The 288358-nt window shown below is 42.1% G+C and overlaps 10 protein-coding genes and 1 long non-coding RNA gene across 58 annotated transcripts in view; 7 read left to right on the top strand and 4 right to left on the bottom strand.

Moving 5' to 3' along the window:
• Window positions 1–5210, bottom strand: part of LOC115567647 (neuroendocrine convertase 2-like) — a 194477-nt gene extending 189267 nt beyond the window's left edge. The window contains exons 1-2 of one of the 7 annotated variants that reach the window (XM_030394421.1): window positions 5137–5210; window positions 4298–4425 (exon numbers count right to left, since the gene is read on the bottom strand). The gene's annotated coding sequence lies outside the window, so the exon portion shown is untranslated. Of the gene's footprint in view, window positions 1–4297 lie in introns of all 7 variants that reach the window. The other 6 variants (XM_030394425.1, XM_030394430.1, XM_030394422.1 and 3 more) reach the window with 6 other exon arrangements.
• Window positions 4998–25304, top strand: mms22l (MMS22-like, DNA repair protein). Of its 3 annotated transcripts, XM_030394419.1 has the most exons (27): window positions 4998–5257; window positions 5347–5385; window positions 6093–6284; window positions 6581–6706; window positions 6837–6889; window positions 7626–7713; window positions 7951–8140; window positions 8404–8497; window positions 8873–9003; window positions 9799–9912; window positions 10304–10480; window positions 11173–11235; window positions 11334–11453; window positions 11858–12093; window positions 14210–14426; window positions 14978–15267; window positions 19282–19463; window positions 19820–19970; window positions 21028–21167; window positions 21679–21821; window positions 22220–22376; window positions 22532–22677; window positions 22769–22980; window positions 23238–23404; window positions 23931–24027; window positions 24205–24372; window positions 24524–25304. In XM_030394419.1, the coding sequence occupies exons 3-27, from the start codon at window positions 6112–6114 to the stop codon at window positions 24597–24599; spliced, it is 3711 nt and encodes a 1236-aa protein (XP_030250279.1). In that variant the 5' UTR covers window positions 4998–5257; window positions 5347–5385; window positions 6093–6111; the 3' UTR covers window positions 24600–25304. The 3 variants fall into 3 exon arrangements, with proteins under 3 accessions (XP_030250279.1, XP_030250278.1, XP_030250280.1); XM_030394418.1 differs by having other exon boundaries at window positions 5250–5385; XM_030394420.1 differs by lacking the exon at window positions 4998–5257 and having other exon boundaries at window positions 5267–5385; window positions 6111–6284.
• Window positions 25305–25855: 551 nt separating this feature from the next.
• Window positions 25856–57395, bottom strand: klhl32 (kelch-like family member 32). Of its 4 annotated transcripts, none has more exons than XM_030394432.1 (11): window positions 57190–57395; window positions 55586–55707; window positions 51413–51593; window positions 45978–46085; window positions 39911–40009; window positions 36429–36644; window positions 32861–33587; window positions 32618–32676; window positions 29886–30078; window positions 28308–28402; window positions 25856–27198 (listed from the first exon to the last, which is right to left on the bottom strand). In XM_030394432.1, exons 2-11 carry the CDS (start codon window positions 55606–55608, stop codon window positions 27037–27039), a joined length of 1863 nt encoding a protein of 620 aa, XP_030250292.1. In that variant the 5' UTR covers window positions 55609–55707; window positions 57190–57395; the 3' UTR covers window positions 25856–27036. The 4 variants fall into 4 exon arrangements, with proteins under 4 accessions (XP_030250292.1, XP_030250293.1, XP_030250295.1 ...); XM_030394433.1 differs by having other exon boundaries at window positions 51413–51590; XM_030394435.1 differs by lacking the exon at window positions 55586–55707.
• A 950-nt stretch (window positions 57396–58345) lies between these two features.
• Window positions 58346–71204, top strand: fzd6 (frizzled class receptor 6). Its single transcript, XM_030394431.1, has 8 exons — window positions 58346–58493; window positions 59700–60130; window positions 65442–65638; window positions 65734–66310; window positions 66419–66838; window positions 68230–68378; window positions 68477–68884; window positions 69130–71204. The coding sequence occupies exons 2-8, from the start codon at window positions 59945–59947 to the stop codon at window positions 69290–69292; spliced, it is 2100 nt and encodes a 699-aa protein (XP_030250291.1). The 5' UTR covers window positions 58346–58493; window positions 59700–59944; the 3' UTR covers window positions 69293–71204.
• Window positions 71205–71451: 247 nt separating this feature from the next.
• On the top strand, window positions 71452–76438 carry cthrc1b (collagen triple helix repeat containing 1b). 4 transcript variants are annotated; one of them, XM_030394439.1, is made up of 5 exons: window positions 71452–71643; window positions 72720–72797; window positions 74477–74695; window positions 74825–75041; window positions 75951–76438. In XM_030394439.1, exons 1-5 carry the CDS (start codon window positions 71473–71475, stop codon window positions 76091–76093), a joined length of 828 nt encoding a protein of 275 aa, XP_030250299.1. In that variant the 5' UTR covers window positions 71452–71472; the 3' UTR covers window positions 76094–76438. The 4 variants fall into 4 exon arrangements, with proteins under 4 accessions (XP_030250299.1, XP_030250300.1, XP_030250302.1 ...); XM_030394440.1 differs by having other exon boundaries at window positions 71453–71601; XM_030394442.1 differs by lacking the exon at window positions 72720–72797 and having other exon boundaries at window positions 71454–71601.
• Window positions 76439–76490: 52 nt separating this feature from the next.
• LOC115567652 (mitochondrial folate transporter/carrier) lies at window positions 76491–80700 on the bottom strand. Its single transcript, XM_030394438.1, has 7 exons — window positions 80201–80700; window positions 79747–79897; window positions 79555–79640; window positions 78375–78529; window positions 77795–77908; window positions 77452–77597; window positions 76491–77343 (listed from the first exon to the last, which is right to left on the bottom strand). The coding sequence occupies exons 1-7, from the start codon at window positions 80403–80405 to the stop codon at window positions 77217–77219; spliced, it is 984 nt and encodes a 327-aa protein (XP_030250298.1). The 5' UTR covers window positions 80406–80700; the 3' UTR covers window positions 76491–77216.
• Window positions 80701–81296: 596 nt separating this feature from the next.
• dcaf13 (ddb1 and cul4 associated factor 13) lies at window positions 81297–92004 on the top strand. Its single transcript, XM_030395108.1, has 11 exons — window positions 81297–81514; window positions 81984–82183; window positions 82305–82412; window positions 82518–82607; window positions 82757–82912; window positions 83087–83164; window positions 83271–83353; window positions 83571–83735; window positions 85772–85907; window positions 90815–90978; window positions 91503–92004. The coding sequence occupies exons 1-11, from the start codon at window positions 81445–81447 to the stop codon at window positions 91588–91590; spliced, it is 1338 nt and encodes a 445-aa protein (XP_030250968.1). The 5' UTR covers window positions 81297–81444; the 3' UTR covers window positions 91591–92004.
• Window positions 92005–94836: 2832 nt separating this feature from the next.
• On the top strand, window positions 94837–243499 carry rims2a (regulating synaptic membrane exocytosis 2a). 34 transcript variants are annotated; one of them, XM_030394739.1, is made up of 35 exons: window positions 94839–95221; window positions 95833–96054; window positions 119089–119121; window positions 120011–120097; window positions 124780–124990; window positions 125686–125697; window positions 139925–140217; window positions 171007–171953; window positions 179573–179784; window positions 181008–181127; window positions 182900–182999; window positions 183166–183289; window positions 184093–184139; window positions 184398–184510; window positions 185700–185747; window positions 188012–188142; window positions 188590–188761; window positions 189091–189244; window positions 191331–191399; window positions 193819–193957; window positions 194335–194436; window positions 196982–197098; window positions 200272–200457; window positions 202173–202279; window positions 202629–202661; window positions 210027–210059; window positions 212301–212401; window positions 215445–215611; window positions 216178–216417; window positions 224274–224491; window positions 239766–239907; window positions 240100–240212; window positions 240393–240494; window positions 240629–240768; window positions 240880–243499. In XM_030394739.1, the coding sequence occupies exons 2-35, from the start codon at window positions 95849–95851 to the stop codon at window positions 241081–241083; spliced, it is 5223 nt and encodes a 1740-aa protein (XP_030250599.1). In that variant the 5' UTR covers window positions 94839–95221; window positions 95833–95848; the 3' UTR covers window positions 241084–243499. The 34 variants fall into 34 exon arrangements, with proteins under 34 accessions (XP_030250600.1, XP_030250599.1, XP_030250602.1 ...); XM_030394740.1 differs by lacking the exon at window positions 210027–210059 and having other exon boundaries at window positions 94837–95221; window positions 188569–188761; XM_030394744.1 differs by lacking the exon at window positions 216178–216417 and having other exon boundaries at window positions 94842–95221; window positions 188569–188761.
• Window positions 243500–244977: 1478 nt separating this feature from the next.
• Window positions 244978–246863, top strand: dcstamp (dendrocyte expressed seven transmembrane protein). Its single transcript, XM_030394859.1, has 3 exons — window positions 244978–246015; window positions 246111–246431; window positions 246517–246863. Exons 1-3 carry the CDS (start codon window positions 244978–244980, stop codon window positions 246574–246576), a joined length of 1419 nt encoding a protein of 472 aa, XP_030250719.1. The 3' UTR covers window positions 246577–246863.
• Window positions 246864–250489: 3626 nt separating this feature from the next.
• On the bottom strand, window positions 250490–264470 carry dpys (dihydropyrimidinase). The gene is made up of 9 exons (XM_030395253.1): window positions 264087–264470; window positions 261252–261410; window positions 260893–261072; window positions 258380–258569; window positions 257622–257778; window positions 257316–257457; window positions 256210–256352; window positions 252086–252293; window positions 250490–251186 (listed from the first exon to the last, which is right to left on the bottom strand). The coding sequence occupies exons 1-9, from the start codon at window positions 264336–264338 to the stop codon at window positions 251127–251129; spliced, it is 1491 nt and encodes a 496-aa protein (XP_030251113.1). The 5' UTR covers window positions 264339–264470; the 3' UTR covers window positions 250490–251126.
• On the top strand, window positions 264328–286328 carry LOC115568146 (uncharacterized). Its single transcript, XR_003981336.1, has 4 exons — window positions 264328–264432; window positions 265089–265164; window positions 268354–268516; window positions 285483–286328. It is a non-coding gene; the product is annotated as an uncharacterized LOC115568146 (long non-coding RNA).
• The last annotated feature ends 2030 nt before the right edge of the window (window positions 286329–288358 follow it).

Here is a 288358-nt window from a genome sequence, read left to right as displayed (position 1 = left end):
ATACTTTCACCCTGATTACATAAGTAGCTGTTGATCCATGAAGTTGGAATCAACTTGTTTTATGAACATATATATATATATATATATATATATATATATATATATAGCAATTATGTAAATTGTTGTATTTGATCAGTTGTTTCCCACATGTTGTCTATTGCCCATATACACAGATCCTCAAAACAAACAACAAAGCTGCATCTTATTAGAGCTGCAACTGTGAGTCTATTCGATTGTAGTTCAAGTCACCTTTTAATTGTGAAAAATAGAGGAGTAAAGAACCAGAACATATTCACATTGAAGAAGCTGGTGAGTCTGGCCTTTTTTTTCTTTAAAAATAACTTACATTGACTTATCAATGTACAATGTGTGGACAATTAATTTATTGATTAATTAAGCATTGCATTTTAAGAACCTAGGGAAGCACAATATATCATTTTAGCAAAGAAAACACAATGTGCAAATGCTTAATAGTCACATCGCAGGATGTGCAATGTCAAATACAGCAAATTAACACGAACAACAACTTATTTGCTGCTTGATACAAAAGCAAAACTCGCAAAGCTCTCATTTCCCTTGACTAACTTACAAGAGATGTCTGTCTGCTATTACATAATTGAGTCCGTGTTTAAGGGTTTGTGGATACATGGGAGTTTGTTGCTTTTGAGTGACATGCAGACTCTGTGTGCACAGCGAACCACAGTCAGTCTTGATCAACATATCAAACAAAGCAAGGCCTGCTGTGGTGTTTTCATGAAACCACCCCAATCGACTTCGATATATTTGCTCTTTCCAAATTGAGCTGTTCAAACTATCTGGAGGACCTTCCTGTATGTTACAATAAATATACAATACTGTGCTATTCTTTTACAAACCAAACAAATAATTAATTGATTGTGTAATCGATAAAATAATAGAATACATTATTATAAAATTAATCGTTCGAACTATATCTAATCCTTGTGAATATGGAACATGTTGTCTGCAATCTTTGTACTTTTTGCATCTATTTGGGCCATTTCACTCCCGTAATATACCCAGCAACATTCAGTAAAACTCCAAACCAGAAGATTGAGATCTCTCACTCTCTATATAATTCTGTTTGTATGTTTATCTGACTTCCCTTCAAAAGCAAAATGCCTCCTCCTGCAGCATTTTCGCCCCAAACAACAAACAGTGCAGCTGACCACCGTTTAAAGTCTACAGCACCATTCAGCTCCAATCTCTCAAGCCACTGATTGAAATCGATAACCTCACTTGGGGCTCGGGCCCCAGTCAATCCCACTGAGGTGCAGGGCCGGCAGCATACACCCCACCCAGTGAGGAGCGGGCCTCGGGCAGAGATGAAGTAGACAGGGAGCGAGGGAGGGAGAGAGGGAGCGCACATGAGACTGGAGTACAGGAGAGCCACATTGAACAGTGTCAGGGCCTCTGGGCCTACTGGGACGCTGATAAAGTACCTGGACATTTTTATAGACAAACTACTTATTTCCGTCCTCATATCGCTTGGGAAGACTGATAACTTTATATTCCTCTCAGGCAGTGGAATGAAAGGAGGAGGGGGGCCTTTCAGGAGTTTAATTGATCAAACTGTAGCCACAAGGGTTTTTTTCTGGAGATAAAAGGGACTAGCACTCTCCCCTGTACAATACAGAGATCTTTTAGAAAGCAGACCCAATGAAAAAAGAGAATGTAACTCATTATGCAAAGTCATTACAGGCCTCTGACTACACTCCTTAAAGAGGAGGGCGTTAATGGTGGAATTGTATCGTACAGGATTTCCAGAGGTCAAACTACCGGTCAAAGGATAACACTATTTTACAATGTCCAGATTATTACTCCAACCAAACTTAAAGATGGCTGTTTTGAAGCCAAACTTAAATACCGTGGCTATTTTCAGTGTCTGACAATCGTAAAATATCATTTTAGCAGTGTTAACATAACATGGGGGCCCACTGGAGTCCACATCTCCTTGTTAGCAAGCAGTCCAAAGCAGAATATAACTTTACTTTCCTACCGGAGCAGAACATGTCTTTGTTTCAGTCAAGACAACAAACACAGTAAAAACAACACAGCTTTACGGTTTGACTGTATTAAATATTAGTGTTTCTTATACAGCCATCATCAATCATTAGCAACATATGTGTAAAAGTTGTTACAAGTAATTGAAATATCCTGACACAGGGATATTTTTGTTTGTTTATTATATTGTTTTTTGTCATTCTTATATATCTTCTTTTTTTTTTTTTTTTCCAAAGGTGTTCTGTAGGTTTGTCAAGGAGGTATTATCTCATACTCAGAGTGGAAGGGATGTTCAATGTGATATCATGTATTAACGTTTCCTCTACAGTAACATTTAACATGGCCTGTGATGATTTTGGTCATTTATATAATTTGTTAATAACTGCTGTTCTAACATCTCTGGCCAAATTGTTTTTTGTTTGAAACAGTCAGGTACCAGAACAAGTTACACTGCAGTGTTGAAGTGTCCTTGAACAAGGCACTAATGCAGCATCGATGCCATATTGCTCAGATAAGTACAAACAGCCAGGTCAGAATAACAGTTCAGGACAGCAAACAATAAACAATGTTTCCCAATTGGTGAAAAGAACTACAGAAGAGTCAACAGACCATTTGCAAAATGGCTGCAAGACCACCACTGTTGGCAGTTACATCTAAATCAAATCAAATATTAACATTGATAGCATTGATTAATCTGTGTCAAAAGGATGTATTCATTGTTAGCTTTGTATGTGGTTTCACTTACACATTTGTTAAAGCAAAATTATCTTTGTGACTGCACAGTGAGCAGGAGAGGAAACCATTTTGGAAATAGTGCTGCAGCAATGAATTAATGAATTAGCAATTCATTGGTAAAAAGAAAATGAATTCCCAATTATTTTCATCATTGAAGAATGGTTTCAGTAATACAACACTGGCTGGTTGCAGTCTCTTAAATGTACATATTTGCTGCTCTTCTTTGTTATTTATGATAGTAAATGGACGGTTGGTTTTGACAGAAGGAGCTGTGTGAAGATGTCAGTTTGGGCTCTGGGAAATTGTGATGAGCATTTTTGACTTTTTTTTTTTACATTTTAAGATTGATCCATTAATCAAGAATAATTGTTAGTGACAGCTCGACTTGGAATAATGCATGGACTCTCCCAGGTTGGAATGAAGGGAGGTTTTTCCAATTTTCAATGTCTGTGAATACTACAGAAATGCATCATAAACCCCCACCAGCAGCTGTTCTGCAGGTGACCATAACATACAGTATGACCCTCTTGTAGGTCAGGGATAAGGGGCCAAAGATCGCTGATACACCTGCATGGGTGTTATCACTTGTTTGCGGAGAAGGAACCCAATTTGTGGCGTGGTGGGGGCGAGTATAGACTGTGAGGGTTAGCTTTGTTTCACCTTTTAGGGCTAGAAAATCAACAGCATTTTAGGATTTAACCTCTGCAAATGTATCTTTTTCTCAGTCATCCAATCAGAAGATAAAGGAAACAAGACTTTTACTGGCTGGCGTATTTCTACAAAGAAGGTTAGTTGCAGCTTGGCAGCGAGCTGAAAGGGCTGTGTTTAGCTTCCCAGTGTTGTCAGGTAAGCTAACTGACCACAAAGGGGTTCTTGTTGCGAACTTTTTAAAGTCTTTTACTCCATTTTTGACAGTTCCATTGGTCCACAGAGAGCTACTATCATAGTAAAACAAATTCATGTGTGCGTACGTAGCAGGCCCTGTTTTTTTCCGCATGCACCTGTGTGACTGTATGAGTTTGACTATCACTTAATTTCCAAGGGGCGTACGTTTCAACAGATGTTGCTGATGCAGTAGTCTGTAGGTAGTCACCTATATGTTGGCTACTGTATGCCTGTATGCCTGTATACACACATTAAGTTCACCAGCAAGTCTCAAAGGGCTGCAAGTAATCACAACACCATGTTACCTTAAAGCCTCACTGCACCCATTATAGGCATCAAATCCATTCATATTTTGGTGATATTAAGAATGGGGAGGTGGATTACTACTGGGTGCATCCATCCAGAGAATGGTCTGAATGAAGTTTCCAGGTATCAATTGTCAGTCCAAATCTTCAAACCAGTCCAGTCCAGTGCATCAAAAAGCTGGGAACGAGTCTACCTCTGATGGAGAGGAGGGGAGAGGGGCGTGAAACAGGTTCAAATCTCACTCTCTTCCCCCCCCCCCCCCCCCCCCCCCCCCCGTACTACACTGCCTTGAAAGGATTGAGTTTATAGCCCAGGAACACAGAGAGAGAGAGAATAAAAAAGCATTTACCTTTCCCATCCAGCGACAGAGCCTTCACACAGACGGACTGCCTCCTGTTGAAAGCAGAGCGGGAGGTCGATGCATCCTACAGAAAAAGAATCTCCCGACGCGTCCATTTTTATTGTCTCCACTGACTCCTGGTAATAAAACGTGCAAAGTAGAGCATGCAAAACACCGCATCTATCGTGCATCCCCTCACTTGACACGCCAAATGTGCGGGAATAACGAAGTCGACAAAACGAGCACATCCACGGCGTGTGGCGGAAGGGGGGATTTTGAAAAAGATGTGAGAATGCATTAGAATGCAAGAAATGGTGTGATGGCGAGAGGGACTGTTGGGAGAGACCGATCTGCATATGGAAATTAGGGTTAGCGTGGATAACATACTGCTTAAACGGCTGCATTACTTTGTATTAATTTGGGCGGGACCCCTGCAGTGAGACTGAGGGGGACAAGAAGTCACTTTGACATAGCCTGTTAGAAAAGTCATGGCGTGTAGCAGGTGCTCTGGTTCGGTGCATGAAAGTCCCTTCATTAGCAACTACACTGAATGCTAAAGGATGTTTAAATGAAAATAATTTAAACATTCGGGGCGGTCTTCGTCGCGTGTGTTTCTTCTAAGGTCTATATCTGGCATCTTTAATGTAAATATAACCACGAATGGAACGTCACATTAGAGTTAATACACATTTTTAACTAATTAAATTAATTGAAGTCACGTGAGGTTCAAAAAGCAGCTCAGGGCGGTAACAAGTATGAAGTTACAGAGGACGTTTAATGTGCAAACCTCTCGAGGTAACGAGCTCGAACCTGCTGGAAACAAGTAGCAGGGCAGCAACATACTTCACCTGCAGACACAACACGACGAAGGAAACAAGTTGCAGTGAAACCTCTTGCTCCCTGTCAAGCGATACGACAAGACCACGCCCACTGTGAAACTTCGAACCAATCGGCGGGCGCGGGGCGATGGTACGCATGCGCGCTTTGGACGCGCGGGACGGACTGAAAACCCAAACAAAGTGGTGACACAACAGTAATCTTCATGCTTTCCTTTGCAGTTAAGGAAAATTACACCACATTAGGAGGCGAAATACAAGGTTTGTCATCTTTCAATGTCATCTGTCTTTCTAGAGGCGCTGCTGTGGTTAGTTTCCCTTTTAGAAATCCTGCTGTTTCTGTTTACTACGTTAATGCTAACTGCACTCAATGCAGAGCAGCTAGCATACTACTAAGTTAACGCTAACTAATTTAGCTAGTTTATCCCAAGGACGTTACATTAAAAGGTCTATTCCAACTAAATGACGATGTCGCTTCATGTATTGTAGAGGAATTACACCTTTTTTAACTGCTGCAAATAATTTTACACACTCGTGTCTTGTGAGCTGTATTGCGAGGTAGCTTGTTAACATTAATGTTAACATTACTGAGTGGTTTTAAAGCTAGCATCGATTGTAATGCATATCAGCAGACAGCTGTCTATCTGTCACGTATGTCAGATAGACAGCTGTCTGCTGAAAAATGGCAGCTTCTGTTAAAAATATCATGATACTTACATAATAACTTAAAGTTATGACGTGTGACGTAATTTTCTGTCTTATATTGTAATGTTAAAAAAGTTATATTTACTACAAAACCTACAGTATAGTCTAAAATATGGTATGCTTATATTTATTCTACTTTTGTACGGTATCTTTTCCATACAGTATGTGAATGCCTGCCACTTTTTTCTGTACTGTTACCAAAATGCTGATCATGTTTTGTGTAACAATCTTGTGATGTCTCCCCTATGTTTTTGTCATTAAAGGGAATACTGATTGTGCAGCATGGCAGATGACTTCAGCGAGTCCCTTACACCACCAGTTTCCCCCTTCACAGCGGACAGCCTGTGTGAGTTGATGGCAGCCCGACCGCCTTGCTTCTGCTGTTCTGAAACAAAGGAGGATCCCGCTGGAGCACTCCCCACAGAGGGATACACTGCTAGAGGCTCCCTCAAAAGGTACAGTCACTGTCTGTTCACCATTAATACAAAGAAATTGCAACCTCGAGGTCAACAGTTTCCACCCTGCGTATTCTGTGTCAGAGAAATGGCGCCAATGAAGACTGTAACATCAGTGATGTATCCAGAGTAACTGGGTCATTTTTTATGAAAACACACATTGCTGTAGATTTTTTTCAAAGGTCAGTTATTGATGCTTTGAGCATAACAACTGAAATCACAGTCTCCACCATTGTGATGGATCAGTGGTAGAGGTGTTTGTGGCCTCACTGAATGTACCTACATCCACTACATAGGCTGCTGTTGCGTCTTGACCCGGCCCCTGCAGAGTATGAGACAGACACTGTTGAGATATTTGGCTTCCCCTGGGTTACAGAGACAGCACTTGTGGAATCTACAAAGCTACTCTTTGGTCTTTGCAGGTAAGCCAGTATGTAAAACAGATCTCATCTAAGTTCGCTTTTAGATAAATACAAGACTTGTTGTACAATGTCTAGCGCGTCTCATTTGCATGCACATCACTGGTCTTAATTGGACTTTGATATATTTCAGACAAAAAGTTTACAGGCTGGAGACCTTGGTGCAGTCAAGCTCACATGACTTTGGTAAGATTTTTGCACAATGTTATCTATAATCCATGTAATAATCTGTTTTATAAACTTTTGTGTCAGTATTTTATCCATACTGTAAGCCATTATTGGATTTCATAAACAGACATGTCTTAGCAAGGTACGTTCATGTACATTGGCAAACCATCAGAAAATGTCAGTAGTGTAAACAGGACATTTTAAAATGCTAAATGCAGAGAGTGGATTCCAGTTTTCCATTAGTTAGCACACAGCTACCGAGGTATGTCATGTCATGTAATAACACTCCCAGCCTGCACCGCTAGCTAACTGAGCTAAGGAGGCCAACTAGCTAATGGCAGTGGTTACTCTGGTGAGATGGTGCCCTTATTTGTTTTGAGTGGCCTTGGAAAGATGGCCAATTCTTACATATTGCACCTTGAAACTATAGAATATTTGAAAATGTTGACCCTAAGTAGCAATTCTAATCATTTTAATGTTTGAATTCTGTTTCAGTATTGTAAGTGTTTGTATCTGGTGGACCAAGAAAGTGTCAAGAAGAACAGAGGCAATTGTCAAAGATATAAACATGGGTGTAATAGTGCAATTTGTTGTAGTGAGCACACTTATAATCAGCTGTTCGAACAGAGTAGTTAAACATAAAGACTTTGTTGAGCTCAGTTCAACTGCCTGAGTCATGACTGATATCTGATGAAGTGGGCATGTTTTACATAATATTAACAATGCAGCCCACATCATCCGTCATGTGTTGCAGGTCAAGCAGGCAACCTCCACTATGAAGCAGAGGAACTCAGACAGCAGTGTGTGTCATTTCTTCAGTATGTCAAAGTCTTCTTGCACAGGTAATTTTTAGGCATTTAATGTAAGCTACACTAATACTACTTATTAAAATGTTATTTTGGGCTCTCTGTTGACCTGTGTAGATTGGTAGTGATGTTCTGGGCAGTTTTAATCACCAGCTGTCGAGCCTTCCTGTCCTGGGCTGTGCAAAAACCATGCCATCACAACATTTTTTTATAAACACTTCATATGCTGGATTTGTCTGTTCATTTGGAAATGCATGCCCTTTATCTGTTCAGGTACCTAGAACCGTCCAGCTCCCTAGATGCAAGTCACCTTCACCCCTATGAGGTGCTGGAGGCTCAGCTCCCCTCTGCTCTTCTGGAGGAGTTATTCGGCATCACCCTCCTGATAGGACGACTCAAAGACCTGCCTTCCAATGTTCAGAGTGCCACTACGTCACTATTCACTATGTCTAACCAGGGAAAGGTGTGTGTGTGTTGTGTGTGTGTGTGTGTGTGTAATAAGCATCAAGTGCTGTTGTAAAGGCCTTTGAAACAGTGTGACTAAATTGTGGAAGGTGTAAATGTAGTAAGCTTTACAAAGAAAAGGAAATAATTTAAACTGCCGTGAGGGATGAATCATATGATCTGTTCTGAAGAGTTCACCCAGAACATCTTGCTTTAACCTGAGAATACATTGTCAGTGGAAGGTTTTCTACTATTGACATTGAACTTGGTGCTCTCCTACAGATTTTTCCTCCCTCTTGGCATTTGCTACACCTTCATCTTGACATCCACTGGTCAGTCTTGGAGATCCTTCACCTACTTGGCCACAAGATGCAAGGTACGTGTCCGCTTCTTGCAATAGAATGCTAAGACAGGAAATTGAAAGTGAGGATACTGAAATGTGAGCTGCAATTTGTTTCATGTGGCAGTTTAGAGATACACTGATTGCACTTGTAGTATTGGAATTCAATTCATTTGAAACAGTGTTAAACCTATTGTGGGAGGAAAACTATATAACAAGTGTCGACTTGTTGCATGGTTATAGCTACAGAGACCACCTATTCTCTCTTCATACAAGACAGTTTAAAGGTTCGTTCACTGGCTGCTGTGTGACACAACAGCACAGTGGACAATAATCCTCTGACTTACAGCTCATACTGAGTCATTATCATAGAAACAGGCTTTTTGTAATTGTACCTGTTCTCCTCTCCAGGCCAGGTGGTGTACGCCCACCAGTTTGTGAACCTGACGGGAGAAAACCTGACTGATACAAGCCTGTTTGAAGAGCACCTGTGCAGTCTGCTGTGTGACCTCACTGGTCTGGCTATAGGCAAATACAGCAAGGTGGGCGGCTGGCCACAACTTATTACATCTTACTGCTGAGATGTACCAGTGGTATTTCTATGTTGTTGGGGTTTTTTTTATTAGAAAAAACTGCTATCCTCGAATTGAATATGTTTATTACCACATTTAGTACTTAGTTGAAACCAGGGATGGCAAATACGGAAAATGAATTTGGCTTTTGACATGCCCAGAAAAATGTTTTCACCAGAATATAATCCCTTTTAGAGTGGAAAAGCCTCACAAACAGCATCAGTACTGGACATTAGGGCTCCACAAAATGGATATAAAAATCATGCGATCATTGCAATTTATTTTGAAAGATATTTCAGAGGCAATTTGATTTGTGTTTGGTGGGAATGGTAATTTTATACACCAATTTTCATTTCCACTGAATAACATATTGAAATCATGATGACGGACATTTGTTTTGGGTCTCTTCCAAGCAAACATGTTTTCTTACATTTAAAGAACAAGATGTGTAGGCCAGGGCATTGCTGCAGCACTGCAGTACTTCAGTATAATGCTATTTTGTCAAACATTTTACCTTGCAGCTTTTTGCCATTTTGATATTGCACTTTGCCATATTGAGATTTCAGTAATATTTTGATTAATTGGGCAGCCCTCTTGGATATGAATGATAATAAACCGTATTTCTACATGCAGAGTAATTATAGTATGACAAAATTTAGTCAATTCATTCTTTAAACTTTATGTCAGTGACAGACCTCATGCATTAATGTAGAATAGAGCTGCAGTTGGCGCTCATTATGTTAAATGGATCCTGTTCATTTACAGGTCAGGCCTACAGAGGCACTGAGCAGCCATCACTATCTCTGCTGCTGCACCAAGGAGCTGTGGGTCCTGCTCATGCACCTTCTGGAGCACAGGAATAAAGTGTTGCACACGCAGGTAACACATATACACACATGTTCACTAGAGCTTCAACGATTAGTCCAAATTCTTTTAATGCTGGATGTCTTGCTAATCAATTCTTTTTTCTTTATTTTGTATTGCTTTTCAAGCAAAAATGACAAACATTTTCTGGTACCAGCTTCTTCAATGCAAGGATTTGCTGCTTTTCTTTGCCATTTATGATAGTAAATAGATATTCTTTGGATTACGGATTTTTTTCAAAATTCTTTGACATTTTATAGACGAAGCAATTAATCACTTGATTGTGAAAATATGCCACAGATTAATCGACAATGAAAACTTGTTAGCTGCAGCCCTAGTGTTCACAGTCATACAATATAATATGACTCTGTCCATGCTAATTTAAACAACGTGTGTTTCCCTCTAGTCTTTCTGGAGCTACATGAACTCGTTGTTGAGGCCTTTGGTTACTGGGAAGCCAGCAGGAGAGCAATTCAGTGGCCTCCCCACACACTGTAAGGACCCTCTGGGATTCACATGGTGGCTGGTCACTCATTTAGCGATGTTAGGCCAGTACAATCGTAATGGCACACTCCAGAATGAGGTAAGAGCCCCAGACTCACATGATTGTCATGTTAAGAGGTTGCACTGCAATATAACCTGGGTAGGAATATAAAAGTGTATATATCTGTATGAAATACTGAGACATGACTGGGAAATCTGGGAATTTTTGTAAATTAACTTTTTTTGTAAATTGAAGTTGTTACCTGAGATCTCTGATTTAACCAGATGTGTTTGTCTCACCCTCAGTATCTGAAAAGCTCAGTTCTTATTTTAATGTTCTTGTGGTTTTTTTTGTTGTTTTTTTTACAAGAAATGAACAAAGGTGAATCATTTCTTCCAGGTAGTGCAATGTAAAAACAAAAATTCTCTACAGAAGTCACAGATTTGAAGACATTTCTCCTTTCATCCAAAATGCTTCTGCAGTTCTCAAATAAGTCAGAAATATTTTTTTCTGAGTACTTTATTAATAATGAGATGGTGCAATAAGTAGACATGTAGATAAAAAGACAAAAATTGCACTCTTAATTAAAAAATGTCTGAGACTGATGGTGACAGATTCTCTGCCTTAACATGCCCAGATGCTTATTGCAAGCCTTGTCTGCGTTAGTCTTAAATACAAATGCAATGACACAATGACTTTTCACCAATTATTCCCATATTAAGGGGAATGATTCAAATAGGTGTCATTTCATACTGTTTGTATGTATCATTTTATTGTATCTGCACTCGCAGAAACATCTGGGGGATAACTGGACTTTTGTGGAGGAGCTGCTGAAGTTAACCTGCAACCCCAAGGTCAGCAGTGCTTCTAGTTTCAAGTTACATAATCATACCATAGTTTTCATATTTGTCATTGTAAATCATGTCATTCGTTTATGTGTATTTAATAACAGGGAAGTCTTGCCGAGGAGCAGGTCAGGATGCATGCCCACTGCTGTCTCAGTCTCTGTCTGCTGTGGGAGCCGAGCACCAGTGCCGTCTCCACCCTCTGGGAGTACTACAGCAGGAATCTGGTGAGTACAAACCTTCAGAGGAAACAAAGAAATTAAATTCTGCATTGACTGAAGGTGTAACGACGAACGTTGCTCAAACATGATACACTACCACATTCTATGCATCTATACTACAATCAGACCACCTTTAGCTCACATTACCTTATATAAATTATCCTTACCACCACTTTTTGAGAAGTGTCCTGTTATTGCTTAGCTATTGTATGTTTCATTTCTGTTTTTTTCCTGAGATTCTCTAAGAGAGTAATGAGTTATAACATATCTCTGATCTTTTAGATGTGTGTTGTTTTTTTATTTACAGCATACTCATGTTATTTAAAATGTTGTCCATCAATAGAGACAAATCATGCAATCATTTAGCCGTGACCTGTATAGTTACATTATCATATTTCCCTTCGCCCCAGAGTGCTTCATTCACCGTGCCCTGGCTTGGGATGTCTGGCGTGGGCAGTCTGTATAAGACGCCTCAGGCTCTGCTGGAGCAGGCCCGAAACTGCTGCTCCCCCTTTCACCTCCACTCTCCAGGACACACCCAGCTCTACCGTTCAGCCAACTCCTTCCACATCTTCCTCCGAGTGCTGGCCCTGTGCCTTGCCCAGGACAGGGCTGGTGGAGTCCCACAGAGACAGATCAAAGGAAGGTACGGATGGAGAGAAGGCTGGGAGGCTTTCCAGTTCTTGCTCCTTCACATCCACTTCCACCGTGAAAACTAGGTCTCACGGCCAGGCCGTGGACTCAACACCGTATAGCATGTAGTTTTTTCAGAGGAAGAGAAGATAAAAGGGAAGACATGGAGTAGAAGCTGTGAGAAATGGTTACTAATCAGGACTAGGCTTTGTAGGATTGCCTTTTCCCCTTGATCTTCTAATGTGTGTTGTGTTTAGTGTGCTGTTTGGATTTATGTGTGTGTAGGTGCATACTTGCATGAATACATAAACAACATGTGTGTTTGCACACTGGCATGCATTTCAGTCTTGTTTGTGTGCGTGCCAGGTGCACCGCAGTCTCCCAGTGCGTCTTTGATATTTACTCAGGCCCCCCAGTGGAGCAGGTGTCTCAAGAGTCAACCACCTGCTCTTCAGCACAGACCAGAGCCAAGGAGCCTCCTACTTATACACACAAACACACACACTGCACCTGCTCCCTAGGGCTGTGACATGGTTTTAGAGTGTGTGACAGGCCATTGGATGGAGGGAGAGTGTGTCTTTTTTGGAGGAAAGTAAGTAAGAAGAGTGGTATGATGAGAAGCTAATGTGCACATCAGATCCGAGCGCTGGACCATCCTATATCCCTGGCCGGCTGGGCGCCAGAGAGAGGCAGCCGCAGATAAATCCGCCTAATGACTTCCCTCTGTCTGGAATGTGCTCAGTAGCACTGCAGACATGGGGGCTAATTAGCTAACGAGCGTGGCGGTTAATTCGCCTTAACGAAGCTGTGTTGGTTTCCAACACGGATAGAGAGGGGAGCTTGGGTGGTGGGGAGTGGGGAGATGTGGGTGGCAGGCAGTCTGGCAACAGCCACACTGGGCTGGGACAGGTCCAGATTCCCCCCCTCCCCCCACCAATACCTCCTCCCCCTCAGGAGGCATGAGGCGTGCCGACTGTATCGCTGCAACGTTTCGGCAGCGTTCCTACTCCTGGCCGGGCTCTGCGGGACACCCGCGACGAGCATGTTGATCTCCAACGCCGGGAGTTAGAAGCATCTGCTCGCCTCCGGAAAAAAAAGCTGTCCGGAATAAACAAACAGACAGACAGGTTTGGAGAACACAGAAAATCCCCACTGCTGCTTCCCAGCGCGCTGCTTATATCCCTGTTACATATTACCCATTCATCTATTTAAATCTCCCTCCCCTCACACTCTGACTGCATGCTTGGCCACCTTCTCCTTTTTATAGTCCTCTGTGGGTGTAACTAAGCTGATTTCGGTGTTAACCTGGTCTTTCTCACTTCCCCTCCACTCCTTTATCAGTCATACTTCTTACACCGAGTTTGTCTCGGGATGCTTGCTGTTTGTGTTTTGACCCAAACAGCAGCTCCTCTCACCTGTGTGGGCTGCATCTGTGTTTGGGAGGTGGGGTGTAAAAAAGGAGGGGGGGCTCCAGCTTTCTGTGTTTTCCTGCCAGGCGGGCAGACAGAGCTGGATGTGTGGCAATGCATGTGTGTGTGTGGTTTTATTGATCTCTCTCTGGTGTTGCAGTAAATTGGTTTGGCTGTAGAGAGAGGGACCAAGCGCCTACTGCTGTGTGTCTGAGTGTCTCTGACATTTAACATGATCTTTAAAGGCATTTCTCCACAGTGCCCGCAGGATCTAACAGCGTGCTGGGTGAGAGAACCACCCAGCACGCTGTTAGATCCTGCTTACTCCCTCTCTCGATTTCTCTTTCTCTCTCTCTCAAACACACACATGCACACACACATGCACACACGCACAGACTGGGCAGCTAGGCCCTCTCCCCTGGAGCTGAGAGGGTGATGGAGGCAGGTGGCGTGGTGCTCGGTGGGGGTGGAAAGTTCAGTTAGTCAGCATTTAATGTCAGGGGTTTAAGAAGAACAAATCACCTCTGAAGACTTTGTCAGTGGAAGTGAAGAAGAATTTGAATTAATTTTTTTTTTTTTTAAGAAATTGTAAAGAGCAGACACTGATCGTGATCACATCCCTGTCTCTGACTCATTTTCCCCTCTAGCTGACCGTCCCTTGTGCCACATTTTAACAAACTTCATCTCTTCCCTGCCTCTATTGTTCTCTTGTGTTTCCAGGATTTATTCCAAATTCTCCTCAAAGAAGATGCAGGAGCTGTCAGAGGCGGGCCTCATGAACTTCTTGTTGCTGTTTCTGGTGGTGGCCAGGCAGGTGGAGCTGGAGGATGTGGCGAGCAGGGCCTGTGAGCTGCTGGGCTTCCTGCCTACTAACTGCCCCCCTGGGCACCGCACCCTGATCTGGAGGGGACAGTTATCACTGCTGTTATTGTTCCAGGTATGTTTGTTAATGAGAAATGCAATCTGGAATTGAGCTCCAGATTGCATTGATTAATTATGGATAATTGGATTTTTCAAGAAAAAAAATAATAAAATAAAATAATTATATATACGTATATATCTCGACCTAGCAACTAAGTGATTAATCGAGAAGACAGTTAACAAAAAAATAAGTGTTAATTGCGGCCCTAATCTGGAAATGTATTGTTTAAAAAAAAGACTTCAAATCCAAGATTTTGTTTTGCCTCATCTTTTTTTTTTTTTTTTTTTTATTTATTTATTTTTAGCACAAAATAAACAATACAACCACAAACAACCACAATAAAATAAATCAAACAAAAAGATATGACAAAGACATGCTACATATACAAGCACATACATATACACAAAGTCAAATTAAAAACACAGATGGGGGGGGGCAGTACTGTACCATTGCAATTCGATTGTTCATTTCATAATCATGTTCATTTCTTAATCATTTTCAAGTTAATTTACATGGAAACAGGGTAACAATGTGGCTGTTTTGCCTCATCTGATTTTTTTTCCCAGGAGAGGGGTCTGGATGTTGGTGCACAGGCCAGCTGGCTGGCCTCCTCCTTCAATGAGACGGCAAAAGAGTTCTACAACAAGACCACAGAGGTCTCTCGCAAACTTGCCCTCTGGGGGCCCCTCGGCTCATACCTGGAGGGTGTAGCTGAGGTGTTCGAGACAAGCCCCACTCTCAGCCTATCGGAGGAAAAGCTGCTCAACGAAGGGTTTGATTGGTTGTTGCCTGCTTGCCGCCTATCAGAGCTCAATTCTGCCCTGGGCGTCCTGCAGACTGTCCTCACCCAGCTCAGGTGAGATGGCTGGTGTAAATACTTACAGGCTGTCAGGTATCTCTTAGTCTCTCAGTTTTTCTCATTCTTTTATTTCACTGATAGCTGCTCCCTCACAGATAGTGGACACATTCAGACAAATGTTTTCTGGCCGAGGCCAAGCTAAGCTTTTATTAAAATCTGATAAGTGGATACAGCAGAGGAGAGTGATCTCTTCTGCTCTTCCCTACCCATCCCAGAGTCCGCTAACTTCTCATACTGACAATAGGTGAATTGTGCTGTCAGCAGGAATGAGCGTCTGTAAAGACCCTGTGTTGCGTTGAGGCCCCTGTTAGTCTCAGTAGACCTAGTGGCCCCCAGGTCACCCTCACCAGGTGCTGGTGGAGCTCTGAGTAGAGTTACAGGCCCAAGGGATCCTCCATGGACCCTCCTGCCGTCATGGGGACGGCAGCAGTGCTGTTGGCGCGCTGAGAGACTGTGGTCAGTAGGGCGTCAGGACGAGTTCAGCTGTAGGACACGGGTGTTGGTTACACCATCGACCCCAGCTGAAGGTCAGAGAGCCACAGCTGAAACAGTGTCTGTTTATGTGAGGAGGTAGAGGCGGGAACAGAAGCCACAATAGATACAAATCAGGTGAGACTGGAAGGTCTGTGAGGAAGGATGTGTGATCCTTTACTGTAGATTCTCAGTGAAATTCTTTGTTTAAAGAGCTGAGTTTCACTTTGGTTGCAAGTCTTTAAGTTTGCAATAATCAATTACTTTTCAAACTAACCATTATTATAGCAAGTAGAACTTAATATGCTTAAAATTACCTAGTAAGTACTTTTAAGCTTGTTGAATCCTTATTTAGACCGATATTTTCAAAATGTAATTGAAGTCTTGTCCAATCGTAGTTATGTTTGCAATGTTAACACAATAGTGCAATAGATATCAAATGAAATGACTGCCTTCGTGGAAATATGTAAATCGAAGCGAGTACTAGGGCTGGGTATCATTCAGAAGTGTCTTGGTGTAGATGTAGTCTGCAGCTGCAACATGGATCAATTAATTGATTAATTAACAACTATCTAAATAATCGCCAACTATTCTGATAGTCGACTAAGCTTTTTGTGTCATTTTTAAGATAAACAAACCCAGATTCTCTGATTCCAGCTTTTAAAATTGTGAATATTTGTGGGTTCCTTTACTCGTCTATGACAGTAAGCAGAATATCTTTTGGTTTGAGAAAAAAAAAAACAAGACATTTTACATCATCTTGAACTTCGAAAAACACTGATCGACATTTTTGCCATTTTCTGCCATTTTTAGACGACATTAATTTGCAAAGTAATTGACAGATCAATTGACAGTGAAAATAATAGTTACTACAATAGTGTTGCAACTAACTGAGTTTCTGTACCAATTCAAGTTTTTTGACATAACCCTTCTGTTCATTTTACAAAAGAGGCCAAAACTGACCATAAGTAGCCGTACAAGAACACTGCTTAAAATGCATTTTCAAATGGGCAAAATTATTATAAAGCTGCATTTTTGTTTAATTCTATAGCCTCTTGGGGACAATGTAATAAGCTGTAAACACGATGTCAGCATATTTGGAGTTACGGGTCTTTCTGCCTTGCCAATCTAAACTGAAAATTCACCGACCTTTAGGCTCTGTTTTACCAGCCAGATGTTATTTGGTCTTTACTCGTCTATGACAGAATACTGAATATCTTTGGGTTGTTACAAAATTAGACAATTTTAGGTTGTCATTTTGGGCTTCTTCTTTGTTTTTCACCATTTTATGGACCAAACAAAGAATGAATTAATCGAGAGTGAAAATAATCGTTAATTACAGCCGCAGTTTCTTAAATAGTTTTTGCACCCCGAGACTATACCGTGTTCTTCTGGGATTTTACTAAGCACTAAGTATTACTGCCACTTTATACTTAAATTGCTTACAAAAGGTTAATAATTGAGCTGCAGCACTCAAATAAGAACATTGTAAAGTTAAGTATTGCAGAGCCCTCCACACTGATTCATGGAGGTGTATGATTGCTTAAATTGCCCAGTTTCTACGTACCACCCTCTCCACCCTACACACGCACACACACACACACACTAACCTACACACCTGCCCACACACCAAAAAGTGAAACGCTAACCTACGTGTGCTCCTCTCCTATTTCAGTGCCGAGCTCCCATAACATGATATCTCGTTAGCTTTGCTAATTCCCAAACTTCCCATCTCAGAAGTCGGGGGTTGGAGGGCACACATTTGCACATTAATGGCCAAGGAGAGCGAGAAGAAGAGAACTCCCAGAGGCCCTGTGTGTTATGGCCCGGACCACGCTGACCCATTTAACCAAATAAAAAAGTACCATGCTCTCTCTTTCAAATCCGTCCCGCCAAATTAAACATAATTCTTCGGCCTGGCAATTCTCGGTATCTCTTTGTGATTAATGCCTTTTCTGTGACACAATTAATGGGCAATTATGTAGCCTGGCAAATTTAGCCTGTGCATCATTATGTCTACTGAGAGCCGTGTGGAATCTGCACACATTAAGAGAATTATTCTGCCAATGGCTGAGGCAGCGGAGGGTCCGAACATTCACTCTTGATAGCCATCGCCATGGCGCTGAGGCAAGAAGCCAGTCCCAGGCATAATTCCTCAGTTTTATTCCTTCCCATGACCCTCTGCTGTGGGAGGGGTAGGGGGTGTTGCTGGTTGATGAGGTGAGCTGGCATTGGCACACCGTGTTGGATCTGTTTTCGGTACAAACAATTAATCCCCATCTCCTTGGCTTGGCAAAAAAAAAAAGCCTCCCTGAGAAGCGTTTCCCTTTGTGAGCATTAAGACCTTTTACCGGATATGGAGCCTTTGTTTTTCAATTTCAAGGACAACTACTGTTAGGTTACTTCCGAGAGATTTAGATATGGTAACACCTGTGTATATGTTTTGGTAGAGGTGCATGGACAATACCAAAGTTCACCTTGTGCCTTGGTCTGCGCTTGTGTCTCTGTCATTATTAGGATGCTATATTTGATTATTCTGTGTCTGTATGTTGGATGCAGCTGGGGGAAAGGTTAAATGGGGTCTCTAATGGTGTGTTGGCATTGTGTGTGTGTGTTTGTGTGTACACAATGTAAGAAGCCGCAGTGAGGAGGATTAAGTGGGGTCTCTGACGATGTCTTGTACAATGAGGGTTGATGGGTGTGAAAGGCCCATTCCGCAGTAGTAACGAGGCTAATGAATTCAGACTCTAATCGATTGTCTCAGCTCTCTCTGGATTAGATGCAACCTTGCTGGAAGGGAAGGCATTGCTGAGGTGTGTGTGTGTGTGTGTGTGTGTGTGTGTGTGTGTGTGTGTGTGTGTGTGTGTGTGTGTGTGTGTGTGTGTGTGTTTGTGTGTGTGTGTGCGTGTGTGTACGTGTGCGTGTGTGTGCGCGCACCAGCCATGGTAGCAGACTAGAGTGTGCGGTTGAGGATGGGATAGAAGGCGGAGGGGGGGAGTTACTAGTTCCTCTATCCTTTCCTCCTTCCCCAGCACACCTCAACCCCGCTTTCCCCACACCCCCGTCCGGGCGAATGAGGGGGACAGGAGGATCATCTCCAGTCTAAATGAGATTACAGCTCCTTCAGCTGCTTATCTGGGCTAATGCCAGCCACTGTGGGGCTGCTATAGCGGCTGGGGCCAGGGCCAGGGATGAGCCAGGAGAGCCAAAGTATAGTCTGTGTACAGGGGATCAGCATTAGGCTCCACTCTATGCCTATAATATCCTCCTCTCCTTCCCCACCTCTGCCTCCACCCTGCTCTGCTCCACACTGCAGCGCACCGCCGCACCCAGTAATCCCCCAGGAGAGAAGAGAGGAAAAACACATGAAGAAGGAGTGAAAGAGAGAAACGGGGGAGCAAAAGGATTTGAGAAAGTCGAGGGCGGAGTTGGAGGGTGTGGGTGTTGTACACAAGAGGGAACCAGTGTTTGCTTTTTTGCATCGGATAGATTTGTTTATCTGCTTTATTTGTGTGTGTATGTCTGTCTGTGTCCTTTCAGACGGGTCCACCAGCGCAGTGTCCAGTCAGCACCCACCTCAGTTTGGGCTCCTGCTACCACCAGTGTGGTGAAAGAGCGCCACCTAGCGGTAGCAGCAGCACTCTGGGCGCACTTCTTCCCCTTCCTGCGCAGCCTACGCCTCTCTCAGACCCCTCCAGCACAGCTGGCAGATGCTGCTGCAGGTCAGTTACGCCCACAGGGATGAACAAGACACTGAATGGAGGGAAGAAAGGGCTGGAGGAGGACAGGGCGGGGGAGTGCAGTACAGAGTTTTGGACAAGAGTTCAACCAAAATGGATTTGAGATGGCCGATGATTATTTTGAGTTAATGCCATCATTTTACATGAAGGCAGAGGATTTGAATGGCAGTTTGGCAGAGAGAAGAACATTAGAGTGGAGGATATGATGCTTTAAAGAATCCTAGAGAATGTTAGATAAAGAGCATCTTGAAAAATAATCTTGTTTATGCTTACGCGTATTAAACTATATTTGCATGTACAAACGACAAACTAATCTGAAATAATTTTGTCTTCCTCAGGCTTCACCCTGTTGGCCTTTGATCTGCCCAGCTCTGCCCCACAGGACCTTCAGCCAAGTCCAGTCCAGTCCATCATGCAAAGCTTCGGCTGGGACGACATGGTTCACCCACTCCTAGTGACTCGCTACCTTCCCCATCTGCTCCAAAACAGGTATACTTAGCCTTAAAGTTCTACCCCTCATGTCTATAGGGGTGTGAGATCAGAGGGTATCATACACTGTACAGATTGTAAAGCCCACTGAGACAATCTGATGTTATTTTGGGCTATATAAATAAAACTGACTTGGCTTGACTTGACTGTAACTCAATCTCAAAGCATTTTTATCACACCGTTACTGATGGGTAAAACATCAGGTCAGTCAGAGAGAGATGATATACACTTCTGTACATGTCAGCCATCAAGCTTCATCATGGTAGTCGCCACTTGACAAAATGTTTTTTCAACAAGTCCTGTTGGTATATTTTGTGCTATGTAATTAATGAATTAGACGGCGAGTGTCCTTGGTGTTATCAGAATATGTTTTAATGGAGAAATTGCACCCATGCCTCTAAACTGAATACAAAATGTAGTTCATCTTCAAAATAACACTCAAGGGTACAAAACAACGTGACTACTTCACCCTCAAAGGTCCTCTTCAGACAGTGCCAAGTGATGTTAAGAGGCTACACCTGAATATAAAGCCAAGAACAAGGACACTCCTCATATTTATTGTTTATGAGTACCAGCCTGCCAAGCCTCCACTTGCTACTGTTTGAGCTTTTAGCAGTATGTGATTTATAAAATGAAGCAATGGTTTCAATCATGCAGGAATTTTATTAAATGATCACACCATAGACAGAAATATTCACCTCCCTCTGTCCTTCTAAACTCTTCATTATGAAGTGTATGTAAAGTTATGGAAATCTGATGTGAAGAGACATTTATGTGTTTTGAGACAAGTGGATTTTATTGTTTATACATTTTTTAGATCAAGATTTGTGACTGGGTATAAACTTTCTCCTGCCAGAAGACAAAAAATAACAACTTCAGGCAGCAATTGTAGGCCTAAAATGTGAATTTTAACACTGACATAGAAGTTGATTTATGAAATAATTTGGCACTCACATATTGAATGCTTGATATTTCTTCATGTCTTCAACAACAGTTCACAAGAGCAGTGCATCCAGCAGTTGTCTATAACTACACACTATACATTTTTCTTTTCCAGTGAGCTAGTGTCCTCACTCAGCAGTGATTCTGCTGTCGTCGTGGCCGGTTCAGCACAAAGTCTGTCAGTGAGGGCCTGGATCCGCTGCATTCTGCAGCAGCACCTTCATAAGACCCCAGATGGATCCGACAGCAAAACAGGTAACACCACTGAGTCTACAATGTGATTTAAAAAACAGAAAAAATAAGATAACTATAGGTTATACACCAGGCAAGATTAATTTAGCTGTAGGTATATATGGATTGTGAGATAGGAGGTTTCAGAAAAATGTATACATTTCATATAATCACTTCTAAGGTATACCCAAAAATATTTTACAGCTAGTAACACACATTAAATGGGGTTTTATCATTCTAGGTGACATAAACTCATAAATGCCATTTATAATTTGAACCAGGTTTTCTTCAACTCCTTAACATCTGAACCCAAATTAGGTAAAGACGCAACAAATATCCTGACAACAGATTTTAGAAATGTTGCTATACTCGGGTTAGTTCAGTTCCTGAAGCTTAAGGAGCTAACTCTCGCTTTAAATACAGAAAACAGATTTTGTTTAGAGAAATGTTAGGCTTGTTTTACCTATTGCTTTTACCTTTTAGTTTAGTATAAGAGGTAAGTGATAGGTATGTAATTGCATTGCACTGCTTTCAGGCCGGGCTGTGGAGGAGCAGTTGTGTGAGCTGACCCGGCTTGTGCTGAGGCTTCCTGAGGTGGACAGTTTGCTGCAGAGAGCAGGCCTCCAGCCCACAAGCACCAGGCTAGAGCCCACTTCAGTCCTGGAGATGTTTGTGAAGGTACGCTGTTGTCTGTTCAAGGTGTCAACAAAGGTACACCCAGTAGCGTTGTATATCTGCAGTGAGTTACTCTAGGATTTAGTGTTAAAAGAAGCACTTAGTGAGACATTCCTGCTGTCAGCTGCATGAAGAAAAGTTTCTGTAGAATGTCTGTGATTTACAATTTAATGTCCTCTAATGCTTGAGTTTGTACCATTCTCCTTAATTTACATGTATAAGACCTACAGTACTCTGCATATCTCAGTAAAATTCATCTCTACACCTTTACTCAAGTCTGCAATATCTGTGATGTATGGTCAGCACATCACTGTCATTTCTGGTCCCTACTACTGCAGCCAGTATTTACATGCAAGGATTTCCATAAATGTATTTTCTTATCTGCTTTGTCGTGGTTTCAGGCTCTAGGCTGCGTGTACAGTGGGCTGCAGCTTTTGTCCGAGCGTTCAGCCATGGTGACCAGAGCCCTGGACTACATTGGTGACATCCTGAAACATATTAAACCTTCTCTGGTCAACAAGAACCAAGAGGGAATGCAGCTGGCCTACTGGGCTGTGGGTAAGTGCAGAGCCTCTATACTTCAGACACATTATACAAAAGACAAAGCTTCAGGAGTACTTTGTCTCTTTATTTTTACAGTATGCTGCAAGTCACAGTAGTAAGAATCATTACCGTTGTGTATCTGAATTTATGAGCTTCTCTGTTTCATTCAGGTTGTATAGTGAAGCACTGGAGCCCCCTGCTGGCTACGTCTAAAGCCCAGCAGCTGCTGTTTCGCATTGTGGACGTGCTGCTGCTTCCCCACCACCTCACACAGCAGGACAAAGCTATCAGGAACAGCCTGCCTCTGTATCTACAGGTTAGAAGAAACATATATTGTACACTCTCGGGAAAATTAGGACACACAGAAGTCGTTTCCATTCTGACACTTTGAATGTATTCTCCTGCAGGGTCTGTCGGTGGCCTCCAGCGTGTCTCAGTCTCAGGGTGTCTACCTGAGGCAGCAGCTCCGCTCTGTCACTCGCAGATATCTGGACCATTTCCTTCCCGCGTCACCTTCCATGGGCATCATCACCAACCACCCAGTGCTTCTGAGTGCCTGCGAGGCCATCCTAACGAGCCGGGGAGCAGCACTGAGGAAGACCATCCTAGAGGTGCTCTGGTAGGTAGAAACTGGGATGTTGCTTGCCGATCATGGCCCACTAACCACCTGGCCTTTTTTTGTTGGGACCAAATTCAAGCAGGACTGAAACAAATTAAGCTTGAATTTCATTTTTGTTTTCTTTACTCAATTTTAGTCTTGTGAATCACAATTCTTATGTGACTATACATGACATCTTGACTTGCATTTTGTTTTTCCAAAAATACATTTCTTAAAACTGTGCATGTTTTTAGAAATGCCTCTTTCCTATTCGACAGTGAGAGCTTCCTGCAGTTTAAAGGTCATGCCCCTCCACCTCGGCTAGCGTCAGTCCTCATGTTCCTCTCTGAGCTTCTGAGACGAAATGTTGACTCAGACCCCGCCCTCCTCACTCTGCCCCTCCCCTCTCTGCTGCGCTGCGTCATGCTGGTCAACGAACTGCAGGGTAAGAGTAGTTTTTCTACATAGTGTTTGACTGCTTTCCAAATTGTGTGTGTTCTTTGGCCAACGTTGCCTTACGTGGCCCAAACTGGTCTACAGAATATCCTTATCTTGCAATCTAGGAGTCGAGCAACCAAATTGAATGCTAAGAAGAAGATCTTTCAATTATTTACATAACAACAAAGTAATACCAGACCGTCCTCCTTGCTCACGTGGTGTCACCCCAGTTTTTAAAGGGAGGGTCTCTACAGTCCCTGATACTCAGTCCCGACTAACATAATGTTTTCTCCGAGTTTTTCAAAATAAATCTGAGCAGGCCTGCATTTGTTGTGACTTCATTCAGCATCAGCTCAATAAATGCTATAATCATAGTACTTACTATCAGCAAGATGGTTGCAAACACATCTTTAACGCTTACAATTTTCATCAATCCTCACTTTGGGGTAAATTATAGTGAAAGGAACACATTTTGACAATCAAGTTTGCGTTTATAGTAATCACTGATGCTCCGTTTTGTTTTTTCTGTGCAGTGAGGAAGATGAGCACAGATGCCTTGCAGCTTGTGGTGGAGCGATGTGCTGCTGCGTCTACAGAGGGACCGTGTGAGCAGATGATCACTGTCTTACGGTAATTGACAATAATGTCTAGCAATAAATATCTGCACCTGCATCAGAGCTGCGTTGCGTTGCTCACAGGGAGCACAAAGCTTGATATTGGCTCTGTAGTAAAACTATGTGTGTAACATTAAAGGCCTTTTTTAGTCCTTCATGCTTTTTAATGTTTGTGTAATCCAAACGCTCCTAGGTCGTTTGCGGAGGAGAATGAGGGAGTGTACGACAGGCAGGTGTACAGTGTCCTGGAGACGGTGGCTGTTTTAGATCCCTCCGTGGTTCAAGCTCTCATTCCAGACATGTCTGTCAGCCTGAGAAACACTGAACACAAGAGAGGACTGGGCAAGAACATCGCCTTGAGGTGAGCAATCCCATGAATCACATCCTGGAAGCCTTCAACTATTTTTATGTCGTCTAGACAATGAACAGGTGTCACCTACTGGCTTTTTTTTTTTCTTTTTTTTTCTTCAATTCGTCCACTAATGTTACTTCTCCATCTCTCTGTGCAACAGGAGTGCATATAGGAAGTTGCTGTGCCTCCTCGGGGAGAGTGGGCAGGCAGAAATAACCAGTCTGGAAGCGGACTGAAGTTTAAAAAAAAAAGAAAAACAAGGACCAGCTCCAGAACATGTCGCCAGCTCCAAGAATCACTTGTTAGTCATTCCAGCCTTCTTTTTTTGGTGCCAAATCACCAGAAAAGGGCATTACAGTGCTGCCTTACAGGAGTATCGTGCATAATCTGTAGGTTTAGTGTCAATTAGCTACAATTAGTCAATTCAGGGATAAGGGGAATCGAAAGAAATTGATTAATTGTTTGAGTCATTTTTCAGGCAGAAATGTCAAATATTTGCTGGGTGCAGCTTCTTAAATGTAAGAATGTTCTACATTTCTTGTCATTCATGACATTAAATGAAGTATTTGGGTTTTGGACTGATTTGAAGACATCACATTATGCTCCTGGAAATTGTGATGACCATTTTTCACACAGACTAAACAATTAATAGATGATGAAAAGAATTGTTAGTTGCAGCCCTAATGTTATTATCTGTGGTCGTTATCTGCTGCTGTGGAATGCTACAAAGACACAGCATGGATACATGCAACTGTGAATGTTTCAAAACACCTCATCAGCTCTACTTGAAGAACTTAAAAAGTTCGATATGCATGAGTCTTGACATGATCCAATTATCAGGTTGTATATAATGTACATATTGTAAAGAAAGTGCAGCCTTGCGTTTTTGGCAGACACTCTTTATGAAATAAAATGTGACAATAAATATGAATATGCTCATATACCCGTCTCTTCACCTTTTCATTTCAGCTCTATAGTGAGAAAAGTGAGGAATGCGAGCACTGAAGTGAGCACAGACTATTTGTGCTTATACCATCAGGTGCTGGATCCATCTCTACTCAGTTGGCACTCTCAATTACAGATTTGATGACAGTCGTGGGCGAGCCCAAAGAGTTCAGTGGTGAAAAAAAAAGGGAGAGTAAAGGAGAGAAGTACTGTTTGTTCCAATTCTCTCTCTCGCCTTTCCAAGTCGCAGCAATCTCTTGCAATCCGGCTTTAGTTTGCACCTAATCACATGAAGTCTCACTCCTGTCTCCCACAATCACCAAGTCCCATTTTCTGTCATTGCTAGTCATTTTCCAGCCTCATCAAACTGCATTGCATCGCTTCATGTTAGCAGCGTTCGGCTGTACCGCATTCCTTTTCAGTATCAGAGGTGGTCAGAGACGCAAAAGGAAAGCAGGAGAGGAGAGGCTTTAAACTAGTTATCTATTGCTGTGAAATAATTCACTCTCTAGCATAGCTATTAACAGTCCAATGCACACCACTGCAATTTATTTATGTAGCTCCTTTTATTCTGAAAATGTTCCATGTACTCTTTCAGACACGTGTTGATTTGGACAGACGGGGGAAGTGCAGGGATCAAATTTTTCTCTCGATCTCATTAGAAGTGTTATTATACAACCCAGATTGCAAAAAGGTTGGGATGCTGTCTAAAACATAAAACATGTGCCTATTCTGAAGCAGTTTGCGTGCGGTTGATCGCATCGGTTTTTATTTATGTTTCACACAGGGTCCCAACTTATTTGCTTTAAGGGTCGTTTCGGAGATTATTCAACAGATACTCTCTGAACGACGACAATATCCAGACATTCATTTAAACATAAACAGTCTTAGGTCCTGAGCATAATAAAAATCTCACGGGTTGATAACATACACACATACAGTACTGTGTCACTGCTGTGGCAGAAAATCGAGTTTTTTTTTTTTTTCTTTCTTTTTTTTTTTACCGTATTTGACTAAAAATAACACGGTGCTTTATGCACTGATGAGTTTCGGCCTTCATGCTCTTGACACCTGCTGAACCAATCTGTAATTTCAAAGTACATGCGAGTCGATGAGAAAACAGGCTTTGTGATGTATATCTTGGAAAAACATCCCGCACGCGTTTTTCAGGCCACCAAAGTGATTATAGAGGTTCGATGGAAATGGTACACAGAGAAAAGCTCCTACAGCCCTATAATGGGTTACAAAAAAACAACATTTGAGCAATTCAGTAACGTCTGCTTACCACAAGTCACTTAATTGGTAATAGGATTGGCATTTTGTTCCTGTCTTCTTAGGGAATTCAAATCCCCCCCGGAGTTACTCTTTTTTTAACTTGCTTGTAGCATCTTCACTGGACATCATGAGTAGAGTCCCAGTCTTTGGGGAAATACAACAGATATGCTGTATTACTGAGACAGCTGCTTTTTTTTTTTTTTTTCAGTTTCCTAGAAGCTTGCAGAATAACATGGCTCTCGTAGTTCAGGATAGTATTGTTATTACATTTGGGTCTCAGGGAAATCCCTGTACACTCGTGTGACGGAGATGGCAGGTTCCAGTGTGATTGCAATGATCAGGTGCAGTTGTGTCAGTCACGTTTGCGAATGCTGACTTGCCCAGAGCCGAGTTAAAATCCTCCATTCTCCGGTTACATGTTCGTGTTTCCTGACGTTTTGTACATCAGCGGTTTTAAACGGCACCTATCCTGTGATGGGGTACTTGTAGAGTCTGTAGGTTTGGGCAGGTGAAGTAAGGAGCCGGGAGGAAACACGTCGCTATCCCATTGGAGGCGAATGGCAGCGTTGGCCCGTAGAAAACCTCCTCCTTCCCTTCCGCGCTCAGATCCAGCACCTGGAAACAGAACATTTAAATCGTAATATGTGACTTTCCTTGTAAAATACCTTCAGGGACACTGGTTTGGATGTATCTGACTTAGTCGGCTGTGTCATAGTAGTAGTACATAGCCATGTTGCGAGGATGGCTATGTGAGTTTCTAAGTTGGGCGGTTTGTTCGACACTTTGGTCCAAACAACTTCCCACGGAAAGACGGACTGTAAGATAATCCAGCTAAGGACGGGATTTCTAAAACCAATGTCCAAGTGTCCTGTGAACAGTATATTATCATCGCATCAGAAACAACACAACGCAGACATATATCGTATTCGATTTTGAGGAAGCATGGAAAAATTCAGTTCTTCATTAAGGCTCCGCTGTGTTAACGGTGTGAATGTAATATACCTCTCTGTAGAAAAGCGAGTTAATAATGTCTCCACCTCCATCCGCACGCACACACCCACGCAAGGTGCAAGGAGCAAGTTGGGCTTCGTGCTCGAGGTCACCTGAGCACACAGCTACAGTTTTTACATACGAAGAGCTTGCAATAACAGAGAGAGATTGGGGGCAGGGTAAAGCGAAAACATAAGGGCAGAGTGGACTAAGTCTTATTATTCTGCCTCGGCCTTTTTCTCTCCAGCATATGCCTTTTTTTTTTTTACATTCGGTGTTCCGATCCAATTTCTAGCCCTTTTACTTGCTAAGTGTAATATCTGTAGACAATGTTTGCCACGAGCTTTAATCTTGGTTTGTATATAAAGTACGATTGAAAGAATCCTCACAAATTATTTACAGAAATCCTTCCAATAACCAGAACCCTAGGGTAGCGAATTGAATTTTATGTACGTTTCAGCCGTTATTCCCTTTCTGCTTCCTTCTGCCACTTCACTTTCCCACAAAGTTCAGATATCCACGGGGGACTGTACACATGGCCCCTTGTTTAACTATACACAATGTATCGTTTCATTAATTCCAATAGTTGTTTCATAATTCATGTGCTGCTGTTTCACTTCACTGAATGTGCAGGATATTATCGGTAGAAAAGCTGAATTCCTATCACTTCATCTGATCGTATTCTGACGCGTCACGACTGTTATGAGGCCAAATGTAAAAGCCGCATCTCTCACCTGAATGCACGCCAGAGGCTCGTTGGTCCAAATGGAATATCCTCCAACCACATAGATCCTGTCATCGTGGACCGCAACTCCGGACTCGTTTTGACCTGGGGAGGACAGAGCCGGCAGGTTGTTTCACTGTGCCAAGCAGAGGGCATTCAGACAATATGACTTCCATGTCCCCCGAGAGGCAGAGAGGGAGATAAATGGAGAAAGATGGGGCAAGGGCGGGTGTGTACGGAGAGCCAAGATTGAGCTGCCGCTCTCTTTGCTGTGACTTTGTCTTCAACTTTTACAGATATAATTGGAGGAGACGGTCCCGGAACAAAAGAGGAAAGTCACACAGGAGTAGAGAAGGAGGGAGGAGTAGTAAAGTCACCTGAACCTTAAACCTCGTAAGCCTCTGCCGAACACGGTGACATGGAACGAGAGAATGAATGACCACGTCCTATAGCACAGTGTGTGCATGATAAACTGGGCATCTACAGGCTGGCGGAGGTGGGATGGAGTGCCACCTCCACCAGCATGGAGGCTATAGTGGATGCATGCCCATCGGTCCAAAGTAGAGATATATGTGTTTTCATGGTATATCATCCTGCCACCTACTCACAACCAGCAGGGAGCCATTATGTGTTATGTTTCTAACTAATGAGAACGCAGAGAGCTTTACTTATCCTATGTTTCCATCCATACAGTACATTCAGAGTTAAAAGCATACTGTGGCCTCAGTAAAATAGATTAATTCCCCTGAAGTATTTCTCTGTAACACAAAAGGTCCAGTGTGTGGGATTCATGGGGGTCTACTGGCAGAAACTGAATATAGATTTCATGATCATGTTTTCATTAGTGTATAATAAAATTATATATAGGCAGCCTGTACAGAAAATAGGCTAGAGTCCACTGTGTTTTCACAGTAGCCAGGAACTAAAGCAAACACTGGCACTAGAGATTCCCTTTTGCATTTTTAACGGCCACCATAGCCAGCATAGGGGAGTGTAAAAGCAAGTGAGGGGTGTTCAGTTGGTCGCAATCTGTAACTTCACCACTAAGTGCCATTGAATCCCACACACTGGATCTTGAAAAACTCACTCCTACATAAGCTACTATCAAACAGACAAAAACTTAGCTCTGCTCCATTTGGTTGTGTAGTGGCCGTATAACATAGGCAGCGGCCCCACAGGTGTTCTCACAAACGTTGCTAAATCCTGGTTGGTGCGCAGGGGGATGTTATTTTTCTTTATGTATATAGCTTCATATTTACTGTACAGCTGTGAGAGTGGTGTGGACCTTTTCATACACCTCTTGGTAAGAAAGTGAATGGGCGTTTGTCAAACTATTCCTTCAAATCAGTCGGCCTTTATGTTATGTAGAGGTTTTGGCTTGCCCGCTGTTTTTGCAGCAGTTTTAGTGTAGAGTCCACTTATGTTTCTGTCCATAGCGCAGACCAGAGAGTCGACCAGTTGGTGACTATCACCTCATTAGTCATCTAGAGTATAAGTGTGAAGGTCTGTGCATGTTCACACGTGTGGTTAGAGAATACATTTGGAACTGTATGCACTGTCACGTGTGCCGTTTCTCCACTCTGCCCACCCGTGAGGAGGCTGAAGGAGCAGCGCGTCCACTGGTCCAGGTCCATGTTGTAGGAGTCGATGTGGCGGACCAGGATGCGGTCGTTGTTGTAGTCCAGGTCGTTCCCACCCAGCACGTAGAGCTGCCTCCTCACCGCCGCCATGACGTGGTAAACTCGCCTCTGCAGCATGGGACCGCGGGCCAACCACTGGTCCTGAAAACGGAGGTGACGGGCGGTGGAGAACGGATTAGGGTGAAGTGATGGATGGAGGGGACGAAAGAAGGAAGAAAATGATAGGATGCAGATGAGAGGGAGGTGAGATGTAGTACGAAGAGGGAGGGAGGGAGAAACAGAGAGGGTGGGAAAGGAAGGAGGATGAATAAGAAGATTAATATTTAAGCATATCCATGCATGGGTAATTGATGTATGCTCAGTGCTAGATAAATAACGTGACACTGGAGCTCTGGTTTGTACTAATGACTTCCCTCCCTATTTCTAATCATATGTTTCAGCCACTCCATTTTACACAGAGGATCCCTGCTCATTTCACTAAGTGTGTCGAAGCTTATTTTGTGTCTGTGTGTGTCTGTGTGTGTGTGTGTGCGTGTGCGTGCAAGTGTTTGATTGAGGCAGAGAATGAGAGTGTGTGTGTGTGTCTGCTGGGAGCTGACGGGTGGCCATCTGTTGAGGGTAGAGTGGGTGGGGGGTTGCTGTTGCTCTGGCAGGTGAATGTAGATTCATGGTGAATACAAATGAGACTCTCTCCCTCTCTCTTTCGCTCGCTCCTGCGTTCCCTCGCTTCCACGCCGAACACAGGCCCATATGGATGTGCGCCTTACGCACATACACGCCGCATACCTCCATACCTTTTTTCGTATACAGCCTCGCCGAGATACAGCCCTCTCTCCAACAGCTGGCTCATATACATACACAAACAGAAGGTGAAGCTCACTACATTCCACTACAGCTAGGTGCGCGTGAGTGATTCAGATGGAGAAAATAATTAAATCGATTCGATGCACCGGAGACTGCAACACAATTGATGTTTGTTTATATACGATCGTTGACTTTTTACTTAAGGTAAAAGGATGTAACCTTATAGAAACAACATTAGGGGGATTTACATTAAAGGAGCAGTGTTTTCAGAGCTACAAATATTAATAGGAAAAAAGCAAATTAATCATACTGATTAGATTCTAAAGAAAGCTGTAGATTTATTTTTATTTTTTTCTATTTTCCATTGCCATCGTTGCCATCATTAATTTCCATATGGTGTGAGAATCAATTAGCAGACTCTTGACACCTGCCTGTTGTGTAATTCATCACAGGGAGCGCGATGTCTGCATTAACGCTCGAAAAAGCCATAAACGTTACATTGATGCCGTCTAAGAGTAGTTTTTTTTTTTTTTTTTTTCAGAGGTAAACACAGCATCAATTTGCAATAATAATATCACTCTGGCGACATTAACTGTCAAGTGAAGCCAGATTTGTTTTTGAAGGTTTTAGAATCGGGAACAATAGGATTCTTTCTACCCTTATTCAGAGAAGAGACGACTTTTCCTAAAAAATCCCTGAAAGGATAGAGAAACGGTAATTGTGTGCACAGTAGACAAAAAGAATTACAAAGTGGAGAAACAACGCCGGTCAAAAAGAGTACGTTTTGAGTCTGACATCTGAATTAGCGTGGGAGTTTCTGGCACAAATTCACCTACTTACAAGGTGCACGGAGAAGGGAAAAGCAGCCTTGAAGGTCCGACACTACAGCAACACTTCCAGTGCCGAGAACATCAGACAAACATGTCTGTAGTAGAGCGTGACGACTCATAACACTGTTGCCAGTTTTCCTGAAACAATTTAAGTACAGTGATGTCCAACTTCTGACTTTAGACCCTGATGGCGATGTCCGCTGGCTGGAACACGTTGGTCTAACCATACAGTTTTTCTTAGGACTACAAGTGTGGATGGAGTTTTTAATCTTTATGTATGGAACTATAAGAAGTCCAATGGCTACGTGGAAGAAAATTCAATTTAAATGTGTATTGTTTGATTTGTGTAATATGTTATTTGTTATGTGTGTTTCCTCAGACGCTTTTCCACAGATCGAGTTTGATTGTTTAGTTTTTTTTTCTCATTTCAACTGATCAATTAGCAATTTGGTGGCGGTGCAACAAGCTGTAAATGCAGCACGAACGTATTAGTACAGTACTTTATAAAGCTCACATGGCAAACGTTTTACAGAACCAGCCTTCTATACACATCCACTTAGAGCATCCGTATTCACGCTTCTGGCCACTGTCTTTTAACTTTGTGACAAAACCTGACGGACATCTAGCTCTCATGCACTATCGAGTAACTAACTTTGTCTGGCTGTCTTTTAATGCTGAGCAGGTAGATTCCACTGCAGTGGGTTAATCAGATCGGTTTTGCTGGAAACATCTGCCCGCCAACCGCTGGAAACAGCACTGACGACAGTGACAGATAGACAGTGAGAGGGATCCGAAACGGTAAGGAACTGTAAGATGCTATGAAGCTCCACGAAACAGAGGTAGACTGTTGAGACTGAAACTGTGATTCTAACTTCCTGCAGGTGCGACCGACACCTTTCACGACACGCGCAGTCGTTTCATCCATCGTTAATATGAAAATATTGATTCTAGCAGCTTTAAAGATGTGAAACTCTACGGCATGCTTCGGAATAAGAAGTCTAAGGAGTACAGTATAGCATAAGTGGAGCTCATCGCTTCACTGTTACCTGATCTGGGTCGTACACCATCAGTCGATTCTGGTACTGAGCTGTGTTCGTCACCCCACCTGCAATACAAAAGGAACAACACTCTGATGGCTTTTATCTGAGAGCGAATGATTTTGGTACAAATGTGCATGAAACCTCTGAACTACTTGTGTGTGTCTGTGTGTGCATGGATATCAATGTACAGAATCCAGAAAAATTTAATGCCTATGTGAGTATCTTGAGTCCTTCCTTATCTCTGTGTACCTGAGACCCAGAGTAGGTTGTCAGCCACACAGCCGGCGTGGCAGGACAGTGAGCGGTCGAAGGGTTGGACAAACATCCACTTGTTCCTTTTGGGACAGTAGCGCTCCACAGAGGGCAGCACCTGCCTCAGCTCATTCCTGCCCCCCACCGCGTACAGGTACTGACCCAGAGCACCCAGGACAAAGTGTTCCCTGCAGGCCTTCATTGAGGCAATCTCAGTCCAACAGTTGCCCCGGGGGTCGTAGCGACAAGCAGTCCTCACCGCACATGTCCTCCCCGTGGCATGCTCCACCTCCCCACCCACAACAAACAGGAAGTTCCCCATAACAGCCACGCAATGGTGGCTGCGCCCGGTGGGCATGGGCGCCAGCTCGCTCCAGTTCGACCCGCCTGCGACGCGTACATGCTCCTGTGCAGCCGGGTTGAAATACCGCAGCTCCCTGACTCTGCTCACCTCCCGCTTACGTCCACCGGCTATGTAGAGGGTGAGAGACTGGAAACGAGGCCGCGTACGGGCCGACTGGCAGAGGGGCTGGGCGAAGGTGGCGTGGTGGTAGTCCAGGGCCTCCTCCACGAGGGCGGCTGCAGTAGGGCTGGACTGGACCAAAGGGTGGCTACGGGCAAGGTGGTGCAGTGTGGGGACGTCCATCAGGCTATAGCGAACATGTTGGAGTAGATCCTCAGTGTACTGGTAGCGACAGTCATGTTCCAGCCACAGAACGACCAACTAGAGGCAGATGGAGCAGAGAAGAAGTTATTTACTTTAGGCCTAGTGCACTCATTAAGTGGTTTCTTAATTCAAATTAGCTTTTTGGGGGGCTTTTATTTTGAAAGGACAAGAATGGGTGAAGAGGGAGGGGAGGACATGCAGCACAGGACCACAGGCTGCAATTAAACCCAGGAATCAGCATCATACATGTACACTCTACCAAGAGGGCCACCACATATTTTTTAAACTAGTGACAAGAGCATTCACCATTTTCTTATGTTTTCCATAAATTTTGCAACTGCCAACAATTTTACTTGATGTTTTCATGACTGTGTCAAAATGATTTTTTCACCCATGGCCGTTCGTTTGTTGGTTGACTGGTTGGTTGGTTGGTTTGTCAGCAGGATTACACAAAACAACTGAATGCATTAACACTAAATTCAGGAAGAGGGTTCTCATTCTAGAATAGAGCCAAACAACTTTCAGTACGGATCCACATAAAGGGATGGATCTAGGATCTTTTTTTTTTTTTTTACGATTGTGAGACAGGGCGAATATTTCTCAGGGAATAATGCATGGATCTTGATGGGGAAAAAAAATCAACTGCAAACTACCTCTGCAGATATTTTGGTCTGACATGCTGTTGCGCTAGTATGATAACTCGTGTCATTGAATATGTCACCTTCAAATTCTCTGTTCCCCTTTTGGTTAAATGTGAAACATAAGGGTCAGCCAAAACATTTTCAAACGGTCCCTTAAAAGTGGGGTGGGAGGAAGGCGTTACGAGCGGAGAGAAGGGGGAAGGAATAAAGGGTGCAAAGAGGAGAGTAAATGGAAGGAAGAAACAGCAGTCAGTATGAAAATAAGTAAAGATTAGAAGAATAGGTGGGGGGGGAAAAAAAGAAGAAAGCAAGAGGAGAGCACCTCAGAAAACAAATGAGCGTAGGACTGCTAATCATAATTATTTTTCTAGACACCTAAAGGCTATTAGGGCAAGACTGAGGCAAGCCGACACCGCATCCATACTTGCCAACACACACAAGTACTTATTAATCAGCAGCATTCAATATACAGACTGTAAATATCCACAGGCACCCTCCTTTGTTTAATGCAGGCCGACTGGGTTGCAGAGAAGGGATTTAATTGAACTTGAGAGCGGTGGAAGGTTATTTAGCTGCGACGAGGTGTGAATGTGGGCGAGATGACTGGAGATCACTGATACCATCATCAGGAAAACAAAGTGGTTTTAATCTGCGCGCGCACACACACAGAACTGAATACAGGATAAAGGCAAGTTTTGGGGGCAATGGGAATTGAGAACATGCTGTTTTCTAACAAGGGTGACCCCGGATGAAAATTGGCAGTATCACGCCGGAAATCAAAACACAGCATTTAGTGTTTGGTGGCGAGTGAACAGCTCCTCTTTCATGTCCCGTCTTCAGTCCTCTGAAGGAGGGAATATGCAACAAACATGCAAGTCAGGACTGTGTTTTTGTGATATCTGTGCCACTCTTCTCCTGTCTCTGCCTCCTTCTCTCTATCGCTCACCCCGCCTCTCTCCTCCTCATTGCTCTGAAGTGACAGTATATGTGTCTGTATGTGTGTGTGTGTGTGTGTGTGTCTGTGTGTGCGCGCGTGTGCACTACGGCAGCTGACTGTGAAGGTCACGCTGCATCACACAACTTCCTCAGGGCACAGAATAAATCAACTCCTTCTCCCTCCTTCCCCTCCGTGCTGAAAGAGAAAGTGTGAGAGGGTGTGTGTCTGTGTGTGTGTGTGTGTGTGTATGTGTGTGAAAGAGAGGGAGTAAGACTACAAAAGAGAGAGAGAGGGAAAGAGATAGTGAGGGAGTGAGGTACGGGGAGGGGGTAGCAGAAGAAAGGCAGAGCAAAGGATGGCAAGAAAGAAGAGAGAGGGGGGGAAAAAACAAAGCCAGAGAAAATGTGATTTCCAGAGCGTGAGAGACTCGAAGAAAACTCTGAGTGACAATGATTGACGGCCAAGCTATATCAGTCCGGTATTGGCGCGCACACCCCCCCTTCACCCTTTCGGACGACGGCCCCCGCTTGCCGTTCGCTTCCGTCTGATGCCCAAATTAACCTTCTGGGCGAAGTGAAGGAGGCCCAAAGCAGCCTAATCAGAGGCTGATTATGGCGGCGGCGGCTGGCTAAAGGGTCAGGGTAATTGTGCCATCAGAGGCCTGATTGTTTTCAATCAGACGGGCGGCCGAGTGACAGCTGGGGGATTGGGGCCCTGATGGAGCCGCGGTGGGCCTAATCAGAGAAGGGGAGAAAGGCAGAGAGGGAGAGAGATCGGAGGGGGAGGGCGGGAGGGGGGGAGGCTGATTGGTGCAAATGAACAGTCAAAACAGTGAGTCCCCACCCCGCACTGCCGCCTCACTCCGCAATCCCAGCAGTTCATGACACATGCATGCACACACACACACACACACACACACACACTCACATACACCCAGTCACACAGACTGACACACGACACGTGTCCGTAACCACAACATCAGAAACAGTCCTTCCTTTTGCATATCTGCATTAATATAAACAAACAGTACATGGAGATGCAGCTGGCAGTGTTTCATTTGTTGTTTCATGTACTGTGTGTGTGTGTGTGTGTGTGTGTGTGTGTGTGTGTGTGTGTGTGTGTGTTATATGTAAAGATTAATTTAGTTCCAAGATGCAATGTGATCATTTTGTGCGTTACTAGCTGAGATGATTGTTTCTCACTTTAAATTTTTTTTTTTTTTTATCACAACGCTACCATAAAGCCTTACCTGCCTACCTTATCTGCATGGCACACCTGTGACGACAAACACACATGCAAACACAGACACACGTCTGGTACCTTCCATATCTCCTCCTCGCTCAGAGAGGTGAGGCGGTCGCTCTTCAGCACCTCCCTGAGGAGGCGGTAGGGCAGCTGCAGGGCCTCGTCCTGCCTGCTCTGGCTCAGCTCAGACAGGTGCTCCACCAGGAAGCCCACCACGGCCTCCTCTAAGGCGGGGAGGTGGAACAGGTCGGCCACGCGGTACAGCTCCAGGTAGTTCACGCTGCTTAGTTCCTGCAGGGTCAACACATAAACATACCAATGTATGTGCTCATCATCAATATTTCCTCAGTACTGAGAAACAGCAAAATAAATGAACTGCTAAACACTGTGATTTCTCGGGAGCTATATTTTCATGTATGTGAACTCCTGAATATTTTTGTTCTATGTACGCCATCAGTTTAAGCAAATGTCCCATTTACCAATTATAGATGTCCTGTTTGGGTTTTTTTTCAACCCATCTAGAAAGGTTAGACACACACACTCCTCCCAACACATCCCGCATATAAGCCAAAAATACAATACAACATGTATGCATGAGCTGTGGGATGATTCCAGTTTCCTAGTTAAATGACAACATTACAGATGCCAAATGCGGAGAAAGACTACACGGGGAAAGAGGGGGAAATAAAAGATAATGATGCTCGACTAGTGGAATAAGACTGCCATCTTCTGGCTGTCTTTCAGAACATACAGTCTGAACATGCATCAGCTACATCCCCTCCTCCCTCAAGATTTAAAACAAATTAGATTAAAGGTCCTTATTAAAGGTGCACTATGCAACATTTTTATGGGCTTATAAACAGACGTAGACAGTGCTCCTGATACATTCATATTCAGACTACAGGTGTTTAGGACTGACTGAATCCAAATGATCTCCGACTGGAAGAGGTATCTGGTCTGGGACCTCGGTTGGTATCATTGCTCAGCCCAGATGATCTGGTGATGTGAGGGGTCTGATCAAGTCTTGAGTTTTCTACATGTACCTTGTAAATTGTGTGTTCTCACAATTTTTTTATGAAAGACAGGCAGGGTGAAATCCAAGCCTAGGGGTCCTACAGCTTAAGAATATAGATCGTAAAAAGTTACATAGTGCCCCTCTCAGTATTGGAATTATGATTATACAAATACAGCAGTAACTATCAGACGTCTATACCAGTCATGATATGTCATCACTATCATTTCAGACAAAGGCCTAATAGTGCTATACACAACAAGTGTAGAATTGATCAGTTATTCAATATTCAATTAGCTGAGTTCGGCACATCAGTATCCATCATATCCATCCGAGGTGGACGATCCTGACCGGCTGATATATCTGATTTTCAATCTATCGGTGCAGTGTGTTCTGTTATTGGCAAAGCCTTACTGTCCATTATGCACTCCAACCACATACCAAATAAAACATGCGTCTGCAAACAAGGGATGTTAGCAGGTAAAGAGATGACCAAACAGAAAAATCAATGACTTATTCCGGAGTTTGTCGTTGTGTCTATAGTGAGGTATCGGCTGGTCACTGCAAATCAATAAAGATGAGGCTTCTGCAACCACCAGATGGCAGATTTGAGCTAGGTTTACTATAGTAAAGCGACAGTAAAGACTGATGTTAAAATACAGTGTAACAAGATGACATTATGGTGGCAGAGATTTGACACGCACATGCTGAATTGGCACTGCAGATTATGTATTATGTATGCAATTAAGCAATTCTAAAACCACTGCAAAATGCATGGATTCCAGGGAACCGTCAGACACTGTGCATCAAATACCTCCCAGTGATCCTGCTTTGCAACGGCTTCCACCTGATTTGTTTTTATCTACTTTTGGCAGCGTACCCAGAGGACAGTAGGCCGACTTTGCCTCTGTTCCAGCACATTCATCTTGGTCCCGGTGATAAAATACATGAAACAAGCAGCAGAGTGGCCTAGTTATTGAAGAGACCTGAATCAGGCACCTTAGCTGACAAGCATCCACCCCACAGGGGTGTCCTTGATCAACACACTGAACCTGTACTGGCTTTGAGCTCCCTGTGAAGGGGGCACACACCAGACCATTAAATATAGATTACAGTAGATTGGAAGTTGTTACATTTTGATATGACAGCAGTGTTTGGGTTTGATTATGCAGCAAACTGTGCAGTGTTAGTTTGAACGAACAGTCTGACATTGTGGATATACACACTGAACATTAAGCAAGGGCCAGATGACACCTAGCTTAGTTTAACATAAAGAACGGAAGCAGGTACAACTCACTCTCTCTAAGGGTTTAAAATCCACCTACCAGCACCTCTAGAGCTCCACAAGTCTGAATATTGTCTAGCCTACTCAAGACTCCTAGAGCATCCTTAAAACCAACAGTTTTTGTAGGCTACAGATTCAATAGCCGAGTACTGACATATTAAAGGCTCAGTATGGCCAGAATTTCAGTTGAAAACATTCAACATTTAACCTTAATTATCAACAGAGTGTGAAGTAATAACTGCTGCATCGCAGATGTCTTCTGAAGTTAGCATGCTAACTGGCTAACCCCATCCCTTCCCAGTCCAAAGCCCCTGTGCTAGAAATGTAAACAGCACCCCAGACAGATCGCCAACTGCACAACAAACTGAGCTAACTAGCTAATAGCAGCTACAGTAAGCAGCAGTTAGTGGTCATTCTCGTGATATGCTGCCCCTTATTTGTTCTGAGTATGAATTCAGCAGGTGGCCAGTTCTTCGTTACTGCATACACAATGTAGCAAATGTATTTCCCAATGTATTTATTTATCTATTGAGCACGAGAGTCATTTATTTTTTCCCCCCCATTTTGGATACATAAATTAGTTTTACATGGCTTCTGTTGTGACATGTGTGTGACGAGGACAGGTTAAGTGGATCTTTGTCAGCATATTGCAAAACACACTGCATAAGGCTGAATAATTTAATGTTGTTGACAGTGTGACTGTGGTTGCTTTTGTCTGTTACGGTGAAAGGATGATGAGGCCATGTCAGTATTTTTGTCATTACAATTACGCAGCCAGAATCAATATGTTCTCCATTATCTTCATGTAACGTTACAGTGCGTAAGGTCCCATAAGGGGCATCATCATAAACCTCAGATCCTGGTCCACGCTGCTCTGTTGTTTGTCTAAAGTGGAATAGGCTACTTATTGGTTTCCAGTGCAACTGAGAATTGGATTCTCATACTAATACAATAAACATGTGAAATGAATCCTAGCATAAAACCTATTAGCCCCACTCAAGTTAAGTGGTTCATTTGTACAGCAAATTTCCTCGCTGCTCCCCGCAGACAGGATTAAATCAGCTGACTGTTCTTGAGAGCAACGCAACTCTCAAAACTCCACGATATTACAGGATTTCCATTAACCCCGTGGGACCTCTAGTGCCAAGCGGTTATTCCTGATTCCTCTTATTACTGTACGTCTCCAGCTCGGCAGGACAAGGGGGTGTGTGTTTGTGTTTGTGTGTGTGTGTGTGTGTGTGTGTGTGTGTGTGTGTGTACCTGGATGAGGTAGTGGGAGCAGAGGCTGAGGAGCTCCAGCAGCTGAAGGTGGCTGCCGGCAGACAGGACGTCCTGGATCACCGCCGGCTCCAGCAGGATCTGCCCAGAGGAGACAACAAAGGTCTTTGGATTTTTTCTTTAGTTTTAATTTCACTGCAGTTGGATTGCGGTTAGTTATTACACAGAGTTAGTGTCATTAGGTATTTGTTATATCCCTTCATTCGGAGGAAATTAAATTATACGTAAATGTTACATTATCAAGCATGTTTTCTTCCTGTTTATACCGTGGGTAATGCCTATCAGTCTTATTAACCCTTAAATGCATTACATCTGGATGCATTAGAACCATGTTGCACTCTGTCTAGTTCATTTATTGGCTGGACAGCATCAAAGCGGGATCAGCCCCTTTAAAAGGCTCACCCCGGTCTGTCGAGCATCTTCACTCTGGCGGCTGCTCTTTCAAAATGAACAATTAACGATTTCTGTCAGCCTTTTTTTGTTTCTCAGACATGAGAATTAGTGGCGTTTTTTGGAAAAATAAAATAAAGTAAAAAAGGATTAACTGAAGCCCTATTTGGTAAGGACAATGAAGCACAGCCCACTATGTATAAACCTGAAGTATATTGGGATATGACTAAAGATATGCGTTTTGGCATGATTAATAAACAGACTTGATATATGTGTTTTTTTGGTTAATTATTATATTAAAGATGGTATTTTCTGAAAAAACAAACAAACAAACAAAACAAACAGCCCACTCTTATAGCTATTATCATATTCTCAACTGCATTTACAATGCATTTAAAGGTCAGCTCTGAAGCATACAGTAGGCCAATCTGACCTAAACTCAATTAAATTTTAAAACCAGGCAGTGTACTTTATATCTAATTTCAATATTTATCTTTCTGCTGTCCCTTTTTGTGGATTTTGCTTCAGAATCACTGAGAATCCTGTCTGTATTCCAGGTTATTTAAAAATGTTTGAGATGGTGTAGCAGGGACAGGGAAAAGCGAGTGTGACAGATTGCTCAGCATCACAAGAAGTGCTCTACCCATGTGTTTGATTCATCATTATCATCGTCCCGGCAAAGCAACATATTCAGGCAATTATTACAGCACGGATTCTGCCAAAGTGCTTCCTGTTGAGCTGAATGAACAGCAGCTGAAAGCATCCTTCTCTTTCCTCCATAATACCCACCCGTACGCATTCAACGTAAATGCAGCCGATTCATATCACTAGCAGGAGCAAAGTCAGGTATTATGTACTTGATGGGGGGTAAACTGCCCTTTTTGTGCCTATTCTCAGCACACGAACAGGACCACATGGAGTTAAATGTTCTCTAAATCATTGCAGTAATAGCCCAATCAGACTGAACAGGGCCCATGTTACCTTTCACCCAGCGGACTCACCTACTCCAGATGAAATTTGGCATTGTTTTGAAGAGCAGGAACAAACCTTTGATAATCCATTCAGCAGCACTGGCCTACATAGCCACAGAGGCGTGACAGCATCAGTAGTGAAAGTGAGAAAAAAATATGACTTCATCGCTCGTCTCCCTCGCCTCTCACTTCTGTTGATACACCAGTGGGCTGAATATTGTCGAGCAGCACTCATGGCTATCATTTGTGCTATAGCCTACTCGTTATTTCAGATTTTTGAAATCAGAAAATGCATTTTATTTTCATTTTGACAGAACAAATTCCCTTTCCTCTAATGCCTGCTTGTCCACTTTCTATGAATGATGTCAAAAACATCTTAGTCACCAGTTGCGCTTAATCACATGCTATGCTTATTTGAGGAGGTTCATGCTGTGAGGTTTACTGGAAAGAACTGCGTAATTGGTTTATGATAAAATATTTCCCCTGTAACTAAAGCCACTTCCAACAAACCTCAGCAAGCTTTGCTAGTAGATTTTTATTTTTTTTCCCATGCAATTAGGCTACATCTGCACATTTATCACAGTATGGGTTCCTGCCAGGCATGGGCAGTGGTCCAATTAACCACCAGCACAATCTATGGGTTTTATATAAGCTTAGTATATTAAGATAAAAAGCAATAATACAGTGAGTGGTTCTTTGCTTCTATTATTAGAATCTGTATGCGCCGCGCCCCAGTGGGAATAGAACAACGCCATTCTTTGATCGCCAATCAGATAGAAATTCCCTTAATTAAGAGGAGAACCGAACTCAGAGAAGCACACCTATTTTAGACACCACCACTACTTTTATCAGATGAATATAAGCTGAGGCAAACAGCACACACTCCATTTTCTCCCCCCTTCTTTGGCTCAATCAGCAGCATCCTGGCAGACAGCAGCAGCAGCAGCAACAAACCCCAAATAATCACTGTAATAGCTGTAAGTAAACGCTCTTCATATCCTGCTCTGCTCTCCCGAGGCCCACTACAGTTAGCGCACTCCAACCTGACACAGCAGAAGTTTTATAACACCGTGGCAGGTTCAGTGTGGGAGTTTGGCGTGCTCTTGTGTAAACCGGCATTTATTGCACTTGTTACTTGCGAGCCTTCACCTGGAGGAGCTGACAAAATGAAAGCAGCCGCGTGTATGGCAGAATGCAGAAGACTTCTACCCACGAGGGCTCAGTTCATTCTTTCGGCTCGGGAAAATTAATTTCAAATCAGAAAAATGACCCGACTGTGGCTAATAAAGCACTGCAGGATGTTCCAGCTGTTTAATTGATTGAGTTATCCACAGTGGTCCTGGCGCGCAATAAAAATCTCATTGAAGTTACTTGACCAATTTCCAGTCTGGGAGCGTCCCATAGCAGCATGTCTCCTGTCTCCGCGCTGCTGGCCTATGACATGTGGCTGAAGGATTTTTTAGTAGGTCATTATTTACGGTGTGGGGATAAGCATATTGCCCTCATCTCATCTGCTATCATCTCCTCTGGGCGGACAGGAGCTGAGCCAACCAAAGCAGGGCGGCTTGCAAGCCTGCTGTTGACCTACTTACGCTGCCCAACCACTCACTCTTTGCTCATTTCCACTGTGGAAATAAAATTAGGAGTAATTACAAAGTTCCTGGCCTCTCAGTGTACTGCATAAGCCGCTGGGCTGCTTATTGGAGCGAGGATCGCTGGCACTAACAAGGTCAAGGAGCGTTATTAGAGATGATCGCACACTTATTCACGGGATGGCAACAGTGGCCTCGCGCGCATGACCGTTTCGCTGCTTTAGTATGGAAATGTAATACTGTGCTCTTTAACTTCCGCTTTCTTGAATTTCATGCTGTTTTCTTTTTTAGAATCCCAGAACAATGTTCATCAGCGTGACCACAGAGAGCAGAGGAGTGACAGGGAGCGCAGTGGATCTGATACAGCACCTGCACCCTCCTGGATGACACTGTATCCGAAGGCACGCTGCAGTAGAAGCTTTTGGTGCTCAGATTAAAGTGGTAATCTGCAAATCCGCTGTTTTGATTTACTTTGGCGACATATTTGGGAATGGTGAAAAGTAACTACTGTACACAAGTACCATTCTAAGTACTCACACTTTACTTGAGTATCCCCGCCTATTGCTACTTTAAACTTATATTTAACTGTATTTTGGAGGGAAATGCTGCTCTTTCTATTCTTCTAGTAAAGCTTGTTGTTACTAGTTGCTTAAAGATAGAGTTTTTAGCCTTAAAACCTTTTATTTGTTCATGAAATGTGCTTAACTGGAGTGCATTAAAGAACCAGTGCAAAGGATTTAGTGGCACCTCGCTGTGAGGTTGCACAAAGCTGAAAGGCCCTCTCCAGAGCCAGCGTTGGGTTTGTCTGTTCAGGGCTACTATAAAAACATGGCAGTGCAACATGGTGACTACTGTAGCAGAGGACCCTGTAGACCTGTAGATATGAAGCCTTGTTCTAAGCCGACAGAACACGACAATTCTTAGTTTCAGCTGATAACTAATTAAAACATAATAATGATTATTCCATTCCTTTTTTCCCCATTAATCCTCAACACTAGACCTCTCAATTCCCCAACAGCATATAAAGTTGTTCAAGTTAGCTCTCCTTGAAACAGCATCAACATTAAAATTCTACTTTCACACCGATGCATCCGTAATAATTCAACAAATTAACATACACCATCATACAACACAGTGAAAGGGGCTGTTCTGCATAATGTGCAGTGTTAGTGTGTACATCTAAAATTAGTATCACTGTCAGTGCTGGCAACATGCTAGTTAGCTTAGCATGTTATTAGCTGGTTGCTGTTAGTTAGCATGTTGTTCACTGGTGGTGTTAGCTCGCGATGCTGCAGACAAGACTGTGAACCTTGAGGTAGGAGGCTTGTTTGGCCAAATTCTGGTAGTGCAGGCAAAATGCTAGTTAGCTTAGCCATGCCTAAGTTAATGTCTAAGTAAAGCCATTTAAATGTGCTAAGTGAGGTTGACTCTGTCTCCATTATTTGATGATGAGGCTGCCTTGGTGATTGGCATGAAACAAATTGAGAAGAACTGTCATGGAGACCAACATTAGCTAAACAGTGTTAGCTTGATTTGGAGGGCTGTGTTGAGTGTGTGGGTGCGTCTGGGAGGCTGGAACACATCGTTGAAGCTTACTGTGTCGTGGGCCCAATTCAACCAAGCACCAGTTACACCTGAGGAATTTACACACTTGCCTGCACCCTTATTACACTTACACTCTGCATCATATTGTCACCATTTTCATTTTATCGTTAGTAAGCCAGGTCAAAGATGCATGCTTGGTAATGTTCAGGAGGTGCCAATCAGTCCCCGTTTATAAGACTAGGGGAACTAGATCTGAGCGATTCATAGCATTCGGAGGAAAACTGCCAGTTGCTGTTAGCCGGTGCAATATAGACTTAAAGGGATATTTTGGTGTAACTTTAATCCACCGTGAAACTGTGTTAGACTCCCTCTCGCGAGATCAAGTTAGCAGACCGCTAATTTACAGAGTTTTATCAACCTCAGAAACGACCGCATGACAACAATACACTGCAGTAGATGGATATAAATGTAAACCGCCACCAAAAAGCCACAAATAATGCTCAGAACAGCACCAAACTTCAGCAACAGTACAAATAAGGTCTCAGCACATAGTCTGGGGCATCTAACCTCCACTAGCTTAGCTGGATTTCTATTGGGAAGCTAAAAACAGATTTCAACTCTCAGCTTCCGGGTCGGGGAAGTCCCGACCCGGAATAAACTGGCAGGTAAGACACATATGAACTTTGATTGCTTTTCCATGGAGTCATAATCATACATTTTCATCCATGAGCCGCGGAACTCTACTGCACTCGGTAATCGTCGGGACTTCCCGTCAACAGGAAGCTGCTGCAGAAGAGTGGTAAATTTAGTCAGCTTTTCAGTAGAAATCCAGCTAAGCTAGTGGAGTTTTAATGCCCTGGACTATGTGCTGAGACCCTTTTTGTACTGTTGCTGAAGTTTGGTGCTGTTCTGAGCATTATTTGTGGCTTTTTGGTGGCGGTTTATATTTGGATCCATTTACTGCAGTGTATTGTTGTCGTGCGGTCGTTGATAGGAGGTTGATAAAACTCCGTAAATTAGCGGTCTGCTAACTTGATCCCTCGAGAGGGAGTCTAACACAGTTTCACGGTGTGTTAGACCAGGGATTAAATTTACACCGGAATATCCCTTTAAAACAAGTTTAAGGCCCCAAGTAGGGGAGCTACCAGCTATTTGCTTGGGAAAGGGCAAGGTTTAAAGAGAACAGTAATATCTTTCAGAGGGGTCACCTGATGTTACAGTAGGTCAAAACATAACTTAACATAAATACTGGGCCTCCAAATAATTTTAGCCCTAACAAATACATTAGCTAATAATATAATGGTACTCTCAATTACCAGATATTCTGAAATCATGAATTGTATTTACTTTATGCTAATTGTTGCTAATTTAAGTTCTTCCACCACCTCTTGTGCCTGTGGTTTTTGCTCCAGTGTTTTTAAACAGCACTTCCCAGCTATGACCTCCCGATGAAACACTGTGGAAGGCACAAGCGGATGGCGAATTTAAGTATCCGTAGGCAATGCCCTTTGCTGTTTCTTTCCAACTGTGGTAGACGTTGCTCAGACTCACCTGTCCTGTGTAGGCAAAGTCCAAAGCGTGCTTCAGTCCAACGCTGGTCACTCCTTGCAAAGTCACTTCATCTGCCTCGCTCTCCACCATGCACAAGCTGAACATAGCCTGATGACACATACAGTAGCCAAAACATGGAGGTTAGCTGAGGGAGTACCACATCACAGATATTTCATCTGGGATAATCTTTGGTTAAACAGAGAAAAAACAAAAACAAACTGCGCCATGGGTCATTAGAAAAAAGATCAATAATCACAGACACTGATGCTGAAATCAATCCAGCTTTGGTCTTCCACTCCATCAATGTTGATCATATCGGTCGTTCAAGTATACACGGACTGAGACGTCGGTTTTATATGCCCATGTCCTGAAAAGGCAGCATCATGGTTAATCAAAACCTGCCAGACACAACATCCTGGAGCCCTCCTGTATTGATTTACCTGCCTCGGGCCCGGAGGTCAGCAGCGATAAATAGCACAATCAGTACTTTCTGTGCTACAGCCTCTCTGTCTTTCTCTCCCTCTGTCACGCACACATATGCACGCCACTCTGCGTGTGAAATCAAAGCAGTGGACGCAGCGTCTGCGGTCCGACCCCGTTGTGCGTGAGTCCAGCTTGCTGCTCGCTAATCAAAGCTATTGGCTGGTGTCACACCATGAGGGGATGACAGAGCCATTGATCAGGGCAACCAGCAGAGCGCAGCAGCGCGGAGGGGGAAAGACTGAGAGGCAGATGATGGGTCAGATGTGGCCAGATGTGATGGAGATCAGTCTTGTCATCAATGCAGCACAGCAATTATATGAAGCTTTTAAGGTTATAGTTAATATTCCTTTTCTGTATTGCAAACAGACAACATAAATTGCTCTTGAAAAAGTAATTCCAGCTGCTGTCTGTTCCCCACAGTTTTCCTCGCCTCAGGATAGTGATCCAGTTAACTTGCAATTTCACTTACTGTATCTTTTAATCACAGTAGCAACTTGTAGCACAGTCACCCCGCACTATCTACAGACTGGTATATAACAGAATTATAAGCTTTGAAAACCCTCGGGCTCGTCAGATAGCATCTCTTTCTGTCACAGAAAACGACATTCATCCCTCCCATATCTCGTCTGATTCTCCCTTAGTCAGAGCAGCCATGAACTTAAACCTGGCCCCAACCCCCCTCTCCTCTAGCGAATGGCCCCTCTTTATTGTGAGGAGGATGGGTGGGACAGGGCTGGCTTGAGGCCATGTTGTGTTTTAACCAAGGCCTGCACATCTCTCCTCAGAGCTCAGCCTTGTTGATTCACCACTGCGCTAATTAAAAATCCACTGGTCCACTGAGCACAGGAAGGCCTGTGGCTAAACCTGGGGTATGAGGGGATGGCTAGGCTGTGGTCAGTGTGTGCGCAAATGTAAAACACAAAGTTGAACGGGGACAAAGGCCGGACATAGGAAAGTAAGAGTGCGTGCAACAGAGGAACTGCCCGCGCTTTGCACGTTCGAGTCTGTGACGCTGTGTGTTTGCATGTGAGCGGAGGGGTTGAGGGCAGGCACTCCGAGAGTGTTCGCAGAGCTGTTTGCCTCCAGCAGTAATGCTCCTGACCTTGGTGGAGGAGCCGAGGGAGAGCTGGTGGTGACGGATGGCTCCTCCGACTTGGGATATAGATCCAGGACAGAGACACATTGAGCCACAGAGCTGCGCTCACTCACTGCAGTCCTTTCACATGATGCTGCAGTGGGGGCGCAGCGCTGCAGTGAGCCTGACCTGCCAGCACAATTTATGTGTGTGTGCTTCTTGTGATCATAGCAGAGAGGACTCATGACTCCCTCACGCTATCAGGGAAATATTACCACATTCAGTGAGATTTTTTTTCCATGTCTGAGTTAATTATTAGTGTCTCTCCGGGGGCCTGTGGCCACACGTCACAGAAATCGTAAGTGATTATTGCAGAAAAGTGCTATTTCTGAAGACCAGTGAAACTAGAAAAAACTTGTTAAACCACATCCGGACGATGAGACACGAAACCTTTCAAAGACACTACTAGATGTACTGATAATATTCTGTTATGTTAGGGTGTGGTCTGACTAGAATGTTGCATTCATTAGTTCCCTGGGCCTCAAACAAAAATAGCTAATCCAGGCTAAAATGTTGTTATCAGGCTGAAATGATGACCTTGTCTTGAATAACAATCCTCTCTTCTTTAGATTACAGGCACATGAGTCGAAAAACCAAATCGCCGTCATGTGATTGGCTGAGTGCTGATCGTGTGATGTCACACGTCATCCTCCTCAAGACCTGATGAGCTTGTTGTGACATATTAAAGGTCCAATATGTAAGAATCTGTCACCTTTTAAATCAAACTCCCAGCTATAAAGGCAACCTATCACAGTGACTGCTCACTGCTACTTACTGTATCCTTCCTCTGTATATCTTGGACTGAAGACTGCTTGCTACTATTAGCCTGTTAGCTCAGGGGAGTGTTGCCGTTTACAACACTAGCACAGGAGCCTTGGATCATTGGAATAAAAGGGTTTTCAGGCCTGGGGCTAGCTTGTTAACACGCTAACTCCAGTAGATATCTCTGAAACAAAGAAGCATTTGACAGAACATCAAAACTGCGACTTCTTCAAATTCAGCTGATAATTCTAGTTCATTTTTGAATGCACCTTTAAGGCAGTCTAGATAATATAGCACAGTATACTTACAGGATCCATTTTATTTATCAATTGTATTTGTAAGGTCTAGTATTTCATGTATTTTTGTGGTCACATGACCTGTCAATTGACCCCCTGCTCAGGCACTTGCATGGTGTGTCCCTGTTTCATGTCTGAAGAAGAGTTTGCTCCTGAAATGCCACACGTGGAGATAATAAATGTTCATGGGAACATTATCTGTTGTGCAAATTCAATTTTTGTATTTTCATCCGTTGGTGTTATCGTTGTGTTTTATACTGTGCTACACAATATTTCCGTTTCCACACATTTACGGTTGTTATTCAATTATTAAGATTGAATTAAGTGAGAGTGTAAGTGATGTGTGTGCACAATTACGCACATTAATTTGATTAGAAGCCTGCTGGCAGTGAACTCCATGTGTTTTTCTCTGTACCCTGAGATCTTTGAACTATAAAATTCTTAATATATTTAACATATATACATTATATATCATATAATACATATAATATCTTTCGTCAATATCCTACCTTACAATATCATATTTCAAAATGGAATTCTCTTATAAAGTACTAATTTATGGGTATATGTCACAAAAGGGTTTGAATACAGACAAACATAGGAACATACAAACACCCAGCATATCACAGTTTTTTGCTGTGTTTTTTTGGTTCAATTTGTCTGATAAATCATAATAAAACAGTCAGTTCCCATCACAAAAGGCAATATTCGGGAACGACCTGTGGGGTTCACCCCAAAATGTCTGATCAGGATCAAAGCTAACTGTTAAAAAGCTTTCACTATTTGTAAAAAATATTTGTTGCTATGACAACAGGAGCTCCAGATCAAACAGCGACTCGAGAGAGAGGACCTTTCACACACAGCAGCATCCTTAGCGGAGGACGCCACAGAGTCCTACACACTGGACCGTTAAATATTGTGAAGTAAACCTGAGCTGGCGTGAAAACTTTTTTATGCCGGTAAATACTTTCAAGCAAAACCCTCAAACTTTAAATTCGGGGTGTTGCCCTGGACGTAGTGCTGAATGAACTTTGATTGACCTGAAGATTACTTTGAGTTGAGAGCTGTACACTAAATGGCCCCTCATGGGTAGATTTACTGTAAATCACATTATCAAATCGAGATATATTGGAAGGCACAGAGGAGTGATCAGCCACAAGTCATGTGGTTAAAAATAACGCATAGTCCATCATAAAGTAGCACTTTCTTCATAAACAGATTGAAGCAGCAGGACAGGTTGTACGTACAGCGTGAGGCATTTGGGTATTTGAGACAGTAATAGCTCCTGATATGAGCTCTGTGCTGTCTGCAGGGCTCATAGGCGATATTTGTCTGTCTGACAAAGGAGGCAAGGAGATTCAGTCTGTTCGGTGTGTGTGTTTGTGTGTGTGTGTGTGTGCGTGTGGGCGCTCTCGCTCTGGGGAGGGGCGCGATGCCGGTGTGACTGATTTTCAGACATCTTACTAATGTGACGGCATCGGAGGAGGCGGGTGACACATTCAGGACAAGTCCCGGGTAAACAACTCGCACCCGGTCAGGTATTTCATTACACCTCTCTCACATCCGCCGGGGCAAGATAATGTGTAATAATCACTGCTACATGTGTGTCTGAGTGTGAGAAAAAGAGGCAGGAAGAGGGAGAGAACACAGCCGCTATTCATGACACAAGTCACCTTCATGTCCTCAGTAAATGAACTCAATGAAAGCCAGCAGTGGAGTCAGATGACAAACTGAAGATAATGTGGTTAAGCCGCTACAGGAGAACAGGGGAGCGGGGTGAGTTTTCTTGCTTACTGTAACAGGCTGATCTAATAATCCGAGCGCTGGAACAACAGTGCTGCTTGGCTCAGCTGGGACTTGAAAGAGCGGCATATAAAAAAAGAAAAAAAAAAACAGAAAGGAGAACAAAAGTGAAGAGGACGAACAAAAGGAGGAGAGGAGTGTGACTCGCCCACCCTCAACTCTCGGCACTGAGAAGCAAAAATAACCTACACACACACACACGCTCACACACACTCACACACAGGAGGAATAATCCCTGGGCAACTTGGACATATTTAATCTGCCTCTCATTTTCAAGAGGGATTAATTTCTATTTCCTAATCTGCTCGATGTCCCTAAATCAAATCTCATCGGTGCATTTCCCCCCCGTGCGGCCTGTCTCCTGTCTGGTTGTCTGACAGCCCGAGTTTACCTACAGCTACCACTGTGGCTTAACTAGGATCAGACTGAAGCTGCCAAGAGACCACGTGAAAGTAAACACCAGGCTGGGAGGGAAAAGGATGATCTGCTGCAAGCACTATTTACATTGGTACCATCTGTACATACGAACCCGCTTACATTCACAACAGAAAACCCTCAAATTTAGTCTGTAAAACGTACATTTTTTTTTCTTAGCAACATTGTAGAGCCCCGTAAGCCCCACATAAACCATTAGTGGTCAGTGCAGATGGGTTTTTTTCGGCCGTTTTGAACAATCTGCCAGCCCTGAAGATGGTTACGTAACACGCTATTGTCACCTCAATCACATCAGTAGCGGACTACGCTGCCTGACTGATACCTGCTTTTTATAGAAACATCAGCCTGTGCAAATCCTTTCTAGCAGTCTAACCGCTGTACATGCAAAACAGACAAGATGTGTGTTTAATAAAAAAAAAAAAAAACACACACATAATCTTCCTGTTCAGTTAAAAATGCTAATTTGTAAGATTGATACGTTTTCATGCACTATAATATATATACTAGGGTACAGTACTCACCCTGAAGTAATCGCTGCATGCTGCCAGGACGGCTTTGTGGGCATGGAACTTCTGCTCGCCGGCGACCAGGGTGACGTCACACAGCAAGCCATCCTTCCTCTGCTGGTTGAGGGCAGCGAGGACCGAGTCCTGGTGTGACTTTGACTGACAGAGCCTCTGTCCTGTCAGCATCTCCCTACTGCTACACACACACACACACACACACACCCACACATACACACAAGATATGTTGTTTAAGTGCAGTTAGATGAAACAAAGTGTTATACAGTATTAATGACACTGACAATAATACTACAACTAGCTATCTAACTGTGGCTACTACAATTACTACCGCACATATTCCTATTGGGGAGAGGCTGCCTAAGTGAAAAAAGAGATTATTTTGCTTACTACACCCTTACATTGAATTTGAACATAGTGTTCTTGTGTAATTTTTTTAATATTTAGATTTTCTTTCACACTACAGCAGAAAGATAGTTGCTAGCAGCATGGCTCTAGAGATAGCAGTTAGCTTTCTTTGCCCACAATTTTGGTCCAGACAGACTGAAACATTACGATGAACTGTCATTAAATTTCATACAGATAGCATGACAAGAGGAGGAACATTATAATAAATAGCCTGTTACTTAGGATGTGGTGACCTTTAACTTATGTTTAGTGCGGATTAGCAAATGTTAGCCGGCTTAAACAACAATCTTAAAAAACATCAAATAAAACATGGTAAAATGTCAGCTCAGCATTAAGATTGTCATTGTGTTACTGTGTTAGCATTTACCTCAAAGCTCTACTGGCCTTAATGCTGCTGAATGCATTGTCATCGTTTTTGCTAACTTCTTTACCTTTTTGCATTTAGCAATTCCCGCCCTCGTCCCTACGTCACAGCACTTACACAACTCCTTTCTTTTTTTCGATATGGCTCTCTTTTCCTCTTTCTTTTGTTCAAGCGTTTTTCATCACTTAGCGTATTTGGTTATTTAAGCCGCAAATGTTTGCAAGACATTGCAATAATCTCAAATTACATAACATGAAACACGATAATATCTGCCTAAGATCAGAGTTAGCATTGTCATTGTGAGCATGTTGCCATGCTAGTTTTAGCATGTAGGTCGAAGCTCCAGCTCGCCTGAGGTTCTGCCTAACAGACTGGCTAGCTGTGGATGTTCGTGTCTTAAGATTTCGGTCTCAGTCCTCAATTCGTTCATTGACTTTCTAATATTTTCATGACGGAGCAGATCCTCTAGAAAAATGTTTACAAAATATTTTTGTTGTTTATGTACATGTTTTGATAGCATTAGCAGTCCGTGAAATGTGTACGCCACATAGTATTAGCATCTTGTGGAGAGAGCAGTAGGTCCTATAAGATGTATAACTAAAATGTAAATTAAAAAAAATCACATTAAAAATGAATAAGAGTAAGTAAGTTGAATTAAATCAAATGTAATGTTGACAAAGTGACACTCTCCTAATCACACAAAATCCTTTGCCACAAATGACACTTTCATGATGCCCCCACAATAACAAAGAACACTTTGTGCCCATCAGTATGTGTCTTACAGTTCTCAATACAATACTCCACTTTTTTACAGTGGATGTTATGTGACAAATACACAGACTACATAACACGTCTGAAAGATCGTGGCTGACTGGCTGACTGATGGACTGCTGTGGAGCCATGTAGAGCCAAATATACCCTGTTTTTCCAAGCCATCCTCAGTCCCTCTCCACTTGTACCCATCCATCAGCAGTATGCCACCCTGTCCATCCAAATCCATCTCTGTCCACTTACAGTTGCAGCAGTCACTCTAAATGCTGCTGTCTGCCAGGAGGCTTGCTCTGTCACCTTCATGGTGATGGGGTGTAAGACAGAGGAAATAATGGGTGTGTGGGTGGGTGCGTGTGCGCGCCGTGGGCCAGAGGTAGGATGAATGATGAGTCAGGCTGTTTGTTTGGTGGTTGGACTCTGCCGGAGGGAGGAACCGGGGAGAAAAGGACAAAATTGCCGTGCTGGATGATGGGGAAGGGAAATTACACGATTTTACAACTCAGAGAGGGAAAGGCTGTACGGGGGGATTTGAGGAAGGATGGAAGCCCTCGGTGCCCTTGATGATAATAAATATCTGAAAACATCTAGATGAAAATATTATCATGTAACTTCCATCAGTTTCAATGTATGGACTTGCTCAGTTATGCTGTAGTATATTAGTATTGCACTACGATAAAATTTAGAGGCATGGTTTGTTCAGAGAATGGTCAAAATTTAAGTAGCAGAGGTTGTGATGGTTTTCCCACAATGCAGCCAATCATCACTCTAGAACCTCATGCCCCCAGGCTTGCAATAAAAAGAATATGGTCTCCAAGGTAAAACCAAGATGACACAGCCACAGAGGACATAACAACTTGCAACTTTGTTCAGGTGTTGAATATGACCTCCTATGACTACAAAACTGAGCTTGTTTTATACAATCGGTAGAGTTTCACTTTATAGGCACAGCGTGAACTACGTCTTTAAGAAGCGGGGATTGCTGTCTGCCGGTGTATTTTTGATACTGCCACTTGAGGACACAGAGGTCTGAAATCCTGCAGATGGTTTAACTTGCCAGGAAGCAGGATTTGCAAGATGATCATTTGATCTAAAAAAAAAAAAAACAATCAGGCCAGGCTTCAAGCTATGTGCTTACGGCCGAACTACCGTGGTACAGACCAATCAGCGTGCTATGAGGGCCTGCTGGCAGCCACACGCAGGGTTTAGATGTGACGACAGTGAGAGAAGCGACTGTTTGTTTGAAAAAAAACAAAACAATGGTGGCTCCATGGGAGGTTAGCATAGATGTTGCTAGCATCAGTTATATCAGAACTGGAGAGAAGTATTCATTAAAGGAAGCGCAAAGAATGGCAATGAATTTGTTTCCTAATTATTTTTTGAAAGTGCCTGCCTATTTCCAAACTGTTTGTGAGGGCGGCTTTTCATATTGTTCTGTATAAGAAAACAGTGTGTCAGGTTCACACATGGTGCCTTTAAAAAAAAATGCTTCATTCTGAAGGAAAAGGTAGGCAGATTGTTTAAATAAGTCTGGCAATATTCTTTATTGTTATCACCAAATCCCATAAATAAAGACAAACACAGGAGTTGACCCTGCTGAAAAGTGTTGCCTGTGTAGCCACAGCCTGATATATGGTATTCCTCTATGCCACAGAGCTCCATTGTTATCCAAAGTCAACGGAAAACACAAAAGTAAGCCACCAGGATGAGCTGCTGTAAATACTCACCGGCGCCGCATCTCCACAGCCGAAAATAGTCCCCAACAGATACACAATATGCCTCTGTTTGATTAAAGTTTGTTGAGACCTGCAGTGCCGAGCTGCATTAACAGGAGCTTTATTTTTTTTTTAAATAAAATGTATATCTATGACCCATTCCTATAAAATTCTGTCATTAGAACAAATGTTCTCATGAAATGAATGGGAGTGAGCCTGCGAGCTACAGACAGGCTGTACTGACAATATTAAGAAAAAGGACTACCATGTTGTCGGTTTTGATCTGTTCATGGGATTTGCTGACCGTGATGAAAATATAGAATATGGCACTTCTCTAAGTAGGATTACCCTTGTCTAACCGCCGCTGCACAATAAGCTGGATAAGAACAGAAAGCCAGTGCGGAATGCACACTGCCAACCAGTGCTGCAAGTAAAGATTATTTCCATTACCATTATTACATAATCTGCTAAATATTTTAATGATTAACTGCTTAATCGTTTAGTGTAAAAAAAAAAATGAAAAATGCTCATCACAGTTTCCCAAAGTAATATCTTTAAATGACTTCTTTTGACCATCCAACAGTCCCAAACCCACAGACTCTTCGCTTACTATCATAACTGACGAAGAGAAGCAGTAAATCTTTACATTCAAGCAAACGTTCGATCTTTTTTGATTATGACAAAATCGTTGGCAATTCATTTTCTTTCCATCGACTAAATCGATTATTCCATTCATCAACTGGTTGCTGCAGCTGTGCTGGCAACCCCTTTATTGATGAACATATTGATCTAACATATAGCACGTTACTCAGTTCATATAATACAGTAAAGTGCAACTGACTTTTTCTTTATTTATTGTTTTTAGCCTTGAGCATGCCTGTCTGTGTACAGTATGTCTAGACGGATAAGGCCACTTACCTGAGGCTGGGTTCAGAAGGCATGCCCCTAGACAATGGAAGAGGAGATGGTGGTGGAGGTGGGGTGACGGTGCTATGTGGCTCCTGAGGACTGTAGTCTCCTCACTGGGAACATACATCAGCCTGATAGGACAGAGCAGCACGTCAGCTTTACTCAGTCCATCCACTCGACCCAGCCGCACTGTGACAGCCTCCGGTGCGACGCGTGAAGGGATGCAACCGCCCGTCAAGCCTAATGCTGACTTCTCCCTTCCCGCAGACACACTGCTCTTGACTTTGACGATTCCTATGGCTGCTCTTACAAGGCCCTTTTTCACCTACAGCACAGTGGCTTGCGACAGCCACAGGCACCTCGGAGTAGGGACTAAACAAGCTCAGCACTTCTACAAAACAAGCTGGGAGTCCAAATTACACCAGGTCCCTGTGGTGTAGCTACAACCTTGACATAATGTGCTACACACCTGAATCTGATATCCCTCCCTTTCTCTTGCAAGATAATAGCCGGCAGCTCGAGAGGGAAACAGAGGTCAGCGCAGATGCACTCAGAAAGCCAAGCTACTCTGGATACTCTGATTGAAATACTACTTACTTACTGTACACTATAGTCGCCCCAGGTCCTCTCAAATGGCCACTGTGTGGAAGGAAGCCTGTGCACGTACGTGGTTCACCTTAAGTGGAGACAGGAGGGCACTACTGGCTGCTCTTGAGCGTGGTCCCCAGACAGATCTGGTTATTGATCTGTGTATGAATGACCTTCAGACGCATGGCCACAGGCGACTGCTCACGACTGATGAGGGAGAGAAGGAGCTTATCCTGTGGTCCACCGCCAAAACAGGCCAACACATGCGCATGTTTCACAGCTTTCCCTACATAAGCTTATAATAGTGTGTTGTTGTTTTTTTCTTTTTTTTGTATGGAGAATGAAAATCAAGCAAATGTTCATGGAAACCTGGTCTGTAAATCAAGTCAGGAGTGTAACTAGGGCTAATATTCCATCCTGCATTGGTCACTGCTTCATCACACATCCTCAATTTGGGTAGCTCATGAAGTTCTGATGGCAAATGACGTTCAATTCAGCAACATTTCTCACACCTTCTAGTTGGGACACGTAAAGCCTCAGAACTGATTAAACATATCCGGAAGGTGGATATATTTAGGATCTGATAATCACAACAAGTAGGCCATTGTTCCCCGCTAAACACTGTAATCTCCTGACTGAAAACAACCACATTGGTAGATGTTGTCTTTTTACGCACAACAGGCAATTAGGAGCCGGGCATGAAAAGCGCGCAACTGATATGTGGGGGAGAAGGAGGAAGGTTTGGGTTGCCAGATAGGCAGGCACCATTAGTGCATTAACTGTCACTTTTCCAAAAGCTCTCAGCTGTCAAAGGGTCTCCTAGCAACAGGCCAGCGCCTCGGTCCACAAAACTATGAGCACGGTGAGCAGCCTCCTCCGCACGAGCACAGCGATCCTGTTGCATCCATCACGGGGCGCACTCAGGCGAGCCACACCGCAATCTGCTTTTTAGGGCACCGTGCGGCTTTGCGGGAATGTACTGTATTCGGCTGCCTCTTGTTTTAATATACCACAAGCTTACGCACCTCATATGAATGTGTTCCGATTCGGTCCCGTCCCCTCTGGCGGCGCCTCAGTTTTTAAATGTCATTTGATGTCCGAGGCTGGTCTCTTCCTGCATCCGCGGCGGGAGGAACGAGGAGCGCTGCGGCGAGCAGATGCGCTCAGTTCTCACGGACACTTTGTTGGTTTCCACTGTAGCACCTAAATTGTTACATTATAACCCCGCCTTCTCCACGGCGGTCACATGAATGTGGACAGAGAGGGGATACAGCGCCCCCCGGTGGATAATTGGGGCGCGGCACTTTGTGCGAATGCCTCCATGTCCAGTGAGATTCGGGCCTGCAGGGAACACCAGGGGTCCTCAGAGGGTTTTTGAGGGCTGTACAGAAACATTGGGTATCGTTTGATTATTTGTTACTGTCATTTAGCACCACACTACTCCAACAAGGACTGACTCGTAGACTAGTAGACTGACTCCTGTCATGACTTACAGCGGCACTGTTATATTCACTTGTGATGTAAATATTGTCTGTTTGGGTTCAATAAAGACACTTAACCAGTGAGTAGTATGCATTTTCATATAGACTATTTTATGGCTGTATTTCATTAGCTGTATACCACTTTTTGAAATATCTGTTGATTATCCCCTGGAGGCTGGGTTTTAGTACTTTACTGGCTAAATTGATAAATATGTGACTTTCATCAAGCGTTATGAAGTAAAACTACTCTACACCAGCATCGTCACCCACTTTTTCTTCATCTTTTCATAAATAAGCGACAGCACCTCCTGTTGATGTGGCTGCGGGGGAAAGCAGATATTGTCTGGATTAATAGACAAGGTGACTTTCGTCCACAAATCCCTGCAGTCTCTTGACACTTCTGGTCTGGGACTGTCCCATTATTCATCTGCCGGGATGCTGCGTTCAAGTGCTCCCCGTCAATCTCAATTTTCTGCCGCTGTTGACGCATTCGAGTGCACCCTTGCATTGAGATATACTTGTGTTTCTAGCACACTACTGAGAATTTAGCACGAGTTCAACCTTCAAAACTACAAGTGGCACGCATCGTTTACTGCAATAAATCGGTTTTACAAATGTGATTTTACATATAAGTAACGTATCTACTAAATGTTCATATCGGTGAATAAGAAAATCTTGACCTCTCCAACTGCACGTGAAGGCAGCCTCCCTCCACAGCAGCCAGACAGGAGAAGACGGAGAGCTGTGCTGCGGCTTGTCGCAGGAAACACGCTACCAAATTCCCCACAGGATTGCTCCAACGAGTATCCATGTAGACAGCTGTTACATGGAATCCGGGGTAGTTGGTGGTAAGTGTTTGTGTTTCGTTTTTATACCCTCTTAGTAAACTTTCTTGTAACTTACCGAAGTTGTTTCGGGCCCCGTCCCTTGGCAGCGACCGAGGCAGGGATGTTTACTGTCCTCTCTCCCCCCAATTGGCGTCCAATTTACGGGAAAACGTCTTTCCTGTCGACAGACTGAAATACCCTTTCAAGTACTTAGCTTCGGGTGTAAGCTAAAGGAACGTAATAGTGAGTTTTTTGGCTAACTTGTACACGCTTTTTACACCGGCGTGGTGTTGTTAGTGGTAACAATATTTACTTTGCTAACTTTCATCGTTCAATCATTGCTAATATGCTAACTCAAAAGTGTATGCTAATATCAAATCAAATTGCTCCACTCTCTCTTAGCAATTAGCAGCTAACAATGTTCACTGTGAAGTTTACTGGAAGTACTGACTTTACAAATGAACTGTGCTGCGGTAATATTAAGTAAACTCTCACCACGAGTGATAGTACCAGCACATGATAATCATCAGGAAATTAAGCACCCATATAAACAACCCATCTCTTTATTCTTTAAAGAGAATACACTTTAAAAAAAAAAAAAAAAAAAACTGAAATATTACTTGTAATAAGACACACGTGCATGTGTTAATACACCTAATATATATGTATATCAAAAGAGTCCTTTGTGATCCCCTGTGAAAACCTAAACTGATACTTTGCTTTTGTGTTCACGGGGAAACTATAACATTCTCTTAGGCATTCAAGATTCTTGTGAAGCTCTGACAATTAAATGTGAAGTTTTATGTGCATGGACAAGCTCAGACTCATTCTCCTGAATGAGCCTGGATCTTTGACATCCCCCACTCTGTGTAAATGCATGCTCCTCAAGTCTGCACGGGAATGGACTAGATGTTTCGGTCCCTTAATTCCATTGTGCTGATGTGTCTCTAAAAAGTGTTTCTCAAACTGGATGGACCGAAATACTTAATTAGTTTTAATTTGATTCATTTAATTTGATTCTAGGTGATAGCATGAGAGGTTGTATGATAGACTGCCTTGATGTTAGGGCTTCAGTCTGTTCCTGTTCTAGAGGATCTGTAGTAAATTCGATAATAACCACCTGCTAAAATCTAATCAGCTGGGTGTCATGAAGACAGATCGTCATGAAATGTTTAGTCGCGAAGCTGAACACAGAAACCCATTTCCGCATAAATGCTTCCTTTCCAGGGATGTTGGATTCCTATCTGTGACACCGAGGCACATGCTGACCAATGATGGAAAAGTCTGACTTGCTGCAATGCCCATCGGCTCCACTGAGATGACCCCAGGAGAAGTGAAATGTGGATAAGGGTGTGAGCCGGGAGAATTCAAAGTCTGGGCCGAGATATCCCCACACTGAGCCAAAAAGAAACCTGTTCTAGTTGAGACAAAAAAAAAAAAAGCACACGCGAACCTCCCAATCAGCTGCCACAATGCTGCTGCCAGGACCACTGTGGGTGTGCCTGGCTCTGGCATGGATGGGAGGCTGCAGTGCCCACAGTCTATTTACTTGCGAGCCCATCAAAGTCCATCGGTGCTTGGGGATGCCCTACAACATGACCTTCTTTCCCAATATGATGGAGCACTACGACCAGGATATTGCAGCTAGTAATATGGAGGTGAGTCCTCATAACATGATATATAACACTACATTGAAACACTGATTTGTACCCACATTGGTCTTGTTGGGCAGTAGCTAATAAGTCTTTTGGATTGCCAATGTAATGTTTTCATTTTTCCAAAAAAGACAAAGTTATCAAACTATAAGTTGCATTTTAAAATTTACACTTATTTCATTTTCCTATGTTTCAGTTTTTTAATCAGTTCCCTATTCAAAGGCCCCTTTTGTAACACACATTTCTTCATTTCTTGTGGTATTGATGTTTATTGTGGTATTGGGTGGGTCGCTGCAAACCCATGTTGTGGATGTGAACGGTATTTAGCTAAACATAAAACGAGGTTAAAACCCACATAACTCTATTTTAAATTCTAGTGGAGCTGCTCGAGGTTCCAAAGGAGTGGATTTTGAGCTACAGTGATGAACTAGAACACGCTAATACAGGGTATATGCACAGGATGGGGAAACTTTATATTAAGGGCACCCCAGTTTTTAAAATAAAATTATGGCATTTTGCGTTTCTGCAAACTTAAAGTATGTTCATAGTTGCAGGTGTTACATGTATCAGAGTGACATTTCTACAATGTATACCATGTTCACTACATGTTTATGAAAGTCAGCTTTCATGTCATGAGGTGGAGGGGGTGATGTTACAGAGATGGCTGCCAAGCTAGAGACAACTGATATTTCAAATGAGATGTAATTTCCGAACAATTTCCAGACATGTTTGTGGTGACAAAACCAGGTGTTTTAAGCCAAAACATGATGATGAATATCTTTTCTTCACCCTCACCGAGTGTTTTTCTGTGCCTAGACCAGAGCTTTGTCACAAGATGAAATTGAATTTGAACAGAAAGAAACATAAAGTTGCAGCCTAAAGAAATGTTAAGTTTTAACATATCAGTGGTTGGCAGAGACATTGGCAGCATTTATTCTGGCGTCTGAGTTGGTTAATGAGGTTCACAGCTGCTGACCCACCTTAAAGAATCCCATTAGTCTTGGTTTCCATAGAGAGATGTAATTATATTGGCCTGTGATAGAAAAGCTTCCTCTGCTTGTAAATACAAATTACAATTCAAGTCACATTTAAAGATAATGAATATCATCTCAAAATAATTGCTAGGATTAGTTCCATTATTAGTGCTGTTTGTGGCTTCAGTCTATAAATGTCAGTGCCTGTCAGCCTTCCGAGGCGCATATTGAGTGAACCATAATTACCGTTTTGTAATGGTCATCAACAGGCAAACACAATTTGCCAGCCCGAGTTCATCCACAGATCATGCCTGATTGTTATAGAACATTATTTAGTGAATAAAGTGTTGAATTGTATTAGTGTGCATGTGATAACTCTGGATCTGTCACTTACTTTGAATGATCAAAACCCCATTTTAAAACATTAGAGAACATATTGCCACATTGTCAAATAATGGGGAATTAGTGTAGAGGGGGAATATCTCCCTAATGAAACTGCACATCAAGGTTCTTTTAAAAAAAAAAGAAGATTAAGAAAAAACATTTTTCTTGGTACAAGGGAGTGGAGTGTATGCAACACACACTGAGGTCTGAGAGTTGTTTAGCACACTCTGTACATTTTATTTCTCTGCAGTTGTCTCACAGTAGAATCACTTTTTTAGTGAATAGCGATAATTTGTATTCATGTGAGGCAGTTTTGCACATCAGCAGGGAGAACTTATTGAAAAATACGTTTAATAACTAAGAACCATGTGAGGTCCAGCCACTGAAGCTTTGTATCAAAGTGAGGTGAAGAGATGCAAATATATAAATGTGGTTCCTTAGTCTGTTTTTGAGCAGATGCTTTTCATTTTGGTCTGAAAGTGAAAGTGGGATTAAAATCCATTTTTGCTAAGAGAGAGTATATGCTAAATCTCCTTTGTGATTCTTTTGTTTGTAATCACAATTGCTAAGTTTAATTTCCCTTCTCTGTTGTGATAGCGCCCCTACATTAGTGTTTTCGATTCACAAACACTAATGTGTTAGCAAACAGCAGCTAAACAACTTCCATTGTATGATTCATGACAAAGAGCAGATGTTGAAATGACATGAACCGAAATGAATGCTAGTTAACTTAGCCTGCTAGCCAGTAAGTTGGTTAGCCTCGCTTGCTAGCTTTCTAAGCAGACTGCAAACAGGAACGTCCTCCTAAATGGTAAATGCTATAATGGGACAGATGCCTTGAAGTTTTTCTTTTTTTTTGTGGCATAGACACCTTTATTAGCAGTAGACAGAGAGGAAACATGGGGAGGGGACATGCAGCAAAGGACCTCCGGCCAGAATCGAACCGGGGTCGGCTGCGTTTTATGGCATGCGCTCTAACCACTCGACCACCTGCGCGCCAAAGATGCCTTGAATTTTTAATGTTACACAACCAATGCTATCCGCTCCAGTGTGCACCATGAAAGTCACTAACATGTCTTCTACCAATGCCAGCACTGGGGTGTCAGCAGCTGCTGTGGAAAGTTAAGATGCTGTTTCCACAAATATGGCAAAAACGTTTTTTTTAAGCTCTTCCAAAAAGTGGAAAATGATGTCCAGTAGCTGCAGTGACATTATTCTAATTTATATTTCCTCACACAACCCCCCCCCCTGGCCTTCCCTACCATGCAGACCAACAGACCAACTGTTGTCTTGTGTCCCTCCATAGCACTAAACTCAGTTTGTGTAGTTGTTGCATCCTGTGTCCTGGCATTCCTGAAGGCCAGGGTTTGGGTTACACACATTTGGAGTCAGAGTGTTGAGCATGAACAGTGATCTGTTGAAGGAGTCTTTTGTGTATCATCTTGCAAAGGTAGCAGGTACAGGCTTTTTATTTCACAGTGAATCTGGCCACGGGCAACTTCATCGACTTTGTTGTGGGGGGCCTTTGATTTCTGGAGGAAGGGGAGGGACACACCCAGCCTCACACAAAGCCCAGCCTGCATACCACAATGACTATTCTCTCTCTGTTAATCACTCACTCATTTTCCCCCTGTACACAGTCTTACCTCTAAGGTCCTGTCTCCCAGGTGACAGACTTAAACTCTCTGGCCTACATTCAACATTACATACTATACATGGCTCTATTTGAAAGTGTGCAGTGATTTATGACAAAGCCCTGACGCTGTAATCAGGAAGTGTTCTGTATGGGCTCAGTCCAGCCTATCAGTAGGATTTTCTGGAGGAGGGATAACCTTTTTCTGCCCTTGGTCCCAGATTCCGCCCATGTTTGGCAGCTTTTGAAATAGAAAAGTTTGAAGCGTTAGAATACAAAGAGAATGGAAAGACTAACTGACGTACTGAAACAGACAGAGAACACTCGATGGTCTTAAAAAGTTCAAGCGAAAGTTTGAAAAGTGATTTTCTAGCCATTTTTCGACTCATTTAATCCTCAAAGTACTTTGCTCTGAAATTCTCTGCAGAGGATTTTGCCTTTAAGACCAAGTCAGCCCGACTTGTACCACTGATCCTGGCTAAAGGTTTCAGAAATGAGGGCAGTTTTTACAGTAACTCTGTTATAAAGCAAATAGAGGTCAGATTGTTGAGCAATGGGCAGCTCATTGAGACGGAGTCCAGGACCTCCACATTAGAGAAAGAAACAAGGACGCTTACTGTCAGAGGAGGGAAGCCGCGGCCCCACAGACGTGGGCCTGCTGCCAGACTGGATTTCAGAAAAAAAAGAGCAGAGGAAACATTGAATAGTAGACTGTGTTGAAGTGTATGTGTGTGTTTTGTGTACAAATATTAGCATTATAGACTGAAGTCTGTCCGTGCATGTTGATCTGATAATGGTAGATGAGGTTCAAACACAAAACTCTAAATGTCCACATGGTTTAGTGCAGTTGTAAGTGAGCAATTTATTTTGGAAGATGGAAGTGGCTTAGAGGCAATAATGAAGGAACCTCTGCTAATCTGAAAAGTATACACTAACTTAAAATCCAAGGATTAAGAAACATCAGCATAGACAGGATCTAGACCTGTGTAACTGGCATGAGGTTGTCTCCAGCGTAAACTGTGTATGCCACTGATAAATCCACACAGATTGTGCTGTAGACACACTAATACCGTAGCTCATCAGCAGTCTAACCTATCAACAGCTCCGTGCATTCCAGCCTTCCTGGCCTGTCGTTGTGTGTTTCCAAACGTCCGTTCACTCATTTCCTGCCACCTATACCACACCCCCCACATCTCACTTCTCGAGCTCTTGACCAGTGTGTTGAAATGGAAGGATATGGTTCCCAGCCACTGAATGGGCCCCTTTGTGTGGCGCTATAGATCACTGCAGATCAACAAAATACAGTAAATACTTAATGTAGAGCAGTGGTTCCTGACTTTTTTCATTTGTGACCCCTTAAAATGAACTCAAGTCAACTTGATACTGATCATCATCACTTCTATATGTTTGTGGTTTATCACAACCGTTTTCCTCTTGTTTTATACTGTAGGGCCTTATATGATAATTCAGTATTTTTCAACATCAACCCTGTTTTCCCATGTTTTTGTGTCTAAGTGACTAATGTGGAGTACATTTTCTGAAATTGTTCCAGTATTTAGCGAGGCCATCTGCAGAAACTAATTAGCCAAAACGATCTTGGTTCGTCTTTCCGCTGTTAAAACAATCACCAACTCTTTTTTTTCTGATGACCACCCACTTTCTCACTCCACTCCCGAAATTACCATGCTGAGCTTCTGTTTATATTTTTTTTAAAAAAGGAGGATCTACAAAAAGGATTGTGTCAGTAGGGATCCTTTACATAATGTTGTCAAACACCTAGAATAACAATCAGTGCCTGTCAGTGGAAAAAACAAGCACTTTTGTGAGCAATTAAAATGCAAGGGAATTGCCCATTGCTGCCTGTTTCATATTTGTCTCTTTTAATACTGGACCAATTTTCAGAAGAAAAAAACACGGGAGAATAATTTCCAGGTAGAAAAACACTAAAGTTGCCGTTCAAGAGACAGAATGGTCCAGTTTTTACCCAAGAAAAATCAAAGATTTGGTAATGTCTGAAACTATCAATCTTATTTTACGTAGTATAAACATTTTTTACCAACTCCATTCCTGTGTTGATCATATTGCAACTCCTCATTCTCATTTATTACCTCAGCACTTTGGTCTGTTTGCCCGCAGTAGGTTGCATCTTCAAAGGTCTTCTCATGATCTTACCACTACTACTACTACTCTCCGCCTGATATGATCAAATGTTTTCAGGGGTGAATCTTATAATAAATGTTTTGCACAGACTCCCTCAGACCACAGTGAGCAAGGTCGCATTTTTTCGGATAAAAGTGAATATAACTTTTCTCTTCATCTCCAGCCATTCATGCCCCTGGCAAACCTGCGCTGTTCTCCAGATGTCCACCACTTCCTATGTCAAGCCTTCATCCCAGCATGCACCGAGGAGGACAAGGTGATCCGTCCATGCAGAGAGGAGTGCGAGACCGTTATGTCCGACTGCGAGGAGAATATCCGAATCTTTGGGATCATCTGGCCTCCTGAGCTACAGTGTGATAAGTAAGAACAACAACATTTCAGAGAATCTTTAGTTAGCAACACCATTGGTTCTTGAGCAATCCAATCAAGGATGTATTGTTTTTTTCCCCCACCAGATTGGAGTCATGTAGCTTGGTTGATGTGTCAGCACCAGCAACCACCCCAATGAGTGCATCATCGGCTAAGAGGGACCTTGGCTTCTGGTGCCCTCTGCAGCTTAAGACCAAGCCGGGTCATGGATCATCCTTCCTGGGCGCCCAGGACTGCGCTCCACCTTGCTCCAACATGTACTTCAAACCCCATGACATTGAATTTGCAAAGAGCTTTGTCGGCGTGTGCTCCATCATCTGTTTGGGTGCCACGCTCTTCACCTTCCTCACTTTCCTCATTGATGTCAAGCGCTTCCGTTACCCCGAGCGTCCCATAATCTTCTACGCCGTGTGCTACAGCTTCGTCTCGCTCATATACTTTATTGGCTTCCTGCTGGGGAACAATGCGGCCTGTACCAAAGCGGCTCATCCTGCAGGTGTGGACACAGTGGTGCTGGGCTCTCAGAGCAAAGGCTGCACTCTGCTTTTCATGCTGCTCTACTTCTTCTCCATTGCTGGTATTGTCTGGTGGGTCATACTCACCATCACCTGGTTCCTGGCAGCTGGACCCAAGTGGAGCTGTGAGGCCATAGAGAAAAAAGCGGTAAGTTTTAAAGAATGTGTGGACTTTGTTAGTATCAAATGGCAGGAGAATACAGCAAAGAAATATTAACATCAAATGAACAAATGAGGAATTGATCACTGTTTTTAGGTGTGGTTCCACTCTGCGGCCTGGGGGATCCCCGGGGCATTAACTGTCATGCTGCTGGCTCTGAACAAGGTTGAAGGAGACAACATCAGCGGCGTTTGCTTCGTGGGGCTCTACGACCTGGACGCCCTGCGCTACTTTGTTTTGGCCCCTTTGTGTGTGGGTGTAATAGTCGGCCTCTTCCTCATCCTGGCGGGCATTGTTTCTCTCAACAACGTCCGCCAGGTCATTCAACACGATGAGCGCAACCAGGAGAAGCTGAAGAAGTTCATGATCCGCATCGGCGTGTTCAGCTGCCTCTACTTGGTGCCACTGGTTACCCTGTTAGCCTGCTACACCTACGAACAGAGTCACCGCAGCACCTGGGAGAACACCTGGATCAACGACCGCTGTCAGGAGTACAGCATCCCCTGCTCCTACAAGGTAGCTGTCGATTATTCACTCGCTGGAGGTGTAATGGCTCCAGATTTATAAAGGGAGAAGAACACAATAGAAACTGCTTTCTATAGTGTTGTGTTGTTCACTTACTTGGTTGATGCTGTTCAGAAATTCCTTTATTAGTCCTGCAAACAGGGACATTTTGTTGAGTGAAGATCTAGCACAAGGCTACTATTAGTGTGTGTTTGCATGTGAAAAAGGGCAAAGTCAATGCACTATCTAATCTCAGAAATTGCTAATAAAGGCTCAGAAAGGCTTAACATTGTTTACAAGTTGTAAAAATGTTTTAGCTCAGCCAGCAAAAGTCAAACAATTAAACTCTAGGTGCAGTGCCATGACGAATTGAACAATTGTAATAATAATCAACGTGATAATTTGTCTTTAAGCAAAACCAAAAATGTCTCTTGAAAATGTATTATGATATTTACAGTATTAGGTTGACTAAATATGGAAACACCACATTAAAACAGTCTTTGTAAACACCATTTGAGCTTTTACCATAAATATCCATTACAAAAAATGTCTCTGAATCAAAGGGCACAATTCCCTGAGCAAAGCACACCTGATTGTTTTTAGAATTATATAATAGTCCAGACTCCTGTTCCTAAATGGTCCGCTTCATGTGTGTAAAAGAGAAGTGCCATGTCCAGGGTGAAATTTAGTGCAACTAAATATAGATATTTAAGCAGATGTTTTAAAAGAGGCCTGGTGGTCTGTGTTAGTTTCTATTTGTTTTGTTAGTTTTCGAAGGCAGCTTACAGAGCAAGAACCGAGCAAGAACAGGTCAAATACAGGCTAACCAGTATAAAGGGACAACTGTCTACAACAACAGTGTATTCTACCCAGCCACAACATCTTCAGCAGTGAGTCTCTCTATGTCATCATAGCAAAATGTGGTCCCGAAGACACAGAAGCGATTCAGATACATTTGTCAGATGTTTATATGTCTGTCTGTCTGTCTGGAGGTACTGAGTACTCATGTTATAATGTAGTCACTGGGTTGTTATGGATTAGAACGGGTGTCGCAACTGGTGTGATCCCATTGGTCTCCAGTTGTATTATATAATATATCTATGTATATCATTGTAGTGCATTATTATATACTTCAGTTTTAAAATGGTTGTCCATTTATAATATATAATATAATCTGTAGTGCTGTACATAAACCATGTTATGCTGTCGTACAGTGTGAAAATGATGATGAAAATTCAAAGCTAAAAGGACAATGTAAAAGAAAATGACACTACCTTAGTCATTTGTTAAATGTCTGTATCTGAAGCAAAAAGTTAAAAAGCTTGATTTTGTCTTAGGTCAGAAATTTGCACACAAAATCACAAGGATTCTTTAATGGTTGTTGTTTTGTCTGCTTGTTTCAGATGACAGAGCTCGACCGGCCGGATCTCTCCCTGTTTCTGGTGAAATACTTAATGACGTTAGTGGTGGGAATATCTGCAGTGTTCTGGGTCAGCAGCAAAAAGACGTGCTCTGAGTGGGCCTACTTCTTCAACAGGACCCGCAAGAGAGAGTGAGACCTTACCTCCAGTCCTGTCACATTTTCACATTCAGTTTCCGTGAGAAGTCAATATGTAGTGTCACTGTACTCTCCTGTTCTCTGACCAACAGTCCCATCAGTGAGAGTCGCCGGGTGCTGCAGGAGTCCTGTGAGTTCTTCCTCAAGCACAACAGCCGCGTGCAGCACAAGAAGAAGCACTACAAACCGAGCTCCCACAAGCTCAAGGTCATCTCCAAGTCCATGGGCACGAGCACAGGCGCTGCACCATCCAACGCCTCCACTTCCGCAACCATAACCAATCAAGGAACCTCTGCGCTGGGCAATCATGAGCCCCATTTGCATGGATCTATGTCTGAGGCCTCAGTCAGGGAGCACCTGGATAGGGGCACCTCCAGCCGAAGCTCCAGGAGAGGGGAGAGGGAGAGGGAGAGGGAGGGAGGAGAGAGACGGAGCAAAGGTGGGAGCTCCAGTAAGGTCAGCAGCCGCTCAGGGAGCATGCACAGAGTCCCAGATGGCAGGTAAGTGAGAACGAGGTGAAATACCTCAGCTAGAATTGTGAAACGTTTCATCTTTTTTGATTTTGAAAGGCAAATGTCAGTGTAACACTTTGTCTACAAGCAGTTTTATTCTTGTTGATATGATAGACACTTCTGTTGTATTTCAGCTCTGTTTAGGAAGCTTTGTACTTGTGTTTTATGTTAGCAGCAGTTAGCCTTCTTTGTCAGGTAATAATCAACAATAATCTGCGTCCTGGTTGGTTTAGGATGACTCCAAGGAGCGAGCTGTCAGATGCCAGGCAGCTCCCCAGTGGACAGCAGCATCCAGCTTTAAACCTATCACACAGCAGCAGCATCCAGGGCTCCGCCCACCAGCTGGTGCCACGGGTGCCTGAGGAGAGCAAGGACACAAAGGACAGCACCTGCTGAGACATCTGACCAACCAATTTATCTGTGCATTCATCCATCCATCCATCCATCCATCCACCCACCCATCCATCCTTCCATCCATCCATCCATCCACCCACCCATCCATCCATCCATCCCTCCATCCATCCTTGAAACCACTTTTTCATTTATCAGTTTTAAACCATAGAACCATTTGTATTATACTTCATATAAGCTTCATCATCACATTATGATTGTATTGGTTACATTATAGTCAATGAATGTTTCAAACGCAGTATGTTCAGAATCCGTTGGTTTCAGCGGAGAACCTGAGGGTGCTGGATTGTTCCGTTAAGTGACGGCTGTGTCTTTGAGCTTTACTTGGCTTCTGTCCATTTAGTGTATATCTGAGTGTTCTGCTGCTGAATCAGCTGCTGTTTTCCACCTATACATCTACCAATGGTCATTTAATATTTGTAGCATGCATTTAAAAGTGTAGGTCTATGGTTGTGTAGCTTGTTAGCTCCATGGCATGAAATGCATACTAGTAAACAAATTCAATATTTATGTAAACATTCTATTTTTTAGAAATGAAGTCTTTCACTGGACTAGTCGCTACACTGAGTGTTATGTTAAGAAAGGTCATGATGTCGCCAAACATTCAAAGTAAGGAGAGTCTTACTGTGGTTGGTTGTTTTTTGAATGTCTTATTGTTTTTCCTGGAATGATGGTTTGTCTTTAAACCTCATCTTGTAACACACACAGTGTGCTACTTTACTGCTCCTTTGAAATTAAGGGCCAACTTAAACTTGATGTAGTTGATTTTTAGACAGTATTGTAATTGTGATTTTTATTTGACAAAGTTTTACTTTGTCTTGTTTCTGTTGTCCAAACACTTAATGTGTGCAGAGATGTCTTCAAAGAAGTGTTCTGCGTATCTGATAAAGTATAGCTTTATAGTCCTCTACAAGAATGTACCTTCCTTTGAGTAGTTCCAGATCTTAAAAGAAGTTCAAAGAACCTACAGATGTTTAGCATATGTGACGTTGACCTGTGATCCTGCTGTAGGTATAAATTCATGTGATTTTGAATGAATTGAGGAAAACAAATCGAACCAGCTTTGCACTATGTGTCATTAGAAGCACAAACAACACATTATTAAGTATGAATAATCATACACAAACACAAAAAGACAATTTGGGGCTTTGTTCAGGGCTTATTTATAACATATGGCTAATGGCCTGGACCATACATCTTTTAAGTACTTCCAGACGCCTGTGATGTATTGGTGAATCTGTCATGCTGGACTGTCTTATTTGCTGTTTAAGGGATTTATTCTTCCCTCAAAGGTGCAATATGTAAGAATTTGTTCACGAACAGGATATAAAGACATAACAGTGTGGGCATCATGTCAAAGACATCTATGTATTTGGTTACAGAGATGTAGGTTGAGGTTAGCATGCTAACCTTAGCACATTGTGGCTCAAGAGGTGGAAGTCAACACACATCCGAGCTCCCAGTCCAGGCAGAGTCAGCCAATAGAGCTGTACGGTTAGCTACAGTTAGCCGCTACAGTTAGCAGCTGTTAGCATTAACGCTGCCCCCTATTTGTTTGGAGCTTGAATTTGACCGGTGGCCGATTCTTACATACTGCACCTTTACATGTCTTTACCTTTTATATTTGGGAGTCACAGAACAATTCCAATAACACTAATTAAAAGGGAAATCTTTGTTGGTCTGTTTCTGTTGTGTACATACATGTATGCTCTTACTCTGGCATGTGGACGGGGGTCTTTCCTATAATGTATCTAGACTGGGTTTAGTCTATGAAATGCTCTATATGACTTTTGTAAACTTTTTTTTTTGTACGTTTTTTTTTTTATGTAGCCTATCTTGTCAGTTGAATTTTTGTATCAATCCAATTTGATTTTAATAAAATACAATGAAATGACTTTTGATGAGTCGGTTATGTGCCCATCTGTAGTATAGGCCTTAACACCACAACAGAAGAAGAAACTGTCATAGGACCTTTGGATTTTTTACACAGTCTGCTTGGATCACAGCTGCACACATGAACACCACAGGGATGCTCTGACGCTTTTTTTTCTGTTTTTTTTTCTTTCTTTTTTTTTTCTTCTTGGAGTTCGTTTCCTGCACGTTGACTGGCTCCTTCCCTCTCGTCCTGCCCTCCTCGGGACTAAAAAGGACCCGGCTGGAGTTGGATGGAGTCAAACTGTCGCCTCAGACTCTCAGAGGGAAGCACGCCGCTGTCTCTGTGCGTGATGTCTCCTCTCGTTGGCCGCCTGCTGCTTCTTGTCTGCTTGGCTTTGCCTCTCTATGGCGTGGAAAAGGTGAGAAATAGAGGATACCGAAAGGATCCTGACGCCGAGAAGGTAAGAGAGAGTCGCAGCGAAGATGACTTTGTGGCCGATATGATCTTTTACCAGAAGTAGCTTATGTGGCATCACAGGGCAGATGTTGTCGCTTAGAACAGATGTTGATGGTTCTTACAATGTAAATGCACTTAAATGACTGTATAGCCACTTGAAGCGCTTTGTTGTATTTTTAACGCGTCTCTATTAACATGTGCATGTACTCTGCGTAAAGCTCATCTTGGGATTACTTTTTCTGGCGGAATGCATTGCCGTTTGTCAGAATTTTTATTTTTTTATTTTTATTTTTTTTAAATATATATATAAATGTCAGACATCCCAACAAGTAATTATGCTGATTCATCCATGGTCCATACGTAGGCTTACAGCGCAGGGGGAGTGTGGTCACCACTTTTGGCAAAACGGGCTCCAAAATGAGCTGGTTCTCAGCTGGCAGCAGATGAGAAAGTGCAGTTTTAGAGCTTTTGTATGGTCAGCTGGTTCTCTGTTATTCCAGGTTGTGGCTGCTCTCCAGCACACTGAGTGGACACACAGTAAACTCCCCTAACAGGAAGTTGGGGTCTGGCTCATACTGTCTGTGTCTCTCTTTGTTATCTATTTAGTCTGTTTGACAAGTTAAAAAAAACAACAACCCAACAACGACTGATTATCCGATTTTGGTTTGGGAAAGAATCTGTGATTGATATTTTTGGATTTGTCACAACTAAAAATACTCTCAAAACTTCCTGAAGTTACTAATCCCTGAATCCACAGAGCGTCCACGCCAACCCCACTCTTAGACTCTTTGTATTTAATTACACAACTCCTCCACGCTGTAGGTGGGGAGTGGAGGAACAGAGTGGACACACATTTCTCTCTTTAATCTCCTGGGAGTCAAATGAAAGTGAAACTGGTGTTTATTTTGCTGGCACTCTGTGGACCTCCCTCGGGGACTCCTACCAGTCTGTACCCTACTTTGAGAACCACATGGCTCAAGCAGCCTCTCTCCATTATCCCCCCAAAGTCATGTTTCCACAATTGAGAACCACAGCAGAAGGGTATAATGAATAGCGTTTTATGTTACCATCTGTGTCTAGTGCACTGGAAATGATGCAGAAAAGCCCAACTGCACTAGAAGCTCTGAAGAAGGAAGATCTACTTATTTGAACAGCATGGTAATCATAAAAATCTCATTCTGCATCCCTGTCACGATGCTCTGCGCCGCCTCGAAGCCGAGCCCTGCATGCTCCTGGCTGGTAGAGCTTCAGTCCTTCAGCTTCAGCGTCGACTAATGCATGAACTATTACTGATTCCTTAGCAGCTTTGCGGCAAATGCAGCCTTCACGCTTCAGTTATACAGTGACGGACTGTGTGCTACTAATATTCTGTGCGGCACTGCTATAGAACTGGCAGACGGTGGACAGAGGTTCCATTCATTAGTCTGCTTTGAAATGTCTCCAAAAGTCCAGCCCTTAATAAAAAACGCCCAGATATTTCCTCGCTGACTATCAACCAAGCTCGGACTCGTACTGTATTTGCGTCATCTCCACACTTTGCCACCTATTAGTGTCCCGTCTCCCTTTTTCCTCCAGGACTTCATTCCAGGTCTTATTACAGCGCATGCATACCAGCCCACAATCTACTGGTTTCATCCCAGTTTTCCTATAGAGATGATGTCAGACCTCTACATCTCCAGGTTGCTCGTCGCCCCTTGATGGCAAAAGCAGACCCTCAAACATCTGCTTCGCAGCAGCTGGCATCATCAGAGTGTTGTAATTCTCCCTGCATATACGCATTTTCCAGATTCACATCGTCTGAAATTGATTTTTTCGAACTTTACCTCAGGGACTCGAGTCGAGACAAGATGTGAAAGCCGGAGTAAAAGCTCTTTGTTCTCCTCTCTTGCCTTGGACTAATGCCTCTTGGCCATGGCGCCCCTATAACTGTTCCACAGCTGCATGCGGAGCAAAAGGGCAGCAGTGACCCGACAGCGGCCCAGACCGTAATCCTTCGGGGATCAGTGTTTGCTTGAGGGCGAGGACTCTCTTTCTTACGTGTCAGTTTATGTCTGTCCCGACTGAAGGGAAAGAGTGTGTGACACTTTCGCATCACGTAACCAAAATTAAATCCCAACGGCAGCTATAAAAAGCTTCGACAGCTAACCTACACACTGTAATCTGCTGGTCAAAGAGTCTCTTCGAAGAACATATTACGCAAAACTATCTTGGTTCTTAATTGTGTCTATCTCTGTATGTGGTGGGACAGTTTTGGCAAGCTCCCCCTGTTCCTGTGCGTCTGTGTGTCCGTCTGTGTGTGTGTGTGTGTGTGTGTGTGTGTGTGCTTGAGTCAGCTTGAGTAAGATGCAGCATCTGTTTAAACATAGCAGGAGATTCAGCCGGACAGTGAATCACACGGAGAGAAGTATGGCGAGACACCTACTAATTTAGGCTGTCAGCAGGCCTTCAGTTCCCCCATTAACCTACGATCTGTCACTCGCTTGCTTTCATGGCTTCACGGTGCGCTGCCTCCATTGCTTTGCCTTGGTTTGGATCACATCTGTCTTTGCGCTCATTTCAGCCCGGCCGGCGGCACTGTGGGGTTTGTTTATGGGACTGGTAAATGAGGTTTAATCTGGCTCCTCTGTGTGTGATGGTTGGATGAATGGCAGCTTTTCAGGTGTTTGTGTTGCATGCGGCCAAAACAAGGACTTATCCCCCCCCCAGGGAGGATAGAGAAAATGTGAAACAGGAAGTTGGATAACAATAGAGTCAGCAGATGTGTTTTTGGTTTTTTTTTGCCTTCTTTTTATTGTCAACTCCCACTCTTAATTCCTCCCTTTTCTGCTTTTTTACAGTATGGCACTTGCTTGCAGGGCCCGGCAGGCACCCCTGGCAGGGAGGGTAACCCTGGAACCAATGGCATCCCGGGGACGCCAGGCATCCCCGGCCGTGACGGGCTCAAAGGTGAGAAAGGCGAGTGCATCAATGAGATCTTCGAGGAGCCCTGGAGGCCCAACTACAAGCAGTGTGCCTGGAACTCTCTGAATTACGGGATTGACCTGGGGAAAGTGGCTGTAAGTATCCCGACTGACGTGTTTCTGAGGAACATATGTGTCAGTTCCAGTCATTTTCACAAACTCAGAAATAATATACAACCACCAGAATGCAGAGAAGTGGCACAACATCTCTGTGCTGTGTTGCAGGACTGCACGTTCACCAAGCTGCGCTCAGACAGCGCCCTCAGGGTCCTCTTCAGCGGCTCCCTGAGACTCAAGTGTAAGAACGCATGCTGTCAGAGGTGGTACTTCACCTTCAATGGAGCGGAGTGCACAGGACCCCTGCCCATAGAGTCCATCATCTACTTAGACCAAGGAAGTCCCGAGCTCAACTCAACCATCAACATCCACAGAACGTCCGCAGGTACGACTCGCGTCATCATTTTTTTCCCTGTGACTCACGAAGCTACAGTTTAAAGGAAAACTTCACCCCAAAAAAACCGAGAACACGGTCATCTACTCGTCCTCGTGCAGATGGGAGGTCTGCTTCACAGTAAAACAGAACAACTGAAGTAGATGGAGACTTGTTTTAAAACCTAAAAAACAGAAAGAATAACCAGAAAAGGGCTCCATACAGCTTGTTCAGTGTTATCCAAGTTTTGAAAGGACAATTTTTATGCTCTTCACGCTGAGTTCAGCAGTCAATGACCGATTTATTTATTTATTTAATTTTTGGCCTAACTTTTCCTTTAAAGCAACAGTTGCACATAAAATACGCTTGTTCACTTTCTTGCCAAGAATAAGTGAGATGAACTGCGGCCAGAGCCAGCCGCCGTTCAGCGTGGCCTAGCATATAGACAGGAAATGGGGAAAAGTTACCAAAATCTAAATCACACTAATTATCCTGTTATATCTTCTTTGGTGCATTCAACAAAAGTCTGGAGTGTTAGCCTATGTGCTCCACGATTTCCGAACCAGAAGCCGTAACCTCCTTTTTTCACTGGTTGTCCCATTTTTTTTTCTTACTTTGTGTTACCTTCAAATAGAGCCAAGCTTGCAGTTCCTCTCTCTCTGTCTCTCTCTCTGTGCTGGCTGTGGCTGGATAGTTATAGTTACTGGACATATATGAGAGTTGGAAGCGTCGGTCTCCTTCCCTCTCCTCTGAAGTGGTTATTTAACTGCTGTGGGAAACTAGCACTCCTCCAATTAGCGTTTGAGAAGTTCATTTCAGAGTCAGAAAACAAAACCATTAACAATTTCCATCCCTGGAGACAGTTTGGGTGTTCCCTGAGATTCAATTGCACTGTCTTCCTCTTTTTTTTCCCCCCTCCAGTTGAAGGCCTGTGCGAGGGTGTGAAAGCAGGGCTGGTAGATGTGGCCGTGTGGGTGGGGACCTGTGCCGACTATCCCAGAGGAGACGCGTCTACAGGGTGGAATTCAGTATCCAGAATTATCATCGAGGAACTGCCCAAATAAAAAAGGAACCAGTCCCAGTAGTGTAACAGTATGTTATCTGGCTCTCTCAAATGATCAGGTATGGTTTGCTGAGGGTTCACAGCATCACTGATGGTAACTTGAATGTTTGTATGTTTTGTTTTAATACTATACTAGTTGACAGGCCTGTAAACAAGAATACTGTGTCATTCTGTCTGCCAAAAATAAACTTTGTACTGTAGCTTTTCTGCCTTTGGCTGCTGTTGGTACACAGCAACCATTAAACAGACATCGTGACAAGACACTGACCATATTTAAACTATGTAATCATGTGACCTGTTTATATTCATTATTACTGTTAATAAAGTCATCCTTTTTTTTAAAGTACTGAACTCTGTATGACTGCTTGTTTCGCTGATTTCAAATACCATTCAATGTAGCCACAAAAGATATATATTTTATATAACAAACACGGACAATGCAAGTTACAGTCTGTTGTCAGGGCACAGAGATCTGAACAATAATGATTTGTTGTAAATGTATTAGGTGTTTTGGGAAAAAACTAAAAACCATCTCCATTGCTGCTGTCAGGTCACATAAAGAAATAATTTAAAAGAGTCAAACTAATATTACACATACATGCAACTGGAAACCTGAGTAGATCTGCTGTTGATAATTACCTTTTCGTATTTCAGCCTTTATCCCTTTGAGTCACCAGAAATCAAATGTAAAGAGAACTATGATGAAATATTTATCAGCCTCTGATACGAGCATGAAATGGTGACTTACACATTGTTTCTTTTTTAGAAATAAAACATCCCAGCAGCATGTCATTTGGCGTGTGCAGCAGCATACTTTCTCACAGAAGTCAAACTGTTTGTCAGTGACAGATGCCATCCTCAACACCATCACATTTCACTTAAACATAAAAATATGTATAAAACGAAAAGAGGTCCATTGCTCAGTTTGGCAACTTTTTCATTACTTCTCAGTGCACATCAATGCTCCTCAGACCAGCTCACACACACACACACACACAGCGTGCTGAGAGTTCAGTTTCAGTCTGATGCTTTTCGCACTGAATCTCTGACCAAACCAAAGTGTCAGTTTGAGCTCACACTGTCTCTGCAGGCTTCGCAGCTGTCCATGCCATGCTTTTTAAGACTCATTCATTTTGTCTCAGAAGGAAGCGAGACACATTCTCATAAACTACAAAGGTGATGCAGCAGGCGGGAGTGACACGAATCAAGTTGGGGATGATGCCTTTGTAGAAACCAACGGGGCCTTCGTTCCTGCAGAGAAAGGGGAAAAAATGACCATGACTCAAGATGGAGCCGAATTTAGAAACTGAGACTAGAGAGGCCCGTTGGGCTCATTTTGTGACTGGATCAGTATCATACCTCCACGTCCGACTGATGACGTCAATAACTCCATTGTATCTGTTGTGCTGGTCTTGCAGACGAGCTCGCACCACCTGATATGGGTATGTTGTAGCCACAGCAAATATTTTGGATAATGCCGCCATTGTGATATATTCCAATGGATTCTGATTGCACAGAGAAACAGATGGAGGGAGAAAGAGAGAGAAGTGAGCGAAGCAGAGCAGGGAAAAATGATGAGTCACATCTTCAAGTGCTTGTTAGTTATCAACTGTGGGCTCAGTCTTATTACAATGAAAAGTCACAAGCTTTATGTCCGAGCATGTTTCCAGACTGCTTGTGGCTCATGGGGTTCATGACTCACCAGCTTCGCATCTGACGCCACTTTCTTGTATTTGTTGTAGTCTCTCTTCAGTTCTTCATAAGCCATGAACTGCAGGGCCCCGTGAGATGTGCCAAACAAACCAGGAACATAACCCTTTTGACAAATATATCACTCATAAGTCAAACTTTCATGACACACCAATAATTCCATAACGTACATTATTAAACATATAGCAAAGTCTAGTGTACTGTACTGTACTACTCCCCTGTATCTGAAGCTTAGTGCCTATTTGAAATACTTTTTTTAAAATCAGATGTAGTTACTTGTTAGCCATTATTTGGTCAGGATGATAGAATTCACATAAGAAGCTAAAATGGAGTTTACAAATTGTTTGACTTAATTACCATTAATCAGGGATTCTAAGTACTCTACTACAGCTTATAAGGGCTGGTGACGCCCTCTAGTGGTGATTCATGAACCAATGCAGAACTAAATTTCAGCCTACTACAATAAAGGCCGACTTCTGTTGTAATAATTCCTCTAAAAATCAACTTGCCTGTCGTTGGGCACAACACATATCCCATGTAGTGCTATATTACATGACACACTGATGACTTACCCTGTACAGTCCTGCCACTCCCTCATGGCGGTAGATCTTGACCAGAGCATCTATCATCCCCTTGTACTGCTTACCAGTGGGGTCAGCATTGTACTGCAGCACCAGCCGGGTCTTGGTGACCCAGATTGGGTTGGTTATGGTGAGTGTTAAGATGCCTGTATGGGGACAAAATGCCGTGAGAATCAGGCTGAAAACATTTGCCAACTCCATGAAGTACATTCAGTGGCTACTGTTGGATACACATGATTTTCAAGACATCAGCTCCTTCAAACAGTGTATTATTAATGGTTTTACCATTATTCACAGAGTATTATAATATCTGTTGTAAAATGGTGAGAGTAAAGTCACATCTTCACATTAACGTCAGGAGTAGGGCTGCAACTCACACATGTTTTCACTTATGATTTATGCGTTGATTATTTTCTTGTTTAATTGATTAGTTGTTTGGTAAACAAAGTACCAGAAAATGGTGAAAAATGTCAATCAAGCCCCAAGATGGCGTCCTCAAATGTCTTGTTTTGTCCACATCCCAAAGATCAGTTTAATGTCATAGAGGAGGCAAGAAACCAGAAAAAACTCAGAACAAGTTGGAATCAGAATTTTTCTCCTCCTTTTTTCACCCCTTAAACCGATGAAACGATTATCAAAGTTGTTGGTCATTTATTTAATACTGGCCAGTTAGTTGATAAAACCAAATTGACTCATTTAAAAAAAAAAAAAAAATGCATTTTGGTCTAAAGCCACTTCCTGACTCGCGTCAGATCTCTAAATACCATCTGAGCACAATCCAAATCTCTTACTGAAACAAACATTATTGTTGACTTAGTAAGATCTCAACCCAGTACAACACTTTATAGAACATTTCCAGCTTATTGCTAAATGATGCATGAAATAGTTTAGGTGGTTTCAACGACAAAGGCTCTCCCCACCCTGTACTAGTCAGGCGTCCCCAATAAAAAACAAACCAAAGCTTGATTTTTAGCCCCTAACTTAATTTGGTCAGCAGGAAACAGATCCATGTGACCCCATGAGAGAAAAATGAACAGGAGCCATGTGGTCATTAGTATCTGCCTCCTATCTGCTAAGGCCAGCTCAGGGCAGTGCTGTCTGGCTGGTGTTGTTGACCATGCGCTGATTGTGGGAGTGTGTCAGCAGAGCAGTAGTGTTCAAAGGAACTAACCTGCTTGGGCTGCAGACACCAGGTGCTCTGTGGCGCTCAGTTCAGTTTGACGACCCTCCTTTGTGTACCCTTTGATTGCATTGTAACTGAAAGGGAAGAATGCATGGCAAATATGACACATTATAGCTAAGTTTGAAGGGCCAAATTTTGGAGAAATATTATGATAATGCAACAGGTTTATAGCTTACGTACAACAAGAAGTAGAGACCCCAGGATGATCCAGCACCCCAAACATTGGGTGTCACTCCTTGGTAGAGTCCTTTCAGGCCCTCCTGCAGCCAAACACTCTTCATACAGTGTAATATGCCATTGTACTTGGGTCTGAAGTCCAATCCATCACTGACTACATTGAAATTACATGAGAGAGCTTTGTTAAGTCGTGACAGCCGAATGTAACATGACATACCATTGATTCCTAAAATGAATTAAATTAAGTCATAGCGGCACAGTGCTATTGCAGTTAAGTCAATCAATTCTAATGTAGCAGATTTTTAAGTGGGGTTCTGAACACATGTTTCCACTCAATGAAACAGCAAGTACTGTATAGAGCTCCTAACTGGTAAGAATCTATAGTACTGCAGATGACATTAGAGGACATGATTACAAAGACGATCAGTAACAGATTGAATATGATGTCATACTGTACCTGCAAACCTGATTTTGACCAGATCCAGGGGGTGAAGCACAAGTGTTGACACCACACCTCCACTGAGCCCCGCCACCAGGTTTTCTATCTTTACATGACTGAAGACCTGCTGGACATGTCCGGCTATTGAGAGGGGAGAACCAGGTCTGCCGGACAGGTCTGGTTCTGGTACGTTAACGGTGCCGTGGTTCGGAGCCGAACTCATGTTTACTGGTAACGTTAGCTAGCTCCTGTCAGCTAGCTGTGTTTACAACGCGAGGTGAGTTAAGGTGGGGCTAATATTTAACTAACAGCACACAAGCTACAGCGCAGTGACAATGCTGCAAAATTTAAATATGCTATACCGACGGTACTAACTCCTGGTAACCTCCTCATTTCCTGTCTGAACTGAACCACGTTCTCGGCACGCCGTGGCGCTCCATGGCTGAGGTAACATATCCAAAATGTCAAGCAGCTTTGCCTGCTCGACCTTGCTGCTAGTACCAAGCGAACGTCAATATACCATAATTAAGAGTTGTGATTCCGGTCCTAGCCTTCAAAATAAAACCACCTAAGACAAACGATGCGTTATCACGAACCCATCATTTAGATAGGAATTATTGTTGAGTAACAACACAAAAGCTTATGAAGATTTTAAATAGTTTACGTATTTTTCACTAAGTGCCCCTTACTATCCGAATGAGCTGATAAAATCATGATTACAGTTGTAAGTCAGAGTTTCAATTGAAAACATGAGGAACCTAATCTTTTCTTTTCCTCACTTTTAAGAATAGACTCTATGTTCCATATTGATCGCTATGAATGTAGATATTTTTAATATTAATTTTATATTGTCCGTCTGATCTCTATTCCATACTCTATTCATTTAATATGTGTGTAATATTCTCATAATTTACCATTTTTTCACCAATCTGTTTCTGTTTCTTTCCTTATCCTCCCAAGTGTTTCCTAAAACTTCTTGAGGAGGACAGTTTACCTATTATATCTATGGTTGTACAGTTATCAGTGACGCAAACTGTTGTATTTCCGGCTGTCGAAATGTTAAATTTTGCACATTGACAGCTGTTTCGTTACGTTCGTCAGTGACGCAACCAGGAGGACTGGACATCCCACAATGCAACGCGGCTTCACACGAATCCCTTCCTCATCAACACATGGGCAGTGGTGCCTGCTAATATTTTCCTTGCTTAGCATCAGTCTAAGTACATGTTTTAAAGTGTGTTTCCTTTTCACTCTGCTCCCAGATGAAAGTAAAAGTCCTCTCGAGGAACCCGGACGATTATGTTCGGGAAACCAAATATGATATTCAGCGTGGTAAGTTATAAACTTTAAACTCGGACAGGCTAAACACACACTGCTAGCTAGCCAATGTTTCACAGCAAACATGACCCGCACACACTCGTAATTAAAAAGACCAGTGACACTGTTACGGTTTTACAAACCGTTATCTTGTGACTGAAAAAAACATCACAGTGTCATTATATCTAGCGATACTCTGTCGTCTGTAGGCATTGATAGAACGTATATAATACGTGGAAAGCTTTTCAGATATGAGAATGTAAACAACAGCCAAAACGTGTGATTAGGTTTATATCATGTGTGCAGGTCCTGTAGGTCATATCAAACATATTTATAAAAAATCTGGTTAAATAAAGTATAGTTATTAAAAGATGCAAAAGAGTGTGTCCAAATTACAGTTAGGTTAATATCTATCTGTATTTTTTGGGGTCAAAAACAAAATGACGAAATGTCCTATCAGGTCATAATTACTTTCTGTTCTCAGTCCCTAGAAACTATGACCCAACACTTCATCCATTTGAGGTGTGCAGAGAGTACACCCAGGCTCTGAATTCCACTAAGCTTGACAGGGTGTTTGCCAAGCCTTTCCTGGCCTCTCTGGATGGACACAGAGATGGGGTGAACTGCATGGCCAAGCACACCTCAAGCCTCTCCACCCTGCTCTCTGGCTCCTGCGATGGCGAGGTAACTATCTGCCAAAGCACATACACATTTCGCTCAGCTAATGACATACTTTGACATTGTGCACACGGCACATTTTTTTACTCATTCATGACACTGACAGGACGTTTTATTTGTCCATAAGGTGAAAGTGTGGAACCTCACCAAACACGAGTGCGTCCGCACGCTCCAAGCACATGAAGGTTTTGTCCGGGGAATGGTTGTCCGCCATTGTGGAACATCCTTCTTCACGGTGACTGCTGCCATTCAACATGAAAAGAGTTTTCTGTGCTTTTTTTAAATTTACTGACTACTAATACAGCCTGTGTTTTACATCTCTGCATGCTGACTTTAAAAGGTTGGTGACGACAAAACAATCAAGCAATGGAAAATGGAGGCGCCAGGTTACGGAGAGGAAGAGGAGCCACTCAACACTATTCTGGGCAAGGTATGATCAGTTGGCATCTGCTGTAGTATAGCTATAGGGGCCACTTGTGGCTACATTATACTCTTTGGGCGACCATGACCTCTGACCTCTCAAGGGTCTGTGAAATATCACCTTTTGATTATAATATACATGGTTCTTGTTGCTTGCAGACAGTCTTCACGGGACTGGACCATCACCAGAAGGATGCTGTGTTTGCAACGTGCGGCCAGCAGGTGGACATCTGGGATGAGCAGAGAAGCAGTCCAATCCGGTCTTTTACCTGGGGCGTCGACAGCTTCAGCGCCGTTCGCTTCAACCCTGTGGAGGTAAAACACCATGTGTTCACCACACTGAGACAGGCCTGGTCCTGTCACGGAGGGAAGAACGCTTTGCTCTCAACAATTTGTCCACGTTCAAACTCACATCAAAGTGATGATTGTACAACTTACAAGCTGTCACCCTGCTGATATATTTAAAGTGAATTGTTTACTCCGCCACAGACAGAACTTCTTGCAAGCTGTGCCTCTGACAGAAGTATAGTACTGTATGACATGAGAGAATCGGCGCCACTTAAAAAGGTAGGCTCTGCCATTAAGTTGCTCCTGGAATTTCCCTTTTGCTCTCATTCCTTCCCAACGACACGCTATGATGTGTATCTACTCAGTGTGTCATTTTCTTCTATAGGTAATTATGACAATGAGGAGCAACACATTATGCTGGAACCCGATGGAAGCCTATCACTTCACATGTTCAAATGAAGACTACAAGTGAGTTGATTATGTTGCAGATTGTTACAGTGATTAGGATTCACATGGTAGTATTTCAGTCAGCACTAGATTGGGTCTGTTGTGCTCAGAGTTGAGCTCTGCACCCTGGGTAGACCTTCAAAACAGATGGGAGATTAATCCTGTCATTGTTTCACTGATTTTTTTTCTACTAAAGCTCAGAGATAATTTTGTTTTTGTTTTTTGTTTCTCTCGTCAGTCTCTACACATACGACATGAGGTACCTGGACCGGCCAATGACGGTGCACATGGACCATGTCTCTGCAGTGCTGGATGTTGACTATTCTCCCACTGGGAAGGAGTTTGTGTCTGCCAGTTTTGACAAAACTGTCCGCATCTTCCCCAAAGAGAATGGTCACAGCAGGTTAGTTACACCAGTTTAAAGAATATTTATTGGTGTTTGTTTGCTGTGATTATGTTAGTAATAAAGTATTGTTTCTGTTCTTCTGAATGAGCCACAACAGAGTAAGAGGTATGTGCTTTCTTTAAAATGCAGCTGATTGTATTAGTTTTGTTTCTGAGGGTTACAGAGTTAATTGGGTTTACTTTGTTGTCGATATATTCATGATCAGGCCGTGTCGATTGGATCGTATCTTATCCTTTGAGTGGTTTATTGATATTCAGGTTCAATAAATAGTAACACCTGTTTTTTTCCTACTATGTCTGCTATAAACAAATAGACCTATTGCCTAGCATTGCTGATAATATTTTTCTAGTTGGCAAAGCTAATATTGGGATGCTGATTGTTTTGACTGACCTTCTCAACCAAAAAAAGCATAGCCATTGTTTGGTTGCTGCATGACGTAATGGTACGTGCAGTGCTGATTGTCAATTTGTCCAAATAGCAACAGTTGTGTTATAGTAACTAGGGGCACGTAGCCAGACAGTATCACGGCATGGGCAGGTCTGGGCTTAGAGTGTGTATTGTAAGAACAATTGAAAACACCTACACATGAGTATGTTTTTGTTTTTTTTTTTTTGTTTAGATTTTTCACAATGGGTGAAGCACAAGTAATACATCATATATGTGACTGTCAGAGCCAAGATACTGTCTCGCCTCTATAAACTGCTATTGTTGAATTGTATTAACTCCATCTATGTGGTACCTAGTAGCATGAAATAGTCATATTTTGATAAAACAAGACTGACGTAAAATCCACAGTGACAAATGTTGGATAAGCCTTGAACCTTTATTCCTGCTATTCCAAGTTATTTTACAATCCTTAACAACGGCAGCCCAGCAAATCTTTCACGAGACTGGGGCAGCACAATTGATCCAGATATTATCAAAATTGCAATATTGCCAAATTGCAGAATCTGCTATTTGTTTTTGGTAAAGGTAAAATGTTTGACAAAATTGTAATGAAGTACTTTTGTTCTGTTCACCAGATATAAAAACATGTTTAGTACAGACTCCAACAAATGTCACATCACCATGATTTCAGGAGGTTGTCAGGAAAAAAATGTAATTGTGATGCAAAAATGTCCAAATAATTGCCATATGATTTTTTTCTCCATACAGTGCAGCCTTACATCTAACATGTTGGCATGTTATTGCAGAAAAAAACAAAGGTGTAATTAATTAATCATTAATAAATAGTGCATTCCATTAGATTAGGCTTCCTATTTTGCCTGCTCACTGAAATGACTCACTAGAACACTGAACGGAACTGAGACACTATTCATAGTTTTAAGTGAGAGTGACAGAAAAGAGATGGTGAATGCAAACAAAGTAGCATTATAGTGTTGAAGGCTAGGCGGATGTGACCTGATACTGTGTTTTTGACATTCAGGTAACACCAATGCTGACGCTGTGGAAGATCACGTTTACATTGTTTTATTTGATTTAACAATGCCTCAAGTTCACTGCTGCTGAAAATGTACTTCTTCTTTCTGCCCTTTTTGGTGGCATCTCTGCAATCGCTGTGCCATTGTCGGCTACTTGTACACGGCACACCACCTGTCCGTATATGGTGTTTAGTGGGCATTACTTGTGCTAATTACAAACAATCAGCCCTGAGAAATGCAAAACAGTTCCTGCGTTTGGGTACAGTTACACACAGGTTCAAAGGGTCCAAATGAGGCTAAAATGTCTGCCATGAAAAATATCTACTATGACTTCTTTCCGTTGGGAGCAAAGGAGGAAGTAGCGTGACATTGTTCTCGAGCCACAAAGTGGATTGATCAGTCAAAATAATATTAGTAGGAGTTTAAAAGGGGAGTCTGTTAGTGCAATCCAAAACATTGTTCATAAGTCTATGATGAGTGCTACACAAAAGAAGTATTACTTATCGGTGTGGGTTTTGTTTATCCTGTTTACCACAACACTAACAACTTCTGTGTACGTGCTAATGAAAGCATTGTCTTGTGTTGTCTTTTTTTTTTTTTTTTTAAATGTAGAGAGGTTTACCACACCAAACGCATGCAGCATGTCATCTGCGTAAAGTGGTCAGCAGACAACAAATACATCTTGAGTGGATCTGATGAAATGAACATCCGACTGTGGAAGGCCAACGCATCAGAGAAGCTCGGAGTGGTGAGTCCTGCTTCATTTTCACTTTATCATTTTGCTGATATTTTCCAGCCTCAATCCGTTCAGCCAGCGTGCTGCTTATTGGCTGCTCATGGTGAGCAGTATGCGCTGGTCTGTGTACCAATCAACAGCTGTGTTTTCCTCAGCTGTCAGCCATACTGTATACTGTATCTCCCTCCAGTATTTCACCTGATCTTTTTTATGAGTTAGCTGCATTCATCGACACTGCCATGGCCCTGGGCCCACTTCAGCGGGGTTAGAGTGGGTGACCATGCCAGGAGCCACTGTTGCCAAATGCCCTGATGGATGCTGACTTAGGGTAGAATCACTCTCAATAAGTACAATGTACCAACTGGCACAGCAACTCCTGTGGCAGGTGGAAGTCCAAAAAAAACTCAAAAGCGTGTGCAGTTGCTTGACAAATAGCCAGCAAAAGATTCAGCTAAAAGACTTTCCTTTTCCAGACGAAGCTCCACTGACTTCTGATATCTTGCTTTGTGAGCATCACATGTATTGAATTTAGATAATATAGACTGTGTTAGCAGGAATGATGGTCTTGTTGTTATGTAATACTCAAGTGTAAAATGCTGGGAAGTGTTCCAGTGCCCCAAATCCCAGTTATGGCTGGATGATAAAAATCGATGGCATCTCATGTGCCATCTCCAACAACCATCTTTCACTCCTAATCGGATTCACTCTTGCTTATTCTCTTAATGCAGCTTCCGAGTGGAAAATTGGCCCGCTTTTGGCACTTGTTTTACTGTCACTGTGTAAGAGAAGATTTATTCGCAAGGTTTGCACTTAAAGAGATCAGACAAGGGCTGCTCCTATCAGCAGTTTAAATCGGCCAATCACTTAAAGCAGGCCACTCCGAACATAATGAAGCATTAACAATCAAGTTGTACTGAAAGGGTCTTTAATTATCAAGAAATGCTGAAATGCTGAATCGAGGCTTTGTCGGTGTCGGAAGGCATCACAGTGGACTGATCGGGACATCTCGATCAGCTGTTGCGCATTACTGTTCTTTTAATAACTTTGCATCTGTGGTCTTTGACTCCGATGTAAATTAAACCCTTTATGTTTCAGGGAAAGACCTGAAACCTGTTGAATCAATCAGCTCCTGCTTATTTTTTAGTTGGACGGAATTAATATCCCCTTCCCTCGGAACCTTGATTTATCACTACCCACTGATTTACAGTTTGAAAGCCAACTGGACTGCTATGAAAAGTTTGTATTGATTGACCTTGATGTGGTGTGTTACTGTTTGACAGGTCTCTTTCATTGATCAAATATAGTGGTGCCACTTTTGAACCAGTTACTGTCTGTTCAAAGACATGATGTTAGGTAATAAATGGAAAGTTATGGGTTTATTACAGATTTGGTTTTATGTTGTTGGTTTACCCATCTTTTCTATTGGATATGAACACATTGTTCTTGGCAAGTTGATAGCGGACATTGGGGAACATGGTGGCATTGCTAAAAGGAAGTCAGAGAGGGGTATCGATCTTTCTCCACAGCCACAGTACTGCTGTGTGATTACCCGTGTCAGAACACTATAGACTATACATACACATGTGAAACAGAAGAAAATAGACAGAGGGTGGATGCAAGAAACACAAGCACTCAAACAGTGTTCATAGTAGTCCACCGATTTCGCATTCAGAAGGCGTGACGTCAGCCAATCACATATCAGAATATAACCCTTTCACTCTGGACAAAAAAACCCACCAACACCCACTAACATCTGGCTTTTGACTTCACTGAAAAGGCGTACAGTCTGCAGTCATTCCCATGTCTAATGACTCCGCAGTGGTCCGGAGTATTTAATGGCTCCAGCTCTGATCAGTTGTGATGGAAACATGGCCACCAGACTCATTTTCTCCACTTTTCTGGTGCGATGCAATGGCATGTTTTCAAGTTCTGGTCGTTTGCATATAAAATATAGATATAAACATAAAATGTTCCATCTGTCTCCATTCATGCAGCTCTCAAACAATCGTTCAATCAGCCTTAAGTTTGAAAGAGAGACTCAAGTAAAAGATGTAAAAAAAAAAAGTAATTACTGTAATTACCTTAACATTTTTCTTCTCCATGCTGCTTTGTATTGTACCCTGTTTTGCGATGCCTTCATAACCCGTGGCACACCAGAAAATGGAAAAGTAAACGTGTCTACTGGCATAAGAAAAGGAAACAATTCCCTCTTTTTACCTGCATATGCCCACTAATTGATTCAGCAGAACCAGAGATATTATCCAATTTATAATCAATGCCTCCTTCTTCTTGTACTTGTCAAAACGTGGTGCCTACCTTACCCATAATACATCAGCAGACGGCCTGGTTATCAGCAAATGAGTAGCTAGCCTCAAACAGAGATGAAGAGTGGGCTCCAGAGGTCCGGTCAACTCCACACCATCAGATTTTTATTTATTTTTTTTCATTTTCAAACTAGTCTCCCACCTTTGATTTAGGTCACTTGCTGAAGTTAGCATTTTACAGGTTCACCTGTTTTATTCTTTCTTTTTTGGACAGTTTAGATTTTGGTTTTGCCTCCGAAAAAGTGTTCTAGGTAATCGGTCAATAGTGTTGGATTGGTTCTCCCTTGCTGGACCTGTGTAACCTTGACGTCTTGTATTTCATGCTGTGTCAGACTTGTCATTGTGTTTCCAGTTATCAGCACTTACTTTAGTGGCTTCAGTATAACTGATACAGTGCTTCATTTCTCTGCCATAAGCAAAAGATCAATGGCATTATTTTGATTGGTCAATGCAAGCATCTGAAGTATGACATGAGTGACAGTGAGGCCTCATCTCGATCTATTCCACTTTGTTTGTGGCCGAATTTTACTTTACAGCACCGGCAGCAGTCTGTGAAGTCTGCTTTAACAGCATTATTTACACATATTGGGTATATAGCACATAGTATAAGATTTAAGACTGTCCAAGAACAGATCACAAGAGTGACTGTTCCAACAAAATCAACGTGAAGCATCATCCTCTGCTATCTCATATCCATCTTGTTGAGATTATACAAACAGCGTTTAGCAGGTTAACCATGTGTGTATCCAGAGGAATTAGTTCAGTCCAACAAGATCAGCGTCTAACAGCTCTTCTCCAACAAATTGAATCTGAGACAAATCATTGCTTTTAATTAGAATAAAAGCCTTCGAGGAGGGCGGCCTCCGCCAAGACCAGTCCGAGTAGCTGCTGGTTTTTATGAGGGAGACAGGGAGGGATGTTGTTGAGCTTGTGTCTTCACTTTTTAACAGACATTGATTCCGTTTTGAATGAGCACGTTGTCAAGATGAAGTTACTGCATACTGTACCGGCCAACATTTTATGATGTAGCACGGGACATACGGTCACCATTGGTAATTAACAAAACGCCACTTAAGCAGAATGAAAACACATTTTTCTAAACTTAACTGTGTAATATTCTGGTGAATCTTGCCCATCGTTACTGGAATCAAGGCAGTTTGGAAATCACCTCAGATGACACATCTCTCGCCATGGGTACCCGCCATGCAATAAATGTCATGATTCATAGTCATGGTGCAGGTGTAAAATGTCGGCTTAGCTATGGTCATCCTCTGTGTGGGGAAACGTAACAGTCACTTCTTCTGCTGGTTGTTAAATCTAAACCACACCCACGCTGCCTATAGTTTCTAATAGGACACTGATTGGCTGAACCACTGTGGTTCGGCCACAAGCCTGGTGAGATGGATTTGAAAGACCACGTGATCACGTGCTCTCACAAACTCACCATGCTAGCAAGGTAAAGAAAGGCAGGGTAGTGCGAGTTAACACAACAATTAAGATCTGTAAAAGCTCACTACCACGTTATATGTTGTTTAATCCATTAGGGTTTATATAGGGCTGGGTATGGAATTGTGATACTTTTATGGCACCGACCTAATTGCCTCAATACTATTGATTATTTAAAAAATGTCTTGTCATTTGATTCCAAAATCTAGTGCCTAAGGGGTTTTATCATTAAGGAACTGGTATAGAAGTCGAGGTATCTGTACCAGAATCAAAACATTTTCAATGATACCCACCCCTAGGTTTATGTGCTGGTCTGTTTTAAGGCCTGGTGTAGTCCCTTCCCTCTTCCTGACTTGCATCTCCTCAAAATCGTAACACACATTTATTTTGAAGAACACATAACACAAGTCCGTATCCTGTTTCCTATCAGCAGCCATGTCGTTGAGGTCGAAATAAACATCGGTTCTTCAATGCGTTGCGATTCCCTCTGGAAAGATTTTGTCTTGATGCTGTAAAGCCAATAACTGGACATTTAAAATCCAATACTTGACATTATGATCACCTGTACCAATTTTGTAAAACTTGACTGTATGTTCCTTATGGCTGAATCACTTAGCTGATGAAATGTAATGGATGTTCTAAGCTAGGCTTCTTCTTGAGCTTTGGTGAGGAATGCTCAGCGGGAGAAAAGAGAATGGAAGTTATTCATCATGTTTATTACATATACACATACAGATCCTCACAAACATGCTATATTTTATACATTGTCAAATTGTGAAAAAATGTGATCCATCAACATTTATAATTGCTTTATTATTACATCAGGTATATCATGAAAACCTACAACACATTTTGGAAGGCACTGACGTCACCTGGCATCAGATGATAAAATATTCATGTCTGCCAATTTTGAAGACTATGTCAACAACCAATTTTTGTTGTTTACTTCCAAGGACTAAAAGTTGACCAGTTGAGGGCTCAGTTTGTTCAGAGAGCGCAATGATGTTTTCCAAATCCTCCCTTTCATTTCGCCTCTTCACCTGACTTCGTCTTGTTCTGTCTCTCGACCCACTCTCATTTCCCAGCCTCTTCATTTTCCGGTCTTAACCAATTTTATCTAATCAACGTGTCCTCTGTTGTGTCATGTAGCTGGCCCCCAGAGAGAAGCAGGCCAGCAACTACAGTCAGAAGCTGAAGGAAAAGTTCCAGCACCACCCGCAGATCAGACGCATCGCTCGTCACCGACATCTACCCAAGAACATCTTCCACGAGAGCAAGGAACTGAGGATTATGAAAGAGGCTCGCCGTAGGAAGTACGTGTCTATTGCATTTCCTTTTCTTTCCTTTTAGGATTAGGACACACGGTTGCTGGTGTATCTATAGGAATGGCCTGACGTCCCCTCCGTGTCCATGTAGAGGTGATTGTGACTTGGGCTGCTGCCAGGGTAATTCTGACCTATGCGGTCACACCAGCCCAATGGAAAATCTCACAGATGGCACTGCCCCCCCATGACATGGTCTCAATAGGCCTTGCATACTCATTTACAGTTTGTATGGTGGATTGATTGTCCCAGTTTGCCCTGCCGTCCTGTGATTCATAGCTCAGTCTGCGGCAGATGTGTGTTTGAACTGTGAATGATTTACTACCCATGCTTTATGCATCATTTTCAGGGAACATTAGCGTAGTCTATGACGTAGGTGTTAGGTCAATAGTCTCATATTCAGTCTCTTCCTCGTTTCTGTTTGCCGAGCTCTCCTCCCTCTCCTTTCCATTCTTCCCTGCATATTCTCCCCGGCAGATTGAGTCATTCACGCCTCTTCCTCTTTTGTCTTCCAGGGAGAGAAACGTCCGCAAGCACAGTAAACCAGGAGCTGTTCCTGTGGTGTCTGAGAAGGAGAAGCATGTTGTGACTGTTGTCAAATAGACGGAGCCGGAAGAGAGAACAGAAGAACCAGAGGGGCAACCGTCAAGAGATGAGGTGGAGCCCAAGAGTACACCCATGTGGGACATGTTCAGACTGCTTTCACTTGACACAGAGAAAGCAGCAATTGTCAGTTGTTGGGACGGACAAGTGACCAGTTCTGCATCTCTTGAATTACAAGGACACAGACTATAAATATATAGAAAAAAGACTCTTCCATTTTCTCTGCCATTGATTTGAATCCTTTATTTGAGTGACTAAACACGTTTTGCTCTGAGCAAGTTTGCATTTTTCATCACAGGATCCACTATAACAATTGAAGAAATAAAGAACGGAGTAAATGAATCAAATGTTGAATGAGTGTTTCTAAGTTGGTACCTGCTTGTAACAAATAAAGTTCCTTGTGTTTTCAATACATACATTTTTTTTTCCATTAATGAAGGTGAGATAAGAAATGTGCTACAGATGATAGCTATGGCGTAAAGGTTTCAGTATTCTTTGAATTTAAAACGGGCTGTCAAAAAAGCTTGCTGTCAGAGTCCCATCCTGGCTGTGTCCATGATATTCTCAAGTCTTATGTTTTTTGTAGTTACAGCAAGGTAAATCGTAAGAATTGGGCCAACGTTGCACACATTGGGACCATCTCTTAATCACTCAAACCCCCTCTTACTTTATGCTAAACATCTCGCCAATAACTACATTCCTTTGAAAGCATACTGAAGCTTCAAACATTTGGAAAGTGTTCAATATATGCAGTGGTTGTTTTCTGCTTTTTTCTTAATGCTGTGAGACGCTTTGGCTAACTTTTAGCACTGGTGCTAGACATTAAAGGAGACATATTGGGCTCATTAGGTGCGTTACCCGACATTGACACCGCAATAAACAAAAGTCACTGATACTCAAATGGTGAAATGGCTTCTTACAGCATCAGTTTCGTCATACTGTCCAATGCTGCAGTACTGTATTCTGTCTCTGTCTGAAACACACACTGTTTTAGTTTCCATTGCTTTAAGTCGGCCTGAGCCAGCACAGCTCTCAGTGTCTGTGGTCGGGGTGCTGTGTTTACAGCTTGCAGTTAGCACCACTTCTACCGTGAATGTCGCCACAAGAACTGCTTGCAAACACTACAGCTTTGTAACAGTCTTTGTGGTGTTAGTCAGCCTCACTGCTGGGTGCTAATCGCAGTAACACATTTCCCAATCAAATCAATTCCTGCAGTCTGACCATTTCGCTCTCACATACACCTGTTTAAAGTGAGCGCATATCCAGCACGTAAATTTAGACACATACTGGTAAGCTTCCTGGAGCAAACCAGGCTTCATGTAACAACAAAGGAAATGTTAGCAGAGCTGGAGGTGCAGTACAAACATAAAAAGCATCATGAAATAATTAGTTACCGCCATCAAACCTACTACTTGTTATTTAGTTCGCTTCAAGCAAGGCCCGATCTGCATCTTCTGAATCTGAATCTCCTGATAATGCTAGTGCTAGCGGTCTGGTATTTATGATAAAAACAAGTTACTTCTCAAGCTGTTTGCTATCAAGGTCTGTATCACTTGGGGAAAAAAGCTCCCCACTTATGTAAGAAGGAGGCCAACATGAGAATTGCTTGCTGAATCCAATGTAAGGTGTTGTAGGCATCCCACTAAAAAACAGACTCTGTATATCCAAATATATGTGCCTGAGCACTGACGGAGTTTTTCCAGAATATGTTCCCTTTATGAATAAATTAGGTCATTCTGTCAGGTAGAAAATATCTATCCGGATTGGCTGTGTACAAATGTAGTTAAATATAGGATACATGACTCTATAGCTATGCTTAAGGTTTGGATAAGCCTGTCAGGAAGAAAATATCTGTCTGAATGGACTACTACCTCTATATTTAATTGAGAATAGGGCAGGCCATTCTGTGAGACAGTAAGTATCTGTATATGTCTATAAATGTAGCTTAAAGTACAGTCGCTCATTCTTTGAGGTGAAAAATATCAGTCAGAAAGGATGACAATGTGTATAAAGTAAATACAGTCAGCACATTTTATATCCAAAAGGTCAAAGGTCAACTTCAATGTGACACCACAATATTCTTTTTAAAATGTTCAGGCCATTACTCATCAGTATAGCTCAGGAACAGCCACCTGACTGCTGCACTAAGACATACAATATCAGAGACAAATCCTCTGTTTACGATAAACTTTTAAACGACTTTGTTGTCCTGAACACGTCATTTTGAAGAAATCGTGATCTTGTTGTTCGACTCGTAGTAGATCACTGCAAAGGTGCTAATTTACTTAACAGCCCTAATGAGCTAGAGCCTCTATCTTCTTAATGTTGTCCTTCAAATCCCATCAGCACTGCCGCCTGAGAGGGAGAAAGAGAAAGAGAGAGGAAGGTGTATTTGGGAAAGGGTCAGGGATCAGATGGAGGGACCTGGTCAGTCAGGGATTAGTGTCACCTGGTGCTTTGTTTACAAGAGGCTGACGCAGACATGATGTTCTGATTAAAGATGCATCTGGGTGAAGATCGGCTGAAAACTCCATTTTGTGCCTTTACATGGTGAAGTGTGAAGTGGCTGTTCTCTCTTTTTTCGGTCAACCTGTGATCCACTGTTTTTTTTTTTCTAAATTCACTGACAAACTATTTGAAATAAGCTTTTGTTTGTTTGTTTGTTTAAATATCAATTAATCCACCAGTTATTTTTCTCAGTTAACAGAGCAATCATTTGATCTGTGCAACGTCAAGGAAACAGAAGTCCCCCAAAGCCCGTGGTGATGTCTTCACGTGTCTTTATTTGTTTGACCCAACAGTTACTCTCTCTGAATCAGAAAACACTGTTTTCCCGACACAACTGGCAGGCCTTGTGTAACCGCTTGAGCTTTTAATTCCCTCCATTCATCGTCACCAAAATTCTCCCATCATCTGGCAACAAAGCGCCCTGTGTGTGTGTGCTGTGCACTGAATAAATGAGAGCGGGCTGACCGGAACCACAGCCTCACCTGCAGTAACGGTCACTGTCACTAGTCATACTCTGTATTTATCCTTCCCACTTCACATCCCCCCCCCCCCTCCACTCCACTCCCACAGTGCTCATGATCTGCTTATGAAATATGCATCAGGCTCTTCCTGTGTACAGTGCTGCTCCAGCTGCACACAGCCCCCTCCTCCAGTCCGTGTTTTTGCGGCTGCTGCGCGCCTGCTGTCAATGAACATCCAGCGCGTCCTCTCGGCTTTATTCTTCTACGTGTTTCCATCGCTCCGCCTCTTCTTCCTATCTGGATTTTTTTTCTCCCCTCCTCTCTCTCTCTCGCTCTCTCTCTCTTTCTCTCCCATCATCTCTATCTCTCTCCCCCCCCTCTCTCTCTCTCCCTCTCTCTCATTGCATCCATTTTTGTGCATTTAAGAAATCTCCAAGAATTACCAACCTGGAGGAAAGCGAGCTAACCGGAGTGACAGAGGAGGAGGGTTACGGACTCCGTAAAAGGAAAACAAACAAGGACGGGACCGGGCAAACCTCTCTCTCCCCCCCCCCCCACCCTCCCTCCCTCCTTCCTTCCTTTATTCCAACATGCGAGTGAAACCTTACTAGAGGATGGCAGCGATGGGTTAGACAGGATTTAACATGACTGCGAAATAAAAGGCAAGAGTTGGTTGCTTTTTTTCTTCTTCTCCTTCTTCTTTTTCTTCCTGCTACTTCTACTTTTTTTTCTCTCTCACCCCTGGATGGATGGATGGATGGATGGAGGCTTGTGTGTGGAATACCCGAAGGTTGTAGCCTGCAGCCCGTGTGCGCTCCTGCTTCCTTTAAGGCCGTCTGTTTCACTGATCTTAACAGATATTTCCATGTGTGTGTAAATTTGGCGTTTCAGCCCCGCAACAGCTTGAGAACCGCGAATGTGCCCCCCACCCCCGGTCCGTGTGCAGGCATCGCTCACTCGGCTGCAGCGTTATTTACGCTCCTAACTCCATTACGAGCGGTTAATAGACGAGGATGAAGCCTGTCATTAATATTTTTGAGGCTTTATTCCTGCAGCACGGTGGAACTGTGTTGCATGATAACTCCCCCCATCCCCCCCCCACCCATGCCGTCTCTGAGAGCCACGGTGCCTGGAGCGAACACCCCCCCCTCCATCCCTCCCTCCCTCCCTTTCACCGCCAATTTCTGAATTCTGACAGCATGAAATGTTAGCATGAATATCGTCCACAATGCCGCTGCCGCTGCTTGACGGTGCTTTTCTCGTTTATTTGTAGCCACTGTGTGTAAAAGATGTCTGCTCCACACGGGCCCCGGGGCGGCCCTGGCCCTGCTGCTGCTGCTGCCGCCGCTGCCGCCGCTGCTGCTGCTGCCTCAGCGGCCGGCGCCATGCCGGAGATGCCGGACCTCAGCCACCTCACCGAGGATGAGAGGAAGATCATCCTCGGTGTCATGGACCGACAGAAGAAGGAGGAAGCGAAGGAACAGTCGATGTTAAAGTAAGGAAAAGGCGGTTGTAGAGGGGAGCTGTCGGTGCTGTCAATAACCCCGGGTGTTTGTGGGTTGTTATTACAGTGTGTGTGTGTCTATAATTGTCTCTCTGTGAGATGCTGCTGGATCATGTTGCCTCTTGACATCCAAGCCAGAGCTTAAATAGTCGACCACTAGCCGACGGGACCAAGGTGAGCTGGGGTTGCCGTCTCTTGACTCCCCCCGTCTTTCTTTTTTTCTTTTTCTTTTTTGTTTAGTGAACACTTTATTTGAATGGCTGAGTGTCGTTTTTTCTAATGCGGCACACACTGCAACCTCTTCTTTTTTTTTTTCTTTTCTCTCTCCCCCCCTCTCCACTTTTGCTGGAGCCGTAGCTGTACTATCATGGGCAGGGTTAGCAGCGAACGGGCGCCATTTTCACGTAAAAAGCACGCCAAATTGCTTAACCTTTCCCCGCGAACGTCACCGAGATTACACAATGTGACACTGGAAGGATCATTTAAGGTGTCCTTTGTGGCGACGGCGCACGCGGGGTGTGTGTGATTCGAACGTTAAAGTCTCTCCTGTCGTCGTCCCCCCCCCCCACACACACCCACCCACCCCTTCGCCGTCGTCCCCCCCCCCTCTCTCCTCTCTCCCCCCCGCTCCTCTTGTGTACAGATGTCGCTCGGAGCTGTTTCAGCACCACGGCGCTGTCCACTGTAGGGTTTTAGTTTTTAAGGTGGACCGGACTGTTTCCGTCATCATCGCTCTAACCTTTGCCGCGTGAGCCGTAACTCTGCTCTTTATGGAGGAATATTACAGCCCGCCGTATTGCCCCGGCCGTTAAAACACACTCAGCTGATGTATTGTTAATTAAAACATTTGGTTTGGCCCTCTTTGGGTAGCCAGGCTAATGAGAGGAGAAGGAATTCGGGGCGGGGGCCTTAAGTGCACCCATCCTGTTGATTTTACGTGTAGTTTTCCTCCTTCAATGAAGATGCTGCACATGCTTGCGTGCTCAAAGGCCAGGAGAAATGTGCTGTTAGGACTGTTTTTATCTGGAATTCAGCTTCAATATTTGGCTTCATTTCGGGCCGACAACCGATGAGTAATAGCGTGTCTGTCCAGATTTCTGCTAGAGATCACTGGCAGGCTTCACTGTTGCTGCAGCCTCACAGCATGGCTGGTGACATCAGTGTTAGGAGATGTGCACGACCATCACTGGGAGCCTTCCAGGAGGCACTGGAGCTTGTTGTTCTCCGTCGTCAGGTGAATGATTTCCAACATGGCAGCGTTCCTAATGGAGGGAAAGTTGTGCAATCCCAACCAAGTGCTGCTGCGTGATAAACATGACTCATGCACTCCAAGACGCGGCTACCTCAGCCGCTGCGGTGCGTGCTGTGTGAATCACCCAGGCCTTTTCCGCCTTCTCTCTGCTTTCACTACCCCCCTCCACCCCGACCCCTTCCCCTCCCCAATAGCCGAGTGTTTTTTCCCCGTTTCCCTTTCTCTGAGGTAAAGGGGATTGTCAGTTTTAGTCACTCTTAGCCTGACAGTGATGTCAAAGCCTTGTCATGACTGAGCATGGGCAGAGGAGGCCTCTTCTTTGAGGAGGGACATGACTGACTGACTGACTGACTGACTGTCTCACCATAATGTTAGGTAACTCTGATTGCAGGCCACACAAGCTGAAAGCATACAAGACATGGGGCGGTCAAAGAGGCCTTTGTATCGATTGCTTGTGTGCTGATTTGCATAAGAATTATGTTTCCAGCGTGGCTTCTCTCCTGCATGCCTTGGTTACCTGGGGTTTTTATCTCGCCGGCAGGCCTGCACCGCAGATGCTTATGAGCTGACAAAAAGACACAGAGTTAATATTAAGGGCTGGCTGCCACCATTTTGTTGCGCTTTTTTGCGCTTTGCGTAAAGTTTTCCTTCAATATTTCACGCCGTAGTTTCCCCGTGTTCTCTCTATATGTGCAAGGTGACTCATCATGAGTCACCAAAACAGTAAATCCCCACTTTCTTTACCTATGAATCACACACGCACAACATATCCCAAAGCAGCATTAATATGCTCAGCCCTGGCATAGGTGCAACTGCAGTGGATTAACTTGTCATTGGATGCTCGGTAGCGTTTAATGTCGGAAGCAAACACCCACACTGCAACATCCAACCCTATAGCCCGCGCGTCTGCGCTGTCACAGTCACGGTCCAATCCCACAGCGGCTTGGATGGCTTTTCGGGAAAGTGGCAGTTTGAACATCGAAGTGTGTAATCTAACAGAGGGAATCCTGGGAGGATGGAGGGATGGAGAGGAGAGAGAGAAGCCTCCAGCTGCAGGGCTTGCCAACTTGCTGTCATCTCACTGGAGGTGCTACAGAGAGCGTGGATGGAAATCCAGAGCTGCTGACTCGCATGTAATTAGCTACTCTCTCTTAGCCTGCTCATTCTTAGCAGGCCTGTATGTGTGTGTGTGCAGAAGATGTGTTGCACCAACAAGGATCCTTTTCCTTAAGTCCATTAGGCGGCGCTCTACATATCTAAAGCTCATTCGTGGAATTCTGTCCTAGAAAGCTCATCAAAGCTGCGGTCGCAGAATTCAGCTCCGAATCTTAACAGAAACGTGTACAATTAAGCATGGCTCCAGGTGCATTTGTTCCATTAAACTGACTACGCTGGAGCTATCCCAGCTTCCCATGCATCAGTGAGTCTCTGAGCAGTACAGTAATGATGGTCATGGGACCCCCACCCCCACCCACCCAGACGCTGTGTATCCTACAGGCAGGCATCAGCTGCCTGTGATGGGGTGACCCACAGAACGCCCCGGGCTCCACTTCTCCTTTCTCCCTGTTCCTCCAGCCCTCTAGGGCTGCTTCCTGGTTCTGCTTGGTGGCTAGGAGAGGGGAGCAGGAGGCGGTAGTAATGTTCTCCATCCTAACTCCTCTACCCTCTAACGCTTTGTCATCGTTTCTGTTTCTCGGGCTGCATATTGTGTTACCTGTATTATGTGCAGGGGCTGATATTGAAGCACACACTTACTATCTCAGCACAGAAGGAAGGCAACACTTCTGACCTCTAGGTGACCAGTCTCACAACACACATCTACTAACATCCCAGTAAATACCCACGCCCCTCCTCTTCCTTGTGACAGTGTTCAACTGGGGGGACTGTGTCATTCGCTCAGGGACCTCCTTTGACAGCGCTAATTATACTGGCTGCCTCGTAGAAGGGACTCCCACTGAGATGCAGCTATTCCCGGGCTCTGAGGTGTCTGCTGCTCTGCCATATATTTGGGCACCATCATATATTTTGTTGCACAAGATGAAGGATGCCCCAAGTTCCCATTGTGTACGCTGTATCTGGAGGTTTTAAATCAAAGACTAACATCTGAGATTGTGTTGTCACAGGGACCCCAACATTGACAGCAATTAATGTTTTTTTCTTTAATTTTTTTTTTACAGTATTTTTCCCAGAAATAAACTTAGTGTAATCTCTGTATTATTCCCTCGCATGCCTGGAAACACATTCCCAGGCCTGGAGTATTACTCTATATCATGAATGAGCTGATGTGTAGAATTGCCGTGTTCCCCTTTTGATTTAAGCCATATATCCCAGCTCTATTTTGAATATTACCTTCGCTGCTGCGTACACTGTTACAGTGTTACTATTTACAGTACTCCATCATCTCTGTTTACACTCTACTGCACCCTAGGAGGTAATAGTGATGAGAATGCACAAGGTATTCATTATTTGTTTACAGGACTAATTAAAGAGTTAAGAGCTAACAGGGACCCTGATTCAAAATCACCTGTTTTTTTAAAGACCGGTGCACTTTGAGTGACCCATCCATTAACGGCTCTTTTTCCACCCTGATTCAGAAAATAAAACAAGTGCCCGGTTAGCATGTAACACAGCTATGGTGAAAGGTGTGTTGGGGGGGTTGGCGTGTGTGTGTTCAGCATGAAGAGCATTGACCTAGAATTAGCTTTGATTGATCACATCCCATTTCCTTTTTCTGTTACACCCCCCCGTCCCACCCCATCCCCCTCCCTTCCTCCACCACGACTGCACACTCACACACCTCTTCCCCCCCTGTCCTGGTCATTTATCTGATAGTGCTAGAGAGCTCAGTGTACCAGCTGGGGTTAGAGCTACAGAGAGGCCCCTGTGTCCCCGGAGGCCATACAGTGGGATCTCAGTCCCTCTGAGAGCAGTGGTAGCGCACGCACACACACATACACACACACACGTTACAGTGGACAAAGCATAACAAAAACTGAAATGTTATTAATGTGTTCATCAATGTTAAGACTCTCTGAGCATTATGAGTGACCAAAAACTGGCACCGTAACTAAATAGAAATGAAGTGACCACAGCTTAACCTGGGAAAAGGAAAAACCCACTGTGTGAGCCACAGGAGCAGCAACACTTCCTGGTTCTCTGTAGGAGCCAATTCTGCTCCAAACATCAGAGTCATAAGCAGGGCTACATGATTAAATACCACCGAAACAACGCTTGAAACTCTATCGAGCTCCTTCAAGATGTAATTACATCTGTGTAACATAGTGTAACACACGATATGCTGCTGCATACAGTGTGGTAATGTATTGTAGCTTTCTCACAGTCTAAATGGTTGTACTTCCACTGTAAACCTTGTACAACCTGCTGTGGCAATACTGTTCTTAGTCACGTTCATGCCAATAAAGCATGTTTGAATTTTTTTAAAAAAAAAAGAGAGAGAGAGAGAGAGGAAGAGACCTATGGTTGTGAAATGAGGCGAGGCAATGCTCAGAAGCTTCCCACTGGACAATATACAGTATACAAACACACACACACACACACACACACACGCACACACACACACACACACTCTTTCTCTCTCCTTGCCTTCCTCGTGTTCCCTTAGCTCACTCACCCATGCTCACTCGCCTTCCCATGCAAAGAGCAGATTCTGTCATGAGCGTTCGTTCCAGAGACTCCCATCCCCCATCACTTTCCCCAAGGGAGAGAGGGAGGGAGAGGGAGAGAGAGAGAAAGTGGAAGACTGGATGCTGTCTTGACTCTATAAAGCAGAAAGCACGCCAAATGAATACATCATCATGCCAATTAAAGTAACAATGTGTTTTGGTTCTGGAAGGTTGGCGTGTTATCAAGTAGTTTGGCTCAGCCGGACGGGGGAAATCTGGTTAAAACACAATTGCCGTTGTTAAAATGATATATAATATATGGGATTATATATTAACAAGTTGCTCGTAAGCGGTGCTATAATGGGAGTGAAGTTACACTACTGCAGTGTCGAGGTCCTTTGGCGCTCTCCTGTCCATCTGTCTTTTTCTTTTATACATTTCAGCCATTAACCTATCGTATCAGTCAGACCGCCTCTAGCCTTGTACTTGCGTGTGCTCTTTTTCTCTCTTCATTTGCCTTTTCTGTGCTGTCCTGTAGTACATACCTCCCCACTGGGCTGCAAGTGTCTGAATATAGGCAAACTATGCTACAGATTTACCTTGGCTAAGTCACAGTGTTGCTATTTTCTCTGTAGGAAAGGCAAATGTTATTGTTCTCGTATATATTTTTCTTGTGGTTAACAAATTCCGTGAAAAGTCGCTGTTTTAGCGTGTCTCTCTGTACTTTTTGGCTTCATTGCCCTGTCTATGGCACTCAGACCCAAACCCACTACAAGGCAGATACCATTTTTCAAGCTAACATGTTAGCTAACAGAAACCTAGTTACCTGTCCGGTGGTATCTCTGGCCGTCCACTGTCAGTGTCGGTGTAGCTCTGTTTTCGTTCACACCATCTACTGAGAAAACTCCTGTTAACTTTAGCTTGCTTAAAACTACTGTGTTAACAAGCTAGCTGCTAACTTTGTGAGGCTGCCATGTAGTGCTTGGCTGGTGGAGTAACGCGTTTTTCATGGCTAACATGTTAGCAAACAGTGAACTGCATACACATTCAGTTGCATTCATTTGAAGTTGTGTTTCCTGCAAACTGGTGGATGCTAGTTAAATATACAGCTCTTGAGAAATATAATGTTTCCTTTAGCTTGCTAACTAGCTGCTAACCTTGTAAGAGTGCCATTTATTCCTGGGCAGGTGGCGTACAGATTTCTGTGTGGGATACGAGGAGACAGGAGGTTGATGAGAGTGGTGAGGCTGAGGCGAAACAGTGAAGTTTGATGGTGCTACAACAAAAACAATGAGCTGAGCGATGCTGCAATGCTGCGTGACCGTGGGGTGGTGTGATAATCCTCACCTTTCACATCACACATAGCCATTTGAACAACTGTTCACTCAAAAATATTGATTACTGCAGATTTAAAACGGCTGGGTTATTTCAGTTTGGAGTGGTAATTTTAGCCAACATCACTCAAACAGGAGTAAATATGCATTTGTTGGGGACTATTTTTAGGACGGCGTATGTGTGATGGGCTTAAAATAAACTACAGTGCTCACGTTCAGGTTAATAAAAGAACATGTCACCAGCAGTACCAAGAACAGTGTGACTCATTGATGTATTTTTAATAGTTTTTTTGGATAGCACAGCTCTACGTCACAGGGGAGGTTCAATCAGGCTTCGGCTGCGCAAGCGAAAACTTGTTACCAGGATCGATTCATTGTCAGTTTTGTTTGTTGTTCTAGGATGATTTGAGGAGTGGAGAGGACACGTGAGGATAAGTAGAGACAGAAGAGAAAAGGGAGACAAGAGGGCAGGACGAGAGGAGAGTGTAGGGCAGGTTAGCATGGGAGAGAGGAGAGGAAATGAGAAGGGACGGGAGGACAGGAAAGGAGAAGAGAACATCAGAGAGAAAATGAGAGGAGAGACATTGACGTCTGAGATGCTATCAGGTCGCGCTGCTGATATGACAGCCTCAGTCCTCATTGACAGAGCAATCAGCCTGCCATCTCCCATAGCCTGCTATTCTCTTGCGTGGCACACAGCACAGCGCCGGGCTCTATTGTCTCTCAGGGCTTTGTTCTAAATAACATCTGCATTTGTCAGCATAGGTTTTTATTCTCTTCTGGGCTTTTATCCCTCAAGCAAAGTTTGAAGGGATTTTCCTGCCCCTGGCTGCGCAATTCGAAATGCCCTTGGCGAAACATGACAGTGGGAAAATATTTTAGAATGAGAAGCAGGTTGTGTTGCGTACCAAAAGTAGTGTTGTATATTTATAGCAACGCATGATAAAGTGCACACTGCAGCACACGCAAGGCAATCGCTTTTTGCTGTATGTGTTAAATGATTAGTTAAATTATGTGTTAAGTCATTAGTTAATGACTGGTAACATCAGAAGCAGGTACCTTGTATATTAAGATCAGCAGTTCAAACCTCCAGCTTTGCTTATGAAAACGTATTTAAAAACTGTGATCCAATGGCTTACCTTCCCCAAATGATTGCAACATTAGTGACTAGTGTTCCTGGACTGAGTCCGAACAGAACCACAGCTCCAGCACTAGAACATCTGGCCTGTCGTTACATAAGCCTCCCAGCATGCTGTGCAGAGAGTGGCCTCATTGAGACAATGCAATGCAAATGCAGATTGTGCTGAACAGTCGCTTATGGAGGGGGAAAACAGAAAAAAAAGGAGGCAAATAGAAAGCGCAAAAAAGGTAGCCTGAGCCAACGAGGGCACAGAGAATGGAAATGTGAGAGCGAAAGGCACCGAGAAAGGGGCCACTTTATCACTTTTATTGCCCATCCCCCGTCCCCATCCACCCTGAGTAGAGTCAATGTAGAGGAAGATATACAGCATCTGACCCTCTGAGGGAAGCCTAGTGCTTCTGAGGAACATATGTGCCTGCTAACGTGCTTGCTGGCAGTGTTGATGTTAAATGTGTCTGTAAAAACCGTGGGATATCGTGACGACACTCTTGAGACAAATCCAGCGCAGCACTCTCACGGCCTCGATGCTACACACACTAATTGAGGAAACACATTTTGTCGGTGAAACTGTAAAGAGAAGGCTGTGGGACAGGTGCTGTGTCAGAGCAGACACTACGGACGGTGAGGTGTGGTGACTTTTCTCTCCCCCTGTCACATTCCCTCAGGGTTTGTTTTATGATTGTTGAACCCTGAAAGGTCAGAGAAAAATAAAAAGACATCTCTCCACTCCGTGTGGCAGAGTGGCTAGGATACACCAGTTGGTTGTTATTCTGTGTGAATCAGCTAAATCAATCACAAACATGTGACACGGGGTCTGCTGTCCAACCGTCAACTCTAGATTTGTGTCCACGCATCCCTTCATAGTGTGGCGGTCTGTGTAGCAGAAGAGAGAAACAGACGTACCTGGATAGAGAAAGACAGTTACGAGGATGGTCAGTGGACAGTTACCAAAGGTGGAACGTGGCACCGGGTCAACTCAAGCTGATTGCACTCAAAGCACAAGAACCCTCATGCTGTTAGTTGGACTATTAATAGTGGAGACATTCAGCTTTCTGCAGTGGCCGGCAAGCAGCCAGGCATCTAAACAGGCAGCAAGGCCCGGGGTCATTTAGGCGTTCAAGGGAGACAGGCAGCAACGCAAAGGAGCTGATAGGGCAAACTTCAACCACCAGTAAGACAGAAAGACCTCCTCATGAGGAGGGTATACATTTAGAACAATCAACAGAGCTGATGAAAAACCAATGCCATTGATAAATTCCTTCTGAAAGACGCAGTCACTGGTTCTAATCCAACACACTTGCAAAGCATCCAGGCGACACAGCTACACCATAAAGACATGTAAATAACACCAGAGATATTACTTTGCCAGCTTGGTAGAAAAAAACTCACTTGCTTCAGCAGACCTCACTTCCTTCCTCTTGGAATAACACCTCATCACCTATGTGATGTTTCTTATTGAGGCTAGCTTAGCGTCAGGCGGCAGAAACTCTGCCATTTTCTCTTTTTGTCAGCTTGCCCAGTTGTTCATGTTGTTGCCTTCACTATGCATGTCCATGAATTAGGGGGGCATAGCTTCTTAAGGAGTACTGAGGCGTGTTTGCGTGTTTTACTTAACTTTAATATGACCTTTTTTCATCCATTTATTATTACAGTTTGCATTGTGTTATCTCTCCCCACTTTACTAATATCGATTAGCAAACTCTGTGTGGCTTGTTCTTAGCATGCTCACTTATTACTTTGTTGTTCAATATCTACAGCAAATTGTAGCAGCCAGTAACTAAAAAGGAATACGCAAATGTGTCCCACAAAACTCTGGAGAAATGTTATTTGTTGGTTCACTTATGAACAATTTGTCACGATGTGTCACAGCTCAGGCACTCAGGTAGAACCAACTGTAAACATGCTAGTTTGTGTGGTAACAAAGAAAGTCAGACTTCAAGACTCCGCTGCATAGTTAACAAGCTTGCTGTTGAATATTAAATGAAAAATTTAAGGAATAATGTTACTCATTTTGGGAAATGGGATGGATTAAGAAAAAGTGCTTAAGGTGCAGTCGGAGATTAGCTAAGCATAACATACAGACAGGAAGCAGGTGGACACAGCTAGCCTGGCTCTTTTTTAAAAGTGTAATCACTCCACGTAACAGCTCATTAATTAATATGCTATCTTGTTTGTTGAATCTATACACAAACAGAAATATAAGCTCTCAATTTAGAGCTCCCTGGTTGCAGTCTTTATAATATGCTAATATCCTGCTAGCTCTAGCTTTATATGGTGTATACAGACAATAAAGGCTGAGCGGTATGTACCTTCTCATAAAACTCTTGTAAAGACAGCAACAAAATGTATTTGCCACGATGTTGAACTATTATTTCACGCTCAGTTGTTTAGGTTAACAATGAATCCATCCCCTTCTTCATTTTCTGCCTCTTGTCTGGGTCCAGGTAGAGTGTTCACCCCGCTGAGCTGCCCTTACCTTCGTAGCTCCTTCGTTTAGTTGACTTGACATTAGCAAAGTCTGTCGGTTAAGTAGGCTGATATTCTAATCAAGTATAAACTCTCATTTTTTTCTTAATAACAGCAAAAATCTCTCACCTTTAAGATAGTTTCACGCCTAGCCGAGCAGGCCTCTCAGCATGCTAACTGCTAACACGGTCACAGCTGCTGAACTAACATCCTTTTAGCACATTAGCTCGAGTCAGTGTTGCTGCTTCTTAAGGAGTTCTGCAGAGTTTTTCAGACACAACTCTAGCAAAGTTAGACTCACCCCAGAAATGCAAGCTCATACATTTCATATGGGCCACCTTAATAAGTCCTATTTTTGGTCAAGAAACACCCCAAATAAGCTAGTTTTCACATTGCAGATTCTTAAAAAGGAAACAACAACGCAGCTCAGACCCCTGTTTGGTATTTTGTCCTAGATTCTGACCCTGTATTGAAACGACTAGACGGAAAAGTGTGTTGGATATAGGCCTAAAATGTGGATTACGGTGGCATTTTTCTCATTTAAACGATGAAATGATGAGGTACGTGGGTGTAAGAGCTGCTACTAAACCTGAATGAATGTTAAAACGTCCCCCCCCTCCCCCCCAGATGCTTCGCTCTGTGTGTGAGCCGGTATATTTACTAACGGTAGTTTACACAGGGCGCTCTAATCTTTCCTTCCCCGCGTGTGTTTGTGTGTCTGTTCTGCTCATTCAAGACTCAGCTGGTCGGAGCAGGTGCAAGCTGGTGACTCAAACACGTGCGCGCCGCCTAGCCAGTCCTTCTAATACGCCTTTGTGTGGCCCGAAAAACTCAAACCGTCCGGCACGCTCTATAAACAAAAGCGGCCTCCCTGTATTCATCCGACACGCGCGCACAGACGTAGTACACTCTCAATGAAACGCCCACACACTTGCACACATTAGCTCCGTAGAGGCCCCACAACCAGACAGTAGAATTTATTATGTAATGATTGGTGCAGTGATTCTGAAACTTTACATTTGCTTATGCAATCGCTGCTCACATCAGAAGGTTTATTTTCTTTTATGAAATACAATAAGTAACTGGATTGTTGTTTGTGATAATGCGCTGAACCTGCTTGCTTTATTATTATTATTATTATTATTATTATTATTTATGATGTATTTCCTGTTGCCCTGCAAGCTATTTATATTCTAACTTTGCTTGCTGTCTAGTGTCATCAAAATTCCCCCGCCCCATCTGTCTGAATTGGTTATTGTTGTCAGAGGTCTGGCAGGGATGACGAGTTCGATGTTTAGTAGCATTACACTGCTTTACACGTACAGTAGATGCTGCTGTAGGTAGATTACAGAGGCAGCCGACTGACATAAATAGGGGAGGATAAAGAGCAGCCGTTATCATAACGTCACTAATGCAGCCGTGGCCCTTATATAAGCCCACTGTTTGAACCTTACACACAGGCGCTGCCATGTAACCTACACTAGGACATACTGTACAGCATATAGACCACTGCTCACACTGCCTTGGGCGGGAGGTGGCTTTGTCGGCGCTTTAAATGCATTATTCCACAGATTCGTATTCACGGTTGCTTGGTTTCTTGTAGCCTTGCGTGTTGTACAGTCGCTGCCGTGAAAATAACAGTGCGGAGGCCTGTTTTTCATCCCCATCATCTGACACTGATCAGCACAGAGACACAGAGAGGCGATGTTGTGATCCCGGGATCGTGCTCCTCGACCAAAGTCTGATGGAGGATCTCCCGCTAATCCCTTAATATCACTCGTCCCACTGAGATACTGCCGCCATCGCCATGGTGATGCCGAGATGGCCTGGATGTGTAGTAGTAGAACGGGGAAGGAGGGAGGGATGGATCGGGGGTGGGGTGTTTGCTGTTCACGACCGTAGAAATCCTCCTTTGTGAAACATAAATACAATCATTTGAAGGAGTATCTCAAGGCAGGAAATGCAGGCATTTAAAGTCACCAGGCATCAGCCCAGGAGGAGGAGGAGGAGGAGGAGGAGGAGGAGGGGCGGGGCGCAGGGTTGGCTCTGTTTGCTGTAGACGGCGAGTAAAAGCTGGTCGCCTTATCCCCGAGTGGGCGGCTGCTTGGATGGTTGGTTGGCTGGTCGGCTTTAAATCTGCGCGGAGAGGCGACTAATGCAAGGGAATCCTTTGATTTGGGATTTCACAGCAGCCAAAGTCAAACAGATCTCGCCGCCATCTGACAGATGTTGAGAGACGGCGAGTTCAAGTTAATTTAAGTCGTACAGCATTGTGGTCACAGCTGTTTATTTGGATCTTTAAAGCCATTTGGTCTTATGTAGTCGATGCCGTATATGATAACTTCACGGGGCAGCGGATATCACAGTTCCACGATGTATAACATCATGAGGCAGCAATATTCTAGCAAAGTGATGGGTGTAACCTGTTTGCAGTGAGGTTATATCACATTGCCCTCGTGCTCGTCTGCCTGTGTACACTGTGCGCAGTTTAGTTAAGCAAGCTAATGGTGACGTGCTGTAGCGTTGAATTGGAACAGGAAGGAGTAGAGCAGACCGGGCCAGCAATAGGCAGGGTATCTATTACCTCTCTATTGTTAGCCATGGCCGGGCTATTATTATAGCCCAGAGTGAGACACAGACAGCTGACTGCAGTTTCAGTACATGCCCGCCTACTGCTCGCAGACAGGAACAACAACATCATCGAGAGGTTTCTGTTTGTGTTTGAGGGTGGCGCTGGCGGGAGTTGAGCTGAGGGAGAGGTTTGGATAGCGCCAGAGAATTGGAAATGCGGTCATGTTAGGGCTGCAAGTAATGTTTACTTTCATTATCGATCGATTGATCTGGGGAGTATTATCATGATGAATTGATTAATCTTTAGTCTATGAAATGTCCCGTGTTTGATGAGTATAAGTGTATGATAAATGCCCAAAGTGATGTCTTCAGATCGCTTCTTTTGTCCAGCCTGCCAGCCTCCATCATGGATGACAAAAAAAAGCAGAAACTGATTCAACAGTTAAATGCTGATCAAAATAGCAGGCAATTCATTTTCTTTTAAGGATCAATTAACTCATTGTTGCAGCTCTAGATCATGATCCTCAATAATTCTACCACCATTAAGCTTCTTTAGCTGATGCTCTTATTTCTTTTAGATCAAACCTGAGATGTTCCTCTTACAAGTCTCTCGCTAAAGAGACCAAAAGGAAAGACTGAAACTAGGCTTTTGCTGACTATGCGACTGGAAATAATACGGCAATAGCAAGACCGGACAGAATTGGTGCTCGAGGAGCGGTTTGATGCTGCACCGTGTGTAGTAAAGGGTTAGAGGAGGACATGGAGCTGCCTTCAGCCATCTCTGTCTGGCTATCGGAGCTAGAGATTGGGCCAACGCAGAGGGCGGTGACCTAGCCGCGGTGGCGTTGGGGCTCGGTTACCATAGTATTCCCGGTGGAGCTGTTGAGCCGTGTATGGGAGGAGTTGTGACGTTAGCATGGGACAATGTCAGCTGCCAAGAAAGTGCTGATCGCAGCCAGAATAAAATGTATCCGTGTCAGGATGAATAAAGTGGGCTGACAGGAGAAGCAACCAAGCATTCACATACAGAGAGAGACATGTGCGTACACACACCATTACCAAAGCAAACAAGCGCATATGTGCAAAGAGCACAAACGTGCTGTATCAAGGCCTGTGACTTAATGTTGCTCGTATAGTTGATGTGTTTCCGCTGTACAATAAACTCTGTATTCAAATGAATATCGTGCATATGTTTCCTGTAAGCCTTGCATGGAAATACACTTGTGAATGTGTGGGCTGCTGGGTGATTAGCTGACTCTTTGCCACTTGGAAATCTCTCAGGAGGGGAGATATGGAGCAGCTCAATTGAATCCTGGCAGGTAATCTAAGGAAACAGATGGATTTTAGTTATATTTGGCAGCAGATTAGCCACTTCCCCGTTGCTCAGAAAATCTGCTGTTGCCAACTCTTGTTTGACAATCTGAATATTAGTCCTTGGTCAGGAGGTCTGGCTTGCGCGCTGTTAGATTGCCTATTCTGATGAGTGTGCCCTGCGGATTCAATCCTATCTGTGCTTTCTAAGGCCCAGCTGTGGTAGCTGGCCAACCCCTCCACACCGAGGCGCCTGCCCTCTCACCGTCCCTCCTGCCCTGCCTATCGCGCTGTGCCAGCGCCCCGTGCCAGAGGAAGTTATCAGCGCTCTATCCCCCTGCCCCTAATCCTCTCTGAGGTGGAGAGAAAGTGTTAAGTAGCACTTCTTCTGGCATTTATTGGAGAGGTAGAATGAACAGGTGTCTCAAGTCCTAATCGTCTGTCTTTAAATGAGCTGCTATTTTTAGTGCCCTCTCTCCTTTTCTTGGAGATTTGCAGGGGATGTACAGTAGAGGTGCTACAATGGGAGATTTCTGTTTTATATATCCTGCAGGAATAATGCTGACACAGTCTTACACCTTGCATGTTGATTTTTCTAAAGTGCTTTGGTGGAATACAGTCACACATGTGTTTAAGGTGGTTGGGGTTTCTGCTTGGGTTTACAGTGATTCCATTTAATCCATAATTTTTCTTAATATAACTATCCACCATCTCCATCCCCATCTCCTTTTTCATTTCTTCACAAATACTCACAACATGGGTATTATTAGACAAATACTCACAGCATGGGTATTGTTACACAATTTATACTAGAGATGCGTTGATTTATTGTGTGAGCATCAGTATCGGACAATAGTCACCTTGTTGACTGCTTTCGCCCTATCAGCAGATAAGATGACATCCACCAATCGCAGTGGCCGATGTATATCTGTTGTGTCACATCAGTTTGCCATCAGGTTGTAGGGCTATGTATTTGCTGAGATAGCACGTGACACAAATCAGATGATGGAGCGTGACACAGGACCAACGTGCTAAAAGTTGACATATCGTATTTCCATAATTGTTCTGGCCTTCCCCGAATCATGTTCACAATAAACAGTGGCGTGCCAGCATTAAAAGTTGTCACATGCATATTTGATTATAGTAGATATTAATCATTTTACAAATGGTACATTTAAATTAAAACTCTACACACATCAGGCAATCTCTCCTCTTCCCATTATTTTGCTTTTATAACTGTAAGCCCAGTCTTGTTCACAGTGTCCATTATACTAAACCAACTGTAATGAGTCTGATGGTACCTGGCCTGGCTGCTAAATGATGAACCCTACTGTCAGTGGTCAATGGTTGTAGTGATTTGAAATGCCCTGCACTTAAATGCAATATACGCTTTATTGTAATAAATGATGTGCGATGATCTTGTTTTGTGTATTCTGTAACTAGGCCTGTTGTTGCCTAAAAAGACCATGGCAATAGAAATGATATGCATCGTCAACAGTTGATTGTTTCATTGTCATACACAACTCGTGGTCTGACTCACAGAATGTGGACTGCTCATTTAAGGGAGCACTGGCCAACTATTTTAGTAATCATTCTCCTCCTCTTATGCCATCTGCATGTTACTATTTTCAAAATCCCCTTCGCTACAGGAAACAACAACAACAACAACCTCCAGAATTATGTTCATTAGTGTGATGAACGTTAACAAGCTAGCAGATGTTACCTTATCCTCAGGAGGGATTTAGCCATTTTTAAGGCAGGACTGGCCTCCCTATGTGCAACCCAAGTATTTTGGACAGACACTGTTGCTGCATCCTGGTTTTAGCGCCACCCAAGACCATTGTGATTGGTTTGAAGACATACAAACAAAGTCTGAGTGTTGTCCCCCCTCTCTGGATGCAGCCAGACCTGCTACAGTGCTAACACAGCACTTTGGAGATCTGGCAATTAGAGACTAAATAATTTACAACCAATATTAGGACACAGTTTTTTTCTTCTTAATGTTTTTATTTCTTTTAATTTATTTTTGACAAGAGCAGAATACAACAGGCCCACAGGCTCCGGGGAGAGATCCCCCTGTAGTCCACTTGCCTGTGAGTGAGTTGTGACAGATATTAACCTCATCTCCTGGCAGTAGTGACTGGCTGGGATGGTGTTGATGATGTACGTAGTTGGTATTTACCCACTGAGCCAGATAACTCCCTTATGATCCAATTATCACTCTGACTGTAGTGGACTCCGAGGGCCTGCAGGGTCACTGCTTAGCCACGAGATCCTCTATCACAGATTTTCTACTTAAGAGTCGATGCCAAGACGAGTCTGTGTCTCGGTATCTGCTTAAACTTCCAAGCATTGTGGGATGCCAATTTATTACACTAAAATCATTTCAGGAGGCATTTGGAACATTTCATTGTAGCATCTCTGCTGTGACGGGCTGTCAGTCTGACTTACACTCTGCAAGACAGTTCTGCAAAAAAAACAAAAAAAACATAGATAGATCTATAGTGGCGGCACCTTCGTCTCAATCTAACTGGGCTGCACAGAAGCCTGCATTCACGTTTCAGAGGATATTCAGCTGTTGAGTTGGAGGCCATGTTGGGGCCTGTTTTTCTTCTGCTCGTGGCAATCAGTGAAAAGTCACACTTTCCCCCGAGGAGAGCGCTGCTACTGTACATCTGACCACATTCATCCTGTTGTTAACTGTTCCACCAACATCTTGCTGACCATTGGGGAGGAAACAGGAAGGTGTTGCATCAGTTTGCTCAAAGACAGGATTAGAGGAAGAGAAAGAAAGAGAGAGAGAGAGAGAGACCTCAGAGTGACTGGTTGGGCTTGCCCGGCACACTTTGGGCAGGGGAGGTGGTGTAATTGGAAAGTAATTACGCCTTGGGTGGCATGTGAGGAGGCTCAGTACAGTGTGACAGAGAGTCCTGTGTGTGGGTCTGCTGTTAGTGCCTGAAGTGAACAGAAATAGATAGTTATTGTTGTTTTGACATTGATAGCTGCCATCTGTATCATCTTCTGGTGTTGGCTCCTTAATGTCTTTTTTTTGACAAGGCTGATTTTTGTTTGTCTGTCCTATAGAGATCGAATGTTGGCTGAAAAGATGTTAAAAAAAAGCACATCAGTGAGCCACATTAAGGGGACATATTCCTTCAATGTCACCTTAAAATAAACACAGGCAGGGTACAGTAGTTAATTCTGAATGTCACAATGGCGCAGTAAATACTCGCTAACAAACCAAATGTGTGTTCAATCCTGGCTAGAAATACAAATATACTGTGATGCAAGCAGATAGAACAAAAAAAAAATTTGTTGGGGTTTTATTCATTGACATTAACACACACATAGATACATTCAAATAGATAACTGTCATTAGTAAGATGAAATACATCATTATCTCAGAAATTCATTTTGCTTGTAGCAAAGAGGTGGGGTAGCTATTGTGAGGCGTATTGTCCAGTCAGGAGAGCTAATAGGTTGTTCAGCTTAGCATTTCCAATATATATCACTTGATAAACCCTACCTGGTGGCAGCGCAACAAGCCAAACCGAACCGCATAAGGTTGACAAGTTTAACATGTTGGCCAACAAAATCTGTGTTGGGGCTTGCCACAGCGCCGTTTGCATTCATTTGGAGTCTTGTTAGTGTTCACTTGATGAATTTAGGTCCAATATTCGCACACTTTTAGCTCTGTTTTTGGTCTCCACCAACTTCCAAGGGAAATTTCTGGCTCATTTGCTGAACAAAGCTCCACGATGTTCGCCTGCAAGTCCCTAACTTGTTCTGTTTGCGTGTTAAGTGCTGTGCAGGTAGCATACAGGTCGGAAAAGGGTAGATGAGAGCATTGAGACCAACTGAAACCAGCACAGTAGAGTTGCAGCTTTAAAACCAAAACAGTGAGCTGAAACATGCTAAAAAGCTCTGTGTAGGTGAGGTGAACTATAGATTCAGCTGACAAAATGTTTCTATTTCATAGAGTATTTCTTTAGATGTAGATGCACCATGACACTCACCAAAGCCTTCCGCTGTTTGTCGAGTGACCAGTGCCTAAATGATTTTAGCTGGGCTTTTATTTCTGCTGCCCGTCAGAATTATTTTTGATGCATGTGAAGCTGTTGCTGGACCTGCTGCTGGTGCATGTACCGTGCTGCTAACCTTGTTCTGGGTGCGTGAGAATGTGATGACTCAGGGATCGGGGTACAGCTGTCACATTAATGTATTTCTCTTGAGACAAAGGAGTAGCAGTTTAGGCTGAAAAAGAGACATTGTAGAGTTTAGAAGGCGGTGCGTTTTAATCATCCTCGTCTCCTCTCCTCTCCTCTTATTTTCTCTTCTTTTCTCTCCTCTCCTCTCCCCTCCCCTCCCCTCCACTCTGCTTATTAGCAGGGATATATTCAGAGGGCTCAGATTAATTAAATCTCTGGGATCTTCCTAAAATGTTCAGGTCCTCGTGACAGCCCGCTGTGTAATAGTCCTGCTGTCTGCACAGACGGAGCTGTACAATCCAGCTCTCCGAAGGATCTTGTTCCCATCTGAGTTGAATGAAAGCGTCACATTGCCATGTATTTTGGCATCACAGCATGCACATTTAAGAATCAGTTTTGCAAGTAATTTTTTGATGCTGCAAAGCATGAGCTACAACTAGATTTCTGATTTTGTCAGCACTTTGGTTCAGCAGTGTAAATAGACAGCGATGATGAGCTTTACCTCTCATCGATGTGTGTTGTGTTCTCCATCATGGTGGCTATCACGGCTGCTCACACAAAGTCTACCCAGTATCTGTAGGGTTACTGGTGTTACTGGTGCATGCCTCAGCTCCTGTACAAGTGAGACTGTTTACAAAGGTCGACCAATCTGGTGGCAGGCAGCTTTGACAAGCTTGAATGTGGTGTTATTATTTTTTCAGCTGCTGTTGTATGTAATAGTTATAGTAACAAAATGACAATAAAGACTAAGAAGAAAACCTCAGACAATGGCGTTAAACCGTGTTGTTCTGTGGGCTTTTTATGCCGTTACTTTAAGGATTGATTTATTATTGTGCAGCCGGAAATTCTCGCCCTCATCGAATGATAATCCAAAATCCAAAGATATAAAATTAACAAACAAACAGAGGAAAAGCAGGAAATATTCACATTAATATTAATCAATTCCTAGGTTAGGAGACAAAAAGCACACACTAAAAGTTAAAAAAACAAACGACTGGTAATTGTTTTTTTCTAAATCACAATTATACCGAATTCGATGCCTGTGTTCTAGCTGTTTTGGACTCAGGGTTGCAATAAGCGGATACCACAAAACGTTTGGCATCCTGCCTTGAGAGCTGACTCAAATGATAAGTCTATTACAACAGTAGGCCTAGTTGCTGATTTATTCCCTGTCAGTTGACTAATTGATTCATTGCCGCATTGTTTGAGCTTGAGTTTTGTCGACACAACCGCAGAAATCACAATTCAGTTGCACTCATTTTATCATTCTCCTCCCTCCTCTTTTATCTGTTGCTATAATCCGTTACGTCATTTTCACAAGAATTGTGAAGCTGAATTAAAAAGCGCTTAAAGTCTACTTGTTGTTGCACATTCCCCCGGAAGAACTCCAGGGATGTAGGTCTTAAAGTTTTATGCTGCACATCTGTCCACTAGAGAGCAGTGTAGCATCAGTCAGTGCCAGGCCTGGCTGCTTCGCTATGCAAAGTCAGTGAAGCAGAGAAGGTTGAAACCCAAATACAGAGCCAAATGACAACAGAGACTAAAAATAACAGCAGCATGTGGCTGAATAACACTTATTAGACTGCCATTCTCATACAAAAAAAAAGAGAGAAGAGACGTGGACGTGCTCTACACACACCCTTCCCTAACTCTGTACCAGTGTGTGTTTGTTATTTTGTGTGTTAAGGGAGTTCGTGGGAAGTAGAGTGCAGGTTAAAGAGAAGGAAAACAGAGACTGTGTCCGCCCTGCACGACTCCTCAGCAGCCAGGACACTGAATACGTCACTGGTGACATTTTACACTCACTCATTTTACGGCCCCACGTCAAATAATACACTGAGCCCTCGCACTCACATATGCAGGCGTATCAGTACAGTACACGCATGGATGTGGGCGCACTCACACTGGATGCATAGACGGACACTCATCACACACACACACTTCGTCCGGCAGCCGTCCAGGCAAGCAGGCAGGCAGCACGCTCGATCAGATAAATATGAGGCTTGTAATGCGACCACAGAGACGGGGCTGATGGGATCAATAAAGAACGGCGCTGCAGGTCATCGGGAGAACACAGCGAGAGGATAAATATGGACTGGCTCATCGGAAAACAGAGCAGCGAGACTGATGGGTACACAGGACTATATCTTCTCTCGTGCGTTCTCTCAGCCATCTGACACAGATCAGACGGACAGGTTTCTCACTCTGGTGTGCTCTGGCTAAAGTAGACTGTTGGGAGGCTTCTCTGCTGCTGTCTGAGGCTCTGCACGACTTTTAGTTTGTTTAGGAGGTGAATGGCATCCACTTAGTGCACACAGCGGGAATACTCTGAAGTGTTGGGTTTTTACTTGATGGAATATAGTTTTCAGTGGACAGTTATTGTCCAATATATTTTGTAAATGAATCCTTGGCATTTTTTTTTTATCCGTAGTGTACATAGTAACTCTACTCTGAGGGAGCTACTTGCTGTCTTTAGTGGAGAGTTTTAGTATCACATGGTCTGAAAATAGTTTCAGAGGCTTTTTTCAGTTCCAGCGACGACAAAGTCCTGGAGGCAAAATGCTGTCATGTTGGTTTCATTTGCTGCTTTAAGCTTCTCAGGTGTTAAACTTTGCCGCTTCTGCAAACTGACCATGGGCCCTGGGAAGTTATGGCGTGCAGTATTTTCCACTATTTCCTAAACAATGAATTGATTATTTAAAAAAAGAAATTATTGGATTGACCAATAATGAAAATAATCATTAACTGTTGCCCTAATACAAAGCCTGAACACTGGCGTTTGAATGAGTTGACAAATGGAAAACAGTTCTCAGGAACACTCAGAGGAAGATCAGCTAATGTTGCTGTGTCTTGGTCACAAACAGACGAAATCCAATTAACACATTCCATTTCACACAGCTATATAAAGCTGACGATGTGCTTTACACAAGTGGCAATAAGGTGTGTGAAAATTCGGTCTTGTGATTCTCGCTCGCAACTGGTCTCTGTTCTGCTTATGGTGACATCTGCTCCGCAAACCGGGAGAGAGTGGCTGAACCGGCAGCTTCAGCGCTCGATGGTGTACAAATGCTAGACAGTCGTGTTGGTTGTTGTAATGTGTGTGTTTCAGTGCTGGTTGGACTGTCCTGGTTGTTCTGGGTAGACCTGCTTTCACCCGAGGAATGTGTGATGTAAACACTATGCGTGTTTACTGGTGCTGTATATGAGTCTGTGAGGTTACTTGCTAGACGTAAACAAAAAAAGTCAAGAGCTTGTGAATTAAATCAAAGTGTTAAACAATATGGCCTGACCTGTTTATACACAGATAGTGCTGGATTAGATATGATGTATGTAGCCTATAGCCCAGACATGCATCCTTGTGTATGCAGTCCTTAAACTACTTGCATCCGTCAAATCAAATCAAAACATGATCAAGTGCTATCCTGTTTTCTGATGACTTCATTTTAAAGGGTCAGTTCACCCAAATTATAAAGACAAATTCCCACTTCCTGTTGTGGTATCTTGCCATTATGATCCACCTCTGTTATTTATTCTGTTACACAAATGAAATGAATTTCTGTTGTGGTGCTCACAGGATTTCAGATTTCTACTTGTTAATAACCAATACTAAGAACCATGCGTTCCAGTGTCCAGACTAATCGACACATTGTTTGTGGAGAGGACACGTTTTGGATTATTTTGTTACAATGCCAGTTTCCGATGCTTAGAGCTCCGCAAATGTCAAAAAGTGAGAGGATACTGTACGTCTTTTTTTGAACATGTGAACTGATCATTCAGTGGCATACTATGCAGGATTTTCCTGAAAAACATTGTAAAGTCTAGAAAAGTAATTCATCTCAGTAATCATGTATGACCCACTAGAAGTGTGAGGCACTATGTGCATCTGCAGAGCCCTCTGCCTGTGTTTTCTTAAAAGTTTAGTGTTTTTGTTTTGTTCCGGACGTTTCTGGGCTTCAAACTTGAAGCAGTAGTGAGCATGCAGGGAGTGAGGCTGGGACATAAAAAAAAAATTAAGCAACTTTTCTGTCTACCTCTCTCCTCTGCTCTCTGGCTGTCATGGATGTGTTTCCGTTTGACCGAGGGTGTGGTTGGGCTGACCTAGACAAACACGCAGAGCAGAGAGGCAAACAGCGAACAGGGCGAAGCGCGCGCTTGTGGCCGCACTCACACAATTTCCAGAGGGCTGTGCGGAGATGTGCTAACGTAACCGCTGTGAAACAATTAGAAAAAGAATGTTTTATCGCTCTGCTTCACTGCTTTGTCCTCGCTCAGGCCGTCTCGCTTGTTGAGCCCAGCAGGAGTGGACAACTTTTAATGGTGTGTGTGTGTGTGTGTAAACAGCAACTGACAAATCCTGCACAGTATGCCTTTAATCCTAGTTTAAAACAAAAAGTGAATTTTCTTTCGCATGAGCTGTACTGCAGCCAGCTATATTAAACGTTAACAGCCATGAGATCAGTAATAATGGACTCTAATCAAGCATGTGTAGCTCGGCTTAGTTGAACTTTACACAGAGCGAGCTGCTGCTCCCGTCCTCACCTCCTGATGCAGCTCAGCAAGGCAGTGCTCATTCAGAGGTAACTCAGCTGGACCGCTCTGCTCGCTGGATCCTCTGAGCTCGTGTGTGGCTTTATTTCTGGGCTCATATTAATTATGAAAATCTCTAAAAAAAAAAAACCTCTCAGTGCTGAATGAAAACTTGCAGTTGCAGGTGAACTGACACTCTGGATCCACTCTCTTGTTGTTAAAACCACCATGAAAAGTGATGTTTGTCCATGCCAGCACATACAGTATGAGGAGGGTGTCACTCACATGAAACGGCTATCTTTTAAGTTTAAGTTGGTTCAGATCACTTACGTTATGTCATCTTTAAAGTCATTGTGAATGTTCGTTTTCTGCATGTTGTTAGCCTCATTGCCATTGCCATGTTCATCAAAGCATCATCTATAATATCCTTAATATTATTCACATTATAGTCAAAGTATTATTTGTGTCATGCACATCTTAAGTGATATCAGTTGTGTCGGTATTTTGTGTCTTTTAGATTGCTTTCCTCATCTCTTTATGTTCTGTATGCACTGAGCTGTGCACACCTTTTTATTTTTTTTTTATATTTTAGGATCAAAGAAGAACCAAAGCCTCAGCCGGCACAGTAAGTAAACTGCATTACCCAGAGTGCTCTAGGCTTTGACACTTCTTCCTGTCAGTCGGTGCTGTGTGCTTCATGTGGCTTTTCTCCTCTTTGTCCGGGAGGAAAATGAAAGAAATGTCACTAATGTCATGGAAAGCCGCTGTGAATGCTCGGTGGCATTGTTTTTTTTTTTGTTTTTTTTTATAAACACACAGTGAGTAGCATTGACAAGATCGTTGAATTCTGTGCTGGACACAAGACAGCCGACTTCCATGACATCAATGACAACAGCTTTTCCTTTCTACCAGCTTTGTTATAGCCAGGTCCCCAAACCCCTTTCCCCTTGTCCCTGGTCTCTAACTGGCTGTCCATTCTCATCCAGTGTGTCATCTGCACTCTGATTGGCAAATGTGGACTAGATGCACCTGCCCTGCTCTACTGTACTATAGCTGCATTTTGACTCAATCCACCTGTAGGTCGAACCAGTCTGATAACCCGACCCTGTTGCACCACCAGGCTGGAATAGACGACACTCCTGTTACCCTCAGCTGAGCGTTTGATGCAGCTCTCATTTCCATTGGCTGCAGAGCTTTCCTGCTTCTTCTCTCCTTCCCTCTACTGTACACCTGTTTGTCTCATCTCTCTCTCTCTCTCTCTCTCTCTCTCTCTCTCCTCTTTAGTCTGTCTCTCTGTATTTTCTGACACTGTGTCTGGTTGTCAATGTTCCACTAAGCGCCGCTCTGCCCGTGTCCCGGCCTTCTCCTCTCTCTGCGCTGGTTGTAGTGAATGTCCCTGCTATTGTTCACTTCTTAGAATCTGACCTGCCTCCAAAAAAAAAACAAAAACCAGATTGTTTTCCCCCATGATGACTCACTGCGATGTTCCAGTCACACTTTGCTTATTTGAACAGGTGGTTTAGTGGGATCACTGAGCTGGTAAATAACGTCCTTCAGCCCCAGCTAAAGTCCCAAAATGACAAGGAGCCAGAGCCAGACGCGTAAGTAATAGTACAGACCCCTTTTGATATCCACCCAGCAGGCACAAACATACAGCGGTGACCCCAGCAGCTGGACGCACAGTTTGTTTGACCTGAATGGATATTAGACGATGGGACAAAACTTCTCCCTGTGTTTGTCGAAGCACGCGGGGAGAACAGAGTCGGTGTGGGAGTGGTGCGCCACAATGGATCCTACTTTTATAAATGACATAATGGTGGTGCTTTGTCAGGCGCTACCAGTACCAGTTTACCCAACTTATTTGATTTTTTTGTCATAATGCGACACTTTTTTTAATTCTGTCATTATTTCACTCGTGATTAAAACAGCCCAGGGCATAGATTTTTTTTTGTCTAATGTTAAATAGGGGAATTTCATTGATAGAATTCAGTTTTTAGTTACAATTAAATATAAGTCATGTTAGTTATTTGAATGGGACCAGACTCACAGCTGCTCATGGCAGCAAACTAGCCGTGTGACCAGCTAAGCCAGGCCTTAGCAATGCAAGTTGGGACGCTAAAGACACTTTGGTTACAGTTGTTGCAGTGGACCTCTGTTGGAGCTGGTTGCACAATGGTTGTGCAATAGGCTGTTCTGAAGAGTCTATTATGTCTAGTGTCTGTATAATTTGAGGCCTAAATAGTTACCAACCCTGTTCTAGGCCACCTGTCTTTCATCTGTTGCAGTCAGTGGAATGATGACTTAGATAAAAAGACATCTTTGATACAAAGAGGGGATCCAATTCAGTGGAGAGTACAGGGGAAAGAAGTTTTTGAAACTCCGTGTAATCCTCGAAGGCAACATTTTGTGTAGCTCGAAACTGTAACTCATTCAGCCATGTTATACAGTTGTGAGAAAGTTTCCTGGAATACTGACTGAGTTGGTCAGGCGGTTAATAGGAAGATTTTGACTTTTTATCTGTCTTACCTGGGTTTGCAAATGTGTGCATTGTATTATTATTTTTTTTCCCCAACCATTTCATATGATTTTCCAAATCCTTAGTGTAAAATCCATGCATAACTGTCGACTCTTGTGTGTTTATCACGTAGGGAATAGTCAGTACGGTAACAAGTAAGTGATTTGGGAGGTTTTGTTTTCGCTTGTTTTTCACAGTATACATTTTGATTTGCCATAAAGCAATAGTACAGGTGTAACTCATTACAGTGACTGCTTTCCATTAAGAGTCCCAGTGTGTATCATACAATAAGCTAGCATGACCAACACCAGTGCTGTAGAACATACATCCTAAGTAGCATTTTTTAAAGTTACTATTATTACTATTTAATATCTGCTATGAAAAAGGGCCAAAGTCTGAATCCCAGTTAGTTTGGCTAGTTCCAGGGCTTTGGTATTGTGCATCATCGCTAACTGCTACGTAAGTCAGATTGAGCCATCGTTAATGATATTAGCAACACCTGTGCTTCTACTGCCCTGACAAGACACAACAGTATATGCTGTGTGAAAAGGTTGTTGAAGGGAGATAAAGGGTTGTTAGAGGCCATGGTAGCCCCTAGAAGACGCATGCTGGAGTGAATTAAATGAAGCAATTTCAAGTAAGTTTTTAATTTACCCAAAATACAAAGCACATTAGCTCAAATTATTATTATTATTATTATTGTTTATATATGGCTATGTGTGATGTAGAAAGGTTGGCTCCTGCCCACTAGCCTGTTTGAGCTTAATGCTGTTGGTTTAAAAGGCTTAAGTTTGTTCTTTTTTCTTTTTTTTTCAAAACAACCTCAGATAAAAGTCACTGTATGAGCATGTGGCAGCTAGACAAAGCTAGCTTTGGCAAATAGTAGAGCAGCTAGCGAATGTTAGCTAAAGTCAGATATCTTCCCCCACGCTCTGTGGAGACTAAACCAGAACAGAGAGGAAACTGAATATTAAACTAAGTAGTTGCCAGGAGGCTGAAAACTCAGCTCCAACTGAACTGTAATGTTGCTCTTTGTCTGTTAGTTTTTTAAATAGACAATTATCAGCTAGCTTTAGCCAAATCCTGTCAGTGCTGTTGGTTGTTAGCTTGTGGTGGAGTTCCTCCACTTCCAGTGACTAAGTTAACAGTTCAGGAAATGTTAGCTCTCCGTGAAGAACTAGGACATTGTGTTATATGGCTACGGTATGATTGTTTAAAACAGAAACATGATTTAAATTATATCATTTAAAATTGTTTTAGATTGGAGGAATTGGAGGAATTAGCTAATGGCCCTTTTTGTTGCTATTAATGTACCTATAAGCCAGTAACTACACTGCCGTGTCTGCTTTCAGTTCCAGCATGATGTATTAAGGGTGAAAGAGGAGTTATAATTGAGCTCAGACAGTTTGTGGCAGATCCAGAAGCTTGTTGAGAGCTTGTAGTTCACCCTCGCTGTTGATATGTTGGCTCTGTCATACGTCCAACAGAGAGAGTCAGGTTACCGGCTGTGTGTAGCTGCTCTGGTGCGGCCCAGAGGTAAGAGAGCTCCGATACGCTAGCATGGGATGGGACAATGAGCAGCGTATGATTACTCGTCAGCAGTGTCACCTACATTTGACCGTGTTTGACTGAATAAGTAAACCCTCAGGAATGGGCACAGTGTACCAGCTGCCTGCTGCCACTTCTATTCTTACACCACTTTTAATGTTTGTCTTCTTCTTCATGCCTTACTTAGTAACTCATTTGCTGTGTTTACATACTCTGTCCCTTAAGAATGGCCACAGCCCATAAGGGGTGAGTGAGCATAAGAAGTGACCTCATCCAGAGGAAGGGAAAGGTAATCACTGGTTATCTTTAACAGCTCTTCTCAGTGACCTTGTCTGTCAATAGAGCAGCGTCCCTTAGACCATGTAGTGGCCCCGGGATCGAGCTCATGTCTCTGTAAACGTTTGAGTGTAATGGGAGATTAAGTGCGAATAAAACATGATTGTTCGTAGTCTTATTTCCTTGATCCTCGGAGACAGTGGCTTTACCTCTTGTATCACAGTCTTCATCACTCTGTTATCAGGCCCTCTGTCAGTAAATGAGATTTGGTGGGATCTGTTAAACAAGGCTACGTACTAATCTCTGCTTGGTAAACACACAAAGGCTGTGACACAATTAGCCCTTTAATCCCTCAGTGGGTACAATGGGGGGCACGCCAGTGGCACTCTGTCTAATGTTTAAATGGCACCGACAATCAGTCATACAACCGCACGCACGGATGGTCCTCAGGTGGTGTGTGGCCAATACATTTGGGCTCTAAAGTTCTGGTTGTGGGTAAAGGAAGCACGTTTATCTCAAACACAGAGCTGTATGTGGTAAAAGGATAGCGCTGCTCAATAATTCACAAGTGCTAATGAATGTTGCAGGGGATATGTGGGGCGAAACCAATTCTAATCGCCATATTATGAAGTCAGCCCAGTGTTTAGTTTCCAAGGAGACGCTCAATTGACATGTGTCATACAAAATGCATGTGAAGAGTCCGTGCAGGTTTTTTCAGTGGCCTCTCAGGACTTGTTAGGAGTTAAGGATCTACTGTATAAGATCAGGTGCCATCTATAGGACACAAACAGTAACACAGTAGACACAGCACAGACAAAAGCAATGGATGCTGGGCTCTACCAATGATTGTCTTCAGTTGTACAACAGAGAAATAATAATTGTGTGTATTGGCAGTATCATTATCCAACTGTATGGCTCTTGGGCGTCTCACCTTACGACTGTCCTGATATAGAAACACAGGTGCAAATGATTCATTAAACGCAGGGGAACCTGAGAAAGTGGAATTAAGTGATGTTCTTAAACTTGCAAAGCAAAGTTGATACTCACAACCCCTGTTTTGGGAGAGGTGCCGTATCAAAGGAGGAGCTCAGCTTGGAAGCTTCTGAGGTCATGGCGTCTGCTTTTGCTTTCAAAAGCTCACACACTGCCCACGGCTGAGGTTATATCGCTTAGTCAGCCGATAGTGGGAACTTATTGTGCAAGAGTGATTTTGAGACCAGGACTGAACACACATCAGGCTGTTGGCAATAAGAAGAAGAACTTGTGTACATGAAGATTGTCCTCCAAGAGAAAATTGAACAGTTTATCTTCTGAACCAGTCGTTCTCAAAGTGGGGTCCACGGGGTTCCTCGCAGAAAAGGGGAATACATTTTTTTCACGATTATTTAACCCAAAAGTAACACAATGACATAATGTTTGACTATTTTTGTTATTGATTCCATGCACTTTCTGTGATAAAACACCAAAAGTAAAATTATTTTTGGATGGGTCGGACCTGGGACAAAATCTTTTCAAAAGAGTGTCCATGGTCTAATTTGTGTCAGTTTAGGGGTCCTTGTTGTGAAATAGTTTGAGAACCACTACTGTATGCCAAGACTAATATACACAAATCATACATTATAAGAGTTTGTCTGTAGTAGGTTCACAGAAACATTTAAAGTCATACAAAAAAGCATGTTTTGGATAAAGTAAGATACCATGTACCATGTCATTCAGTCAATGTTTTTCTGATATTTAAAGGCCCATCTAGGGATGGGCATTGCAAATTGGCTTATTGTTGAGCTGCAAATGCTGTAGGTGTGTTGCATTTGTTCATTCTATCTCCATGTCCCAATACAAATATGAATGAAATAAATCAATGAATCTTACAATCACCTTCTTTATTGTAGGTCATCAAACCATTTCTTTTTTCCTCTAACCACCGTCCTTCCCATTCACTTACAGGAAGTTGCACCAGCAGTTTGAGTCGTATAAGGACCAGGTTAAGAAGATGGGGGAAGAGACTAAGCCGGTTCAGGACCAGAAGAGTGAAGCCCCAACCTGCGGGATATGCCACAAAACCAAGTTTGCCGATGGCTGTGGCCACCTCTGTTCATATTGCCAAACGAAATTCTGTGCTCGGTGCGGAGGACGAGTGTCTCTGCGGTCAAATAAGGTAACACTGGCTTGCATGCTAGGTACTCTCAATTTATAAGGACACATATACACACAGACATGCACATGCAGATGTCCCACCCTCAGGCAAATTTCTCCCTACGCTACTATTTGAAATCCAAGGTTATGAAACATTGCAGTGAAATCATAATCTGGGAATTGAGCCAACAGTGTCTCTAATGGCAACTAATGTTTTTCAGATTATCAGCATCTACTCCAGTCAGACTCGTCATGCCTGTATTCAAATTCTGTTTACTTTTATGTGTTTCACACATGTGATTCACAGCTGTAGATGTCCTATTCATTTTAACTGTAAGTTACAGTTGTTCTATATGACCACAGGAGGGAACTGTTCCTCCTTTTCTTTTCCCACAAATGAACCTGATAGCTGCTTTTGTATAATGTGGCACTCCAGTGCCTAACTAACCTCTGTAAAATCCTCCCCACAGACTAAGCCAAAGCTTTTAGTATTAGACTGCTTAAATTTGAATCATGAGCTGTTGCTGAGTGTTTTTATGTGATGCCATCCAATCCCTTGCTGTTGGAGTATGTGGCAGTGCTACCAGGACCTACTAATGCCACTCACAATCTCTCTCTCCCTATCTTTCCTGCTCTCTTCCCCCTCCCCCCGATTCCCTCTTCCTTTCATTCTTTCTTTCTTTCTGCTGCATTCCTGCTCTCATGGAATTGCAACAGGAGGACAAAGTGGTTAGCAAATCCTTTTCTGCGTTTTTTGGAACTGTGTCTGAAACACAAGCATTGTTTTTTAAATGCTGTGATATGTATACAGTACATGCACATACAGCAGCCAATCATGACATGAAACAAACAAGAAAAGGGCTGATTAATGTTGTCTGTGAGTCTGTTGTGCTGAAATAAACACTAACTAAACATAAATAAAACAAAAAACCTAAAAATATGTTTTCGATACATTGCTTCTTAAACTGATACAAACACTGTTAAAGGGCAAAAGACAGTAAGCATTAGAATTAAAAGTGATAAAGCCCAAACTCAAGGAATAAAACAGTCTCATAAAGAGAGGACTACACTGATTTTACATGAGGTGGATATGTGTCAAGGGGATTACTATTTAGACTGTCAAAACAGTTGTATAATATGCATCTGTAGCTCTAGAAGGGGCCTCTGGTGATGTTATCCATGTAGGTGTGACCTTCACAGGTTTTTTTTGAGGAACAAAAATCCTATATGAGTGGATTGTATGACATGAGTTTTTACCAGACAGGGAAGCTGTAATAAAGACACGATCATGTTGCATTACAAAAATTTTAGCATACAGCACTTTTTAAGTTAGCCCTTAACTGCACAGATTGTGATGCTTTTTCTTCTGTGATCCGTCATAAGTGTTCAAACTTTATTCAGGTGCAATACTAAATGACTGAGTACCACTTTAAGCACAATGTTTGAATTGGAATTGGACATTACTTTAAACATGTAGGTGGTAATGTACCTGTGGAGCCTAACTAGTTTATTATCACATCACTATTTTATACTTATGCCAACAAGCAGTTGAGGAAAGTAACTTTTCTAACCAGATTATTGGCAGAAAGGGTTTTGATCAATATAAAATCCTACTCCTGAACTATCCCTGTTAAATACTGACATGTAGTTGTAATGTAATGCAGCGTAGAACAATATCAGATCAGAAAGGGCTGATTGCAGTATCGGGTGCCCTTGGGGGTTATCTATATCTGTGTATCTAACTGATCAAACAAACAGATCATACCAGTCATATCATTGTCAATATATAACATAGATCTGTCATAGCTGTCTTATCTGTAACCTGCTAAGTTTTGGCTGTTGACTATCAGTAACTAAACTGTCTATGGACTGGAGGTAGGTACGTACTAGCAGGTTTAATCCACTGGGAGAGACCTCTGCCCTGCTGCTCCCTCCATTGCCAAGACCCCAGTTGTACGGGCAGCCATTGTTCACTGGTAGATAATAGCTGGGAGATCGGTTACCTTGTTGTACAGATGGTGTTGAGGAATAACAGTGGCAGCAGGCTGGCGATGGCCAGTTGGAGCTTTGGCAGAGAGGCCCTGGGATGTGCCACTGAGGCAGTGCCCTTTGTTTACCTGGTGGTGCCCTGGTCTCTTGGCACTCAAGGTCAATTCTCTATATAGACTGTGGAAGCATGTTAGTATAGTGTGTTCAATGATTAATTGAATAACACTTTCTAATATAGGAAACTATATATATATATATATACTATATACAGTATATATTGGTGTATCCTGAGATACAGTGCAAACCCCACTGGAAGATACAGGAGTAAACATTTGATCCCAGTCCAGAGGTCCTATGTGGCTTATTTGTCAGCACTCCTCTATCAGTGTGCTTCACAATACTGCCATATTTCAAATATTTTTGCAGATGTGCCTACATGATGAGTTGAATATCAAAGAAATAGCTTATACATAGACTTATCTTCGGAAGGGGAGCAGAGTAAGCACTTACGGCAGGATACAAAAGTTCAGATGACAACGTCAGTCAGAGAAATGGAGAGCCAGCGTGCAAGTGAGGTGACAGGGCATCAGAGTGTAAATAGGGGTAGTTAGTTCCATAGTCATCCTGTCACATAAACGAATGTCGGTTTTCTATCTGGTAATAGAAGCCGATGTTTCTGGGCTGACCAGGGCTAGTAGGAGCCAACAGGGTCAGCAGGGGCCAGTGTAGGCAGGGTTTGGCCTTTAGCTGGGACCAGATGAAAGATTCTCTTTCAGTTCTGTGAGGAGGAGACGTCCCTGAGCTTAAAGTGAAACTCTCGCCAAAATGCAACCTAGGGTCTTTTTGTGAATGTAACTGAGTCAAACGTTCGCTTAAAAGGATAAATAAGACGAAAGCTGCACTTTTAAGATTGATCGTTTTTTCGTTTTTGGGTCAAAATCATTTTCAACGGAGTGCCAGGGGTAAATATTATGTTAGCATCAAAATCATTATTTTTAAAACACTAAGAAGGCTCCACACAACATGAAACTTTGCTCGTAGTATCACCAGGGTCTCTACACATGAACACGAGCGTTGAGAACATTGTTTGTGTACACAAAGTTTTCTAAAAAGAATGTTTTTGAACAAGTCACGTTACCAGTTGCTTGTTTCGCCATCCTGCCAGTCGAGAAGTGTCGATCTCTGAATGAAATGTAACATGAGGACAGTTAAGGTGGAACGCTACTGCCTTCCAGCAACAACTTGTCAAACAATCAACGAATGTGATGCTAACATAGTATTTGCACCTAGCACTCCACTGAAAATGATTTTGACCCAAAAACGAATATACGGTCAATCTTAAAAGTGGCGTTTTCGTCGAAATGATGCTTTTAAACGAATGTTTGACTTGGGTATATTCACAAAAAGATTTTGTGAATTTTGGTGAGAGTTTCACTTTAACTGAATTAACCTGATAGGTGTCTTGGGTTGGTTGGATGTTTATTTATAGTACATTATTTTGCATTTAATTATCTTTTCATTGCCATTTCAGGTAAGTGCTTAGTTGAAATGTGAATCTGGGCATACTGACAGGGTGGAGCTTATGTAGATTGTAGAATTTGAGAAGCAAGCAGGTTGTTTTTAGACTCTAAAGGTTGTTTCATTCTAACTGAATATTATTAACCATGGATTTGCAATAAAGTATACACAGTAGCCCACCAGGAATTTTGTGATATTGATTGTTCATACTTGTAGTAAGAAGAAAGAGGCTTTGATTACTCTGCCACGAACAACAGGCCACATTTTGGTAAACCCGACCAGCTTGTCTGAAAGCTTGTGTGTCAGTGAAAGAGGTGGTGGTGGTGAAATCTGCCCTTTTTCCATCCGTCTACTCTTTCCCTCTCTCACAGATGGTGACAGCAGTGGCGAGAGAGATCTTGTTCTGTGAAACGCCATTGAATATTTACAAGTCTCTATGTCTGGGGCAGCTAGCAGAGCTATGGCACACTGGAATATGATATATAGGGACTGAGAGTTAAAATGCTGGTAAAGGAATATAAGCATGGAAATATGGACCCGACTGAAGGCTGACATCTCAATAACCACGTGTAGCTGAATCTATGACTCATATGATATATAATCACAATTAATTACAATACTTTATTACAACAATATAAATAATAGATATAAAAACACATATGTTGATAACAAACACTGCTACCTGACTGTGCCAGGTAACTTAGCCTCTACAGTAAATACATGAAGAACAAAGTGCAGAGTGACATTTTTGGGGTAAAAATATCAAGTGCCTGTGATATAGATAAATTCTGTGTCAGTGTTGTGAAGTGTTCAGAGTCCCTGCTTGTAGCGGTGGAGCTCCCCACCATTTCCTCTGATGTGGCTTCAAAAGGGCCTGAGGAATCAACAGTCTCCGGGGAGGAAGTCATTTGTGATTAAAGCAACTCTTGAAGACGTTACATGTGCTGCTTGGCCCCCTCAACATTTTTGCTATTAAATTGAAGAGGAAGTACCAGAGTGCTTTATGGGTACCTCTTTCAAACAGTATTTTAGTGAATAGCATGTTGTAAATTAAATAGATTTGTGGGTTTTTAAACAGAACCAGAGAAATCATTATAATCATTTAAAAGAGACCATATGGACTCTCTTCATTCTATATGTTGGAGAGTATACATTTTTAGACAGTTTAAAAAAAAAATCCGTAATTATTAGAATATGTTAAACATGTCTTAATCCAAACAAAGTGGTGTACTGCGCGTTTTGGACTACATGTTATATCAATGAAGATGGCAGCAGCAAGTTTATAAGGAAACCCCCAGAATGTCATTAAATATTATAATGTGTTGGAATGTGATGGAAAGTCTTTGTTGCAGTCTTTGAAAACATATGGCTAAGATAGCCATATATGATATGGCTTTTTTATGTTTGCAGAGAGATGCTCATCTCTGCACTTTCTCAATTGGCTGTACACAGACTTTCACAGGGTGCTATTGCTACATTGTTAGCTTTATTTTCCCTTATGCTTGACTAAATGCTCCAGATAGTAAAGATGATGAGCATAAGCTTACTTCAAAAGGCTGTTTTCAGATAAGTTTGGAGCTTGATTTGGTTCGACAATACCCCCACTCCCATTTCTAATAAGATCCTAAAAGGATATGAACATGGTAGGACTTCCTTGTTGCCTGTTTATCACAGATTCAAAAGCTAAAAGTCATCAAGTAAAAAGTTCAGTCAAATCGCCCTGAATTTTCGAATATATGAGGTCGTTTTAACCCACATCTGCAAGACAGTCCTTCTCACAGAACGCGAACGCAGCATAGCTCCTGACATGTTCACGTTCTCATGTCGTAGCCTCTAGCCCAGTGGCTTTGTGGTCCTGCAGTTGTCCGACATGAAGAGACATACATAACGACGACAGCAGCTGTGTTTGACTGAAGCCCAACAAATGGTCACAGCACAGACTGAGTCGGAAATGACAAAGTGTGCTTGTTAACGCGAACACAGGAAAAAGCAGCGGCGCTGTCTATTGGACAGTGGGCTGTGAGCTGGGACGCGCCGCATATGTAATGAGCTCTCATCAACTCCGGCACCGCTCCGACTCTCTGCTACAGACGAACTAATACAGCGGTGGTGGGAAACATAACGTGATTTGACGCGTTACTGGTCGGCTCATATCTGTTCTCCCCGGAGAGCCGCTGACATTGAGCGCGGGATTGTTTACACGGTTTGATGGATCCCGTGTAACGATTCAAGACTGGAATCCGGTGTTCTCTGAAACGAATCGGCGTCTTCAGATGTTGTAATTGCTGTGCTGATAAGAAGAGAAGACTGCGCCGCTTTAATTGGATCGGATGTGGTCAGTTGAGTCCCCGTTGTAACCTTCACGGTGTTTCAGCGGCCGCTGTCCGGCAGTCAGGCGGGCTGTCCTGTTGTCTGGACTTGGAGCTGTCCGCGGTGCTGAAGGTCGGCAGTTTCTTCATTTTCAGGAGCAGCAGCTGCGGACGGTCGTCACCACATTATCGGGACTTCAACACGGCAATCTTTCTGCACGGGCACACTGTTTTCCCTCAGCGGCACTATGGGTAAGCTGAGAGAGCATGAGGCTGTGACTGCATCGCGCTTTTCCCCCGGTCATTTTGTTTGCCTGAAATGTGACCATTTCGGCTCTGCCGGAGAATATGTACCGCTGTAATCCCTCACAGAAAACCTGCCCTCGGACGGTTTCAGTCGCATACGCCCTTTGGAAGCCAGGGCATATGTGCCAATTAAATGTTTTTATCGCAGTATTTTACCAACATTTAATTTGCGTAAATATAAAAAAAAAAAAAAAAAAAAAAAAAACACTAAATGTGTCAGTCAGCGCGCGTCATGTCTGTCCACATTTTAACACGGTTATGTAGGTCTGAGAGAGGCTGAGGGGGATGTGGGTCTGACAGACCGTTTCTATGTTAAACCACAATTTGGGTTTCTACAGTATTTCCCCCCTCCTCCTCATGTCTCTGAACTTCAAACAAGGAACATAAATATTCATCAAATCTATTATTATTACTGGCGCGCACACTAAAATTAGAAGCTCATTAAAATGTAATTCACCACGTGCAGCGAGCGTTGGAGCATGTGAATGTAGGCGATTGCAGCCTTCACAGGACATAAAACAACACACAGTGTGTGAGTAAAGGCATCTATGATGCGTATGTGTATATATATATATACAGTATATACATATATATTACTATTTTTTTTTCACGTCTCTTGGAATGCATTATTCATTGGCCTATATATGTGCTGCATTTAGTAATTATTGTTGTATTACTGTAATGTCTGTCATTGCAGCCCATCATACTTATGTTGCCCCCAGCTGGGCAGAGATTTGCTCTGAGTGTATTAGATAGTATCCTTATTGATGCCTGTGTGCTTCAGCTGGACTCAGTCCAGGCTGGGATGTTCTGAGGAACACTCCACTCCTTTAACAATGAGTCTTTAATGAGAGGTTCAGTTCACCTCAGTTCAGGTGATGGAGAGAAACACTGAAGCAATATGATACCTATGACAGGTCATTTACTACCACATCAATATTGCAGTATGTGCCATCTCTAGTCTTATCGAAGTTATTTTTTCCAGGATTTTTGCCATTATGGCAGTTTCTGACTGGAATCAAACCAAGAGGTCATGGTTAGGTTGCATGCATCCAGACCACTGGCCCAGTGCCCTCCAAGATGCCCATGTCATTTATTTTAACTCTCAAACAAAATGAATAGATGACAGTCAGTACAAAGACCCTCTCTAGACAGGTTCCTGTGAAATCAAGAGAAGTCTTTTCGTAAATGTAGCACTAATACTGTTATGAATGAATGATAAAATGAATGTAAAAATTGAGCTGGCTTTCCATTTGAGCACACTGTGATATGCCGTGAAGGATACTGCTGATTCACTCTGGAGCCTCTGTTAAGTAATGTTGTAGTGCAGTTTAATGGCCACAAGAGAGAGCTCAGTGCTCTCTCACTGCAAATCTAGCTGGCACACTGTGTGTGTGTGTGTGTGTGCATTACTTCCCCAGAAATTTTTTGAATGGAGCAGGCAAAAGGCAAACATGTAAAGAACATTGCTGAAGGGTTATTTTCAATACATAGTATATATACTGTGCAGAATATGACTATTCATGTCAAAATCTAAATTACATCCTGTTTTATGAGACAGGGCATATGGCACACATCATTTTGGAATAGATACATGATGAAAACTGGTCTGTCCTTTCGTGGCTTCCTTGGCAGGTTTATTTTTGCTATCCTCACTCCTTTAAGTAGACACACAGTTTTTGGAAGATTATATTTGCTGGTATCACTGAAAACACCCTCGGTCTGCAGAGAAAGTATTAGAAAGGAAATTATTTATTGATCCCATGGCACTGGGTGTTTTTTTCCCTTAATTCAGTGCCTCAGTAAACAGCCTATAGCACATTTAATAGAGTATATATCTTCCTGGTGTTTGCAGTGTGTGGTATTGCTAGGTTTTTAGCTTTCTATTTTTAGCTGCAGGTTCAATGACTATGAAATGTGCAAACACAGGGAGAAATGGCCCTGCCCGAGGGCCGCAGCCCCCAACCCCCTGCCTGCGCTCAGCCGTGAAGAGTTAAGCCGAAGGGAAGTGTGTGTGTGTGTGTGTGTGTGTTTGTGTGTATTTGGAGAGTCTTGGGCAGAACGACTGCAGTGAAAGTGAACATACCTCTGGCTGTTACAGCTGCTTGACCTGTGTGTGCGTGTGTGTTTGTGTGTGTGTGTGCGAGATGGTGCATACATGCATCTATTATGGTGTCTTTGTGTCTATGTGGTCTGGTAGTGAATGAGGATCATCACAGTTTTCCATCAGTGTGGGTTGAGCTCACACTGCCTTTGGGCTGTGTCCCTAGATTGACTGTTTGCAGCCTCATGCTGTGCGATGTCTCTGCCAGTGTGACTAAAGACAGAAAAAAAGTGCAATGAATGAAACAACATGTTTCTGTTACTGTCACATATCTAGTACTGGGATATAGCATCATTAGAATTTATCTTGTAGTTTGATTGTTTCTAATAGTGGAGAGTTTGTGCAGTCATTTGGAATAGCGTCACATAATGCTACATCCCATTTCCACCTTGATGTTGTTAGTTTAGCTTACTCTTTCCTCTAAAGAAAAATCTTATATCTTATATCCCACATGTTTCTCTATCAGCTGATAGAAGTCTTTAACCTCTTCGGACCCTCGTAGCCCTTTTAAATCCCTTTGGATAATCTTGAAATGTATGATCATCAAGCTCAAAACAAGGCTTTTTTTTATTTTGCAGTTTATGTAATGTTTTGGACATATGAGGATTCAGCCCGACATTGACATTTTACTTGCTTGTGCTCTCCCTGTCTAATGCACTACATAAACATCCATTTTCATTCTGACTCGTTTCCAAGGTGCAAGTCAAATCCAAGTATTGATGTCTGAAGCTCAGTGTGCTCAACATTTACTGTAGCCATGCATATTTTTGTTGGCCTGTTTTTTCTTTCTTTTTTCTTTCTTTTTTTGAATACTAGTATGTTATTAGGTATTCAATTATGAGATAAAAGAGCTCAACATGTGGAGTCCAAGGGTTGAGAATGCGGTTAATTATTATTGGCAGACTGAAGAGGTGCACAGGAACTGACTCTATGTTAATTGCAGTTTGGAAGAGTAAATATGTAGGTCATATGAGCAGTTTCTGTGGAGGAACGTGGCTGTTTGATTGAGGAGGGCAGATAATAGCTATTATTTTAAGAATAGAGCTCAAGCTCAGAATGTGTGTTACATTTTGTTGTTTCCTATTAGGATACATAATGTGTAAAGATACATTTCCTTCAACTGAAAAGGTTAATGTGAAAATAAAATAGTCGTGCTATTTTCACCTAATAGTACCAGAACTACTATTGATTAGATTGTGGGAACTGTCATATGCTGACTGAGGTTAGTTTAAAAAACAAGCATTGTACATCCCGAGGTAAAGCTTATGTTGCAAGGTCACAGATAAAATAACATGACCATTTTTCTAAATATAAGAAATACTTTATAAAAACTAAAACAGATCCCAGCCTGTCCTCTACTGTCTGTTGCTTTGCATGTTCCTGGTTGTGACCAGGCTCAGTTCTGCTTCCTTTGATCATTGTTAAATAGGGAAATCTTCTGCCATAAAAAAACACCCTCATCCGAATCCAAATCCTTTTCACTAATTGAAATTCGACTGAATTGAGATTTTTTGATTTGAAGTTGCCTGTAGGTACAAGTCTACCACCTCCACACTCTACCAATCAATTTTTTAGTATGCAAACCATCTACTGTCTCTTGTGTGAACTCAATATCTTTATTGCACCCAGTATGTCAAGGACCAGTTATCATCTTTAGTTTTAGCAAATCTATTGGTACAGTTTTCCACTCTTTGCTACATCGTTTTAATTGAGCACTTTGTTGCCAGGAATTCATCACCACATTTCTTGTAATTGCTACCAGGTGCATGAAAGATATGGCAATTCAAACCACTTCCTAAATTGGTCTGTCTTTGGTAATTTCTGTGTAGTCATCTGATAGAAAGTAAGCTCCAACTCCCTGTTTGAGGTGTGTTACCTGTAATCTCTGGGACTCCTGGTATCCAGTAACTGTCTGTGCGGACCCCCTGCCTACACTACTAAATCCAACAGTGGGAGAACAGTGTCTGATTGTAATTGTCCTCTCTATGTTAAAATTCCATTTTGAGATCAATTCATTTCAAGATATAATGTCAATCAACATACAGTTTGTGCGTATGCTTATACATGTGTCAGTATCTACATGTGTGTAAATTCCAGGTGCCGAAAGTCAAGTGAGGTTGATTAGCAGGAAAACTGGCTTCGGTGGCTCCCGGGTCTTAGCTGATGACTCATGGTTCACTGCAGAGCTCTCACCATGACCCCAGTTAAAGAGGCAGCCATGGCCTCAGTGGCTACACTCCTCTGGGACACATAAGCACAATTTGTAGCCTCTCTGCTTCCATTGTGTGTTAGCACACTTATAGCCTATCTGTAACATTGATGGCTGGTCATAAATGCCTCATGTGTCAATATTATAAAGGCCACTACATGCTGCCTGCGGTGTAACTGTCAAGCTTTTTTGCAATACATTTGGAATGTAGCTAAGATAATTCATCATTGCTTGTTAGCATCTTTTAAAAGATAGCCACACCTACATGTGTCAGTCTGAGGTCAGGCAGGCTTCTGTTTCTGTGTCTTGTGGATTTTTTTTCCTGTGTTTCCATGGTCTGAGGCAGATATGGAAAGCAAAGGTCTCACTATCCTGCTTGCTTCAGTGGTAGGATAAAGCCCTGATGGTACTAATCCATGACAGAAACTGGGATGGAATCCTTTGGAAATGTTGCATGTCTACATTTTTTTTTCAAAACACGCAATATCTACTTATAACTGAGTGCCAATCTTCATTGCCTTAGTTTCTTTGTTGATGAATTGCTACTGTCACCTTTGTCTGTATTGTGTTATGGCAGTGTGATTTGTCAATAACAGTGTAACCTGGCACAAAATGGACATAGATGAAAGTTTTGAATTATAGTTTGTGTGCTTCACCTGTAAATGTTTTCACATGTGGTTACTGCCCATTCCAACCTGCCTACCCTGCTCCAGACTAGATAGATATTGAAATCACAGATAGACATTAACCGCCAAACACATTGCTATCTCTTGCTGCTAGTCTAAGGGAGGATATAGACAGCTGCCAGCTGGGAGCTCCATGAGGACAGTGTAGTGGCGTGCAGGTTTATGAAATTCCTCCCAGATTTTATGCAAGTGCCCTGTCCTGACCAACCGGGAAGTCATGGGCTAAGTGACAGGGGCATGATCTCTCACTGGCTTGACACCCACGAACACTAACATGTTTCATGACTCAGCCAGACACAGGCTGGCGGCTGAATCTTGAGCTGTGTAATTAGAAGACTGCTTTTTTTCCCACCCTATATTAAAAAAACATCTTTATCTATGTGCTAATGCAAAGACTTTACATTAGGGCTGTGCGATATGGCCTCAAATCAATATCACGATATATTGAGCAACTCACCTCGATAACAATAAATGAACGATAAGCCCCCCCCCCTAAAAAAAAAGGGGAAAAAATCCTGTGTATTTACAGAAATGCCACTTTAAAGGACTATAAAACTACATTGTAGTTAAGATTTATATTATTTATTTAGTAGTTAAGAACAACTGATAGGCACGCGATTGAACAGCTGAAAAGCACACATTACTTGAAATGACAACAACTGAACAAGTTTAAAAGTATAAAATATACAGTCCCTTATAAACAAATTCTAAGCTTCTCGCTTCTCGCTTTTCTTATTTCTTCGAATTGAATCACGTGGTTGTACTGCAGGTGGTGGAAGAGGTTGGATGTAAATAAATAAACATTTTGAGGACTTCAGAATCAGAATCTAAGACATGAGACAAAATAGTAGAGAAGTTGACATTGCTGCTAATAATATGTTAACCTCTTGAGCATTAGAGAACTTTTTTTACCACTATTTTCTTTATCATTATATATTTTTGATAGACACAGAATCTGTTTCAGAAGTCAGAGGGTCACATGACATGGAAGCTATTGAGAAAAAAAATCAAGATTTCTGCATATTAATATTCATATAAAATAGAGGAAGCACTAAAGTACAATAAACATAGCTGTGTCTCATTCGTCCAGTTTACTAATACAATCTGCTGCTGGAGTCACTGGGCCCCATGTCATGGAAGATACTGAAAGAACTGCAATTATTTTGTATTAATATATTTATGCTAAGTAACTTGATGACAGTCCCTAAATCAGTTTCCAGCGATTCAATGCCATGTTCTGGGAGGTGAGCTGACCGTCTTCCTGCCGCTCACACTGGGTGAACCTCAGTAAAGTCGCGGCTGGACCCGAGTAGAGCTTATAATCAAGCCCGACCCGAGCCCGTGCACGTTGTGTCCGAGCCCGGCCCGACACACTGAATGTAATTATGAGCCCGAGACCGATTTAAACCCGACAACTGTTTAATACGTGGGCTGTTATAACTGACGTTCTCGACTACAATTGCGAGTTGTTTGAACTACAGAAATCTTAATGAATAATGCAACAAGTGCCGCACTTAATGCACTCGACAAAGCCGACAAATGTTATTATCACGGCCCACGACTTGTTTAAAATGGGTCCACACCTCCGACTTTCCTCCAAACTTGCTCAAAGTTAATTCTACTGTTTTTATTTTTTTCTTTACATCTTCATGCTCCATGTTGCACTTAAGATACACAATCAGTGATGCCGGTAACGCATTACTAGTTTTGTCATTTTCCTTAGAAGTCACGTTTTCCAGCATGAGGACACTCACGTGTCAGACCACGCAGAGACACAAATGCAAACAACAATGGAGGGAGGAGAGAGATGCGCGTTTTCTAGCTGGAAATACAGTCATTATTTTGAGTGAATAAAAAACAAAACACAAATGTTTGATCAGTGGACCGGCCCGGCCGAAGACAGTGGCCTGTTGCAGCCTTTGAACGCAGCATCATTACACAAACTGTCCGCGACTCACAGCGAGAGTGGGTTCACTTGATTACTAACCTGGCATAGCTGGTGTTGCATCAGCGGGCGGAGTTTGCCATCAAATTAATGTAAAATAAGCACATCGGTATATGCCGGGGTAGATTAATCAAGTGGACCTAACATGTCATCTGTCCCTAGTGGATGTTATGCCTATGACACCGAATATACCGACATGGCCAAAATGACGTCGGTTATCGTTGTAAATTTCGGTATAGGTAAATTTTCGGTTTATCGCCCAGGCCTACTTTACATGGTATGCTACAGGCTACTACTCTGCATCACTCTGTGCCAATAGGATAAGCAGCTGCAGTTTCAACCACTAACGTACAGACCAATACAGTTTAAGTAAGTTCAACATATCAGTCAGTTTTTATTTGATTCAGTGCTTACTTTAAAAAAAAATGTCGAGCTACTGTATAGACCAACTGATGGTGGGTGAGGCAGCATTCAGATCCAGCTCACACTAATAACAGTAATGCACTGACTCAGCACTGGGACTGTAAAGAGTTGGGAGGGGGATGAGGTGGGGGGCTGCAGTAGCTCTTGGCCGCCCTACTGGCCGTCTGGCCTGTCAATCATTTGGCAAGCTCCAAGTCTTCTCAGGCACACTGAGGGTGCTTTTCATTATGCTAACATGTCTCCTCATTTCCCTCACTCGTGTTTCTTCCTAGCTTTTTAGCGCCTCACAGCTAGAATGTGAGAGAGCGATGCAATGAAGACAGGGGAGTGAAGGAAGCAAGGAAACATCTGAGTTTTTTTACTATAAGCTCCGCAGGAAGCCTCCTTTCTACTCTCTACTTGTCTCATTGAGGTGTAATGGCTTGTAAGATCCTCCATGATGTTGAAGAACAATTTCCAGGTCACAGGAGGAGAGAGAATGCAGGAAGCATGAGTTGGCATGATGAAAAGCAACCTCAGATATCACTTTAAGAAGCTTCATTGTGAGGGATATAAATTAAATAATAGATAGAATGATACAAGTTTTCTCAACAGAGACAGAATGCAGCGATTTACCATGTAGTGTGTGTGTTTGTCTCTGTACATGTGTGTGTAGTGATCAGCACTCCTGTCTGCTGGATTTATGAGGCTAATGTCACCACATTAGCTGGCTGCTGGGGCTGCAGTATAGGGCAGATAAACACACAACATCACAGAGCAGTACAAATCTCTACTCTCCAGTCCTAGTAGGGCAGTACAGAGGGAAAATGTTGTTGTTCTTTTGTATTTATCTTACCAAAGTGTATGACCCCAAAGTGCATTATCTCTACTTACTGTACCTTCATTACAACGTGAGTCATGTCTGTGATTATGAGTTGTACAGGCTCTGCAGTTTGTAAACTGGAAACCAGGAAAAAGAGTTTAACAGTATCATAAAACTGCATCATAACGAATAAGAAACTGTTACTTAGAATATTTAATTTGTACTGAGATATCTATGGGGATAATTTGGGCTCACAGACTCAAGATGTATAGTAGTGATAAACTAAACCCATATGATTCAACCTTTCAATGATATCAAAGGCTGCTGCATGTGTAAAATATTTCATCATTCACCTCATCTACATGAGTTGTCAATAATGTTTATAAATATTATCGCTGTGGGGTGAAAACTTCAAGTTTGTTGGTTTCTTTTAGAGTTTAATCTTTTCAAATATAATCACTGATACCTAGTGTCTGAAAAGTTGACATTTTGGATGTAAAATGATTTTCACCCAGCTACAGCGATATGCCTCACAGCTATGTTACAGCTTTACATAACACAAGCACCCGAATCACTCCATTAGAGCTCATCATAGGTTATATAAGACCACCTCTGCCTGTCAATCACTATTCCAAACTATTAACATCCACTTCTCTTCCCTGCAGGTTATGTGGGTATGCAACTTGTGCCGAAAACAACAAGAAATCCTCACCAAATCGGGGGCGTGGTTCTACGGCTCGGGGCCTGGTCAGGTGCGGGGCGTGTTTGAGGGCGGGCCACAGGGGAAGAAGGCCAAACTGCAGGACCCGTCCTTCTACCCCTACCAGGGAGCCTCAGGGGACTTGACACCAGCGTCAGACAGAAGCAGACCTCACGGCGGGCTCCTGCCCAGACAGGCGTCCCTTGACAACGGTTCGGGGCTGAGGTACTCGGGACCTGGCGACGCATCCATAGACAGGTCAGTTCTCTGCTTGATTGATGCACGCAGCTGCTGTATGTTAGTCACACTGAACTGTTTTATGATTGTATAAAGTCAAGTGGATTCTTTTATCAGGACGTCACAAAGTAAAGAGCTTGCACATAATGCCTCTTCATGAAGATGGATGGATGTACCAGCATTAGCAATACGATATGTGGTCGTTGTATGATTAGTGCATAAGCCTAGCAAAGGCATGATGTCTCCTCACAAGCCAGTCAAGGTCCCGTATAAAACAGCTTGTACATGAAGCCCATGAGGCCTATAAAGGAGACAGAGACACAGATACTGTATCTGGCACTAAGTCAGCAATTCTACAACAGTCATCCACCCACGCGCTCTCTCTCCTTCATAAAAACACATACAGACTCACATAACAACACAGATGGTTTGAGCTTATCCCAGCTAGGATGGGTGCTGAAAGGTGAAGGTTGTTTGCCAGTGTTAATACTTTCTCTACTTTGGAGAGAAGCTCTCTTTTTTTACCTAAATAACTGTTTTGTCATCAGGAATGTTCATGGGCCAGTTCAGGCTTTTGGAGTGTAAAGCAAGAGTCCAGCTACGGACCATAATATGGAAGTGGACTGGTAGCTGAAGAGGTGCCAGTTCACTTCCTTGACTACTGCCGAGGTGCCCTTGAGTTAGGCACCAAACCCCCATATGCTCCCCTGGCGCTGTCACAGCAGCCCACTGCTCCTAGCTTGCAGGGTGTGTGTGTATGTATTTGTGTATACTTACAATATGCAGCTACTGATGGGTCAAATGCAGAGAATTTCGGATGTGTTTGCATGTAGCATGTAATATATCTGATAAAATAATTCCCCCCCGGGGATTAATAAAGTATAAAAAAAAAAAAAAAAGAGCAGTCCCACTTGCAATGCAGAACTTTGTGTCCCATTTGTCATTTGCACTAAATATCCACTCGGAGTAGCACACTTTCAGATGCTGCCAACATGGACATACTGTGCTTGTGAATCTTACATCCGCTCCTTTTTTTCTTGATCCTGCTGTTAAATAAGGTAGTTACTTTGATGTCCACATGGGGGCTCCTTCCTCTGTCTTCTCCAACTGGAGGGAGAGAAGCTTATAGTCAGTATCTACACACTCTCTAGAAATGTAAGGGAGGGAGACAGCCATTTCAGAAAACCTCTCACATTCTTGTTGGATCCTTTTCAGATGTAAGGTAACCATGCTAGAACCACACTAGACTGATGTGGACATATACTACATGATAAAGACGAATTATTAAGACTTTCCCCCAGAGTGTCTAAAATTGTGTTCAGTTTCGGACAGCAAATCCAAATCATATTGGCTGCGGTGAAACTCTGGAAGGGAACACACCCCCTGTGTCTTTCTTGTGTTACAGTATGGCTGTGATATCAGGTTTTGTTTTCCATAACCCTTGGTCCGTCTCAGCAAGCAGAGCCCATAGGCTAACAGATGACTTTATCTCTGTGCTGCTCTTCTCCACCCCTGAGATCAGACTTCTTGGTGGGAAAATGGGCAATGTGGGCTATGTGCTGAGTGCAAACCCAGCAGGTGGCTAAAGGAAGCGTGGCTCTTAGTTAGTCTCAAGTCATATATTTAGATTATGTACATTCAAATTTACATATGGCCAACAGGAGAGGAAGGTAGTTTGCAACACAGTTGGAAAGTAGTTGAATTTGACTCTATTCCAATACAACTTGTGTCCATGTTCATATTCTCTGCTGACTTTATAAATGTATACATGGACTAGCTCAGAGACAAACTAGGGTGCACACGTCTGTGCACAACATATGTTTAGAGACACATCTCATTAGTTCTGTGTCTTTGCTCTGCCATTGCAACCTTGTATTTACTTCTTAAAGGCTAACTCCACTAATTTACCCATTAAAGTGTGTTTATGGGTCTTGGGGAGTACTACTGCATATGTTCCAGTCCAGGCCCTCACCGTATACATTATCCACAATGCAACTTAGCCACTGAGTGACATCACTGAAGGCAAACTATCACATTACATGCAGCTTTCTCGGGAGCCACAAAAGGCTTTATACTACTTATTTCACATGCAGTAGTATTCCCCAAGACCCCAAGTTACCCTTTGATACACTCAGTACCTAAAAAAATGTGAGAGCTCCTAAGAAAAAAAACATGTTTGGTTAATTGCCTGATATTTTGCTCTGAATGGATGTTTTGATGGATATATCTAACCTACCTGTCCATTAACTAGCGGTGAGCAGTAAAGACAAGTGTACATACTGTCAGTGCATTCACAGTTTAATGAAGCTGCTGTGCAACTGTGACAAATACTCAAAAGCATGGTTATAACTCCAAAATTGACACATTTTTCTCCCCTGTCTTGGTAAGATTTGGTTCCTGTGCTATCTTTGCTGAATCTCTCATCCATTATGTTCCAAGACTCCAAATGCACACCGTGTAGCACAATAAAGAGCAGAGCATCACCTGTAACTGCAAATAGTAATCAAAGCTACACTGCTATAAACCTTTAAAGGTGATGCAGAATAACAATATTATATGTGTCAGTGAAACTGGAGCACATTCTCCATCTTCTCCTGAAATGGCTGGCTGCTTTAAGGTGGTTTTAATGGATGATCAGACTGACTATAGATCAGACTATAGATCGGAGTACTCCAAACATTCAGTCATCCAGTCACTTTCTGTTCCAGTCCAGGCCCTCGCCACTGTATATTAATTGATTGCGTGGCTACAGAGGTGGGGATGGTACAGGGGAGTGATTCTCACTTTGGCATTCCCTACATTTGCAGTGACACATCAGGAAACTGACTGTCTGGAAATTCAGGGGATAATGCTGATGATGGATAGCATAGAGTCCATAAATAGAACTCCCACTTCATAAGCACCAAAACCCACTTTCATTAATCTTAAAGAATGTTTAAATTAACTCCTGGATCTATGCTGCTAAAGAAAGGAGGGGAAATAGCTGACAGTCTATTTATAAGGAGAAATAACTTGGGAAGGCTTTAATTTATCTTGGTCTCGAAGGTGTCATTTGAATGAACACACAGATATGCCGGGACAGCTGCAGTGTTGGGTGAGGCTGATGAAACAACAATGATTACACTGGAATTGGAACACACTCACTGGTGGAATTTCTTCAGATTCTGCATTTTTATAACACATTCAGCCGGGCAGCAGAGCCGTGCAGCCTGCCAAAAAATGTTAGAAGAGGAACATGAACTGGCCCAGCCTAAGCCAGTACAGATGAGCTTTGCACAGTTCAGTTCATCACTGCTGAGTTTAACAGGCTCCATCTTGTACATATATGAAATAGTAATTTGACCAAATCATTCATATTGACATGGACTTCAGTTTTTTTTACCAGTTTGCACAGTTTTGATCACCATTCCTATCAGTTATTGTAACATTTACTGAAACACTGATCTGATGATGCTGTAACACCCCACACTTTGTATTTGAGTTCAATATGCAGGCAACATGAGGGGTCAGACCACTTGTTCAGAAATAGGACCTCAGGTGAATGGATTTAGCTTCGGAGTTAAATCTAGAACATCTAATGAATGCTTACAGCAGACAGTCAGCGTGATAACATTAATGTTAAACTTTTAAAAGTGGTTTGGATAATAAGATTAGAATGGTCAGTGAATCTATGGCTTGTATAGTGTCCCTGTGCAGCTGGTTTCAGCTGCTTCTTGCCTCCCCAGATCTCAGCAACAGGCCTTTTTCACTAAAGACATTTTGACATGTAACAGGAAAAGCATAGGAATAAGAAATGTAATTAATGATGCGTGAATTCTATTTAGCTGCTTCAGTTGTCCTGACTCACTGTCACACTGCCATGGTTTGCTGGGGCATTTGAATGGAACAGAGCCATTGTTAATGTTATTAGCAACACCTGTGCTTGTCATACTATGACATGTCTGCTGTGAAAGGGCCTATTCATTTGGTGAGCAACCTGTGATTGTAACTGTTATGAAAATAGACCCAGGTGGTATTAATGCTGTATTTTATTTCAATATTTCCATAGCCTGCTCATGTGTTGTCTGCATTTCCCTTTAATTGTAAAACATTTTGACAGATCCAGAAATTGAAGCTGTGTAATGTAAAGGGTTTAAGAATCATTTTGTGCTGCGAGGGGCTAATGGTAAAATTTTGGTCAGGATGCAGTGAACCTTGGAGGCGAGAGTTGAATATAATGTTCTATATAAGAGGCTGGACAGCATCTGATGCCATTTTAACAAAGGAATTTCATGGCTTTATGCAGAGATAGAGATCTGTGAGTATTATCATCATAATTAAAACATTTCTAAGCTTCTGTCATGATATACAACACATGCAGTTTTCCTCCATACTCTTATTAAAATGCTGTATTATTGTTCGATGCAACTGCTTAATAGCAACATATTTATAGCTTTCTTACAATTAATCTTTTAGGTATTGAAGACACAAACAGGTCATCTCCCAGCTCAGGGAATTCTACTTTATGTTGCACCACTCATTTATAGAAAATGTTCAGAAAGGTTCCCTGTAGCTATGTGTTGCAGTTGTACCGCTAAGACTTTTTTATTGTCCGGTAAAAACAATTAACCATATAATGCTTTGTATCGGGAACTTGAATGAACCTCTATATCCACACAGTTTTTTTTTTTCTTTTAGCAAATTATGACTCCTCACAGTCACATACAGAACCAGTGACTGTACTGAATGAAATAGAGGGAATTAATAAATAAGTAACCCTTTGGGATACCCCCCCTTTTATGTGTGCCCTTTTCTCACAGGCAGATCCCTCTCTTTTTCAGAGGTGTTAGGACTATCCTCTGTCATTAGTGGTGAGGAGCTGATGCTCTGTAGCCAGATATGGAATAAAGGAAACAAGAAAACCAGACGACAGCATCGCCCTTTATCCCCTGTACTGTATTGTGGTATATCTGCTGCTGTGCGCGTCCCGAAAAGTGCATGAGAGAGGAGAGATATGGCAAAGAGTGCGCACGATTGCATATCAGCTCCATAGTGTGTGTGTGTGTGTGTGTGTGTGTGTGTTAGTTTGTGTGTGTGTGCGTGTGCGTGTGTCTGCTTCTTTTTGTGCGTGTGTTAGCGCGAGTTTGTGCTCTTCATAGCGACGGGAAATATGAGTTGGATGTGAGGCAGCAGCTGATGCGCCGGTAAGGGATGCTGCCGCTGCTGCCGCTGCTGCTGCTGCTGGCTGTCGTGTAGGATGCTTCTCCGCTTCTTCTCTCCTCCGGGCGCTCCTTCGCCTCTTCCTGCACACCGAGAAGAGATTTTTGCTACAGCGAGGAGAAGAAAAGGCTCGTTACCGGCACCGGCACTACCTCATTTTTCTCGCCTCAAGTCCGAAGCATTATGACCGAAGGATCCCGCCCGGAATGCGTCTTATTTAAGGACACTTTTTACCAGGAGCGGCAGGAAAAATATGGAACTTGATCGGCGTCTTTTCTGCGTTTAATGCGCCCCTGGAGATAATAATAACAAAATACTGAGGAGGTATATGTGTGGAGGGGGGCGTCCGGAGAGAGCGCCGGCTTCGGGATGTATTGCTGGTGAAAGGAAAGAAGGGGATCATTTACTGAGGATAAAAGAAAACGAAGGGGGAAAATGCAGTTTGAGACATTGCGTCAGTTCTGTAGCTCGGTTTTATCACATTTCAACGGGGCTTTCTCGGCGCCTCAGAACATCTTGCAGACGGAGCTGTTCGAGCAGGCGTTGAGCAACATCGGGTGAGTGATTCCTTTGTAAAGAAATGCCCTGATTTATGAGGAAGGGCTTCCCCGTTGGTATGTCAAACGAGTATTGGGGGGTGGGGGGTTGCGTTTATCGATCGGCAGCCAGCCTGCGTAATAACAACCTACAGTATAGTACTGTTGCTGCTGCTGCTGCTGCTGCAGATATTTCCTGGCTGGATGATGAGGCCGATCAGTGATGCTGCCGCGGTTTGCTGTGTGCGCGTGCGCGCGCACATGTACCACGCTTTGTGGTGGTGGGGGTGAACCGTTTAGGTAGACTGTGACCATACCGAGGTGTGACTGTGCCGTGCGCGTAGCCGTGTATGTATGTGTGCGCGTGCGCGTATGCCCCAGCGCATACTGCTGCAGCATGTGTGCTATACTGCCTCTGCCTCTACTGCTGCTGTGCCTGAGAGGAGAACAGGAGGGGGTGAGGAGGGTATATGTACATTTTCAGAAGAGCGCTGGAAACAGTGAACACAACACACCCATACACAGGCACACACCCACACCTACACACTCAAACATTTTATCTTTTGGGGAAAGTATACATAACAGAGCAGGCACGACTTACTTGATAAAATAGTGTCTGAGCTACAGAAAACCATAAACAAGCATGCATGGATATATATATTGTCACTGAATTAAGAAATATTCATACCAAAACTTATAAAGTAATGATCATATTAAAAATGCAGTATTTTACTACCATGCTAGCACTGGTTATACTGCAACAATCAGGCATAACAAGTATTATACAACATGTATTTTTACGTGTGTGTCAAGAGCGATCGAGAGAAGTTGGATCTCACTGAGATGCACTGGAGCATATTATGATTAGTCTGCTAAATGCTCCTTTCCCCCACGGAGAGCCCCTGTTCTTCTGGCCAAGCATGGCTGTTAGACACATTATGCAGACTGCAGAAGGGCTTCAAACTTGCAAACAGACTCACGTTCCTGCGGCCGCAGGGCTGAGAGAACACCCAGGTTTTTTTTTATTTCATGCCATAGGCGCAGGCCCCATATTTCCACACCATGCACTGTCTGTCTCTGGGGACTGTGAGTCTTTCCCTCTTGTCCCCCATCCTACCGTCAGAAATAATTTACAGCATTGCTGGGCTCTCTGCCACCTCACATTACATGGCCAGAACACTCAGCCACTGGAAGGGCTGAACAGGGGGCTCTGTGCCTGGAAACAGTGATCCAGCAATCATCACATCTGACTGATTAAATTGAACTTATTTTCCGCCACTACCCTTTTTTTCTCTTCTCAGCAGATTCCTCCAGTAGTAGCAGTCTCTGAAGGGTAGTTGACGATAGGATTATACCCATTATTTCTATGCTTGATTATCATTTTGATCTGTATATCAACTAAATGAGAGAGAGTGTTTCTTCATTTTTATTGGTGTTCCAGGACCTTGAAACCAGTGTCAGCCTGTCTGTCAATTTTAGGATCTATAAGTAGTATAGCTCACTGGTACGATACCACACAACTCTCTGCACTGTTATCAGTGGCTAGCTAGCTTGACCATCCATTTGATCAGGCTGTTGGTGTGTGACTCCCCCTCCCTCCTCTGACCCAGGCCAGGCCCGGCCTGCTAATGGGCTGTATGCTTTTAGATCCAGCTTCCATGTATTATGCATGTGTGCGTCAGCAGAGGTCCTAATGGGGTGTGGGATCTGTTCTTAGAAGGCCTGAATGGTTTTGAATTGAGTGGTCACTACATCTAAACTGCAACCATACCATACCATACCATACACACGCATGCACGCACACACGCACACAGGCACGCACGCTATGGCAGTTCTTTGTGCTTGCGTCCCTGAAATGCGTGAAACCAAAGTGTGTCTGTTGACGAACTGGTGTATGAAGCAAAACAGAGGTTGTTATTAAGTTTGTGGTAAACATCATATAGTCTTTTCCCAGTTGAGCCTTTTTGTATAAAAGTAAGTGGGATATGAATAGCTGCATTTGATGTTCGGCAGGTGCAGTAGATAGATGCATGGATTCAAGCAGCACTGTGTTTCAGATCGAGCAGCATATTAAATAAAACCTGCTTTTTAAGCAGTAACATTTAATTCCAAACCGACCGTACAATCTTGGGTGTGATTTTAGTGAGTCATCCTCATTCTCACAGCTGTTTCCTTCATCCCACAGTCTCATATATTGTCCTCCTGCATTGACAACATATCTGCAGCTGTGCACTCCTGCATTTTATAGCTTCTATGTGCGGTACAATGTGTACAGTCACAGATGGGAGGAAATCCAACTTCTTTCCATTGCTGTCAATTCTACACTAAAGGTTCCTCAGAGGTGGAGACCCCCTGGCTTTCTCCTCCCCCCGTACCCATTTCCTCACTTGTCCCCTCCAACAAGGGGTTGCCATAGTGATAAGGTGTAATGTTTGATCAATAGAAATGACGATGTATCCTCCCTGTCTGTTAATCCCGATGATAGCAGCACCTGGTTAAAAAGACAAGAGAAGGCATTGAGCAAGGGATGTCATTTCTCACAAAGTTACATAAGCTATAAAAAGACAGGAGGGTGCAGCAAGTCGCTTTCAATATGCTATACTGTAGAATAAGTTCTCAAATATACTCTGCTCTGTCTGGAGACAACATTTTGCTATAATGTCATCTCTCTATGCAATTATTTTATGCTTTGACATTTCAACACATTTCAGACTACTCTTCATGGCAGTTTTCAACATGATACCGTCCTCTACAAAGTTGCTGATAATTATTGTACTTAACACACATGCATTTTAACCATGAAATTTGTGTCCCCTTGAGCATCTTAGTGGTTTTAGGACAAGAAACTAAAGTTCAATCAGGAGAGACTTCATTTTTTTTGGATTAATATATATTGCAATGTGCACATCAGATAGGAAATAAGAGTCTTTGGTGGTTAGGTCCAATCGTGAAGTCCGTTATATTTAACAAGGAAGGATGAAGCCGTAAGCAGTGTGGGAAACCCCCCAGATGGATCCTAGATGCTGGTGGTAGTGGGGTTGTAGATGACGGCTGAAGATCTGGATGAGATGAGCTAGATTTTGGTGTGCTGGATCTGGACACTGAATATGATGGGTTGGAGGAAGGAAGCAGACCCAGACCAAATTTAAGTTGCTTTGTAGCATCTAAAACAGCACAACATTTTTCAGTGCCTGTCCTAGATTGGGTTAGTGAAGCAATGTGTGTTGCAAGGGGTCATCCTTTCATTTTCTGCTAGAACAGCTGTGTTACACAACAGACTGTAGCTTTTTGAAGTAGTTTTTGACCAATCAAACCAACTAGTTTTCCTAACCAGCTACTGGAATAGCAATGTTTCAGGTTGTACTCTTTCTCCTTGGCAATACATACATACGTGGTTGTGTTTATCAGAAATATCTGATAATCGTCTGTAACCGCTTAATCCCTTTTTCAAGGGGTCGTGGGGTTTGTTTCTGGAGCCAGTCCCAGCTGTCTCCAGGTGAAGTTACCAGCTCATCGCAGGGCCCTCAAGAGCAATTTAGGGTTCAGTATCTTTATCAAGGACACTTCAACATACAGCTCAGGTCAGCAGAGCAGGGATTTGAACCAGCGACCTACTGATCACAAGTCGACCTGCTCTACCCGCTGAGCTACAGCCGTCCCTGTTGGAAATGAACAAACAGAAAGAAAAATCAACCAGTATTTTATCAGGTAGTGTCAATCAAAGATCAATATCTCTTTTGCAAAAACAAACATAGCCAGAACAAACAAAAGGGCAAAACAAACATAGTACATAACCATAGATACAATAGAAACACATATGCATCAGTGACAATCAGATATGTTTTCAACCGTTTTGTATATTCCATTCCACTATGCCATAAAGAATGTCAAAATGACATATTGACATGGTCATTCTACATCTTAAGGCTTTGAGTAGCTTCATTGAACACCAACATCGAGTCCAACAACACATACTTTCCAGTCTTGATTTCTACTCTTGGAGCCTCTTGTTACCCTGAATTGTACTGGTAACAAGCATTGTGGATGTGAGGTGAGAGTAGTGCAGTGGAGAGACAAAGCAAGGAAAGAAAACAGACAGAGAAAGACAGAAAGTACCAGGAACGCCCAGGCATCAGTCACCATGGTGACAGAGCTGTAGACGAGGCAGACGTAGCAGGATGCAGCTTGTGGGACTCTGAACCCCCGGAGCCCCAGATTCATGTTGATGTGACAGAACTGGGGGAAAGGAGAGGAGGAAAATAGGAGGAAAGGGGGAGGAGGAAGAAGCAAGGGCAGAAGGAGGAGGAGACAGACTGCAGACCTAGAAAGAACAAGAGACAAGGACATGGGTCCCCAGCAGTTCCTCCCCTGGCTCTTCACAGTCCCGGACACTTGTGTTGATTTGAAGGTGTATCCACCTTGATATATCATTGGCCACATTGTATAACAATAACCTATCCCCTGTTTTTACCTTTCTGTATCTAGGGTAAGTTGATTGAGTGCATATTTTGTTTTCCAGCAACGCCCTGCTTTACATTCCCAGAGTTGCACATTAACGCCTTGCAGATGCAAAATCAAGCTGACTGAGCTCCTCCACTGGAGATACTAGGAGTTACATGCCTTGCAGAAGGCAGGGCCTACCCACATTTCCCCAGCCTGCCTCAAGGCTACCATCACACCCTTTTTTTTTTTTATCTCCATGAATACTATAAAGTAGCATCTTGAGGGTTTAGGTGTGGGAGTCAGACTGAAACTCTAACTGTTTCCGTCACAACTCACCCACGCTCAGCCCACCCTCAGCCCCATGGTGTTGTACCCGGGTGTTGGCGGCACTCAGCAGCTGTAATTAAGCCAGCCCTTTATTGGTTTTGTCCTCGCCAAGGGAGATGTGCACAGGAAGAAGGGAGGCCCTGGTTTATTGCCTGGGCGTCTAAGAGAGGGGTTATTATGATTGCACGCTGGAGAGAGAAAGAAAAGAAGTGGGTAGAGAGAGAGAATGAAAGAGATAAAGTGGAGAGAGTTGGAATGATAGCAGTGCGGAGGAAAAGGGGATGAAAAGTGCAAGAGAGACAGCAGCGGAGGCTGAATCGATATGCTCGACTCCTCTCTGCTCCCCTATGCTCTCACCAAATCATATCTCAGTATCAGGCAAAGAGCGGGAGAGCACGAAAGAAACAGAGAGAGGGAGAGAGAAACAACCGGTAGCTAGCAGTGGGGTGTGTAGCCAGATAAGCATCAGGCTAATGTCCCAAGCCCCAGGCCTGCTGCCACTGCTGCTAATGCTGCTGCCCAGAGAGGGAGTTGAAATTTCCTGCGCCAAGGTTTGGTTACATGTTGCCACAGCATGGTCCAATAGCGCATAGAGGTAGGCCACAGAGCTACATGTGATGTCACCCAGTTAGATGTACATTATGTATATGTTAAACTGGCCAGCCCATCCTCAGCAGTGATACAGGATGAGGAAGGTGGAAAAAGGGTCATTGAGCAACAAAGAAAAGATGGAGTACTTTTTCAACAAAAAGGCCAGCCTGCGCAGAGCGCTGACATCTGGGCTCTTTTCATGCTCATGAAGCGAGACTGATTCCCTCGAAGGCTGAATAGGCGTGTGTGCACCTGGATTTGTGTGTGTGTGACCCTCAACCTTAACATGTCATTAATGGCTGAGTTACAGCAAGCAGTGTCCTCCCAGTAAACCTACATGTCAGTTCAACATCAGAGGCCACTTCCAACACTGCCCCGGGTCCTTAACTTCTTCCTCTCTCACTACACTCACAGATAGCCCAAAGAGAAGGCTGCCGAGTGGCACAAATGTGAGACTCGGCTCTTCTTTGTATGTGTGACCTTGTGTTTCTTTGTGAGAGTGCATGTGGCAGTATGTTCATGTGTTTGAAGACGGGTCCCTAGGAGGTCTTTTTTTCTCTCAAAAAGCCTCTTTTCTTCTGCTCCCAAACAGATGTCTGATGTCATCTTGTTTTTGAATAGCCAAGAGAGGGAAGAGAAACTGCATATGCTGCATGGATTGTGTTTTACTTTTAACCATATGCCTTGATGTGTGATGCTATTTGTCAATGTCAGTAACCATTTAACAGTTTGTAGAGGGGTTAAATTTGTCTGCCTTTGCTGTAGTAAATTACCGTCAGTGTAAGATCTTGATGGCTGTGCATATACATTCATTATACCACAAATCCTCCTCTGGCCTTGATGGTCAGTGGAGTTGCTAATTGAATGCTAAGGCTCTCTCCGCCTAATGGTACTTTACAGCATTATCAGTCTTGATTTACATTTGATTTATTGATTAAAGAGGCTTATAGGGTCAGACTTTTCAAAGGTCAGGAGGTGGACTTTCTTAGGTAAATCCCTGTTATTTAGTGCAGTGAAGTCCACATGACACAGCTAAACAAACACTGTACTGTCACAGTCTGTTTCACATTAATGGTCTCATATTATGCTCATATTCAGGTTCATACTTTGATTTTTGGTGTCTAGCAAATGTTTGATAATTTTTCTCATACTGTCCATTACTGCAGCACCTCTATTCACCCTCTGTCTGAAAGCCCTGTTTTAGTGTCTGTCTTTAAGGCTGTCCTTCTGAAAAGCCCAGTCTACTCTGAATTGTCAACTCTCACATGCCTGAGAAGGCACCATCCACCTTGTTTCTGCAACAGCTCTGCCGGCGTTAATACAACCTTGGCTGTACTGTGTGGCACTACTGAAGGTGCAGACTACATCGTTGTGACATCACAACCTTATGGAAGTCCTGCTGGCTCTTTGAAGGCACAGTTTCTGAATACAGGCTCTGTGGTTTATCTCTGTGGACTGAGCATTTTCATGCTTTCACAAGTGTTTCCCATTATTTAACTAGACTCTGGTGGCCGCCAAAGTCGAGTTTGCTGCACCATAGTCTCATAATGATCTGAAAATATTTTTGATTTCTCATGAGAGCGCTGAAGATCTCTAATCTTTCTAACCACATCTCTTGCACAGTTGCTTCAGCAAAGCAGCTTTCACTCCCAGTCAGTCAAGTCCTCCACCACTATTGTAAGTGCACACACTCTCTCTATCTCTCACACACACACACACACACACACACACACCCTGGTCCGAGGCCCCGCAAGTATCGCCTCCTCCTTGTATCAGAGTGCTGTGTCAATGTTTACAAGTTAAAAGAGGTGGAACTATCCTTTGGTCATGAAAAGAAACAAACACCACGAGAAAGATTTACGTGAACAGCTATCAAGTAAACTTGTGGTTTCAAATAACTTTAACTTTGAGTTGAGGTGCTAGCTTGCTGCCTCTCTCTAGTTTGGCTGTCTGTCTTGTTAACTTAGCTGGGCAGTGCATTCCTAGGTCTTTTATTTGTCTACCGTCTCTAGTGCCATCATCTGTGATTTTGTGCATGACAAACGTGAGACTGAAATACAACTCATGTTATTTATTATGTTGTTTATGAACTGCATCTCAGACAAGATAACCAAGTTGTGCATGTACAGGTGTGCATTTGCACATATATGAAAGGAAACCTGCAGTTTTCGGCAAAACCACAACCAGACAGACCAGACAATAAAGTTAAGATGGTGCTCACAGGCGTAGGCGCACATCATTTTAAAACAAGACAATGGTAATCTAGTCAAGGTTTAGTGACAACTCCGGACAAATACAAGAGTGAAAGCAATAAATTGATATTGACTATTGACTATAGCTTATAGGCTTGTGTTAACATTGTTTAGCCAAAACTGTATAGCATGGTGAATTGTGACGACTGGCTTAATCACCAAGCAGCAGAGCCAAATCTCAGGGGTACTTTTTATTATTACATTCTACATTTTATATTTTCCACAATTTCTGATTCATCATCATGTTATTTATTCGATAGGTTCTTCATTTTTCTGTCAAAGCGCACCATGGATTTGACTTTTAAAATGAACAATATTTTCTTCTAGGGGTGCATGACCTCCTGAGAAGGTCCGAGGTCCACCCACTATTAGCTCATAAAATCATGTGGGAAACACTGTTTTCACAGTATTCAAAAGCTAGCAATGACCTGCTTTATAATCACAAAAGCCATTTGAATCTCCGCTTCAACAATATGGGGCCGTTTAGTAACTCCAACATATGGATTCTATAAAAACCCCACCATTAATTAGTATTAGAATTAGATTATTTAGAATATTTTAAGTAGAAATGTACAGATATTATGCTCTAGGAATCTGTTTTAGTAATTTAGTGATTCTCTTATTACTATTTCCACTCCCCATACCCAATGCATAATTGACCAGATACCATGATATCTGCATGCATTGTTTAATGAATGGGTAAGAGACTGCTTTACACATAATCCTGTTGCTGTGCTCCAAATCCAAATCTATTTCATGCTCCAATTTATTCAATTACCAAAAATACACTTGAAGAAGCTGTGTGATAAAGCAATAATGAAAAAGCTTAATCTAAACATCTGCGTCTATCCAGCCCATTGCTATCATCATCCGCCTCATCCCTAGCCCGTGCTCAAATCCTCTTTTGCAACACTGATGGTATTTCACAAGCTCAATGAGATTAATTATTTCCATATTTTGCAAACATTGCACCGTGTGCAGCTCCCCCTGTCTCCCTGCACGTGTACAATTAGCTCAGTTCATTTGTGTTGCAAATGAGCCGGCCCTGGTGGTGCTCAGCAGCCTCTATGGGCTACTCTGCCACGCAGCGGAGAGGAGAACCCAGCCGAGGAGTGATCAAAAGCCTCCTTCTCTGGCAGGAAGATGCTGAGTAAACACAGAGAAGAAGAAGCTCCAGAAACTGTCTCCTACTGCCTTCACTTCTTGCCTTCATTATTTTTGGAGTCTGCTGGCTGGCATTAGTGAAACCCCATGTAATATTCATTTAATTCCCAGTGTTTACTAGTTCATTAGGTTTTAGGATAGTAGTTGATCTGATCTCCAGGGGTGGCTAGGAAGAGGAAAGAAACTGACTTTGAAGATTTTTCCTTTTTCACAAGCAGGGCTCCCGTCCATTTATTCATATGTCTTTCCTGATCCTATGAGAAGACCATTCACAATCCCACTCCTGCTAACTGAATTGTATAGCATTCCTCTTGCCTTGTCTGCTTTTACCACTCTTCTGCTCTCATTTGTACAACGATAAGTAAAGTTTGAAGGCTGTTTTGGATTTTGGTGCAGTGGTACATAAAAATGTAAACCAAGGACCAAGTCGCTGTCAACATATATATGAAACATTATTAAACGACCCTGTCTGTACATAATATACACCAGTGCAGCAAAAAGCTGAGTTAACATTATACAGGTAACATAAATGAGATTCACCATTACCTTACTTCCCTGGTTGAGGTGAACCACCATTGCAGATGAAACGTTTGCTCAGACCAGGGCCCTTCTGGCTGCTCAGCTCCCTGGCTCAGGGCATGTGTTACAGACGCTGTCCTATGCAATTACAATTAACCCACACAGCCCTTTGGTCTGGGGCTCACTCTGCAAAGGTCTGACCGTGGGTTCATCGATTGAGACGTTGGCTTGTCAATGCCATTGAGCACAGGAGAAAAGGTCTTTCTGCTGAGCACACAGGGGCACAGCAACTGGCTTTTTTATCAGACCAAGAGGAAAGGCACCACTTTGTCACAAATCATGCATTTTTTAAAATGTGGTAAAGAATCCAATGTATAGTGTTGCAGTTGATTAATTAGAGAAAATTGGAAAAAGTTAGCTACGTCTTTGCATGTGAGAGTACATTGAAAAGTCATTTCCATTTTTGTTTTATATCATTGTTTTAATTCATCCTCCTCTACCTGGCAGTTCTCTTACTATTTACTAAATCAATCCTGCATCATTATTATGGTTGCGTTTCTCCAAACTATTTTTTGGGGGGGATAAAGCAACAGTGGAGCTCTAAGGAAGTAAGAATTTAAATGGTCCTTATCATAAAAAGGTATCGTTTGTGAAATGTCATTATGTACTAAAACTTGTTAAAAAGTAATTGGAGTCTATTTTAATATTTCAGACATGTATCTACCATATCTCTTTCCTTGTTGGCTTTCCCAAACTCTTCAAACCTTCAACCCTTGTACTTAGCAGGGCTTCACAATGTTTCCTTGATATGAGTGTGTGTGTGTGTGTGTGTGTGTGTACGTAGTGACATCCCTCAGACAAGGAAAGTGTTTCAGAAACGAGCAGAGAGGGCACCGTCTTCCCATTATGCACAGCTTCCTGTCTGCCTCCAGGCAAGCCTTCCAGCAGCCAATCTGTTTGAATTCAACTTAAGAGAGACTTTAGGGGAAAGGCAATGAACCTGGAATGGAGAAGATGGGGTGAGGGTAGGTTATGAATTTGAAAAAAGCACTGAAATGAATAGCATTTTCAAAACTGACGAGGAAATATTTCCACACGTTTTACTAGTTTTAACTAGTCCCAGAACAGGATCAAGAAAATTAGATCATCTAACGTGGTTGCTCCAGTGGAACCCATTCTACACATCTCCCATTATTCTGCATACATTATATGCCTAATTTGGCTCACTACAGGACAAAACCTGTGTGGTTGTTTGTCTCAGTCACTGTCTAAAACAAACGTTTTGTCCATTTTGTTGCTTAAATTCTGCCATTTGTTACTCAATTAAAAAGAGAGCAACATTTTAATCTTCCAAATGAGACCACTGAGGAGTGATTGTTTACAGTAAGCCATTTAGCATAGAGTGGGAATTCAACAGTGGTTAAATGTGCATGCCTGATAAAGATAAATCACTATAGAGATTTTCAAAGTTGGCCCGCTGTATGTTGCTGTTACCTTGCAGTCAGTGCATATCAGAGTTTGTTTAGCTGTGAAATCAGTGAGCGATACTGTAAGTAGCATACATCTTGATTTGATCATGCCCAGGGCTGAGCCGCAGAGATGATTTGGGGTAACTTGGCTGCAGTGGCTTTCCTTTCTTATGGATGTAATTTCAGAATGCTCACGCCTCCTTTCCCTTGTCATGGTTTGTGACAATCCACATCCAAAGAGACCACCAGTTTGTAGCAGAGACAGAAGCAGTAGGGATGAAGCACTTTTTAAATTACATGTGATCCCACATCTGTACATATTAAAAACAGTGACATCTTACATCAAATAATTTACAGAGGGTTGAAGACCTGATCTTGAACCTGATTTGAATAGGTGTGACGTGCCCCTCACCACACACTTTTACTACAGTAATCTCTTGCATTATTATTATTCATTTGTAAATGATGGGCTAAAAATAGCTGCTGTGGCGCTGATCATGAACTGTGCTGGATTGCCAGAGGCAATATGCAGTGTGTACTGCTGTGGAACAACGGCACATTTAAATGGAAATGCTGCAGTCAAGTGGGCTCCCTCATGTGTTCCTTGTGCTTTCTCTTCATTGTGTAATTACAGTACTTAAAATTCAGTGTTTCCTCTGCCACTGAGTATGAACATTCTCATAAAATACTTAAGCTTGTCACAGTTACAGTTTTATCAGCACTATGCTTCACTGTTCATGTAACACTGGTAAACTCAACTACAATCGCAAAGTCAGCTCGAGTTCTATTGGACTTGCAGTATTTTCGGGTATTTAGCGTTTGCTGATGGCATTTTAGTATTGTCCAGCTTGTAACTCTCTGATCCACTCTGTGTTTATAGTGTGCCCAGAAATGTTTTGAGCATGAATGGACCCTAATCTCTAGAGTTATTTTCTTCAGAAATTAACACTTTCTCTGGCCAAACTCAAGCAGTGCAGAGTGATTACATTCTGGAAGTGACCAAGCCATGTGTGGGACGTTTCTCTACAGATTTTTGAATGTGACTTTTTCAACAGGCTTTCTTTCTTTCAGTCTCATTTTAGTAACTATATGGACTTCAACACGAGTGCTGAAATTGAATGTAATTCACTGGTGTGTAGAAGGGTAGCAGTAGTAGTGCCATAGCAGGTCAAAACATCTATTTATTTGATTGGCCATACATTTGGCTATACATGATTAATGCTAATATTGCTTGCTAACATGAGGTTGGTGTCATTTTAGGCATGCCTACCATAGATGTATCATAGAAGTAGATATAATATGGTGCTCATTCAGTCCAATGAGAATTGATCACCAGGCAGATACACTGTAAAATTTCTAGTTTCTGGGTTTACTTTCTGAGTATGCTGCCCACTTAATATGCGCAATAGTGTTTCTTTCAATGGCCTATAGACTTTACATTGTGATGATATCACAGTAGGGGAATTTTTGCTGCAATATCTTGAGTGACCTGAAGACTGGATGCAATTCTGAGTGGCGCTGGTCTATCAAGATCTAAATAATACATTGTTGATGCTCACTCGGTAAATGTTAACATGCTTACCAAGTGTGGCAAGTGTGGCGAGAAGAGTCTGAAACCAAGTGTGTGAGATTGTGTGTGTTTTAAGCCACTGCACAGAGGATAAACCATTTTTATTTATTTAACATAATGGTTTTATTCGTGATGACATTAAAGTGGGCTGCTAAGTTGTACTATCTTAATATAATTATAGATCATATTTGAGAAGCCTACAGTAGCTTCTTTATCTAAAAGATCCTCTAAGCAGGAGCAGGATCAGGTGGAAGTTTTGAACGTCAAATGAGACTGGAGGATTTGTGCAGAAATATTAGATTGACATGGGTAACACTAGATGACAGATTCTTTTTCTCCCTTCATATGTTCGCACGGGTCAGAACACTGTGGTAACAGCTAGGGAGAGGCGTTGTATGGGACAATGGAGGCCCAACCTTGAACCCAACATGAAGAACTATTTAGCCTGGACCCCATCACCATTTGTCAGCAGTGATTGGACAATAACCAAAGACACATTGCTCACCTGTGAAAAGACCTCACACTCCTTCTTCCCACTGACTGGATCACACTTGCTGCAGCTTGTCTATCCCGCATGCACACACCCCTCCACCCTGCTTAGTGCTGTCGTATATTCAGCACAGGGAGGGCTTGGCTGTGTGCCGCGTCGTGCCGTGCTGCTGCAGTCTTATCTGTTGACAATAATAGACTCCGAGGAGTTAGGTGAAAAAAAGAAAGAGAGGGGAAAGTGTATGAGGGGGTAAATGGAGCGACCGACGTTACAAGTTGAGGCCGGCCTGGACCGCTGCTGGTTTCCCAAGAGAGCCTTCAGTCTGTCCAGCCCCAGAGATGTTATTTTGGGCAGCAAGGATTATTAAAGCATCCTCTGACTCACCCCTCAGCTTTTTTCATTACCTCCCCACTTTCTGTGTAGCCAGACAGTCACACAGCATCACTGCCTTTGATTTCAAATGCAGCTTGCTCACTGGAATGAAAAATGCATACTTAGCAGTACCAAGAAGAAACTCATGTGTGGAAAGAGAGAGTGTGAGAGAAAGAGAGAGAGAGAGAGAGTGTGTGTGTGTGTGTGTGTGTGTGTGTGTGTGTTCAATTTCTTGCATGTCAGAGAGAGAAAGAGATGGAGAAACCATGGTTCTTCAGACATTGTTTTTCCAGTGCAGAAATACAGCCTAGTGTCTTGTTACAATAGAATCTGTGGGATTATGAATAGCTCGACAACTCTGAATATGTCCTCTACACAGAGCACTTTGTGAAAATGAACAATGACTGACAAGTACTGAGCAGTCAACATGCTACAGCACAGCATCAGGCAGGAAAGGAGGGATATTTCCTCACGCTAAGCTGGAAAGTCATTGTAAAGTGTTTGTGCGTGTGGGACGATAGTGTGAAACTGTGAATAGTTGCACTCTATTGTTTACTCATCTTATGACGCTTTAATGATACCTGTGTGTGTGTGTGTGTGTGTGAGTGTGTGTGTGTCAGGATTATATATGAGTGTTATTTTGGAGTATAAAGATAACAATTAACACATATGTTACCTTTCAACCCCTAAAATCCCCTTATTATGTTTATGCTGGCCTCTATCTGGCCTTTATTTAACCGCTGTGATGTGGCAGCGCACTCCCAGGTGTGTCAGTGCTTGTAGTTACTCATGTTACTGAGTTACTAATTACAATAACAATGGTTGTGTTTTAGCCAATTGTTACAGTAAGCCATGACAGTTTGACTGTAGGCCAACATGCATACCAGGACCCTGAAACTGAAGCATGTAAATTGAATTCAGCCACAATTAGTACCATTATACTTTCATTACAATAAATGGTACATGGATCAGTACAACCACAAAGTGTCCCTTATATTTACAGGTATTTGTACCTAATGTGATCATAACAATATTGTGATATAAACAGAAAGAAAAAAAAACATAGATAAAACTGTGAAGCCATCAGTTATTCTGAGCCAGTCAAAAGCTGGTTCTTGTTTCCCATGTGTTGCACACAGGGTGCTGTGTGGTTTCTTTAGAAGTGATAGGATGACGCCGTCTTTAATGTGGTGATGTAGCAGTAAAGTCTGGTCATGGTTGAAAGCCAATCACGTGTATCTTCTTGGTAAAAATGACTTGGTAAAAAAATGTTAATTACCCAGCAGTGTTATGGTGTTGATTACTTTTAGGCCCTCTAGAGGACACCACTGCCTTGCCCTGCAGCAGTTCTCCTTCAACTCAACTCAAGCTGAAGTCAATAAGCATAATTACAGACAGAAATCCTGGGCTGTTCCAAATTTGCCCCAGTGAACTGTCTGGCTGTTTGTCTGCTCCACAGAGGTGTTTGCTTTATTAAATTCCAACTTTTGTGAGCATTTTTTGTGCATCATTGTTCTTGACAATATGATAAAGAAAAATGTACACATGCCCTGCTTCTTTAACCTTTCTCTGTAGGGAGGGGAGAAACAAGCAGCGGCGTAACAGTCCTGACTTGTAGCTAATCTTAATGGCATATTCTGTTGGGGCTTGGCCTACATAGAGTGCTCGCGGTGCCTCTTCTTTAAAAGGAGACCTAACAGGCGGTGCAGTGCGGAAGATGTATTAACCATACAGAGTATAAACATGAACACATAAGGCACTGGTTGGTCTGCTCTTAGACAAGAGGATAGAGTCAGTGTTCTCGGAGCCAATTAGTGAACACACTCATAGATCTGCAGACTCTGTCAGCTGAACTGCTGGATGGGGGGCTGCACAACTTTGTGTCCACTTGCTTCACACAAAACTTTCCACAGAGCAGGGAGACGAAGTAACATCCGTTATAGTGAATGCATTTGTGTATGGCTTATTGTTTAGTTATCTTTATTTAAAACAGACAATTCGTGACCACAAGGTCACAAGAAATGATGTTGCAATACCTTAGGTTATCATGGATAAGAGCATTAGGAAGATTTAAAAAATTTCAAGTGACCGTCAAGATATGATTTCAGTCTCTGGCCTGTGAAACATAAGAAGAAACTGTGTCAGCTGTCTCTGATTCTCCCAGGTATTCCTATCAGATTCCCATTCCCTGTCGGATTTCCACATTCACATTCTTAGATGGCCGAGGCAACTTGTTGTACTTCTTGTTATTCATCTTTGAGGACTACTGGCAGTTGGCAGGGAACTGACTTTGTTTTTGACCTTCTTTTACTCTGTTTATTACTGCCATGCACAGCATACCCTATATAGCCATCTTCTGACACAACTATGCTGTGCATAGACTTGTTTAGTTACTGTAGAAAATGCACCTAATTCACATTTTCTTTATCTTGTGACATTTTAAACGGTGGCTTAAAATTAGCTTGTCAGTGAGATGGAAACACATTCTTGCCCCTCTTTTTGCCAGATCATAAATCTGATTACAATCCATTTTGATTTTTTGATGATATATACAAATTATGTTAGTCCTTCTCTGGTCCTTCTCAGGGTGGTGTTAGTCCAAAATGTAAGAGGAGGATAAGCAGTGTCGTAACTAAACTACTAAAGCAGTTGTGAGTGCATATGCATTTTATCTGTGACACTGAAGAATACAGTTAAGCTAGGTAGCAACAACTATCTTTAAACTAGCACAAACACATGACTCACATGTGATGGATTGATCATTATGGCCGGTCATTCACGCTGTTCCCTCATCCATACAGATCAGTTGGTGTTTCACTGACCTGAATCAGAGACAGATGCTTTTAGACTTCCTCAAAAGTCTGCCTAGAGCACTTCTCAGTCTGCCACCTTGTTTTAGCCCATGCCATTCACTCCTGCTGTGTTGCCTCTTGGTTGCTTGGACCTGCCTGCATGTGACTATGTGTCAGTTAGGTCAGCAGTACGTGTAGAATTTTAATATTGACATAATGACATATTATGTCAAACATTGATATAATTACTATAAACAAACAAGACAAGATGACATGACATGACAAGGCTGGTGGCTTAGTGCATTTTACACACTGTAGTATGATAGGAGCATAGATTTAATGGGTAAGCTGTTGGATAAATTTACTGCCAACGTGTGTAGCAGCTCCTAATCCAGCTCTCAAGTACCCGCTGTCCTACACTTTAATGGTCCTTCTTTACTAGAACAGCCTTGTTCCATGTACATCATTGACATGCTTCTTGAAGCAGTAGAAGCAGATGTACCTGAACAGTGTCAACATCAAGTGTGAGCTCATAAGTAGAACTGCTGTGCAGGATTGAAAATACAGAACAAAATATTCGCAGGACTGAGTGTACTTGAGGAGTGAAGTGGGAGCAGGGATTCCTGCACAGAACAAGACCTGTTTGACTTCTCACTTTTTTAAATGCCTAGATTTCAGCTGATTTTAGCTTGCCAAGTCAGAGCGATACCAGATAGGGCGAAGGTGATATGTTCTGGTACAGTGTATGTGTTCTGTGTATTGGAAATGCAGTTGTGATTAAAAATATGAAATTGCAAAATACAGCAGTTCATACTGTATTTTGACATTCAGAGCCACTCAGAGTAACTGATGATCTGAAGTTGTCATCTTGTCTCTGAGAGTGACATTCAAATGCACAGTCCACTCAAAGCTACTTAGAGTTCTGCAGCCTGGCCCCAACCCCGACTCTGTGCTGATAAAGCACCCCTAAAGGTCCTTTACCTTTTTCCCTCCCTTGAACCTCTGTCCTGGGAATTGCTGTGACAGCAACCTATCACCCACCTGCCCTCCTTGATCCCACATTCCCATCAGTCAGCTGTCACTACCGCCATCAAAAACAGAGCATACTTTCGTAGTATATCATTGGTCCTGCCCAGAGCCGTCTTATGGGAGGGCTGAGGTGAGGAGGAAGGAGCGAAGGAGTGAAAGTGTTTGGAGAAACAGTGACAGATGTGAAAAGTGGTGAGGCAGAAGAGTGAAGAGAAAAAGGCTAGAAGACAGACTTTTGACAGCACCCAGATACAGTCAGCTGTATTACACACACCCCTACACCCGCACACATGCACCGAGTAGACTTATCAAACCAGGTCACTGAAAACAAGCTACGTCATCATGGTGCAGAACCAGGAAAAAAGTCTTTGATCTGTTTTGTAATGCACAGAAATTACGGGGGAAAGAAAAATCTCTATCTCCCTCTCGATCCCTCTCTTTATCTCTCTCTGCTGTGTATTTGATTTGATGCTTGAAAATCCACCCGGTGGATAAAAAATAAAAAAAATACATAAACCATGTATTTTGTTCAGTTTAAAGATCATAAAACCTCAGGCTGAATGAGATTAGTTGAGACCTGCTCTGTTTGCGATTGGTGATAGATGTCAGCCAGTAATCAACCAAGGAATGTAATCCTTTCCTAGGCAAAGGACTGAGCACGGTGATGGGTTGGATGGGGTCGCTGCTCCACCTTCAGCCAATCGTAGCGATCACATGATGATGGTATTAAACTCCAAAGTCAGCTCTCTTTCAAGCCCCCAGAAGCCTTTTCAGCAGGGTCATAAACTGTGCCATCTATCTGCATCCAGCAGTGTGACAGTGCACTGTGGGCGCAGCAGGCCATCAGAAACAAAGCAGGTCATGCTGATGCTAAAATATCATTTGGATATTAGGAATTGCAGCTAAACTGTCGGGTTGCTGCAGGATTTTAATCTAGTTTGATTGTGCGAGGGAACAGGGGACTTGGATGTGTTTGTTTTACTCCAAGGGGCTTCCCACATACACAGTGACTGGCTGAGTAAGTCTTGGAAAGGCGAGTGACGTTGCATCTGTAAAAGGACCGTCTGAGGCATTTTTCCTTCTTCAGTCTCTTCTTCTCTGATTGCTCTTGGTTGAGACACACACATTCAGCTGGTTTCTCTTCTGCTCTTGCTTTCTTTCTGGTTATTTAATTTCAATAGAGACCATTCCAGGATGTATTGTTGTCATTAGTGGGCCAGATTCCCTCTAAGCGGAGAGATCTGCAACACGGTACCACTCATTTGTTCTCATTTGACTTCTCTCCATTATCCGCAAAGTAGAGGTGGCACAATCCCCACGGGGGCAGCGTTGCATTTTCACCTTGATTGCTTTTGGCTTTCTTATTTAACATGTTCCTTCAGTAGCAGCAGAGGCAGAGCAGACAGAGCTGGTGTCACACGCTCAGTCTGAAGAGCGCTGCTGCAAGACTACAGTTACTGCTGCTGTGTGAAGATCATCCATAGCCCTCTAGGAATAAAACAAGGACAATTTTAGTGCTGGTGGAGGACGGAAAAAACAACGAGCGCCTTTCGTAGGCTGAATGCCAGCTCTGTTGCAAGGTAGTTTGGATTGGACTGAACCGCTTGGTGAACGGCGTGTGGAGCAGCCAGGCAGCGATCTGAACCGATCTACATCCGAGGATACGACTATTACTTTCAGTAAGGCTGTTTATATAGCACAATTTAGACTGCTATATGCAGTTTGGAGTAAGAATGTATGATAATGCCCTGTGTTTAAGTTGCTGTTGATAAAGATGGTAGGAATTTGTGAACATTTAAATCATATAACGCTGTGTTGTGCACGCTATGTTTCATTCAGATAATTTGTCATTGGCAGGTGATGTATCTCTTGACTCAGGCATTATAAAACATAATGGAAAGCAGCTTTCATGTATAGGTGGTTGTACAGTACAACCAATCCCTTTTTCTTGCTGTAACATTTACATTTAATTCTAGGTTTCTTTGCCTCAGGGATAATTTTCAGCACAGAATTAGAGCGCAGCAGCCTCATCATGATATCTTAGTTTTTACGACAACAAAACTGGAGCTAATGGCCATGAAATGCTGAACAAGGGTATTGTGGTGAGAGAGTGAATGAGTATGGGTCAGTATGTACATGTGTCAAGGTGCCTACACATGCAGCTAAGAGCATGAAACTGGCAACAGCATGAAGAGTCCATCACTTCTTATTGCCTTTCAGTTATTGATCTTTGTGCTTGTGGCATTTCTTTGGTTTTAAATGGATATCAGCATAACCTCTGGGCAAATGGATGTGGGGATGGAAGCCCCTATTGTCTATTTCACTGACATTGGAATTCTTCATGAAAAAGCCACACTTCTCTCTCTATTTATGTAACATCTTCAGAATGTGTCTTGATCATTGGAGTAGCTGTGAGGGGAGTGGAAAAGGAGAGAAAGGTAGACGGAATGAGATCGAGAGGCAAAATTAATCCTATATTCAAAATCACAGTCTGTTTTGTGATTCATAAGGCATTTGAACATACTGTATTGTGATTATCTTCTCCAAGCTTTCCAAATAGACAGCGATTAGAGCATTATTGCTTAACAAGCAGCCTGCAACTGTAATACCAGTCTACTGTATGTGATGCTGTTATTTGTTTATATTGGTGTTGGTGTTTCTAATTGTATTCAGTGGAATATGAAAGCAAAATATTTTTTGTTGTGTTGAAGTTCTTTAAAAATGTCATTTTATAACAATAGATGGATGAATTATGTGCTAAATAATCATGCTGATCCCAGCACTGAGCAAAGGATTGATTATCAATTTGGTCAGTATTGTGCGTCACTAGTATGGCATAAAGATCATGGACTGTTTGAAAGTGATGGTTGCTCGGGGCTTTTTTGTTTAAAGCCTGAAGTGCAACTAAATTGATCACTAGCCTGTGTGTTGCCCATGCTCTACGTAAATGTATGTATGATAACCTTTCCTTTATCGTGAAACCACATCAAATCTTAATGATTTGCGACCACAGGGGCTTCCTGCTTGATCTCGTGCCTTTCATCATATGACTGAGGTAGTGTTACAAACGCAGCCAGACTAAGAGAATGGCACAGTTACACAATCTAGTCCATTTGCAGCATGGGAACTGGGCTCTGTCTGTGGAAGTTTCTGATCGGATTCTGTCAGTAGGTCAGAGCAGGAACACATCTTACGAGTCACAGTGAGTGGGACAGCCTCGCCACAGACAGACCCATTTCTCATTTCACCTCTGTGTACAGGGAATTTTACCAATTGGTTTTTGTGTCGTTTTGAAGGAAAATAACAGCATATAAAGGTTTTATCATGGCAAGCATGTCAGGTCACTTGTAATCTTTTAGGGTCACACTTTTTAATCTTTTGGGGCCATAGTGTAATCCTATGATTTTTGTGAGCCATGGATTTGATACATCGTGCTGCTTTTGATAAGGAGAGTGTACTTTAAAGAGATGATTATAATATTGGAATTACCTTTAGAGCATTCGAGGTGTACAAGGCTGTGGTAAAAGCAAAACAGAGGCCATGTTTACACATCATCGTAGAGATGCCTGTGTCCTTTCTGATTTATCTCTCTGCATACATGCTTTGCTACAGTACTCACATATCAGAAATTACAGCCCGAATGAAAGTCCACGCTATCAATGTCATAGCTGCCGAAATCTTTTTTCCCCCCGTAAAAGTCCTTGTTCTCGTCATGTAGTGAGATCACTGTCACCCTCTCTGAATTGAATCTTATTGTCATCACCGTCCTTGTTGCCAGCTGAATGAGGTCTTGTACTTCAAACACTGTCACAGCAGAGGATTTCTATAGATAGCTCAGAAGAGGACAACAGGAGTAACGAGGGCTGCTGTTATTCCCACAGCAGAAATGCACAGAACCTTGTATTCCCACACAGTAGCATGCAGACAATGAACATGCCTCTCCATTGTCGTCCTGTTAGAATGATTCACTGCGAGTCGATCTGCTGCACACCATACCGTCTGTGCTGCAGCTCAGTGCTGTGTCTATGGTGACATCACACACGCATCTTGCTTTATAAGGGCATGTGATGAAGGGAGTACGTCACCGTGCGGTTCGTGACTCAATCAATGCAGCAGCCAGGCCTCTGCGCAGCATCACAGGCATCACGATCCTATGGTTCCCATCCTGCCACTTCGTGCTTGAGCCTGAGGATCATGGCTGAATGCACCATGCACACCAGCTGTATGTTTAGCTATAGGATGCAGTTAGCTGACATTTTCCCCGCTTACATGTTTTAGCTTGTTTTAATTCAGATACATTATCAATGATCTGGCCCTTTTTCCCCTTTTCATGTCTTGTCTCCCCCCTCTCTATCTGTGTCTGTGCCACTGAGGATGGAATATAAATCTAAGATCAGCAGAGTGTGTCATGGCAGAGCTATGGAGAGCTCAGAGGTATCTGCAGAGGGGCTATTACAGTAGCAGTGGCAGCTGGAACAATGGGGGGAAATTCACAGTAAAAAATTCAGTTCTACGCCACCACTCTGTTGTACCTTCCGAAGGCAGGTTCAGGGCTGGCAGTGTAAGCATGATGATGCAGATGCTGTTGGAGATTTGGAGTGTTGTTTTTAGCTTGCTTGCTAACTGCCATTGACATTTCTCTGTTTAGACAGGAAGGACATAAAGGGCTAAACGGGAGCAGAGTAATGTGATACTCGTGCCAAGATGAGTTAGAGCTTGTCAAAAGGCACTTTGTTAATGTTTGTTGTAGTTGCTATGCGCATGTTCTATCTACGTGTGTGCTCAAGGTGTAGGATTTCAGACAACGTCCCAGAGGAAACATTAGCTTGAATCCCTGAGGACATGCCTAGAGCCAAAGTGAAGCATTTCATAGGCAGCCAGTGCATGCCACATAAAACAGAGACACAGCAACAAACATGATGATGGCATGTATAAGTGAGCACATGCACCCGTAAAGAATGGCACACTTAACAAGACCCGTCATGAAGTGACTATAAAGAGATGTTTCTCATGCTTGTCACACACTCCCCCATCCCCGACTCCACATTAAGTCACGTCCTATGTCCCCTACTCCAACATATAATTTCTGCTGCCGCTTCACTTTGGATTTGTGAATGAAGCGCTGCTCAGTTAGTGTCCAGAAGCAGATCATGAATAATGCAGCAACCCTCATGTGTTTCTCCGGTTGTATCTGATCCACTAGCGAGGCTGTGTTTGGATGCTAAGGTGATTGGAGGCATTTGTTTTGATGTAGAGCCGGAGGGAGAGGTCAGTGTGAACTACATTACTGTATCATAAAGACTTTTTCTTGGCCTTTGCTATAAATACAGATGTGTTCATTAGAGTCCATTAGTCTTGTTTTTGCTGTGTGCATGTTTCCATTGCATCAATTGCGCTAAGATGGTTTTTTTTTTTAAATCCATTTGCAAGAAGTCACCCATCAGTAAATTTGTGGGTAAATCTTTAACCTTGGATTTGCTATTGATAAGCAATGTAGTAGCTTGTAGCATTTTCATTGACAGGAGTCATGTGGTGTCAACTTTATCAAGAGCTGAGTGCTTCCAATATTATTTTTTCTCTGGAAAAACCTTGAAACTTGAAAAATATCTATATGTCATAACATTTGAAGAGACATTTGTCTGCCCATTGGTGACAACAAAACAAGCTACAACTGACTGTTGTATGTTTAGTTATGCAGCAGTCATGGAGCAAAAAAAGCTCTTAGCTGCAGTCCAACAAGTCAAATGTTCATTCTGCTTTTAGCTCCATTTTGGTCTCTACCAGTTCCTTAGAGAATGATTTGCATAGCCAGACAAATAGTATATCCACTGTGCTGTGTGAGCACTGGCAGCCCAGCCCTGGCATTACAACCGCTAAATTCCTGCAGAAGAAAAGGTAACAACTGCTAGCTTGTTTATGTTTGTACCATTAGTGACCAAGTGATAGTCAGGGTAGCTTTCCATTTTCAGCATGTTGGTTGCTAGCTGGGAGGTTGCTGTTCTAGTGATCTGGGATTTTTCTTGACCAAATTATGGCGCTATTATGTCCTGTTATCAAGTAAATGCCTTTATGTACTAGTTTTGCTGAAATACACATTTTGTACCACACTATTGCTTAAGTTCTAGCCCTTCTCTAGCAGTCCATATTTTGTCCCCCTTTTAAGCTGACACCAACTTTAGCGAGACTATTCAGTGTTATAGATCATAGAAATCCAACACACAGAACACAAAAAGCCTCTTTCCCGCACGTGCCTCACCAGATCGCTCATATCTATTCTACTGTACATTTATTAAACTCAAGCTAACCTGAATCATGTGTGATCCAGTAGGCAGAGACCAAACCTCCTCTGTGGTTCAGTAAATCAGCCAATCACTCGTAAGGATTCCTTACCTTGGCCAATGTGCAAGGTTGGCAGAAATGATTTATGAGCCCTTTGAAATTTATGGAAAGTTGTACCGTACAAAATTAAAGGGATGCTTCACAGAGCTTTTTACTCACCAAAATGTCATTATTATTTTGGAGGAAAAGTGGGAGAAATGTAGGAGAAAAGTGGCTTATGAATAATTGATTCTCAACAAAAGAATAAATGCATTAACGCACAGTTAGTCTCCTCCAGGCTTTTCATCCACTTCGTGCCTGGGTACTTTTTTGACAGTTGGACAATGATAAAATGATTGATCGCTAATTTTAGAAATATGGGGCTCCTGACTGTAACCATACTTGGAAATATTCATCTTAGCATATTATTTTCACCTTATTTCCAACGTAATTGTGCTTTTTTAAAATTTTACTTCTCTCCACTCTTGTAAAAAAGAGGACTATTCTATTTTATCAACACCTGTTCACATGATTGCAGAAAATGTTTGAAAGAAAGAGTAAAAGTATGAGTTTAATGATATGATTTTTAAGAACACAGTCCTTAATAAGTGTGTATTTTAATGTTTTGTAAGTGGCGTTAGATGTTTTTCACCTAAAGAAAAAAGTGGTGAGATAGATTAATGGACACCTTTCACTGAGGTTACTAAATTCAGACAGTGCTGTTGTGGTCCCTACATCCCTTCATGTCCATTGAACTATGCACACAGAAACAATCTGTGAAACTCTGAATCATTTATCAGTGCACTACTCTCAGTACACTGTCTGGTTCCTCATCTCTCTCTCCTTGCACGCACACACACACACACACACACACACACACACACACACACACACACACACGCACACACACACACACACACACACACTATGGCGTGCACCTACACATTGCAAATGATAATGATTTAAGCACCTTCATCAGCAAATAATCAGCTGCCATCCAAATGAAAATGAAATATTGGCACCTAAAGAGTCAAATAGTAGATACAACTTTGTCTGCGTTAAGACTGTTCAACCTTGTAAATCAAATGAAATAATGAAAATAGGATTTTAACTGTGTGATATTTCTTATTTAAATTTCTTTTTTCTTTGTGTCTCAAGAAGCATATATATCTTTGCACATATTTCCTGTAAAATCTAACGGTATCATGCTAACGCAGAGCATGCTTAAAGAGAGCATTCAGAACATCTGTCAGCCATGTTATAGAGCCTATAGAGTCTTTTGCAGTGAGAAGAGGGAGCGGTGCTGCATCCTGCTGCTTAGTCCCATTTCTCTCTCTCTCTTTCTGTCTGTGTGTGTGTGACAGAGACAGAGCAGGCTCTCATCAGGTTTTGACAGCGACTGAAGCCTATGCAGTGCAGGGCAAAGTAAAGTGACTAAAGTAAAGCTGTAGACTGCAGACTGGAGACTTCAGCCTCAGCAGAGTTGCACTGAGATGTGTGATGAAGTCCTTTGAGGCTCATGTCTGACTGATACCTCACACTTTGACCTGCGCACAGGCAGACACACTGTATGCTCACTGGAAATTGAATTAAGCAGTATCACCATGCATACACAGACGTCACATGATTTTGATCAGGCTTAGAAATAAACCAAGATGTATCGCGTATATTAAAAGACATCCAGTTCAAAGATGACCACCCACTAAATCCCACTGGTTGTTGTCCTCTTTTATCTACAGGAAACGAAGCCCATCTGCATCCAGGGATCCAAACCAAAAATACGACCAAAGGGAGGGGGGCGACCACTCACAGTATGCCCCGACGGACGGCGGCATGCCCAGATCACCGTCTGACTATGGGGATGGGGACCCTCGGCGGGCTCCGCGGGGCCCACACATGTACCCAGATGTGGATGCGGCACGGATGGGCTATCGGGACCGGCGGGGTCCCGGACGCTGGCACTCCCAGGAATACCCGCTGGACCAGGAGCTAGATGGACCACCCAGTGAGTATGACCTCCAGCGGCAACGGCAGGAGGAGTTCCAGGCGCGCTATCGCAGCGACCCCAACCTGGCACGCTATCCTGTTAAGCCACAGCCCTACGAGGAGCAGATGAGGATGCATGCTGAGGTAGGACGCCTGAGGCACGAGCGTCGCCATAGTGATGTCTCCCTGGCCTACACAGAGCAGGATGACCCCGGCCCAATCCGGCTGTCTCGTCAGCATCTCACCGAGCGCCGGCCGCCAATGGTGGGACAGCGCTCCTATTCCGTTGACCGTTCCTCCCCTGGGCCAATGGGCCCTGGCCTTGGAGGCCATAGAACCAACCACAGCCCCCCAACACCGCACCGTAGCCCTGTGCTGGGCGACCGATCTGGGGACCTGCGGAGAGGTGACCTGGGTGGAGGAGGAGATCCCATGAGGAGGCAGCAACACCACTTGGACCCCAGTTCGGCTGTCCGGAAGACCAAGAGGGAGAAGATGGAGAGCATGTTGAGGAACGACTCTCTCAGCTCAGACCAGTCTGAGTCAGTGCGCCCACCGCCCCCCAAGCCCCACAAAACCAAAAAGGGAGGAAAGATGCGGCAGGTGTCGCTGAGCAGCTCGGAGGAGGAGCTGGCCACCACACCAGAGTACACCAGCTGTGAGGATGTGGAGATAGAGAGTGAGTCAGTCAGTGAGAAAGGTAGGAGCTACACACACTAACAACCTCAATCAGTGTCCTCTCTTTCTGCTCCAGTCTCTGTGTATAGATGGCTTAATTTAAAATTGCTCCATACAAGTGCACATTTCTTAGATGTATTTTATGCAATTATAAAACCATCCTTTTCTATGATTACTGACATAATGTTGTTGTTAAGAAAGACAGATTCCATTAACTGTAATGTATTATTGTTATTGTATAACTTGTTTATTGAGTGCAGCTGTGGACTCAAATCTAATCCCCAGTCTACAGTCTCTACATGTCTGTTTCTATGTTTCTATGTGTATTTGTATGTGTAGGGCTCATTTTTTTCGAGATAAATAACAACTTTTTGACAACATCTCAAAGACTGTTACAAACATCCATACTACCAAATCTGATTTTCATTTAATCCTAGCATTTTTAGAAAAAATCTCTAAAAACTGAAAAAAATGAGCCTTGCATGTGAGCAAAGCATTATTTTTTATGTGTCAATGGATCTTTTCTCACAGGTCTGGTGCCTTTGAGGAGGAGGCTTGCGTGCTCTTAAGCCTGTCAGATATGTTTCAGTGTGGATGGGTGTTTATGTGTATGGCTGCGATTTTAACAAATGAAAAACTGCTGCTCTTAAGCTCTTCAACTTTTGCGGTCATCTTCTGGCACAATTGGCCAGATCCTACCCTAACTGCTTCACACGATCAGTCTGTTAGTGTGTGACAGTGTTATATAACTGACACACTGAGGTTTTGGGTGTGGGTGTCTGGTGAAACTAGGTGAGCTGAGTTAATAACAATTTCAGTTTATTTTATTGAGTAGTAGTTTTATATCATCGCTGCTGCATACAAATGGATGTTATTTGCAAAAGAGAAGAGGGTGATTATATGTATTCCTGCTGTATACTGTACCTCCTCTGTGAGCCTTGACTTCTTGACCTCTATACTGTTTAGTTACCACCTGTACTTCCCTGATGATATCATTCCTGGTACAGTGGACCATTACAAAGTGGTAACAGGATTTATGTTCAGTCCAGTGGGGCAGGAGGCAGGAAACTGATGGTTGTGGGTGGTGGTTGGGTGTGAATGATAAAAAAAGCCATGTCTCTGCTCTAGTTTTAGCTTTATTCATTGCAAGTTATACTGTTGATTTTTTTTAAATAGCACAAGAAGTTTTATTTCAACTGTCAGTACCCAAAGACTATTCTAACACTGTGAGTTTAGTCTTCACATAGTGGGTCACTTTTACTTCAGTGTACCTAATGAAAGTGGCATGTTAGGTACTTGCTCAGCCTGTCCTGTCCTGGTGTTTAACTACAACAGGAAAATAGAAATGGACATCAGATCACTTATGGCAAATGTCCTACGCGCTTGGAGAAACAAGCGCACTTGTCCAAGTCTATAAACGTGCACTGGCTAGCAAACAGTCAGAGTGACTGAATTAAATGCCACTTTGCATAGGATCAACATCAAAAGCAATTGTTTAGGCTGTTAGCTTTTTTACTGCTCCACCTGGTTGACAGTTGTCGTAATTGCAAATTGATTTTGTTGTCAAACCTGTAATTATAGAGGCCTTTACCTTAGAAATGTTAAAGGCGCTAAACACAAAGAAAGAAGGAGGCTCAGTTGACAGATATAATAAAAGATATAGGAAGGAGAATAGTACAGTAACACAATTTGCTTTTAAAGCAGTAGACCAAAGCACTTGCCACATGCTCAAAATGTTTAAACTAGAAGAGAGGGGAGGAATTTAGTTGGTCTGCTATGTTATGTAACCGTTCTCCTCTCTAAAGGAAGCAGCCCAGTACCAGTGCTACATTATTGATGTGGGAGTTTCCAGGTTTCCAGGTAGCCATGGAACAAAAATAGGGTGAGAAGCTGGCTGTTTTTAGGGTCAGAGTTTGTGTTGTTTCTGTCTGCCTCTGTCTAACTCCTCCACAGGTCAACCTGTGTAGGAGAGAGTAGAAAAACAAAGGATACATTTGAACTTTTGACCTGAATAAGTATAACTTTCCTACAGCTAGCTATATAACATCCTGGGACAGATGATTATGAGGAGCTATCTTAGGTCTTTATGTAGGTATAATTGGCAGTTTCATTAATTTATGACATAATTAAGGCTGCTGTGACATAGTGCATGCAAGAAGTCTGAGAAATGGTTCAGTCTGCCCTCAGAAATATGATAACGGCCAAAATAAAAAAAATTAAAAAAATCAGTTTTGGTGGTAAGTAGAGTTTACAAATGGGACAAATTTAGCACGACCATGATATTGACATAGATATATTAAAGCTGAAACAGGCTGCATAGGTGAATTTAATGTTCCCTCCAAAGACAGCAATCATGACTCACATCTACCTTTCTGTGCAAAGAGCTGAAGCTAATCATGGAAAGGAATCTCCATGCATCTATTATACCATGCAAACCAAGCAGTTGTTGATTAGCTACCGTACAGAGTGCTTTGCCTCATCAGAAATAGGAAGATGCAGAAAAAAAAGTAAGCGCAGTTAAGCAAAGAGCATCAACTGTTATTGCATTGTGAGGCAAGACCGGGAGAGAGACAAAAACAGGGCAGGAAGCACCTTTTGGCCATATGTGGTCTGTCAGCGTCTTGGGGTTTGTACATTCAGCTTGACTAGGCCGGGAGATTGGTGTGTAACAGCAGGCCAAGCAGGGTGCATGTCATGCTCTCAAATCTCTTATAACCTGAGGGGGCTGCTGAGGAAGGAGGCGGGCTTGGTGGGATGAAGAGGAGGGGAGAGTGGGGGGAGGAGGAGACTGGAAGAAAGAGGGTGTGCCAGCTGTAATGGGCCTGACTTGTGCCTGCAAAAGCTGGAGACTGATTTATCGCGATGGTCCTCTCCCTGTGTTTTCTTCTTTATTGATTCCCCTGACATGCAGTCTCATAATAGTGCCGAATGGACAGAAACCGAGAGGCTGGCTGGCTACAGTAGAGAGGTGGACATTGTGTAAGGACAGCCTAAGTTACATCCTCAGTAAAGGCGTTTGAGATCAGTTTTTGATCCTCCGTAAGTCTGTTGGGTTTTCAGTCTGTGCTCTCAAGCTGGATATACCAAAAATATTATTATTAATTTTAAGTATTATACCTTTATTGGATATGTGTTTTTTGCTGAATAAGACAAGTTAGTTCAGCATTTTATTTTACAGTATAAGTTCCTGTTTCCATGAAGGCGTTAACATGTCAGTGTATCACCTACCTAGCATGGCGACTATGTTTAAACATACACAGTGTTTCACCTCTGCCTCTTCTCTGCTCTCGCCCCTTGAATTGTAGTAAAAACAGCATCAATAATTAATGATCCAATTAATAGTTTACACTGGTTTTTATTGAGCTGTCAAAGTGATGGAGAGCCTGCTGGTGGTGAACTCCGCCACTGCCTGCGCTCTGCCTTTGCCCTGAATCAGCACTTTGTGTGGCTTCGGAGCCGGGGCGAAACGGCAGGGCTGGGCGCAGACTGCTGATGCTCACAATTTATTGCCGTGATGAGTTTCCTGCTCCCTGAAAAACCACACAGTGCCTCGCTGGGGATCAGTGCCCAATTGTGGCTTGCCACTGGTAATAAAGCTTCGGGGAAAGAAAGGGGAAAGAAAGGGGAAAGGCTTTACGTAGCTCCATGCAGGCGCCCACTCCAGTTCTTTTTGACAGACATTGAGGTTGGGATAGGGAGGGGCTGGAGGAGTGTGATGTGATGAAGAAAAGACAGAGGTGGAAGTGAAACTGTGATTGATACAACCTTGAGGAAACCATGTATAGGATCTAAGTTTACTCCATCTAGCTCCAAAATAGACAAAAAAGGGCTAACCTCTCTCTGCCTCAACATAAAGGGATTTACATGATATGTTTCTTCTTCCCCCTGATCATAAATGCAGGCCCTAAGCTGTTTGGACTATCATGGCCACATTAGGCAAGCGACCTGTTCAAGGAGAGTGTCTACCACACTGAACTGGGCTCTGGTGTTTATGCTGCCGACAGAATAGCAGCTGGGAGGCAAAGAGGGTAATGACTGTTGTCAGCTGTTGGTTAGAGGGCCGCAGAGGGCACAGCCTGTCTGGGGACATCCATAATGTTTTATCACAGTGCATAACTGTGTACAGTACGCAGTTTTAGCACTTCCCTAGACTGATGGATGGATAGATACAGGATAGAGAGAGAGAGAGAGAGAGAGAGAGAGAGAGAGGGAAGGAGGAAAGTTTGTTGGTTTGGCTCAGACTGACCTTGCAACTTGGTCACAACTCTGAAGATAAAGGAAATTTTAAGTGTGGAGTGTCATCTAAGAACCTTTTACTAGTATAGATATCGGTATTAATATTAATAAGCATTGTGTTGAAACGCAATAAAAATAACAGAGGGCATGGCTGCTGAAGGTGGGTCATTTCAAAGAAAATGCAACATTTCACCCTGTGCATTGTAAAACATATACATTTGCTTAATCAGTGCAAATAAAAATACACCAATTAAAAAACTGACCCAAAACATGACATCCTTAACAGGTGATTACAGTTTGGCCATCCTTCATATAACAAATAATATATTGCACTTACCAAATTAACAATATAGAGGAACAAATAGAGATCTGATGGGATAAGACTGAGCTCTCGGACGATCTGGTTTTAAACAAACCCCGATGTTAGCCATCAGGTGAAAGCAGAGGTCCAATGATCACGGTTGCTGATTTAATCCCTGGTTCATCTTGTCTACATGTCAAAGTGCCTTGAGCAATAAACTGGTCCCAGGCCTGTGCAATGTGTGACTAAGGCATGCTTACCTGTTATCCTCCAATGAGGTTGTAACAGATACATGGCTAAACTTTTTCATTTGGTAAACAAGATCCTGTGTTACCGAAGCAGTTACTAACAGTGAGTAATGGACAAAGTTATGAAATTAGGATTCAGATTGTAATAAGCCTGAATTATCGTGATGTTAGAGGACATCTCAGAGGAAGATGTGGCTATATTTATTCACAGTGGCACTATCTTTACACGTCTTCCATGCAGCTTGTTTTTTCTATATTTAAAATCACTTTCGCTTTACCTTTGTATGCTCCAACCCCCATCGCCTTCCCCTCTACATCCACTACATCCAGAAGCATATGCGGTCTATTTTTATGCCTTTCCATCATAGTTCCCTGATTTCCCTGAGATTGAGTCCTCAGCGAGATAATGCCTGAAGGAGGCCTGTCCATGGATCCATTAGGTTCTACAGCTCTTTGCCTGGGAAGTGAAGTGTGGGAAATGTGATGTATATGGCCTCAGGGTTGCACAAGCTTAGTGTTTTCAGATGACCTTCCCGTTGCCTGCGGCCCTAAGGTTCACTCTGGCTACATACATACATGCAAGCACACAAGTACATATTTCAACAACAGCATGTGTTGTGTGGGGAACCAGAGTCTGCTGAATGTCTGTAATCCAAACCCATACATCACATCTGTTAAATGCATTTAGTGCCAGTAACACAATTTCTTAATTTATTGCTTTATCACTAAGTGTAAAATGACTTGCCAGTGTAAGTGAATGATGTTTAAACCCCATTGCCCTTTCATCATGGGATGTTTGATGCAGAGGTATGCTACCCACCAAGGTGCCAGTACAAAGAAATAATCAGAATCAGACTGCAGTATCTCTCTGACAATAGAAATGATTTCTCTTTATCTTTGGACAGCCTCAGACTTAAGTCCTCCTTACCTCCAAACTACTGTCTAATGGGACTCTTAGCACCACCTTTGGATCCAATACGCTTTTCACTATAATTCTAATTAGCTTGAATTTTTAAGCCTCTTAATCAAATTGAAAGTGCTCTCCATCTCTCTGCTCTGTGCATTCACGTGGGAAAACAGGGCAAACTCTGTAGAATGACAGAGATGGTTTTGCATTTGCGTGAATAGCTTAGCTTTCCACCAGATCAGGTGCTCACAGGGAGCTGTTATTTGTTTTGATAGAAGCATCAAACTAACAGACACCAGTTACTTTCTAACTCTTCAGATGGATTAATGAGCAGATAAAAAAGTTAAAGAATTTGTACCAGAAACCTCCATGCTGTAATATCGTCATAGCTATTTGACCAGCCTGTATTCCTCAAGGCTGTGTGTCCACTGGAGTTACAGAAGTTGTAATCAGAGCCTCATCTTTAAAAGCTCTCCCCGGCGCACTTTAGATTGAGGTCAGTTAAGGCTGTGTGGCACTGCAATCTGAATCCCCAGTTAAACACATCAGAGATCTGCCCTGCTCCCTTCAGGTGCAGCTACTCAAGGATAAGATAGCAGCATGCTAACTTTGTTTGAACAAAATGTGAGTTGTCTGCTGATTTGAATTATGGCAGGGCCCCAGCAAAGGGTTTAGGGTTTCAAGATATTCTCTGGAAATGGGGGTATGTTTCAATAGAGCAAATAATAGTCTTGTTAGTCTCTTCTAATACTCTTCTCTGATCATGTCTGCATAATATAAACCTACACCTTTGACCCAAGATTTGGAAAAACGTTGCATGACCATTAGGATCCCAGCTTTTGTGGTTAGCCACCTGAATCTTGGTGAATATTTTAGTAAGCTGATGACTGCCTGAACCAGGGGCCTCGAACTCAAATTAGCTGGCGGCCACTACTGGCATTGCCATCTTGTAGGAGTGCAATGTCAGCGTTCAAGTACTACAAGATGTCACAATATTTCTGAAAAGTTTGTTTTTTATTTCCATTATTAACATAATCATACAAAAATGCAAACAGCACTTTATGTACATTTTACATTGCAGTTTACATATTTCTTTTGACATGATTTTTTTTTTAACAGTAAGTGCAAATCTGAGTTTGACACATATAATGGGAAGAATATTCATGTTGTGAAGTTGATTTCATGTCTTTGTCAGTGTTTGAACAGGACAGAAGGTGAATGTGTAAGGATTTGTTGTTGTTTGTTTTGGAAGTCTTGCAGGAAATATAAGGAAAAGAGGAGGAAAACATTCTGTGTATGGTCATTAATGTAACAACTGAGAGTGCTCTGCCTCAGAATGCAGGCTTGTGTCCTTTCCTTGCTGGACATGGCTGAAGTGGCCAAATCATTATCAATCCTTTATGTAGCTATTACCTGAGCTGCATCTTTTTTTTCTTCACAGGGATGTTAGTTTGCACAAGAAGATCACCATTTGAGTTTGAGCAGTATGTTGTGTAAGCGTGTGTGTTTGTGTGTGTATGAATGAATGGATGTTTGGATGTCTTGGTTAGTGCTGTATGTGTATTATGTGTGTGTGTGTTATTGTCTGTAATGTACGTTGTGGTTTGTGGTGTCCTCACTGGTCCCTCTCGCTGTCCTCTCTCGTGTATGTACGCCCTTTCCCCCCACCTTACAGGAGATTTGGATGGCCATTGGTGGGACCATGCATCTTGGCATAGCAGCGAGGCCTCCCCAATGTCTTTGGTGAGACATGTGGAGCCCTGCCTTGACCCCCCGCTCCCCTCCCTCCTGCCCCTTGACCCCCCATCTCTCTCTCCTTCTCTGTCTCTCTCCTCCCCCCATCCCCCCTTCTCCCAGAGTCTTTTGTCATTTCATGTTTCCTTAGTTTTATTTACACCTTTGCATGTTGTTTTTCTGTTTTTCTTTCTGTTTTTATCCCACACCTGTAGGGGACAGTCAAAGGGGAAAAAGAAAAACTATTGAGCAGACATTTATGTCCGAGCCGACACACACCTTATCTGAGAGGCAAAAGAAAATGGTGCGCTTTGGGGGACACTCATTTGAAGAGGACTTGGCATGGTGTGAACCGCAGGTTAAAGACTCGGGAGTTGATACGTGCAGTAGCACTACCCTAAACGAGGAGCATAGCCATAGTGAGAAGGTACTGAGACAATCTAGCCTGCATTTTGTTATTATTATTTATAACCTACCCATCCAGTCTTTGTTTGCTCTATGTCACTAAGTGTAAATAGGTGAGATGTTTGTTTTTTGGATTTTATTTGACGTTGTATAAATTGATTTCTCTTGCGATTTCGTTCCTTTTTGTTTTTCGGTTACTTTTGGCTCCACCATGCTTGGTGTTGCCGGAAAAGTCTTTTGGGGGCACCCTCTTTGCTTGCTATTTGTACTTGCTGTTTTGCTCCCCAGACTGAAGCTACACATCTTACAGTAGTTGTAAAAGAAGAGCATTGACACACAACCTCTCTGTTTGTCATGGCACACAGGAATGTGGGTCTCTCCTAGTTGCATGCTCGTTCTCCTCCGTATGTTGTGTTCTTGCTCTGCAGCGGTCCTGTTTAGTGCAGTTGAAACACCAGGCCCGTCCCTCTCACTCTGCTGCCCTACCCCACAGCACCCAATCCAGACAGAACCCGCCCCCTGCCCAACTTTCCACTCACTTCTGTAGCTAAACCTAAATGATTGTAAGCACACAAAACAGGGAAGACTGGATTTGTTTTGCACAAAAAGTAGAACATTTGTTTTTCTTTTTTCCCTTCCACTGCGCACCTGTGATTTCACCCTATCTGTGTCTCGTGGCTGTATTCTGTGCCATATGTATTTCATCCTTTTTAATATTTAAACTGGCACCTCATGGTCCACCTCATATGTTCTTGTATCTTGACCTTTTTCCCCCTTTCGCTGTCTGCTTTCCCCTCACTATACTCCACTTGTGATGGTGCTTGTATGTTTGTGTGTAATGAAGCACCGGAGTGAGACTTTCGTCTTCCTGCTCCCAGTTTGAAGAGCTGGTTTGAGGTGGAGTGCTGGGGTTGCTTGCTTTACTCTGCATGGGGCGCTGCATGAAGCTCACTCCACCCTCACACTAGCAGGTTCATACAAGCTCTGAAAGTAACACTTATCACAGCAGTGTAAGGTATTAACATGACAACCTTAGGAATTCAACAATTGAGCATGTTGCTATCTAAAAAATGAACTGGTCTCGATAAGACAATGGAGTTTGTGTGAACTTTCTTCCCTGAGTGAATAAATACTTTCCCAATGCCCCCTTTTCACTATGGACAATTTTCTGCTTTGGTCTAAAGTAATAAAATTCGAGTGGATGAGTTGTTAAACAAAAGGTGTGTTGTTGCTCTGACCTTGTAGCACCCGGTGACGTGGCAGCCGTCCAAAGATGGGGATCGCCTAATAGGGCGTATTTTGCTCAACAAGCGCATGAAAGATGGAAGTGTGCCTCGAGACTCAGGAGCTCTGCTTGGTCTAAAGGTGAGCTTATAATGATTCCTGTCTGATGGTGTCTGATGCTAGCATACATTGAAACACTGAATGTAGCAAACTGTGACACTGCACTTTAAGCTTTCTAATGCACCATCACTTATCTTCCAATATAATGGGTCAGATCTGCACATTAAGCATGTGTGACATCATAATCTTACTCTTGAATTCTGGGGGCAGGTACAGGTGACTATTAGGAATATTTCAGTCAGCACACAGTACAGTACATTTCAGCTGTGGATTCTACTATTTTGTGGCCTCTTATTTGTCTATGGCCCACTGTTTTTCTCTCTGGCTTCCAATTATTGATTTCATCATAGTGCTACTCAGTATTAGTATTCATAAGACTTGATTATGTTCCTGATGAATATTAATGGACAGCGTTTGATATTGAACTGTATGATAATCTGAAACCACTTACATTAAAGTACTTTAATGAACTGCATTCAGGAACTCAAAGGTAACAAAACGGTCCCGAACCTCAGTAAATGTTTTCATTGGCCACATTTGACAGTTAGAATATTATATGATATAGTACTATTGTTGGCTTTGTTGTGTTTATGAATCAAATAGTACTATCTCGATCCCTTAATGTTAACATTGTATTGTTGCTGTATGTATTATATATTATATAGTTTCCTATGCTTTTATTGCTGTATATGTTACTTCTATAGGTCATATTTTTGCTTTACGTGATTTAAACCTTTTAGTCAGATTGGTATTGCATTGCTTTAACTATATTGCCCAAAGCATACAGGAGCTTTTCTGTTCTGGTAGATGCTTTGGTTTCCCCTCCGTTTTCACTGTTGCATAAATCTGTAGGTGGTGCACACTGGTAAAAAAAAAAAAAGAGAGAAAGAAAAGCTGAGCAGCCAAAGTCCAGAAGAGCATGGTAAGCCATGAAGAGAGAGAACAGAGAGCATCAAGATGGGGAAAAATCGTTACTGATTGAATGAGCCTCCTGAAATGGCATGTTTGTGTCTGCTCAGTGCCTCTGCGCGTTTCTGTCTGCTCAGCAGCAGCCAGCCAACTTGGCAATCCAGCCAGTCAGTCCATCAGTCAGGCCTCACTGTCCATCTCTGTCTCTCGGTGTCTCTCTCGCTCTCTCCCTCTCTCTGTTGCTGTCTCTGTCTCTGTCTCTCGGTGTCTCTCTCTCTTTTTGGCTCTGTTGCTGTCTCTGCCTCTCTGTCTCTCTCTCTCTCTGTCTCTCTCTCTCTCTCTCTCTCTCTGTGTCTCTCTCTCTCTCTCTCTCTCTCTCTCTCTCTCTCTCTCTCTCTCTCTGTGTCTCTCTCTCTCTCTCTCTCCTCCTTCTCTGGCTCCTGCCTGTTACATAAAGCCATTTCATTTAGCAGACTTCCCTAAGCTCCTTTGTATGTTGGCATTCAGCTGCCATTAAGAGGGATTTTTATTTGTATGATGCCCATGTAAGCTGTGTGGAGTGGAGTACAGCAGCTCAGGACTGTACAGTACAGCTCTAGCCTGCAGGCCTGCACTGTTACGGAACCACAAAGTGTGTCCCTGGGGAAGGTAGCATAGCCCTGGACAATTTTTAGAAAACAGAGATGCACTTATACCACTGACCCCCTCCTTACAATGCTTTTACTGAGCATTCAGACCTTGCGGCCAAAAGCCAAAGCCACAACAAAATGTCTGTCTTCTGCAAGCTATGATGCACGTATCTTCACAGGTTTTGTCGTAACCGGTTCAAGTTAAGTTTACACAAATATTTCAATGCTAATCCAGTCACCCCTCTGCTTCTACAGGTGGTGGGAGGCAAGATGACAGAATCTGGTAGACTTTGTGCTTTCATCACAAAAGTGAGGAAAGGAAGTCTAGCAGACACTGTTGGACACCTCCGACCAGGTATTAAAACACACACGCACGCATGCACACACACACACACACACACACAACACACACACATGCACACACACTTTCAAATAGAAATGGATGGATTTGATGTGTCATTCACAATGACAAAGCGAACAACACAAGCATAAAAGTTTAAAACATCTCTGGTGTTTTGCAGGTGACCAGGTGCTGGAGTGGAATGGGAAACTTTTACAAGGAGCCACATTTAAAGAAGTTTACAATATCATACTAGAATCTAAGCCTGAGCCGCAGGTGGAGCTGGTGGTCTCACGGCCTATAGGGTAAGAGCTCACAAACATTTCTATCTATCTATCTATCTATCTATCTATCTATCTATCTATCTATCTATCTATCTATCTATCTATCTATCTATCTATCTATCTATCTATCCATCTATCTATCTCATATTCTGTCAATAAACCACTTTTGTTTTATTCATGGACAACATGCATGTGCCAAAGTAAAACCAATTAAAGCAGGGATTATGTTATATACTCAGATTGTGACTACATCACTTTTATTGATATGTTCAAAAGTAATAACAGTTCTTATTTCTTTAGGGTCAATTATGACACACCACCACCTGCATTATTGAAAAGCTGCATTTCTGAATAGCTTTGAATTGAATTGTGTATAGTCTTGTCTTGTCACAGTCTTGAATTTGTAAATCCAAGAAGGAATATAGCTTGTGTTCTCATAGAATGTGTTTGTGAACGAGTGGCGCCGTTTTGTCTATTCAACCACTGTTCCTTGCACCCTCTGGCTCAGGCTCTGTCAGCTCAGGCCTTGTATGAGACTGAACAGCGTCACCCAGCAAAATGAAAGACTGCTGCCTCACTTTTCCTCTTGCCACCAGTTGTTTTAGAAAAGGTTAATTATGGGGAAAAACAGCTGCACCTTTGCCTTCTCAATTCCTGTATCTGACCTGCTTTGTGGTGCTGAGGGAGCTGCTGGGTAAATGAAGACTAATGCGGTGCTTACGACCATCAAAGCACAGTGCAGTCAGCATTAGCCCAGATTGATCCTTTCCATCCCCTCCTTCTCTCCTGTCCCACACACTCACGTGCTTTGTTTTTGTTTTCAGAGATATTCCAAGGATACCAGACAGCACACATGCACAACTGGAATCAAGTGAGTCTTGTCAAGATCTTAAGCCTATTTCATTATCCCATTAATCAGCCTAGAAACATCAAGTGAAGGAAATGTCTGCAAGAGTTGCTTCTGTCTCTCTGTATTTCTGTCTTTCTCATGGCATGCTTTCTTGCCCTCTTTGTGTCTCTCTGTCTTTCTATCTTCCTTCCTACCATCCCCCTCTCTCATTTGATCCTTTCATGTGACTGAAACCAACATCACTATTAAATAATCTGACTGTCGTCTTTGTCCTGTCAGGTTCGAGTTCTTTTGAGTCTCAGAAGATGGATCGCCCGTCCATCTCCGTCACGTCCCCCATGAGTCCCAGCATGCTGAGGGACGCCCCCCAGTACCTGTCAGGACAGCTCTCAGTGAGTGACCTAAGCATGACATACACATAACGTGTGATATACTCTAGACTGAATTGTTAGATTGCTACAGCCACTGTTAAAAAATGTATGACTAAGATGGTTCAGGAGTTTTTAATTCCATATGACTATACTTACGAATATGTTATTTACCTTGGTGCATTTATAGTGCAGCTCAAAGTATAACTGAAATCCTGGTTCAAACCATTGGGCTTCCAGGCACAGCTACTCTCAATCTGCCTGTTGAGCTGGCCCTTTACCAAACCAGCACAGGACTGTAGATCAGGTTACTGTGTGTGTTGTCCATTATCTAGTATAAAAACCCTCCTGGGGTAAATGGGGAAAGAGCTGCATTAAAGTAAGAGATAAATCAACTCTCAAGTTTAGGATGCTTAAGGGAAATAGCTTTAGCATCTGGGTAACACCTCCAGGGCAGGTTTTTCTTACAAAATTGATATTTATGAGAAATAGTTGTGTTTGACTGGCAGTGGCATTAGAGGCGATAGCACCCTTTATTAAATCAAAGTTTGGACATTTGCAAGTATTTGTAGCTTTTGGTAATTGGGATATCTGGTAAATTGGTTAATGCCAGTATCTGCAGTGGACTGTTCAGTAATTTGACTTACATTAACATCTCAAACTTTTTGCCAGCCAGTTAAAAGTAAGTACTAAATTCTGTAAACCCCAAATCTCACCCAGATGCTTTTAATGTTTTGCATTTTTTTGAAGCAACTGACGTTGAAATTCAAAAACAACTGGTCTCTGAAACAGTTCTGTTCATTGAATAAACCTTATAAGACCTGCAGTGCCTGATGAGTAGTTATACACAATAAAGAACGTCAGCATGATATTTCTGGAAGAGTCTGTGTATCGTGTTTAGGGATGACAAGGGTTTAACGTCACTGTGCTGCAAACCTTGAAGGGGAGAAGAAAGAGAGATAAATCCCATGCACAACAAAGCAGAGTAGATCAAGTAATAAAAAAAAACAGAGAGACAAAGATACAAGTGAAAGGTGAGGAAGTAAAATATGAATGAACTCACTGGAAGAAATCTCCCCTCTGAAACTACAAACTTCTGTTGTTGTGTTGAGAGTGTATTGTGAGTTTTTGTTGTTGTGGGGTTTTGGTTTTTATGGCATTTTCTTTTCTTTTCTTTTCTTTTTTTTTTTGCTGTTTAATTTTGCTTATCCAGAGCCAAAGCCTTAGTAGAAGAACAACGCCTTTTGCCCCTAGGGTCCAGGTAATGGGCCCTGTCTGAAGGGCACAATCTCTATTTGGTCTTTGCTCATTGACTGTTGACTGGCCTTTTTTCTGTTTCCATACTTTGGAAAATGCATTCCCGGGGAAATGGCAGCTTCAAGTTTCCCTCTCAGTGCAGTGCATTGTGTCATTTTCTTCAGTTTGATTTCTTGGTACCACTGTTATGATGAGAGTTATTATTACTCATTTTAACCCATTCACTTCATTTTACCAAGGTAGTGCATGCTCAACTAATCGAACACATTCTAAGAGACACTCTTCCATTGCCTGAATTGACAGCTGATTTTGGCCCAACCTTGTTTCTGACATTTTGGATCATTGGCAATGCAGGAGGGTGTCTCTCTGAGCTTTATAGGACAAAAGACTTGGGTTGTTTTCTGCTTCAGTGTGACATGAAGCCATGCCTCGATAACTCTAACCCTACACACATCTACAGGAGAACTCCCCCGTGTGCGAGTTGAAATGATGTTGATTAGCACCTTATGGTTAATGGGTCTGCAGTTTCATGTTGCAGTGAAAAGATACCAAGTCACTGTCTTGTGTTGGAAACCAAATCACACTTTCCCTTTCAAATGAGAGCGTATAAGCAAATTGTACCTCCAAAATAACAAATCTAAAACCAAAGCTTTAAATGTTTTTCTGTGCTCTGAGGGTCTCTTTTGATCTGTCATCTTTAATGGCAGTCTGTCTTCTTGTGCTTTTTGTTAATGACACACAGTAGAGTCACTTTGTGTGGTTCTATAATGGTCATTCCTGTAGCTTGAAGGTTTACACTCCTGCTTGGAATTTCAGATATTTATGTCATTGGCACTGTTACAGAGTACCCTCAACAAACTTTATATGGATCTGATGTGAGAATATAGTTGTGGTTAATACATAATTTTATCAAATTTTAGAGAGGTTTAAACACATGATATAGAGTTAGAATGGAGGTTAATAGGCAGGTTTTTATGTGTGTTTGTGTTTGTGTTTGTGTACTGGAAAAGCTTGTATGTTTCAGTAAATGATTAGATGGAAATATTGTAAAGCCGTTTCTGTTTGTATATTCAAGTAGCTCACTATAGAACCATGTGTCTTGATGCACATAATACAGTCATTACATTTCCAAGGTGAGACTTTTCAGAGACACTTTACAGATTCACAGACAGTACAGTATATTCATATCTGGCAGTATCTGGTATTTTTGTGTGGCTACGAGTGTAGAGGTTATTTGGTACAATTTGTTTTCCCATAAGCCCTCTGCTGTCTGTTTTTGCCTATATGAAATCTAATGACTTGTCTTGAATGCTCTTTCTTGCATTGCTGCATGTAAAGCTGGTAGTTTTAAATGGTGCAGACCCTTTCCATATCATATTTTTGAAGAAGTATGGACAAAAGCTTAGAAGTTTTAATTCTCATTTCATCTACTTTCTTTAAGGCCTCAGTTGGAGCTTTTTATTCTTCTAAGTGTCTTCTTTTGGAGTCCATACTTCCCTTGTAGTGTGAACTATCTGCGATTCCTCTCGCAACAGCATGATTGATTTCTCCATGCCAATGCCCATTGAATATCTGAGAGAACATTGTTAGAGACAAAATCATCACTGGTATCATTTCAGCAGAGCACAATGTTAATTTTAGAGCATGTCGCCTTTAGCATTTTACCCCGGTGTCAAAAGGACACTCAGGCCAATTACATTCAGTTCCATTCAGTAAACTTTATTCATCCCCACAGGGAAAGTTTTTAATGATGAACGTAAACACAAAGATTTAAAGCACTTAACAGAGGAAAAAAACACAGTGATTACATATATACAATATATAGCGTAGTGCATCACTATGCATATAACTACAAAAACTGACCTTTTCATTAAAAGAGAGTCTCTTTAACTGCAGAGACAAATCTTTTACTCATTTTAATATCTTATTTTGACATTTGTAGCATTAGCATACCCTATTAACATTGTTACAGTAATTTCATGTTTGAATATGCGCTTCAGCTATGATAACTTGCCCTGCCAAGCATGTGACCTGACATTATCTTAGCAGGTAGACATCTTCCTCCTTTTTCTTAAAGGGTAAATACAGGAGAAGACCCCACAGTGTTGTCAAAAACAGAAATAGAGCTCAAAAAAGAAGACACAAAAGTCCTTGTTATAACTTTGTTTACAATTTGATGTGGTTGTCTTCTCCTGCATTAGTCCCTCTATGTGTTTTTACTTCTTTTGTCCAGTCTCTCAGAATGTTGTCTCTGCTCTGCCCCCGCAGGTCAAACTGTGGTATGACAAAGTGGGCCATCAGCTTATCGTCACGATCCTGGGCGCCAAAGACCTGCCACCCAGGGAAGACGGCCGGCCCAGGAACCCTTATGTAAAAATCTACTTCCTCCCTGATAGAAGGTAAGAATAGAGACAGTTATCAGCATAAACATGAACCCACCGTCACTCATTTAACTCCATTCAGGACAAGACAAGACAAGACACAAGACACTGAATAGTAGTGGGACTGAACTTAAGTTAACATATTTTTAGAAATGGATTCTGATTACATTAATGTGATTTCACAAAGTGATTTAGCCATTATCATCAGGATGTATACATATGTGTGTATTTACTTGATTCATTGCAGTTTTGCGTCTTGTTAAGCATTTCTATCTTATGCACTGATGAAGAATGCAGTAAGTGGACACATTCATGGAGATAGTACAGTCCCTTGTCATCTCATTCTCATCAACAGCATGCTGCGGTGATGTGCTCTGTGCTGTGTCGTGCTATTGATCTGTTGTATTCGTGGCTCTTCTCTATCATGGTTGTAAATAAAAACAGTTTGAATTATTGTTCCTCCAGCGACAAAAGCAAGAGGAGAACAAAAACGGTAAAGAAATCCTTAGAGCCCAAATGGAACCAGACCTTTATGTATTCGCCGGTGCACCGGCGAGAGTTTCGGGAGCGCATGCTGGAGATCACATTGTGGGACCAAGCCAGGGTGAGGGAGGAGGAGAGCGAATTCCTTGGCGAGGTAAGAAAACTAAACCCCCACCCATCAGGGACACTCACTGACAGTATCTAAGCCTCTTGAATGGGGTCAAGCCTTTATTAAAGTTCCTGGCCATTACAAGGTTTTGGTCATCCGGTTATTGGTCAGCATAGAACTTTGGTGTTTTTATTTAGTGTGTAAAACTAAGACTATGTGAATGTTGCTATATGAGCTCTATGAGCGTTGTGGCACAAGTGTGTGCTGTGTGTTGCTGTAATTCCACAATTGAAAAAATCTGTTTGTTTTTCAACCCTTCCCATGTGGACATTTTCTAAGTAAGAGTCAATATGGTTACCTTTTCCCTCTGACAGATCCTTATTGAGCTGGAGACAGCTCTGCTGGATGACGAGCCCCACTGGTACAAGCTACAAACCCATGATGTGTCCTCTATTCCGCTCCCACGTGCCTCCCCGAATGCACAGCGCAGGCAGCTCCACGGTGAAAGTCCAACACGGCGGCTGCAAAGTACGGAACAGCTTTGTCATTGATGTTTTAAGTAAAGAGATTGGCAGTGGCCACCCTTCAGGGAACAGTACATTTAAAGCGATATGATGTATACTGTATGTACTGTGCACTGAGATGCCTGTATGTGACAGGGCAGCTGATTTTCCAATTTTTTCAACAGTGGGCAAGTCAGTAATATCCCTCCAGGCTGTGTCAACAAGCTGGTGCCACTAAACATTCAATTCAATCACTAAGTTAATAAATAATATAGTATATACTTAATATAGCAGAATTGGTTGATTTTCAAAATTGAAATAACAATGATTTGCAAATGTATGTACTTATTTAGAAATAAGGGTTCACATATAGAATAGTTGTGTTACATTTTCAAGTCAAATTACTCACTGGGCTTCTGTTCCTGCTTTGGTTTATTCACACTTTTAAAAGTGATTGTAGTTTATGCATATTGTCTTTGTCACCCACGTCACATCAACCTTACTACTTCTGCTTTTACAGACAAAGGCTCATATTCATACAACTCAGGTAAAAGCCCCCTGCACTTGCAGGCAGTGCTGCTGTATGGAGTGTTCTCCTGTCCTCTTCAATGATGCATCCTCGTGCCCTGATTCTCCACCCCTTTTTCCATGAAGTGTGCATGTTTCTGCTACCTTACATGGATCTCAGTGTGGGGAGCTGGTGTAAATTTGACTCCACTAGTTTGAAATCCACTCAGGGTATCAGATACGTGCAAGCTCCAGGGAAACAGAGATTTAGGACACAGTGGTCTCTCCCTCTCTGTGTATTCACCTGTGAACTATCTCACAATCCCAGCCTGCAACCCACAACCATCCTTGTCCTAGTAATGACATAAAAATCCAGGCTCCACTGTTGTGGCAGACACATTATATAGTACATACACTTTGACGACTTGCTTCTCCTCTGTGATGTATATTGTTATTATTTTTCCTGTTACCAATATTTCCCCCTTTAAAACTGCACAAAACACTTTTAGAAAACTTTGCAGCCCATTCTGCTTTGCTTGTATTTGTGTGTCTTGAATGTGAGTATAATTTTGAAATTGTCATGTGATACAGTAGATTACTCTATTGCTGGTGTGATACTTTGCTTACTATTCTTAATCTTCCAAAACAGTGGTGTTGTATTTACTTAAAACTCTTTGATTATCTTTATGCATATTACATGAATTTCAAATTTGAAATTTCCTTAACCAAACACCAAATTTGGCTCATTTTATGTCCGTTTTCTCACCACTGTTAAATCTTTGACTTCTACAGTATTATTTGTGATACTGATTCACATGCTGTAGCTGCCTGTACTGTAGTCAGTGTTATTCAGGACTACTTCACTGTCCTGCTTCTACGACACACTTAAGGCTTGCTCGCTTCCCCCACCAGGATGATTTTCTGGGCGTTTGTGTTAGTTTGAGGTGAAAGAGCTGACAGCTGTAAAAAGTCGCCAGCCAACTGAGATGAGAGGTTGGAAGCAGCACTGCCAGAGTGCAGCACTTGTCATTTCTGATAAAGCACACGTGTCCAGTTGATTTAAGTAGACTGAACGGTGAAGGCGGGGGGGGGGGGGCTCATACTTTAAAGAGAGGGGACAGGGAGGGGTGATTCGACTACTGGGTTGGATGAAGAAAGAGCAGTAAAGCCATATCACTTCTCCCAACCCCAGCTGTAAATTGCATGATTGAATGTGCCATTCAGAAGTGGCACAGTTCAGATGAAGAGACATATGCTGTTTTTGTTGAATTCGAGCTTTGAAAAGCAGCATTATTTTTTAAACCTGAGGTGTATTTTCACGTTATAACCAAAGACGCTCTCTGTTTGTTGAATTTGTGGGGTATGGTGCAAGGTGGGTAAGACTGATGGTGAATTATCTGGCTGTCCATCTTTTTAGGTTCAGTTAGAACGTTCAGTTTAAACAACGAAGATTACATTCAGACTAGTGAGGCATTATACAAAAAACAGGTGTGTAAATGAACAATGAAATGAAAATAACCTCTCCCTCTTGCTTCGATCTCCCCCCCTTCTCTCCTCATTCGACCTCTCTCTCTTCTGTTTCTCTTTGTCCCTTCATCTCAAAGGATCCCAGAGGATAAGTGACAGTGAGATCTCAGACTACGATTGTGAAGATGGTGTAGGGGTTATAACAGGTAATATATTAATTCATTTAATTATACAAGAAAATCAAATCAAAGAAACCAAATGACAAAGAGCCAGTGTGGAGGCAAAGTAACAAATGTTCTTATGTTTGCTAGATGTGTCTCCAGACCATATTACAATTTTATGTTTGTTTGCTTTATCGTTGAACCTAGCCAGCCTCCAACATGTTACCATCTGTCAAATACTCCCTGGACTTAAACACCTCATGAATACTGTTATACATCATATAGCAGGGTAAAATTCTGCAGCCCACCACCAGCAGCAGCAGCACAGTGAGGCAGCACTGAGATTTTGTATGCCTCTGCACTGCTAGTTGCTGTTCTGCTGCACTCACTGAGGCTCCAGCCGCACGCCCACGCTGCACATCAGAAAAGGAGAAGCAGAGGCAGGCACAGGGAGACTGAAAAGTACTTGAAAATTTTCCACATAACATATCAACCTTGAAGGAAAATAATGCTGAAATATTTAGCAAAGCTCTAGAAATGGAACAAGACGCATGTATAAGATGGTGTTTCCAAGTACACAGTATGTTCTTTGCAATCCTCTTCCAATAAACACCATGCCTCTTTTTCCTTCGATTGAAGACCACAGAAATTGTGCTTGCCCTGATGGCATAAAAGCTTTGTAAATTGCAGGATGGAGGTAGTTTGCCTGCACAGTTGCTTTAGCATGTGGTGATGTGTCACATCCCTATTAGTAGATGCAGGCCACAAAGAGAGTGACAGAATGGGTGATAATAGAAAGGAAATACATTGCAGAGCAAAGATCGCCTGTCGTACACACAGACAGACCAGAGGGGGGAAGAGCATCAGCCTAGGCTTGCTGATGATACCGTAGTTGAGGGAAATCCTCCTCCAGCCTCTTTAACATTCTCATCAGCCCCTCACTGCCTCACCATGCCAGTCCCCTTCACTTCATTCACAGTAAAGGGAATACCCCTTCACTCAGGTCTGGTCACACCCGCCTCTTCACATAAGCTCCACAACATCTCATTTTATCCTGCAGTCTTTGAAATAAACTGCTGGCACTATTACTTTCAAATGGGAAGAAATGCTTTTTTTCCAGTGCATTTTATGTTACGGAACACTAATTGCAAGGTTTTTAATTGTTTGTAACAAACAGTACAGCAATATGTGCTAAAGTGCTCACTAGTTACTACTTTGCAGGCTAAGCTTATGTATTCCATTATTTCAAAGTAGAATTTCTATTATTTGACTCCTTTGATGAATGCAATGTAATTTAGTAATGAAAAGTCCCATTTTTTATTATTTGCACATTATATCTAATCTTTGACAGTCCTGTGTGCTGCTTCCTACTTCTGCACTGATGCAGCCCAGTCCTCTTGTTAAATCCTGTAATTGTCAGTAAAGGTTGTTCTCTTTATATGTGCTTAACAGGCAGGCTGTACTCATGCGTGAAGCAGCATGTCAAAAGGAAGAATAGATTTAATTTGCCTCTGCATGGGCGTTGATTGCTCTGCTGCAGAAAGCTCTGTGTTGGAGCTGCTGTTCAGGAGTGGCAGATGTTTTCCTTGTTAATCTAATTTGCATCGTAACGAAGCTAATATATTGCTCATTTTGTTCTTGTTTTTAGCTTTAGTTTTATTAAACTATGTACAAAAATGGAAGGTGTAAAGTATGACTTGCATCTAATGGCAATCAGGATGGAGTATTTTGTTTGAAATATTTTAATAGATTCATTTGTACTTTTATGCACAGCGACCTCTCATCAAAAAGAAAATCTCATCATATTAATATGTCAAATTTCCTCAAGTAAAGGTCTACTTTTTCTCTATCATTCCCTCCAATTTTCCCTACCTTTTCTTCTTTTTCAACTTTTTATTCAGGTTTTTCATTTGTGCTATACACTCTATTGAATATCAATCAACTTTAATAGTGCTAAACATTGACCTTAACCATGGCTGCTAGCCATGTCTGATTACCGGTTAATGAACTCTTTCAAGTGCAATGGACGAATCAATCTTGCAGAAAAAATTCATTATAATCTTTCTGATTTTCTTAAAGGCTATTTTTATATCTAGTGCACAATGTTAACACAGCAGATGAAATGCACCATTATTGAAATCTAGTCTTAATTCTCAAGACACAGAGACTCTGCATCTGTGCATAATTAGTATTTAGTAGGTTTTACAAAGTTTTTCTTGTTTCTTTTAAGATATTACAGGGTAGAGTTGGATCTGCATTAGCGGTCATTGTGCTTCATTATGAGATGCTTCAGAGTTAGCAGAAATAATGTGTGATTATTTTATCTGTATTCCCATTCAAAGTCAAGCACTGCAGGATATCTTTTATGAGAGTACTAATACCAAAAATTATTTGAAAAACTTTACTCCCCGCTTAACCATGTCCCTCTATCCCTCCCTCTCCTCATCTGTTCTTGTCTTCACAGACTACCGGACAAATGGCAGAGACTTCCAGAGCTCCACGCTGTCTGTCCCTGAGCAGGTGATGTCGTCTAACCACTGCTCACGGTCGTCTGATATTAACCGGGCACGGTCACGTTCTCCCAGCGTTCCCCCACCCTCCAGGTAACTGTTGCTCAGGGTTGGGTTGGGTTGATGCTTTATTATTGAGTGTGTTTTTTTTATTAATGATTTAACACCTGAGTGTTTTCTTTTCTTTAAGAACCGCATGTTGAGGAAGGATGTTTTAATATTCCTGCTTAGGGATCCAATAAAGTTATGATAATGAAGGGTAATATATGCTTCAGTAACTTGGTTGAGCAAAATGCTACTTCAGGTTACTTTTGCACTCACTTCCAAATGCCACATCACTCATGTGTCAGGTGCCCTATTTGTGCCCCATGCCTCACTACACATAAAGCAGTGTGCCCCATGGCCAGTGGGGGGCAGTGTGTGGTGTGTAAACTACATGAGGCGTGATCCAGTCCACTTCTGTCACACAGCAGAAGTCTGGACCCCGCCTTTGACCTTAGGCCTTCTCAGTACAGCTCCTCCACTAGAGTGGACCACCACAGTGTGTCAGAAGATAACTACTCACCTGACAGGTACACACACACGCTCCAGCTTACACTTGTGTACAGTGGATGCATGTACATGCGCGGGCATGCATGAACAGATGCTGACAAGTGCAAGTGGGGTGCTGATGACTAGACATGCAGGGAGGTGTTTATGCACGCATATATTTGTGCACGATACCGTTTGCTTTTAACTATCTAGAAAACTGGTCGTGTGTGGGGATGCCTTCAATCTCTTATGTATATATATATATGTATATATTCCTGCTTTTAGAGAGCAACTTTCTCCAGTCCTTAGAAATATTTGATGAAAATATTTTGTAGGACTCCCTCCACCTTGAAACTTGCTTGCCTCTGTCATGTGTACAAACAATATTACTCCAAAGAGGAATAGATAGATAGATAGATAGATAGATAGATAGATAGATAGATAGAATTACTTTAATGATCCCAGACTGGGAAATTATTTTGTTACAGCAGTAGTGGGATGAAAATGAAAACAAAGGAAAACAAATGAAAACAAAGGAAAATCTAATAGGTTAAAAAAGGTTTTCATTTCATCGATTCTTTAGGAAACGTGTATCACACTAAAAATCCTACATAAACAGCAGTCTTTGTTAAAACTACGCTGCATTTAATCAGAGGATTTATTAACAATAAGGTTTTTCCATCTTAAATTCAGGAGGCTGGAATTATGGATGGAACATTTGGAGCCACTGCTGCAAATGCTGTTTACAGTATTTGCGTGTATCTCACTATCTTTAAGTGGTCAGTGGTCTATCTTTAAGTGGTCAGTGGTCAGTTATCCTCCATCAGCACTTATTTTCTGTAAGGGTTGGAAAATGTTGCTCCAACAGTCCAATCATATCCTTGGCACTGCCAGGCCACAGCTACTTTCCCTCCGTCCAATTAACTTTATTTGATATTTCAGAGGCTTGGCCTAAATCAGTGTCAGACGCAGAAAATGCACTTATCTAAATTGTCTGGGACAGTGCTCACTTGAATGTATTTCTGCTGCTTTAATTAACAATGTTCGGTTATTTATTGAAAACAGTTGAAAATGACACAGGAAATGACTCATGAAGAATTTTCCACACAGTGGAAAAAATCTTTAAAAAATTAAAGAAATCTCATCTGAAATGTCTGCAGTTTTTTGTGAGATTGGTTATTTGGTTTAAAACTTGTGTCATTTTCACTGCTTTTTGCTACTTTATGAAACATTCTTGAAATTGTTAGTAAAAGGAGAGTCTTAAGTTATGTGATTAATAATCCATTAGAAGTGACACCAAGCAGGTTTAGGTGTTGGACTGTGCTGTTCTGTTCTCTCCTCCGTGAATGTTGCTGGTGTGTTCGGTGCACCACTTTCATCTGTCTGTGTGGTAAAGCTGAGGAAGACATCTTCTCACCATCGGATTCTCAGCCTCTCTTATCTTCCTTGCCTGTTTCTCCTCTTTGAAACTGTTACATCAACCTATCCTACGAGCTTTCTCAGTCTCTTTACATCCTATTTCTTTGAGAAATCTCTCTCTCTCCCTCAGTCTTCTCAACCCTCCATCTGTCTGCCTACGATTCTGTCTATCTTCAATCCTTTCTGTCTTTCTCCTTTCCTCCTCCTCCTCCTCCTCCTCCTCCTCTGCCTCTTCCTCAGCGCCATCTCAGATCCATCTCTGTCTTCTCTCCTCCCTCCATGTGTTTGCAGCCATTTTCTCACCCTACCTCGAACCAGACATACTCAGCCTATTGATGATCCTCAAAGGGACCCCAGGTAGACTTTTACCTGAGAAATGCATGAAGCCCTATCTCTGCACCTCTACTTTCCAACCCAACACCTCCTCAACTCCAATCCACAACCTCTTTCTTCTCTGGAGAAAATCTTTCATTTGGGTGTAGAACACATGGCACTGATACTATGGCACTTGACATTAAGTCACTAGGCTGCATTGAGGAAATCAGCATCGCACAACTTGGTTTTTGTTGCACTTAATAGGCTACTTTATATTACCTGCCTTCTGTCAGTGCCATATGTGTTGTGTTGTGTTAAAGTATGTATTTCATCTGCACAAGATCAAATATATACATGATGTGTGTGACTTTTCATTATTACAGTCTATTGAGAGAGTGACACTGTGGCCATGCACTTCATCCATCCAGTATCAGCATTGCTTATTCTCTCTTTTCATCATCTCAACCATTCTCATATAAACATTCCTCTACAAAAAATCACCATGGGATTTTTAGATTAGCAAATTCCTTATTGGTCATTTCATATTTTCCACCAAAGAAAAGACTAAAGCAATACTGAAAATGGATAAGTGTTCTATGGTTGTGAAGTTTTGTCCAGAAGAGGTGGTTTCTCCTCCAAACATGCTGATACATCCGGTGTATATTAGTGTATATTAGACTTCAGTTTTTGTATTCACTGTGGGTATGTGGGGGAACTGAAGAAGTGTGTGCTCAGACAGAGTCTGTATCCAAAAAGAGTACTCCAACATTTTATAATGGTCTCCTTGATGTTAACTTCCAGTCCATATGGAGACATATTAAATTCTGACCAGCTGTGATATTTTTTCGTCAGCCGCAACCATCGCGTGTACCCAATCTGCCGAGAGGAAGCAGTCAGGTTACTGCGTTCCACTAGGATGGCCCGCGCCTATTCTGAGGGCGCCTACTCCTCCGACTATGACTACGAGAGGTACTGAAATGCACTGCCAACTGCATCTGTGCATCCGCCATCTTGTGGTCTCCTCAAGTTGTCCCTCGTCCGTCTTTAATTTATCCGTGAACGTACGTGTGATGACCGAAAATGATATCCTGTCTGATATCGGTTTTTGTTAAAGAGTCATCACAGCTCTGAAGTTGTTGATGTAAAAGAACAATACACAACTGCCTCTGTGTGCTGGGGCTCAGAGCTCTGTGTGTTGCCGGCCAGTAACTGACTGTTTCTCAGTGGATGTCCTTGTTTATGTACCCATGTACGTACATTATACCAACAGCAGTATGTTGATCAGTGGTGTGTGTGGTTTTTAGTGTTGTCCTTTTTTTGGCAGGTGCTTGTTGCTCACCCATACAATGGCATCTCTGATGCATTGCTCTGGGCTGCACAGTAGCTTTGTAACTTCCTTGTTTGCCTTTTGGCTTCTTGTGTCTGGCCAGAATGGGCTTGTGGGCCCTTCCAAGCACGCATAGAAAGGCCTGCTGACACCCATCCATCCCCAGGACCCACGCCAGCATCCTGGTGCACCAATAAAAAGAAAGAACTCACATCGCCCCCTCCCCCGTCCAGAGAAACGCTGTAAATGACTCCACTTTTCTCTGTCTTCAATCTTCTGCCTGCTGCCATCTGGCTTTCAGTCAGGAATAACATGACATTTGTGCCATTTCCCTGCACTCCAGGAGGAAAAAAGTGATGAGTCCTCAGAATCCAGCCCAAGAGCCAGACTGACTTTATTATAGTGTCACAAAGTTTCCCTCAGGCCCAGCTTGGCTCAACTTTAGGCTCAGCCTATAGCCTAGATATCAATTAACAAGGGCTCTACGTCTTCTGTTATCTTGCCTTGTTCATGTCAAAACCAGCAGGGAGAGAAAAGTAGCGAGTAGCTCAGTGTTATCCATCGAGGAATGAAATAGATTTCCTTCCCCACTTCATACAGGTTGTTGTTGTCTGGCAGGCAGAGTAAAAGCAACAGTTAAAACTGAAAAGAAATAAGGGCAGAAAAAAGGAACAAAGGCACTTGAAGAGAAAAAAGGAGATGAACATCGGAGCATTCGTGGAGTTTGAACATTTTGGCAAGTGTTAGTTTGGGTGATTTCCCCTTGGAACATAAGAACGTTTTATGGTCCTGTTTTTTAAGTGCATTGCCCAATAGTGTACCTTAAGAAAGTTAAAGCCTGAAGCATATCTGCCTTAAATCAGCAGCTTTTTCAAGCAAAGAAAACTAATATCTTAGTTTGAATAAAGTGAGCAGTGCTATTCCGAAGTGCAATATGTTTATCTCACGGCTACATCCATCAAATTACACCTGATGAGAAGTTTAATTTGTAACAGACATAACCCATAAATCCTTGGCCATAATAACCTCATGATGGGAATCCACTAATATTTATGTTGATCTCTGAATATTAAAGGCCACTTGTCACTTTGTTTTGGATACAAAAACGACATCTCCTCTACTGGACAATTTTTCATACGGCAAAAGGCAACAGACACTACAAGACTATGATAAGACAAGTCAAAGTCAAAGTCAAAGTCATTTGAATTGAGTATAAATTAAAGGTTTTCTTCCAGATTCCTAAAAGTTGTCAACAATGTCATGATTTCTGATTATTTAAAGAAGTCTTTTGGTGTCTGTTAGCCTCATAAGAAGATGCTCCCTGCTATTTGTACCGTGTAGACACCAACATGACCACTGTGCATTAGAATAAAGAAGTATTATAGTTAAGTTAACTTCTGTTTGTTTTATTGAATATAAAAATTGGGGGACCTTTGGTTTAGAGATTTAAACTTTCAAGATCTTTTACAATTTCTCAGTGTGCATGCTCTAAACCTACTTGTGTCAACTCCTGTCCAAAGTTGAATGTTTCCCTGTTTTAAAATGTGCAATGGGATGCAGTTTTATGAAAATGCTTCTCTTTTTTCTGTGTTAAACACTTCTGTGCTATCAATGATTTTCTAGTTGAGAAATGTACCTGCTTTTTTCTCCAGCTCTTAGGACCAGCAAGATTGGCCTTCATCTTCACTGTGCCAAAAATACTTATAATGGCTTGGCATTTTTCAGGAAATAACATACTGTTTACAACAAGCCAAATGCAATGTAAAGATACACTTCACTTTCCCCTCACACTTCACTCTACCCTCAAACAGTCTGCAAATGAACACTCACCCACCAGCTATAGAAAGACTTCACATGGTCCCTTCCAGATATACACAACCTTAAGACTTCACATATAATTCCCTCCAGGAACTAGGTGGACCCTAGCTGTCTGTCTATACTGTACACCCTTGATATTAAATAATTCAGCCACTTACTGAGAATAACAGACAAAAGCTGTAATATTAATGTCAAGTAAAGAATTTCATGTAAGTCTAACCACATGTCCGTTTCACACATTCCAAAATGACAGCTCGAATACTCATTGAATATTTGAGATGTTATTGATTGGAATTGTCTGTACATGCAGTTCTGCAACCTTGATTAAACAGGTGGTCTTTTAAATTTAAAGTGTTGTCTACTGTTCTCTAAGAGTTGCTGAATATTTTCATTTTGTCACTATCAAGGACCATACCTGTAGTTTTTCTTGATTTAATCAATTTACTACAAATATATGCAAATCATGTAGACTTGACATTACGGCAGACCAGCCTTCAAAGCAGGCTGCAGCTTTTTATATTTTTGAATGTGTTTTTCTTACTTAACCTGCAGCGTTAATGTGCATTCACTTCAATACAGTTGAAAACCAGCCTATGTAGACATGTTTGGTAGTCAATGACAGTGAATATTATGTCAACTGAAGATGGATTTAGAAATCTGCACCAACATTATAGTGCAATATTAAACCATAAGTAAAGCATACATGATCGCCTGCTTTGATCAAGTTAATTCCACTACAACAACAAATAGATTTGGTGGAGACAAGTGGCTGGCTAGTAGGTAGGGAAAACATGTTCAGACATAATGTAAAGTATGGTATACAATTTGTAGTAAATTGATTAAAGCGTGCAAAAAACAGGTATGTTACTTACACACATGCACCTTTGAGGATGCAGCAGATTGCTCTGCCCTCCATACTGTCCACCCTACCAGGATACTGTCCCTGCCCTGCTAGGGTCCCACTGAGTGCCTGCCTATCTCTCAATAACCTCTGTAGGAACCACGGAGCCATGGATAGACACGAGTATCACAGCAGGTCCCGCTCTGCAGACCAGCGGCCCACTATAGAGCGCCCCACATCCCGCTCGCGCTCCACTGAACGCCCCCACGACTCTTCGCTCATGAGGTCCATGCCGTCTCTGCCATCTGGGAGGTCCGCCCCTCCCTCACCTGCCTTGACGAGGTGTGACCCAGATTGGAGACGCTAGCCATCTTAACACAGAAGCAGACTGGAGTTTTAGTCGACAATCATTTCCCTGAGGCATAGCTACTCTGGAGGGAGAGAAAATTTTAATATTAGCTTAAAACATCAAGAATTAGACCAAAAAAACCAAATTTCTTTGAAAATGAAATTATTAGACTATAGCTCAGTGAATGCATCAAAGCTAATATTATGCTGCTAACTGATAATATGCAAAATAGACATACAAAGGTATGGAGACCTCCTCTACTTGCTGAGGTTAGATAGTTAGCCTTGCTACCAGGCTAGCCACCTACCCAAATAGCTTCATGTTAGGCCACTGAGATAAGCTAAATAACCTGCCGACTCTTTCTGATTGTGCATGTCAGTAAAAAATCAATACAAAGAATGAATTATTTTTGCATATCTTTTTTCATGTCTTGCTAGTCCGCAAGTCTAGCTTTTAGCTAGAAAATAATGACTTTGTGATAATGTCTTACTCCAACACTAAGGTTTAAATCTACCAATACGATTTTTTCTCCCTCAGAGCAGCTTAATCTCTGCTAAATGTTTGCATAACTACAACATTTGTAGAACTAAACCAGTTCAGACCCTGTCCCATGAGCTCCCACCCACCCTGAGCCTGACTAACTCACAGAATGAACCACATCACTACCACCTATCTCCCACCCTCCCAGTACCCTGCTTCCCTGCCTCACCTCACCCCAGCTCACCTCACCTCACCCACTTCCCCCTCACAACTACCCCACCACCCACCTAGCCACTTTGTGTTTTGTCCCCAAAAGTACCGGTGCTGTGTTTTTTTTACACATGTCCCAGGCACGACAGTCCTGACACAGTAGATAGCGTGCTGACTCGTTTTAATTTGGAACACACTGCTTATACGCTTGCGTGAGTATAGCAGTGATGGGCCGACATTTTCCTTTGATTTCATTACTAACATCAACCGATGCAGTTGATCCTGTGATGGCATTCTGTTATTTTCTGTTTTTGTTTTGAGTTGCAGCCTTTTGGGGACAGTCTGAATGCATGGTCGCACTGGTCTGCTGTTTCTGCATTGAACTCTTCTCTCCTTGCAGCTTGATGACGCGACTGTACATGCGATTCACACCTGGCATCTTTTATTGCAGCTCAGTTCCCTGCAGTTGATGTATCCCTCCACTTTCATGCCATGTGCCAAACATCATTGCTGTGTGCATTGGTTTTATATTTGGAGACACTTACTGTATCATAACCAGGAATTCCTTATTATGTAAAACAGTGTCAAACTTTACGCTGTTTGCATAGGGCTATATTAACACTATCAGTCACATCTTAAGATTCAGATTTGAATTATTAAACAATAACGGTGACCTCTTTGGTCTGCGTTCGTACAATTGCTGTTACTGCTTATCTCCAATTGAACCTGACAGTAACCAGCTTAAAAACAAATAAATATGTGATCTAACATATGTGCTAAATTATTAAACTGATCCTACTTAAGTAGACTAAATCATGCATCAGTCTCCTCCTGTATTAGATAGCTTTACATGTTTATGTCAAGCCTTATTGTCTATAATCAAACTTAGCGTTTTCTATTTTTGGAATTTTCCCTTTACTTTTCTCACACTGTGATGTGGGTGCGACATGGCTATGCCCTGCATCCATCATCCTAATCTGTGTCTCACCCCTACTGTTCACTACCTTTTGTCATGTAGGGCGCATCCTCGTAGTGGATCGGTCCAGACCAGTCCCACCAGTACCCCCATGTCTGGTAGACGCGGACGGCAACTTCCACAGCTTCCACCCACGGGGAAAGACAGAAGTAAGTCAACCTGTTTTTTTTTTACCTGCACTACAGGGTTATGGTCTATCAAAAGACCTAAAGACTTGTCTTTTGAGTAAGCACATCCTTATATTGGTGCAATAGTGTGTTTATTTTTGGTGGCCCAGCTGATTGGGGCTAAAGAGGAGCTTTGGAGGAGCTGACTCTCATACTTCACTTGTGACAGAGACAGGAAGGGCTGATATTTGTAGATGCAGTCTGTCAGTATAAACTATACATCATTATCATATATACAGGATTTTTCTTTGTTGACTCATGTCTCATTGGTGTTTACTTTTGCCTTCCATTCATAACATTCTACTCGGTTCCTTTTCCATTTCTCTCTCAGAAGATGGAGACGAAGGAACAGAGCCTTGTGAAGGTCTGTACTTGAATGTATGGGTTTAGTCTTTCAGACTGGGAGTGCTGTTTGAGCCGCACCTCACTCTGAAGGCCGAAACCCCGTCTGCAACAGCAGGTGGCTGGGTTCACCGGAGGCCGTGCTGGCTCTGTGCTCGGTGAACCCTCCCTCTGTTGCAGCTGTGTTTAACGTACAGTTCAGATGTCCTGTGCCATCGTGTTGTACTTATCTATAGGCCTGTCTGGATCCTAATGTTCATTGTACCAGTTTGGTGTTCAAGTGTAGCCTCCCTGTTTCTGTTACTTAAGCTAGTTGGACTGCTGAGATACTTCACCAAAGTAAATATAAAGCTGTACTGTATCTACCTACTAAACAGGGTAAACTCAAGGCTTTGAAAAAGGTTTGAATAACAGTAGTTTGAACATCTCAGATCCTTAATACTATAAAGTGACATTTGAAGTTGTATTTGACCCTCAGCACTCCTTTCACAAATGTTATGTCTTGTAGCGTCTTGTGACAAAGAACTGTGATGAAAGCGATGATCATTTTACTTGTGTCTTTGAATCAGACACAGTGAAAAACAAAGAGTGTTGTAGCTCTGCAGTGATTGGAGGGAACAACTGAGACAAAGCTAGAGAGAGGGTAAAAAGCTCAAGTAGTTCTGGGGAACTTGTCAAAGCACTCGCAGAACTCTTTCATCATTGTCAGAGTCCATGAGGGCTTTCCCTGTCCTCTGTACAGCTGCCAACCAGCCCCCTCTTTCCCTCTATCTCTCTCTCTCCCCATCTTTGTCTTTCTCTCTCTCAGTCCCACCCTTCTCTGTATCCGTGCCATCTTTTTATCACTCTGAAGCCCTCTCTGTCTTTCTACCTTTTCTACTTCTGTCAGGCAGTCTATACCTTACAACTTATCTCTCTCTCTCTCCTTCTTCTTCTTCTTCTGCTTTCTTTCTTTCTTTGTTGGTGTCTCTTTCTTTCTCTCTTGCCACCATACCTGTTAGGCCAGTGGCAGTGTGTGAGCGTGGGGGGAGGTATTGATCTGACCTTGTGCTGTAGCTCCCACAGAGCCGTATGGCACTCAGCTTATGTAATTCAGATGTCTCTCAAGTGTGTGCGTATGTAGCTTTTTATGGACTGGATCCATCTTATTGCCCCTTGCCCATTCATTACACAGAATAGCTAGACTGTTGATAAACATGCATTTATTTGTCTCACTACTGTGCTTCGATGTTTAGTCATATCTTAAACTTGCCCGTACTTAATTGTATTATATTTTATTTTTTGTGTGGCAATTCCTTAGAGGGGACAGGGGAGGAGCTTGGGGCATCTGAACCCCAAAATGGTCGCCCAGGTGTGTTTAGAAACAGGCTTTAAACCTATCCTGAAGGAATGTGTTTTTCTGCTATGTGATTCTCTTCATTTCTTTCTTCATAAAAACCGTTAATGTAGTATTGACATTTATTCACAATGAAAACGAATTCAAAATGCTGTTAGGAGTTTGGACTTTGTTTCTTGGATGGGAGTAATGTACAGTATGGGTTGATGTACAGTACATTCATCCACAGGCTTGAATGAATGGCCAGACTGTTGGCAGAAACTGAAGTTCCCCACAGTTTCCACTTCCTACTTTCCCATCTGTTTATGTGGCTTGCTTTTGTCCTTTGAATGTGTGGTGTTATTACTCAACGCTGCCATAGCTGCAGTGCTGACTGACTCTGTGTACCGTTTCTAAAAAGTGACATTCTGTTTTTAAATTGTCTATAATCGTCATGCTCTGAGTGATATTTTATGGACAGAATGCTGCTGTAAGGAAGTCGTATTATGAGGATAGTAACACATGCACGGTGCACATAACCACACATTGTTGTGCTCGTAGGATTCGGTACCTTAGAGTTGCAGTGCATTTGTGTATGGATCTGTGGGTGTATGTGCATCTGTTTTAGAGCACATACAGTATGAATTGCCATGTTAATTCGACTTACAGTACCATAAGGTTTCAGAACTCCATCATTTGATATGCCTCCATCTATCTCTCTTACTAGCAGCAGACTGTGAGGAAAAACCCCAAGGCCCACCGGTAAATGGGAGGAAAGGCAAGTCCTCTGAATAGTGTGATGGTGTGACTTTGCTGTGTGGGCTCTCTCAGTCAACACAGTCAATCCACTAGCATCTGTGATTCTTGATACTTTGCTACTCTGAGTGACACTTCCTTCTTACTTGCCGTAGCACATTTATGTAGTTCTTTAATCAAATTTCCCTTTGTAAAATGTTCATCTATTAAATCACTAACTGTGGTTAGCTCCTGTTGAGCTGAGCTGAAGTGATGAAACCGGAGAGATATATGTAACTGAAGCTGATGTTAATGTGTACAGAGGGCTGTCGTTATGATGTCTGCTGCTCTGTCATTCTCTGGCCTCAGTACGGTCCTAATCTTTCCCCTTGTGTGATCCACCTCACAACGACAGAGCTCTACATTTCTATTGTGAAACCACCAATCATTTTAATTACACATACCCTGTACAGTACTCCCTATAAGACTGGCAGTTTTGACTCATTTTTAGGGCAGTTAGTGGCAATTTTCATGATATAACATGATACATTTTTTATCTTACAAAAAACTTACAGTTAAGTGTAGTATTGTGTCTATTCTGTGTATTTTACTTAGCTATAGATGAACTGTAGAGTAAAAACGTAATTTTTAGAACAGACTGTTGCCTTTGTTGGCCAGCAGATGGAGCAAAGCTCATTATATTTGATGAGGAGCTGTCCATGATTTCAGTGCTGAAGTCTTTTTCTTTCTTAACTATCCCTGCCACTGGTGTCTGTTACTGCAAACGTTAAACACAATGGTTTTCATATGTAAACTATATTAAAAGGTAAATAGATTAAAAAATGTTTTTTTTTAGCACATTTATGATGGATCTTGTTTATCATATAGTCACATTGATAATCCAGAGTCCCTAAGATTCCTGAACATGCAAATAAGTGTGTTTGTGTGTATACATGTATGTGTGTGTGCACGTGCATGTGTATACATGTGTGCTGTAGAAGTGACATGGGAGGACCAGCAGCGAGGGCTGAATGGCTCTTTGTCTGACGGAGGGACACAGCCACACCTCTCCCTCACTGAGACAGGTTGGTTGGTCTGGGTGTGGATTTCTGACACTTCAAAAGCTATATTTCACTTCTATTCAGTGTTGGACTTTTTTGTTCAATCCATCATATGAGTCCATGAACAGTAATCAACTCATAGGTCTGTCCCACAAAAGCCTTGCCATGGCTTAGCCAACATGAAGTTTACAGTAAAGTGCATATTAAATTAATCAGAATGTGTCGTCAGACACTCAAACAAATACTGCTAAAGGTCCATGTATTGTTTTGGCTGTGTGAATGAAGTGTTCATTATGGCCTTGTGGTTAATCTGTATTGGAAGTGTGAGGATTAAATCAGCCAGTGGTGTTTACATCATCCACTGTTTGAATGTGAGCAAAACATTGACTCTGCTTCCTCATGTATTACTGTAATTATTATCAAATATATAAAACTGGCCAGGCTCCATTATACCTAGCCACCATTCATTTTGTCCTCCATACTTATCTTACTGCTGAAAAGTAATGTTTTGAGAATCTTTGAGGTCAAAAGTCAAGAGAATCAAGGCAAATTTGATTATAATCTTTGGGAACAGTTTTGTAAAATGTATTCAAAGCTTATTCAGGCCTGCCTTTCTTCACTACATTTTCAAAGTAATAGTCAAATTCTCTATATGAGAGGTGTTTACAATAGAGCAAGAGAAGATTGTTGGTTGTTTCTTGTTCATAGACTCGTATAAAGGTATGCACCTTGTTTAAACAATATCTTACCAAAGTGATCTGTCCTTGAATAGTTTTCTGTGCTGTCCTTCACAGTTTGTGTGGATTCTTGTCAGCTTGATTGTAGCTTAACCAGAGTCAGACCTGGACAATGTGCAGTAAAAGCTGGATGTCAGAAAAAAAATTACAAAAAGAGGCAAATAGAGCGTGCTTTACATATTAGTATAGGCCAGCAGGATTATTTCCTAGGTCAGCCTCTGGATGGCAACCTTCCATCTTTCTGTCTCTTCCTCCTTGGTGTGGTTTTGCTGTGCCGCATGGAACTGATGGCTCTGAAAACACTCTGATCTCTGCAAATAGATAGATAGATAGATAGATAGATAGATAGATAGATAGATAGATAGAATTACTTTAATGATCCCAGACTGGGAAATTATTTTGTTCAGCAAACTGATCTGGGCACATTTCCCTCACCTTAAAATAATGCATATTTTTTATCATATAAAAGTATAAAAGCTTTATGAGATGTGGTCATTCATGAATGTATTTCAGGAAAACTTGTGTTGCTAAGGTAATGACACCACCAGTGTCTTGAGTTGCTGTGTTTGCTGTACTGGCTTAATGCGCTTCCATGGAAACATGTCTGTGCCTCCCCCTGAGTTAAGCTTGATGTACGTTTACCTGTTAAGTCACTTGCTGATACGTTATGCCTACAGATGGGATTTTCTGTTTCGGCTTCAGCTGCAACGTAGTTTATGATGACATTGTTAAATGTCAAACAAAACCAGAAGACAAAACGTACCATAGATATGTATCTGCAACTACTGATTTTATTGGTGTATTCCCTACCTTCTGTTTTCTGATTTATTATCTATTATTTTGTTAGAGTGCGACACATTGGCATTAAAAGCTTTGACTTTATACACAGTTTTTCAGTTTGTGTTGCTGTTGAGCTTCATGTAACATGAAGTGAACATGAAGAGTGTGGACGTCAGTCAGTTTCTTACACTCTTTCATTCCGTTCTTGTCTTCTTTGTTTTTTTAGTATCTGTCTCTCTTCAAGCTTAAACAGTCCTCTGAGGCTGTCTTTGTGTTTGTCTCTGCATATTTCTTTTAACCTTTATCTATTGTAGAAAGGCTGACTGAGCGTGATCCTCTTTTCCATCTTGTCCAGATTCATGTTACTTTATCACTGGGAGCTCCTCAAAAATGATTTTGAATAAGGGGAGAGTTTTGATCACACTCCTCACTACCACCTTTTCTCTCACTATTTTCTCATACCAGCTGCAGCATTCTGTGCCCTACAAAAAGCATACACCCCCACCAACAGTGTCTCTGGATCTAGAACAGAAACAAAATAAAATATAAGCAAGGAAAATAAGAAGGGAAGCTGGGGGATGTGGGGCAGACATGCAGTTTTCAACTTGCTTTGTGCGGGTGGCACAGTTGTTCAATTAAAAAAAAAAAGGTCTTGTTTAAACATATTAGCATTGTCGTGTGCTAGTGTCTGTGTATATCAGCTGTCTAACTTAGTGGAAGTAATGTACCCAAAATAGGCTGTTATGAATAAGAGTGAAGCATTTACTCACAGTATGTTTTACCTGTATGAAATTGAAAATTCAATTGAATAAAACATATGCTGACTTGATGGTGACTGCATAAAATGTAGTTACTAAGAGTGGCCATCTCAATGATATAGACAATTAGCTCCAGTTTGTTTTCTATTGTCCTATTTACATGGCAACAGATAAGATTATTTTAGTAAGACAATCAGATTTTTTTCCAAACATGGATGATGCACAAAGACTGCTTTGATTGCTCACATTAGAAACATTAACTTAGCCATGTAGTCAAGGAAAGCCTTGAATGATAAAAGAAAAACCCTCTTATATAAACTATATATAAGCTTATATACTGGATATTTCCATTTAGTTAAAAATACATTTTTGGGAACATCTTGTTGTTGAGGAGCTCATTGTCAGTTTTCTGTTGTGTCTGAAGCAGGGGCCTATAGTCTTGGCATAGGTGTTCATTCAGAGGCTGTTTGGTTGAATATAAAAAGTTAATGTCATCCAGTATGAACCCACAAACCACAGGAGACTTTACCACACTGGCTTGTTCTAGTTCTGCACTCCCATCTCTGTCTTAATACATCACTCTCTTATCCTGATGACCTACATGATATACCCCAAGTATTGAGAGAAGAAAATCTCTTGCAGTCTTGGTTATCATTTGACTCTCTAATGAGATGATGTTCCATGCTACAAAGAGATGAAAGCTGGTGAGGCAGATGTCTCACAATGTCTTTTCATTCATGTGACACTTCATTATTCACCCTAATAGAGTACTAATTGAGAGGGCTATGAAAATGAAGTCTGATGGAGTGGGCTTCTTTTGCCCTCCCAGCTATCACTGTTTGTTTTGTCAGGGTCTGACTCCAGGATGGAGATGAGACAAGTAGTTAGGACAACAGAATGGTGGACTGAGGGGGCAGCCCTACTCTGAGAAGAGAGTTAGACACAGTGCTGAAACACAAACCCCGATGTTCAACCAACAATCTGAGGTCATGTGGGCCGGAGAGTGGTTGCTTACACAGGATGAAGACACAGATAAAAGTGTCTTGATTGCTGTTAAAGTAAAAGTAAAAGTTCAGTCATATTTCAGGGTCTCACCAGGCTGAACGGAAGGAAAGCAGGACATGATTAATACGAAGTGGGGGAAAATGTGTCATCGGAAGCAACAGAGATCCTTCAAAGCAAGTTGATCTGGTTGTTACATAACCCTCTTTTAGAAGGATACTGTAGCAGATATTTGGTTGTGTGTGTGTGTGTGTGTGTGTTTCTGTGTATTTGATTGTGCACTCTTACGATCCATTCAAGTTGCTGATGTTTCTGTCAGCTTTTACATATTATACTCTGTGAGGTAGTCGGCTCTCTCTTTTGTGTGCTCGCTGCTCTGTGCTTTCAGTTTGTGTTGTTTTGTGTTTTTGTTTTTCCTTTCTTTTCTTTTTCTGTTTTCTTTTTCTTTTTCCAGGCTGTTTCCCCACAGTTGCCCCATGCAGACTCAACTGACATCCACTACTCCTTTTACCCTCCTCCCCCCCTCCCCCTCCTATCCTCAGAGGTCTCAGGTTTCCTTCTCTCTAGTTCGGGACATTAACATCTCTTTACTGTTTCAGCTCTTTTTCCTTTAAAGCACAGAACCTCACCTTCCCAACCTTTTCTACCTCAGCCTCTCCTGGCCTTGCACCCACTCGCTCTATTTTGACTTCTCACTGTGCCCATGGTGGAGTTTGTGTGTTCTTGGTGTACTCTATGATTTTGTTTGTGTGTTCTGTGCTCGTTGTTTTTGTCATTGTCGTGTCGTATTGTTGTCGTGTTCTGTCCCTCCCTCCCTCCATCCTCTCCTTCCTCACTCTGACCCTCCAAACCTGGCACACCCAGTGATCACGGCGATGGCGTCGCCCTCCCTCCTTCCTTCCTCTTCTCCTCCGTCTCCCCCCTTACCCTTCGTGCATCCTCTCACATCCATCTTCCTCTCCTCTGTCTGTGTCTGTCCATTCTGTGATGTGATCCCAGAAGACACGGACTCACCAAGTTGGACGAACTCAGGTCTGTCCCTTCTTCTTCTTCACCTTCTTTCTGTCTGACTCAGCCTCTTTTTCTTCTTCCTCTTCTCTACTTTTATTCCCTCTTTACGTCTTCCTGGCTTGCCCTCTCCCATCCACCTCCCTTCATCTCAGTCGTGGTTTCTTTCCCGCTTCGCTCGCATCCACTCTCTTGTGCCGTTTGCACTTGTAATTGCTCTGTAGACGACGCTCCTGGCTTCCTTGCCATTTTGCACTATTCTTGTTTTGTTGTGGACAGACGGTCTATGTTTACAGTTCATCGAAGCATGATCATGGTCATGCCACTGTGGTTTCTTTGCAGCAGGTCATGTCATGAGACATTGTGTTATTTTCTACCTAAAAAAACTCCTTATTGTCAATTAGCTACATATCTACGGCACATTTGCCTTGAAAATGAGACTGACATTCAGGCCACAAAGTTTTGTATATGGTTTCACCAATTCAGGACACTTGCGGGGCCTTTATCACTTCGAGTTTGCCACACTATCCATGCAGATTCCTGGAAATCGTTGTGCCAGCTAAGTTATGGCAAAAAAAAAGAGATATAACATAAAGGGTTAGTGAACTTTTAAGGTGCTGGTAATCAGCTTTAGTTATCTTTGCACATAGCAAGCTGTTTCCTTGTTTCCAGTCACTATGCTTAGTGAAGCTAACTAGCTGCTGGCTCCAGCTGCATATTTACCCTACACACATGAGAGTGGAATCGTTCTAGAAGAAGAAAATAAAAAAAAAATGTATTTCCCAAAATGTCAAACTATTCCTTTATAACTATCTTGTATATGATTAATTGGACCAGATCAATTTTCTGACTGTTGCATTCCTATTGTTATATTTTAAATCCAACAGGCTTGAAGACAAAGTCATTAAACTAAACACTGTCCTCATTCCTAATGCAATGTACACAGCAGCACAACTTAACTGAAAAACACAATTAAAAGTATTGAGGTCAACAGAGAGAAAGTTAATGTGGTGTGACATAACAAGCAGCTGTTTAAATCCGTCATACTCGACATTACTCTTTGGCTGTAATTTCGAGAGGACTAATAAAGATATTGAAGTGTGTAGGCTGTGACATGGTGACATGTTACCTAAGCAGTGAGTTAACAGTAAACAATTAGCCAAGAGAAGCAAAGAAAAGACTCAGTTTTAATGAGAAAACTTCACTTTGCCTCACCTGTGCAGTCATTCATTTGCTCTCAGCTTGTACTGCTTTTCTTTGTCTGTGTGTGAATGTGTGTATATGAAGCTGCAGGCATTCTGTCTGTGTGCATGGCACTTATACATGTGCATTCACCTTTACTTTATCATTGCTATCATATGACACAAAAGTTGAGACAGAGAGCAGTGGAGAGAATGGAGATGCAGGTACAGCGGGAAAGTCAGAATCAGGTGGTGATTAAAAGCTATTGTTGTAGCAGCAGTTTCAGCAAAAAGCATTTGTTGTAAGGAATTATTTTGTTTTGTTTTCTCTTTGGTTGCATGAAATGTCTTTAGTGCATAAAGCAGTGGCATTATTACCTCCAGAGAACAAGGTTAAGCTTGTGTGTTGATTATGGCATGGTGTTTGTATAATGCAAATTGCGCTTGCAGCAAACTATGCAACAAATCGTAGTGCTTCATTTGAATTTATGAAGAGATGAGATGGGCAAACAGGATGATGTGATGACTCCATGAAGCACTGAAAGAGGGAAGAAAAGTGGATTTTGCAAGCCTTACAGTTTGAGCTGAGAGGGATGCATTGGCCGATTAGTTGCATCATTCAGAAATTTCATTAGCTGTCAAAGGATTGGCATTTATGTTGAATATCATATAAAATGTGTCCCAGCATGTGTTCCAAGCAGTGATGGAGGTCCTACATTCATTTATTGTAGTTTTATGTCCAAAGCTTCTATATTATGTTGAAGGAATCACAAGGTTTTGCTGTTTGATTATTATTCAGTCAGTAAAAAAGAACATTATTGTTTAGATGTCTCATAAAGTTAAATGAGCCTGAAATTGTGGCAGTAATGTGTTATGCATCTTACCTTTATTGGTCAGTATTTTCTGTTGTGTTTGTTTTTAATACAGCCCACCATTCAGCTTTTTCCCATTAGATCTGTCTTTGTCATAGCTCATGGCTCATAGCTCAGCAGAAGCTTGTCTCTCACCACAACAGTATGTCCCTCCATCAGGCGAGCCTTACTGTGTCAGCCGCCATCTGACAGTCTGCTGTCTCTGTGCTTAGGTATGGACATGGAGGAGAGGACCAGGCAGATGAAACTGAAAATGAACAAGTACAAGCAGGGAGCGGGCTCTGACTCCAGACTGGAACAAGACTACCACAAGGTAAAAACATGTCCGGATATGCTGAATGTATGCTTCACCTCTCCAGATCCACAAACATGTACCTACAGTATACTGTTTGCATGGTTGCACTGTGCAAAGGCCATATGGCACACTTTACAAGCAGTCAAGCATGTACACATGCACATATCAACATCATACTGCGCGTGTGCACTGATGTCTGCACACTGTTTACTCACAGATAGTCACACAAACATACCAAAACAGGTAAACACTCAAATCAGTTCAAAGATTGTAGTACAACGAGTGAGTTAGGTTCATTTAATTCCGGAACACCCTTGTCATTTATTAAACCATTTATCGCAACAAATGATATACAGTTAGGCTTGGCGCTGGCGGCTCCACTCCAAAGGCTCCCCAGATCTGACAAGCAGCATGCTAAGTCACTCCAGGGAGCTTTTGGAGCGGAGCTTGCCGGCAGCAGTGATGTGCATGCAGCAGTGTTAAAGGAGAGATCATTAAATGACGGCTTAAGTTTAAGTGGACCGCCTAATTTGGGAGAGTAGGTGCGGTTGGTCAGTGGCTGATGCTGATCCGATCAGCTGGCTGTCAGCTGACTACAGCCTTCCTATGACTAAGACTATGACTTTCGTGTCCTGCATGAATTTGTGCTATGCTTTATTTGTTTTTTTAAAGGTTCGCTATATCCAGATAAAAAAGTAGGTATATATCTCCACTTGTGTTATTAAACCTTGCAGAGAGCTTTTTCTTTGACATTTCAATTATGAAATCTGCTCTGCAGCAACATGCCTTCCTAGAAAGAGTGTCTGTAACTCTGGATAATTCCCAGACCTCACTTTCAACAGTATCTGCTAGGAAATATTTTGAACTGAAGATGATAATACCAATTCATGTCCACAGCACAGTCTGTGGATTATCTTTAAAAACGGTTTGAAAAAAGCTTTGAGAAAGAAAGTTCAGATGTCATTCTTCAGTGCTTGAGCCACATAAACAAAAGTGGATATGTCCTAATCTTAAAACCAAAATGATCTGCCAGGCTCGCTACAACCAGAAGAGACACAGGAAAACTTCTCTATTTTTTTTACTTGGGTGAACTGAGCCTTCTAGCCTTTTGTTGTAAATTTAAGGAATGTGACAGTGAGTGTGTGCAGAGTCAAGTGTTTACTACTTTATTCTGGAGTGGTCCCGAGCATGTTTAGAGAGCTCTGCCTGAGTCTTGGCCAAGCTGTACAAGACACCCGCTGTCTGTCCAGCTCTCCTTTTAAGTCTGTGCTATGAAAACTATTGCATTCGGAGCAGCCAGTGTGTTTGCTACAGGTCTATAAAAAGCAGATTAAATTGTGAGTTGCCCTTGTCTGTTGAACATTATCCTCCATTGACAAAACAATGCTCTCACTATTAATAAACTAGACTTCTGAACTTTTGCTCTTAAAGCACAGTGCAATACAAAGTAACTATAACCCTCCGTTAAGATTCTCTTACCGTAAACACTCCTACAAATAAAACACACAGGATATTGTGTTTTATAAATTCTAAGAACGCCCTAGTGTAAATCAAGTTTAGTACAAGTCTACCAACTAAATGTTTTTTAGAGGATATGGTACCACCTGCCTCCCAGAGGTAGCAGCACTTTTACTTAAACTAGCTATCGACACGGTTTTTGATAATGATTCTAATGATCTGTGTGGCAGTTGGTTGCCTATAAACCTTACTTTTTCTATGTTATTTTGTCGTCGCTGGACACAATGTCTTCCTAGAGAAATTAAAAGTTTACTGGCAAATGGCTTACTGGATGCAGTAAGGCTGGCAACCTAATATCATTTCTGTCTAATTTCTTGTCTCCATTATAGATTAAACTATTGAATTAAACGTGTGCATTTGTCCTGTGTTGTTGCTAGGTCTTCTCTGAGGAAAATGGATATATCTTTGCAACAGTGCCACAATAATTCAACAATAATACCTCTTTAAAACTATCAAAAGTAAAATGACCGGATGGCAGTAAATTATTGATATACACTGAATATTCATTGTGTTAATGCTGGATTACCAACAGTGCCCCAACAATCCTGTGGCCTCAGACCTCGTCAACCCAAAAGTCCACATTTTCATTTACCAAATGTTTGAATGGGATTTGATCAATTGCAAAGAACACCTAAAGAATTTCACCACTAAAGTAAATGATCACCCAAAGTGAGTCCTGCATTACCAATCCCTGAAACCCTGCCATTCAGTTGCCCCTGTGTCAAATTCTAGTTTTAAGACGTAGGTTAGACTTTGCTCACCTGGCTCAGATTGATAAATGAAGGAGGGGGGAACATGGGCCCAACAACAACATTCTTATAGTGGCCTCCTAACAGTTTAATCTCGCCATGCAGCTTGATAGTCTCACCTATATTGATGCATCATATTTGTTTAACTCATCATGTTTTCAATGTAAATTCCTTATTTGCAAAGTAGCTGATGACTATGCTGTCAGATGTATGAAGCCAACAGAAAAGTCTTCTGAAATGTATAAAGTAGCATCAAATAGAAATACTTAAGAATAGTACAAGTATCCAAACTGAGTTAGCAAACAGAAGCTCACATTGGGTAAATCCATTGCCTAATATTTTTCTGCTCCATGCATGTCTCTTTGATGTATTTAACTGAAGTACATTCTAAAGCCCTTTCAAAAGGCCTACCTAATGCACTTTATGTAACAACATCATCCTTATTTTTTCTTTCAGTGCTCATCTGAGAGCTAAACTAATAACTCTACATTATTCACATTCATGAGCCCACTTCTGCAGCAGAACTTATCTTGATCGAGATTGGTAGTCCTTAAAAAGCCAAAGGCATGCAAGCAGTGCTTTGTTGGTGCTTAAAGTTCATTCCCTTTAGTCACTTATTAAAGTTTATATTTGTCTCACACTATGAATTATCACTAAACATTTGACAAGAAAATTGTTGGACTTGTGTTTGCCAAAAGGACTGTAGTGAAATTGAAAGCACCCGAGTATGTATTTATTTTTAGTTAAAAGTTGGCGTCATAATTATAATTATGTCTTGTATTTGTCCTTTGCAGCGTTCAGGCAGAGATCCACGGGGCTCAGATAACCTGTCGGCCAAGTCATCGGACAGTGATGTAAGCGACGTGTCCGCTGTGTCGAGAACTAGTAGTGCTTCTCGGTTCAGCAGCACGAGCTACATGTCTGTCCAATCAGAAAGGCCGCAAGGAAACCGCAAGATCCGGTAGGCTGAAGTCCTCACTAGGGGACAGTGAACTTTGTTTTACTCTTTAAACTCATCAAACTGTTATCAGGAATGGATACACCCCCCTCAGCTGTGAATATTAATTTCCATATAAGTTGCCATGTTTGAACGTTTTCAGCTTTGAAATAGTTTGCACCTGGTTACACTTGAAGAGTAAAATGCACCTGCAGCACTGTGTGACATTTTCTCACCGTGAAGAGTTCAGGTTTGGCTCTGTTTTAGAAAAACCTGGAACCAAATGATTGAACTCTGCTTATTCAAGCGGAGGGTGAATGATGTCCATATCTGGCAACACATTGAAACATAAAACACATTGCATCTCTTTGGGTGTTGTCTCATATCAAAGCAAAAAACATATTCATTTGCATGGCGCTTTGCTGTAAGTCTTCATTTCTGTTTTCTGTTATTTCCAGTCAGTCTGCTTTTGATCTCAGCTGCACTTTGTGTGTGTTTGTCTTTCTCTTGTTGTTGACAATATTCATGCTTTGTTTGGTTTTCTTTCTGCTTTGCATGTGCTGCTCTCTTGCTTCTGTCTCCGTCTTCAGCCAGTTGCGATCAAGGAGCCAGTCTCGGGAGGGGGATGAGCAGTTAGGAGAAGTGCGAGAGGAGGAGGAAGCGGTTGGGGGAGGAGGAGAGGACAGGAGAAGGGCCAGTAAAGAGGGGAGATTGCAGGAAGGGAGGAAGGGATCAGGGGGGAGGGTAGACACAGACAAGGAGCATCAGGAGGATTTGGTGGAGAATGAAGAGGACTTGCACCAGAGGAGTATCTCAGAGACTGACCTCAGGTAACACATGTGTGGCAGCCACTAACTGTAGAGTCCTACTAACAAAAATGAAGGCCCTAATCTTCCCATGACCCACTGACTTTTGCACGTTTACTTGATAATGTGCATAGCAAAGTGTGATTACTATCCTCCACCTTTTAATGTTGATATTTATGTAACTGTGGCCCTTTGAACCCTTAACATTACTAAAGTAGGGTAGCATTACTTCTTGAGACAGCAGCTTGGTAGCCCATGCAGACTGTTCATGCAGAAGTAACAGATAGAATGGACACATAAACAGTACAGCAAGAATGGAAGAAGAAGAGGCAGTTCACCTAAACCACAGAAAAAATATGTTGCCATGCAGACAGGTTTAAGAATCTTCTGCAGATATGTACAGACTTCACTGCCAACAGATTTCATTGAGGACCGTTTTTTAGCTTTGGTCACAAAACAGAGGAAAGTGTTGACGTTGAAGTCTGTCGATTATCCTGACTAACCTGCTGGGAAAATATCCTTTTTTTGGTCTATTTTTTTTTTAAGGAAATGAAAAAAACAATACAGCACAATGGGATGTATGAAAATTCCATTCACCACCATTTTCTTGGGGTTGAAGCAGATGGATTACTAAAGTCCTCAGTGAATAAAGTTTAACCCTCATATCTGCATGGCAAGTTACCATTAGGTGTAGTTGGAAAAACTAACACAGAATACTTTGCAAAAGTAGCTAAGCAAAGTAGCTTAACTAGCAGTTAGCAATAAGTCACTACACTTCTCTTTGGCACCTTTAAGAAACCTGAACACTTCAGTTACAATGCTTTGGCTTCTCCTTTCATCCTTAATGCCAAGCATCCATTGAATTTCATTATGGCTACTTCTTTCTGATGTGCCACTTTCAAGAGTAGAATTTAGGTCAGAGATTTTGCTCGGTATCTGTATTTCACCATTTAGCATGGAAATAAGGTTGTATTTCATTATCATCAATCACACATACATACATGAATGTATGTATGGAAATCTTTTCTTTTTAGGTTGATGCATGCATGCTACTTTGTTTTTTATGTGTTAAGACTATATTTAAGACGTCAATGGTTTATTGTGGCCACAAGAGAGTATAGTTTAATTTCTGAAGAGTGTATGACTAGTAGGTGTCGAAAGTATGTCAAGAGCAAATTCAAGAGCAAATTGATTTAGAATCCCGCAGCAGGATAAAAGCCGAGCTTACTCTGCTAATAAGACATCTTTACTATCAAATCACATTCACAGCAGGATCCAAGTAAGTGCTTCTTACACACATTAATACTGCTACTTCCATCAGCTTGGACTTCAGAGAAAACACATTAAGATAAAACCTATATGCTCTTATGTGTGATTACTGCACCACTGTGCACAGTCTGATTAAGAAATTGCATAGCACATGTGCAGGAGGCCAAGTGCACACGGCAGAAACATAAGCAGGTCCCCTGAAAGGTATATAGGTGTAGTACCTACACAGTGCGCTACAGAATAATGCTTAGAGAAGATCTAAAAATAAATCCTGAGACAGTGCCGTTATGTCTATTGAGGCTATAGTCTGTGTTGCTTCACTGTTTGTCTGTGATGCTCAGTGCTAGGATGTTGCGTCAGTATTTTGTCTGTATCTGTTTTTCACATGATGTCTGAGACCTACAGTGTCGCTCTGCACCTGCACCTCGTCAACCCAAACCTCTCACATTCTTCCAGCGACTCCTCGGCATGCCTTTTCTCTCTGTGTACCTCCACAACCCTCATAGCTCGACTGTCAACCAGCAATCAATTCACTTTCAGTGAAGTTACAGGAAACTTTCATTCTTGTGATTCAAACAACCTGCTAAATAAAATGTAATCATCAAGAAACAAGACAGTTGAATTAAACCCAGCAACAATATTTCAGTTTCAGACAATGTCTTTCTCTTTCACTGAAAGTGAGCTGCATTATTCCTGCTTTTAATGCTGACAGTCCATATCTGTGTGATCAACCCCAATTCCTTCATGACACCTACAGTATAAATCTAAGATATACCGACTTTTTTAACACGAGTCATTGCACATTCTGCTTTACTGAGAAATCAAAACATGAGAGGAGATAAACTAAGACAATAGATTACACACATGTACTTAAGGGATGCCCAGACTCTTTCAGTTGGAGCTGAAAAGTGTCACTCTGCCTGAGATACTCAGATTATGAATAATAATCAGCAATTAGGGATCCTACATAGGGACAAAAAAAAAGAAGTAATTTTGCAGTTATTTGGGTAGATGTTGCAATTGCAATTTTATGTAGGATTAGTCGATATTATGTTAGATTTTAATCTACAATTAAAAAAAAATAAAATCCTGATCATGTGACATTTGATGGCGTCTGTACCAAATGTATTGAGGGTCTTCATGCCATGTCTACACACAGTAAATAGCTAGGTAGTCAGCATCAAGATGCTATGCTTTGAAATGATGTTAAAAGAGCTGACTGTCTCAGGGTAAGTGTGAATAAAACACAATTCAAATATATTACAAACTGATATTAAAACATTCCTTGAATAGATCTGAATCAATAAAAAATCCTAACATTTAATGGTTGCTCAAAACAATTACATGTTAAATATGAGTTTATATTTGCATATAAAGGAAGAGGAAGTTTGGAGCTAAAAAGGATGTGTTAATTAATTATTTTGTATCAATTAAGAGAAAGTTAAATAATGAAGCGAGGAAAATGGATCTCTATTTTCCATGTGCTGTTGTGTAAGCTCTGCCAGTGACGACACTCACCTCAGCCTGTACGGTACACGGAGGACTGAGCTTTACTATGGGAGCCTCAAGATCAATACTGTTTACACTGAAAATAATCTTTACTGCATCTTTAGATCAGTGGAGGAGTCAGAAGTGAGCTGCAACCTGCCTCATATGAATAAAGATTCATTCACTGCTATTCTTATCTATGTATAAAAACGAGGAAGCAGTGTGATTCGGGAGAAACATCGCTGATAGCTACATTTACTTATGACTCATCTCCCAGGTATTGAGGTCACACTGTAAATATACAAAGACATTAAACAGGCGTGTCCACTTTGGCTTGGCATACAAATATCATGATAACCATATGTTTTTTCAGCTCATGAGCACTTCCACTGCACAGTGAGGCAAAGGCACACACGCAGCAATAAGCTGATGTTGTGTTCAGTGGTCTTCAGAATGTAAGAAGCTTTTCATCAGCACGTTTAAATCCCGCATCACCTCTACACCGCTGTGCCTCTTTCATCCACTATTGTTGCCTGGGTAGTGGCTTGTCACATGAGAGAGAGTAAAGACAGGTGTATTTAAGGGTGAAAACATTGCTATAAGGAAGGAAGGGATATTTACCTTAACTTCCTGGATACAACTACCCCCTTCAACAGCAGTTAGTAATCTCAGTTCCCTCTAAGGCTCATGATAATGTTTCAGTATGAGCGTCAGACTCTAATTAATCACTTCTGTGTCAAAGTAAAACTTTGGAGCCATGTTGACAGGCATGTACACATGCTAATGTTTTTGCCAGGGGCACAGTTGCCATGGAAACCTGTTTTCTGCCTCACCTGATAAAGAAGCAGTGAAAGGTAAACAACCGGAGGGGAAATATAGGAGGACAGGATGCTATGGTGGCCCTGAGTGCTCACAGCACTGCAGCACATGCAAAAAGACAAAACACAAGAAAAAAAGAAAACATCTTTATCAATTTGACAACACATGCACAGCATTTAGAAAACATGCTGCAAAGACCACAACACAACACATTAGAAAAAAACGATGCAAATAGACCGCAACACAATGGAAATGTTTCCAGAGGACACTTCAAAGTGATGCACACGTCCGGACATGCTTGTTGTTGACACAGATTTAATATAATATATAATATGATATAATATAATATTAGCCTTTTGCAGTGATATGCTGTTAAACTATCGCTTATTACAGGCAAAATGCTAACGATAGTTTAGCAGCAGATCACTGCAATAGGCTGATATCTGAATCATGCAATCACAATGTTAAAATAAAGCAAAAACACTTTTTATCTCATTTTCCAACACAATTGATGGAAAGAGAACCTTAATAGCGGTGTGACTCAAAATCCACGCCAACAACAAGCGTGTCCGGATGTGTGCATCGCTTCTAAGTGTCCTCTGAAAACACTTCCGTTGTGTTGCGGTCTATTCGCCTCGCTTTTTTCTAATGTGTTGCATTGTGGTGTTTGCAGCGCGTTTTCTAAAAGCTGCGCATGTGTGGTCAAATTGATGAAGATGTTTTCTTAATTTGCATGTGTTTTCTTAAGTTGCAGTGCCGTGAGCCCTCAGGGCCACCGTAGGATGCACTTTATGTATACATACAGCATTTAGGATCAAGTATTTCCTAGTTGAGTAAAAGAAAGTTGCTTGGCAATCAAACATTGGGTTAACAGCAATAATTGTTGTTTCTAAACATAAAGTTACCATGTTAAGTTAAGTTACACAGCAGCTTTTTCTGGCTGATATAGGTTTTTTTTTTTTTAAAGATGAAATTTTCAAAAAATCATTTGATGTTAAGGTTACTGATGACTGTAAATGGTTACGAAGCGAAAGTCATAGATTACTTAGCCTTTTATTTCATGGTTATAGTTTATGGTTATCTTACATTATGTAGATTACCCCATTTAAAGGCCGTACAATGCCAACACTTTCACAAGACAAAAAATGGCCAGGCTTTGTTTTGCCTTTGGAACATCTTGGCCTAGATGAAAATGCACGGTGAGCAATCTGCATGATGAGGAACACTGTGTTCTCTGGGCTGAGGTTGAAAATCAGAAATCCCCCGAGAGTCCCAGTTTTCCAGGCAGGCACATTTACACATTGAGAACAGCCTGAGTGCCAAGACCTGTCAGAGAGTGGAGATACAGTCATGAGAGGAGGTGCTGCGGGAACAGTGAGCAGATGCTTTTACACATTTATTTTACACAGTTGTGTTTACTTTCAGTCAGTTGTATCAGTTCAGAGTGTCCAGTTAGACCTGTAGAATATCCATTTCAACCAACAAGATGTCAGTTTAGATTAGGAACATATTAGAGAAATTAACTAATAAACTTAATCTCAGCTCAGCTTCTTGCCCTTCAATTATTAGATATTTTTTTTTATGTATCATGCAACCTGAATTTCTGTTTGATAGAATCTGTGCTCACGTGTCTGTGCTCATCCATCTCAACCTTGGCTGTCAATAATAACAGATTTGAGAGGCAATTGTGTCCCAGTCCAACTGACCTTGCCGCTGTGCTGATAGTTGCTGCAATGGAAGGGGCAGCATTGTTGCCCTGTGTCGACCAGATGAAATACAGCCTCACCGTGATGATCGTAAAAGAGCATATTTTAGAATGTCACCTGTACCACATTGGCCCATGTTGTTGTTGGCAGTTGAGCTGCTTGAAGTCTTCTTCAAAGCTTCTGGGCTGCATTAACTGATCAAAGGCACTAATCCCCCTATAACCATTCAATATTTATGTATAAAAGTACAGGCTGATCCATAACAGAACCCACTGGCATCAGAAGTTGCATAAACAAAAAGCTTCATACTGCAGGCTGAGGTATGAAGTGTGTGCATTCTTCTAGAGCATGTCTGACTTATTTAACCAGCCGCTGGCAACTAATATTAGACTTACTAAAACCTCTTATTTAGGACACAAGCTTCTTTCAGAATTCCAGTGTGGCAGTGCATAGTGTTCTTGCTTGTAGTCAGAAGATCAATATGAGCTCTCATACACTCATGAAATATTATGTTGCACATTAGTTTTTGTTTATTTAACCAGTTGAGAACAAGAGCTGCTCTCTCTCCTCTTCCCTGTCTACATAAGGCCTGAAAACACAGGGACCGGCTATGATTGCGTGCTAGACTTGCTGAAACTCTAGCAAAGGTTAACATTTTAATTAAAAGCATCACTCAACTTTAATGACACGGTATTGCAACTTGAAATTATATAACAATGTCAGATGTAATCTTGATTATAAAGGATAATTTTCTTAATTCAAATACAACCGAGTTGAACGTTAATGTCTAATATGTAAAAGAGCAGAACTTGAAGGAGCCTAATTGAAGTAGTTGATGAAGTCAATTGTCGTAATGAATTGATTCTACTCTGCTTTTAGTGAACATGTCTCTCCATAAGTTGTCTTTATAAGACAGTTACATGGTAGAGGTCAGACACTTTAATGAAGGAATAGTAGCCTGAGGGCGCGACACGTAACTCATCCTATTAACAATGCAGAGCCTATGATACAGAATGTAATTTGTCTCTTCAAGATAATTTTACTAGCTGAGCTGAAATGAGACCTTAATTTGGACACTGGCCTATTTCCTTTACAGGAAGAGCTGGAGAATAATGCTCTTGAAACACAATTTAGAGTACTTCGTGTGTGTGTGTCATAACTCTGGATTAGATAAATTGCAAGTTACTTTCTATCTCTAGGTGTACCTGCAAGAGTGCAGGAGATCAGTAGATGTTCATTTCGATGAACTTGAATTTCCTTTTATCTCAAAGTCAAGAGTTTTAACATGAAACATAGATACTAATCATCGTCATCTTTTTCCTTGTTCAACCAACAAATTGTTTCAACTAAAATAAATGTTTGCGAGTAAATTGGTCAAATCTTTTAAACACAACAGTTTATGATAATTATGATATTGGAAGTTCAAGTAGGTGTCTTATAATGACAGCTAGGTCCATTATTAGCTGGTCTGGAGCTTGTAATAATATCACAACATCTTTCTCAGCAGATGAAGTTTGCACAGTTTTTGTAATACATAGATGCTCAGATTTCTACGAAACTTTAAGGACCCTTTCTCCATGCTGACTTAAAACTTGATGGTCACCTGTGGAAATTTTGGACATTAGGAGCACAATGGGGCAATGTATTTTGAGGTGCAGTACACAGTATTCCACTGATCTACAGGTGGCAGTGATGGGCCAAGAAATACATCAAAGTACCAGCATAAACAGCTGTGAACATATACAATGCAGGTTACAAACCTTTTAAAAAAAAATCAGCTCTGCAAGTGTTTTTTGAAGGAGGAAGAGTCTACTGAGTCTACAAGAAAAGTCTGCAGGCAACTTTCATTCTTGAAATTGAACAGCAGTTGGCAAAACGGAGACAACAAGTACTATTCTTGGAGCTTTCATACATCCCACTGTCTGCCAACTGCTGTTTCCAGGGTCACGAATGACCCTTCAGTCGCAACTTTTTGGCTAACATGGATGAGAAGTCTTAAAAATGTTCAGCAATTTTGTGGATAAGCGGCAAACAAATTGACTGTCACTACATACTGTACGTGTCATTACTAAACTGGTAATACAGCAGTACTACAGGAAATGTCAAAACTCAAACCAAAGAAAACTTATTTGATGCTTAGAGACGAAGCACAAAGAGATTTGAAAATCTCACAAAAAGGCTTCTAAAGTTCTAATGCATTATAATGCAACTCTCGCAGGTCAACAGCTCCTCAGTTTGTGCACAACGATTTCATGAACCAAATCCAGTATGTGATAGCTTCTCTTTCACCACATGAACAGTTGCAGTACATCCACCATAAGCCCTAACCTGAGTCATACTGTAAGTCATGAAGTCCTGTGCCTGAACTCTGTCCTTCTCTCCTTTTCACCCCAAACTTTCTCATTTCCTGTCCCTCTCCTGTCCACTCCTCTTTCCTCTTCTATCCTCTCCTCCCGTCTCCTCCTCCATCATCTCTCCTGTCACATCCTCTCCTCTGGCCTCCTCTCTCCTCTGCCCTGTCCTCTCTTTTCTGTCCTCGCCTGCCCCCCTGTCAATGGTGGTGGCTGACAGTGACTTTGCATCCAAAATGAAAAACAGGCAGATGGGCTCGTCGGGCGGGGTGAACATGACCAAGAGCACAAGCATTAGCGGCGACATGTGTAACCTGGAGAAGACGGATGGCAGCCAGTCAGACACGGCGGTCGGCACGGTAGGCACTGATGACAAGAAGAGGCGCTCCAGCATTGGTGCCAAAATGCAGGCCATGGTTGGCATGTCACGCAAGAGCCGGAGCACCTCTCAGCTCAGCCAAACAGGTAGGGGATCCATAAGCACAGCCAGTGTATGTACACATGTACATCTATCTTGTGTGTTGTCTGTGTGAGTTTCTGTTGTGTTCTGTGCTTAGTGTTGTTCTAATACCACTGCTCGCCAGTTCTTTCTTTTCCCATTTTTTCTCCGGAAGGGCTTTGGACTCTGCACTGACTTTTTCCTAATACCCTTCTCTGTCTTTCTTCTAGGTAGCAACTCCTGTAAATCCCCTTCTATTTCTCCTTCTACCTCCCTTTGTTTCCTTTTCATTCATATTGCCCCACTGCTGTTGTGTTTTTATGTGAAATGCTCATGATTAATTGTGCTGCGGTAATAATTTGTCACTTCATTTTGGAAATTGTGTTACAAATTTAACAGCTTTGAACTTCGTGCCACATTGAAGACCTCAGCTGCTTGTCACAGGTCATGGGGACTGTGATCTTTCATTGGAAAACACTACCTCAAACTGTGGACATCTGCAGATGTTCATATTTGTCTCTATGAGTGCATGTGAGAATGTGTGCACGTGTGAGATACAGACATGAAGGGGTGTATTGGTGGTAAGAAACCTATTTTTCTGGAGCCGAACACAGCAACATGTATTTTTCTGCAGTTGGAAATATTACATATACGGGGCTAAGCCTTTTCTTCTCTCTTCAGCATATTATTTTCTCTCTTACTTTCCTTTTTTTCAATAGCACTCAGTAATCATTTGAGAAGGGTTGAGCTGCATTAGCAGAAGTCAGACAGTGTGATAAACAGCCTAGCAGGTGGCGAGCAGCAACAGATTGGGGTCAGGCCTGCTCATGTGAAGGTCAGTCGATTAGTCTCTCTGGTGCATCTCTAAGCATTCAGCAAATATTCATCTACTAGTTTTGAAATTATAGTGGTCAATAATAACTTTTATTCATCAACACTGTCCAGATGTGGCTGGATTGCGTTGGCAGAAGGACTGAGAGATAGATGTATAAGTGGATGATGGTAAGAAAAGAGAATGAGGCGAAGCGGTGTGCTCACGTGGCACTGCTCTGTCCTGCTGGCTTGTGAGGTGACTGGCACATGGGCTGCTGCCTTATCTCAGCTGGATAATCATATCTACTTATTATCAATCACATCAATATGTCAATTAGCATTATTTTGTGGCATTAAAGTATGGTATTATTTGAAATAAGGTGACTGGAAGATGGAAGTAACAAGAAGGCATATTCAGCAATGCATTTTTTGTGAAGCAGCTCTTCAAGTGTTGTCTTGTTGACTATGAATGATGCTTTTATTACTGAACAAGAACACTCATTAGAAGTTTGCTTTTGTTAACAGACAGAAACCAACTGACAGTTGTTCTTGCTTTTATTTTGAGACGATTTAACACAATCACAGGAACAAAGTTATACACGCATGCACACACTCCTCTTTCTCCATGTAGACGCAGCACAGTCTGAACAGCCTGAATCTTCTAGAGCTATTAATATTTCACTCAGAGCTTCTAAGTGCATCAGATGGAGTTTGTGAGTGCGTACATTCGTCTGCCTTTCAATATTTGAGATGTGAATTTGGTTCTGCACCAGCACAAACACTACCAAGCTGCCTTTTGCCCTACTTCACTGTGTTGTGTGTTATCCTGAGAGGCTCATCGTCCAATTGAAGGGTGCTTTCAAAGGATGGTCGATTTAAAGAGCTTGCTCAACAGTTTGTGTGCACTGCCAAGTGCTGGTGGAGGAGGGGCTATTCAGCCAAGCAGCACGACTCATGCTTTGACAAACACAGGTTAGTCAGATGGAATGGATGTGCTCCCAGGTGGCCACCATGAGGAGTGTATACACAGTGAGCAGCTGGACGCTGGAGGAACTGCTGGTTTAGTCCTCACAGTCCTCGGTGCAAGGCAATTCATTTTTCAGAACATACAAACTATGTCCATGGTGGGAAGTAACTAAGTACATTGAGTCAAGTACTGAGTGAGTACTATTCTGAGCTGCTTCTACTTTACTTGAGTATTTAAGTGTTATACTTCTCCAGACTCCACATCTCAGCATCAAAACGTGTACTTTAACTCCACTAACTAACACTTATTAGTAAACTGGAACTTGCACTAAAAGAAGAAAATAATGTCAGGCTAATGCATATGCTCATTATTGGGCTTTATTGGTAGGCACACTGGTCATCATGAGCAAGCTGAAAAATCAAATTGATTTATTATGCTCATTTGTCCCATCCAGGAGTCAGCAGTCCTGTGGTCCCTACTACATTATGTTTTAAACTCAATAGAGGCACTTTATTCCTAAAACCCAACCAAACTGCTGCTCCACAGCCTGACTCAGCTTAAAGCACACAGTAACACTCAAATCTTGCAAGCTTGTTGAAAATCGTCCTCCATTCGTTATTCCCAGCATATCCTTTTTTCCCCCATCCGATTGACATCCGAAAGGACACCTGTTTTTCTCTGCCTATTAGTTCCAGTGCATTTCCTATCTGTGCTACATATTCTTAGTGGGAGTCTGTCATAAAACGCATGCTCATGAAGATGTTGTCAGCAGTTTACAGTATTGAAGTGCTTTTGATGTTTTCTGTTCAGTTCTACTGTGAATCATTACTGGCTGTGGGATATATATTTATATGTTTGTCACTGAAAGATGTTCAGTGTTTTTCTTTGTTTGTTTGTTTTTTTCATTTAAAACAAAACTTATATTGTTACCTCTTAGCATTTACTTTCAGGTATTGTCAACACATTTAAGTCAGGACAGACTTAATATGAGTGAACAACTATGTACTGATTGACAATTAAGATTGATTAGACTCCACCGTGATGTCATTTTTGAAGGAGTGCATGATTCCCCCCAGTAGAGTCTAGACAGTGGTTATGATGACTAGATGAAGAGAATGACCAAGATCTGGGTGGATGTGAAGTGCTCAGACCTGGGGCCTCATTTGTAAAAATATTTGTAGATTTAAACTTGAACTTAGTCTTAAGATAATTTTTGATGGTTTGCTTACATTCAATTCATAAAAGGTGCGTAGCATAAAAACCTGGTTTGTCAGTGTAAATTGAAGGAATCTGTCTTGTGATTTCTCCTTATATAATGCAGAATAAAAGGTATAGTCAGGTATAAGCATGGACCAAATGTGTAAACAAAAAAAACCAATAAATGTGGAAGATGAGATCAGGACACTGGTATAGGAAATTAAGACAGCAACACATATTATTCCGTGGACCAAATAGTGGGTTGACAAACAAACCCAAACATGCAGCTTAGGAGTGTGCCGCTGTTGCTAATTGTTCATAAAGCTCATGCAAAGTTCACCAGGCTGGGGTGCAAGTGTGTCTATAAATGTGTGTATAAATGAGGTCCCTGGGAGGCTGGAGGTGAATGCTGCTGATAGCAGCAAAGAGAACAGATTTAAAGTGTGGCCGCACACAATATCATTGGTTTAAGAAGATCGTGGCATAACCTGGTTGTATAAACTGAAAAATCAAGACCAGTACTAGTATGATTATGAAGGAAAGGGGAGAAGAGGAGAGAGAGAAACATGAATGATGAGCAACATAAAGATAGAAGCTCTCAATAGTCTTCATAATATGTATCACAACACCACATCATGTGCATGTTGGCACTGATAGTCGAAAACTCTATGATGGCTTTGTCAGTGTGAAGTAGTGTTTTTATAATGCACTTTGTACCGGACACAGGGGTTTTTTGACTGCTTCTGGGGACCTTTTAGAATCACGACTAATGGGACTAATACTGATTCTCTTTGCCTTCTGTCCAGCATGCATATCTGAGGCAGCTCTCTCTGTCCTATGAAGCACTTATTCTCTCTTTTTGCATTATAATTACAGGATGGAAAAATAATAGAAGGGCGATCTTTTATAATATTGCAGAAATATTAAGTTATTTTTCAACCATTTTTACAACACAGTATGTAACACTCAAACACCTCAACCTGATAATCTATTTCAGTCATTTTACCCCATAATGGCCTCTGTCTAAGAGTCCTGATGGTGCCCAGAAACATAATCAACAATAGGCTTTACAACGCAACAGAGCACTATACAACTATAAAGGCTGAGGGGGGAATACAGTGAAGAAAATACAGGGTATTGAGCAAAAAGGGACAAGGCTACCCACAGTGGTCTAGATAAAAGAAAAAGATGAAATCAGTGGGGAAGATTGTGAGTATGTGGTGTAATCCTTTGTCAGTATTATTTAGTTTCCTGTTCCTCTGGCTGTAGCCTTGAGTATTCTAGCGTAATTCTTGTTATGTCCTACTTTTCTCTACCTGTCCCCGAAAGAAGCTCACTATTTGGACCAGTTGTGACACCTTCTCTGAAAATGTATCCGTAAGAGAAGCATTGAAATATGACAGTTCACTCAGTTGGTGTTATACATTTCCCCCCTGGACTGTTTTCAAATGGAAGGTACTGCAAAGGCTCTGTAAGCAACCTGTCAAATTACTGTCTTACTATTGACTCAGAAAAGACAAGATTTTTTTTAAGTGTTGACGCATTGGCTGGCACCTCACTCACACTGCTAGACAATTTGTTAATGATGCATACTGCATGTTTTGCAACTGTTTTATGCCTTCAGAATCAAAATATCCAGCACTATCTGACAAGTTGTACATACCAGGTTCACTATTCTTTGATAAATTCAAAACTTTAATAAGAGTTAAATATTCTCACAGTAAAGTACGGAGTATGTATGCCACCTAACTCATTATTCCCAAAATAGCCAAATGTATACAGAATAGGGAACAATGCGTTTGCTGCTCCCTTTTGCACTCCTCTATTGCCCTTACCAGATAGTGATGTAGTTTTGGACCTCCAAAGTCCGCAGACAGTCTGTTTTGTATGTGGTAAAATAGCTGAACTTTGAGCTTTCAGCTGAGGTAATTTATCTTCTGAGTTGAGTTGGGTGCCTATCTCAGCAGCTCCTGCGCTAGGTGAGGCTGCTAATTAATCTCCAAGGGGGACAGAGCAGACATGCTGCTCTCAGGATGATGCATGAAAGTAGCACACCAGAACAGGTAGAGCTGAGGCTGAGGGATGCCACTGCCCCTCTGCTTTCTCCCTGTCCCCCAGTCTCCCTTACTTATTCTCTCATTCCCATCTAACTGATATTTGTGTCTCACTATCATCACAACAATTCTGTCCTTTTCCCTCTCATTTCTCATCTTTTTTATTTCCTTCACCAGCCCTACATGATCTTATCCTTCCTGTCTTTCCCTCTCTTTCCAACTCTATTACAACATTTCTCAAGAGGACTCATGCCTGTTAATCAGGCTGAGCTCTCAGATGAGCCATCTCTGCAGTGACCTAAATGTGAGTGGATCGACTGTAGCAGCAACAAAGCTTTTATGACTTTAAAATTCTCTGAATGGATCTACTTCAATATTCCAACAGTGCAACATACTGATCAGTAACCTACAATGCATGCACTAAGAAAATCCTTGTGATGATTGTTTCTTTGTGTAGTGAGTCAACAACAACCCTGTAACATCCTTGTGTTCAAACTAGCTGCCCATGGTTTATTAGGTTGTAAACATTTCAACGGAATTAATACCAGGGACTGTTTTGTATCCACCGTAGTGGTGGTGCATTTGGAGTTGGAATCTATTGCTAATGATTTGCTGGCCCAACACAATTGAGTGCAGCAAATTGGCTGTTGTATCCACAGTTATTGCTATTTTGTCTTAATGGACTGAGCCATCTGACAACTTGGTTCATGTGCCCAGGGCAGCCTACTACACAGCAATCATTTAAATGAAGTATCTGTTTGTTATGATCCCGTAATTATGCAGCTGTGAGGCTGTCAACTCTAAGAAGCCTGGCAAAACAACACAGTATTGTTGATACTGAATACAAATTAATTTGGGTGCATGGTGGTTCAGTGGTTAACAAGCCGGTTTCCCCTCTACTATCTGGAACATGTCTGTCATGTCCGTTAATTGTCAGTGCTATGAAACCAGGGTTACACACTGCTCCAAATACTTAGGATGGGTTGAATGTAGTAAACAAATGCCTCCACAGGGATTATTAAAGAGTAGCTTAACACACTGCTTACATTTACAATAATGTCTAAGTCTGATGTATGGCACTTAAAGCCCACTGTCAGAAGCTAATGCGTGCACCTGTTTACTCTGTACGGCTTGTCATGTAAATGCAAAAAAGGACCGAGTTTTGCAGGGGTTGGGTTTCTGTTTCTATGGTCACTGTGCATTTTCTCCAGGTGTGCACCTGGAACAAAATCTGAAAACATTAGGTCAGAGTTAAACAAGACAGCCATCGGTTGCATTTTGTTATCATGTATACGGATTAGTATCTGAAGCACTGCAGTTAAATTAAGGTGATGTTGTTTTAATGAAGTGCTAGGTTTTTTTCACCCCTGATACGTCAGTAATACTTCACTGTCGGAGTTCATGGAGGCACAAGAGCATTCTTACTATTCTATCCTGAAAATCTATTTCCCCTGCACATTTTTACAATATTGCCCTCTTCAGGTACTTCACTGTGCACAGAATTGAAGCACTTTTTATGGCAGTAGAATCACAGGCACAAAGATAAATATATGCCTGAAATAGTTGTAAGTGTTGTATTAGAATCACTGATGACCTTATGTTTATTCACGAGCTGTGGTGTGGATGTGAGATTTGGTGGCCTAAATAAATTGTTTTCACGGCAGCACATGGTGCCTCTCCTAGCAGACAGTGTACTTTGCTTTATCCAAGAAATTAACCAATGTTCTTGTATCAAAGATGTTTTTTAATGTTGCGGTAGTTATGCAGGAGCATGCTTCAGTGATCATGATGAGAATGAAGATACTAATTTTAATTCTGATTATATATGTACAGTGACACAGCAGGCTGTGGAAATGAAGTGGATATATCAAACAGCACTGGACAAAAAAAACTATGTTGTTTTATTGAAAGGGAAGTGTACTGAACTAACTTAATCTTGAGCAGCAAAGTGTTCACAACATCATCTTTACACTGTTTTTATATTTAGCTCTCATTTAACACAAACTTCACACTATTGACACACTTTAATTTTAGCAGACCATCTGAAGGATGTGACATTTCAAGCTACAGTTAAATACTCAATAGTCTTTTTAGTTCTAAACTCTATCTCCATAAGCTCAACTTGGAAGCTGTTGAATCATCTTCTAAACCCTGCCATGCTCCACCAGCTGCTCACTGTTTTTTGCCTGCAGTGTGGCTCGTGCCATATGTCTCCTCCTGCCTGGGTCTGAGGCTTGGACACAGTTAAGAATACACTTGTAAAGTCATGTCCCACAGTTCAGCACAGTACATTCTTGCCTATCATCTGAATTGACTAAAAATGAACTTCCACCTGCATTAGATTTAGCTGCTGCTAAAAATATGACTTCCTCTTGTGATTGTTTTTGAATTTAAACGCTGACAGCACCACTCTGTAGCTGTCAGTCAAAGAGGAAGCCTGATGAGACACACTCTTAGAAAAATAGTGTGGTCGGTCTAGTCATGGAGCGTGAGGGTGATGTTTCTGCTCTTAATAAAAATGGTTAAAACCACACTTATTTCCTCTTTCAGAATGAGAAGTAATCACGCCATGGTGGCATGTTTGTGTAGCAATTTTCTCACACATTATTACATTAGACACGAGTTTGTTGTGACTGACTAATCAGCTGGAGTGATGTCAGAGGTGTTTTACAGGAATTTTCATATACAGATATAAAGCTTGGCAGTATTTAGATCCCCGGTCTCTCTCTCCATCTGTTATACTTTCAGTGTTTGCACCACTGAGTGGAGGGAGGCAGCCAGGGGACAGACTGTTCCAACTGCTACACCTACTATAATTCACGTTTCAGATATTCTCCTCATACCTCACACCTTCCACTGCAGGTTTGAACCTTTTCAGTGAAGGTGTGAAAAGAATGGCAGGACACAAAGTGTGTACATGTTTGGGTGTGAAGTCTTTCATTGTATATGAAACAGAGTTTTAATATTCATAATATTCATAGTCAAGAAGTATTCTACAGCCTGTACCTTAAATTGCAACACAAGCTTTAAAGCTGTATGAATTAGTATTTCATATCAAACTGAATCAAGTATTCACCTCCCAACACCTCCTCGCTTTTTTAGCCTCTTTCAGCTCTTTTCTTTCCGTTTTACTGCTTTACAAGTGTCATTGCTCTAATTAGCCTCAGTACACTAAAAATATTTTAAGAGCAGCACTTTCTTAGTACACAGACAAAGTACATCTCGCAAGCTAAAGGCTCCAAGATTTAAATTGTTTTATTCTCTGGAGTGAGTAGAGAGCAAACCAGAGCTAAAACAGTGAATATTGGACTTCCATTCTGTGGGTAGACACCAACACAACTCCAAATCAATGTTGCTACATCAACACAGGCAGTAATGTTACATTTGTCTCACACTGAATGACCAAAAATCTATGAATTGAGCTTCAATGTGATGTGATGTGAGAGTAGAGCTGAGTAGTAAACTCAAACGTGATATCATAGTTTTATTTTGTAATTAGAGCTGTTTCCCGACAAACGGCTTCTCGTAATTGACGGCAGACACAAGGGGGGAGACTGCACTTCCAGACAGCAGGACTGGTTTGCATCAAGGTAGGCAGCGGGGAATGTAAACTGAACTCATATGTGTGTGTTTACCTACATCCATTCACGTGAGTGCTCGGGATAGAGCTCTCCATTAACTTGTGTTTACAGTGTGTAGCGCCAGAGACGCTCTTTGACGCTTGGCCTGGCCCTGCCTCATCAATCCGAAAGACTTCCGATGGCTTTCGCCTGTGATCACTGCCGCCTGCCAGACAGACCTTACATACATAGGACTTCTGGGATATTACGCTCTGTTGTTGTTGTAGTAGAATTTTCAAAATTATTTAGATTCCTGCCTTCTGAGGTGCTTGCGTTTTCCAGTTGTGTTGTCATGGTCAAGTAGGTTAGTCATAGATTGGAGTGAGACCAGACATGTTGCACAGTGTGTTTTAACATGCATACTGTAAGTCGTGCTGTTGGGAAATCAGTGAACACCCTCATGGCCTAAAATGGAGATTCCCCATCAGTAAGAAACTTAAGAAAAAGACCTTCTGAGGGGGGCTCATGTTCCCTTAGAGCATAATTCATTAATTCAACAATCTTGTCTTTGTAAGTACACTGATGCATTTTCTGTGAAGAGATGTTTGAAGTGCAGCATTAAACGGTCATGCACTAAAAGGACCCAGATTCTTCCTTGCTCTGGGCACAATTTTGAACTTGTTTGAAACGCTTCAATCTCTTCTAAATAGGCTTTTATTTTGTGAGTAATGTTGTGTATTATCAGGCAAATGATAGTTTCCTTGTAGCTTTTCATTTGAGGTACAGAGGTTCAGGTACCTTGAACACACATTCACGTGTTATATTGAACAGATTTGCGACGATTATAATTAATCACTGTATTTGCTTTAGGTGTCGTGTCAGGTGTAATGGGCGTATGATGGTGAAAAGTGTTTTTCTGTCATTTTTTCTGTCATTTTGCAGTGGGTGGATGGATAGCAATAAACTGTGCCAAAGTTGAAGCAACACGTGCCAAATGTTTTTTTGCCGCGTGCGCAATGACGCATTTTCTGTGATTTAGAGAGAGGAGAGATGAATTGTCATTTCCTGGCGTGTTTTGGGTCATTATTTTCAGCATGCATTCATGCAAGTCACTTTTCCTTCCAAAAGCAGTTCATTGGAAAACACATGAAAAATGTCAAGTCTTTTCTTTTGCTCACTAATTTTAGAAAAAAAAACAGCCACGACCATTCAACCAATGTAATGTTATAATATGAGTGTGATTTTGCAAAGAATCAGTGGGAATGAGATTTTGATCCTTGAGGAGCCCAGTGAAAGACTCACCAGAACTCTTAAGATTCATCCTGAGGGGAACATTCATTAATTCATTCTCTGAGCAGTGTGGATGAAGGATGAAGACATGCCACAATAATGTCAACCTACGGATGGTGCAACAAGAAAAGTCAATCACCGGTGGAGTTCATCCTGTGGGGATTGTGCATGTCTGTACAAAATAACATGGCAGTCTGCTCAGTAGTAGACCAGAGCATGTGAGTGGAGTGGTGCAGTGAGAATTTCCGCTCCTCCCTCACAGAGATGTTCATTCCCCCTGCTCCCCTGCTCAAAGCCGCTCCAGGCCGCTCTGCTCATTATCGCTCTGCGCTCCACTCAGATTTCAGCCTGCTCCACTCAAATCGCTCACCGCCTGCTCGAAAAAATTGTACAGCGCTGTATTTTAGCTTAAACTGTTGCCTTGCATCCAAAATAACCCAGCAGCCGAAACCACAGTTTCCAAGTAGAAATGATTTATTTCAAGTTACACTCAGATGCATCCCGCGTTGGACTCATTGTGTGAGCGATAAAAAAGCAAAACTAGAGTGGGATGGAGTGGTGCATAAGACGATGTTCCAGCTGGTAAAAAGGACTCTTTGCACTCCGTCCAAAACCCTCACGCTCCTTTCTCGCTCATACTCTGCTCAAGCTCACATGCTCCACAGTGGTGGACCTACCAACAGAACAACAGATTGACCTTGAATCCTTAGGCCACATTGCTTGTTTGGCTAAAACCCTACAAAATACACATGATTCCCACAAAGACAGGACCGGAGAGTTGGAGTAAGCACGAGCACAAGCTTATCTCCTCAAACAAATAAAGACTCTTAGAAGGCCCATTAACAATGACCCAATTGGTTTGATTGTAACTGAGTGTGTTTGTCCAGTTTCCCCCTAGCTGAAATCGTGAAGTGTTGTTTTTGGCTGTGCTGACCTAGATGAAATCTGCAAATTGATGCTGCGCATTAAGAGGCTTCTTCGTGGAAGTAGGTTGCTGTGTCTCTTAGAGTAGCCTCAGCTATAACACTACAGGGAGCTTGCTATATTTATGATGGGGCAGAGAGGCTCCATTATAGTCTTGTGCTGTTCCTATTCTGCCAGATGCATGCTCAGATCAAAAGCACCACAGTTAGTTCCCTGGTCATGTGTCAAAGCCGCACAGTTTCACTTCATTTTAAACCAAGCAGCAGTGATGACAGAGAGCAGAGGGGCTGAAGTTTAGTTTAAAGCCATACAGTTGCTTTATATTGTACCTGTCACACACATTGCCAGTAGAAGATTTAAACTTCAGGGACCACCAATGAAGTTATCTTTCGTCGTAGCACTTCTTGCTGTGTCTCTCCGCTCTGGACTGTTTGAATAGGCTGACCTCAGTTGGCCACAAATGGCAGAAGTAGAGTGAAAAAAGGTCCATGTTTGGGAAAGTTTGACCCTAATTCAAACAAAGAGCTCGTCTGATTGTCTGTGATTGATCAAGTGAACCTAATTTCAACACAACAAAGCTGTGTCACTGAGCAGGTGGAGGGAAGATAGATGACACTTCCAGCACTTGAATATGATCGGCCACTCGGATTTTTAATTCCCAGCCGCTATGAAAACAGCCAGCAAAGGCAAAATTAAATTCCAACTCAACGCAACACAGCTGTGGCATATATGAGAGAAATAAAGGAGCAGAGTTTGGCACGTGAACTTTGAGTGATCGCCATGTGGCTGCAGCCCTCTCACAAAGGGAGCAGGGCCGTTGGCAGACCTAATGACAGCTTGTTTTCACTGGCCTCTGTGGATGAGATGGGGGAGAGGGAGGGACGGTGGGACAGGGGACGGAGAGAAAAGGAGAATAACAGTGATGAATAGCGCAAAAGAAGCAACAACAGCGAGCAAAGGGAGAAAATAGAGAAAGCAGATGATAAAAAAAGGAGGTTAAAAAAATTTGGTGAGAATTGGACGAAGGAGGGGCTCAGTATCTCCGGGTAGAGCTCGTTCACCCGCAGAGCCCACCGAGGTGCGCCTGAGCAGCCCCGCTCCCTGATTGGTGGAGCGCGATGCAGCTCTCTCCCCTCCCCCCTGAAGAAAGAGGTGCTGCAGGAGCGTCAGACCCAGACAGCACAAGACTCAGCAACTGAAGCAACGTTTTTCTGCAGCTCCCCCTATGATGCAGTCTACAGAGCATCCAGGGACAGACTAGATGATAGAACAGACCTGATCTCCTGCAGCATAGAGTCCTCTACTACTAGGCTTAGAAATCTATCAAAGAGATTAGAGTTTAGTTGATTTGCAAACCTTTGCCAGTGAGCATTTTGCACATTCGATTCACCGCATTGAGAAGGACGGCCGCCGGTCACCATGGGCAGGCAGGGGCACGATACCTCCGCTGCAGCTCCCGGGATGCGTATCCAGCGCTCCCAGAGCAAGATGAGCCTGTCTGCATCGTTTGAAGCACTGGCTGTCTATTTCCCCTGCATGAACTCCTTCGATGAGGAGGATGGAGGTAAGACGACATGCGGGGAAGGGTCACAGCAGCAGCAGCAGCAGCAGCAGCTGTCTGGGGGGCAGTAGTGTTGTTTCAACTGAGGGATGGCAAACAGGGAGGAGATGGATTGAGGATTAGTGAGAAAATGCAGTGGTATTGATTGTAGAGAGAACCGGGGCAGTTTCGAAAGATGCAATTAGTTTAATTAGTCATTAGATGACAGTGTAGTTTAATTAGAATAATAAGAGGTTGCTTGAGCTGTGCGTACTCTGGTACTATTATAAATTGAAAGTTGATATTTCTGCGTCAAGAATAATCTATTAATCATCCAGGCTATCATTTGTAGTTAAACACATATACTACTTCTGTTGTTTCTACTGCCACCAGTGGTGGTGGTGGTTGGATGGCTGTTAGAGGAACCAGTCTGTTTGCTGGTGTATTCTAATCATGCTAGTCTCACCAATACCTCAGTTAATGGTGATGATTTTAAATCCGACTCCTGTGAAAGAAAGCAAAGGTTCAGTAACTGGACTGAATCATTGTTTAGTTTCTTGTGGGTGGTAGTGTTTATTTAGCCTAGGATTACAACATTGTTCTATGATTGTCGCTTCAAATTTCCTGAACTATGACGCCTACTGTATTTATATTCATACCTCCCATGATGCTCTTATCATTTCCTATTCTAGTAGTGGAGGGTTTTTTCTTTACAGACAAAAAGAAGAGGAATGGAGGAGTAGAAGATTTTCACTCTTTTATGTCTACGTATCTATATATATTGCCTATTGCTACAGCTTGAGACCAGTTTTACTCCCACTTTCCACTGTTGGCTGCAGAACAGCTCCACTCTGGCAAGGCGGAGATTTGGGGGCAGTGACCTGGCGATGAGCCACTTTGTCTAACTTTTAGGCCACTGCTGTTTCATGCTTGATAGATAATTTACAAAAGTGCTTGGCCACCACGTTCTTCAAACAATGTTGGTAATGGTTCTGTCTTTGACACCTTTTCTTTCCCTGCCATCGCTTTCATGCAGTATTTTTTGTAAAGTAGATACATATGTTTAAGGATGTATGTAGTATGGAAACAGATTTGCTATATCATAGTCTTAAAAATCTATGTCCATGGCTCAATCTGTTGTCATTTGCACTGAGAAAAATGTCAGCATCTCATGTAAAATTATTGTTTTATAAGATTGCCCATTCATTGATATATAAGGACTATGATAAGGACATATCTGATCAGTAGCATAAATGCTAAGATCGAACACAGCTCGCTGAATTGATGTGTTTTTCACATTGATTGATAACATCCGGCCAGCCACTGACTGGCAGAGGAGGTCTACGAGCTGTGGTTTGCTGTAGACGTCAGAGACGACCTCTATATCTCTGTCTCCTATTGTAGTGTGTGAAGAGCAGGAAGAGGAGGTGGGAGCCAGCTGAATAACTGAGATTTCAAGGCTGAAAGGATTCATGTCTGTTTCTGCCTGTGTGAGATAGGACACAGGAGCATCTCTCTTCCTCAGACACGAGGCAGCAGAGAGGAGGGAGCGTGCAGACAGCAGAAAGGGGCGCTTAATGAGGCTGGATTAAGAATTATGCAGTCTAGATGTGAGTCATCCATACAGACTGCAACATTATGAAGTGAAACTTACATTAGGTCTACAGATAGATGTAGAGCCATAACAATGAATTGTTTAATTGATAACTAGTCAGCTACAATATCGCCAACTATTTTGATGATTAATGAATCAGAAATTCTCTAAATCCACCCACTTAAACGTGAATATTCTCTGGTTGACATTTTATAGACCAAATAATCAACTGAATAATCAACAATAAAAGAAAGTATTAGTTGCAGCCTTAGACAGCTGATTGGTTCATCACTTGCACCTGGTGGTTGTAAACTGTGAGTCGATGGTAACTCATTGTTATGACTTTTGTCTGGCTTGGTGGTGATTATCTGACATTACCTGATAACATGCTGCTGTCATTGTGCATTCATTTGATTACTGATAAAGAAAAAAAAGAAATTCCATAACTATAATATTTGCGGCAACATTTATTATTTGATGATGATCGCCATGTTCAATTTTAGTTCCAGCTTTTATAAAGATATATAGATATTTCAGGTGATAACCTGCCAGCTTAACGGCTAAATGAGAACATATGCAGTGAAGCATTTAATACAAACAGAGCTAATCTAATGCGTCTGATTTCATGTCATCTTTACTGTACGCTGCAATGTCTCTTTACTCACAGTAAAGGAGAATTTTCTAGGTTCTTTCTTAATGGATATGGAAATGTTAAATGTTTGGTATGTGTTGTGTGCTGCCGGTTGCCGGGCGTGTAGAGCATGAATCCTTTTGCCTAGGTATGTGTATGCCTGCCACAGGCGCAACCACGTGGCCCCACACGCAAACTGTCAGGCAGACTGGGTTGAGATGAGCAGCAGCAGGGCTAATGGGGGGAGTCAGCTGTCGTCTTGGATCAGTTAGGATCGAGGGGTAGATGCTGGATGTTTGTAGGTGGAGTATGGACTCGCTACGACTCCCGCTAGACACCCGGAGGCAGTGTGGTTGCACGGAGCACAGAGAGTGTTGTACATGTTGTTCTGTTCAACAGCTACACAAAGAGCCAAACTCTGTAAAGCTCGTTGAAGTGGCCTTGTTTGATTGCCGGGGTAAAATTGCAATGATATTTCCCAGAATAGGCTCTACTCGTGTCATGATACAGAGATTCATTTTCATTCACAGAGCTGTCTCTGTGCTTGGTTTGCCCTCCCCTAATGATTTTTCAATGAGCCAATGAAAACACAGGTGTTTCAGTAATAGTCCATGTGAATGCAGCGTGCTGTATGAGTCACAAAAACATTCAGTGTCACGGACTGACAATCTCTATCCCTCCTTCTCTCTCTCCATCTGTCTTCCTTTTGCCTGCGTCACTGTGTTTACAGAAGCAGGAGGTAAGAAGTTACGCAGTACAATCCAGAGGAGTACGGAGACGGGCCTGGCGGTGGAGATGAGGAGCAGGATGACTCGTCAGGCCAGCCGAGAGTCCACGGACGGCAGCATGAACAGCTACAGCTCCGAGGGAAAGTAAGGAAAAAAGAGTCCGATTCTGGGGACACTCATACATATATTACTGGGAGCAGTTTGTTCTTGATTTGATTAATCATATTAGGCTTCACCCTTCCTCATCCTTGTTACATGTAACTACAGCTTTGTTTACTATCAACAAAACTATACCCTTCAGCTCTGTGATAGCCTGCGTGTCTTAATCTGTTTCAGTCTCATCTTCCCTGGTGTGAGGCTTTCCTCGGATGCCCAGTTCAGTGACTTCCTGGATGGTCTCGGCCCCGCCCAGCTGGTTGGACGACAGACATTGGCTACTCCACCTATGGGTGAGAACAAGACAAACATTAATACAATAGACTCAAAATATAGGTCCTTGAAATAGCATACAGTTTTGTATTCCTTATATACGGTCAACTATACTTACTAATTTCCATATACTTAGATCTTACATAGTGACACATATCTGGTTGGGAGTGTGCTAAAAGTTGGCTGTATTTGTTGTTCAGGCGACATCCAGATTGGTATGGTGGACAAGAAAGGAGCACTGGAGGTGGAGGTCATCCGAGCCCGTGGCCTTGTGGGAAAACCAGGTTCCAAGGCACTGCCAGGTAATTAAAATAAAAGGGAAAATGAAAAAACATGTTTCTTTAGGGATAAAATGAAGAGGTCGTACATGTTGTAACATGTAACATTGTCTCTCTTCTCTTCTCTTCTCTTCTCTTCTCTTCTCTTCTCTTCTCAGCACCATATGTAAAGGTCTACCTTTTGGAAAATGGAGTCTGCATAGCCAAAAAGAAAACAAAAGTAGCAAGAAAAACCTTGGATCCTCTTTACCAGCAGCAACTGCCGTTTGAGGAGAGTCCGGGAGGGAAGGTTTTACAGGTACTTAAAGCAGAAACTCAGAATCAGACTTCCTAAAACAAGTTAATTTCTCTTTGTTTAAACATGTCTCATCTTTTTGCTTAATTTCTTTTCCTATGTTCTTCTCTGCAGGTCATCGTTTGGGGCGACTATGGACGTATGGACCATAAATCATTCATGGGAGCAGTTCAGATACTGTTAGATGAGCTGGACCTGTCCAACATGGTGATTGGCTGGTTCAAGCTCTTTCCTCCTTCCTCACTGGTGGACCCTACTCTGGCCCCACTGACAAGAAGAGCTTCCCAATCCTCACTGGACAGTTTCTCTCGATCATAGCAGCGTGTGGACTGATAGCGTTGTTGTAGCAGCCAGTGTTGCGATTACAGGTCACGCCCCCCGGTTACACTGCATGCTTGATGTTGTGTCTTCTGAGCCTGTTTCTAGGGGTGCAAACGTGATCCTGTGTTTTAAGCAAAAACGTCGCGCACATTGTGCACGTGGCGAAGCGTGTTGCAAGCGCCCGGCGGCTGGGATTGCCGGGTGTTGTTGTTGTTGTTTGGAGGAAGCTGGAATGAACTCCTTAGCACGAGGAATCGATCAATTCCAGGTTTTCATCCAATTCGAAGCCATGGGGGTCAGTACTGGGAACCGCTAAACGAGTTCTACAGAAGCCCTTTTCGAATGAAAAATAAATGTTCTGCTTTGATTTTTTGTTTTGTTTTCATTTGTTTTTTTTTTTTTTTCTTTTAATGTCGATGTACTTGTATCTGAAGGGGGTGACAGTGTTTCTAACCAGATGCTTGGTCACGCCACGCCAACAGACCTAGCTGTGTAGATGGAGTTTTGGAGACCATCACTTTGGGTGAGGTGTGTCCCAGCTTGTATCCACACTCCCCCAAATCCCAAAAGAAATACCCTGCATACTCTAGGTTTATGTACTGAATCAAACTGTACTGGTAAATCACCAGAAAGACTTCAAAGTTAATCAGAGGCAATATTGAAGTGGCTACCATCAAACACTCCAGAATATACAGTAACGATCCAAACCCCATGAAAAGATGTACAATCTACCATCATTCTTTCTCTGTTGATATATTGTATGAAAACTAAATGAGAAAAAGATTTTTTTTTTCCTTTTTAGTTCATTTGCATGGACACAAATTTAGCTGAATTTAAAAAAAAAAAAGAAAGAAAATTATTTTCTTGAGGCTGCAACTTGCAAAAAAGATGAAGAAAAATAAATAAAACAGATCAGCCATTTTCAACAATTTATATTATTTTTAAAGATAAATTTCACTAGTGCATGGTTTTCAAGGGGAGTGAATGCAACATCGTGATGAAAAAAAAGACATTGTTTATCATTCTTTAGACCATTCATGAGTCTGTGTTTTGCAGACATACAGATAAGGGAAACTTAAAGAAAACTTTTGGAGTTATTTAACAGAAAATGTTTATGTGACAAAAAGTGATAATGAAAATAAATGTAAATTATTTATTTCATTGTAAAAGGCTCACGCCTTATAAAGATAAACATTATGTGCAAATTGTACATGTTTCTCTTTTTCTTCCTTGTCCCAGGGTACTTCTCATTGTACTATTCATTGCTACCATTGTTCAGTCCCCTGATATTGTCCAGATTTTAGGACTGTTGGTTATTTTACAGTTCTGTATTGTTTCAGTATGTATTTTATTTTAGATTTGATTTGTTTAACAAGCATGTTGAAAAGGATTTTCTGCAACATGGCTTGGGCACACCTTACAGTAACTCAGCATGTTTTGATAAAGATGATATTTGGAATTTTTGCAGTTTCTTGTACAGTGCATGTCAACTTCATTACTTTTCTCCCTCACCTTAAATTGAGCTCTACAGCAAATTAGTTCTTGGTCTTCCACGGCCAGTTATTGAAGTTTTAACAAAAACATTCCACCCCCAAGGTCATGTTTTCTTTCAGGTTTTTGAGAAAAAAAAAGTGACAAGGAAAATATTTTATATTTAATGGAGGTTGACGAAACAGTTGTGATTGCAAGTGTATTTTATTTCAGTATTGTTGACGAACATGCAAAAATAATCTGTATTGGTACAGCAAGAGGTCTATACCTAATCAAGAGGCAGCAAACATGCAAGAGATGAGTGTTGCTGTGGTTCAATTTTACAGGCACTGTTTGTGAGGATGAGCTAATCACAAGTTCAAATAAGGGATATTGCCACAGAAAATGTTTTTTTTTTTCTTGTTTTAATGAAAATGAAATTAATTTACTATATTTTTGTTAGTTTTATTTAAAAGCCAAGACCAGTTTATTTTTTATTTTCTATTTTTAGTAATTACAAATACTTCTCATGTCTGGGAAGTATATGAATCTTATAGTTGCAGTATGTCTGGATGAAATTGAACTGAGGCATTATTCCTTTTCCATATGATGATAATACCTTTTAATGTCCAAGAAAACCTGGTCGCTGTAACAAGCTACAGTATATATTTTCATTTTAATTTTCATTGTACATAACTTTAGATGTCAGAATTTGAATAAACAAGCTACCATGAATAGATTGATAAACTCTTTTGGAACAGGAAAAATGCCTCACATGATGACAAAGACATATGTTATTTATCCTTTTGAATGCCTTTTAATTTTCTCTTTTTGGTGCAATGTGTTAATGCCAAGGCTATGTCTTGGTTAAGTATGGTTGAGTACAGAGATTTATGTAAGTTATTTTTCAAATTAAAAAATAAAAAATTGATATTACACTGATGCCAAGTGTTGGGTGATGATCAGATACACTAACACACAATAGTGTAACATGTTTATATAGAAACTACAGCAAAGGTAAGTAAGAAGTAACCAATAAAGGGGCGCTGAGAGGAGGCTGAGAAATCCCGACATTTGGTTATCCAGATCAGGGTCCAAAATCACTGGATCCTACAATTCCCATGTTGTTACCAATAGTATCATCAGTCCCCTGCCGAGTGAATGTCCATATCTTTGAAACTCCATGCCATACTTTGTTACGCTGCGATTACCCAGATGACGTCATCGTGGTTCAGACTACAGGCGATGTGAAGCAAAATGCAGCGACAATCTACAATCACAGTTGAGCCGGCCTCAACTTTCAGCTGCAACTTGGGGACAATCTAGCTGGTCGTGCTGGGCTGTTTTGTAACTTTTGTTGCTTGTAGTGTGAACATTAATAGTAATTAGTAAACTGAATCGCTATAATGGAAAATGCAAAGAGTTATCAGAGAATGATGAGTCACTTTAAGTCACTTCAATTAAGACCAAGTGCAGATGTCTGGTAGCTCCATTTATCAGACAGAGGATAGAGCATTTCACAATTTAAATGATATGTATGCAGTCAGTGTTCGTGAGTAGCTGAGCTACCTTTTGCCTTCCATTTTTAAACAATATACAGGACTGTACTGTAGCTAAGTGGCTGAGCTTGTTAGCTAGACTGCTGACTTGACAATTAAGGCCAAGTGCATAAATGAATTGAGAAAGCAGGTGGTTTTTATGACACTAATCTACTTTTTAAATCACACAAACCAAACTGCTATAATTAAAATGTTAAAACCAGTGGTTGTTTGGCTCCACTACAGTTAAATGTGTAACATTTTTGTAACTTAATTAAGTGTGTTAGTATGATAACATTTGCTAAATAGAACTTAACACAGGGCACAGTTGAGGCTGACTCGAATGTCATTAGATATGCGGGAATTTGGGTGTAAACCAAAATATTGGACTAATTTAGGCTTTGGCATTATATGGATCATTGGATTATATTTAAAAGCAGATATCTTTCCATGAATTCCATTTTACAGTACAATTCATAACTCAACAATGTGACCATATTATTATACCATGAAAAAATCATAACTCTTCTCCTTGTTACTGTGAAGAGGAGTGTGCTGTCACCTACTCCTTTTAAAAGGTATTTCGGAGCTCGGATCAGGTTTGATGTCGCTGAAACGTCGTTGTGTATATTCACCACATAATCTGAATGGGTGCACAGCTTTGCACTTTTCTGTTCTCAAACAGCCGTCTAAATTAAGCTGCTGTAAGTCTCTGTGTGCTTCTGCATTTGGCTGAAAAAAAAGGGATGACTGATGAATGACAGAGGTTTGAGGGCACAGAGGAGTTCCTGTTTTAGCCGTACTTAAGGAGGCTGAGAATACATGCGAAAGAACACATGACAGATTCTACATGGCAGCGTTGATTGCCCTAACTATATCAAGGATGTTACTCTCAGTGCAACAGCGCTTAAAGGATATCGCTGATCTTGCCGTCGATGTCTTCACAACTGGACAAAGGGATGGCCTTCAAAGAACTCTCATCCTCCTGCTCACCTGTGGCCTCTCCAGCCTCCTCCTCAGCTCTCTGCTCCTCCTGTACCTCCTCTTCACCCTGAGCTACGAGCTAGCAGTGGCTGGAGGAATTGCTGGCTGCTTTGGGACACTATTGACCGTTGCCCTCTTCCTATCAAAGAAAGTGAGGTGCCTAGGGACTCTGTTTGTGATCTCCATTTTCATGAAGAAGAGTCGGAACCTGCTCCTGACCGCCGGGACGAGTTTAGTGGTTCTCAGAAATATCCGCAACACCTTGGAAAACCTCTCAGGCCTGGTGAGGAGCATGATCTGCAACCTGAAGGCCAAGAAAGCAGCCATCAGCGCCCCGTTCAGTAACTACGTGAAGATGCTCAAGTGGATCGGGAACATGCTGAAGGGGTTTACAGACTTGGGGGTTCTGAACCTCGACTCCAAACTGGAGGTCTCACCCAGACTGGAATCGGGACAATTTAGCGTGAAGCTCAGCGACGCGGAGCGGGTTCTGAACGAAACTGTGAAGTACGCGCAGTCCGTTACGAACACGGTGTCCTCCGTGGGCAAAAGGATGCTTCCCGCCGTCAGCCTCCTCGTGCTCATGATGTTCATAGCCCTGCACATAAAGAAGTTCCGCACCGACATGAAATACCACAACAGGTTTATCAGCAGCAAATTCGTTCGCCTCGACGAGAGGCGCAAGGCGGAAGGGCGGCCCCACGTGCTCCCCCTCACGCCGAAGGAGGAGAAGATGTACACCGCCATCCCCTCCGCCCGCCCGACCACCAAAGAGGGGAAGGCGATGGTGAAATTTGGCGTTCCGATAGCCTCCCATTTTGTAGCGTGGGCTTTTTTCATATCTGTCGACGCCTTGTTGTACTACTTTGTCGATACTGTGACGGAGAAGTTATCAGAGCTGGAACCATTCCACGTCCCGCTGTTGATAAGCATCGAGGTGAGTGACGAAACGTTTATACATTTCCGCATTTACAAGCATTCCTTCTTTCCAGTCAGGCGACCACTAACACACACCTTCCTGTGTCTTCTCAGAGGATTGCATCTTTAATAGGCATACGATTTGTCGAGGAATACCACCGAGGAGACTTTTCCTACTCTGTGACCCTGTTTGAGAAGCAGTGCCTTCCCAAACCCAAGCTGCTGTTCTCTGCCTCTGTCGTTCCTCTGGCGGCCATCCTGCTCACCCTGCTCATCATGGCCCTGGTGGCCTCCAAAGTGTCCCAGCTCAGGCTGATGGTGTGCGAGCGATTCTTCTCCACCGCCGCGGAGGAGAGAGCGGAGTACCTGCATGCCAAAATCCTGAGGAAGAGGTCGAAAAGGAGGATGTGCCGCCTGACTTCGTTCTATTTCAAGGTATGCATCGCTGCGTGTAACTAGGGGAGGTTCAGAAACCTGTGTGTGTGATGCATGAGGGTGAAATTCTGTCCTCTCTTTTCAGCCGCACTTCTGGTGCCCTCTGCTCTTCAGGCCCAAAGAGGATCCAGACGGTGGCGTGTGAGGAAGATATTCTTTCTGCTGCTTTGATGTTTTTTTGTTCTCGGAATAAGAAAACATCTGGAAAACATATTAAATGGTCTCCCATTAAGGAGCTATAACTAATGCTGCAGTTCCAGTCAAAGTGGGAGGTCAGAATTCCCTGGCTGAAATTTCCAACTTCCAACCAAACGTCACCGAGAACACCAAGGACAACTGCAACAAAATGATGTCTCTTTGTCGAGTGAGCACTCAGCATTGCAGCTTCATGGTATATATTAACAAAATAGAGGAGAAATGTAAAACATTTGATTTTACAGCACTGTTGTACTTGAAAATGTTCCGTTCACCATACCAACACCGTCGTCTACAGATACGCCCTCCCCTTCTCCACATGGGTGCTGCTGTTGTGCTGTGACGTCAGACAGCCACTGCTATCTGAACTTGGGCTGCATGGATTTGCATCGAGTGGTCGAATAGGAACAGACTGATTTGATTGGTGTTCCGTTGTACTTTTCTTGCAGTGGGAGGTCAGAAATGTTCAAGTTGATATGATGTGATGTGTCATATTATTTGACGACTTGATTTGAGGCACCCGGCTCCAAAAATGTCCCCGGTGAATCAATATGAGCGCTTCTATTTATTCTGTACATAAATATTATTTAACTTCTTAACTGAACACTGCAATGTCCATTTTGTTATGCTGATGACACCATCCGAGCTGATTTGCCATGGAATCTATTGTAGCCTTCCTCGGGGTACGGTCTGAGGAGCTGCAGACCTCTTTTTATTTCATCCGGAGCTTGTTCTTAACTCTAAAAAAAAAAAGGCGAGTTGTGGGCACGTCTCAGGAGCACAGCGCTTTGAAGCTCACACTGATCTGTGCTTGTGATGGAAATCAAATACATATCACACAGAATACGGAGCCTTTTTTCTCTTTTTAAAACAGAAGCCTTTACACACTCCACTGTGCTTTCCACACCGGATTATAGAGCTGAGACAAACAGTATGCAAACTGAACAACTGTAACACTAGACCATAGACTAGGACAGATTTAAACGTTCTTGAATACCTGAAACTGAAGACTGATGCCCAATACCTTAAAACTGGACAAGAACTCGTCATGATCTGCTAGTGATGTAGCAAATTGTATGTTTTTTTAACTACATAGATATTTCTTTCTATATTGTATTTCACAGGATACTTTTTGACAATAAAAAGCGCTGCTCAGACACTGTGCCCTCTTACTTGTCTCCACCTGAACTGTGTCACTGTCATTCAGCATGCTATAAGAGCGAATGAAATGGTTACATATCACTAAACAGACCAACAGGCAGGTCAGTTGACAGTAATGGCAACCATGGCGACAGGTAGGGTGGATTGAACGATCACAATATCCATCCAATTAAAGACCACACATCGGGAGTTTCTAACTCAAGCAATCAGCGACTAGATATTTAATTCTGCTTGTCAAAGACATTACACGCATGTTACATCATGTACGTTATATAACAGGGCAGATGACGGTATTCTTTGACGAATCTACCCCAAACTGTGAGCACAATCCATGCGTAACAGGATATATCATATTTGCGTTTAGAATAGACTCCACGTTAATCACATTTACCAACAATATATCAAATCAAAAACAGCTTGAAGGCTTTGGAAAAATATTATAAAAATCCACTTGTTTGTTTCATTTTAGTGTGTACCTCAGATTTGACTTTTACATTTATGGAGTCATGATGGCACCAGTGGAGCCTATTGATTTGAAACACTCTACAAACAGCTTTGAATAATCTACAATACAGAGGCAGACTTCTGTATTTTACCTCCATGTGTACTAATACTCCCCTGCCGAGTGAAGCAGCGATATTCGCTTACATAACCTGAGACAGATGTCCCCTACATGTGCAGTGGCCAGCGCTGTCCTCTCTCCACTTACGCGTTGTCACTGCTCATTAACATCTCGCAGGTGTTGGAAGCGCTTCTCATACCTTGTGGTACTGCTTTTCTTACTCTTCTCCTCTTCGCTTGCTCTTATTTCAGTTCCTTCACATCAGTTTTCAATGAACTTGCCTCCAAAGTATAACATGGCTGCTGATCATTCAATGTATCATGTTTTTTATTCCGTCAGTTGGAGATTTTCAGTTTTTGAGTGTGACGTGTTATTTCTTCTTAGTATAAAATCTGCGTTATTTTTAATTTTAGACTTCTTCAGTGCAGGGGGTGTAACAATGTGTCATGTAATTTCAGATGAAAAAAACACTTCTTCAACTCATGCAATTTAAGGCAGCATAATGGGGAAATGCGTAGATAATTGCCATATAGATAAGTAATATTAAGCATATCTCAGTATACAGTATGCTAATCACATCTATTATCCCATAGCCTTTGTATAGGTGACTTTACATGTTAGGACCTGGGTTAAAAATGTGTCAGAATTTCAGGCCAGAATCAGAGGCAGCTGATGGAGAGCACAGCGTTCATTCTCATCTGTTAGTTCACAGTTCTTGGTGCAAGCTATTTTTCACAAGTTTTTTAGCAAATGGATGAATTTACACTACAGAGTTCAATGAACTTATTAAATTAAGTTTATATGGAAACATGATCAGCTTATAGGCAGATTCAAGCACAAGTTGTTTTTAGAAAAGTTAGGGTTTTTTTTTTTCTCACAATAATGGAAACATGGGTAACAGTTGGTTTTGAATTCAATAAGAAGCAGCCGCCTCTATTCTTTGTGTGAAACGCAGGAACTGACTTTTAAAACCGAGAAAATTTAAAAACACATGTGTTTGTAATAATCTTCCGTGTGACTGAACGGTTTATTCAACTTAATACGATGGTCGACTGTCGGCCATCGTCTGGACTGTTGGTGAGCATATGTTTTATTATAATATTGTCCAGCAAGCACCAGGGCAAATGTTTTTTTAGCATTCTTACTGGTGTTATTGCACTCTATAGATTACAATGTCTTCACTGTTTGCACAAATCCATTTTACAATCATTCACCAAGACTGAATGCAGTTAGACCATAAGCCACGTGTTTCATTGGTGACATGTTCCCCAGTGCAAGTGTAATACTGTACGTGATGACAAAGTACTTTTCAGGTTGAAGGGCAATCAGAGCTGGTAAAAAGCCTTCTGTACTCTTCGTGTTGTCATTGGAAAGGACAAACTTCTCTTAATAAGTTGACCAGACCATTTGTATAATCTGTATGAAAACATGACTTTATGATTTAAAAATTCAAATTACAATAGTGCACTCTATATGTGAACGCATTTAAAAACGCCAATGACCTACTTCCAGCTTAAATGAGTTTTTCCGACTCTGCTCAAATTGTTGGCCTTGACTTTAAAAAATGTACTTTCAGTTATATTAGTGGAACTAGGTTAATTGATTTTTAAATTTCAATTCAAAAGCCTAATCAGCATTAAAAACTTTTCAGGGCTTGCTTTTAAATCACTTATATGAACTGTAATTCTCGACGAAGGGCACATCTCACCTTTTTCAGATATACTCAGTCTGGACTGTACAGTCCCACACCATCCCTTCCTCTGTCTGAGGAAAGAGGAAGGAAGTGGTACAGCAAGGGTGAGTAGGCCTTATGTGACTCACACGCCGCCACTGACCCGTATGGCAACCTGATAAGCTCACATTATGTCTCAACTAGCCCCGTGGCATAATACCAAGCCAGCATGCCAGCCCAATAGGAAGCTGTCACATGATGCTCTATGACAGCCACAGACCTTTTTTCCACGGCAAAGAAGGAATGCAGCCCATACATGGGCATAGATGAAGCGCATATGATAATGTGCCATCCTGCTGAATATGCAAATGCGGAGTCAATCTGGGTCAACAAAGTAAATCTTAATACTTTCACGCGTGTCAGTGCATGTTAATGAACGTTTTCTTCAAAGGGAAGGATGCTTTTGGGTGAGAAACATCAGTCTTGTTACCAATGGCAACAAACGTTTAATGAAAAGGGGTGAAAATGAAAAAAGAAAAAAAAAATGCTCAGTAAGATCAGGCGCATTCACAACTGAAGCCAGTTTTAAAAAAATGATTTTTCTAGCAAATTGAAACATTGAAACAATAATATGCTCAAATACAAACGTGGGGACAGGGTCTCTTTTACGATCATAACACATTTTTTCAAATCCATGAAACAATTTTATTTGACCATTTCTAACCACGAGATGAATAAGTCTTAATTGTTTATGCCTCACAGCGAATTACTTGATTGCATAATGTATGCTGGAGCAAATATAATTTTCGGCAGCACAGTGGCTTCCACTGACCTGTGCACTGAGCAGAACTGACCTGGAAACCTCACACAGTTCAACAAATATCTCAGAGGTAGTATTATCTGCCAACAGAACATTGGCCTAGGTGTTGATCAGAGTCGACTGAAAGATCAACACAACCACTATTACTGCAGTCACATGTTTCAAATGTAGAAATCACTCAGAGTAGCTTTATTAGTGTCATTGAGGTGTTTTGGTAGCTCCTGGTTTTTACTGGAGACGCACAGCTGGAGATTCAAAGTGCCTTTCATGTTCTCAGTCAGTTGTTCACAAAGATATGACTTTGCCTTCATAGGGCTTTCTGATGACAGCTGTCGGTTTCCCCACCTGCAGGCAAAATAAAAAGCAGAAGGAAAGGATAAGTGACCTTTGTGTGCAGTACCTCATCAGGATCAAGCTATGCTAAATTCAACATAAATCTGAATTTCAGGATAGGTGCCCCATGGACAAGAAATGATGAATTAACATCATCAGTAACACCAGCTTTATGGCTGTGTTGAAATTTCCTTCATTTATTTATTCAGAATTATCTTAAAATTATAGGCAATAGAGTTAGATGGGAAGTTTCATTCCACTGTCATGTCTGTCCTGTAAATATGACACAAGAATCAAGGTGTTAGTTTAGGTTAGCTTAAAGACTAGCTTAAAAGTCTACTCGTTTGTATAATTTGGTCTGTGAAACAAAGTGCAATAATGAAAAGTTAGGGTGGTGTGTCTTGGCCCGGTATAAACCAGCAATAACTGATTATTTTGGCCTGTTTGGGCAGCAGAAACAAATTGTAAATACATATTCACAGTACAGGGCAACATTAGCATTTCTTTTTTCAGTTGGGTTTGTGGCTATGTGATGTGATATTTCTTTGTTGCAATTCTTCCCTGGAACATGATAATAAATGTAGCTCCAGTACCATCGTTACAACTGACCAATCATGTTTTTGTAATGTTAAAGGTTTATGACTCGGGAAAATTACTGGAAAAATACGCACATTGTTAATGTGGTGAAAGGTTCTATTTTAACCCAGACCACATTTTCCTAAACCTAACCAAGTATTTTTGTTGCCCAACTTCAACCATCACATATAACATAACAAGTGAAGTTAAAGTAAAAGTAATCAGTCAGACAGCAAGTTTGGTCTGTTGCAATGATGGTCCCGAAACAACATTAATGATCATTTTACTAACTGAGGTGTTTCCTCTTGTGATGACACTTGTGGAGCTTGACTGACCTCCTCCCTTTGTCTGATTCGTTTGTAAACAAACTCAGAGAAAGGTTGCCTGTGGATGAATTTGCCATGTCCTGGGGTCACTGTCAGCTGCCCTTTCTCATAGACCACTTTGCCTCTGGAGATGGTGACGACAGGGACGCCGTGGCACTCCATGCCCTCGAAGATGTTGTAGTCCACAGCCTGGTGGTGGGTCTTGGCTGAGATCTTTCTATAAAGACCAGAGTCGCAGAGTAAGGTTTGCAAACAGCGATCGACTACTACTTAAAAACAGAGTGTGCTAATCTCTGCATGCTTTCTGAACGCACAGAATGTAGACCTTCTGCGTAAATTCTGAAACTGACTGAATCAGGCCAAGATGTACTCACACAGAAGCATTGCATTACTACAGCTGACTTACATTGCAGCAATAAGCAATATAATATCATGTATTATTTACAACTTTTTCTCATGTGATGTGGGATGTTGCATAAGAATGAGCTTTGATGAAGAGACACAAGACACGGACAGCTTTCAAGTCTCGACCCAAACAAATTAAGCAGTGCTGAAATAGAGTTAATCTGCAGAAATGATTAAAATACTTAAAATGATTTACCTAAAAGCACTCAACGTGCAAAACGTATCCTTCAGCACTCCTCCACTGCATGTGACCAGTGTGAATCCAAATACTGTTTTGACGTATTTTTGCTCTGTTTGAGTATTTTCGTGCTACATAAAAATCTATTCCGCGACATTTCACAGGGAAATATTGTGCTTTTTACTACATCTGTCTGATAACTATAGTTTATGACGTTATCTTGCATTTTAAACATGAACATACAAGACATATGACGAGCTTGTAAAACGCATAGCGACCTAGCTAACACACAATATACTGTTCTGTACATACAGTCAGGTAGTTAACGTTAACCCCACCTTCAGGAAACTGTAACATTTTGCTCACACAGTACTTCTCTTCATAACATAAACCAAAAATGGACTTGCATTTATATAGCACTTTTCTCGTCTACCAGCCACTTAACAAAGTACACCTTTGTCACATTCACCTATTCATACACCGACCACCTCATCCTTACTTTGGCTAAAACTTGTGGCAACAAAGGAAAAAGCTGTGAGCACAACACTGACTTATGACACCATTTAAGTTGATCTTGTTAGCAAATAGTTACACACATCCAGCAGATACAGAGCAACATTAGCATTTATTTGAATGTAGCTACTCTCCTTTTAGCTCAGGTTTTGGTCACCACCATCTACTCAAAAAAGGGATTTGGCTTTTCAGCTGCGAGATGGTGCAAAGCGTTGTACGCCCTGGTCAGAAACGTCAGCTAAAGCAATGAGAGCGAAGCAAAACTTCAAAGCACTGGACTTTAAAACCAAAATAATCAAATGAAAGGCACAAAAAATGCATTTAGTGCAGAGTTGGGTAATGTTTCTCTGTGGGTTCCTCACTACAATCGACCTCTTTCACAGAAAAGATCAAAGTCATGATGATGGTACAGTGTGTTGCAACAGGGTGAATGGTGTCTCTGTCTCAGGCACACTACGCCTCTGTCCCTTGTTTTTTCAACTATGTAACTTCAGTGAGAGGGGAGGATCACTATGTTACATACATACATCCTTCAAGACAAAAGTTGCAGTGGTGTTGCACTGAGACACAGTGGGGGGCACCAAAAAGCACAAAATGCCACTTTCTATATAATGTTTCTTTGAAGGACCAGCGTGCAGGACCTGGCATCTAGCTGTGTGGTTGCAGACTGCAACCAACTGAACACCCCTCACCTTACCACCTCAACCCTCCTCTACAGTGCCCAATCAAAAGTTGTTGTCAAGTGTTTTTATTCTTGAAAAGTGAGAAAGACCCTCTCTGTGTTTGGTTTGTCCATTCTGGGCTACAGTAGAAACAAGAATTTGGAAGAGGACCCAATCTCTTTGTAGATTAAAAAAAGCCTAATTCCAACAATTCTTAGTCAGTCATAATAATAATAATAATAATAATAATAATAATAATAATAACAATTGTATTATTATTATTATTATTATTATTATTATTATTATTGTTGTTGTTATTATTATTATTATTATTACAATGATAATTATTGTTATTATTATTATTATTATTATTATTATTATTTTCTGCCCCCAAATATCACTAAATCTTGCACGCTAGACCTTTACTTGGACAAAATTAAAATGATTAGAGACAAAGTCAGTTGCAACACTTCAAAGTAAAATAATCACTCCCTGCACAGTATTGACTGATAACATCGAACAAATGAATCATATCTTGATTAAGTAAAAAAGACTTAATAAGTCTGACTCAATCAGTTCCATGAAACACACTGAATGCATTTTCCTTTTTGTTGTCAGGCCGCTCTCCCTCCATTCACACGTACACATTTCCTGTTCATTTCCTGTTGCTTTTGTGAAGCCAGACACCAGGCCTAGTGCGCACTGACAAAAACACGATGTGTCCTCATTATAAGTAGCCTAATTATGAGACACAAGGCAATTGACTGAACTTCCGAGGCGTTTCTGGTTATGCAACTGTTTGTGGCCCCCGGTCCCGGATGTTATGAAGTGACACTTGCACTGGGGGCAATTAATTACACTGTTTCACAGATGAATTCACGGCTGTGGCAATCAAACATGAAGCGCTCCCATGCTTGAAAGGCATTATAACATGGCCAGACATGCACACATGGTAAAGACAAAACACACACACAAACTGTGACACAAACAGGTGATGTCCGAGGGTGACAGGCCGGAGAGCATCCCAATACTGTAAACTCCTCCACGGTGAGAAGTGAGAGGACTCACACAAGCTTTTCTGATGTTACCAGTGAATTCATTTACAGCAAATTACACTGGAGTGTAATGTGTTCTTCTCCAATCCACATCAGCAGTTAGTGACTGCCCTGAGGGGCTCAGCCCAGATTCTCCAACAAACAGAACAGTGCTGTGCAACTCTGGGGTTATATAAGCCGTGTGTGCTACAGTACGCAAGCTACTGGAATGCAAACGGTCCTCTGTGCCTGCATCTGTGCACAGAACAGCAGATTGTTCTCTGTTTCATATCTGGGACTTTCTCAGGATTATGAGTAAACAGAAAGAAGCAATCGCATGATCAGTTTTTATATACATCTGAGCCGGTTACTGAAAATAGCCTTCATACTCCGTGTTCTGTGCTATGAAAATTGGTTTAGCTCCTACGTGAAATATTCGTCATCTTTAAGATCCTCACCATGACCCATCAGCATTGTCCCACTGATGCTGCGCACATCTAGCTTATATAAGTGTGTTAAAGCCCTTCCTAAAAAATAACCAAACATGGTAAAAAGATTAATCACTCCAGCAGTCTTTTTTAAGGTCTGATGAATGTGATTCATATGTAAATGGTGTTGTGCTTTAATTTGCAGCTGTAGATGAGTGATGACAGACTCTGACTTCTGGATAGTGCACAGACGTAATCAGCTTACACACTAGAGTGTGTGTGTGTGTGTGTGTGTGTGTGTGTGTATGTGGTAAGGTGGCACAAGATGAAAGATGCGACACTTCTCTTTTTAGTTCCCTGTATCTATACCCTGTATGCTTTCCTGCTGAACTTTATGGACCTTATCTTATTCACCTGAATGCTGACACCCTGGAGACGTGCTTTCAAGTTTGCCCAATGCTTCAGCAGCACCACCTGCAGTTGAAGCTGCTGATAGCAATGGCAGAAATGTTTAAGGGAAAAGTTCACTCAAAAATGAAAAGTCAGACAAGTGAAGATGCCCTAGATGTAAGTGTTGAAGAATTCTCCCAAACAGCTGTAGTACATGGGAAATTGTTGGAAAAAAAAAACACGGGGAAGCGGGGGCACCAGCTCGACATGCAAGTTAATGCTTTTCATCTTAAAAAAGTCCCCATCTGCTTTGGTTGTTCAGGAGAATGCTGCAACAAACCTTCCATTCGTGTTTGGGTGGCTAGATTAAATAACTGAAATACAATTTTGGGGTGAAATTTTCCTTTAACTCAATACTAAGAAAATGTTTTGTAGACAAACACAGAGTCAAAGAGCTCTCTTTTCCTTCCCTGTTTGAAAATCTTTCTCCCATACTGCTGAATGGCCGCAGCCGGGTCCTCACCTTGTCATCTTGGGGTCCCATATAACCACATCAGCATCCGAGTTCCTGGCGATACGGCCTTTCTGCGGGTAGAAGTTGAAGATTTTTGCTGCGTTGCTGCTCGTGACGGCTACAAATCGATTCTCGTCCATTTTGCCACTGTGCTGAGGGGAGGAAATGCACAAAGCAGCCGCTGTGAGTAAGGGGCCACAGTAGATGACAACAAAATACAGAATTAGCAGACCGAAGGTCAGTGCTTAACTGTGCAGCAGGCAACTCATTTCTGCCAAGGAACCATCTAATGTGTGATGTGTAAGCACTGTTGCATGTGGTAAATCTTTCCAGTGGCCTTGGGGCAGCCGGGCTGAAACACTGTCTTCACAACAACGGTGAGGAAATGCTACGTCTGCTCTCTGCAGCAAACTGCGGCTCCCAGAGTTTACTGCCTTGTCTGTTTGTGTCGTGGAAAAGCAGAAATACTTACTTTCTACCAAAATGAATATGAAAAGGGTGGAATAATTAGAGTTTATACATTTACAAGAGTGTACATTGTTTAGCTTGGCATAAAACTGATTGTATGAATGTGTTTGGCCCATGAGAGAATAATCTTTATGTTTATAGATTATTATATAATTATTATGGATTATTACTTCAGTATGCTCATCTGCAGTTACTTGCTATGGTATGTTTTTTAAATGAATGTAGAACTTTTTAATGCCTGAATGCTTGCTTTGGCATACACAATTTTTTGTTATGTCAATAAAGTTATTTGAATTGAATTGAACAGATTAAGAAATGTACAATGTACCATTCTAGAGGCATATACAGGGCCCCAGGTTGTGACAAATCTATGTGATATAATCATAGGGGCCCCTTTTAAGTGATAATGTGCCTGAATGATGCATATCCACCAATAATTTGGCTCCAGACACGATGAGTCAGCCTTGACTATGCACCATAGTAAGAGGTATAACTGACGTAAGATACGTGCAAATAGAGCCTTTTAATTAAAAAAAGCACAGTCTAATTTGCCTCGTCGTCATTCTGCCCAATACATCATCACTGAAGTATGTGCGATTTGTGCAGCTCACACCTCTGCTGTTTCAGACTCAAGTGTCAGGACGTACCACTCCTTTCTCCCAGATGACGGACATCCTGTCCTCCACTCCGTTCACTCCGTTGGGGATCTGGGTGAAGTTGTCCTTGCCGAGAGCCTTCTGGCACAAAGAAAAGGTGCAGTTGTCCGTCCCCGTCACACTGAGATCATCACTGGCACATTTGATGGATAAAAAAAATAAACATATGGTTGAATGACAGAATAGATAGTGGAATTAACAAATAAAGGTTGCTCTGTCACCCTTCTATGCTCCAAAACATCTGTAATGAGTTATTGGTTGGACATTACTGGTTGCTACACTTCCAGTTCCACTTACTTGGCCAGTAGGTCCATGAGGTACCCAGGGGTGCTGGGGTCAGGTCTGAGGGGAGGTCCCATGACAAAGGCGGCAGCATGGGCCCACTCATTGTGCCAGTAGTGAGTACCGTCGGTGCCCAGTCCAGCTGCAATGGGCTCCCCAAACACCACACGGCCTAGAGAGGGAAAATACGCATGAACTAAATTCAAGTTGTCATACATTTCTCTTAATACTTTTTCTGACATCAGATGATGCTGAGCAGCCTGCTGCTGAAACTTCAGGATAAGCTCTGAAAGTGAACCTCGGGTAGAGATATTTAGCAGTGTTTCAGAGGCTTTTCCACCATGACAAGATGAGACAAATCGAGTGGAATCATTGAATTATTTAAAATAAAAGGATTGAAATGTTTTTTAAAATCTTTTAAAGCATGACAAGAAGTACTGCATACCAAGACCAAATACGAAGGCTGATATTTAAAAGCAAAGTATGTACTTTCTGTCTCTAAACCGAAACACTGAAGTGATGTGGGATTATCGGAGTTGCTGTCATTGCAAAACACAATGACAGATTGTCGTGAGTTTAAACATTATTGGAAATATATATATATATATATATATATATATATATATATATATATATATATATATATATATATATATACTAAAAGGTCTAGACATTTTAGTGCGGAAATGTTACATTTCATAACGGCCATGCAGGGCCATCATCTCACAGCCTTGCCCTATTCCAACAGCAGGTGGCAGTAAGCCCGCACTCACCATCTCTGCGTGCATTAGACACCACCTTGGCCGCAGACTTGCTCATGACATGGACCACATACAGTGGGCAGTTGACAGCGTGGGCGATGGTGATGGCCCGTTGGGTGGCCTCTGCCTCCACCTCCTCTGGCCGACACATCTCATGGCCCTCCGGCCCCGTGATGCCCATAGACAGCATCTTCTTAGCCCCCTGTTGAGTCCCAGTAGGGAAGAGGACAACAAGGCAGAATGAAGATTAAAGGAGATGGGAAAAATACAATAGCAGTGTCTGTCCAAGCAGAATGGGATCAGACGATAACTAACACAGCCAATACTAAACTTAATGCAAGGAGCACATGGAAACATGGACAAAATTCTTTAACAGTGCTTTAAATTAGAGCAACCCTGGTGTGAAAATAACTGTAAAATCAAATGTTTTAGCGGCTGAGCTTGTGCACCCACTTCAGATGGGTGCACACATTTAGCTTAGCAGCTACAGCGAAGACTTTCTCTTAAAAAATTGTGTAAATAAAATCTTTTCAAATCAGTCTGGGATCTTGGGGCCTTCGGAGACTTTTTGTCTTCTGACTTTTTGGTTGTGTAGGAGAATGCTGCAATGTTGTTTTTTCTGTGAAGTTCCAGAAATGTTTTGTGTACCATGGTGAGTAGGTACTGACTACATTTTTTATTTTTGGGTGAACTGTTCCTTTGCAGTCAGCTGTGGCTCAGGGATAAAGCCAGCGTCTTGTTATCAGAAGGTTCGATTCCCCTGGTCTGTCAATGTCAATCCCCAAATTGCTCCTGTTCTGCTGATCGGCACCTTGCATGGCAGCCATCACCATGAATGTATGTATGAATTACTGTAAAGTGGTGACCCCTCTCTTTTCCATAAACACTTTGGATGAAAGTGACAAAATACAGAAATGACAATAAAGAATTTATATTACAACAAATAATGCAAAGTTTACTTTTCCCCCACAATATAGGTGCATAAAGAAACAGCCTATAATAAGCATTTGGTTTGCCAAAAAGTAATTCACATACATGTTAAATATACTGTGGAATATTTCATATTAGCGTGTTCTTCTAGATAGAAGTGTTACTCAGGTTTTTTTAGTCAGTTAGACCGCAGATACTCTGTTAGACCACATTCATTAGAACAAAGTAGTGTTGTATATAAAATTAGCAGCAATCAAATACATAGAGAATATTAAAATCTATTGTATTTGACCATATTCTACACCTGAGGTCTCTGAACAGAATGAATGCATCATTTTCAGTAGAGGCTTTCTGAAATATGTCTTTACTTCATAATCATCTTGAGCAATTCGAATGAAAAAATGTGAATAGTCCTGAGGTATCATCCTGATTTTACACTGTTTCCTCGCAATACAAATGTATGCTTATTACACCTTTCACTCGCTGGTGTGTGTGGTGAACGTCTGCATTAATCATGTGCTCCCCACCACCAGAGCCCCACCTGTTTCACATTTTTGGCATTTGCTGCCTCCTAGTGGTGAACTGGTGTCATGACTGTTATGAAAAATTTGCATTGAAAATAGAAAAACATGTATGAGAAATAATTGGCCATTTTTCCTTGTCAGAGCAGAATTAAACACGTGTACCTAATATCAATAATTACGGCAATACAAAGGTCATTGAACCAGCACCTATCTGCATTGAAACAGGTGTTTATTATTAATGTTTATAATCACGCTGGTGTATTTGGTGATTTGACATATGAAACTATCTCAGGGGAAATAAACCTGTTTATATGCCCGTCCTAATTCTTCAGTTCAAAGGTTTGTTGCTTTTGGTATCTCACGACATAGCTTTGCTAAACAGTTGCTCTCATTGCTACTACGGGCAGTCTTAATGGACTTGGAACTACCTGAAACACACAGGGAAGATCAAAAAGTCCCTGCATTCAGAATTTTCAGAAATAATTACATTTTAGAAGGCTGTTCTGTCATTGCTATAACCGAACACTACACACCTTTCCATCACAATGTCTGCTCCTCTGTGACAGGACGCAGATCTTTTCATTTATAAAAACACTGAGCTTCCAACATGGTGAAACATTAACCCATAATTGTTTCTGGACTGTGGTGTGTTTACACATGGTCATTATTTGCTTGACCTGTCCAACTCAAACCTTTTGGATAAAGAGGACTGCAGCGTGTACGCCTCTCCACTTATTGGACGATCAGGACTGATTTAGTTCAGATTCAAGCGTTGCTGGTATCGGTACTATGGAAATATCATAGGTGAATGTGAACGCTGTCGTATTATGGAGTATCTGTTAATTCTCCAATTATGATTTACAAATTGTTTGCACTGTAAATAACATTCTGCAGCAGGAAGTCAGCATAGCTTAAGAATCGAGATGACATACATTAATGTTATTAATTAACAAAAATTGGAGAAAAAAAACCCCACACACATCAAAGCAGCTCTTAAATACAAGTAACTCGTAAATCCATTAATAATTCTCTTTAGATAATAAGTAGGTTATCACAGTTGCTCATACTAACCTCTGCAATCAGGTCTCCATTCTCAGCATGCACCTGAGCTATAGCTCCGATCTCCTTACACTGAGAGAAGGCAGCATAAAGCTCAGAGTCCTGCAGCATGAACACATCTTTATACGCCATGAACATCTTAAAGGAATTGACTCCCTTCTCTTTGGTCAGTGTCTGCATCTCCTCTTTGACCTGGACAAGAAAATCACATGGAGGAACAGCTATGAATAACCTTGATGAGGGGGTTATGAGAAATGTGTGCCTTCAACACATGAAAACACAAATTCTTTCTGCAGTTTATTGAGACTTTACAAACATACTTGTAATTCAACACTTTTTCCGTATTCAAAAACATCGATCGCCTCATTCACCTTGTCACTCCACCACGTGACGGCGACATGCAGCGAGTAGTCGCAGCAAACCTTGGCGTCAGCAGTCTTACGCCAACAGTCGTAGGTCTCCAGGAGAGATTTTCCTTTTTGAGGGATGACAAAGTCCAGGATCATTGTGGTCCCCCCCGCTACAGCGGCCTGATGGAACACACACATAACCATGTGGATGGGAGTTAAACATTAACTTCCAAATGTTGACAATCCACTGATGTTTAGAATGTGGTATCTTAAGTAATCTGAAGAATTGATTGATCCCTGTGGGATATTTATTGTATGCAGATGCTTAGAGGAAGGCCTACAAAAGCTTTAGCAAGTATTTTTTTATTAAATCATCAATATTATTTAAATGATACAACTTCAGATGTTTAAGAACATTCCTCTATGATAAAGAATTGTGTGCTGCAGGTTTGTACTGGATGAAAGTAAATGACTGTCAGCAGGATAAAACATTTTTTTCCTGAACAGTTCAGAGTACACGATTGTTCTCATGTTCATGATCCTCTACGTTAAGTAACATATTGCAGTAACCTGTGGCACCTTTATCAGCACATAGTGAGATGAGTCAGTACCGGTCTCAACCAGACAGTTATTTGTTTTGCAGACCTATATATCAGTGAGTGCAGTCAGGCAGTCACGGCCATTGTGCAACACTGACCCCTGATCAGATTCACATAGGTGAACAGGACAGAAATTATTTGCAAACTTCTGTTGGTACCCTAGAAATGACTTAAGGCATCACTTCGATCTTAAGTGATCATTCATTTTCACTCATATTGTATCCATAAGTAACACAATCACAGAAGGTATGACTCTTTGGGTCATGGTTTTTTTATACGCTTTTTGTAATAAAACTATAATCTTATCAAGTTGGGGTTCTTGGTCCAACTTGTGTCAGTTTAGAGGTCCTTGGCCTGAAACGTTTGAGAACCACTGACTGACAACACAACACAGTTCGTTGTGGTGGACAAAATAACAGGAACAACAATTGTCCATTAAAGTAGCCCCCTTCTGCCAATGCACCCGCTCAGCCACTAGTGAATGGAGAGGGGGGGTGACAGGTTGACAGGGGGGGATGCATTTTGGTAATTTTGCCAATATGGTGGATGCATTGTCTTCATCCCCCCCCCTCTAACCACGTGCTGTTTATGCCCACTTTTGTGGTTGCCGTTTCTGGTGTTGTTGTTTCTGTGTGTGGTGTTTTGCTGGACTGCTACAACAAGTGTTCCACTTCTCCACGTCACAGCATTTCGCCGTGTTGTGACCAATGCATTCAGACAGCGGCTCTTTGGCCTGTCTGTTCCTCTGGGAGCTGCTTCACTTCACCGTGACACCTCAATTATAAAACTTGTGATTGTCATACTTCTAACAAAGCCGACACAGGCTGCTAATTGGTATTTGAATTATTCAAACTCACTTGTATGGCTGCCTGTGAATCTGTGCCGCACAAGAAGTGGACAAAATATTGAAAAAATATGACGATGACTGACTAACTCTGTGGTAAAGCGACGACAGGTTAGTGTGAGATTGTTTGTTCAAAAATGTTTCCACACTCTCTAGATAATATGTGTGCATTATGTCCTTTGCCTATTGTACAATATTATGTTTATATGTATATATAATAGCCTATTCTACTTCTTGCCTTTTTAATCTAATGTTTATTTTTTACAATTATTATTGTTTATTGTAATAATACTGTCTTTTGGCTGCTGTGGCAAACAAATGTCCCCATGTGTGGGACAGTTCTGATTCTGATTCGGATAAGTCAGTTAAGTCAGACAAGTTAAAAAGACACTTCTGGTCACAGCCTTCAAAATAAAACACCAACATTTGTACAACAACATATTGGTGTTTGCTGCTTAGAAATCAATTACAGTAACAGCTCAATAAAGATATTCGCAAATAGCACAAACTAATCCTCCATGTACGTATCAGTAAATGTCACACATATGTTTTTTAACCATTGACAGGAAACTGGACACGCAGCAGACTCTTAGAAATTCTAAGTTCATTTTATCTATGAGTGAGTGAGGGAAGTCTGGGCATTGGAGAAAGTACCTATGTACATTTTGAGGTACTTGTACTTTTGCATTTCTGTGTTCTTCTACTTCTTCTACTGCTCTTCCATTCAGATAAAACTATATGTGTTGGATTTCTTCAGTTGCTAGGTAATTTTCAGATTCAGATTGACAATAAGAAATTTCAACATGTATATTATAATGTATGGGGGGGGGGGGGGGGGGGGGATTCAAAGGTACCCCAGCAGTATAGAAAAGTTATTAAAATGAGCTCTAACCTAACAAGCTGCAATAGTTAAATACGTCAATAATTATAATCCAATCACATATTCTTCATGTTCTGAAGTGGGGCATTCTGCATAATGATTACTTTTACTCTTGGCACGCTACTTTAGGCTTTACTTTGATGCTCATTCTGCTTCTGCGTGGAGTCAGGAATTTTACTGGTCTGAACAGTGGCCCTGCTACTTTTAAAAGAAATTGAAAGATTTGGGTACTTCCACTGTCTGGTGTGACACAATATGATGCTTATGGGAGAAATTTGCACCACTGTTACCAATGTTATACGGCTTTTGTAACTTATAATAATAAAAAAAAAAAAAAAACTTACTTTCCATAAAGTAAAAAGGTACATTAAAATTTGGATTGGAAGGTGATGAGTACATTACTGTGAAGGCATGACTTCACTTCCGTCACTGTTCTGTTCGCCTGTGTCTAACTTGACGCACGTGAACGCGTCAGAGGCTCGCGGCTGTCTGTCTGTCTGTCTGCTGCAGTGTGTTCAAAGTGTCTTCTTCACCTTGGTGCCGATGTGGAAGTCGTCCACACTCTTGGTGCCCATGAACGCCAGCTCCATGTGTGTGTGCGTGTCGATGCCGCCCGGCATCACCAGTTTGTCGGTGGCGTCGATCACCCGCACTCCCGAGGGGATCTGCAGGTTCTGTCCGACCTCGATGATTTTACCATCTTCAATGTAGACGTCGGCGACCACGGAGCAGTCTTCATTCACGACTCTGCCCCCTTTTATCAGGATCCGGTCGGGCTCTGCCATGCCTGCTGTGCGCCGCCGAGAGAGAGTTTTAGGACTTACTGCAAAGAGAGCACAAGTGACAGCAGAGCGCGTCCGTGTTCACAAACTCACGGAGGTCAGCTCCAAAGTGCATGTGAGATACGGATGTCTGTAGCCGTGGTGGTAATACAGATAAAAGGGCTCATGTTTCAGTCACCGCCCTGTCCTCTGATATCCACCCTGTGAGCAATCATTGACAGCGCGCAGTGATTTCAGTGATTGGTTGGAGTGGTTTCAGTGTGCATGATTTTTCTTGTTTGGTGTGACTGCATGCATTTGAAGAATGTACCTCTGACCAAGAAAACCTGTTTAAAAAAAAAAAAACATGGCTGCCACCTACCTGTGACATGATGACACATGACAAACTGCAGATCAGAAGATCTCATGCCCTTACCTGGCCCTGCTGTTCTACCCGCACTGTGCATGGTGTATGTATCATGTCCCCTTCAAGTACCCATCATGCACAGTGCACACAGGAGCCCCTCATGGAACAGGCGACTCCAAACCTGCACGGCTCCTGGTTTCCTGTATCGCTGTGTTTTTTAGTATACTCATGTATCCAACCAGGAAGCACAGTGTAAACTGGAATAATACAGACGTGAACCTGCTGACACAGGGCAGGTCTCAGTATATGAGAGCCAGGCGGTGCTTCAGCTGGTCAAGAGCAAATCTGCGGACAAAGCACAAAATACTGATGTGTCTATAAAACTGTTCTCTGTGATGATCATTTAGAACAAGGTGAATGCCGGAGACACCTCCAGCCTCTGATGAAGACAGTGAGATGTGGATGAAGGCCTTGAGAAAACTAGTAAGTGGACATTTGAGCTGAGAATATCTTTTTACACAGTTCAAAAATCAGGAGTTTGTGTGAGTGGGCTCAATTAGATTTATTTATCAATGTTTTTAAGGGTGCACATGCCGAGTAGAAAGACGTGACTCTAAATGTAACACACTGAATGACACATTTACACCACTTCACTGTGTGTATGGAAGGTCTGTTATTACAAGTGCATTCTGTTTCTTTACACACAATACCAAACCTTTGCTGACTTTGAGCTAACAGGTCAGAGTACATGCGTACAGAGTACATCCTCCTAAAATAATTTGAGAATGTTGGTGTCTATGGGTGTGACTGACTGAGCCTATTTCTAATTAGAAATAGGCTTTCTAATTAGAAATAGGCACAGTTTCCAGTTTATTAAGTGCACCTAACTAAAACTTATGCAGTTTCAACACAAACTGAACATTATAACTCTCATGCAGGTAGGATACGTTGCAGATAAAGATACAAGCTTTTGACAGTTGCATTACTGAAACACTACTGGTATAAGTATCAACATTCCAAAGCCTATAGCCTCAAACTGAGCTCAGGTCTCATCACTGTACAACCCAGTAACACAGCAGTTCATGTTACAGTGAAAAAATGTAATCTAAAGTATTTGTATAAATGTTACATTTATGTTACACGCAGCAAGAGTTTAATATGGAAAATTTGTGTCCATGTCCACCAATCCTGAAGATTACATTTCCCCAGCCTTTCCTTTATTGTGTTCTGTAGCATTTTTGTGCATGTGAAAGGTCTGCAAATTGAAAAAGCCTAAAGTCCATGCCAAAGGGAGTTACTCTTTCCCCTAGAGAACACTGCTCCTGCACTGCCTCAAACACCTGGTGTGGAGTGGAGCCTTTACTTCTGTAACTTATGTGCATCACTGTGTAATAGGTCTTGTATAAATATATATATTTATATAATTTTTATAAAATATATACACTCCAGCTGCGTTATTTTAGATCACACTACCTTGCTGGGCATGACCTGCCCTTCTCTGACTCTGTTTGGCTGCGTTCTGCCCGGTAAGTAATGCGAATGCGCAACTCTCACCAAAGATTGAACAGAGGTGAGACGTGTCGCTCTGGAGCTTTTTAGTTTTTAATGAAAGTATGTAAACCTATTCTAGTATGACCCCCAAATAAAAGTACGAAACAGATAACTAGCATATTATAACCTCTTTAATATATAACCACAATGGGTTAAAGAGCAACAACATATTTTTTTCCCTAACCATTGTGTAACTCCAGATTTAGAATGTAAGTAGTACATAATCTCTTAAATTGGCCTGCCGTGAAAGTCACTTTCTTACTCGATCCGCTGTTGTTGAGTCATTTTGTGTCACGCCCAGTGAAACCTGAGGGACCTCAAAGATAGTTACCTGTAATCTGTACTTCAGCGTAAGTGTTTGGCCCTATCCTCCTCACACAAAATCACACAAGAGACCATAGAAAATGACAACCAGGGATGTTGCCTCAGTTATGCAATCTTACTTTTCCAAAGGCTAACACATTTTCGCTATCTGTCTCAATCTGTGTTTTGCCTAAATTTCAGGTTTCGGGTGCATGTTTTTATGAAAGTTTTAGATTTTTTGATAGATTGATTTGATTTTTTTTTTTTTTACCTTTATCGTCTGTGTACAAAAAGTTGGAAAAGCTAAAGCAGATAGCAGTAAACAACACACAACAAGCTTAATGATAAAAAGGTCCACCTGGGAGTCCATCACTCTTTAGATTAGTTTTACAGCAAATATTTTGACATAACAGGAAAAACACAGGTACAAAAGCAAAGGCACCGCAATGCTGTGGTGCAGTACATTCGTCACGTATTCTTTGGTCTTCTGCTTCCTCTTGGACTGTCATCATTCTGGAGACCTGTGGCCACAATCACAAGTTCAGTGCTAAAACCCAAACGTGACCACAGAGGCTGGGAAGCTGACTGGTCCAAAAAGTAATTGTGTGTTCAGGAAATGTTTTATATTTACTGTTTAAAAAAAAAAAAAAAAAGAAAGAAAAAAACCCAAATACAGCAGGCTTGTGATAATGCTGTGATATCCTTGGAGCATGCAACTGCCTCTCTTTCATGAAGAGTTGTTAGCCACTGGGAGAGATTAGCATTTTACTGCAGTGGATTGGTTGTCTGCACCGCATCAGTCCAGACAACTTTTCTCATCCATTAGTGTATTACGAAAACAAGACACATTGGAGAGACAAAGATGCATGCGCTGGTGAGATAAGCGCACGCACAGGGCTTAGGAACACCTAACCTTCACAGTTGCAATAAACAATAACATGTGACTTAAGAGGATTTACATAAGATGAGAGGAGTAATCAGAGGGAGTGAAAAACCAATGAGGCAGCAATGGCATCTCCTCAAAAGTCTCCGTAGCTGAATGAGGAAAGTTGCCATTCCGCTGGATTTAGAGGAAGGCTGTTGTTATCATTTTATTTCCTCCACCGGCACTACAAACCAACACAGATGTCAGTTTCTTTTGCGACTGCATTCAAATTCAGGGAGCACAGCTCTGAGTGTTGACATGCTAAAACTCTGGCATTAGAAGGGCATAGCATGCACAAAAAGTGACATAAGATAATACTCAGGCAGATTATCAGTGCTTCCTGCTCGAGCCGAGAGAGAGAGGTTTGTTTACTGCGTTTGTGCCCAACTTCACACATCATGTTGCAGCTACAGTAACTGTGCGTTAGAGATCTGAAAAAAAGCTGGATTATAAATCTGTCGCGTTGTCATTTCTGTGGCTGTTTTCATTATTTTATTTCGTTAAACCAGAGGAGGCCTTCTTTGGGAAATGAAATAATTCCTTGTTGTTCTTTGTTCATCTCTTATCTAATTAGATTTCAATTCAGTCTAAACCTGTCAGACCTGCTTGTCCTGTCTCTGCGTCAAACAAAAAGACATTCTATTTTTTACTCTGTATTTTTCCATTTATTAAACTGGACTTAATAAAAATGCAAGAATACGTGTCTGTCGAAGCAGGCAAGGGCTGCGCGGTAAAAGGAAATCAAAGTGTGTAAGTAGAGCTACTATAGATTTTCTGAGCATATGCACACGCTCTGATCTTGCTCCAGCTTGCTAACAACCCCAACATCCATGCTTAAAATCTACACCCAGCACCCTGACAGACAGTCAGCACTGCTGCTCCTCTCCCTACAGGATCCTTGTGTCAGACTCCTGATGCAATGCTTCGAGGCCTCATCCAAGACGGTGAGAAATGGATATCCGACTGGTCCAATCACTACAACCTGAAGCATTCTCAAAATTGCAAAGTTGGCTTGGAGAAAGTCCTCGCAGCGCTCTGCAGCGGCACAGGATGCAGGTACAGTGGGAATCTGAGTCTGTCGTTAGTGGCTGACCTTTGGTATGTAGTCAAACAAAGATATGTTAGGAATGTATTAACTTCTCCCACTGAATACAATAAAAACACATTTGTATCATATATATTCATTTTTCAACACTGAATTATAGGTCGCTCGTTTCTTATCCAGTGGTTAGCTGACGTTTGCTCGCCCACAGTAATATTAACAGTGTTTGCAGCAGTAAATGTAGCTTTCCTGTAGCTGGTAGGGTGGCAAGTTTTTGTTTGCAGCGTTCCGGTGTCCCCATCAGGAATTGCACTTAAGAAAAAATTTGTTATAAAACATTTTTTTAGTTCCTTTAGCACTCGAAGTTGGAGGCGATCGCAAAAAAAAAAAGCCCAGCAGAAGATGTACTTCCTGTGCCAGCAGATACTTACAGATCATCACTGCCAGCCTTGCCCACCCTCCTCTTACTTGAACATCTGTCGTGTCAGGACACCGCAAAGAAAATTCAGCACAGACCGCTCCCACCCAGGTCTCAGCCCGTTTGATCTGCACTGGCATGCATTACACCACAAAGCCGGCGCACACAAGAAAATACTAAATGTCTCATTGGACAGACGTTGTGTCACTTTTATTCACAACGCAGGTGGTGTGTGTACGTGCCGGCATGCTGTTATTTGATTTGTTGGATTACTCTGAATTTCTACAGTAATTTACCAGTGTTCTTTGCACTATTATGCACTCCTGCAAACCCTGTGGGGAACAGTCAGACTTGCATCCCGGCTACAAATGTGTCCTGTATGCAACCATTATTGCATGAATTTCTGAACAGTTATTTATTGTCTTTTTCTATTTCTATACCCTCTTATTTTAGTTTATTCTTTTTCGTATTTTATGCTTAAGTACTCATTTTGATGAATCCCTCTGTATGCTTGTTTCAGCACTGAATATGCGTACATTATGCATGAGGCTCTAACCTGACTCCAGTCCTGATTCTGATTCTGAATATTCAAACATACAAATAAACGGTTCAGGATTGCATTACCACTAATTGTAGCCCAGATGGCAGTGTTCTCCTCAGGTTGAAATGGAAATGTGATCTGCAGTTGTGACTGCTGAAACATTTCAGTGTACAAAAAGATCACATTTACTGTACCGTCTTGTAGGAGGTTGGGATATTTAAAAAAAAAATAAAGCTTTTTATTAGTATTTTGCATAATCCAATATGGCGATATATGTTTTAAAGACAGAAATAGAATTGAAAATACGGGGTTATGACATTTTGAGCAGTGTATGTGTTATTTTTGATACATATATATTTATGTCATATCATGAATGGTTTCAGAGAGTGAATCATCATGCGTTGTGTTAACCAAAAATCTGAAATAGTGTATATATAACAGCTGATGTTATGTGCGGTAAGGTTTTAGCTGAATGATATATTTAGCGGTGATTTGTAGCCACAAAATTAGAAAAATAAATATCCATGTAAGAAGGCTTCAAATGCGACACAAAGTGATGTAAGATTCCCTGACACTTGGCCTGCGAAGACACTAGGAAGTCTGCAGCTACTTCAAAACATTTGTCAGTCACATTGTTGCAGCTCAAGCATCACAAGGCAGCTGTTAAGCAGACTCTAAAAATGTTAAGCTTCCAACAATGGGAGGCAGAAAATGTGAAGGGAAACAATTAAATTACGCCTTGCATGAAGTTTGCTTTTCATTTTGTGAGGCAAATTTAGTGCCATGGTTAATCATTATGCTGTTGAACACGATTTGCAAAAATATTCAAGAGCTTTATGTGCCTCAGTGCCCCTTCTGTATTGAAAAATAATGGGCCTCTATCCAATTAAAAACTGCATTAAATCTCTAAAGTATTACATGCACTTTACTGGTATCTCTCTGATTAGGCTTTTCTGCATGTGCAGATGCTGACAGCACACTGAGAAAGGGTGCTTTGACTGACTGCTCCCTTTTAAATCTAGTTCAGGAGTTCAGCATTTTCTATGGATGCTGAAGGTGCATGCATGCATTTACGCTGGATAATGACACGTTTCATTCATCCGAATCTCAAATCTGGGAGGAATCTGAGGTCACGGGGCAATCAAATCAATCAATTCAACTGAAAAAAACCCCCCCAAAATAATAAGAATCAGAAGTCAAACCTGTTCCAGTCAACACTGTTATGTTCCACTATTTCAGCTGTATTTGTCTTTTAATTCAGTTTCAATTTTTCACAGATCGTTCACAGAAGTGCTTTTCCTTGAAATGAAGCTGGATGTGCGCGCATTGCGATATGTGTCGGTATGTAATAATAACAAGGAGAGCTTTCTGTATTCATAACGGCCCTTATGTTTTGATTCTAGCATTGATAGGCAGTGATTCATTGTTCTGCGACAGAGGCACCAGTCCAACATGTGAATGGATGATTTATGTGACCATCTGTTTTGTTTTGATCATAATTTGATTATCTCTTTTTCTGTGATGACTTTCGATGTCAAGATCCATTTGGTTACGCGCACGCACGCACGCACGCACGCACACACAGTGCATGCACGCATCCCTCACATGTACATGCACACACCCCCACCCATACACACACACACACACACACACACACACATAAATGCGCAACACAACTTTGGAATAATTGAGCTGCCTCTCGATCACTGCCTCAAACCCACAGTCCACATTCACACCCCTCATTCTTTTAAAAACTGACCAAATTATGATTACAAGTAACAAACAGGATAGTTGCGCGACCGACTCACTCGCTCCCACTATCTATTTGTGTTAATTAAAAGATTTGCAACTACATGTGTCTGCAGATAATCAAAATGTCTTCTGCAGCAGCACTCCCAGATGCATCGGCACTCCAGAGCTCATTTGCTTGCTGCGATCTCATGTTTGTTTAGAATTAATCAATCTACCCACAATTGAGTTAATTAATTAGTGTTTTAATGCTACTCTTTATAATTGCAGTCAGATGAGTCCGCAGACAAAGCAATCACATTAATGCAAATACAACAGATAATTGTTATCCAAACTTCCTCAGCAGCAGCAGCAGCAGCAGCAGGGGAGAAGCTCTTACTGTACTGTGCGGCTCGTCCCGGGTCGCCCCTGGGAAGCACTAGATGGCACCATTGAGCAGAGTTTCTCCTCGCTGTCCTCTTGTCACTTCCTGGATATTGTTCAATTAACTGTCCTATACTGTCCTCATTGGCGGCGGGTGCACATATGCATTGAGGGACAGATGACACGAGGGTCCCTTGCGATACCCTCACTTGTAGATGAATGTCTGTTAAGTGTTGCAGTGATGAAATAAAAGGTCACTGTTTCCAACAAGTGCAAGAACACCCTGTTTAAAAAGTGATATTTGCGTGTATCTAGTGTAAATCAAAGCGAAGGTTTCCTCTGTGTCCCCCCCCCCCCCGCTCCCCTGATAATGTTTAATTTGGTTTTTCACAAGAGGCATCAACAGCGTGACCTTAGAGGCTTCTTTCACTAAATGTCAGGGACTGTGTTCTTTTCAGGAACATTTCCCACAAAAGGTTGGCCAGTGTTTAAAGCCAGCCTCTACCCCTTCTCATTGCATCTATGTGCGGATACATTCGAACAGCGCCTTCTTCGCGCCATCAGGTCAGCGTTTATCTTCCCCTGGACATAAAAGAGTACAATAATTGGGCAAATAACGCCCGCGCCGGATGTCATGTCGAGGAATTCTGGCTCAAAAATAAGGTCCACGTTTTCATGGTGGCAGAGAGAAAAAAAGTTTCGCGACGCTGTCTGCATTGTTACCCCGCAAAACTTTCCATCATTCAAATTTTATTCACTGCATCTTCATCATCATTATCATCACCATCATCACCATCATTAACCGCCGCTCATTTTGAATTGCATGGCTTTGTAGAGTACATTTTTGTTTACCCAGTTCCTGGTGTTTTTCAGGAATATGCTTGTATCATTCGGCAGCCTCTCAGCAAGAGCCATTATTCCCTCATCTCTTTAGTTTATCTCCTCTGATGATCTGCTCAGATAGATATGACAGCTGAATAAATATGCAAACGTAGTGCGCAGCTCCACACTTCACCACAGAATTTCTATTATGCTCTCAGATTTAGAGACGAACAGTATATTGAGATAACAATGGGACTCTTTGGGGATTTGGATGAATGGGGTTTTTCTTCTTTATCATCTTCTGATAAACTACGGATATCAGCTGAAAAAATCAAGACACTTCTTACTCATTTGCTTAGACTAATTAAAAATCTCTTTTCACCAATCTGCTGTTGACACTTTGAGAAGAGATCTTTGAATATTAGAGTCTAAAATGTGATTCATAAAATCACACTTTCATTAATTAATTTAGCCAGCAGAGTCATGCCTTTTACTCAGCCACCAGCTCTGCTGTGTCCTTCAAAATCCTTTTTTTATTTGAAATAAAGATGATGATCGCAAATGTTTTCAGCGCTGTGACCTAATTACCTGGGAGGAGGACGTGAAAGGGATGACACAGGCTATTAAAGCAGATCATAAGTAAAATGTGACAGTTTCATTCAAAAGAAAAAAAAAAAATTCCTTTATTATAAAATCAAACTGAAGCCATTTTTTTGTTCAGTTTTCGGTTTTGTTATTTCTGCATTTTCAATTTTTGTCCTTACGAGTGAGAGATATTTTTAGAAAATATAGATAAAACAAAGAATAGCGAATAAATATTTTCATATGCAAAAATCTTCAGAATCACAACAAGCACTGATTGGTGCACTGTCGGACTTGTGGGCATATGCTGCCTTTTTATAGCATACTGGTGACTATCTCAGCTCTAATACTTTGGGCTTTCGCCTGGCCCCCAGCTCCCAGCATGCTTTGAAACATGTAAGTCTCTTTTCAATCAGTTTTTGAGCATGGCATCGATATTGGCTACATTTGTGGCAGAGGAGGCGCTTTGGCAGCTCCGTTTGAAAAGAATTGCCATGGGAGGGGTCGGCTTGACCCAGCTTTAATGCAAAACTGAAAAGGAGGGGAAACAAAAAACGCTACTATATTTAACCAAATCTGCAGCTTACTCGGAAAACACATGATAATGATATCCTCTTAACACTCCTTGCTGCAGAATTACAGCCCTCACGGCGGCAGGGGCCAAGAATCAAGACTAGAGAGAAGACGCAGTTATTACAGCACAATCATTTTGTTGTGACTGTGTTTCTGGCCCCGTTCACCTTACTTGGTCAAAAGTGCAACACTACAAAATGAGCAATTAATGGAGCGACGCTATGAGTCGGTCCTCAAAAAGGGCTGCATTACCCTCAGATTCTAAATAAGCACTTGTCAACGTGATTATTTTCTTGTCGGGTTAGTCGTTTTAAGGGATTTGTCTCTGCACCACACTTATGTTAATTCGAGTACAGCATCGTGTGCACTAGTTTGACTAGATTTCTCTTAGTTTACTGGAGCAGCAGTAACACCGCTCCCTCAAGAGGAACTGTAACTTCTCTTTTGCTTATGACTGAGTGTCCACACACAGCTGCTCCTTCCTAAGAATACCCTCTAAAAATAGATACATCTTCCCAGACAGGTTTCTTGTTGTTTTCCGCTAAATCTTAATTAGCGATTAGTTAGAATAATTCTCAAACTGCTTCGGCTTTTTTTTTTTTTTTTTTTTTTCCTCAGTGGAGGATAGTCTGTTATTTTAATTAAGCAGAGGTCAGAATTATTAACTCAGCAGGAGTGTGTTGAGTGAAGCTGTGAAAATCAGCAACAACGCTACACATCGTGCCACTCACCGCACACCGATGCACATGTTATCTCCCCCTTCTCCTCCCCCTCTCTTCCCACCAAACTGTGAAACAGGGGAGGAAAAAGGAGTCTCGGTCGGGGAAGGGGGGAGTTTTGTTTTATGTTATGTTGCTCACTGATTCCTTTTGATACTTAGTCGATGCTGTCTTTCCCTTAGCCCCCTCCACTTTCGCTCTTCTCGATGGTTGGATGATGATGCAGCTCAAACCAGACCCCTGATGGGAGCATCCGCTGGGTTTAGGAGGTGGGGTGTGGCGCAGGGAGAAAAGTTGAGCGAATGAGAAAAAAAGAGAAAATAAAGGTTGTGCGCAAGAAATATAAAATGAACGAAAAAATGAAAGTGGACTGTGAGAGAGGAAACGGATGGGATAATTAAAAGGAAAGTGAGCGAGAGCGTATCATGCGGCTCACGCAGAAGAGAAGCTGATCAGACTATAAATCAAAATGCCTCTGTTGTATCTCGGTTCAGATCTTTTGACAGTATATTGCTTGTTTTCCTCGTGCAACATGGCAGCTGGCTCCACATCAAGCGGATAGATGTACAGTACATAAAGATTCCATTTCCCATCTCCCCTTGGATGGAGAAATCTAAAACACAAATGTAATCGAGCCAGTCAGACTCGCACAAGACTCCGGCTGCGAAAACTTCCGCCGCCTAAAAAGGAAATAAAACGCTTTTCTTCTGCGCTTTGTTCTGGACTTTAAAACCAAGTTAGGGAGATGATGCATGGTAGATAGCGCGTTAGTTAAATTGCGATTGGAAATCCACAACACAGTGACTCAGTTAATATGTAAATACAGAGAGACGAATGCAGATTTCAGCAGCAAAGAACAGAGTTCACTCTTGGGTTTTATTTGTTAGAAATCTCTGCAGGGAAAGATTGCGAAGTGTTGTACATCCAGTCTGTGGCCAAAAGGCAATTACTGCCAGAAAGCTTTTGACTCCTTCTGATTATGTGATGCCTTTCAAAAAATTACACAGATTTCACATCACATGCTGAGCATACCTCCGCTTCAGTTGGGAGCCTCAGAAGAAAATCCTGACATTCATGCACACCACCCCCAAGCCCCGTATCTACTGTAGGCTTTATTTTGTCCGTGGGGACGATGACAGACGAATAGAAGGGGGTGCTGCTTCCACTCCCTGGTCAGCACTGCAAAAAATATTCATATTAACAGAGTCATTTAGTGGAGTCTTGATTTTAATGTCCCATTTTGTGAGACAGCCTTAGCAGTCAAGATGCTGAGTTCTAATGCTTCTAGCACACATCACCTTTTCTTGACGCTGGAATGATGAAGACACCCCGTGACCTGAGGACTATAAGGTTCTGTCGCTCTTTTGTGATGATGTACTTTCATGGCAATCACGTTTGACGCGTTAGTAAAAAAGGTGTGTGCGTTTGTTTTAAATCCAAGGCATAAGCAGTCCTTCACTTTGAACAAAGAAAAAGGATCCGTCTCCAAATTCCTTTCTCAACTCGGCTAACTGGCTAACCCTCGAGCTAAAGTGACGATTTAATTGAAAACACCGACACTGATGAGAAAGTTGATAGTGATTTCCCCATATTATTGCAAACAGATACATTTAAATAATATAGTAATATGCAATGACAACACTCCAGACCTTTTAAGTTTTCAAAGATCAGGTCCCCCCTTTACACTGGATATCTCATATGTCTAAAAGTGGTTTGGTCCCCTGCCGGCCAACTCGCACCTCCTCACCGCACAGCTACAGGCATTTGTTGAGCGCTCTCTGGGGGGATGGTAGTGGTGTTGAAAACTAAATATTTGTCTGACTATATGTACTTCCACCCTTTAATAGAATACAACACATTTTCAGTTATAACCACACTGCAGTTTGTTCAGTCCATTGGTTGAATCTTGTGTGTCAAAGATCATAGCAGCAGCTGTTATCAATTATCCAGTATTAATAGTAGCCATCAGCATTTCTTTTTACATACAGTTAATGCAGCAGTACCTTTGGTGTCCCATCCAGGAACTGCTCTTGAGAAATGTTTCCGTCTAACTGGTTAGAGAGACAGAAAGAGGGAGGCAGAGACTTCACTTTGTTCTGTTTAAGCAGCCCCCGCCCCATCCTGCTCCGCCTCTGGACTGTCCAGGTGTAGTAGTGTGGGGACTGTGGTCACCTCACATTCAGCAGCACAGGGTCTGGTAGCAAAGCCAACGTCTTCAGTGGGCTTGTAGACAGTGTCGTTTTTTGGCAGCATGGTGATTAGTCCATACTGCTACATTCTATTCATTTTACATTTACATTACATTTAGGGCATTTAGCAGACGCTTTTGTCCAGAGCGACTTAGAATATTCAATATATTTTAAAATGATTATATTAGCTGATGATGCATATAATTGCTTCTTCCTGCAGATGGGCTCATGTCACCTTCGCAGCTCTTATGCTCTCGACAGGCATAGTTCACGCCATAATCTGCTGCGCACCACGATGGCTTGGTGGTGAAGTGCAGTCAATGTCACTGTCATTAACAGGCAAATATGGTGCATAGTTATTTTGAAAAATCTGTTTCTTAGATTAAATGATCAATTATCTACTTAAATTATCAATTTAAATAATACCCATTACGTTGAAAAGTGCATTATTTGTGATTGAAACTAGCTGCCTAACGTATTAGCGACACCAACAGATGTGTTTTTTTTCTGCTTTCATTGGAGCTCAGAATCATAATCTAATGGTTTAAGCTTAGTATTAGAAACTTAGAAAAGCCAACTTCTGGTTGTTATTTAAATTTAATTGAGGTTTCTAGTTGGTCGCTGCCAAACATTCTGGTGATCTGATGCTAATTATATGTTAGTGCTACTAGCTTGTAGCTGATGTACAGTGATGATAGTCAGACACAGACAGTGATGACGGGATGTAAAAGTTCAAATAAATTAGTAAAAAGAAAAAATTTGAAAAGCAGACGGCAGACAGGGTTTTAGCAAACAACCACATTTACGTAGCACAAAGAAAGAAAATTAGCAAAGTGGCAGGAACATTTTTTAAACCTTTTTCATTGCATTGTTAGCAAAATGTAATGGATTGCATGGTCACTTGAAATCTTGAAAATCGTCGATGTGATCCAATGCTTTAGACTGTGAAATAAAAACATGTAGGCTAGCTTAACTGTGGTCTCTGCCAAAGCACACAAGTAGCATATATAGCTTCAGTGCTATCCAGCATATTAAGACTTTAAACCAAATCGAATAATTCCACGGTCAGGTGTCGCATTTGTCAGTTCTCTAGAAAATGACAATACTTCCATACGTTTCTGTCACATTATTCTGAAGTAAAAAAAACCCAAAACAAAACAAAAAAACAATGGCTTAAAACTTCATTGTTAACAGGTAAAATAATTGTATCCTACAGAGGGACAGCTTTACTGCTAGTAGACTAAGCACTTGGACTAAATGGCTTCCTAAGCTGGATACTTTTTGCAGTGTGCCCTCAGAAGTGTTCAGGTTGCACCGGCGTCAGTCAGGGGCCTCAACACTGACTGACACTCTGCGAATGATAGTGAAATCTAGCAGGTGCATTTGGCTTGCATACCTCTGATCAGTACACCACTGTGCTTGTCTTCTTAGCTTGCTCTGTAATAAGCTCCTTCAAAGATCAGTATGTACACCCCCCCCCTCCCCCACCTCCCTCCTGATAAGATCTGGAATATGTAGTTCTCTCCTTCCCTTTATTCCCAACTCTTTTCGTTTTCTTAAGAAAATGTCAGTTTAATCATATCTTAATGCTTTGATAATGGGGTTCTTTTACACGGGCGAAGAACAGTCACTTCAGTGTCTTAAAAGCCCAGGATGTGGAGGGAAGGAGAGAATGTCTCTAAATTAAATTTGCTCGGGCCCTGCCTCGGCACTGTGTGTGTGTGTGTGCATGTGTGTGTCTGCGTGTGTGACGGTGGAAACTGAGGCTCTTTTTCACCCCTCTTGACAATCACACAAAACACGTAATTGTTTCATGTGCGTAAGTGGAAACTATTAATATTTAAATGTCAACTTGCTTGATTTGAATAATTGTGAAAGTTTAAACGGAGACCAAACAGGAATGTCAGTGGGGGCCAAATCCCGCCTGTTTAAAAACGTATGTAGTGTGCTTTATCTTTACCGCTTTACCTTAGTACCTCACATAATGAGGCGCAGAGACAAGTCACCTGTCATATGAGACTATGTTAGCTTTCTTTCCCGGTATATTTCTACCTGTGCTGTTTTGGGTATGAATTATTGCAACAACAAATCGCCAGAAGGAAATGGCAAAACAAGAGCGAACAAATAAATTATTTGTAAAGTGTCACTGCATGCTAACGGAGAAAGGAAGGGAGGCGCCATGGTCCCCAATGGAAGTGCGTGTGCGATTGTGCAGGTGTGAAGCCAGCTGCTGGGCTCCTGAACGCCCCCCCACTTCCCCTGTCACTCACAATGACAGGCAGGTGAGGCGGCGAGCGCACACACACACCACACTCCCTCAACTACAAGTGCACAACTGTTAAGGAGTGTGTTACTCGAACGCCATAAGAGACACTGCGCGCTGAACTTATGCTGCTCGGAAAAAAGTTGTTCATGTTAGGTAAAGGCTCGGCTGCTCAAACAGTCCCGGAAATTGGTTTGCATTGTGGAGGAAGAGAACTTGTAGCAGCACCACCCACTTTCAGCCATTTAGACAGTGCGAGAGGGAACGACCAGAGGGCATATTTAAACAGCCCTGTGGCTCTACCATGTTGCTGTCAGCCGGCTCGGAGACCGAGACACTGCCGGCTGCAGCATTGTCTTGACCTACTTGTGACTCGTTATTGCGCCGAATTAGAGGGATGGCTGACAAAAACAGCTCAACAAAGGGTGGGGGGGGGGAAAAAAAACAGCTTAAGAACAAATAGCCATTTCTGGTGGAGTTTTGAGTTCTAATCAGTGAGGCAGAAGCCAGCGGAGAGCAGGGGAGTCTGCGCGCAAAAAAAAACATTATCTGCGTCTCAAGATGGATCCTTGACTAATCCCGCTGTCTGAGCTCAACGCTCCCAAGATGCTCCGAGAGGAGAGGAGGAATGGTGGAGGAGAGGAGGTGGTGAGGGGAAGGGACCATGAATTCATGAGAAGAAAAAAAAAAAAAAAAAAAAAAAAAAGCCAGTTTAGTCTTCCCACAGGCCAGTGTCAGTTCAGGGACAACATTTTGGCCCTAATTGCACTCTCTCCACCAGCAGCAGATTATGGTCGGGCACCCCCTTGTACGCCCAAAATCGAGACTGTTAGCTCCTCTAGATCCTTATTAGCGTCATGCTCATTTTGGCCGAGCATACAAGACTCCAGTGTTACCATTCCACGAAAAAAGCGTCCTCAAACTGCAAGGAAGCCGTCCCCCACCCCCCCCTCCCCTTTTCATCTTTTAATTAGTTAGTTTGCATTGGCTGGTACAGTAAGCGGCGGATTTGTTATTTATTTGCTGAAACACAGGCTGCCACGTTATTGTGTGGCTCCACGCAGGCTGCTGTCCTCTTTGATTCAGGCTAATGGAGTCCCACCAAGCTACATAATATGTGCTGTATGAAAAGCCTCTAATTCCAAATCATCTTAAAGGAGCGATGCGTACGGCAAGAGAGAACGTCTTCACAATGACACACGCACAGAAAAAATAAAAGAGCAAGAAAAGGACGGAAAGAAAAGAGAACACAAAAACTCCATGTGATTTTGCCTGGACATGAAACCAATTTGTTCAGAGAATCATTTTACTGCCATTCACAGTGAATGATTAAAGGGGAGCTACTTCACATTGATCTCTCGCACTAAGCTCAATAATCAACTGTAGCTAAACATGAAATGCAAAGATTTTGCATTCTCTTTTTGGTGTTTCAATTTATTGAGCGTTCAGTTGCATAAAACAGTGATACTCTTGCTAAAATACTAATATGCGTGCTATATTTAGCACTGGAAAAATGCACGTTCATGCCTTTTAATTGTGCTCTAATTTTCAAGCAGTTAGGATATTTCATGAGGAGTGAAAGGAGAGTCCAGTGATGGGGTGAACGGCATTTAAGCTGTTGCAGCCTGCCGCTGCTTAACAGGACTCTGTCACTGGCACTCTGTAAAACTGTCAGGGTTACCATTGAGATGAATCTAAAACTGGCCACAGGGTTATTTTTAGACTTGGCTGCAGGATAAAAAGTTTCTGAGCCCCATAAGTAGGTCAGCTCAAGTGGTGTTCAGATTGCTGTTATGTACAATTACTGAAAAGTAGCATCTCCGGTCGAGAGCAACTTTTAATCCACACACCAGTGAATGAGCGAGTCAACTTCTTCCTCACCAACTTAAAAAAAAAAAAAAAAAAAAACTTTCCTAATCCGCAAAACAGTTTGTTCTACAAGTCGGTTTTGTTGCCTTACCTGACGTGAGTGTTGTTGCTGCTGCAAATTTGTACAGTTGCTGCAGTTCCCTCCTGCCGGCTGGAGACAGATTTTATAGATCTAATAGTTTCCTCTAGCTGCTGTACATTCCTCCCACTGTGACCTCAAGTGCCTCGGCAGCGTTGTTAGTGCTAATGCAGAGCATGTATAAGAGCACAAATCTGTCTAAAGATGTACGCTCAACCTTTTTATTTTGTGTTTTTCGGTGCTTGATATGTTAGAAAATACAGTGGGTTGTGCAGGTTTAATTTGTATTACAGCAGCCTTATGCAGGGTTTCCTTTAAAGCCGTATGTGTTTTGTGTTTACTGCTGGCCTACGGTCACGGCGGAAAATATCTCACATTTCCGAGCGCTTTTATCTTGCCAGTTCAAACCTTTCTACTTTCATCAGGTTCAAGGGCAGGTTTCCATACGGTTGCGGTATTCCATATAATGAGAGCGTGCGCGGTCAAATAAACCCCCGCTGTAAAACGACACTAGATCACAACTGTGTATTCAATTGTATTAATTGAATAACAGGAGGAGAGCAGGTGACAGTGCTGGAGTGAAAATGATGAGCGACCGCTACAGTGGCGCGGCCTCCATTCCAACTTTGACAGGTAAACAATCTAATTGATTTTCCATGGCGTCTTGCTGGACTGTTCAATGCCATATTTCCAGTTTAAACGCACACCATTCTCAGTGTTTGCAGAACAGACAAGCCCGTCATCTGTGGCACTGAAAACATGTCAAGTTAGAACGAGTAATTTGTGGTGATGAATGACAAGTGCAGGCTCCTGTTCAGTAGTCTGAGCGCTCATTAGAAAACACATTTTCAGATGTCACCAGGCTTCTGTGTTTTTGTACTTTTTGGGTAGAATAAACAAATATCGCTTGAATACTGCAATGTCACAGAAATGAGCAGAAGGAACTTAAACCTCAATTGACATGTCTCACGCAGCCGACTTTTTTGAACGTTGACAGCCATCTGTGTGGATTCCTTTCACTCTCCACTAATGAGCTGTGGGTTGAGGAGACCCAATCTACACAGGCCTGTCCCTGGGGCCCTGTGCAGCTGCCGGGCACACACATTCATGTGCATGCACGTACACACACACACACACACACACACACACACACACACACACACACACACACACACACACACACACACACACAAACACACACAAACACATACAGCCATCAGCTTCCCTCCATGTTTGAAAGCACACTTTGGCTAACTAAGATCTGAAGTTGCGCAGCTTCACATAGTGTATATGTTGTTTTCCTGCACCACACACACTCCTGTGTGCCAACTACAGAGTGTAAAAGTGCCAACACCAGAGTAAAAGAGAGGCAAAAAAGAAAAAAAAAAATGTCTCCAAACAAAATACGAATGCTGCACATAATGCTTTGGTTGTGGCAGGAGCGTAATACAACAGTGTGTTTTTGTGGAGATGTGAGATAAATTATTTAATTCGAAACCTTCTGTCTGTGTGTGTCTCGGTGTATGATTGCAGGCATGTGTTTTCATATTTCTGAGCAGTAATGATGTGAGCGTGGGGGAGAGCCAGGCAAACAGACTGGGAGGCTTCACGTGCAGGAAGGGAGACAGTGCAAGAATATGTTATTAAGTCAAAGTTTGTACGGCTATTCACGCTCCCCCTTCCTCACATTCCCGCACCTGGAAATGTTGTGACAATGTGTGGAAATCTATTTGATCCCTATCACGCACAAAAGCAGATGAGCTGGAATGCCACTGATACAGTTTGTGAATAGGAAATGACAAGAAGAGCCTAATCAATGTCCTCCAGGACTGGCAACCGCCTGCCTTTGTTTCTTTTTGTAAATACAAGCCTCTTTAACATCACAATATAAGCCATTATCTCGCCTGGCAAGGTAAATTTTGGGGGAGCCACACAAAAACATACATTTTCCCTCAGCTTGGAGCAGATCAGTCGGGTGAGATCTAAAGTCATGCAAATGTTACGGCAGAAAAATACTGGCAAAACTCATTCTAATTATTCCATATCAGCACATTTGCATGGAATGGATTTTTTTTTTTTAAAGAAGGGAAGAGTTTATGATCAGTGGAGCTTGGGCATGGGGGCTGTTTAGGAATTCACAGCATTTTGATCTAATCACAAAATCAAAATATTCATGAAACACAATGATATCTCCCTGAAGCAGGCGGCTAGCCATTAATTTTCAAATTCAGGTAATTTATTAACACTTATCAGAGGCTGAAAAAGCCTTGCTCTGTGTTTGTAAAGTGGGTGAGAGGGAGAGAGGAGTTCGAGAAAACTGATTCCAGATGATTTATAACGGTGTGCTGGGTGCATTTTCAACCAGGTATTCAATTAGAATGTATGTCCAATTTTCTATTCTAGATCTACAGTTAAAAACTCTATTAAAGCACCATTTTCCTTAGCATACATATCTATTATCAGTGTTCACGGCAAATTTGATAACTCTGGCTCTGGCTCTGTCATTGTGCTCTTTTCATGCTCATTGGTCTTTTTCTCTTATTAATTGGAAGAGGCTAGACCATAGTCTACAAGATGCTGCTTGGACATATTTTTCTTCCCTGTGAACAATTGGCTTTAGTATTTGTTCCTATGAATAAAGCCATCATTACAACACGATAATCACAACTTCACCCGATGCGACTTTGACCTCAACTACCATGTTTGACCTTTTTCGTAATCCCTGCCTCTCGTGGTTATACCTGTTGAGCTTTCTGGTCTCTGCAGTTTACAGTAATGGTCACACAAAACTCTTATTAATTATCGAAACAATTTGGACTTAAGAAAGAGGCAGACAGTTGCGGTTTCCTCTCTCTGGCGGGGGCGACCATCGATACTATCAGTGGAAGTTCATAGGAGATATCTAGCTACTGCACAGCAAGGGCGCTAAGGTTAGCTCCATGACTCGGCTCATTGAAATGTCATCTCCAGCTGACTTTTTTAACATTCCAAGCGGACTCTTCTAATATTTCGAGAGAAACAGCTTTTAAGATGACTGAACAATGTATTTGATAAATGTAATGGATATCAGCTTACTTAAAGTCGGCGAATATGCTAGGCTACGATACAATGGTTGTGCTGGTCATCAACAGGGCTCATTATTAACTTAAAGGTCCAGTGCGTATAATTTAGGTGGATTAAGGGGCAGACATTGTAAATAATGTAAATAATTTTGTTGCTGTTGGTTTTTCTAGAGAAAGTTGTTGTTGCGTTTTTGTTACAATAGAATGAGCCTTACACATCTACAGAGGTTCCTCTTCATTTAGTTGTTATTTCTACAGTAGCCCAGAATGGATAAATCAAACACTGTCACTAGCGAAGAGCTTTTGCGTTTTCCACAAGGCGAGGGACGCTCAGTTGGTCACAACCTGCAACCTTTCCACTAGATGCCACTAAATCCCACAGCCTGGACCTTTAAACCCTGAAACCTCACAAAATAATGCAGTTAGCTAATGTGTCATGCCTTGGCCTTGGAAACACACTAATGCTATGTTACTGCTGCAGGTTGGCTGGACATGCTAATGACTGCAGCTCACATTTGAGTCGACAAACGTATTCATTAATTTCTTACATTTTTGCTTTTGAGATTATGGCTTTTAAAATGTTATTATGTTTATAAAAAGGACAGGCTTGTCATGCAAAGGTACTGCTGCTAAGCTGTGATTGGACAATCGCTGTTCGGGGGAGGGGTTTAAATTACTGTCAGTTATCAGAGGACAATTATTTTTCTCGTGATAGTCGCTGCTCTCAGTATATGTATAAAAAAAAGTCAGTGTTCTTTCCGACCAATATCCTTTTCTTTATTTTATAACTACAGTCTTGGATAAAGAACAAGATCCTGTACATCACCCACACATCCACAAAGCATTCATCTATGTTGTAGGCCTATAGACCTCAGATTTTCCTAGCCTACAAGTGAAAGATGCCATGCAGTGTACATGCAATAAGGTGAACTGTTGAGCAACAGCTTTAGATGGAACAGACTGACAACTTAGGCCATCTGGGTGTATGTGAATCCATCTGGGTGCATGTCTCCTGAGGGAGGGAGTCAACTTCTCTCCACTCAAGCTGATATTATGGTTTTACACTGATTCAAAGAATTAAACGTGTCTTGCTCTGATTTAAATGCAGAATGCCATTTGATTCTTTTAAAAAGGTGAAGAGAGTGAACATCAATGGCCGTGTTCATTAATATGCTCTTTGAAGCAGCTTTTATTATGGGAATATGTTAATAAAGACAGAAAAAAAACAAACACTTGATTAGGTTATTGTGGATATTATCTTCTCTGAAATAAAAAACACATCTTTACATGTTCAGAATGAGTACAGAGACTCTCATTGCATCACTGGAAAATCATCAAGGGGATTGTGTGGGCGTTTTTTCTTAATCATTCTACTCCACTGTGCCAAGATTATATCTCATACCTCCCATTGTATATTTAGCCATCGCAAGTAAACAGCCATTGACACATCTTCCCACCGCTCCGCTGACAAAGTGGTCCGGGGAAAAGGATGATCCAAGGACAGGGGTTAAAAAAACAGAAGGCGCGGATCTCTTTGTCTCCCGGTAATATTGCAGGCTGGATTCAAACAGCCCCTGAAGCTGAGCTGAGCCGAGCCCTGAGCTGTGATCGCAGGGTGATAACAACCAGATGGATCAATACATGTGTTGTAAAGGTTAAATGATGTTATGTTGCTCGTTGTTATTGGACATGGCGTGTCACACTACATGATACTGACACCTTTTTCTGCCCTTCCTCTTTCCCTGCTCCAGGTTGGGTTGAGGTTGAGGCCCCGCGATGATCCCAAGAAGAGGGTCAAGTGTAGAAGCCTTCGCCCACTCAGCCAGTGAACCGTCTCTCACCGCGGTGATTTGTCCTGGCTACAGCTTAAAGGTCCCATAAATACAAATTGTAACTACCTCACAATTGAAATGACCATCACATATCTGTGCGGGATTTTTATTCTCTTTCTAGCCTTTCTAGCCATATAGAAAAAAGTCCCTCCGACTGTCCTGTTTAATGTCACTAACTAGCATATGTTTCTTGTTTAAAAATAAAAATTCTTCGGGTTATAGTTCTAGCCCACCATAAGCGGTTGTAAAAACACATTTGCATTAATAATATGCAAATTCTACATTAAATTATGTGAAAATAAAGTAAAACAAAAGCAAATAAACTGGACATGCAGCTGCCACATGTGTAATGTAAAATGACAGCTAATGATTCAAATTAGGACAATAAACAATTGTCCAAAACAAAAACAAATAAGCAATGTGTTGCAGCAAATACAGCACTATTAACAGTATATAAAAAAGCAGGAATATGTACACAGCACTAGAAGAATTTCTGTTAAATTTGGTGATATTATTACATTTACTACATCAAGAGAAGCGTTACCACCCAACCTCGTTGTCAACACCCAATATGTAATATACATTATACTATCTCTACAAAAAGCTTCATGTTACAAACTTAATATTTCTGACGATAACATTGTGCTACTGAGGGCTCCGGTGCGATAGTATCCCTCTCTACAGCTTTGTAAACCAACCTTGAATTGTGTGAAATAAATCAATAATGATAAATCAACGCTGAATGTCTTACATGATTATCTATCTATTTTCCGTGTTAGCTGTCCACTGGTAGTCCCATGGTGCCTTGAGCTGCATCTGTTGACCAATCAGACGCTGAGCTCAACAGCTCTGGGCTTTGGCTACAATATAACACACCAATGGATTTGTAATGCAATAAACCTGAGCTGTGGTGCCTTGATTACTATTAAACATTACTCTGTTCCATTTTGCAGTATATTGCCTGGAGGACCTTATAAGCAGCATCTACACTAACCTCTGCTATTGTTGTTTGTGAACAAAAAGATGCTTCTTTCGCTGGTCGTCACATCTAAACCAGCAGTTCCCCATAGGACACTGATTGGTTGAACTACTGTGTGTTCAGCCACAATTTAGAGCTTGAAGCCTGAGAAGGGGTTTTTTGCCAGATTGCCTTACAAGGTAACCTCCCGGGGTGGTATCAGAAATGACACTGCACAGCAATGCTGAAAGCACCACATTTCACCAGAAATGTGTAATTCTATTTTATTTTATTTTAACAAACAAAAAGTCATGACTAATTGATTCAATAGATGTTACAGTCATAAAAATTCTACTCAGCTTGGCCGTAAAGTCAGGGTTAACATTTGGGTAAATGTTAGGATTAGGGTATGTTCACGGTTCCTCGGATTCCACATCTATCCCACCAGCTAGTTAATTGTAATTCACCCGGTGCTCCAGCTGTACATCCCTCACTGATTAGCTGCCCAGAATGAAAACCAGCAGCTCTGGGTGCAGCAGACCAGGATCAAGTAGCACAGGGTCAAAGGTGACTGACTAAACTATTTATTTAAAGGCTCTGCACACCCACGCAGGTGTTTTCAATTTGGGCTGATTAGACCTCTGCTCATGGTGAGGCTGGGAGGAGCTATAACAGGAGTTTGATGAGGTCACAGCAAATATGTATATATATATAAATATATATACACTTAAAGAATAATGAAGGTGTAACCTGTGTCAAAGATGTCAATAAAGCATAGTCTGTATACAACTGTACAGACAGAAGCGTAATCAACTAAAATAAGTGCCGGTTTACCTACCGTGGGAAGAATGAAATGTAATGTGATGCATCGGATATAGGTTAGCTTATTCTCACCCCAGCCTTGATCTTTTCTCAAACCTGACCAATTAATTCTGGCACCTAAACCTATCCAAACAATGATCGTTTTGCAAACCGTGATTTTACTATGACAAGAAAAGGTCGCCCGGCTATGAAGATGAACAACGAAGCTCACCAGACTCCATACTTTGAACCATGTTCAAACGTTATAAAATGCGGGAAGCATTATATAATGTGCGAAAAGCTTAAAATATGTGTCATGACATGCAAAATATTGTTAACCCCAAATTTTTGGAATTCTTATATCAAAAAAACGATCATGTTTTCTTCAAGTAAAACAAAATATGGAGTGGGCTTATCGCAGAAACACGTCACATTTCAGAAGGTAGATAGTTCCGTTACATCCAACAACAGCATATTATTGGAGTTGTGTTGCGGGCGTCCTGATGATTTCAAGTCTGTTATTCTTCCTCCTTTTAGCTCTGCTTTGGCCTTCATCAGCTCCTGAGAATATCTGGATCTCCAGCTGCTCAATACAGCCGGTTTATTGAGCCTTTCCTTGCTGCAGTTGAAAAGGTTGATGAGAGCCGTGGAACTGAACCAACACAGTAAAGTTGAGGTTTGGAAAACAAAACAGTGAGCTGGAAGACAGTGAAACGAGTCTTAAAGCTGAGGGGTGTTAATTCTCTCTGGATTTTTCACTGCAGGTGTCACCTTTCACATTACGCAAAGTCATTTGATTAATTGTTGAGAGAACAATATTGATCAACTTCATACACAAACTGTCCCCCCTTTAATACCATGGAGGACTATAGCTTACATTACCAGTCACATTACCACACCCAGCAATTAGCAGCTTAGTCTTTACTTGGCTGCATGTTGACGACTCCGACTCTTGTTTCTGAGGTGCGCAACGTGGCAGTCCTGGAGGATTATCAGTGCTCCAAATTACATAACTGAACTAATGAGATACATACTC

Source organism: Sparus aurata, chromosome 17 (assembly GCF_900880675.1).
Source record: "Sparus aurata chromosome 17, fSpaAur1.1, whole genome shotgun sequence".
NCBI lineage: Eukaryota > Metazoa > Chordata > Actinopteri > Spariformes > Sparidae > Sparus > Sparus aurata.
Note: the sequence above shows the minus strand (reverse complement) of the source record. Positions and strands in the feature narration are given on the sequence as shown.

Excerpts from the sequence above, each read along its gene's own strand:
- dpys (XM_030395253.1), bottom strand. The coding sequence starts at position 264,338 with ATGGCAGAGCCCGACCGGATCCTGATAAAAGGGGGCAGAGTCGTGAAT. Across the intron at positions 252,294-256,209 it reads TGGGACCCCAAGATGACAAG|AAAGATCTCAGCCAAGACCC; the intron begins GTGAGGACCCGG and ends TGGTCTTTATAG. Across the intron at positions 251,187-252,085 it reads GAATCAGACAAAGGGAGGAG|GTGGGGAAACCGACAGCTGT; the intron begins GTCAGTCAAGCT and ends TTTTGCCTGCAG.
- mms22l (XM_030394419.1), top strand. The coding sequence starts at position 6,112 with ATGGCAGATGACTTCAGCGAGTCCCTTACACCACCAGTTTCCCCCTTC. Across the intron at positions 19,464-19,819 it reads GCTGGCAGATGCTGCTGCAG|GCTTCACCCTGTTGGCCTTT; the intron begins GTCAGTTACGCC and ends TGTCTTCCTCAG. Across the intron at positions 22,678-22,768 it reads GCCTGCCTCTGTATCTACAG|GGTCTGTCGGTGGCCTCCAG; the intron begins GTTAGAAGAAAC and ends ATTCTCCTGCAG.
- klhl32 (XM_030394432.1), bottom strand. The coding sequence starts at position 55,608 with ATGCCTTCTGAACCCAGCCTCAG. Across the intron at positions 46,086-51,412 it reads CATGCAGCGATTACTTCAGG|GCTATGTTCAGCTTGTGCAT; the intron begins GTGAGTACTGTA and ends ATGTGTCATCAG. Across the intron at positions 33,588-36,428 it reads GCGAGGAGGAGATATGGAAG|TTGGTCGTTCTGTGGCTGGA; the intron begins GTACCAGACGTG and ends ATCTGCCTCTAG.
- dcstamp (XM_030394859.1), top strand. The coding sequence starts at position 244,978 with ATGTTACTCTCAGTGCAACAGCGCTTAAAGGATATCGCTGATCTTGCC. Across the intron at positions 246,016-246,110 it reads CGCTGTTGATAAGCATCGAG|AGGATTGCATCTTTAATAGG; the intron begins GTGAGTGACGAA and ends GTGTCTTCTCAG. Across the intron at positions 246,432-246,516 it reads TGACTTCGTTCTATTTCAAG|CCGCACTTCTGGTGCCCTCT; the intron begins GTATGCATCGCT and ends CTCTCTTTTCAG.
- rims2a (XM_030394739.1), top strand. The coding sequence starts at position 95,849 with ATGTCTGCTCCACACGGGCCCCGGGGCGGCCCTGGCCCTGCTGCTGCT. Across the intron at positions 183,290-184,092 it reads GTGGTCTCACGGCCTATAGG|AGATATTCCAAGGATACCAG; the intron begins GTAAGAGCTCAC and ends TTTTGTTTTCAG. Across the intron at positions 216,418-224,273 it reads ATCTCAGAGACTGACCTCAG|GCAGATGGGCTCGTCGGGCG; the intron begins GTAACACATGTG and ends AATGAAAAACAG.
- dcaf13 (XM_030395108.1), top strand. The coding sequence starts at position 81,445 with ATGAAAGTAAAAGTCCTCTCGAGGAACCCGGACGATTATGTTCGGGAA. Across the intron at positions 82,913-83,086 it reads TTCGCTTCAACCCTGTGGAG|ACAGAACTTCTTGCAAGCTG; the intron begins GTAAAACACCAT and ends ACTCCGCCACAG. Across the intron at positions 83,165-83,270 it reads AATCGGCGCCACTTAAAAAG|GTAATTATGACAATGAGGAG; the intron begins GTAGGCTCTGCC and ends TTTCTTCTATAG.
- LOC115567652 (XM_030394438.1), bottom strand. The coding sequence starts at position 80,405 with ATGAGTTCGGCTCCGAACCACGGCACCGTTAACGTACCAGAACCAGAC. Across the intron at positions 79,641-79,746 it reads TGGGGTCTCTACTTCTTGTT|TTACAATGCAATCAAAGGGT; the intron begins GTACGTAAGCTA and ends CTTCCCTTTCAG. Across the intron at positions 77,344-77,451 it reads GTCATCAGTCGGACGTGGAG|GAACGAAGGCCCCGTTGGTT; the intron begins GTATGATACTGA and ends CTTTCTCTGCAG.
- fzd6 (XM_030394431.1), top strand. The coding sequence starts at position 59,945 with ATGCTGCTGCCAGGACCACTGTGGGTGTGCCTGGCTCTGGCATGGATG. Across the intron at positions 66,839-68,229 it reads GCATCCCCTGCTCCTACAAG|ATGACAGAGCTCGACCGGCC; the intron begins GTAGCTGTCGAT and ends TGCTTGTTTCAG. Across the intron at positions 68,885-69,129 it reads CACAGAGTCCCAGATGGCAG|GATGACTCCAAGGAGCGAGC; the intron begins GTAAGTGAGAAC and ends TGGTTGGTTTAG.
- cthrc1b (XM_030394439.1), top strand. The coding sequence starts at position 71,473 with ATGGAGTCAAACTGTCGCCTCAGACTCTCAGAGGGAAGCACGCCGCTG. Across the intron at positions 71,644-72,719 it reads AGGATCCTGACGCCGAGAAG|TGCACTGGAAATGATGCAGA; the intron begins GTAAGAGAGAGT and ends ATCTGTGTCTAG. Across the intron at positions 74,696-74,824 it reads TTGACCTGGGGAAAGTGGCT|GACTGCACGTTCACCAAGCT; the intron begins GTAAGTATCCCG and ends GCTGTGTTGCAG.